Source organism: Camelus bactrianus, chromosome 5 (genome assembly GCF_048773025.1).
Source record: "Camelus bactrianus isolate YW-2024 breed Bactrian camel chromosome 5, ASM4877302v1, whole genome shotgun sequence".
In the NCBI taxonomy this organism is placed as follows: domain Eukaryota; kingdom Metazoa; phylum Chordata; class Mammalia; order Artiodactyla; family Camelidae; genus Camelus; species Camelus bactrianus.
The window spans coordinates 92,400,429-92,688,786 of NC_133543.1; the positions used below are offsets into that span (position 1 = coordinate 92,400,429).

At 42.8% G+C, this 288,358-nt stretch overlaps 4 protein-coding genes across 7 annotated transcripts; 1 reads left to right on the forward strand and 3 right to left on the reverse strand.

Annotated features, from left to right (window-relative positions):
* Positions 1-19,081: 19,081 nt before the first annotated feature.
* Positions 19,082-75,986, reverse strand: AP1S3 (adaptor related protein complex 1 subunit sigma 3). The gene is made up of 5 exons (XM_074364389.1): positions 75,803-75,986; positions 35,810-35,988; positions 33,860-33,968; positions 25,387-25,524; positions 19,082-21,048 (listed from the first exon to the last, which is right to left on the reverse strand). Exons 1-5 carry the CDS (start codon positions 75,803-75,805, stop codon positions 21,013-21,015), a joined length of 465 nt encoding a protein of 154 aa, XP_074220490.1. The 5' UTR covers positions 75,806-75,986; the 3' UTR covers positions 19,082-21,012.
* Positions 75,987-107,970: 31,984 nt separating this feature from the next.
* On the reverse strand, positions 107,971-151,583 carry WDFY1 (WD repeat and FYVE domain containing 1). Of its 2 annotated transcripts, none has more exons than XM_074364390.1 (12): positions 151,375-151,583; positions 136,269-136,336; positions 131,765-131,838; positions 125,667-125,721; positions 123,971-124,121; positions 122,237-122,349; positions 119,928-120,054; positions 118,730-118,835; positions 115,093-115,194; positions 113,432-113,562; positions 112,095-112,203; positions 107,971-111,334 (listed from the first exon to the last, which is right to left on the reverse strand). In XM_074364390.1, the coding sequence occupies exons 1-12, from the start codon at positions 151,509-151,511 to the stop codon at positions 111,275-111,277; spliced, it is 1,233 nt and encodes a 410-aa protein (XP_074220491.1). In that variant the 5' UTR covers positions 151,512-151,583; the 3' UTR covers positions 107,971-111,274. The 2 variants fall into 2 exon arrangements, with proteins under 2 accessions (XP_074220491.1, XP_045368053.1); XM_045512097.1 differs by lacking the exon at positions 151,375-151,583 and adding an exon at positions 148,024-148,046.
* A 9,602-nt stretch (positions 151,584-161,185) lies between these two features.
* MRPL44 (mitochondrial ribosomal protein L44) lies at positions 161,186-168,438 on the forward strand. Its single transcript, XM_074364391.1, has 4 exons — positions 161,186-161,411; positions 163,137-163,605; positions 166,918-167,096; positions 167,919-168,438. Exons 1-4 carry the CDS (start codon positions 161,236-161,238, stop codon positions 168,088-168,090), a joined length of 996 nt encoding a protein of 331 aa, XP_074220492.1. The 5' UTR covers positions 161,186-161,235; the 3' UTR covers positions 168,091-168,438.
* Positions 168,439-174,133: 5,695 nt separating this feature from the next.
* Positions 174,134-226,888, reverse strand: SERPINE2 (serpin family E member 2). 3 transcript variants are annotated; one of them, XM_074364392.1, is made up of 9 exons: positions 226,634-226,888; positions 194,297-194,577; positions 191,291-191,518; positions 185,286-185,483; positions 179,801-179,999; positions 179,503-179,603; positions 177,961-178,047; positions 175,522-175,605; positions 174,134-174,750 (listed from the first exon to the last, which is right to left on the reverse strand). In XM_074364392.1, the coding sequence occupies exons 2-9, from the start codon at positions 194,553-194,555 to the stop codon at positions 174,713-174,715; spliced, it is 1,194 nt and encodes a 397-aa protein (XP_074220493.1). In that variant the 5' UTR covers positions 194,556-194,577; positions 226,634-226,888; the 3' UTR covers positions 174,134-174,712. The 3 variants fall into 3 exon arrangements, with proteins under 3 accessions (XP_074220493.1, XP_045368054.1, XP_010947164.1); XM_045512098.2 differs by lacking the exon at positions 226,634-226,888 and adding an exon at positions 220,889-221,014; XM_010948862.3 differs by lacking the exon at positions 226,634-226,888 and adding an exon at positions 210,339-210,539.
* Positions 226,889-288,358: the final 61,470 nt, after the last annotated feature.

Consider the following 288,358-nt stretch of genomic DNA (forward strand, 5'->3'; position numbering starts at 1 on the left):
CTCTGTACAAATACATTTGAAAAATTAGACAAAATGGATAATTATGTAGAAGAATACAGTTTTCCAAAATTGACTCATTAGAGACAGAGTTCAAAAAGGTACATTTCTGTGGAAGAAGAAGAGAGAGCTTCTAAACTGCTTGTATAAATTAAAAGAACAAAAAAAACTTCTGAAAAATTAAAAAGGTGAATTCTAGGCTCCCCTCCTTTTATGAAGTTCTACATTTTGATTCATTTCATTTTTTTCCCATTACCCTTTTCTGCCGTTTTCCTCCCTTCAAGTTCATATTTTTCAGGTTGAACACTGGCTCAGAAAGAATTTTCTTACGTAAACTTCTCTTTTTGGCTCCAATTCATATTAAGAAATCTTTCAGTTACTTCATCAATAATGTAATTTCAGTTTATTGTCCGTACATCTAAACCCAGTGGCACATATCCCTTTCATATGCCCTTCTGAAAATCTTTTCTCTGCTTGAAATACTAATTTGTTAAAGGCGAGGAAAAAAATCAAAATCCAGACAAGAGACTTGACTCCCCATTTGAAATAGATCTCTTCATTGTGAAGAGATCAATGATCAATGTTTTACCAACTGTCTCTGAAGTCAAACCTGTCATGTGTCCTCTGAACTTCTCCTAGAGGTATCATGTGATCTCTCCCTTCAGAAGCATTTCTCCTTTTCATAAACCATCACATGAGTGAGTAAACAAGCTTCTTTTGGTCATTTCTCCACTTCTGCCATCTCTGGCAATACTGTCATTGTGTGGTTGGGTTTTTTCCTCTGAATTCCATCAGACTTCCAGCTAATTTCATAATAAGCCCTAGTGGAAATCACTGGCATGAATGGTCAAAACTATTTGTGTGGTTCATGATGAATTAAAGTCATTCTTACTGTAATGGGAATGAAAAAGAACTGAATAACCCTTGTTATCAAGTGATAAGTAAAAATATTACTATTTGATGATTTTTTTTCTTTTGAATTTCCTTGGTTTTTGTTGAGCCAGATTCTTAAGAAATAATGTTAAGTGGACTATGCTATTTTTTTTTCATTTGTAAGTTTTATGCTGTCAACAGAACCTGCCTTTACTGTCATTTAAAATTTTAAAGAAAATCAAGCTTTTCTTCCAGAGGGGTTATAATGAATGAACAGATAACTTTGTTAAGGAATCTGATGAGACTGTCTGTTTAGTTTCAAAGAGGAAAACACAAGTATTTATATGTTTTTTTCTTAACTATTCTCAATAGAATAAAAGTTTAAAGACGCTAGAAAGTGTCTAGTTTTATCTTTAAGTTCCCACTGCTATCTCTCTTCAATTTCCTCCTTTCCATGACTTACTCTTTTTTTCTAGCGCTTAAGACAAATTTTGTTTTTCATCATTATCTTGGGTTAAATTCAGTTGGGAAGGAAATGAGAAGCGTGGGAGTTGATAAGCATGAAAATTCAATTCAAATAAAACTGGCTCTTGCATTTTTCAGTCTTCAAAGAAGAGTCACAGTTAGATTTGAGAGGAGTCTCATTCTGCCGCAGCACTGAAGCCCGCTTACTTAGAAGTATTACCCGTGTGCCAGCCATTGAGAAGGGGTGTTGCCGCACTCTGGGGATACGACGGTGAGAAAAACAAAACAGAAACCTGACCCACATAGTATAGGATCTAGTCAGGAAGATTAACTAAATAATCATGCAAATTAGTGTAAGCTACAGCACATGCAAGAAAGGAAGGGTAGGTGGCATAATGAGCGCCTATGACAGGAGAGCTGGAACACTCCATCAGGGTCAGACGAGGCTGCTCTCAGCAAGCGGCGCTGTAGTTGAGTTGAAGACGGGTGGGGGTAGAGGATGAGAAGAGTATGGAAGCAGGGGCATGGGCTGTGCACAGCCTCTGTGGTATGAGGGAGGCTGGTATAATGAGGAACTGTAAGGAGTGCCTCAAAATAACTTCCCATCAGTCATGTTGAAGGGAAAAAATAGAAAAATGGGTCACAGTACTTAGCACAGAATAAGTACTAAATAAACTTGGGCTTCTATTATTAGCGTGTTCCACTTCAACACGCTGCCTCCCACCTCTCTCTGCAGCTGCAGCTCTCTCAGCCAGCTTCCAAACAGCTTCCAAGGTTGACAGAACTGTACTGTCAGCCCCCAGGCAGGAACCCTTTCCAACGTGTGTTCTAAAATCCATCCTGTGACATAGCAGAAGTCTTCCTTGGATACATAAAAGTAACGTATCGGTCATTCAGCAAATACGTGTGAAGCAGGTATGTGGTTAACAATAGTGACAGCTCACACTTGCTGAGGACGTTACCATTTCGCCAGGGATGTTGTATGAGTGAGCTCTTCACAACAATTGTATGAGGCGGCTACTTTTGCGGCCATCATTTTAGCAAGGGAGGACAGAGAGGTTAGACAATTTCTCCAGGGTCACATATCCAGCAAGTGGCAAAGCTGGGCTTTGAATGGAAGAAAACTGTCTCTAGAATGTTTAAGAGCCCCATACTGTCTCTCTTAAGCTAGACAATGTGTTTGCTCACCTAGAGCTCACAACCTGTTTGGGAAGAGGCGGGAGATGGTGGCGATTTAATAAACAAGTCAATGAATAAGGTGGATAATTGCCATTTGAGATTAATTTTATAAAGGGATTAAACTGAGGGAGGTGAAGAATAGGGATTAAGAGTGAGCAGGACAACACTGCTTTCAAAGGAGTATTCAGAAATGACTTCTTGAGGGAGGGACTTCAGGACTGATATTTAAAAGATGGAAAAAGAGAAAGCTCTGTGAAAAGGTAGGGAGGAGAATTCCAGCAGAGGAAATACCAAGTGCAAAGATCTTGAGATGGGGTGAGACTGGTGCATGGGAGGAGCTAAGGGACGCCAAAGAAGAAGGTGGAACTGGAGAAAGATAAACTAGATCATGTTTAGGATCATGTCCCTGCCACCGTGATGGGAGATTTGAATGTCCCCTGAAAAACAATGGGAATTTTAAAGCAATAACCAGGGTAAAAAGATTTAATTAATATTTTTAGAATTTCATGTTAACTTTCACATTGGAAAACAGATTACAGGAGTCAAGAGTGAAAGAGAAGACACCAGTTCAGAGCTACTGCTGTTAACCCAGTGAGGGGTGACCACAGTTTATACTAGAGTTCTGACAGTGGGTATGGAGGGATGGGAGTAGAGAGCAATTTAAATCTTGCTCATGAATTGGATGTAGAGAATGAGAACAGGAAGACCAAAGATGACTCCTAGACTTTTGGGCTTAAATAACTACAAATGGCAGACCCTCCTAAGGAAGACAAGGGAAGAGCAAATTTGGGGGGAAAAATTATGAGTTCCACTTTGAATACAAAGTTGAATACCTATCAGATCTTCACATAAAAGTGTAAAACACAAAGTTGGATATGCAGTTGGACCCTAGGGTTAGAGAAAGACATGTAAGTGTCATCGGCATATAAGGTATATAATAAAGCCATGGAGATCCCCCAAGAAGGTAAAGAAGGGAAATGGGTTTAGGCCATAGTTCCTTGGCATCACTGGCTAATTCGCCGTCCCTCTCTGGGTCTCAAGATTCCCTATCAATTAAATGGGAGCAAAGCAGTAATGACAGATCCTGTCTCAGGCTGGAGGGATCTTGATCACTCCCCTACATTGCTGGCAAGTAAGGAGATATTTTTATTCTTTTCCCGAACAGATTTTCAAACAGGTTGAAAGATTAATAAGGAGCAAAACAAAGAATAACTCTTAGAACACAGGTCAATTTTCCTGCAGATAAAGCTCCAGAAAAGTCCTTATACATTTTCCTTTCAGAATGTTCATGAGGGTGGGGTCAGCGATGTTACTAACATCTTTATGTAAATCCGATGAATCTAAGTGACTTTCTGTGGCTCTGAGGAGTAAATAAGCACAAACCTCTGGATTCCAACCACATAATCGTATCTGAAAATTCAGTTTCAGCACCAGGATTTACAAGGACGCGCAGATGCTTTTGTCCGTCAATCAGCGAGTATTTACTGTGTGCCCTTAGGGTGCCTGGTAGTGCAAGAGGCTGCTTTTGTGAGCAAGCAAGCGGGTTCTCTGCTTTGAAAATAGAAATTTAATCACTTGCTCATCCAAGCATTTCCCTTCAGCTTTTCCAGTATGCTTTTTTTTTTTTGTGAATGACTAACAGAATAGCTACTGCAAAGGCAGCTGCAAATCCAAGCCAGAGGCCCTGGGGGGAAAGATGAGTCATCGGCACCTGACGTCAAAGCCTCTGTTTTGAAGGCTTTGAGGAGCAGGAAGAGAATGATAATGGCCTGGGTAGAATGACCCAGCTGCCCTCCCGAGCCTGTGTGGGTCATGACAGCTTCCTCCTCCCCCGCCTGACAGTGATGATTTCAACCCAAAGAAAGTTTAAACTGTGAAAACTCCAACTTCATCATCAAATTGACTGGAAAACTAAATACAGGAGCTTTTCCTCCCTGTCAAGTAACAGCTAATCTTTGTTGTGAGGTTTTTTTTCCCCTTTGGAAAATGCTGAAGGCACGCAGTCCCTTTCATGGTGTGTTTTATATTGATTTGTGTCTTAGTTCAGGCTACTGTAACAAATAACACCCACTAGGTGGCTTAAACAACAACAAATGCTTACTTCTCATAGTTCTGGAAGCTGGGAAACCCAAGATCAAAGTGCCAGCAATTCTGGTGTCTGATCAAGACCCTCTTCCTGGTTTGTAGACAGCTGCCTTCCTGCTATATCCTCACACGGTGAGGGGAGAGAGAGAGACAGAGAGAGAGGAAAGGAGAGAGCGAGCTGCAGTTTCTTTCTTTTCTAATCAGGACACTAATTCCGAAATGGCAGCTCCACCATCAGGAGCGCGTCTAAGCCTCATTACCTTCCAAAAGCCCCACCTCCAAGCAACATCACATTGGGGGTTAGGGTATCGACATATGACTTTGGGGGCAGGGGCACCCCCAAACTCAGAAATGCTTCTGTACACTTCGTGCTGTGTCCTGGGCCCAACGGTTGCTCCCTCTCACCTCCAGGAATAAACATGCAGGAAATAATGGTTTACTTACAACATATTAAAAGTGATCATTTCCAGTATGCCTTTTATTTCATGATTTCCAAGGACTTTACCGGGTTACACAGAGGGCCATTCCGCTACTCACTCTGATATCTCCACGAACAGAGGTTCAAGTGCACGAGGTAATCGGCCACCTCACAATTCAACAAAGCTCTGACATCCCTGTGCAAGAAGTCAAACAAATGTGCCCTGGGAGACTTTCTGGCCATGCTCTGACTCCTTTTTCTAAAGTTTATGTAAATCGGTATCTTCTGAATTCTACCCCTTCATCTGATTTCAAAACTCTGTGCCTTTCCCGCTGTTTTTAGGGGGCCATTTCTCTGCTGTTGTTATCATCATCACTGTTACTGAGACTCTGCCTGTTGGGTTCCTGGAGGATATCTGACATCTGCCTGGTAGCCTGTAGCTCTTAATATTCAGTGTTCAATCTGGAATGTTCCAAGAAAGTGAAGCAGTTCAGGAGTTCAGCCTAAACAGATCCAAACAATCGTCATCTAATGGAGAAAAAGGATCATGAGTCAATATCAGAGGTGAGAAAAAGGCAGGTGGTTCATGGTTGTGAACCCCCTTTAGGGGAGGAGTGGGCCCAAGATGAAGCACGTGGTAAGTGTAAGAGGCAAAATGGTGCTTGGATTTTAACTCTATAGAACTCAGTGTGTGATGGTGTAATAATAACCCCAGTTATGAAAAAAACTAAGATTCAGAGAGGTTCAATAACGTGAGTAGTGTCACAAATTGTGATAAAGCTGAGATTTGAACCATGTTCCTGTCTGGCTCAGATGCTTCTCTGCACTTCCCGCTGCGTCCTGGGCCCAAGGGTTGCTGCCTCTCAGCTCCAGGAATCAGTCCTGGTATTTCTATTGACTCTGTACCTGTTTTCCGTAGGCATTTCATCTCTGCCAACAGGGAGTTTAAAGTGGAATAAAAGTGAGAGATGTCTGCATGAAACATACGCTACATTTTCTTAACTGTTATCTCATCTTATATCTCTACTTCCTTATTCCATTCCTGAAAAACATCAAGTCAAATCAATTTCCCAACATGGTGGGGGGTAGAGTATAGCTCAATTGGTAGAGCACATGCTCAGCATGCACATGGTCCTGGGTTCAATCCCCAGGACTTCCTCTAAAAATGAAATAAATTAATTAATTAAATAAGTTACCTCCCCTCCATACACACACACACACACACACACACACACACACACACAAATTTCCCAACATGGTAAGTATAAACTGATGATCCAACAGCCTTGAATGAACCTTCGTGTTCTGTCCGACACAGTTCCTACTATTATTTCTCTTGTTCTTCCCTCTGTCAAAGGTCTGAATGTCAGCCGTCTGCAGGGCCCTCCCCCAAGTCCTGAAACTCACCATAAGCCCAGCCCAGGTCTGGAAGATTCCTCCCCCAAGATTATAGGTTCCAAAAACTGCAACCTCTTTCCTCACTTCCCTCAGAGGGGGAGCTGCTTCCTGCAGTTACTTCCTCTGTGATACATCAGGATTCCCTTTTAGGCTTTTCAACCTTCCATCCTGTCTAACCAATGCTTATTTTTAATTATCTTTGTTAAAATGGATGATTTCTGTTTTCATGACTGGATCCTAACTGATACAGTTATTGATACCCCAAAATTGGACTTCTTTCCCACCCACTGGCTCATGTCTTAGTAAGGTACCTAAAGTAGTTGGCATTTCCTGCTCTTCTAAGTCCAATGTGCACAATGCCATCAACGTTATTGTCATAGGCTAGTGTGTTACTCTTTGGAATATCAAGATGATTGCCTTGTCGGCATACTACGTTGTGGCAGGCAGTGGGAGGGTTAACACAACCCGGAGCCCACAGTTAGAAGGCACAGTCTTGGCCCCCTCAGGTGAAAGCAAAGTGCTTCGAGTGGTGCCTGCAAACTGGTCCAGGGCAAGAGCCATGGTGAGGTCAGTCACTGCTTACCAGGTGCCAGGGGCTTATGTAATTTGCTTCAGTAAAGATGCCACATCTGGAACAGTTACTACAGCTGGAGTCACCGTCTGATTCAGTTTATGATACTCCACAGGAATTCTCTAACATCTCTCTGCCTTCTGAATCAGCCACATAGACAAGAGGAATGTGGCTGCAACAGACCTCAACACCCCTGAATCTTACACGTCTTTGAGGTCATTTGGTGAGAAGACTCACAGGAAGACTTAGCTCTCATACTTGCGACGCTGTGTGTGCTTCAATCAATCAATAATTGTATTCTGAGCATTGAGCAAAGGATGAAAAGATGATGAGACAAGAGGCCTGCCCTCAGGGAGTGCTGTTTTTTATTATTCTGGAAAAGGCAGTCCAGTAGAAGCAAATTTTCACATATAAAGTGCAATATAGTCATTAAGTGGTATGATGGGGTACAAAATTAAGTGACGTGAAAGTACTTTATATAAGGAAGGCTACCATTTATAGAAAAGTTCCTTGAGAAAGAAATTAAATATATTATTTTGTAATTGGTTAGAAGCCAGCATTGGTATTATTATCCAAGTTTTCATGTTAGAGTAGGTTAGCAGGTGGGGTTCATTTTCTTTTCAAACTAGAAATATTTGCATTTTCCAAACTTTTCTCTAATAAACTTACATTTGTTTTGTAATTTGAATAGATCTTATTTTAAAATTCTCTCAGACAAAAGTCCTATCCTATTTAATAACTACTCAGAAATCCTCCTTCACATATAGTCCCCAAAGCCAGATGTAAGTAATGGTGGTAATAATGATGCTTGTGATGATGACAATCTGGCGTCACCACTTACCTGCCATCTGTGTGATCTTGCTCTCTGTGTCTGTTTCCTCAAATGTAAAATGGAGTGATAAGAATATTTACTTAATATGATTGTTAGAAGAATTAACTGCATGAGGAAATACAAAGCCCCTAGAATAGTGTCTAGCACATAGTAAGAACTCAGCAAATACTAACAATAACAACAACAACGAAATAATTGCAACTTGCGTCTATTGAGCACTCACTGTGTATCAGGCACTGTGCGAACCATCTCAATGCATTATGTCATCTGCTCGCCCCAGCCAGATGTAACTAGTGAGGGTGAGATTTTAATTCCAACTGCTTTAGTTACCCACAGTCACAGTTTTGCATTGGAAAAGTGGTATGTGTGCAAAAGAATGAATAACCCGTTACTCCATTAGCTACTCATTTCTCTCATTCTTCTGGGTCTTTCCACTTAGAAAACAATGAGACAGATCACATCTTCACGCCATGAGCTTGGACCTTTTCCCCAAACTGAACAAAAGCTTTGGACTCTTCCAAGGCAGCAAAGACTTCCTTTTACAACTTGCTCTTTCGGAATAGGGACTGACTGCAGCATTGACCTCAGACAGCAATCTCACCGTCAGGTGATCTAAGTACTGTTGTAGATGAATTCACACTCTTTTACTGAGGCTTCAGTCTCCCACAAAGAAAAAGGAAGAGGAGGTGGGGTGGGAGAGAAAAGGGAGGAAAGGAAGAAAGGAAGGAAGAGAGAGAAAGAAAGAGAAAGAGAGAAAGAGAGAGAGAAAGAGAGAAAGAAAGAAAGAAAGAAAGAAAGAAAGAGAGAGAGAGAGAAAGAAAAAGAAAGAAAGGAAGGAAGGAAGGAAGGAAGAAAGGAAAGAGAGAAAAAGAAAAAGGAAGGAGAGAGAAACAGGAAGGAGGGTGGGAGGGAAGAAGGAAAAAATGCAGAGAGAAAGAAGTGGGGGAGGTAGAAAGGGAGGGAGGAAAATGACAAAAACCCAAAAAAAAAAAAAAAAAACCCAGCTTTGCATATGCTCTGCACTGTAGGTCACAGGTAGGGGTAATTTTTAACCTCAAAGAAGGATATCTTTAATAATTTGTTTCTTGCTCCTAGCTTATCCAGATAAAACCAGATTCAAAGGGACAGGCTTAAGTGGGAGCTGATGGAAACCATGAGATAAACGTTTGGCAGTGTCTCCTGTAAATTGTTGAGGGCTCTTGAAGTACATTTAGTCTTCTGAATCCAAGTCCTCATCATAAACACAGTAACCGAGAGGAGCCTGATGTAACTGATAAGTAGGCTGCTGAGTGACTCGGAGGGGTGTAATTCACACATCAACACCAGTTATTCTTGCTTTTCTGCGTCATTCCCTCTTCAGGGACAATTTTAAATCATCTGTGGGTAGACAGTTCGGTCAACTAAAAGTGAAATTTTCAATTTTCATAAAATAAATCCTATACAAATACAACAATGAACATAGGGACATCTCATTCTCCTTTTGGGGTATTTTTCTCTCTGTTGGCATCCTCCCTTCCCACAAAGCCAAGCTCGTTCATCCCAGAATGGGACGTGTGCTGAATATATACTCATGCCTTCAGAACATATTTAGCAATCATTGCCATGTATCAAGTTTTTATGCTAAGCTCTAGGGATAAAATGAGTTCCTGGTCAGAAGTCCTGGTCTCCAGGAACTTACAGTGTAATGAGGGACACAGATGAATAGGCAAGCAGCATGACAGTGTTAAAACAGGGAAGTACTAGAGAGAACAGAAGTGCCCAGCCTGAGCATATCACCATTGGGTGGGAGTAGGCGGGATCAGAGGAGGCCCCCTAAGGGTAACATACAGGCTGAGGTAGAAAGATTTAATATCAGTCCTTCATTCAACAAATATTTATTGAGATCTAATCTGCACAGGGGTTGTTGTAGCCCTTGGGACACAGTAATGAATAAGACAAAAACCTTGCCCTCTGGTAGCTTATTGAGAAAGATTAACAGTAAATAAATAGATAATAAATATATCCTATCACTTTAGGTGCTGGTAACTGCTGAAAGCAACGTAAAGAAATAGAACAAGAGTATTTCTGAAAACATATGAATAAAGTAGGAATAGAAATACATTTATCTTGTTACAAAATAAAATAATAAAACAAGAAGTAGAAAGTAGTGGAACAGTCAGGAACAGCCCCTTTGAGTAGGAGGCATTCAAACGTAAGTGAGTAAAGGAAGGAAGCCAGACAGTTGGCCCTTTACTGTCAAATGGTGCCTGCGGCAAACAAGCGTGAAACCTCTGTGGATTCCATCACTGAGTTTGTCCTGCCCACACGCTCGGGGGCTCCGCTAGGAGGTGCTGCTGATCTTGGCTGGGTTCGCTCACAAATCAGGGGTGAAAACCAGCATGGCCCCAGTAAAACAATAGGAGAACAACCTGAGGATGGAGATGTTGGCAGGAGCCAGGTTCTTGTAGATGATGGTAAAGGATCTGAACTTGATTTAATGCATGGTGGGAAGCTTTTGAAGGTTTTTGAGAAAAGAAGTGCCATGATGGGACTGTTATTTCAAAAAGATCATGCTTATTGTTACAGAATGAATTATAGTAAAGCAAGAATGGAAGTGACCAGATAAGGGGTCTTAATGATATCCTGGCAATAAATTTTGGTGGCTTGAACTAGGGAAGTAAAGGCAGAGGTAATGGAAATAGTCTGAATTTTTAAAATCTTTTGAAAAGACATCTGACAGTTCTCAGAGGTGGACTGGAGGTGGTCAGTGAGGGAGACAGATGAGCGAATTCTAGAAGCAGATTCTGCAGGCTGGACTCACCAGTCAGCCCCACAGGAACATGGCATGGGTCCCCTTCTTACTCTGGGCAGCTGTCCAGAGAGGTGACATTGCCCCTCTGCTGCTATTCTGACAGGTGGCACCAGAAGATTAGACATAAAATGGCATGTTCCTCACTCCGGATTGCCAGTTGGAACACTGAGTCCACACCCAAAGGGAAGCCAGTAGGATTAATCCCAGTCTCTACAGGTTACCAGAAGCATGAGTTCTGCAAAACTACATCACCTCTCCGAGTCTCAACTTTAAAATGGAAATAATAACCGACAACACCAAGTGCTGGCAGGGATGTGGAGCAACAGGAACTCTCGTTCACGGCTGATAGGAATGCAAAATGGTATAGCTACTTTGGAAGACAGTCTGACCTTTTTTTTTTAATTAAGCATACTATGGTCATATGATCCAGCAATCACACTCCTTGGTATTTACCTAAAGGATCTGAAAACTTATGTCCACATGAAAACCTGCACACAAATGTTTATAGCAGCTTTATTCATAATTGCCAAAATTTGGAAGCAACCAAAATGTCCTCCAGTAGATAAGCGGATAAATACATTGAAGTACTTGCAGACAATGGAATATTACCCAGCACTAAAAAGAAGTGAATTATCAAGCTATGAAGTCATGGAGGAAACTTAAATGCTTCTTACTAAGCAAAAGAAGCCAAGCTGACAAAGTTACATACTGTATGAGTCCAAGTACATGACATTCTGAGCAAGACAAATTTATAGTGACAGTAAAAAGAGCAGTGGTTGCCAGGAGTAGGGTTAAGGGAGAGATAAACAAGCAGAGCACAGAGGACTTTTATAGCAATGAAAATACTCTGTGTGTTATTACAGTAATGGATATATGTCTTTATAAATTTGTCCAAGCCCATAGAATGTACAACACCGAGAGTGAAGCCTAAAGTAAATCATGGACTTTGAGTAATTATGATGCATTAATGTAGGTTTATCTTTAGTTAAAAAAAAAAAAACAAATGTGCCTTTCTGGTGAATGATGTTGATAATGGAGAAAGCTGTGCATGTGCTGGGGTAGGGAGTATACAGGAAACATCCATCTCTCTCTCAAAATTTTGCTATAAACCTGAAAGTGCTCTTAAAAATAATAAAATAAAATGGGGGTAATAATATCCACTTCATATGGTTATTGTGGGCACTAAGTGGACAAGAACATGCGAGGGTCTGACCCTCTCCTCATCGGAGCATCAGTGTCACGTGAAGCAAAGGCACGTTCTCCATGACGCGTGAGTTATCTGGGTCATTAAAAGTACTTTCCGGAAAAATGTTTCTGTCACTCAAGTACAATTAGGAAATGCCAAGTTAAAAGGTCTCTTTACAATAGGAGTTTCCAAAGCCTACAGTAGGCTCAGATGTACTGTCACTCTCCACGAAGGAGGGGAGACTGTACAAAATTTCTAAATGTTTCTAAAGCATTTTCATCACAGGACCTTATTTTCTTGAGTGTCTCCTGCAATGACTTGGACGTTTCACACCGTGGGGAGGACTGAGGTAAAAGGTGTGTATCCTGAGGACCCCAAGTAAACACTCAGCATCAGTAACCATTAACTGCCTCACCTCTGCAGGGAAGTGGGTGTGATACGGTCCAGCCTCTGCCTTCGGAGCTGCTGGGAGAAATGGATCAGAGGAGTGGACTCTGAGGCCAAGTCCAAGGGGTCAAATACCAAGGAATGTTCCAGAGCCACAGGGAACTGGAGGAGGCTGCAAGCAGGCAGCCCAAGGTCAGAGGCCAGAGATCAGAGGTGGAAAAATCCCACCTCTATGATCCCCAAACCTAGGGGACAACAAAAGAGAAGAGGGACTGTGGAGCGAGGGTTGAGCACAGGTTGACCGAGAGCAAGGAACATTCAGTCCTGGTTCAAGGCAAATCCTGTGACTGTGGAGTTGTGTCCCTCCTCCCCCCACCCCCTGATCTCTGGCTTGGCATGTTCTATTTGGGCCAGGGCAGGGCCTTTCAGAGGCAAGGACTGATAAGAGGATTGGGATATTTGCATGGATTTGCTAACGGGACAGAAATGGGTCACTGCACCAAGGCAGGGTACCTCTGATGGAGCGATGAACATACAGAGGTGCCCTGGAGAAGGCTAGAGGCAGGGAGGGGCTCCTAGCAGGGGTCTGGAGACAGCAGCCGGTGATAGGTGAATGGCTTGTTTGTCGGTGTTACATAGGCTTATCCTGAATCCACCAAGATTTCTTTTGTTCTGGGTCACAAGTTCACAGAGGAGCCCGGTGCCGGACCCTAGGTGTCTCCAAGAACATCCAGAAGTTTGAATCACCTGAAGGACACAACCACATTCCTTTCTTGCCCTCCTCCTCTTGGTCAAGCTTCCATTCTTCCATTTCAAGTACATTTTTGGCCAATCTAGGAACAGGCAGAAGTCCATTTTTAAAAACATCTTGAGCCAGGAATTTGGCCTTTTACTCAGCTGTTTCTTTGGCAAAGTTCCTCAACACATTTCTCATCTACCCACTCACCAGTGTCCCAAATCAATCTACTTTCTGACTGCAGTCTCAGAAGAATGTCTGTCACCACAACAGCTCAATTCCACCATTCAAGTAGCCATAACAGGCTTTAGCTGACATTTATTGAGTACTTTCTAATTGTCAGTCATTGAACCAAGCTCTTACAAGCTTTACTTCATTTAATTCCCACAACAACCTTAAAGGAAAAGGGAATATTTTCCCCCTCAGTTTTACTGTCGAAAAAAATTGAGAGGTTAGACAAAACCCTAGGTCCTACAGAGAATAAGTGGCAGAGCTGAGATTTAAACCCAGCTCCAATTCCAATATTAAATATGTTAAGTGTGCCATTGAATGAGGAATTCTAAAACTTCAGCACTACACTAGGAATCCGGACATGTGGGTTACAGTCTCAACTCTGCAATTCTCTGTCCAATAGGAAAGTCACTTGCTGCAAATAAATTTATTTTAAACGTATTTAAAAGCTTTTCAATTATAATAAAGACATGGGGTATGGGTAAGACAGTGTCAGGGGTGAGAAAGAGAGATTGTTACCCAACTGGAGTGATCAACGAAGGACTCTCCTAGGAGGTGACATATAAATTGTAGGTTCCAGACATACAAAATTGCAGAAGAAAGCAAGTGACTGTCACACGTTGGGGGCACAGTTGCATGCGGGGTACTGTGATCACTGAGGGCAGAGAGGCTGGGGCAAGGCCTAGGTCCACGCCAAGGAGCGTGAACGTTATCTCACAGGCACCAGGGGACCATGGCAGGGTTTAGAGTAACATGAGATAGATTTTATCAGCGTGTAAGCTGCACTTTGCTCAGTTCCTAAGAAATTGCTGGCACAGGACCTGGGTTAGCAAATTCCTCTCAAATTCCACATTGGAAAGATTGAAACCATCAACATTGTCTCTTTCTCTAAAAAAGGGCAAACAATGTAAACTATGTGTGACGTTTTTCAACAAAACAAAAATGTAACCCTGATTACATTCCTGGGCAAGGGTCTGAAGCCAGACTTCTATGGAAATAACCACTGAAGTCACACGTGATGAGGGGTATGTAACGTGCCTTACAGCATCCGGTTACAGAAAGACATACAGATCAATCAAAGAGCACCTGAACCCCACCCGAGGAGGGGGTCCTGCAGGCTGCACGGAAAAGGAGAAGCTTCCTTAAGAGCAAAGAATAGAGTGTCCTGATCTAGAACATCTCCGCACTATATGACCCCAGGTGACACCTCCCTGCTACAAGGGTCCTAAAAGCCAGAGCACAGGTGTCAGAAGCCGTCAGGTCTATTTCTTAAACTCAAGGCAGAACGTTATCAAAGTTTAAAACGCGCAGTTTCTCCAGCATCTGCTTTGAGCACTTAGGAGTGAGAAGATGTCTGTGAGGCATGGCAGTCCATGAAGGCTTCCCAAGACGGGCAAAAGTCGCAATCACAGACCCACGGCCCTCACTCACCATCACTTTATTGGTGGTAAAATACCCTCATGTGAATAATTTAATAGTTAGATTACTCTTCTATCCTGGGCAGTTAGGTTGCTCCTAATCTTTTTAACTACTGCAAAACTACTGCAAAGATCATCCTTGTCCATGTAGACATTCCATATTTTGGATTATTCCTTAAGTAAGATCTGGAGTGGGCAAATTTGTTGTTGAAGGGGCCAGACAGCAAAAATTTTAGAATTTGGGAGCCATGAAGTCTCCTCCTCCTCCTCCCCCTCCGCCTCCCTTCCTCCTGTTTCTCTTTCCTCTTTTAATAAGGCTTTACAACGGTACATCCATCCTTACAGGCCACAGGTTGGATTTGGCCCATGTTTGCCTACCCCTGCATTAGATTCTCAGAATATGCAGATAAAGGATTTGATCATTATAATATCATTTACATGCACTAACAAATGCTTCTTCAGCAGTGTATGCTGTTTATCTGTGCCATCCAACATTGGGCGTTATTTTTAGTTTTCTTTTTTTTTTTTTTCACTAAATATAATTTGAAAATTCATTAAAGAAATTTCGCTAGGAATTCTTATGATTTCAGTTGTACTAAAACTTTTCAGAGTTTGGAAATGGAGCCCATTCTCTGAAGATAAACTTGATTATAACGCATTCTGATCCCACAATTGTTTCACCTATCAAGGTAGGCTCACCGCTGTAACAAACAAGTCCTGGAGTTCAGCAACTTAACACCATAGAAATTTACTTCTGTCATACATTACCAGTCCAGTGTGGCTGTTCCTGCTTGTTTGGCTTTCCTGACAACCTTTTTTTGGGTTCCTTCCATCTCCCAGCTCTGCCTTCTCTGGATCGTGGAGTATTTTCCTTGAGTTATAAACCAGGAAAGACAGAATGGAGGGTCACAGGTGGGCATATTTTTTGAGCCAGACCTGCAGTTGGGCATATGTTACTTCGATCCACATGCCACTGGCTATGATTCTATTGTGGGCAAACCAAACTTCAAGAGCTGGGAAATGAAGTCCAGCTGTAAGCCCAGGAGGAAACAAGGAAATGATTTGGTAAATGAACATCTGGTCTCTACCGCATTTTTCCAGCAGTGTTTGGCTTCATTCAGCACTGGTTCCTTGACTCAGAACCAAATGTGAAGGTCTTATTTCACAGTTAGGTACAAACAAGGTTGGAATAATAAGCTTTAGCTAAATGCAGGAAATGTCTCTGAGTTCAATGATTTTTCAAGATCATTGGTCCCTTTTATTCAATATTAGTCAAAAACTATATTATTCCTCTATTCTCTCCTTCCCTGTGAAACCATAAGATATTCTACCTCCAAAACCCCACCACACACCCTTGGTAAGTCACTTTATCTGTATTCCAAGCATAGCTCTTCTTCCTACGCCTGTAATGGTATACTTCATTTAAAGTGCACTCAGTATATTTCACTTGTATCATTTAAAAGGGTGAAAAACATGCTTGAGTGTCATTAGGCTTTTATTTCATAGCAGGAAAACAAGCTCATCAAAAACTTTCATGAGGTAACACCTTTGATCAAGACAAGGTTTAATTAAACAAATGATTCACTGGGACCTGATCAGAGCACAAATGTTAATGTACTGATCACTCTCCTCTTCTGTATAATGAGTGGTTTAGACTAGCTCAATTCCACGATCCCATCTGACACCGATGTTCCATCCATTCCAAAGAGCAAGTTCATGCACCTTGTCAGGGGCACATTCTGGACCCCCATGAAGGTCCCCAGTTACTCAGCCATTTTGATGCCCTGAACGTAAACGGGACACTGAGCCTTATGGCTCAGAACATCCCTACCAGTGAGCTAAGGCCCACTCTGTACTGAGACACTGATGGCTGAAAATCCTATGTAGAAATTTAAAAAATAAAAATAAGCAATTTCCCATTGATTCAGAAGTTCACAAGAGTTGAAATGATATTCAAATAGCCTTTGGGTGGCTGCCTTAGAAGAATTCCCAAATTCAGTGATTGTGTATTTTGGCTCATAAGATTTTGAATATAGAATGCACGGAGAGCAGGGAGGGTGTAAGTAAAAGAATGTACACATGCAACACTTCCCAAAGTAAGGAGTTAGCCTGATTTTTACTTTATAATTTGTCATTTTTGAGCTTTTTTTGTGTATGTAGGTAAAAGATTTAAATTTTCTTCCAACTCAATTTGCTCTCTGCTTTTACATGTTTAATTTAGTTTTTGACTAATAGAGGAAATATTATGCACACTATTTTCTTTACAACTACTGCTATTACCATGTGAGATTGGGTATTTTAAGTAGAATGTAATTGATTTTATTCATTTTTCTTATTATGTGGCTTGGTTTATTCACTCATCCAGCCATCACTTCAGCTTGGCTTTTAATATTACAATTAGCCAAACTCTGACCTGGTAAAATATCATTAAAAATTTGTTTCAAGAAATAAAAATGGTTATTTTTAAAAATAGGAAAATATAATTTAAACAATTCATTTAATACAGATTCCCCAAAATTATTTAATTCTCCATAAAGGAAAGTAATATTTATATTTCAAGACATCTTTAGAAGTTTATTTTATTAAATAAGAATTGGTATTTCAATACTTCCAATTTCTACTGCATTTTCAAAATTATATTTTTATCATAACTGTAAAATTTATTTTTGTACCATTCTAAAACATGTAAAGATCTAAGTTATTTTTTGAAACTTAATTTTTGACCATAAACCCCTTACAAGTACATTAGTACTTTTTTTCCTCACATTTATGTAGTCTTAAATTTTATAGACATCTTTCCACCATAGTGGAAATATTTTATTAAAACTAGCAGCTTCACAAATTCAACAGATGTCTCTCCCTCCAAAAAATAGTATAAGAAAGAGTTTAAATCACTGCTGAAGCAGTATGAGAATTATCTCACACTGGGAACCCAGTGTTCTCGTAATTCTTCCTCTTCTTCAGCTTAAATCTCTTATTTACTTCAAAATATTATCAAGTCAATTATGCTGGTATCTTTCTCTGAAACATCCACTTTACACAAGATTAACTAACATTTTAAACATGTGCAAATATAAAGTAAGAAGCAGAGTTCTCTTACAAATTATAACAATATCAGGTGTAGCTCATAAACCAAGTTCTAAGGGCATGCTAATAACAGCAAAAGCCCACACAATCCACACATGGTTGCAGAAATGCCCACTTTACCAGCCTCCATGAAAATGCTCAATATTTTCCAAAGGAATGAGCAAAAAGCACCACTTTTGAATAATACTATTAGATAGAAGACATGACAAAGACACAAAAACAATTCTAATCTAGAAAATGGTTAAATCATAATCTCGTATTAATCTACCCTTGTTAGGAACTATGCTGTGAAGCCCTGAAGAGAAATGCTTAGATCATTATTTATTCTGTAATGTAGCAAAACAAACTAGCTAATCAAAGAGTAAATTAGCACTTTGAAACAAGTAAGTTACAATGGAGACAGTATATAAATTATGTACTGATGGCACAGATACAAGGAGAAACCCTGGATTCAGTTAATGTGTGAGTCTATTCACAAAAACTTATCAAGAGTAAAAGTACATCTGAATTCCACATTAAATATAACTATCAGAAGGTGACTCTGGGGAGTGAGTGAGATGGCCTGGGTTCAGTCCCCAGTACCTCCATTAAAGAAAAAAAAACCATATTTATATATATATTTTTAAAGGTGAATCTAACACAGCCCTGGCTGTTACAGTCCTTTCTGTTTTTAGCTTTATATGACAAAAAAGATTATCACTATTGAATACCATAGTACGTTGTCTATGGGCAGAGTTTTTCAAGAGTTTGTCAAAAGTTAAAATAAGAACTAAAAGAAAAAATGTAATGACCCTCCCTTTGCAAATTATTGAAAAACAGTCATTGGCTTGCTTTACATATATTCCAGAGCATCCTCTGAACTTAATCCAAAATTGCAAGGACCATGTGAAAAAATGCAGTAACATTTACCAATAAATTTATTCATTAAACCTTAGAAAAGTAAACAACACAGTCCGTCAGTGATGTTTCATAGGGAGGACAATACAACTCGTAAAGAATTAGCAGGTGTAGAAAAACAACATGTGTATATTTGACGAAAATGTTTTGTCATTATTTTAGGAGACTTGATATGGGAAAAAGTTTGAATTAAAAAGTCACTTGATTTATCACAAGAAATGTTCACTTTACATCTGTTAATGAAAGAAAAGGAGTTAGTAGGTTTAAAGAATGATCAATGATTATACATGTAAAGAGATCAGATTCTCAAAATGTAGAAATGGTGAGAAAGAAGCCAATAGGAGCAAAGCAATAAATTCTCTTCTCTCATTTTCTGTCACCTGCCTATGAGGTTTCTCCCTGATGGTAAGTGCCGAGAAAATGAAGAGCCATATTACAGGGACTTCACCAGGAATTACGGGTAGCAATTTCAAGCATAATAACTAACATTAAAAAAAATTATATTCATAAAAACACACTCAAGTTCCTCATTTAAAAATTTAAAAAATTTTATTTGGAAGTTTTATACAAATTTAATATTTATTATCTTTTCTTTCACTTGGTAGTTTTATTACAATTATATAATATAAAGAAAACATAATGATTATTTTCACCAAGGTCCATGTAAGATGTCCCCAAAATCCCTTGAATTCACCCGAGTGACGTATCGTTATGCCCATATTCTATGTGTGCTGCTCACGCGAAGTCTGAGGAACCCTGTCTGTAGCTCAAACGTCTAACGTGAAACTTCCCAGAATAGGTGGAATACATCTAAATAAGGTTTAGTCAGTACCTTCATCCAAAAATATTGGAAAACTTCAAAAGAACCAGAAAAACTTAGATCCACTTACATAAAGTTTACCTTTACAAAATGTTTTTTTAAAGAGTTCTGCTTTATTTAAAAAAAAGAAAGCTAAAGCACAAAATCAAAGATCTGAAGTAAACAAAGTGATAAAAATGACAAACTTCAATCTGATGCCCTAATTACAATTATATAATTAATTGGGGGAAATACTGCCTATTAAAAGCCCCATAATTACTCCATATACTAATCTGACTTGTTTCCTTTTACTAACGGTTATACTGAGGAGTTGGTCAATTTTTCCTCATGTTCTTCCACTCTTGTCTTGCCATTTTCCCCTAAATATGTCAGGCAGGATGAATTGAAGAGGATTCTCCAACAGCAGGAACACTCTTCTCTTAGGAAGAACACTAGAGGGACCCTAACCTTTGCAATGGTGATACTAGACCTCAAAACTAACACTGAAAATGCACAGGTAAGTCATCAAAAGCGGGGCACCGAGACAGAAGGGCACGAGCTGGTTCCCGAGAACGTCTGATCGCTTAAACCACCTAGTTTCATAGAACTTTCATTCCCGGAGGCATGAACGAGACATAGTCACGATGGTAACAGTCAGAGCAAATATCTTCTTAGGAGATGAGGAAAGGAAAAAGGAGAAAAGGCACCTACTGTATAGGCTGCAATAATCTCAAGTGCTCCAAGTAAGCCTAATAAACACTAAGTGTTCAAATATATTCCATATACATGAAAACACTGGAAACAAAATTTCTCAAACAAGGAAGAGTGCTTGGAACATAAAAGACAATGAAAATAGTAGTAGTAATAATTATTACTGCTACTGCTATTAATCTTTGCTATACTACTTTTATAAGAGAAGTCATAGACACTTTATCTCCAGATGTCCCAAAACCTTAATAAATACGTAGTTTGTAAAAAACACACCTTACTGGAATGCCCCTTATATTCAATCAGAAGGTGAAATTAAAATCTCAGCCTAGATAGCAGCTTCCAAGGCATCAAAAACACTTATATCCTATTCTATCTTTGGTTATTTTCCTTAATTCCAGTCCTGAAAAAAATTAATGAATTCAGGACATTAAAATCAGATACATTGTATCTGGACTGAAATTACAGTATTAAGTGTATTAAAAATGTCCTCTGAACTATTAACATAATTTTGAATTATTATACAATTTAAAAAGCTAAACATCTAGAAAAATTATTATGGATAGAAGATACACTTTACATTCAAAATCATGGATTATTACAATACAGTTTCAGCCTGTCCGCAGAGGGTCAAATGCAACAAGTATATTGCAACAGATTTATTTAAAATAGCTCAAAAATATGACATGGAGTTAAAACATTGCAAACAAATATTCAGTCTATTGCGTTATAAAGCAGTTAAACACCCAAGTAGTCATATACAATATAATACAGGCATGTAATAATGATAAATATATTATGTTAAACAACATTAACTTTTCTTAGTTAACAAGAATCCCTTTTAAGTTATTTTTGGCTTGGTGCAGAAGGCTCTATCAAATAACTGGATGCAAGGCATTGCGTATTTACAGGTTCACAACATGCAGCGCTTGGAGTCTTCAAGTTGATATGTGGTTAAAACGTAGGCTTGTTCATGTATTCTTCCATTGTCTGAAAAAGAACCAAATATTAGAACAATTTCACTTCAAACCACATCCTTTAGCAGACTTTGTAAACTTCTTCATTCTTCTACATGTTTATTTTGCCATTATTGAAAAGAAGCTTCTGGAAGTGTACATGGACATAAATCTTTGTATTCTACTCAAGAAAGGTGGTTCAACGTTTGAGTATGATTTGTAAACACATCCATATGGCTGGAATTAAATAACTTTCAACAAGAGAAAAAGCTAAGCTTGACCATAAAATGAATGTCTGATAAGAGAAAGGCTGAAGCAACAGCTGCCAAGCTATCACTGTTGACTTCAGAAAAACGTGCCTGCTAAGATGGTCATGAGGATGACCTCCAGGCACAGGTATTAGAGAAATCTGAATTGTATTTGTATAATGTGTATCATTACAGATACAGAACATCTTATTGCCAAGACATAACGGAAAACAGAGCACATTTCTTAAGAATTTCCTCCACGTATTTTGAAAATGCTTCCCTCCAAAGTATACAAATTCTGTTTCTTTATCCTCTTCATCACTTACCAAGTTTGCTAACAGGCCACAAGGCCATAATTTTTTCCTAGTACTTTAAAAAAAAAAATGTTTGAACAGATTCACAATTACAGGCAAGCTGAAAGTTACAGTGATGTTGTAAGCCCTTTCTCGTGCGTGACAGGATGGACTTTCTCTCGCACTCCCTCCTGTCATAAACAAATATATCTGTGTAACGTAGTGGCACCTGGGTTGAATCAATAAGGGATCTCAAGGGGGTAGCCTTAGGTAACACCCCTACCTCTTCCATGTAAGTCACAGGCAATGCAATCAGCCATGTTCAACCTGTTCTCAAGCTTGAACCCCAGGGGACGTGATCCACGTGCACCTGCCAGGGAAAACATCGCCCAGCGTGGGCCAAACAGACCAAGACCACGGTAAGGAAGATGGCTCAAAGGATACCAGGGTTAGAAACCAGGTTTTCTAACTGGCTTTCACCAGCTCTGCTTAGAATTCCAGTCTTCCTCTGCTGAAAACACTCGTGTTCCATCATCCGCACTTTCTTATAAGGCTCTTATGTCCCTTCTACGAGCACTGGCCAAGAGAAGCCCCCACCTTAAGACCTCTGTCCTGTATAGACATTGCCTGTGTTTTAATCTTGGCAGGGGTAGCACATTGGCCAGAGGTCCATGACTGTTTCGTGGTACCTAGAGTTTACACCATTTAAACAGGAACACAAAATTGGGTATAGAGTTTACTTAGAATGAGACAAGAAATGAGAGTACATTACGAATTTTTTTTTGGACAAATATCGCAAAATCCAGAACAAGAGCATAAGGGTTTCATTCATTAAGTGCCTGACACACTTTTGTAACATCTTATACATTCCTTACACGGCCATGAATTCTTTGCAGCCGAGATAACCTACCTTTGCAAATTTGACCTTATGAGCCTGCAGGGAAGGGGCCTGGACCCGGAAAGGCCCCAGAGCTGTCAATTCTCTGGCTTCACAGCTGACTGGCCTCTAGCTATGCGCTCTGCTCCACATCACCGGAGAAGTCAACGTGCTAAGGACTGCACTGGCTGCCCCTTCTGAGCTGTGCTGTGACTCAGGTTACATGAGTCAATGACATTTGAGGTTGATCCTTTCTCGAGCTTGTCACTTGAAAGGTTGGAACAGGACTGGCACATTCTTGAAGTGCTCTGCCCTGGCCTTTCACAAGCGGACTCGAGTACCTTGGGACCCCTCCAGTTATCCATCCAGCACTGCAGTGTTTGTCTTGTGTATTTAGTCATATACACACTATTTTTTTTTTACTGTGTTATGGTTTGGCTTAGCTGTTTTAACATGGTTTTTGCTTTTAAGGTGACAGTGTTGGGGTGCACCTAGCCTTTTCTCATGAATCTGCACATACGCATATGAGGTACCTTATTGCTTGACCTAATGAGGTATCATTTGACCCTCCGCTCTTAGCTTGCTTTCTTATTCTGCCGTCCTACCATCTTCTGTTTGTCGCCCCCACTGGTGATTCCAGAAATTGCAACCTCTGCATTTGAAGATCACTAGCTTCTTTCAGTTTCTTTTTCCTTCCAATCATTTTTGCAGCATTGTCCACAGGTACCTTCAAAATAAGGTACCTCTTAAAGTCATCCCCAATCAATTAAACTGTTCCTTTCTCTCCATATCATCAACTTCTAGCCCCAGTACATTTAGAAAAAGTTTAAGAGCATACAAAGGTTTAAGATTATGCCTCTTCTTACTAAATACATGGAGACAGTCTTTTTATTCAAAAAAATTTTTTACTGAGTAAGGGTCAGGGGAAAGTCCTAGGGCTACTTTGAGATTTGATTTTCAGTTGTACTAAAAGTAAAAGCAGTATCACAAAGGCCTCAAACTTTAGCAACTACCAATACATGCTTAGGTCCAAAAGACAGGGAAAAAAAAAAAAACCACAGCATTTTTTTCTCCTTATGCAATCATATTACTTGTGTCTATTCATGCTAACCTTTTCTAACCAGCTATACACAGCAAACCACATATACAAAGTCAATTTTTCAACGAGCTCCCCCAATGTTCACTGACTTAGCTGAAGTACCAGAGCCCAGGAGAACGCTGGTAACGCTGTTTCTATTTGGCGGGTGCTGTTAATTCAGTGAGAGATTTAGAAGGCAGTCATGATACTGCCTGCTCACCATGAGGACGCAGGGGCTAATGGAGGGTCCCCTGAGACCCACCTATCAAGACCTTCCACTTAATAACCAGGGACATGAACGACCAATAAATGTTTAATTGTAAAAGGCCTCTCTCTTGAAATAGCAGGCAATATCTGCTTCCCAGCTCTAAATGGAACCCTGTGAGTTCTTTAAAACTATTTCCTACAAAGGGGGCAATTCAAAATAACCCAGCTATGTCTTGGCCCCAACTCAAGGAGCTTTCATTACTGAAGTGCTAAAGACCCCGATTAAATGTCTGTTTCTCCTATAAGGTGATTCCACAGTGAGGGCCCTGGGGATAGAATTATAAATAATCCCTAGCATATTTTTAAAAAGGTTGTTCTGTGGAATTTCCAAGCCACTGATTTCTCAAGTACGTTGTAAAATTCCCTTCCTGCGGCATTTGGAGAGAGCCAAGTAAACATCAGAAAGCTGAAATGCATTTTTTGAGGTGATAAGCCCTCTAGAAAGAAATGCATTAGCTTCCTAATAGGAACACACCCAGAGGCTTGGCGGTGCCCTGCGTTTTTCCCAGGGTCAGTTCTCCGAGGACTGGCTCCCGGGATGGGCAGGAGCAAGGAATCAGCTCAAAGATGCGTCAAAGATGTTGCTGTATAGGCCGAAGCAGGCTCTTATTTCCAAACAGTGCGCAGAAGGGCTTCACACCAATTTTTAAGGACTCTTAATAATGCTCTGGAATGTTCTGACCTGCTCTTAAGAAAACAGAAAAGACAGACCCAACGATGCTGTGGGAAGAACCCAGAGGTGGCAGAGCTGGGAGGGAACCCAGGCCCTCAAAGGCACGCTTGAGCAGGGGCTGGTCAGAGCATCTCATTTGGGAGGGCAGAAGTCAGTGGGCTGAAGTGGGCAGGACATGAAGGGGCTAACGTAGGTAAGTTTGCTTACTAGGGACGATGCAAAGCTGGACTGCACTATGAGAAAAGCTCCAGTGTATTTCATACAAGTGTGACCAAATGATGCTTCAGGGCCCATTCATACCTTGGTTAGCAAGCCACAAATTCCCAATTTATTTATGCAGACAGGAGCACACATACAGCCTCTCCATGAAGGTAGGAAATTTTAATTAAAATGATAAATGCCGTCTTCAATAACAAAGTTCTAGTATTCCTGGCAGACACAACAGCGATGTACTGCTGCTCTCCTTTCCCAGGCCAGCACAGACATTTTAATGAAAGTCTTTTTATACCTCCCAAGTAAGTATTCTTGAAAAGAATAGCACCTAGTGTTTAATGCCATTTTGACAGTGAAAAGCTCACTGAAAAGCTCAAACATGAAGAGCAAAGACTTCGGAGCCCAGCTGCCTGGGTTCAAATCTCTATTCCACACTTACTGGCTGTGTGATGTTAAGCAGTCACTAAACCTCTCTGTGCCTCAGTTTACTCATCCTTAAAATGACGGTAACAGTATACCCACCTCTTAGAGTTGCTGTGATAATTAAATAGATTAATATATGTAAGTTACTTAGAAACTGTACCCAACACAGAGTAAGCACTCAGTGAGTGTCAGCTAACACATCACCACCACCACCACCTTTTCCCAGGGCTTGGGAAACTGTCCTGATGCCATCATCACCATCATCATCGTCTCCCAGGGCATCAGAAACTGGATACTGACCTCCTGTAACATATCAGAATCCTCGATGGCTTTGACAGCGGATTTCTTGGATGTTTCCTGGATTTCTCCACCCATTATAAACTCGTCCAGGATGAAGTAAGCCTTTTCGAAATTAAAGATAATATCCAGCTCGCAGACCTGGTAGGTCAAAAACAAATGTTTTGATTAACTTGCTGCAGTATCAGGGGAAACATCCACTGATGTCTGAAACTTTTCAACACTGACCCCCAGGTGGCACACCAAAGGGAAAAATATCAGAGGGTATTTTAAGGCCAGAAAAGTAGAACTAGGGAAATCCAGACCCTGAATGAAAGTAAAACGGCATTCTATTAAAGCAGAGCGCGTCCTTAGATAATACTGTTTAATGTCACAGCTGGAAATTTGAGGCTCAGTCGAGGGGGGAGGCCGCCCTGCTCATCCTCCCATCTCACAGATAAAAGCTGAGCTCCCACCGCACTGCAGGCAGGAGGGCAGCGCTCCCTTCCTCTCTGATCTGTACATTTGGCTGCCAGCTTCAGAACTCTCAGAAGCTCACGCTTCAGAGGCAAATTAGCTCAACTGTGCTAATTCCTCTCAAAATTATGTCACAGGCTAGTAGTTCCCAAACTTCAGAGTGTGTCCCAATTACGGAGAAAGCCTGTTAAACCACCCACCGCTGGGCCCCACCTCCGGAGTCCCTGATACAGTGGGTCTGGGTAAAGTCTTCGCGTTTGAACTTCTAAGGAGTTTCCAGGTGATGCTAATGGTGCTGGTCCGGGAGAACCATCGAGAACCACGGTCACTGCCACAGACCAAAGCAGAGTCTGATGGATTTGGTTAACTGTAGCAAGGAGCTAGAGCCCTCCCCGCAATCCAGATAAGGCTCGCTTCCAATGCTTCAGCCACACACAGCCACTCAGGCACTGTCCTTGCTGTCTTCCTTCTCACACGTTCCTCAACTCCCCCGTCCACACCCTCCTGCAGGTCTAGCTGGACGTCCCACCTCTACCCCTCAACAGCATCAGATACTCTCCCCCAGTCTCTTGCTTGAAAATCTCCTCTCCCTTGCTGCCTGATGTTTGCAGAACTACTCAAGGCCCATTTCCCTCCTCCATCTCTGATGGTTCTTCTCAGGTTCCTTGGATGCTTTTTCTTCCTCTCCCCCACCATCTTGCATTTGTTTAAGAAATATTTACAAAGTGCTTGGGACACATCAGTCAGCAAAACAAACATCTCTGGGGCAGGATGCTTACATTCCAGGGACCCACCTTCTCCTTAAAGACTGGTGTTTCTCAAGAGAGCCTCTTCTCTCTGCAACACATGCACCCTCCTAGACAACTCCGACTCTCTACAGCATGTGTCACATGCAGGTGGCTTAACAAACCTAGATGTCTGGGCCTGATCTCCCTGTGCAGTGCTAATCCAGTATTTCCACCTGCTAACCAGACATCTCCACTTGGATATTCCTCAGTCCAGGTCCCCACATCCCAGAGTGAAGTCAACCATAGTCTTTTCTCCTTTAGTTCCTATTTTGCATAGTACATGCAACCCCTATCTAGTGGCTCCAACTAATCCATTCTACAGCTCAATTTATTTTCCCCGTCTATCATTCCTCCCCCTCCCACTCTCATCCCTGTCCATTTGGTTACCAGTTCCTATTGACCCCATCCTGTAAAGAAACCCCTAACCCTCCCCCTCTTGCCCACTTTGTCACTGCTGCCACTCAGGCCTGTGACATCTCTCACTTAAGCCACTGCAGTGACCTTCGCAGTGGCCCTGTGCCCACACAGGGCCAAGGACCCCTAACACTTTGCTAAAATGCTGATCCAGTTCCTTTCCATGTAAGGTCTTCTGTTCGGGACCGTTTCAATTCCTCAGCATGGCGCACCGGGATCTTCACAGCCCCGCCCAGGTCCTGCTCCCTGGCTTCCTATGCTGGCGCTCACCCCAAGCCACAGCCACACGGTCCACAAACTCACCCTGTTCTTTCACGCCTTTGCCCTTTGTACATTCCAGAAACTCCTGGAATGTTGCCTCAAATGTCCTTTCCTTCATTCTGCCGGCAAAAACTCAAGCTCATTTTTCATGGCCAAATTCCAAAGTTATGGGCACAATGATTGCTCCAAATGCCCTTTCCTCTCGTTGGGATTCTGCATCGCCTCCTGTGTTCTCTCTTCCATCTTGTGTGCAGGAGTGCGTGCCTACTTCTCATCACTGCCCCTGTACTGAGGGCTCCGGCTCAGACCCTGACTTAGTCATCCTCAGATCTCTGGTTCCTGGCACACAGTAGGAGGCAGTAAGTGTCTGCAGGATAAATGAACGAGTCAGCCACCATGCAGGCCTTGTTTTTACGATGCTGGGGATTCATGGCTTCCCAGGTCAACAGTCCTCTGATCCTACTGAACCCTATGACTTTACATAAAGTGGATGTCAATATTTTCACAAATTGTTCCATATATTTAGGATGTAGGTCAATAAACTTGTAGATGCCACAAGGAAAATGGCTTATATTGAAAGATCCAACTGAATCTAGAAGCATGAGAACAAATAAATACAATACCACTGTAATAAATGGCCAACTCAGAAGAACTAACCTAACTCACCTGCAAAGGTTATGGTCTCTTCATTCATTAGAAAACAGCATCAAGTCAACACGTGTGTCTGTATAATTATCAACCTCCATCCCCTCTCCCTAGAGAGTCTGACTCTCTCCCACTCTCTCCCTCTCTCTCTCTCTCTCTCTCTCACTCGCTCACCCTCTCCCCTCCTCCCCTCCCTCCCTTCCTCTTTTTCTCTCCATCTATCTATCTATACATACACACATGTACATATATGCATATATATATGACCGATTCAAAATTACAGTCTATTCGCTGAGACACAATCCTATACCCCAGGACTTCCCCCAGACCTTTAGGGTTCCTTCTTGAGAACAAGTATCAGAAAAAGGATGGCATCAGAAGAGGACATGTTCTCAGCTTATTAACCTTTTCTTTTATTGCTAGAACACCCTCATTCCAGGAATTTGAGTGACAATGAAACCAAGCTGCCCAGGCAAAACCGTGGAGAGATCAGAGTACAGCATGGGCTAGGTGCTAAGAACAAGGTTAAAAGTACAGCGATGGATTGGGGATAAAATCTGCAACACATATAACAGAAAGGAAAGCACAGTATCCATGATATAGAAAGAATTCTTGGCAGTCCCTAAGATAAACATCACAACATAAAAAAAAAATCAAATGAAGGCTGTCAAGAAGCAATTAATATGTAGAATAGATAAACAAGATTATACTGTATAGCACAGGGAAATACACACAAGATCTTGTGGTAGCTCACAGAGAAAAAAAATGTGACAATGAATATATACATGTCCATGTATAATTGAAAAATTGTGCTCTACACTGAAATTTGACACAGCATTGTAAAATGATTATAAATCAATAAAAAATGTTAAAAAAAGAAGCAATTAATAGACAAGGCAAGAAATGGAAAAACCCAATACTCATCTAATAAGATACATAGTCTCACTAGTAATCAGAAACATGCAAATTAAATTAATGACCATCTGACTATTAAGAAGAGATAATACCCATTGTCGGGAAGTGTATGAATAAATAGGTACTCACACTCACCGTTGGTGCAATCTGTAAATTTTATAGGCCATTTTGAAGGGTCAAATTGTAGCATCTACCAACTTTAAATGCACAAATCTTTACCACAAGGAATTTATTCCTATGCGATGCCCAAACTAGTGCATAATAACATATATTAACAACGAGGATAATGGCAGCATCATTTATCATAAAAATTGGAAACAACTCAAAGTCTAGCCATAATGGAATTGTTTAAATAAAGTATGGTCCACCACCTTGGGTATGGCTTCATATGCCATGAGAACTCTGTGTAGAAGTTGGAAAGAATGAAGTCGATTTCCATGGATAGACATGGAAAGAGCTCTATGATAGACTGGTAAGGGGAACAAAAGGAACTTGCAGAATTAAATGCATAATATGATCCTATTTTTCATTAAAAAAACTGTGTATTCTAGAAGGATATGTAAAAATATGCATTATTTTGCAATTTTAAACAATACAGATACACAAAAAGAAAGCACTGTAGATCAAATATCCATGCACATCAAAGAAGGTATGACAAGAAAGCCGTTACCAGAAATCAGGAGAGGTGGCAGTGAGGATTTATAGTAGCAAGAGCTGGAGAACCCCAGAGTTCAAGGCAGGTGGAGGCCAGGGACCCAAGATAGATAGGAACCTCATTAGGAGAAACCAGCAACCAGCATCCTGCAAAGTGAACCTGACAGATACTAATGCAAGTTCCCTGGGAACTTCTCACACCCCACTCTCCAGGCAGCAACGCACTCCCAAGATTGTAGGGTTCACCAGCAGCCATGGGGCAATTTTACTACACCTAGTATCAAGGGACAGGGATAAGGTAAGGTGGTATGCAAAGCCAGACAGACACAACACACGCACATACACACACACACACACACACACACACACACACACTCACACTCACACTCACACTCACAGGTTACTACCTCCAGATCATAAGGGAAATGGATACACAAGTTCTACTGGCTTTACAGAGAATGTTACAAACGAGCAACTCTTTCATGTGTAACAACTCCAAATGCTACTCTATTTTCTATTCTCTGAGTCTAACCCAAGTGGTTAATGTAAGAAGAGAGTAAGAAAAGAAAACATTTCAGAACCTAAGACCTAATGCTGGTTTCTTCAGCTACTAATTATGCAAATACTATTTCTAATTCTACCTTCAGGGCGCTGCCCCAGTGTATCAAAAATGTGCCCTTGATGCTCAAATGACTGCACTCCATCTAATTATGCAAAAGTACATGGCTTTTGTGTTAATAAACACATGAGCCCCTCTACTTATTTTTTTCTCTTTTCCTTGTGTCTCTCTATTCTGGAATAAAGCTTATACAAGGAAGAAACAGCAGTAATTTAACTTTATCTTTGATCTCCTAGCATTGTGCTTTACTATAATTTTACTATAATTTGGCTTGAGGGACTCGCAGCAGAACACATGATGTATTGAGGTTATTTCTGGCATTTCAATAAATAAATCCTTTTGGATAGAATCTAAAAGGGATTGTCTCTTAGTGAATTCTGTTCTAAAGTAAATACAAGTTCAAGTTACATATAACAAATGCATAAAACCATATATAAAATAATAACACAAGCTGCAGTTACATAGCAACTGACAGTTTATAAAGCATTGCTAATCACACCATCTCTTGGATCCTCACAACAGCCCCCATGAGATTAGCAAAGTAAATATTTCTATGAAACGTTCTGGGTGCCACTTTTGTTATCTGTGAAATAGAGATCTCTGATGAGGAAAACCCGGGGTCTGGTGAGTGAATGAGCTGTCCAGCAGGACACAGAGCGCCCGGCCGCTGACAACATGAAAGCTCCCCACGTCACGATCAAACATCTCCGGCTCGGCAACATGCACGCTGTCTTGAGTGCATCAGTAAAAGCTCACACAGCAGCCCGTCATGGGAAAATGTGGCAGTGCCTAAATCCTCAAACCGACCCTTACCTCTGGGAGACTCTGAGGCATTGCCTCTTAGCCTCTATAAATTGGGGTTAATGCTACTTACTGAAGGCCAAAAGACTTAACTAGTTAATCCTTGTAAATCTCCTAGGAATTGAAAAGTGTTAAAAAAAAAAAGAAAAAAAATTAGTAGCCAGAGATTTTGCAATCTGCTATAGGAATATTTTCTAGTGTTATGAGAAGCTCAGCACAGAGGGGTTTTTTTCTGGGATAATATAAGGGCAGAATTCAAGGAAACCTTCCATATTAACACAGGAGGAAAAGAAAACCAAAGAGAAAAATGTTATTCCTGAGACAATGTCATGAGAATCAGTATTGTTGGGTTTGCACCTCACGGTTAATTAATAAGAACTGAACACCTCCTGGGCACAGAGTCTTGAATTGTTCTTAGCCGCTCTTAGCTTAATGAAAGATTCATTGAATTTTTTTTAGTGAATTAAATGTTGGCCCATGACAAGGACAGCTTCTAAAGGCATGCCAAAATAGGATAAAAAATTAATGTTAGAGAAACAGGAATGCATTTTAATTCTGAAGGTGATTCCATTTCTCTTGACAAAGCAACGTGTTCTGAAATATCTGAAATTTGGTCAGATAAGATGGAGGTCAAAATTCAACCCCAATTCACATTAGTACAGATGGATAAACCTCAGAAGACACGATAGGTCAAGCCAGAGTGGAAAAATGAGCAGGAGAAGGCGGGTTACGGGAAGGCCCCGGCGTGAGGAGGACTCCTTCAGGGCTTTGCATTGAAGGCGAAGCCTGCAGTTTATTTCAAAGAAAGTACCCCAATGTCAGAATTCATCTGAATAATAGAAAGCATAAAATTAACCTCCAGTTTGAAAACATGCCCTTATATATTCGCAAATCTCTTTAAAAAACAAAAATAAACTTGGCAAACCAGGAGAAAGCAAGAGAAAAAAGGTCTGGCTGTCTTACCACTTTTATACACTTACCAACAATCTGAAACTCCTGAAGTAATATTTAGGTCTTATAACATCATTTACAAAGAAATAAAAGAAGAATCAAAGAGAGGAAGGTAGGGAGGGAAGGAGACAAAGTTATTTCAAAAACCTTTCAGGTCCTCATCCTTGTGAAGAGTGTTGCAACAAATCTGACAGAACCTTAACCAACACCTCAAGTGCTGTTTGCTCCGTCACATAGAATACAGCACAGAAAACTCTTCTGAAAGCAAATTCTCCTAACAGCACTTGGTAAAAATCTTCAGTGAGCAAGGGAACATCACTGAGAAGTATTACTGAGAAGAAAAAAAACATATTCCAAATCCACCAATTCATTTCTTGAGACTGTAAACTGGATGAAATGTTTCTGGAACATTTGCTAAAATCTGGCCCTGAGCTGGTTCCAAGCGATGAAAAAACAAATAAGTTCAGGTCATGATCTCAACAGACTTGCAATTTGGTGGTCAAGCAAATCCCATAAAAGGGGAGGATAATACAAGTGTGGTCCACGTGGCTGGAGCACTGGCTGTGTCAGGGACAAAAAGAGAGAGGAGCTAGAAGGCTGGAGAAGTGGTCTGGGCCCAGTGTTTAGAAAACTTAAATGCAGGATGGGGAGAAGGTAATAGCTCAGTGATAGAGTGTATGCTTAGCAGGCACAAGGTCCTGGGTTCAACCCCCAGTACCCCCACTTAAAAAAAAGAAAGAAAGAACGCAAGCTAAATGCCAGGCTAAGAAATTTGAATTTTATTCATTTAATATGAAGGAGAGTGACTGAGGAGGAATGTCACCCGAGATCTGTGCCTGGGAAGGAGGATGGTAACTAACAGGCCAAGAAAGGGACAGAGATGAGGTTTAAAAGAAAAGCAAACCTGTATCCCAAACTATATTGGCAACAGTGAAAGATGGAGATGAATTTTAGTCCAGTTTGAATTGACAGAGGCAGACTCAGTAAAGGGTGGGGAAAGACGTAAGAAACACTATCTTTTTGCGTTGAAGGCTCTTGGGACATAATCATTTCAATCACAAGACAGAATAGCTTTAGTTCTTGTCACGTTAAAGCTGAGAGGACCATGAGAAGTTTAGTGAAGACCGTCACCTGGTGATGGATTTCCAGGGGGGAATGTCGAGTAGACACGCAGGAGAGTAGAAGGAACAGGGGGGCACTCAGAGGGCACGGGGAGGAGGGGGCTGGAGAGGACACCAAGGAAGGGCTTCAGAAACACGGGGTGAGAATCAGCAGAGCTCAGCGTCAGGGCAACATCAAGAGGAGCAGATTGAAAGAAGGGGCTGTGATGAGCAAGGGTCCAGCGCTGCAGAGAGGTGAGGGCAGGTGAGGACAGGAGAGGCATCGCTGGTGTGGACCCGCATGAGCACCTCACAGCAGTAAAGACGAAGCCACGTTGTAAGCTGCCTCGGAGTGAATGAGATCTGGGGATCAGGGCACCTCGTTAAGAGTCTGTTCCTTGGTGGCAAATGCATGGAGACTGAAAAGCAATGCGAAGAAAAAGGATTTTGGTTTTGTTTATTTGTCTGGTGGTTTTTTTAATGCATAAACAATACTAATGAACACTTGGCGCTTAGTAAAAGAAACCAGAGAGGGGATAGCAAGTCAAAATAGAAGAGCGACAACAGTCAGTGGGGAATCAAAGACGAAACATCAAGGAATTCTTCACCATTAAATTCCAGTTCATTGGAACAAGGTGTCAGGTGTGGCTGTGGTCTGAAGATACACACGCCACCTGCCTCTGGAAAGCTCCGGATCTTCCATTTACGAAGAATTACAAGAAGGCAGGGGGAGAGCCTTGCCTTCTGATCTTCGGCACAAATGCAGCTCATATTTTAGACCTGAGAGAGAGAAGGAATGTGTGGAAGGACAGAACTGAAGTCAGAGCTGGGAAGGAGACTGGCTACTTCCAGGAGGCCAGGACGCCACTTACATTTCCAAAGTATTTGTCCAGCAACTCCACATAACGATGCACAGTCTCTAGCGTCAAGAGCTCATTGTCCTGATTCTCTACTGCACAGCAAAAATACAAACTGGCATACCTTGAAAAGAAAGAAAGAGAAAGCAAACTATGATGGCGCATCGCGGACCCTGAAGATAGATGGTTTTCTCCATGAATACGCAGTTGCCTCCTCCTCTCCAGAGACTCTCCCTGTCCACGTCCAAGAGAGAAATCATTATTCATCACATCCAATATCCTTCCAAAATGTAAAATAGGATATATAAAAATACGGTGCTGACTGGATTATTTCTGTTAATTATGTGAAAGGTCTTCAGAAAAACTTGATCTTGAGGAGCTGTTATCAGGCGACAGAGTCCTTGGCCCACGGTAATCAGGATGCCTGTTTATACCTCCTGCCCCAGATTATGAACTGGCCTTTCTAACCTCCAGACCCCTGACCAAGGGTCCCAGAGCCTACGGTCCCCACTCATCTTTTCACCTCAACTGTACTGCAGTGTCTCTCCCAGCCTCAGCTTGTCAAGTCCTCCCCTCCTGTGTGTTTCTTCTGCCTAAAATACTCCTCTCCTCCCCATCCGTGTGGCTCACTCCTACTTCTCCTGCAGCTCTGAGCTTGGATGTCGTCTCCTCCAGGAAACCTCTGTCCTCTCTGACTGCACGGGATGCCCCTGACACACACCCCTGCGCCTCCTCCACAGAGCACCCAGGACTCTGCATTCTGTATTGCACGGCCTGTCTCTCCCGCACTGGCTCAGTGGCTTCCTGAAGGCAGGTGCCGAGTCTGTCTTATTCACCATTGCTTATCCAGCACCTGTGAACACCTGTTGAGAGAACTGCTGTAGCCTATTTTTTTATACAATGGCTTAAATCACACTTGAACCCAAAGCTTTAGACACCAGCAGGCAGAGAGTAGGGACAAGCTTCTTGTCCTCAGGTATGTCCTGGGACTTTGCCTTCCCACCCCTGAGATGCTGATTGCTCTAAGGGGCCTCTGCTGACATCTCTCATGATGCGAGTCCTCAAAGCTCTGACCTTGGACCCAGCGGAAGCAGCTTCGCCCAGGCACTTTCTGGTAATTTACTCCAATAAATATAGCCTTTGATGTTACCTCTCTTTCCCCTTCCGGTTTTATAACCACTCCTTGCGAGAGCCTTTCTATTGTGTATTTTCCTTCCGAAAGTTGCAGTATGATGTTGGATCCAGGATCAGATCGCTGTGTTCTGGTCCTGGTTTAGGCATCATTTATCTGGGTCTTTAAGGGAGAAATTACTTCTCAGGGCCTCAGTTTCCTCACCTATAAATTGAGATCCCTTTCTAGTATGGTCTTGCCATGGCAAGCAGGTTCAGTAAAGGGAGAATACACAAATCTGGACTTGAATCCTGGCTCTGCCAATCACCACTCAATTACTGGGGCTGCGGACTAATTACTTAAACTCTCTGTGGCTTCAGTTTCCTCATCTGCAAACATGAGGGATAATGACCATAATAAAGAACTGCCCATCCCTGGATCACGTTAAGCTGCACTTTTTTTCCCTATAAAACTTGTTACTAACTGAAAATGTTTTGTTTACTTAACAGATGAATAAGCTTCATGAGAGCAGGAATGTTCTGTGTCTTGTTCACTCCTGTAGCCACACTCACTGGAACAGTGCTGGGAACATAACAGGTGCTCTTAAGATACTTCTTGAATGCACGTGTGCATTATCAACATAAAAATTAAGTCCCTAGAATCCATCCTGGCACACGGAAAGCCTTTTTAACAAATGAGATTTCTCTTCTGTTTAGTCTATGGGTACAAACACTTGGGCTCCAGCCTTCCAAGGTTTCAGTAAACGATAGAGTTGGTGTTGCAATCTACAATGTGCAGGGTTGAATAAACCAAAGCAATAACGGGAGATTCAGTTCTCATAAAGTTACTCACACCTTTTATAAACAAGCTTTAGCTCCTTCCAGTCAACAAAACTGCTTGTCCTCTGACCACGGGAGAGAATAATCTGAACGATTTCCCGGGTGATCTTTTTCCTTTCCTTGTCAGGGAGAGTAGTGTACCATTTCTGCAGCCGTAATTTCCCTTGTCGACTGAAGAGCAGTATGAAATGTATCTAGAACAAACAAAGGATAGGAAAAAAAAAAAAAAAAAACAGAATTTGGTCAACAGCATCATGCTACCAAAGACACTGAAATTCAGCAGCAGGCTTTACAAAGGATTTTGATTCGGAACAGATGAAAATTATCGGCATGCAAACTATCTCATCTGACAAATTACGTTTAACTCATCAGAGAACAAAGAAATGCATACACTGCAAACATAGCTTATTTATATTGTAGAGGAGAGATAAGTTCTTTCTTTAATTCCTTTTATGAGCCACAAACTGCTTGTAGGGAGAAAAATATATCACGGAGGAATATAACTCTTTTGAGAAAATATTAAATTCTTCCTTCACAAGCCAAAAAAATGTTAAAAACAGTAGACAGGTTTACTTTAAAAACTACACTTCTGATCCCCCTACCGTCTGGGGACGGAAAAAAAATTATACTCCTGCTCCATATCACAACTGTAGAAGCATAATGATAATATAGAAACAAAGGAGAGAAGGTAAAGAAAGGAGGAAGCAACGGGGAAAAGCGAGAAAGCTAGAAGGGGACCATATCCTAATTTTTTGAATAAAAATTATGTATGTTTAGGGGGAGGGTATAGCTCAGGGGTAGAGTGCATGCCTAGCATGCACAAAGTCCCGGGTTCAATCCCCAGCACCTCCATTAAAAAATAAACAAAACCTAATTATCTTCCCTCCCCCAAAAAATTATATTTAAGGAGTGCAACATGCTGATTCGATATGCAGATACACAGTGAAGTGATCACTACAGTCAAACTAATTAACATACCATCTCCTCACACAGTTACCAGTTTTTGTGTGTGATGACAGCACCTGAAATACACTGTTAGATAATTTCTGGTATTCACTATAGTATTAACCATAGTCATGTTATAACACTAGATCTCTAGACTTATTCATCCTACGTAAACGCAAATTTGTACCCCCTGACCAACATCTTCCCATATCTGCCACCTCCACACTTCTGGTAACCACTGTCCTACTGTCTGCTTCTATGAGTCTGATGTTTTTAGGTTCCACGTATAAGTTAAGATCATGCAGTATTTGTCTTCCTGGGCCTTGCTTGTTCCACAGAACGGGATGCCTTCTAGGTTCATCCATGTTGTTACAAATTACAAGGTTTCCTTCTTTTTTAAGGCTGAGTAATATTCCATTATGTGTGTATGCACACACACACACCATACTTTGTCCATTCATCTGTTGCTGGGCGCTTTGGTTGATTCCATCTTTTGACTGCTGTGAATACTGCTGCAATGAATGTGGGAGTGCAGATATCTCCTTGAGATACTGATTTCATTTCCTTTGGAAATATACCCAGAAGCAGGATTGCTGGATCATATGGTAATTCTATTTTTAATTTTTTGAGGGACCTCCATCCTATTTTCCATAATGGCTGTACCAATTTACATTCCCACCAACAGTGTGCAAGGGTTCCCTCTTCTTCACGCCCTCATAACACTTGTTACCTCTTGTCTTTTTGATAACAGCCGTTCTAACAGGTATAAGGGATATCTCCTTGTGGTTCTGATTTGCATTTCCCTGATGATTTATGATACTGAGCATGTTTCCATATCCCTGTCAGCCATCTGTATGTCTTCTTTGCAGGAATGTCTTTTCGGGTCCTTTGCCCATTTTTTAATTGGGTTATTTGTTTTCTTACTATTGACTTGCTTGAATTCCTTATATGTTTTGGCCATTAACCCTTTAACAGATGTAAGGTTTGCAAAACTTTTCTTTCGTTCCATAAATGGTCTCTTCACTTCATTGTTTCCTTTGCTGTGCAGAGGCTTTTTGGTTTGATACAATCCCATTTGTCTATTTTTGCTTTTGCTGCCTGTGCTCTTGGAGTCATATCCAAACTATCACTGTCCAGATCTACGTCAAGAAGCATTTTCTGTATGTTTTCTTCTAATAGTTTTACAGTTTCAGGCCTTACATTAAAGTCTTTAATCCATTTTGAGTTGATTTTTGTACGTGGAGTGAGATAAGGGTCCAATTTCATTCTTCTGTATATGGATATTAGATTTCCCAACACCATTTACTGAAGAGACTATCTTTTCCCCATGATGTGTCCTTGGCACCTTTCTCAAAAAATCAAATTAAGTCTCAAATGTAAGCTCTTTATTCCACTTTGTGGGTTACTAGGCTGAGGGCTTTAGAAACAATCATCTCAAGATACAATTATTTCTGGCATTACAATAACTGTTGAACAATTTAGATCGTGTGTTGGCCATGTTAGGGAGAAACCTGATCTTATTTTTTCAATTAAGTTCCAAAATGTTGATTTGAAATGCATGGTCACATTTCAATAGATTTTTGAAAGCTTTAAATGAATAAAAGACACTATGACATGTAGAAATTTACTGTGGAGCCTGGGAGCTATGGAAGATTTATTTTCCAGAAATTGTTGGATAGTCTGATCTTGATTTTATAAGAGATTAGGTTTTCTCAATCCATAGTATGAGAAGATCAAGTTTAGAATCATAATTTGAGTCTTCATTTTGTTTTTAAAAAAATAAAATTCATTATTGAGGTTAATTGTGTCATGGAAGGAACAATATATACTAGAAACAAAATAATTAAAATTTTAGAACTTTTTACAAATAAAATATTCAGCTCTTTATTGAAGAGGTTTGGCTCTGATTGTCACACCATAAGTCACACAAGGTGATAGGAGGTGGCGAGATCTGAGGACCAACAGAAACCAGGCTCTTTGCTCAGAGTGTCCCCTACCCCCAACCTATAGAATTTGAGGCCTTCTTAGTAAGATATAGTCTGTCTCAGAAAGGAAACACCTGTTATAACAAGGACTTGAAAACCCTTGTTTTCACTTGTTTTCAAGTGAAAAGAAAGCAGGTTAAAAATCCCTGCTCATCCAGCAGCTTTAAAAAAAAAAAAAAATCACCCTCAGTCTGGAATTTAAGTGCCTGCTTAGAATATAGTATTTTCTTAAATACCCATTTCACTCTCAGCACAGGCATACATAATTCAATAATGGAACACAGCTACTGCTTCCTAAAAATCACACTGAGAAAGGCATTTTTGTTTCCAAGAAGAGATCATCACCAAAGTGACATTCTAAAAGGACAACACTGAATAGGGACAGAATAATAAAACCTCAGGAAGTTGAGAACAAGGCTCAGCTTCAGGTCATCACCAAACAGAAAAGACTATTCAACCCAAAGTCTAGTGACGGTCAGATTTTCACTAGAGAAATGAGAGCCACACATGTTCTGGGTGTTCCCTTTACATTTCCTGTCAGAAAATGTACTTCTTCCCATCTAACCTAAATCTCTTCTGTTATAATTTAAACCAGTTTTCCCTGTTTTTTTTTCACAGAGCATATTAAAAGACAGTATTTCATGATCCTTGGAATAACAACTAACTCTTCACATATTTGAAGGCAGGCTTTAAAGTCTACCCCAAGTCTTGTCCTTCCAGAAGAAATCACCCTGGTTTCATGTCATCTTCTTATTGGTTCTATTATCACATCTCAAAATGGTCATTGTTGTGATTCCTCCAGGATTTCCTCATAGATGAATGTTACTCTTAATTTGAGGAGCTCAGGTGAATGCCCAAAAGTTCCAGTGAGAGGTGGGAACTATTGCTGAGTTTAATTGTGGATTATTTTCCAGTTCTTCTACTGCAACCTTCTCTCAAGATCAAGTGTCTGCCTTCTTAAACACAAATCAATAAGGCAGAAAATAAAGAAAGAACTATTCTTCATTCTAACAATGAATTCAAAGAGAAAGGATGATCAGGAACCTAATATACACATCTGTAATGCCCATATGAGATATAAAAATGTGTTTCAAATTCAAAAGAAGCAACAAAGAGGCTCAAGTTTATGCAATAATCACATTGCCTAAGGCAGTGTTGAATGATTTTGTCCTTTCAAGTTGTGCTCTGAGGAAGAACTGTAGCCTTCAAGTTGTGGTGTCTGGTGTCTGTTCCTTCTCCAGAGTTAAGAGTGTAGCTTGAGAAAACCTGCAGAATGAATTGCAGTGATTCACAGGAGTTCGTCACCTCCAGCAATTAATTTTATCCAATTTGTCAGTTTAGTCATTCAAGGCATATTTGGATAATATGTTCCAAGAGGTTAATCAAATACATTTTTATTAGCATTAGTTTGAATGAAAGAGAAAAGGCAACTGGAAGGGTTTGGGTTTTTTTTCCAGTATTTACAAAGAGCCAACTTAAATTCAAGTTGATGTCATAAACAAACTTCATCTGACTTCAGAATACAACACGCAGGAATTTTGTTTCAATAATAGTGCTGAGAAGAAAGGAATAATGGAGAGACTGGCAATACTCTTCTGGGAAAAGCCAACTCCACAAATAACCATAAAATCAAATGGAATGTGATGAGCAACGCTGACTTCTTCCATTGGCCCAAATCCTCCGGCCGCAAGCGGGCATCTGGCTTCAGGGAGCTCTCCCCTCCCTATCTCAGAAGGAGACCCTTCTATCAGGAAGGAGCCCTTTTGAGCAGCCTGGTTCTGTCCCAGATGATCCTCCAAATCCAAATATGTCAGGTTAATCCAAGCATTCCTTGTCATCAGGGTGTCCACTAGAACAATCCTTGACCTAACTGGGTACAGCCCAAACATCTCGCTTCGACCCATGATGTAAGCTACTCTGGGTGTTTTCTTGACCACATATTTCTAAAGCGTGTCCAAAGAGGCACCACTGAGCCTTCACGGGAAGCACAAAGCACATTAGTACCAACCGACTTCTTCTGTTGCTCTGAATCAGTGTTAGTATCTTCCCTCTAGTTGAAGATCAACAATGAAGACTTCCTGTAGCACCTCTGATTCTTAATGTTTGCAAATCTCTCTGCTCCCAACCCGAACTCACACAGTAGGTCCACAACCAGCTTCTAAGAAAAGAGTTATCCAGGAAACTTTTCCTATCCCCAACACCATCACGCCATAAACAGCAAGGACCTACTTGTGTTTCAAGAACTGAGCTGCAAACACAAACACACAGAGTATGTTCTGTTCCTCTCCTTCAACTCCATCAACCTGACAGGTCCTTGCTCTGGTGGCTCAGATCCCAGGATGCATCAATTAAGCTGACCCTCGGGGTCAGTAATGGACAGCAAGCAGCTGTTGCTGACGATGCTGTCTGCACAAGGCAAGGCTTTACCCACCCTGAGCAGCTCAAATTTGTGCAATGCCGTACTTCTTCTATACTTAAGGTTTACGTTACCTATCAGAGGACTTACACAAATTAGCTATGGCTTTAAGAAGAAATGCTTATAGACACTTGCAACCCTCCTGGATCTTAAACCTACTTCAGAGCCTGCAAAGCCATATTTTTTTTTTTCTGCTAAGAGAGGAAAGTGTTCCTCCACCTCTACCGCCAGCTTTGTTTTGTACCAAAAAACCCATCTCTTAATCGGGAGACTGAATGATTCCTCCCTGGAGATACTAGAAGGCAGAGAAAAGACCCCTAGACCTGACAACGAAGCCTTGCAGGCCGCCTGACACGCCCCCAGAACTGCCTACTGGCAGCTTAGCACCCACTCTGAAATATGAGCAGAGACCAAGGGTCTGCAGATATTTGAGAATCATCACTAATGTCAGAGAAAGAGACTGAAAAGAACAAATGGGAAAAAGTAAGCGCTGGATACAGTAAAAAAAAAAAAAAAAAAAAAGCATGGAACAGGACAAACTGTTATACACACACACACACACACTCACACACGAATATGCTCAGAGTTCAAAGAAGATGGAGTTCCTGTATCAACAAAATAAAAACAGGGTGGGGAAACAGAGACAAGAAAAAACTCCGGAGAATTAAAAAGCATGATAAACAAAATAAAGTCAAAGGAGTCTCCAAGAGACCAGAACAAACAGAAAAGCAGATGGAAAATTAGAGGAAAGATAAAACTAGTAAGGGGTCAATCCAGAAGGTGCAAAAACAGAGATCTCAAAGAAAGAATTTAAAAAAATGTCCTAGGCCTAACGACATGAGACTTCACATAAGAAAGGCTCATCCAGTGCTCAGCACAATGCATCTTAAAAGCACGTCGCCTGAAACGCCAGAATACTTAAGACAAGGAGAGCAGCCTGGGAGACTCTGGGAGGACAGAAAGTTCACAGTCACCGGATCAGCACTCAAAAGTGCGCTTGACCACCGGCAGCGCTAGCTGTGGGAGGACCAGACGTCCACATCCAACCAAATTATCAATTGAGAGAAAGAGGTGAAGAGAATTTGAATTTTCACACTTGCAGAGACTAAAAAGAAAAAGAAAAAAAGAAATCTGCATTCAGTATATCTTTCTCGGGAAGCCTCTTGAAGACGTCTCCCAGCAAAGTACTGGAAAGAGTTAGAGACCGTTACCCAGGGCACAGGGAACCCAAAGCAAAATGGTGCTTCGGAAAGGAAAGGGGAGAGTGACAGCCACGTACCAGACCAAGAGAGCAACCGTTCCAGAGGGAAGTGAGGGAGGCTGCAGGCAGGGGAGGGAGAAACAGAATTCACAGATGACTTCATTTCTTTGTGTAGTTGGAAAAAATGCTGATAGCCATCTGAAAGATCTGTTGTGCATTGGGAGAGAAAAAAAAGTGACAGATACATAGGAAACTAGACAAGTGCAAAGAACATTTATAAACTCCAGAAAAGAAGCGATACAAGCAAGAAATCATACGCCTAGTTCTTAAAACCGCTTTGGGAGAAGGAGAGGAGAGGAAGCATGTGTGCGAACAAAGAAGAGGCAAATGCCCAATCACTGTAGCAGGAAGTCATGGATAATGTAAAGAATAATGAGTGGACCTGTAATGGAAAAAAATATGAAAACAAATACATATATGTAAATGCATGACTGGGACACTGTACTGCGCACCAGAGATTGACATACTGTAATTGACTGTACTTCAAAACAAAATTAAATTAAATTAAATTAACGTAATGAAATGAAATAGCAAAAAAAAAAAATGAGTGGAAAGCTGCCAGCATAAATATATTACTTAGAAATGCAGGCGTAAATACCAAAAGAAAAGGCTGCAATTATTGAAAGTAATTGCCCCTAAGAGAAGAACGTGGTAATGGAGGAGTTGCTGTATTTCACTACAAAGTATATAACTCTATTTGATTTTTAGACTGTGTACATATATTACTTAGATTAAAAAATTTTAAAGGAATTAGAAATAAATAAGGGGTGGTAGAGTACTGATATTTGACAGTGACATTAAAAACATATTCTGAGATATTATCCACTCTCTCCCCCAATATTAAGCTCAAAAATTTAAAGGGAAAAATCCTTAAATACATTAACTGTTCTAAACTATCTGTTAAGAGCTCTCATTCGATTTTATCTGATGCAGTTTTATTTTTCAACCTGTCCCAGTTCATGGATAAGAGGGCCATTAGTTTACCAGCTGCCAGGCAGAATAATGCATTTTAATATATGCCCTGATTTTCCTTCAAGGCACTTAACATTCGACCAGAATTCTACCATTCCTAATAAAATTTTTAAAAAGAGAGGATTGACAGGAGTTTTTGCAGATTCTTAATGCACTAACAGTCCACTCAGCTTCCACCTGTGCAGCAAAGAAGTTCACCTCTGCAGCTTCTCTTTATACCATGGGTTTCTCAAATTCCTCATCATTCTGCATATTTCTTCCTGAATCATGTCGAACTCCATTCTTTGCTCATAACAGGGACTCAGAAAATATTGGTGGAACTGTTGAATGTTGAGAAACAGAAATTAGCTCTGGATTAATATTCTCAGTAGAGAACTGGGTTTTCTGTAAGGGTCAGAGAACACTAGTTTTTTTGAGAAGACTGTCCTTAAAAAGCCCAGGGTTTTACTGGGCATCATAAGCTTACTCCTGGGATGACTTTTCTCCAGATGCAATAAACTCAACTATCACTATCACTGGTTGTATCTGCAGATCTTCTGGTAGCTTATCCTGACAGGTTTAACCGTCCTCTGGCCAGAAGAGCCTCCAGCTGCTCAATTCTCTCTCCTAGATCAATTATAAAAATGTTACATGCAACCTTACTGGGTCCTCACTCCTTCAGGACCCACACATTATATTTGTATATAGGAATGATCCCGTTAACAATTACCCTGATTTCCCTCCTCTAAGCCTGCTCTGAAAGTGACAAGACCAACCCTCCAGGGCTGAACCCCTATCAGGAGGGCTTCCAGAAAGCACAAAGAAGGGCTAGCCACCGCTTCCCCCCCAGCCTCATGTATTCACCTTCTCAAAGGGCTCCAGTTCCCTCTTCCACAAGCCAAGTTGCCTTCTCTCTAAAAAGGTCATTTGCTCAAGCTTTCAGTGATCTACCCTCACTACAGATTTTACCAGCATGCCCCAGGTGGAAAGATGAGTCAGACTAACGTTTCCCAGAATTCATTTATACATGTTCTTAAGACAAAGATTCACTGACAAGTAATGACTCCTCTAACAACAGTGACCGTATGGAAATTAAAATTCTAGTTTTTTCAAACTCATTATATGCCATCCAGCCAAAATGGTGCATCTCAACCGCTGTTTCAGATTTGGTCCAGGACATGGTGTGCATTTGCCACTAGGCCAGCCCAACTGGATAAATGTGGGGCATTTATCACTAGGCCAGGCCACATCCTTGGCCCGGGGCCAAGGGCAGAGGGGTGGGGAGGGGTGCGAGTGGTGGACATTTAAGCAAGTAGGTTATTACGTGGGATGACTCTGGTGATGGGCAGCTTGCGAGTTTGCATTTGAATCCTGGCTCTGACATTTGTGAGCTAAGTGAATGTGGAACAGTTACCTGCTCTCTCTGGTCCTCAGTCCCCTCATCTATTAAATGAGGATGACAACAGTAATGACATCAGTCACATTAGGGGGACACAATGATATCACATATGTCAACCTTTCAGTGCAGAGTCTAGCACAGAGTTAGCTCTCAATACATACTTGCTACAGCTAACACATCATCCAGTAGTCAGCCCCGCCCATTTATAGCCCCATTTATCTTCACTGAGGCAAGAAAAAACTTCTCTGCTTCCTCCTTTGAATTCACTCCATGTCCACTCCATCACTTTTCCAGAAATTGGTCCCCATGTTCTGAAGGAAAGGGCCTGTGACTGCTACTTCGCAGGAACCCAGAAAAGCATTCTGCCGTTCCTTTGGATAATCAGAAACCACCCAGTTTCTAGCTGACTTGCTACCTTGCCTGTCTCATCAATCACCTTCCAAGGAGTTTACCCCAAAGACAGCCCAAACATGCAGGGAAGTTACTTAGGGTTTCTTTATTTCTTTTGACTGCTGACCAATGGTGTTCCGATCATGTATTTATTAATTCTCTCCAAGTTCCTTGTAAGGTGTTTACTTTAGGGTTCCCCATTTTTTCACTTGTGTTTCTATCATTGAGTCACAACAGTTCAGGTTTTCGCCTTCCCTCCCGACTCTACTTGAACTGCATCACTTGTCTGTGGTGGGTCCCTCTCCGTCTTGCCCCACCAGTTTCTCTTTCACGGAGGCAGCAGGGCTCAGTGGGAATTCCAGGGCAGGTGTGGCACCGAACCAGCCGTCAGCTCCCCTCTCCAGGCCTCATCTCTTTGCCTAAGAAACAGGAGAGCAGGGTCAACTAGTCAGATACCTTTCGTGGGCTGGGCAGAGGCAGGCCACATTTTCAGTGAGGGCCAAGGTTCCGCATCATACAACAAGGGGTGGAAGAGACAAAGTCAAACTACAAATCACAGGTTCCCACTGGAGGCACAGCCTCAGCTCAGCCATAGCAACGTACTGCCAACAAAAACAGCCAGTCTTGCCAGGCCTCCAGATTTTTCTTTTTCCAAAAGAAGCCTGAAATCTGGATGATTATGGGAAGTACTGGGATTATTTTAATATTGGCAATTAACAGGAACCCTGACAACAAAACCCTGTTTGAACAAAGCACACACTGTGGGTGGCTGTGGCCCATGAGCTACATTTGGGCCGCAGGCCTCATTCGAAACGGCCGAACGGGGTGACAGCTGCTGCCCCTGGTTTCACGGAAGCCGTTCCACAGCTCTGCTGTGCTCGACAGATTTCCCCTTTATTGTGATCTCTGAATCTACCCATTTGAGGAAGTGGCCCTCAGACCCGTGAACCTTGCTTACCGCCTCTGGGCCTAATATTATTGTTGAAACTGTTCGGAGATCAACATCTCCTATTAACTCTTTTTGTTTCTATTTTTTTAAATCGAAGTACAGTCAGTCAGTTTACAATGTGGCATCAGTTTCTGGTGTGCAGGCATAATGTTTCATATGTATACATACATGTATTCGCTTTCATATCCTTTTCCATTACAGGTTACTACAAGCTATTGAACAGAGTTCCCTGTGCTCTACAGTAGAAACTTGTTTATCTATTTCATATACAGTAGTTAGAATAGTATCTACAAATCTCGAACTCCCAATTCATCCCTTCCCCTAGAAACCATAAGTGTGTTTTCTATTCTCCTATTAACTCTGATTCATCAAATGTTTTAGGTTTCTTTTCCTCAAGATTTCCAGCTCAGGTTTCTGTCTCCACAGTACAGGACGAGACACTGTTTATGGAGAAGTAAAGTCCACACAATCCCAGGACCTCATTTTTGGCTCATTATTCCAGCTTCCTCCTGAAATAAAATGTTGACAAGCTGCTACACTGGCCAATGTGCTTCATACGCTTTCCCAGTCCTTGCACACCATCTGGTGGCGGGACTGTCTACTTAAAACAAGTGAAATGCTCAGTGAAGAAGGAGAATTTGGTGAACTGGGTGAGGAGGAAAGAGTTCGGAAGAGTAGAGTCAGAGGGACAGTAAGAGAGAAAAAAACAGGGGCGGGAAATGAGACAGAAACAGAAGTCACAAGTAATCCACAAATTAAAAGGTCAACTTCTGAGAATTAGTTCATAGCCATTTATGCAAAACTTTAAAGGTTCCCCTGTAAAGAAAATTCCTCATAAAACGGTCTGTTATCCATCCACCTGTATTGCACAATAATGTTTATTGGAGGAAAGGAAGGAGAGAAGGATGGATAGATGGGTAGTTACATGACAAGGACCAGATAAGCAGCCTGTCACGGGCTGACTTGCAACACCTGAAAATTCTTATGCTGACGTCCTAACCCCAGAACCTCCAAACATGACCTTGGTCACCACAGATGTCATGAGTTGAGATGATACTAGAGTGGGGTGGGCCCCTAATCCAATATGATAGGTATCATTATGAAAAAGGGAAATCTACACCAAAGACTGGAGGCAAAGCACCAGAAGCTGGGAGGGAGGCATGGAAGAGCCTGTCTCTCACAGGCCCCAGAAGGAACCAAAACCTTCATCTGGGGCTTCCAGCCTCCAGGACAGTGAAACTATAGATTTCTGTTGTTTAAGCCCCTCAGCGTGTGATGCTGTTACAGCAGCCCTAATGCACAGCTTGTCTCTGGCTTTGAATTTTATGTCTTTCATTTTTTCAATCTCAAAATCACCACCATTGTTTTCTATGTCATTACAGTTCAATATCATAAAACCAAATCACCTACATTCCAGAGATAAAGTCAGCAGACCTCACTCAACTTAGCAAATATTTAGTCAGTGTCTACCCTACTGAGGTATTTAAAATGAAATCACCACTCATTCCTGGACTCACGAAATGGTAACATTAGAAAGGACAGCAGAGCTGGCTGGGTGCAAGCCTCATCTTAAGACAGAGACCCTCGGCTGTGTAGTTAGCAAGAGGCAGAGTTGAGACTCCCTCCTGGCTCCCAGTCCAAGGCTCTTTGCACTTGCAACCTTAAATCACTTTTTTTTCTGGCAGAGTTAAAACTACTACTGTTTTTTTTCCCATTTATGTGAATAATTACAATCAGGAAAGTCTTAAGCTAATACCAGAGACCTACTTATAAGCACTGACATGTGAACAAGTGCCAACACCATGCTAAGCACTTTACATGCAGCACCTCATTTAATCTTCATTAAAATCGTTAAGATATAGATACTACTTTTACCTGCACTGGATTGATAAGGAAACTGGGGCCCCAAAAAGTTAAGTACCTTACTCTGGGTCAATCAGCTAGAAAGTTCTAGAGCTGGGCTTTGATCCTACAACCCACTGTATAAATGGCTATGGAACATCACCTCGTGGGGTGACAGCAAAGATACAGACACTGGCATCAATGAGGCTGCATTCACCCTCACTGACTTTCACCTTTTTGAGTAGGGGGAGGTAATTAGGTTTATTTATTTATTTTAATGGAAGTACTGGGGATTGAACCCAGGACCTTGTTCATGCTAAGCACACGCTCTACCACTGAGCTCTACCCATGCTCCGACTTTCACTTTTAAAGTCAATATGATATTGACCATCCTTATAACTAGAAGGTAGTTCTTGAAGCTCCCCTATCCAATACCGAGAGTTTCTGTACCAATCTTAAAAATGAGCAGGAAGGCCCAAAAGGCCTGTGCTTATCGAGATTAAAATAAAAGAAACAAATATTCAACTGAAGGTAACAATGACAGCAGCAAGGAATCACACTGGGTCACTACTATTAAACAGATCACAGCAGGGACACCAAGATGGGTGGGAAAAGTTTGAAGCAAAGTTTCCTGGACTTGAAACTTTTTGCTAGCAGAAAAAGATCATCAGAAGCCATCTATGCAGTTTAGCCAGAACAAACACGGGCCCTTACCACTTCTCATATAAATGAGAGCAATGAGGAACTTGAACTTGGGGGAAAATTCCTTTGAGGTGATAACTGTAACAGGGAAGTCCCTGTTTCTAACAGAAATGGGGTGGGAGGTAATGAGGAGGATGGCAGGAAATGAGAGGAAGAAATACCGCTGAAGCCTGCTGGGCTTGCCTGCTTATTGAACATGCATTCTGTCTTTCTTTGTTTCCTTCTTTCACGTATTCATTCAGCAAGTACTTACTGAGTATCTACTAAGTACCAGGCACTGTGCCAAGAGTTGAGGATACCACCCAGAACAGGACAGAAAAGCTCTTACCTTCATGGAGCACACCTTCCAACAGAGAGAGAAGGACAATTAAACAGTATGAATTATATCCGCGCCTGATGTGGTAACACACACATAGCACAAAGAACTATGAGAAAATAAAATAACCTTGTCTACACTTGTCCCTTCCTCAGGGAACTTTTGAGGAAGTGACCTTCAAGACAGGACCTGAAATGTAGGTTGCTTCGGGTAGTGTGGCCATTTTGAAAATGCTGATGCTTCCAATCCAAGAGCACAAGACATCTTTCCATTTCTTTGTATCATCTTCAATTTCCTTTATCAATGTTTTACAGTTTGAGTATAGGTAACCTCCTTGGTTAAGTTTATTCTAGGTATCTTGCTGTTTTGGGTGCAGTGGAAATGTATATGCCAGTTATAAAATTCTGGTTTTTGAAGTGAAAAAAAAAAGTGAATTAAGGGCTGCAAATGGCAAAATATTCTTTCTTTCTTATGGGTGAGTTGTATTCCCTTACATATATATGCTGCATCTTCTTTATCCATTCATCTATTGATGTGCATTTAGGATGCTTCCATATCTTGGTAATTATAAATAATGTTGCTAATAACGGGGTGTATTTATCTTTTTTAATTAATTCTTCTTTTGTGGTTGGCTTTATTCCTTTGATAACTATGTAAGTTTAAAAAGCTAAAGCTCTAAATGTTCTTAGAAACAATGAACAGTACATATATGTAAATTACAAAAATATGTGCAGTATATTGTATTTATGTATTTACATGCAATATATTGTATATGTACAGCCAAATTGTAACAATTCTTTCTAATAAAACTGAAAAAGGAAAAAAAACAAAGATAGGATCTGAAAGATGAAGAGGATTAGCCAAATGGAAACAGCAAAAGGAGAGGGTAGGGCTAAGCAAGAATGATCAGACAGTGGAACTGAGGAAAGAAAAGCCACAGGAGGGAAAGGATATGGCGTCTTCTGCAAACTGAGGACAGTGCATTTGGCTGATTGACTGGAAAGGAAGAGTGGGGAGAGATGGCACAGGAGAGGTGGCAGAGGCCAACAGAAGGAGGGTCCTGTAAGCTGTGGTAAGGAGCTTGGACTTTAAGGAGGATGGGAATGAAGAAGCTCAAGAATGGAGCAATACATCAAGAGATGACAACAGTGGCTTCCATCGATGCCGCAGTGAGGATGGACAGAAGTTGAAGGGGTCTAAGCTACTAAAGTAGTAGAACCAATGGGACATGGTCAGCTGAGGGTGTGAGAGGGAGAGGAGATTCAAGAATCATTCCCAAGAGTGGGGACAAATTTTCTGAGCCAAGGAACCCCGGGAGCTAAACCAAAGAGGAGAGGGCAGTCATGACAGTGGCAACAGGCTTGGAGACTCGACCAGGTCATGCTTCAAGCTCCTCTGGAAGGCAGAGACTGTCCTCCAACAGAGGTCCAGCTGGAAGAACCTTTCTACATCATTTGCCCTCATCCCATGTTTTTAAATAAAGAAACCGAGGCACAGAGACAGGAAATGACTCACCAAAACCACGCAGGAAGTGAGTAAAATCACATGTAGCATCCAGCCCATGTTTAACACCCCACAGTGTTTCTCATGAAGCAAGAGGCGAACTTTTTTACCCCTTCCCATCACCGCCCTAGAGCAAATCTACCCAATTTGACAAGAAAGATAGCATTAGTTATATCCCGCACTGCTTGTCTATTCCTTTAAAACTTTGGATTCATTAAAGAAGAGCATTTCAAAACATCTCAAAAAAAAAATAATAATACTATGTAGATTGAGAGTATCTCAGTATTTTGCAATAATGAACCATTTTCCAACAAGAAACCACATCATCAGCGATGCTTATACGGAGGATCCCAAATAATGTTATTTTCACAGGTAAGAAAAAACTAACAGTGACTTTTGCTAGATTGTTTAAATCATTTCAAAGTTCTTCAACATAACGACAAAAAAAAAGTATTTTCTTATAAAACAGTATAAAAATTATTAATGGCCTTTTGCCTTTTTCATTCCTAGTAATAAACCCTATCTTTAAAAAATAGTTCCCCAAATTATAAATTACATTCTTAGGCAATATGGGAACTATAATTAAAGAAGACTAGCTCTTAAACAATTTTAAGAGCACAAATCCTAAATGCAGCAAAGGCAAACCATGTTACACACACATACGCTTTTTCATTATAGGTTGTTACAAGATATTGAATATAGTTCCCTGTGCTGTACAGAAGGTCGTTGTTGTTTATCTATTTTATATATAGTAGTTTGTATCTGTAATGCCAAACCCCTAATTTATCCCTCCCCCACTCCCTTTCCCCTTTGGTAACCATAAGTTTGTTTTCCATCAGACTAATGTTTTTCTATGACCGCTTGAACCCCCTTAGAGAAACTTTAAACTGCAATGATGCTATCAAATGCAAACAGACACATCTATCAGCAGTCGGGTGTTTTCTTCTTATAAATCGTTAGTGCTCAAGGAAGACAATCCACCCCAACTCCAAAATCGTCTATCCTCAAATAGAGCATAAGTTCACTTATCTTCCTCTTTCACTTTCTGAAAGTGAAAGTCTTCCTCTATCAGAAAGTGAAAGGGTTTTTTTCACTAGTTAATTTTTTAATTTATATCCAAGACAATCAAGAAGAGTCAAAACCGCATACCAAAAAAATGAAGACTGTTAGCAAGGTTTATAATGCCCCGATTTCATGGTGCAAGTTCAGTGTCACCAAATGTTTCTGCTCGGAATTCCACAAGAAAGTGCTGTCACTTCATGTAATAATAAACTGGCTTTATCCTAATAACAGCACGGCACCCAGCATGGGAGGAAAGGGGATGGGTCAGACTCAAAGAAAATTTTCTTCAAAGTCTCAGGATGGCAGGTCACTGATTATCTTTGGTGTGAAAATCAAGTCTCCAAAAGATACTTAACACTGAGTACAGTTTCCCTGACCTTTGAAAAGTGGAATGGACAGCACAAATGTAGGGTGTAAGGACGTCTTTATTCAAACTTAAGTAGAATGTTGAATTTTGACCCAACAGACCCTGCGTCTCCCTTTTCCATAGTCTGAACAATGGCCCTTTAACAAAGAACAATGTGTGGTGACAGCCAGGTAAAGCTAACTGTGGAGAACCTCCCAAGTGATGCCGAGGTTCACGCTCCTAAATGTAGGTCCCACCCATGGCCCCGGCATGACAGAGCAGCCATCAAGCGGTGGCTGAGCACGCATGCCAAACCCTCCAAACAAGTGGCTGCAAATCCGTGCTGCCAGCCAGAGGTGGAGCCGCTCATTAACCCTACCACGCACGCTCAGCTGAGCCTGCCCGCTCAGCCAAAGCCACAGTCCCCTTTCTTCCAGGTCACTGATTCCAAACTAGGGAGGTTAGAATAGACTGGGATCATCTGGATCAAATGAAAGGAAATAGAGTTTCTAAAATAAGAATAATCAATGGTAAAATCTGCAAATTGGGTTTGTGGGTCCATCTCCAACACTGCATCCTAGGGAAAGACTGGATTTTACAGCAGTGTTGTAGGAAATGGGCATTTCATTGCTAGTTAGTTGAAAACCACCTTGAACTAAACAGCTGAAATTACATAGGCTTTAAGCTCATGTGTGTACAACAATAAGTCAAGGAGAACAAACCTGTGAGAAAACATTCCAGGAGAAGCAAGTGCAGAAAGAACTTGCCTCTGAAAGGCCAGCAAAGTAAAGGCCAACGTTGAACAGAAGCCTTTAAACCCATCAGTGGGCATGGGAAGTAGGAAATAGTGATCATTATAGTTTTAACATATGTTGATGTATAATTTCCCAAAATACCTCTGAAGACTATGCCTTTATGTCTACAATACATAGTGCTACACTTCTGGTGTCAAAACAAAGTGATTTAGTCTCAAAGTTTATTCTGCCTGGGAAGTGATCCACCAGATACTTTAGATGTGTATTAATACCATTCCAAATTACTTTAACAAAAATATGCTAATGCCTCACTGTCGTTCAGAACCACATCTAACTTGTTATACATTTGAAAAAATGTATTTTGGTTCCTCACAGGCTGTTCTTCCACCTACTTTACTTTAAAGTTTCAGAGAGCTTTTTCCTTTTGCTGTATTTGTTTTACCCAAGTAGTATACATAATTTAGTTATAACTTTTTTCAGAAATTTTGCAAATGGTGATGAATCTGCGGTTAACCGTGAATACGTCCTGTGCCTTCACTAGTGTGAGTACACCAGAAACCTCCATTCCGAACACTGATTGATCAAGAACGGAATCAAATGTTACAGGAGAGTCGGTGCTGTACCAAGTAAAGGTGTAACCTAATGAGAGACAGAGAAAGAATTGTCAAACTTTTACTTCTAGAAAAACAAAAATAAAGACAGACTTGAGTACACACACTAGAAAAATTGCAAAGCTGTCCAGCAGGCATGCTTGCCAAGTTAAAAAGAAGCCAGACAGGTTCCAACTGAGTGGATGACAGCACACATTCACTGCGGGAAGTACCAAACCCGAGTAACCCTCCTGCTGATCACGGTGCACACTTGTGAAATTCACGGCCACATTTCAGGTCTTGGTATAAACAGAGACTTATTTTTACATCCCTTAAGCTGTACACATTTCACATATTTAGCTGATAACTTTTATATCACTTTATATCACGTAGCTGTATTTTATATCATTTTAGCTGCATACCATTTCATATCATTTTAGATTCTCCCTTTTACTTTTCTTACCTTTGGAAGTTAACGTTATACTTTCAGTATTGAGAATATCTATAAATACATACATATATATGCTGAGATATTGTTTATGTTTACTTTTTATAATATTTGAAGAAAAAAATAATAGTATAAACAACATTGCAGTGGTTCTCCCAAGGCATTCTTTCAGGTGGTTTTTATTTTCTTCTTTACATTTCTGGGTTTTTTCCAAAACTTTTATAATAATTATGAATTAGTTTTTAAAAAAATTTAAATGTCAATCCCCAGGGAAATACAGAACACAGTAGCTACTCCAGCACAGGAAGGGAAGAACTGGGCTTTCTGGAATGCTGGATGGCTGGACGCAGATCTATTATTACTCAGGGACACGGGAGCAAGGACTCCGCCACTCACCCCGCCCGATGCCTCCACCCAAGGAAATAGGGCTTTGCTGTTGTTTGGTTTAGGTCAAGAAATGACCAGTACTTGTAACAACGTCCTTAATCAGCAGTGAAAAAGAAAACAGGTAACATAAATTCTTCCCGATGGCAGGGTAAGGTGACGTGGGTAGAAGAGAGCTTCAGGGATTTGGAGAACCCCATCCTGCTGTCATCCCATCGCTGGCAGCTGCGGGCCGATGTCATCCTTGAGGGCCCAGGAAGTCAGGCTGAGAAGGGCTGCCTCTGCTCTCCCTGTGCAGCCCCCTCCCTTCGGATAAGTTTTAAATTCTAGGCTAATTAATGGGAATTTAATGCCACATGGAAGGGGAGGGTTCTTTGCTTTTTGTTTTTTTCAGTCACTCTATAGGCCACAGGAAACATTAGAAAAGCAAGGACTCTTTCCAGTCACTTTTACCTTAGAAAGTTGTATCATGTACAAGTTCTAGTTTTAAATGGCTTATCTTTTCCTTTAGACAGACCTAAGGAGGCCCCTCAATTTTGATTCTTTGATGGCAAATCAACCAGAATGCAGTAGACTAATGAACCAGAAAACAATGCAGCTAAATTTCCTTAGAAATACTCAACATTTTCTTTTCAATAAAATTTTGACAGGCTGGTGAAGGGTTAGGAGAGCCCTCATTAGGAAGATCAGAGCAATTATTTCAACCATTGCTCCCTCACCATCTGTTCTTAATTCAGCAGCCAGATCCGCTGTAGGTCAGAGCAGGTCATTCCCCTGCTCAAAGCCCTCTCCCCAAGTAAGAGCCAAGTCCTTACCAAGACCTTCAAAGCCCTATTCAGTAAGCCCCTGTCTGCCTCTGACGTCGTCATCTGTTCTTGCCCTCTGTTCAATACGCTCTTCCCCAAATATCTGCTTGGATCACTCCTTCAACTCCATCAAGTCTATTAAAGAAAATCTGTCTCTCAGTAAGGCCCATCCTGAACTCTCTATATAAGATGCACTGCTGTCAGTCCCCGACCCCAGCACTCCTAGTACTAAACCCCACTCCACTGGCCTTCCCAGTCCTTGGGACCTGCTACTATATTTTGTTGTTATTCTGCACTCCACAGTGTAAGCTCTGGAGGCAATGATTTTGCCTTTTGTTCACTGACGTTTCCTAGTGCATTCTGAATGAATGAATGAAGTGCCATGGCAGATCCACCCTCATGTGAAGATGATAAAGCAATGATTTACTTAACAGTTCCGTAATACAGAAAATACAACGTGCAGAATGTAATTACTTCATTAACTTACAATGGAACTGTGAGAATTTAGATTTATGTTCAGAAAATTGAGGGGTTTCGAATTATGTGTAAATCCATGACTGCTTCGCATTTTAAAAGTAGATTTTGCCTGTGGGAGAGGAAGTAAATTAATTTTCTCTGGAAACTGTTGATACACTATCAACATACAAGTATATCTGGTGTCAGTCTCTGATGGATAACTCTAGGACAACAACCAAAAGCAACATAACACTATGAATTTTTCTTCCTGTAAACATCATTGTGAAAAAAAAAAGTAAAAATCTATCACAGCCAAGTCAAAAAAATCTCCTTGGCCCATTCATTGGTAAGACTAACAATCATGAATAATTGCCATGGGGACTTAACATTCATTTTAACGCAAAATGAAGAAATGAACATTTAACTTTTCAACTGGCTGCCAAATATCTGTTTTCCAACATATTCAATAACATTACCTCCTCCCAGAAAACGACACAGTCACGATAAGCAATCAGAAAACAAATAACGGCCAAAGGAGATGTCTTGACAACACAAAAGTACCTCGGACTGTACGTCTAGGATGCAGCTAGCTGCCAAGAGTTACCACGGTATAATAAGCGGAAAACAAACCTCTAAGGACTCTTGAAACTGTAGGTAAACACGACATTTAAGGGTTTTCTTAAAGCCATTGTTAGAGGTGGTCATTTTCCTTTCTCGTTTTGTTGGAAAAACGCAAGTTTTAATTTCCAAGCCACTAAATTCAGAATGAAGATCCAAGCCTTTGTCACCATCTATCCCTTTCCATTTGTTCTCCTTATGATTTTTCCAGGACAAGAGGCAGGACAGCGTGGCGTCCACCAGCTCTGGAACTCTAGAGTGAGCGAATAACTGATTCCATCAGCACTAGTGTCAGGGGCTTCCCAACAGTTTTCACAACACTGCTTCTATAAATGATACGCAGAATGATGTAACAGAACAGCTTCTAAAACCAAGATGCCTTCTCAACTCAAGGCCAAGAACTGGGTCCGCTGGGTTTCCCAGAGTTCATTCAGAAGCAGTCTTGGAGGAGTTTTTTGGGTTTAGAAATTTGAAAAGAGCTATACGGATCAAGAGCAGAGAACAGTATGTTTTAAAATCTGTGTATGCACTAAAAACCCCAACATAACAGACCGAGGAGTTCACAAAAGGCTAAAGATGGATAGAATCTAATGGAAACTCAGTTTTACAGGAAAAGCCTCAGCTCAAAGTCACATGGCCATTAAGCTTTTGAGTCAGGATGAGAGCCTGGGGACCCTGACTTCAAATATGGTTGTCTTTTGACCAAAGTAAAATACAGCTGGGTCAGTGAAAATGTAGATGAAGTAGCTTAATACATGACTGTGGAAAAATAAACGATACCTGGCCCCATCCCAGCGCCCTCTCTCTCATAGTCTTCTAAATGCACTACTCTTAAGTTTGTACCTGGCCCAAAGAAGCAATATTATTTCCTTTCCTGAAACAACACATCAGGTAATGCCTGCTTACCTAAATGCAAAGATGTGCTGTCCCACCTTAAAAATATACATACTCCAAAGAAAATGCTCAGCAAATATTTTGTGGAGGGTAGAAAACTCCCAGTAATTAGGTAGTCATTATTTGCATTGTAAGAGACCATTTAGGGCTTCTCCCTTACAGACCCATTCACTGCAATACTCTTTCAGAAAATACATTATCTACTTACTATGGTTTAAATTTTGGCTTCATTTTAAGTTTTTTTTTTTTTAATTTTTACTGTTAAAAAAACACACATAACATAAAATTGTCATGTTAACCATTTTTAAGTGTAAAGGTCAGCGTCATTAAATGCATCCATAATGTTGTTCCCAAAATGAAACTCTGTACCCATTAAACAATAACTCCCCACTCTTTCTTTCCCTAGCTCCTGGTAACCACCATTCTACTTTCTGTCCCTATGAATTTGACTACGTACTTCTTATAAATGAAATTACACAGTTTGTCTTTTTTGCGACTGGCTTATTTCACTTCTCATAGTGTCTTTAAGGTTCGTTCTGTTGTAGCAGATGTCAGAACTTCCTTTTTAAGTCTGAATAGTATTCCATTGCATCTAAATAGCACATCTTGTTTATCCGTTCATCCATCAATGGGCACCTGGGTTGCTTCCACATTTTGGCTATTGTGAATAATATTGTTATGAAGATGGATGTACAAATATCTCTTCAAGTCCCTGCTTTCAGTTGTTTTGGGTGCATACCTAGACATGGAATTGCTGGAGCATATGGTAATCCTATGTTTAATTGTTTGAGGAACTGCCATATTGTTTTTCACAGCAGCTGCACCATTTTACAAACCCACAAGCCGCACACAAGGGTTCCAATTTCTCCACATCCTCACCAGCACTTCTTATTTCTTTTTTTTTTTTTAACCATAGCCATCCTAATGGGTGTGAAATGCTATCTTGTTGTGGTCTGGATTTTCATTTCCCTAATGAACCGTGATGGTGAGCATTGTGACATTGTGCTTACTGGCCACTTGGATATCTTCTTTGGAGAAATGTCTATTCAGGCCCTTTGCCCGTGTTTTTGTTGAGCCATTTTTTACTCCATATTTTAACACCTCCACTTACATAAATCTATGGATGCTGGAGGCATTCTGGTTTAACAGTTACTTGGACTTGGGAGTTGTGTTTATGTCTTGGGGCCCTTGGACATAAGGTGTAGAAATTAGAATATGTGATCTGGTAGTTTTCAGGTGTCCTACAAGTAGCTGAAGGCCTGTTTATTCTCTATTTACAATTGATCCAGTAAAATAATAGTTTTAGGAAAACCAATACGGTACTGTGGCATAAAATGTGGTTACAAGCCCAGATTTTTGCCAAGAGGCAGTTCTGTGTGACTGTGCAAGCTGACCAGCACCTCTGGGATGCTGGGCCTGAAATAATTCCCCAGGTTTTTTCCAACTCTAACTGTCTGACACTAGACATCTATCACACAAGGCAATGACAACCACACATTCTTTAAAATAATGGGATACAGAGAGTGATTATCAGATCAGCAGTCCCAAAGCATTTTCACATATGTCTCAGAAACCATATATTACAGAAAAACACAAATACATTTACTGACCAAAGTCCTCCCCCACTTACGCATGTAGGTGTGTGAGCCACTGTTTACCTGGCGTAGGTAGGCAGGTGCAGTAAGCTTGCGTTCCCTTTCCTACCCCTTGCCCTGGGAGAAGTAGTCTTCAAGCTTGAGAGATTAAAAAAAAAAATGTAGACTCTAGATCTAAATAAAAGTTAATTACAAAGAGTAAAAAGTAAAATCTGACCAGCTATGGTTAAAGAGAGGTTGAGGGCTTCAGAGAACTCCATGGAGCTTTGCTTGAATGTCACTGTCTTATTGTTCAAACAGTGGAGGGAGAGGGGCAATGTAAAATTAGGAATGTGTAATGATGTCACAAAAACAGAAACACTGAACTCAAAACTATCAATAAAAACAATGAAAAAAATTCGCTTTCTTCTACAATTGCCTTGTGTACGCCCTTTTAACCGCAGAATGCATGTTACAAATCTCAGTGAGCAATTGTTCTACGATTTCCAAAGCCTGTCTTTTGGAATTTATGCCCAGAGCATCTCCATTCAGGATACTCATGGGCCTTCATCCCTTATATGAGCCCAGGAACAAGAGAACAAACATACTGAAATCTTGGGAAGAAGAATGAATAGTACAACAAACAACAGTATTTATTACTATTGTACATTACTTGGACTATCATTTGCTCCATGTCAGGCCCTGTGCTAAGTACTTTACATCATTTAATCCCCACAACAAACACATGAGATGGATAACAGTTATTCTCCATCTTTTTTTTTTTTTGAAGTATAGTTGATTTACAGTGTTAGTTTCAGGTATACAGCAAAGTGATTTCAGTTCTGCATATACATACATACTTCTTCTTTTCAGATTCTTTTCTATTATATGTTATTACAAGAAATTGTGTTATTCTCCATCTTTTAAGTTGGGGTAACTGAAGGGCAGAGAGGTTAAGTAACCTGCCCAAGGTCACACAGCTATACGGTAGAACTGAGCCTGTAAGCTAGGCAGGTGAGCAGCAGATCCCCGACTCTGAGTATTTTTTACTAACTAAAGCCCTGTTTGGAGGACCCAGCCTGGCTAAGCCCACTCTGTGACACAGCCCCTGTATCCTCCTTGTAAGCCATTTTCCAACATATGGTCATGATGAGTGCCAACGTACAGAACAGCAAAGACAAACACATCAGCCTCGGAATCAGAGGCAGCCCCACTGAGTGCAAGCGGGAAGCAGGAAGGGGCAGGCCTCATATCCACATATGGTCTCAAACTTAGAATCGTGCATTACTTAGGCTGTCAGAGAAGCTCTAACCAGGCTGAAAGACAGATTCATCCTTTATATGGCTAGAAGCTTGTGCCCCGTTACTAGTTCAAGATCCTGGCAAACATGGTGAATCAATACATTTTTATAAATCCTAAAATATTTTGCAAAAGGCAAAATGAAACTGCGCAGTATTTTATGCATCCTGCATGTGTTATCTTGTTAAGCATAAGGCTTGAAAAGGTGCCACGATATTCATATCCTTACTTGAGCACTTCTTCATTTTGTCACACGCCAGAGGCTTTAGAATATGGAAGTGGCCTGGGCTTTGCACCCACACCGTCCCCAGGCTCTGACACCCCCATGGCTCTCATTGGGAGTAAGGCTGCACTGAGTAAGTTAGAGAAAAATCATGGGCAAGAGGCCACGGTAGACATGGCTGGCATCGCTGCGTATCTCACAATCTGTTCTGTGTTTTGCCCATTAACAATGGGAAGCAGCTGTTCTCAGCCTCTCATTTTCTGTTCTGCTCTGTCTAGTTCACAGCCTACAAGCAGAGACCCCGCCCATCAGTATTGAGCTTAACAAAGAAGCAAAAATGACAAAGGGCTGGCCTTTTTGCTTCTCAGACATCACCTAATTCTGAAACTAAATATGCTTTAAAGGTAACATGTAAACCATCCCTGGCCACTTTCAAGGCCAAAATAATCAGGGACGTGTGTCCAGGAATGGTTTTCTAAGGACCCTACCAAACTTCACAAACAAAATTCTCATTGATCATGTGACAATCCATCATTTGCAAAATATGTATAGTCTCGTGTTTCAAACACAGCTGTACTTCAATCAAAACGAGGCTTGTACATTAAATTAAAAAATACAAGAGTTCTAAGACTACAGGAGAGTTCAAGCTAACAATAATTGTCAAGGACTCAATCTTTATTTCATTTTATTTCATTTTTTTATTTCAAAAACAACTTTATTTATAAAACAGTGAACTTTATAAATACTTTTAAAAACAGTGAGTCAAACCCTGCTCAAGGTAATCTTTATTTTAAATGAATGTGATTTAGTTTTTGACCTGGACTTTTAACTTCTTACCAATAGGGTGGATAGTTAGTAAAACTATATCATTGATTCTGAAAGTTCTATAGACCACACTGGAAAACCTTTGAGAATCTTTTGCTATAAAACTAAGGACAGTCATTGGTCCCCTTGCTTGGTAAATTCCAGTCGTGGTCTCCAGTATACAACACATTTTCTTAGAGAGGAAGAGCTTGGAGCAACTAACTCTAGGAGAAACCATCCAGGGTAGCTTTTGGATACAATCCAAGGAAAGCGAGAGACTGTTAAGTTCCAGACAGACCCGAGTAATGATTGTTTAGGGTCTAACCCAACTCTCAGATAACAATCACCTTCCCTCCTAAGTTAATGAACCATCTTCAAATTCCTAAGGGCTGTGGTAGAAACAAACCTAACAGGAACATTGCATAGATTTGTGAAACCAACCTAATGTGTAAACCTTGTAAGAAAAACTAAGGTAATGGGCCTTAGTTAACTAGGAAATCTAATAATTGTTCAATGTGACAGCAAATAACCCAAGCATTCTTATTTATACACTACTCTGCATTCCACAGAGCACAATACTACCAGAACGAACTCTGTCATCAACCAGGTTGTTTAAATTAGGAATGTAAATAGTATGTTCAATGATAAACCTCCACGACAGACAGTGGATGATTATTTTTTCCGTCCCTGTGCATTTGTAAAACAATGACTTCAACCGATCACTTGTCAGAAGCGAATCAACAGATCTGATGGCCCTTTTTGAGCAAAGCCAGGCTTTGCAGGCCATGAACCCACAGCGCTGCTAAGAGAAACAGGAAATGTTAAGTAGCCACCAGCCATCACAATAATGATAACCACCAGCAAGGAACAGATAGTGAGTGTTCATTCGAGGCCATGGGCAGATGCACCATTGATACCCATGTTAACAACTGAGCTGAAAGGCTAGTAAATGGCGGAGAGGGATTCCAGCACAGATCTGACTGTAAAGCCTGAGGTCTTCCCAACATCCACACATCAGTCCTCCCCACAGTCAAAAGCAGTCTTCATATGCACACACTGTCGATGGGACTGGTTACACGACACGAGTCTTTTGCGTCTGTGTTAAACACAGATGCATAGCATTAGACTCAACCATACTGCTGACTATTCACAAAAGACTACAGGTAATCCCCATAGCTTGGCAATTAAAATTAAAGAGCCCATAGGCAGCGTGAAGATAGACGACCTGGTCCAATGGACATGACCATGGTGTGGTCAGAGTACGACACAGCTGGAATGACAACCAGAAAGTGGCCCCAGGTCTACAGCTGCCTGTCTGAAAAAGTGATGTTGACAGCAGTGGTCTACTTAGAGTCCTTGGAAGAGAAGACAATTTAGAAGAATGTGTGAGCACACCTCCGGGGGAAAGGTGCCCATCCAGACTCTATGAGTGTCTGCTGTTGACCTCGTTACCTCAAGAGGAGACAGATACAACAGCTATGAGTTAGATGACACTAGAGATGCTGTCACTGGCCACGAACTCTCCCTTCTCTGGTCCTAAGCTCCCCCAAGAATCTTCTGATCATCATCTAACTTCTCAGGGAGACTTTCCTCCAAGAAGACTCGAATCTGCTGACAAATTAATACAAACATGGTATTTCACATGACAATTATATTTCTCAGTAAAAATGACCCGCTGCATGGGGGTACAAGGCAGGACACATGTATATACACTACACTGTTTAATCCATATAACTAGGAGATGTACCAACATTGAAGTCAAAATGATAATAATAATAATGGTAATTAAATTGCTGACACACTTAAAGGACTTACCCGGAGTCATCACACTATGGGTGGCAGGGGTAGGTATTGAATGCAGGTAGGATTCTACAGCTTTACAAGAAACGTCTAAAGTCTAAGGATAATCTGGAAGAGAAAAGGGTGTCAGAAGACTTCCTAAAAGCATATTTTGGATTTATGGGCATTGCTCTAAGGAAAAGGTCAAGAAATTTCAGCAGATTTCCAAAAGGGTTCTTATCCCAGAAAATATGAAGAACTACCAGCTACTTTGAAGAGAACATTATTTCACCGTCACAGATTTGAGCTTCGGTCATGGGGAAATAGTTTAATTCTATTTTAATTGCCATTCAAGTAATTCCAGGGCTAATTACTTGATGGTGAACCTGGCCTCCTGCTCAAATCTCAGCATATAATTCCTCTCTGGGCCTTTTTCTGCTCTTACAATGCGATATGATTAAGGGTGGGCAGTAAATAAACAAGCATTGGCTAGGGTTACATGTGTTCTGTACCTGCTGGCCTCCGGCTCCCCACACAGAAGCAGCACAGGGGACATCAGCCCCCGCCCAGCACTGGCCTGGCCCATCTGGGGTCAGAGCACTCAGCCATGTGCTGAGAGGGCTGAAGATGGACTTGACATCGTCAATGTTGGACGCTTGTTTCTTTTTTCATTAGAATGGCCAAATAGCATGACTTTTTTTTTAGGGAGGATGCAACAGGTAGTCTGGGGTCACTTTTACTGGAAGTAACCATTCTTCATGCCACCCGGTGGAGAACCAGGCAGCGGGAGAAAAGCACACTCTATTTCCTCATTTCTTTCCCCTGTCCAACATTTTATACAGTTGTCTTAAAATTCAGAAATCTAACCTAATTTTAGGAATGTGCAGCTACAGAATAAAGTCATTGGCACCCATAAATAATTACGGCAATTGGCAGTAAAATTGACATTTAATTATAAACCCATCAAGGGTGTTACCAAAAAAAGTACCACCCCAAGATGCTTTGGTCTATTATATCTCAGTAAAAGTAAGGAGAAAAAAAGATGCTTTGTAAAGAAAAGGAAGTTCTATTCTTTTTGTGAGAATCTTATTTCACAGTTAATTAAAAAAAGAATTTATGTCTTTTTTTGGTCACTTGCTCAAGTGTTTAGCTTCTGTAGCCAAGACTCTAGGACAGAATATAGTTCTAAATTGGAACTATACCATAGAAGCATTCACGTTGTAAATATTTGCTAAAAATAGAATGATTATTATAGTTAGTTATCTTAAACATTCTTTTCTTTGAATTCTTACTGATAAAACACAATTATCGTCACTGGTTATAAAAAGGAGCTCAGGAAAATGGGATTTAAAAGCTGGTTTTGTTTAAAAGTCTTGATGTAACTCTTGTTAGAAGGATTTAGTGGAGTCTTTCAGATAACAGTGTTTTGACCCCAAAACTGACTTATGTGGAGGAGAGATTGCACCAATGCAAATTTTATCAACAAAATTGACACAACGTTTGCTAAGCTGGTTGCTCCAAAAATTACTTTCTATCATGATTTAAAAGGCACTTTTGATATTGCTTTCACTAATAAATATGGATCAACAACAGTTACTCAGACAAATCCATTACTACAAAGAAAGTCAATTTAAAAAGGTTTCTTCTCAGACTAAAAGTTATTTGACTTGCAATTGACACTGGATAACTCTGTTTCCAAATGCTTTACACAAGGAGCCAGAGTTGAAATGTTCACATTTGGTCCATTATGTTTTAAAGTGTTTTCTTCTTCAATAAGTTTAATGGTTTCAATTTTATCAAGCAATAACATATAAATATTTATTACCTGGAATTCCTTCAAAAATGATCATGGACATTCAGTGATCATTTCACAATATACACACATATTGAATCGTTATGTTATACACCTGAAACTAATATAATGTTGTATGTCCAGTTATATCTCGAAATACAAAGGAAAACTTTATAGCAATTTGGCATTGCCAACATCCAAGTTGACAATCAGTAGGTTCATGCAATAGAAGATGTTAAAAAAAAATTACCAAAGATAGACTCGTTTTTCTAAGATATATATGTGATTGTTCAACTTAGCTAATAAAAAAGAAAATGAACATAAAACTTTAAATTTCACTTTAAAATCCTCCTGAACAGAAATGCAAAAAAGCCAGACCTTCCTGGACTGTCCTCCTGAAAAATGACAAGGAGAAAATCTCTGTCATTCAACATCCTCCACCAAATGACTCCATTTTTTCTCAGGAACCAGGTTTCCAGGAGGGGTGCATGTGTGTTGGATGCGATTTCCAAATTTATTCCCACAGGCAGCCCTGCCAACCTGCTTGCAGGCCCTAAAATATGTCTTGTTAGGACCCATCTCACACACCAGCTCCCCACTTCCTGCCCCATCCCTGAAACACACTCCTCACCGAGCCAAGCCCAAAACTCCCTTTCAGAGCCTCTCATACAGTGTACACTTCCCCGTGTACCCTAAACCCTCCCCACCAAGTCTTTATTTCCAACTTTCTTGGAAGAAACCCACAGCTTGGGGTAGCACGCAGCTGCTCTATTTATGTTTTCCCTCCCTGTAGGATCAGAAGCAAAATCATTTCTGTCTCCTTTGTATCTCTTAACCATCTCTAATCCTGGGGAAAGCCGCAGTCGGGATTCAGAAGTGTGGACCTACAGCAAAATAGTAACACTGCGCTTCTTTTACATTCTACTTGATTGAAGTCAAAACTGCACTTTCTCCAGAACTTCAACACATACACAAACAGGTCTGTGAGCAACGCGATGACTCCGCATACAGTGACATGGGCTCTGTCGGCACGGCCCTGGCACATTCACGGTCCGCGATGACCCCCACCTGCGAGCTGCGCTTCAGACGAGCCCAGCTCCTGATCCACAGTGGCACCAGGGCACAAGGATCAACAACTTAGCATCAGGTCTGTGCGTCTTGATTCTGACACATTCATAAAACAATGTGCATTGGCCTTGGAGAGGCATATGACTTTCTTGTAGCTGATAACAGACTGTGAGAGCCAGAAAGGATTTTCAAGATTAGCCCTCGGGCTCCAGCTCACCTCAAGTGACAGGTGAAGACAGGCACCAGGAAGTCATGCCACCTGGTCAAGGTCACAGCTATGTGACCACCTACAGCTGGGTGCAGGACCTGAATCTCCTTATCCTCCAGTCCTGCAACCCATCCAAGCGTCATGTTCCTCTGTCTTTCTAGGGATGTTTGTCTCATGCTATGAAAATAAGCTTCCTTTTTCAAAACTTTCATGAACATGGTGGAGGAAGACAGCGTGGGAGCAGATATAGAGGGCAGTGCAAGGATGTAACAGCATTTGGATTTTCAGAGATACACAAGGAAACTAACCCACTCAGAGACAAAATACACGCACACAAGCCTAAATACACCTGCAACTTCAGTACCATTGTTTCTTGGCTGCCAAGAAGATAACTCATCTCCAAAACCCCAAGTTTTAAGTGAAGGGAGGTTCCTCCTGACGTTGGACAAGCCTCAAGTTACTTTTGACCCATTTCCTAAAATGTTTAAGGAAGGCATTGTTTATTAACTCTAAAAGAACAAGAAAAAAAGTTCATCATTTTTAATTATCTGGAAAGTCCACATGTGAGAGCCATCATTCCCTACACATGCTGAGTGAAAAACTTCCTGGTGGGGTTGACTGGAGGATGGAGTTGGAGATGGAAGAAACAATAAGAAACCAGTTGCTGGTGGTAGATGTTCTGGCTCTCCTCCTGGATTTGCATTTCCTTAATACTACCTTTCCCTGTAGTCTATGTATTAACTCCTTCCCACTCACATACATACCAGACACACACACACGCACACCCTTTTCTGAAAAGCTGAAGGCAGGGTCACTTGCCTCCTTTCCAGACTCAGCCCAACGCCTGTCTCTCCCCTCAGCCCCTCCCCTGTCCTCCTCCACGGATTCCTGCAGTGGTTATATAATCTGAATGACAGACTTCGGAGCTTAATTATCCACTCTCATAGTTGTTGAGATTTGCTATGCCTGGAAGAAATTTCTTTCCAACAACACAAATAATCTTGTAATCAAGAAACAGATCTTATACTTGTAGAATTTTCTTTTCTTTTCTAATAGCCTGCCCAGTTAAGAGCACAAGGTTAACAAATGGGAAAAAAAAAAAAAAAAAAAAAAAAACCTCAAAAGTGATTCACATACTATTTCTCCACTTATCATTTCCTCTGGACAGAATAATCAACTCAGGATATATCAACAATACGTGTTGGTGCTTTAATTTTGCCTTAGAGTCACGATGCCCCTAATTAGATCTCCGGGAGTCTTTTGAGAGGCAGACTGGCCTTTGGTTCTGTTTCAGATCATTCAAGGAGGAAAAAGAACCTGGAAATAGGGAGCAGAACTTCCAGGCAATGTTCAATATGACTTTGAAGTTGAATGAAACATTAATAACTTGGGATCCCATTCATATTTCATAGTGGTGCTTTCTTTGATCTTTCTTAGTGTGAATTTTTTGAGGTCAGGACCAGCTTTGTACAAGAGGCTATGATTGCGAGGCTAAACGCAGCACTGTGCATGGTAATGACCACCTAAACACTTACTAAGAACCTTCCTTTCTCTTCCTACTGCAGCCTACTCAACACTCATTAAAAGTCTGTCCCCTGGGCCTTCACAACTTGACAGCCATGCCTACAGTCGTGAACAGAATTTAAGAGAGTAGGAGGTGGTACATCCATCACATCCATCACGTCCTTTCAAAGTCCAAATCCCATGTGAGAGACAGACTGGCCTTGTTACACAGTCAAGCCTCCCCGTGCCCCCTTACTTTTTGCCAAGATTGTTCGTGTAGCTGGGACTTTCCGAATTCTTAAGGCATCCAAATCGTGAGGCCAAGCAGACTTAGAAAGGTGGGACTCATACACAGGGCACTTGGGACTGAGAATCTAACATCTTATAAAGAAACTGAAGGTAAGTACTTGTTCAAGAAATAAAAGGAAGTTTGCAGGCATTATAGAGGCTATTACTGGAGACTCGATAGACATTTTTATTCCAAATAAGTCCTTGTGGACTGTGCCATCTGTGGGAAATCTCAGGGCAGGTGTTTATATCTGGTATACACTGAAGAAATCATTTTCCTCCTACTAATTTGACTAATTTGTAATAGCATTTCTGAGTGTTTTCCTTTTTCCATGCGTGTAGTTTCTTTTATCTGCAATTAACAATATTCTAATAAAAGCATCGCAATTAAAAAAAAGAAATAAAAGGAAAACGTTGTATACACACAGTGAGTTTGGAATCACACTTTATTTTTTAATGTGATGCTACGCTAACCCTCATCTCCTCCCACCTCTCCAATATTTGGAGTCTGTGATATTTTGTTTCTTTATTTCATATGTTCAAATAAATTTCTCATTAAAACACAAACAAACTTAAGAACCATCTTTAAGGTTTTCATTAGTTTTTTTTTTCCTATTTCTCCTAAAAACAGCCTGGCTAATCTTTAGGGAGTGCATGTCAGGTACCAGGCCCCACCTAAGGGCTGAACCATATTGGCTCATTTAATCTTCAGGAAAATTTAAGAAGTGACCTGGTCATGAGAGCAAAGAGCAGAGTGTCTGGATCACAGAGCCTGCACACAGGGCCCGGAGCTATCTGCCTCACTGCATTTCCTGCCGCCTGTCACACCCACAACCCACACCCGCCTTTACAAGTGAGCACCTGAAGGCTTCCTGAGATGCTGTATGTATGTTGGGTAGCTCGCCATTCACACAACAAAGACGTCTCCGCCACCGGAAGACATTCTGACATTCCTCCCGAAAGAAACCATTTTTTTCCACGTCTCTTCTCATAGCTTTGGTTACATAAAGAAAAGTCGCTTCCTTGATTTTTTTTTTTTTCCTCAAGGAAGGCGAGGGAAGCTGTGGGTGGGCAGCAGACACTGAAATTGGGGCGGAAACACTCAGTCATAATCTGAATCTGATACCGGCTTTGACTGGTCCTTCCTGACTTTTCAGGGACATGACTTCTCGGGCTTGCGAGAATGTTCCACTGCCTACAGAATGCAGGGAGGCCAAACCCAGATGACCTGACAAGCATCTCTGTACTCTAATGGCTCCATCCTTTGAAGCGACGAGAAATGCAATTTTATCTCATTACCGAAAGTGGTCAGAGTCGGTGAAGTGAGAAAGATGGATCACGTTTTTTCCCTCAGCTATTCTGTTCTCATTCAAAAGCAAGGTACAATCAGCAGTCCTGGAAGCCTGGCCAAGAGCCCAAGTTAAAGAGGAAAAAGGAGAGAACATGTCTGTGTGCGTATACGTGGATGTGTGTACATGGATGTGTATGCATGCATGCGTGTGTGTATGTGTTTTAAGGAAACTTCTGCTTCCATCCCAATTCCAGACACATCCAAGCGTAGGAAGGTAAAAACAAAACAGAGTTCTGCTGGAGAAGTCGTATAAATGGAAATATTTTTAAAGTCATTTTTCATATAATTTAAAAGGAATTCCATCCAAATAGAAAAACCTGAAATGTCTAATAGAACATGCCATAAAGAGTGAATCTTTCTGCCACACCAGATGTTTAGAGCCCTTCCCGGAAACAGTCACTGTCTCTAGTATATCCTTCTGGATGTGTTTTGTTTGTAAGTAGGCATACCTGTCTCATTTTACGCAAACGGGGAAATAACACACGAGGTCTAAGCTGAAAAATTACACCAGATCTGATGATCGGGGCAGATGTGGGAGGGGCCAGGGAAGCCATGGTGCCCTGTGCCCAGTGCTTCAAGGGAACGCGGACAAAAGCAACGCCAGCAGCAGAAGCACTAATCTAAGGATCTGATTTAAGGCAAAGGCGGAAGGATGGATATGGTTCTAAACTCTCTGTCCGGTCAGAACTGGTTCAGGAAGTAACTGAGCCCAGGCAGAGAGAGCTGCAGGAATGGCCCCAGCCCTCAGGCCATGAAGGGATGGGGTGACAGGGCCCCCAGTGGCCACCAAGGCCAGTCCTGCTCCCTGCTCCACAGGCCTGGAAGGGGCCCCCACACCACATCTGCAACTCCTATTAAGTACAAGTGAGATGATGAGTAACGAATGCTTTACGGCATAACCCTCTTTGTGCTGGGTACAAAATACATACTCAGAAAGTTTGGAGAACCTTCTCCCGAGAATGCAGGCTCCAGGAGAACAGGGGAGCTCCTGGCTTGTCAAGCATGACCTCAGGGGCCTACACCCAGACCTGGTTCTGCAGACACAAGAGCCCTGTGTTCAGAAGGGCACCACCCTTGATTTAACGCTTGGCTGCCACTGTCTCCAAATTCTCAATAAATTCTGAAGAAGAGACCCTACACTTTCATTTTGCCCTGGGCATCACAAACTATGTAGCCAGTCCCGCCAGGAACACTGCCTGTCATAGGGCAGGTAACCAATTTATTTGTCAAATACACATATGCATGAATTAATGGACGTTGCCTTAGAACGTGGGTCTACAGAACAAACCACCACATCATGGGAGGGGATAGCTCAGTGGCAGAGCACAAGCTTAGCATGCACAAAGTCCTGGGTTCAACCCCCAGTACCTCCATTAAAGAATAAATAAATAAATTAAAATAAACCTAATTGTCTCCCCTCACACAAAAATAAATAAATAAAAAGATAACATTAATTTTAAAAAACGGCGGGAAAGGGTATAGCTTAAGTGGTAGAGTGCATGCTTAGCATGCAGGAGGTTCTGGGTCCAATCCCCAGTGCCTCCTCTAAAAATAAATGAGTAAACCTAATTACCTCCCCCCTCATGAAAAATTAAATTAGATTAAAGTTGAAAAAAAAAAAAAGAAAAGAAAAGAACAATCGCCTCCACTGAATTCTGGCCAGCCATCTGTTTTTGTAAGTAAAGTTTTATTAAAACACAGTCACAGCCATTTGCATCTTGTCCGTGGCTGCTTTTGCTCCACTGTAGAAGAACTGAGCACTGCATGGCCCATGAAGCCCAAAATATGTACAACCCAGCCCTTTACGGGAAAATGTTTTTGACACCTGCCTTGGAACACTGTCTCACATTTTTCTACCCAAATAACTGTAACAGCAGAAAAGACAGGGAGCCTTGTGAGACCCAGAGGGTAAGCCTTAAGCCACTAGCCATAAACAAGCTATTTTTTAGGTTTTTATCTTTAAAGTTTATGTGAATTTTGCATCTTGGACCCAAATATATTAATGTTTTAATGCAAAACAAAATTTTTAATCTACAATGATCTGGATGAGTCATTTTTATTCCTTGAGGTCCCCCATCCCCTGCCTCCACCCGAGCCCACCCACCTCCACACCACACAAGGACGAGTATGCAAAGGGCCCAAGCTCGAAAGTTTGTAAACTGAGGCCTGAGTTCCTGCTGCTTGACAGACCCAGTGTGAAAGGAAGGCTCCCACTGGATCTAAGAGGTCACAGAACCTCACCCCACACCCACCATCTCTCACCAGTCCAGATGCCCTGCTAGAGGAGATCCAACAAGAGCATTAAAAGTGGAATCCTGAAAATATATACAAGATCTTGTGGTAGCTCATGGTGAAAAACAATGCGACAATGAATATATATGTATGTCCATGTATAACTTAAAAATTGTGCTCTACACTGGAAATTGACACATTGTAAACTAACTATAACTCAATAAAAAAAAATTTTTTAAACTATTATGTATAATTGTAAAATGATTATAAATCAATAAAAAATGTTAAAAAAAACTGCTATGTATAAAACAAGCTACAAGGATATATTGTATAACACAAGGAATATAGCCAATATTTTATAACTATAAATGGAGTCTAAACTTCAAAAACTGTGAATCACTATATTATACACCTCTAACTTATATAATATTGTACATTGACTATACTTTAATAACAAATATAGTAAAAGAAAAAAAAAGTGGGATCCTGACGTCCTTGCTCTTGACTGAATGTAACACAGGTCTACGCCCCAGCGCGCTGACTGTATTATTTTCCCCCAGGCAGTTTTCAGAAACTTTTTAGAGGGAGCTATTTTAGAACCCAGCTCTACCTGTTGGGAAGTTTTCAGACCTGGGACTTTGTCAGAGATTTTTTTGAAGGCCAGCTTCCTCATAGCAGTCAGTGGCATTTCATTTCTAACGTCAACAATTTGCAGTACCCCCTTGCCACTGTTAAAATCCTTCCTCTAGCCCACTGTTAGCAGCCACGCAGTAAGTCCTCTTTGGCTAGCCAGAGTGCTGCCAAGACAGTTTAGAAGATCCCTGAGAGGATTTTAGGGGTGTTTGCCTCTGATATCTGCACACACTCCTTTACATCACAGGATCTGGGGCTGCAAACGGTAGAAAAGGAGTTTCTCCTGGGCAAATGGCTCGCAAGGAAAGGCCCCAGGAAAGCAGGAACCCCAGGGAAGTCTCGGCCCTGGGAGAATCTCTGTGCAGCAACAGCAAAATAAAACTCAAGAATGACTCATAGAGATGTCAAGACACACTTACCTCTGGGGACTCCTACAGGGCGTTTCTTTATTTGTGTGGTGGGGAGGTTTACCTTTATCTATTATGTCTTTGTCCGTAATAAAATAATTCATGGGACCCCAAAGGACAGACATTGGAAACAGTGTGGCAAATCTGCACTCTGCTGAACATTTCCTTCCACTTGCTGTTAGTAAAATACTACTTAAAAATTGTAAGCTGTTGACAGTGTTTGTCACAAAAACCAGTATTGGGAACTCAGAAGTAACGATCCTGGTGAAGGGTGAATACAAGTCTCACTGGTGGTGTTGGGAGACCCAGGGGAAGGGCCTGTTATGGGTGAGCACTCTTGGGAGAAGTAAAACCCCATGGAGGGTCATTTCCAACCCTATTCGCAACCCCTCTACCCCACGGGAACTGTGGGCCAGCAGCCCAGACCAAGCCCAGAGGAGGAAAGCTCCCGCGGCTCTAACAGGCTACTTCACTCTTCAGCTGGAAATTAAACCACCTAAATAACCACACACTTAGCACCATTAAGCCTCAGACAATAAAACTGATATACTGTGATGGGGAGGGGGGGTCATGGCAGGATCTCCCGGCTCACAGTTAGGTACCTCCACCCTCACCCTCAGCAACCTCTTCTCACCTTTCCTATTTCTCTGTAATACAATGAGATTATGATGAACATGAGAAACTTGGAATTACTCGATGTAGGAAAACTCATGCTATTTTCAACATGATTTCAAATAAAGGAATGACTTCACAGTTCAGCTTGAGAAGGTCTCTCTCTCTCTCTCAAGTCAGATGTAAAAATCACACACAAAAATTCCTCTTTTTTTTAGCATAAGTCTATCTCACTTTAGATAAATAACACACATGAGAATTTGATTTGCAACACAAGATGCTTACTCATATTTCAAAAGGGGGCACCGTTTGAGTTTCTTTCAAGGGGTAATTTCCCTATTTTGTTCACAACATGGTTTTAAAAGTCACCTCAACTTTTCAGAAGCATTCGGACTGCATTAAGCGATATCCACATGCATTTTTATGAAGGGTGTTCCCAAAGCCTTTCAAACTTCACCCTATAAATCCTCGCTGCTGTCTTTTTGCAGGGAAGGAAGGAAGGAAGGAAGGAAGAAAATAAATGAAGGAACAAATGTTTAAAATCTTCCTTCCATCAACACTGTCAATCATTCAATAGTAAATTCTTCCCAGTAAAATGTTGAAGTGCACAGCGCTCAGAACCATGGGGATCCCCAAACACAATAACCCTAGCATTGTTTTCCAGAGCAGAGATTTCTAAACAAAGGCAGGGTGTAGAAGTACAAGGTTGATGTAACCAGTAATATCCAGGTGCAAACACATCCCCAGGATGCACAAGGTATGAAATCTCTGCACCAAAAACCTGGATCACTGGCCCAGCGGAAGCCAGGACCATCTTCTGTATGTAGGTACCAGGCGGGATGCTGTAAGCATCTTCTAGTTTCCTAGTGTAAGAGTCAGCAAGAGTCAGGACTGAAGCAGGGGAGATACAGGGAGTCACAAAGTGGCCCTCACCAAAAGGCCTAGAGGTGCCAGGCAATAAGGAGGGCCACTTCTGCTTCCCTACCACGTGACAATAATGGCAGATGAGAGGCAACAGCCGCTGAGCACTTACACCTGCATTAACGTACCAGAACCTGTCTGTGACTCCTTTTCACTCTTAAAAATTCTGCCCCAAAAACCTTTTGTTTATGTAGGTTGTAACCACTGATGTTTACTGTATTATGAATTTAACTAGAGAAAAATTTTAGATACTTATTAATTCACTTAAAAATTATAACCAATCTATCACACATTAACAGAAATAACTTTTTTATGAACAGTAACAATACTTCACAAAGCAAAAAATCAGTGAGAAGAGAGGCACTGTTATACATTTTGGCAAATTTCCTTAATGCCTAACTCAACAGAAGACAGCTGGACTCTCCTAACTGCTTTTGTATTCAGTCTGTTGCCCTCTCCCAGGTCACGTTTGCCTCAAGAAAATTGGAACAGTCATGTGAAAAGGGCAAATAATATCACTGTGCTATTATGAAGATAGGTTTGGCTTTGTCGAACTCTGGAAAGTCTTCATGATTCCGAACGGTACCCAGACCACACTTAGAGAACCACTGCCTTACGAGTTTGGAACATTTATTACTTTCATTTTACATATGAGCAACCTGGCATCGGGAGGTCAAGGCATGGTCCAAGGACACATTGCTGGGACAGGTCAGAGCAGGTAAAACGCAAAGAGCATAATACCCTTGTTTGGTTGTTTGTTGCAAGGACTGACTGAGATCATGAATGTAAAGAGCTGACCATTCTGCTTGGTTATCACAAGCACTCAGTAACATGAGTATTTCCCATTGTGCAAGGGACAGTGGAAAAGCTAGGGAAACTGCACATTTCTGATGAATGACTCATTCGACACCAGCACACCAGCAAGAAAAAATAAAACTCCACTGCAGGTGTTGTCCAGAGCATGGACGCAGCCCCAGCCCTTAGGGTGAAAGCAGTGTCTTGCTGCTCAGAAACTCTGGGACCTTATTCCACCCTCCATTAGGGAAATGATGCAGCAGGCTGCACACATGTCACCTTGTTCCTTGGGAAACCTGAGCAAGCCAAGAGAGCTGCTCCATTATTTACAGCCTCCTTTTTACACCACGCTGTATTTACAAGGAACCCTCAACAAACCACAATAGTGCCTCCAGTCTGGGCAGCCAAACCTCTCCTAAGAACCAGCACCTGTGGTCTTCCTGCCTAAGCGCTCAGCTCTGCCTCTCTTAACCCGCATGGCGCTCCTGCCCCTGCCTGCCCAGGGCGCAGGTCACTTCTGTTTCTCCTTGGATTTGGGAAGCCAGCTCACTGAGGGTCGTGAGTTCAGCCCACTGCCCTCTCAAAACACTACCCTAAGCTGAAGGTGAGAACAAGAGGAACCTGGAGCTACTACTTCCGCCCAAGTGCGGCCACCAGGATCTCTCACCTAGAGCACTGCAAACTGGTCTCCCTGTCTCCACTTTGACACCCTCCTCCTACCCCACCCTTCTGGTCTCCACAAACAGCCAAAGCGAGCTTTTAAAGGTACAGAAGAGATAAAGTCAGTTCTCTAGCTTAAAACGCTCCGAAGGCTCCCCCACTCCATTGGAATAAAAACCAGTCTCCTTAACTTGGCTTATAACATCTGGCCCCTGCCTACTTTTCTCGCTACAAGTCCCTCCTCTCTGGCCTTTGCCCCTTCTGCGCCCACTACCTTCAGTGCTCCCCCCAGGACCACCAACAGCTCAGATGTCCCCTCCTCAGAGGCCTTTGCTGTGTGCCCTCTGTGGAGCTGCCTCTCCATCCCTCCATCCGGTTGTACCTGAGACTCCAGAACACTCACTCTCGGAAGTTACCTTGATTACTAGTGCATTTATTACTCAACTCCCTGCCTCCAAATCCTCCTCCCAGACGGTAAGTCCCGGATAGCTTATCATCTACCTGGTCCCCGCGACATCTCCAGTGGCTGGCACCCTGCCTGGCACAAACTAAGCGCTCAGCAAACGGTCGAATGAATGAAGCGGCAGCGCTCGGTGGCCGCGAGCGTCCCAAGCCGGCTTTCCTGGTGCCCCGGGCGCGTCTTCATCCTCCGGGCGCCAGGACCACAGGCGAGCGCGGGCCAGAGGGGTGCCCAGCAGGGCCGGGCGGGACAGGCTGCTCCCCTACCCGGCCGCGCGCCCGGCCCGGCGCAGCATGTGCCTCCCGGGAGCGCGCACACACGCCCCCATCCCCCCGCTCCCCCGCCCCGGTCCGCCCCGCCGCCCCGCTCGCCCGCACTCACCATGGTGGCCGGGCCGCCGCGGCCCCCGGCCGGCGAGAGGTGAGCGCGGTGATGGACGCGAGGGCCAGAGGCGAGCGCAGGAGCCGGCGCGGCTGACAGGTGAGGAGCCCGCCTCAGACCATGGCTGCTTCCCACAATGCCCTCGAAGTGAAAGTTTGCAGACTCCTCCCCGCGCCGCTGCCCTCCCGCCCCTCCTATCTCCCTCCTCCCTCCCCCTCCCTCCTCCTACCTCTCTCTTTCTCCCTCCTCCTACCTCCCTCTTTCTCCCTCCTCCTCTTCCTCCGTCTCGTCTCCTTCCTCCCCCTCTTCTTCCCTCCTCCCTTCTCCCCCTCCCATCTCCTCCCCCTCTCATCTCCTCCCCCTCCCATCTCCTCCCCCTCCCTCACGCCTCTTCCCCTCCTCCTACCCGCCCCGCCCGCGCCCGCAGCTGGCCCCGCCCCGCTCCGCGCTGGCCGCCGCAGGTGCGAGTACACCTGCGCGCGCGCCCCGGCGCTGGGCCTGCTCTGCCCCCGCGCGGGTGGGCCGGCCCCCGCGGGTTCTACGAGGGGGCTGCTTTCCTGATTCTGCCGTGCGAATGTAACATTCATTCATTCCACAAACGTTTCATCAGACCTGACTTGCGGGAAATGTCTTAGGTTGTCTTGCCCTAAACCGCGTAAAGGAGGGAGCCTTTGGCAGAGCCGGAACTAGAAGCGATTTCCTGCCTCCGATTTCTTTCTTTACATATGTAAATTACATAATATAACTGCAATCCGAGGACATATGTCACGTCAGCAGTCCCGGTTTTAAGAGTCTCCCCTAAGAGTGTGGAGTCGAGTTTCTAATCTCTCCTCCTCCCCTTGATTTTTCTTAAGTCTGGAGTTTCCACGTGGGGCCTTAGGAGTCTCCAAGCCCCCAAGTTGTAAGCAGAGTTTTGAGTGCATTTTAATGTTCGTTTGGGAGAGTCGGTTAGTTTTATCAAATACCTAAAGAGACCTGTGACCCTAAAAAGGTAAAGAACCTTTGCTTGAGTGGATTCTGGAAGCCAAAATTGATGAAAGTCCTTCTCAGGATGTTTTCCGGGGGGTGTGGTCCAGCCCAGGTGGCTTGCATTATTTCCGCGCACTGGTGCTGCCGAGCCAGGCTGCAGGATCGTGGGAGGTCCGGCCGGGAACAAACAAGCCGCTTCCTTCTGAGGGGCCCAACAAATAATAAACAAGCAAATAAACAATTACAAAGTAATGAGCGCCAAGTAAGTGAGATTATAAAGACGATGGGGACAGGTTGCTGGGACAGGCACAGGCACAGGGGAAGCTATTTATGTAGCTGTGGGTCGGGGGTGGCTGCCCAGGAGGTGACATGGGAGAAGAGGTAAGAAGCCAGTGCCCTGAATGGGAAAAAAAGAGTTGTCCTCAAAAGACCCAAAGAGGGACTCTGTGGCTGGAGTTTAGTGAGAGGAGGTCAGAGGGTGCCAGGAGGCCACCCACCTTTAGGCAACCTGTGCACTAAAAGCCCCAAGACAACCTCAGCCTTCAACCTCAAAACTCAATGAGCTCAACTGCCTCCTAGCCCTGGCTTTGCAGATGCTACACACCTCCCGATGGCTTCCACCCCTAGTGTCACAGCATCTGCCAGAGAACTCTAGAAGAGGATTATTTAATAAATAATTAAACTCCAGGCTATGGAGTGAGTTCGCCTCCTGACAGAGAAGCCACAATTCAATGTAAATTTAGGAAAGCTGCTTGCTAAACTAATTCTACCCCCAGGGTGCGTTTACCTCCCCTGCTGGGTGTTCTGGCTCCTGTCTAAGCTTTGTGCCGCCTCCCCTCCATCTGACTTCAGGGCAGGCCCCAGCCCTCTTCCCCCTACCTTGCCCGTTCTGTGAAGCTTGTGCGTTAAAGATTTTGTTGCTGGTGGAAAGAGAGGGGAAGGCTAATGATGAGCCTTGAAGCTAATCTCAATGCTCTTGTTAAGTAAAGGGTAAAAGAAACTTCCCTTACTCTGTGGCCCATGTTAGGAAAAGGGTGATTGGAGAATGAGAGGAATCTTTGACTTCCCTCACGACCTCGCTGAGATGGGCAGTGGACGCTCTCCTGGGCCTCTGCCCCTAATGTTCTTCCCTCCAGATTCGTACATCACACCTCAAATCATCCTCAGGGCTCCACACTCCACATTGGTTCTCTTATCTGACCCTCAAACAACCTACAAGAAACAGGTGCTGTGCCCACTGAACAGATGAGAGCCTCAGTGTCAGAGTCGGCAAGGCCAACGCAGGCACAGAGAGCTAATCGGAGGCAGAGCTGAGTCTGGAATCGAGGCACTGAGCTGGTTCCTACAGAAGCTTCACACCCAGCAGACTGCTTAGGACACACAGTGGGGGATAAGCACTGTTTATTCAGAACGTCCATGGGTCTTAGTGGCATAACTTGCATTTTAGAATCTTGACTTCCCCATCCCATCCCTGCTCCTTTTCAAACTCCACAGCTGGTCCACCAATAATGAGTCGGATCCCAGTGAAGACCCAGAGACCCTGTAAATCAAGATGCTCCACAGCGAAGATGGTCCAGTTCTGAAGGGGCCTCTAGATTCCAAATCATAAGCAGAAGCCAGGGAGCGCGGTGTGTGATATACTTCAGGTCGGGCTGTCTCTGAGCTGATGGGTATGATTCCGGGCATGTACATCTACTCACAACAAAAGCCCTGGTATTAGGTCAACTCAATGTATGAGTTTCACTTCTCACATCATTCCCTAACTACATAGTAACAGAAGGTACAGAGAATCCAGAAAGAGCCACCATGGAGTCCAGGAAGTTGGTGGTAGCGAGGGTTACAAATCAGAAACATGCTAATAAAGTGATGATGGTAGTCCACAAACCAAAATATCAACTTTCTGGAAATTGAACTACGAGTTTAAAAAACTAAAAGAAGCAAAGAGAGACCAACTTCAAAGCCAGCCTATGCCATTCCTCCCCAGCTGCAGACATTTGGTTGAAGCCTGGCCCTGCTATTTTCTTCAGGGCCTTGATATTAGCGTCTTAGGTAATCAGCATCTCCAGCAATCCCTTCTGCGGTGTTCAGGAATTTCCCTTGTCATGGAGAAAGTTTTGGTTTGAGGCCTTATGTTCTTGAGAAAACCCCTTTTCTTTCCAAACTGTACATTTTTATTCCAAATAAAAGAACCTTATCCAAAATATTTCTAAAGACTATTTTAAGAAAAACTTTGGTTAAAAAATGTTATACGTTCATCGTCAATTTGGAAAACACAGGCAAGTGTTGTTTTAAAGCCCTATTCTTAATTCCACCATCAAGGAACAACTACTGTTGTATTTGGTGTATTTACTTTCAGATTTGAATTTTACAGGCACAGAGGTGGGGAGAGAAAGAAATTTAGTTTTTAAAACAAAAATTGGAATCCTACCATATATACTGGTTTATATTCTACTGGCCGTTTTTTGTTGTTGTTTTGGAGGGGTTGGTAACACAATTATTGAACAAATGTTAATCGAGCATTAGCTTTGTGCTAAGAATGGTGTTGGCTACTGGGCATAGAACAGTGGAGGAAAAAAAACAACAGACTGGGTCCCTCCCAAGGTGAGTATACAGTGTTATAGAGAAGACAAATATTTTTAATAATATACATAAATGTATAATTATCAGAAATGCTGTGAAAGGAAAAAAGTTTCTATGCAAATATGTAATAAAAAATTTCCTGATGGACTCTTGTTTTTTGTCTCTCCAGGATCCCTTCCCCCTGCTTCCTGAAATCCCAGTTTGGGCTTGGGGACCCAGTGCACACATAGCTCTTAGCCATAGGAGGAGCACGTGGCCTGACAGCATCTTGGCTGATCAGAGCATTGCTTTCTTGAAGCGATAATGATTGGTTCTAAAATAGGCATATACTTGGAGTCAAGTAACCCAGGACAACAAGACTAAATTCTGGAACGTTTATTGGTATCCTCTTGGAGAAGTATATCTACTCTTCCTACTAGATTTAAAGGTAAAGGAGAAAGCTGGAGCCACTGCAGCAATCTTAGCACCATGAGAAATGAGCTTCACTCTGGAGCCAGCATAGAAGTGAGGTCAAGAGGTGAGAAGATTATCAGGTCCTGGTGACACTTTTTGAGTTCTGGATCAAGACAGAAACTAATCCTGGGTTGTGCAGTTACCTGAGCTAGTGTGGGTTGTCACAGTTTGGATGATTAAAATGATGGAGGCATAAACAATTCAGGGGAGGTTTCCTTGAGGAAGGCAGGTGTAAGGTGAGACCTGGCGAATGAGTAGGAATCAAGCAGGGCTAGAGCAGGAGTGAGGTAAGGAGAGCAGTTGAAGGCAAGGAACAGCACAAGGGTGTGCAGGGGCCAGGAGCAGATGAAGGTGCAGAATACTGGAGCAAAAAACTTCAGCACAGGGAGGGGGCAAATCACGCAGGGCCTTGGAAGTTGGATTAAGGATTCAGGATATGAGATCAAGAAACAAGAAGCCATTTAAAGCTTACAAGTAGAGAAATGTCAAGATTGTGTTTTAAAGATGTCTGTTAACAATCCCATTTGCCGTGGTGTGGAGAACAGAATGGGTGGCGGACAGGAGAGGATGCAGAGAGACCAAGTGGTCTTTGCAATATTTCAGGTGAGAGATGATAACAGTGACTTCAGGCAGGATGCTTGTAATGGATTTTGCACTTAATACTATTTTGTGAGAATCTCTCAATATCAATTTCTAGTTTACAAAAAAAAAAACACAATCCTGAAAGGACACAGAAATAGTCCATTCATGGGCTAGTCATAGTCTATTCCCCGAAAACCAACGCAATGAATTTCCAGGAATCTAAGTCCTGATGACTAAATACTGAGATTGTTTCCAGTTGTTATTTTATGAATATGACAATGGAAATCTTGCACATGAAATTTTTCTCCAAGTTTCCAGTTACATCAGGATACATTCATAAAGTTCAAATGACTGGTTTAAAAAGTAAACCTTATTGAGGCTTTTCTCGCTATTATCTACCCATCAAGAAAGATGGTACCAGTTTACACTGGTCCACATTCCCACCAGTAATAAACAACCTGTGGAACTCTTAAAGTAATTTCAGTATGAACAAAGTGCCAGCTGAACTTAACTGGGGAAAATGCACGGCTGTGCCGGCTAGTCTCACTGTAAGTTCCTGCCCACAAATTTAAATAATCTTCAGGGCCAACCGGCAGCCTCACCACAGTGCCCCAGCCTGCTTGCTCTCCTCTCTGGAAGAACTGTTGAAGACTTTCTCTTCTCTCTGTGTACTTCTGCACCTCCTCCCCTTTCCAAACTCTCAGCTTTTTATTCCCCTGAGAAAACAGAGGCAATCAAAAGAGAACTTCCTCATCCTGGAAACATCAATGTTCCAGGCTTCTCGAATTCTCTCCCGTCTCCCACCTGCTCGTCCCTCCTATTCCTTCCATGGGTGGCCTGTCTGCACCCCTCCACTTGGCCACAAGTACCTCCCCCGCAACTCACAGCAGCAAGGATCTTGCTCTGGGACTGTCACACATCCCCATGCAACATTTCAACATGCAGTCATAGCCTCCATCTTTAAAAAAATGAGACAAAACTCTCTTTGGCCTTGTGGTTCCTTCTAGCTGCTACCCTACATCGCTTCTTCCCTCCGCAGTAATGTCTCAAATGCTGTTACTCCCTGTCTTCGCATCCTCTCATTCTTTTGATCCCACTTCCGTGAGGCTTTTGCCCCATCACACTGCTTTTACCCCAATTCATGCCCCAACCCAGGGGGTAGCACTCAGCCTTCCTCACAATCCATCCATCCGCAGTGTGTGACCAAACCGCACACAGCCTCCTCCAGGAAACACTCTTTACTGGGCCTCCAGGACACCACTCGCTCGGTGCCCCTTCTGCTTCACCGGCCCTATCCTTCACCCTTTGCTAAACCCCCCTCATCTTGCAATCCTCTAGGCGTCAGCCTCCCCAGGCACAGTGTTTGGACCTCTCTGGTCTTCACACTCACTCCCTAGTTCAGCTCAGATGTGACGTGGGTTAGGATAGTGAGTGTTTCAGAACGGCTAGTGTAGGTTTGGACCAATTTCTGAAGGACACTCATGTCAGTCAAATAAGTCCTGTTTTCGACAATGAGGAGCTGTTGAAGGTTTCTCAGTCGGGGTGAGGGTTTCGGGAGGGGGTGCAGTGGAAGGGGTTGGTGTGTGGCTGGAACAAAGCTGTGCTGGAAGGAGATTGACCTGAGAACGTATTTGGCTGCAGGGCATAAGGACAGGATGCCAGAAAGAATTGTTCAGACAACTAGATGCCCAGTCAAGTGAGACTTTAAATGTACTCCTGGAGATAGGAGAAGAAACTAGTAATCTGGGCAAGAAATTCAGTGCGTGTATGTGGTTTAATTCACTGACATGCACGTATGCACATGCGCGCACACACGCACACATCCGTGATAAAGGCAAAAATCCCACAAGGATTCAGTTTCTTTGCGTTATGGCTTTTACTGATTACTGGAATCAATCACCAGGGAAGGCAGTACACAGACTCCTAAGTTGTCTCCATTTCTATGTAAGTATGTTTCCAACATGCTTCTCATGCAATAAGGATTTTTTTGTTGTTGTTGTTGTTGTTTTTTTTTAACATTTATTTATTTTACAATGTTATGTCAAATTCCAGTGTAGAGCAGAATTTTTCAGTTATACATGAACATACATATTTTCATTGTCAAATTTTTTTTCTCTGTGAGCTACCACAAGATCTTGTATACATTTCCCTGTGCTATACAGTATAATCTTGTTTTATCTATTCTGCATATGCCTGTCAGTATCTACAAACTTTGAACTCCCAGTCTATCCCATCCCATCCCCCACCCCCTTGGCAACCACAAGTTTGTATTCTATGTCAATGAGTCTGTTTCTGTTTTGTTTTTACGTTCTTCTTTTTTTTTTTTTTTTTTTAGATTCCATATATGAGCAATCTCATATGGTATTTTTCTTTCTCTTTCTGGCTTACTTCACTTAGAATGACATTCTCCAGGGACATGCATATTGCTGCAAGTAGCATTATGTTGTCATTTTTATGGCTGAATAGTATTCCATTGTATAAATATACCACTTCTTCTTTATCCAGTCATCTGTTGATGGACATTTAGGCTGTTTCCATGTCTTGGTTATTGTAAATAGTGCTGCTATGAACATTGGGGTGCAGGTATCTTTCTGAAGTAGGGTTCCTTCTGGATATATGCCCAGGAGCAGGATTCCTGGGTCATATGGTAAGTCTATTCCTAGTCTTTTGAGGGATCTCCATACTGTTTTTCACAGTGGCTGCACCAAACTGCATTCCCACCAGCAGTGTAGGAGGGTTCCCTTTTCTCCACAGCCTCTCCAGCATTTGTCATTTGTGGACTTTTGAATGATGGCCATTCTGACTGGTGTGAGGTGATACCTCATTCATGCTGTAAGGATTTATGGAAAGAGGGGAGGGAGTCCCAGAGCCAGAGCTGTGGTGGGATGGGCACAGATCCTTGAGAAAGGTGGGAAAGCCAGCAAGTCAGATGCTGCAGGCTTACTGTCACCCCTACAAGTTCTCAGTGGGGGACACCTTAAGCAGGCCCCTCCCTCTTCAGGAAAAGTCCTGGACTGCCTGGTCCCACTGGTTCATCCATAAGTTAATGATATCCATTATCTCCAGAGCCCACAAATTGTTTTTTTTTAATTGAAGTATAGTTGTTTAACAGTGTTTCAGGTGTACAGCAAAGTGATTCAGTTACATGTATGTATATATTCTTTTTCAGATTCTTTTCCAATATAAGTTATTAGAAGATACTGAATGTAGTTCCTTGTGCTATATAGTAGGTCCTTGTTGTTTATTTATTTTATATATAGTAGTGTGTATATGTTAATCCCAAATTCCTAATTTATCCACCCCCCACTTTTTCCTTTGGTTACCATCCATTTGTTTTCTATGTCTATGAGTCTGTTTCTGCTTTGTAAGTAAGTTCATTTGTATCATTTTTTTTAGTTCATCATATAAGTGATATCTACCATACGACATTTTTCTGTCTGACTCACTTGCAAATTGATTTTAAAAGCACAGCTACGTGCATATCATCAAGGTGGGCTGATCTACCATTTCTTTTTTTATTTTTTATTTTTTACCATCTCTTCTTGACATACTGAAGGATTCATGCGGAAATCTCAAATCCCTGAGAATGAGGGATTTTATTAAAGAATATATTAAAGAATGAGGCAAATATCCCTGCAGTTAGCTGCATCTCTGCCTTCGAGGTTTAATGGTATCTAACCAGATGACATATATACTAATTAATACTATTCAAATGTTACTTTATCACACTGTAAATGCAGATTGTCTTTAGAAAAGAACAAAGGTGCAAAGTGTGCATTTGTGTATGTGTGTGTGTATGATTATGCAAAATGCTTCTTGATGGCTATTGAATTCTTAACAGTAATCTTTGGAATCTGCGAATAAATAAGACTTACTGATGCCATCAAATAAGATTTGTCAGGAAGTGAACAAGATTTTTCCTTTCTAATCATAATGGTAATCTGGTTAAAGGCTAACTAAAATAAAAATAAATGGAGGGGGAGAAGCAGTTCTTGGATTTTTCATTTTTGTTAATGTTGTCAAAAACAAGGTAATTCAACAAAGCAGGCTGCTGCACCGAAAGAGAAGAGAAAATGAAATGCGAATACACCTTGATTTTGCCCGGTTACAATGGTTACAATAATCATTAAAAATGCAGAAAATGTCAGCCTACTAGGCGCCAAATAAACTGGAGAGCCTTTGAAACAATTTCATGATTTGATCCTTCAGTCGTGTTCAGAGACTTGCCTTCCCCACTCAAGGTCTTGGTGTCAAAGGACTGGCGTCATTCCTGACTGCCGTGTCACACTTTCAGCTGACTTTGGCCACCATTTCCTCACTGCTTATATCCATCCTACTTTGGAATTCTGAATGCTCGAACAGTGGCACACCCCTGGAGGTTCTTGTGGCCGCTCGCCATACCCAGCGGTGGTGACGCTGCTGAGTGGCCCAAGACATAGATGTGATGTTTGGGGCCAGATTTATAGCTGGATGGGAGAAGACGCCTTCCTACTTGAGAGGTTTTCAGTTTGTTCTGAAGCTTAATGCCACATTGGTATCATACGTTGCCAGTCTCCTGTGGAATATACTGAACTCTACAGTCAATATTTGTTTTTGAACATTTTTTATTGAGTTATAGTCATTTTACAAGGTTGTATCAAATTCCAGTGTAGAGCACAATTTTTCAGTTATACATGAACATACGTTTATTCATTGTCACATTTTTTTCGCTGTTGTGGTTGAGATTTAAATTCACATCAACCAGAGAATTCTTAGCCCTGGTGTTCCAGAGTGACAGTCTTTGGCTTTGTAGAACTCAGTCGAACTCCCCATGGAATCCTGTGGCCATGTGTAGGCTGATCATGAGTACAGAGTCACTAGATTAATGTATATGTTGAGCAAGGGACGAAACTCAAAGCCAGTGATTTCAAAATCCAGGTCAGGGAGAGGGGATGGCAATGGAGGACAATTGGAATCACCTAGTCCTCAACTGAGTGGGACAGAGAAAGAGTGGAGAGGTAGCGTCTGCCCAGAGTAATGTGCTGGGGTTGTCTTAGGAGGAGAGGAGTTTCTGCAAACAGATGCCCGAGGTGCAGGTCTGGTTTCTCCTTTTACCCGCCATGTGACTTTGGGCAACATGCTTAACCTCACTGTGCTTCAATTTCCTCCCTATAAAGTGGAGATAATCATTCTTATGCCTCCAAAAGACGCTGGCAGGATTTCAAAGTTCACACTCAATCATTACAGCTGTTCCTACTACTAGTAGTAAATGTTAATGAGTATTAACTTTATTTAAAAATTGCCTTGTATACTCACTGACCAGATCACCTTTTCCAAAGCATGATGTGCCTTCTTAAAAGCATGTTTCAAAGCAGTGGAGAGAGCTAAATGGGATGGCACCCAGCAGTGCAAGCCACACTTGAGTTTCACATGAAACTCAAGCAATAAGCAGAATAAAAATCTGTACACACAAGCAGGACTTGAGCAATCACATCCCAAGGTTCTTCAGGGTAAATAATGTGAATGCATAAGGGTGTTTGCTGGATCCGCAAAGGTGGAGATTGTCACCCGAGAAAATGTCAGCTAGCTGTCTGCTTCATTCAGGAATTTGTGAGAGAATGCTTTCTCTCCTGTTGGAAGAGACCAAGTTCTCTGCCTTCTAATTTCTGTCTTTATAATATTATACTGTCATAAATATCTAATTACATGTTGGCTCTTTTCTAATATGAGTCAGTATTCTAAAAACAGTGTTTGTTGGTGGGAATGTAATTTGGGGCAGCCACTATGGAAAATAGTATAGAGATTCTTTAAAAAACTAAAAATAGAAGCATCATATGATCCAGCAGTCCTACTCCTGGGCATATATCTGGAGAACACTCTAATTTGAAAAGATACCTGCACCCCAATGTGCATAGCAGCAATATTTATAATAGCCAAGACATGGAAGCAACTTAAATGTCCATTGAAAAATGACCAGATAAAGAAGGTGCAATATATATGTATATACATATATAATGGAATATTACTCTGCCATAAAAAGAATGAAATAATGCCATTTGCAACAATATGGATGGATCTAGAGATTAGCACACTAAATTAAATAAGGCAGAGAAAGACAAATATGATATCACTTATATGTGGAATCTAAAAAGTGATACAAGTGAACTTATTTACAAAACAGAAACACACTCATAGGCATAGCAACAAACTTATGGTTACCAAAGGGGGAAGGAATGGGAGAGGAATAAATTAGGAGTTTGGGATTAGCAGATACACACTACTATATATAAAGAAGATAAACAACAAGGACCTAGAATATATTACAAGGAACTATATTCAATATCTTGTAATAACCAATAATGGAAAAGAATCTGAAAAGAATATATATATATAAAAAACTGAATCACTGTAATCTGAAACAACACAACACTGTAAATCAACTATACTTCAATTCAATAAGAATTTTTAAAAAAGATAAATAAGGACCTACTATATATCACAGGGAACTATATTCAATATCTTATAATAACCTATAATAAAAAGAATATGAAAAAGAATCTATATGTATAACTGAATCACTATGCTGTACACCAGAAACTAACACAGCCTTGTAAATCAACTATACTTCAATATAAAATATATATGTATGTATACATATTGTTAATAGGTAATAGATACTGGCTATTAATCTTATCTTTAATACAAATATTCTGCCCTTTTGACTCTAGGACTTGGGTGAAGCAAACAATTCGCAGTAATCCATTCAGCCATGAGGTTTTCAGTGCAGGCTCAGCCCCTTCTTCATCTGTCTTCTTCAACCACATAATTTCCTCTCTCAATTCTTATTTTCTCTCTGATCACACTTAGTTTACCCTCGTTTTCTCCCTAGTCACACATTTTGGAAAGTACTGAGATGCTCCAAAGGTTCCGTCTAAGTTATTGTCCCCCATTTGGAGATGAGGAAACTGAAGCTCAGAATGGTGAGGAACTTGTTAAGATCACCTCACTAGTTAAGTGCGGAGGTGGGGTTCAGATTTGCTTCACCCAACTCCTAGAGTCAAAAGGGCAGAATATTTGTATTGAAGATTAATAACCAGTATCTATTACCTACTAACAATTTTTTTTTTAATATTGAAGTATAGTTGATTTACAAGGCTATGTTAGTTTCTGGTGTACAGCATAGTGATTCAGATTTGGGTTCAGATTTGGGCATCCCTGCCTCCAAAGTCCACTATCCTTCCCCTAAGGTGACCTTTCAGCCCCCAGCACGTATTTTATCCTGACTTTGAGCTTTCCTTTATTCTTGTGCTCTTCTTTCTTGACTCCAAACCTTCCCGCATTTTTGAGCACAAGTCTGGAAAGGGTTCCCTGTGCTGCACACACCATTCACACTCTTTCCTCCAGCCTGAGGAACGGAATCACCACCCTGGACACGGGTCTGTGTCCAACAGATAGGCAGGGCAAACACAAATACCCATGAGAAAAATGCTGCTGGGGCCACTGGAAGCCCTGAGAACTCTGGCCCTGCTCGCTAGAGTCAGGGGATCACAAACTCTGGTGTGTAGCCCTGGGAGGGAACACATGAAAGATACACTTGCCAGCCCCGCCCAAGAAATGCCGACTCAGGAGATGTGTTCCAGAGTTTAGAGTAAGTCGTTAAGGGCTCAGATTGGGAGTGTCCCACACTTTTCATTGCTCCCATTTAGTAATCATTCAACACGCCTAGATAGTCCTCTTGCACTAAACCTACACTTTCAGGCAAAAGTAGAGTGTGAATATTAGCTCAGAATTTGACTTCTGGTCAAATGAAGCTCTCAGAGCAGTGAATAACCTTTTTTTGACCCTGCCAATTTAAAGACTAGATTCTTACAATCTTACGAGAGTTGGGTATTTTAAGGCGTTCAATGAAGACCAAAAGACTGAGCTAATTTCAAGTCAAGACATCTCAGTGGAGACCCCCTGTGTTCATTTTGAGTAATAGCTGCCAGTCGGAAACTTTTTTCTCCAATCTAAAAAAAATTAGAGGTGTTAAGTGGGAAAATGTTCTTTATGCACCAGGGCCATTCTTAGGAACTTATTTTTTATATAATTAGTAGCTATCTTTTCAAATATAACTTACTAAACAAGAAAGTCAGCTCAAATTCAGTGGAGCTAAGACGTAGGGCCAGTAATGAATTGCCATTCAGCCACGCTGAGCATTAGTGTTATCAACTGTAAAAGTAGTAAGTTAGGACCATGTACCGTCCAGGGGCCTTTTCAGCTCTAAAATCCCAGGAGCTCGTGTTGAGACTTGGAGAGCTGGGTTCTAGTCTTGCCTTTGCCTCGTCTTTGCTCTGGGTGTTCAAGTCACTGATCCTCACCAGCTCTCGGGGTCAGGGAAGAGCTGGCGGATTAGATTCAGTGCTCTCGTAGGCACTTTTCAATTGCATTGAACTTGTAACCTTCAGAACTTCCACCCCACTTCAGAGGCTTGAAAGAGTCCCACTGCAACGTGTCCAAACTGACGGCACTCCCCGAGCTTGGCCCCCAGACTGGGGCGGCTCCCAGGACACGGTGGTCTCTGTCCCCCGAAGAGAGGGCATAAGTACAAAAGGCCAGTTGGGAACCAAGAGAAGAAAGAGTCGTGAAACCATGGGATGCAGCTGGGGTCCTTCAAACACCCGCTCACCAAGCAGAACTGGGAAATGGGTGGGAGATTCGCCCCACATTATCTTCACCTTGACAAGGGTTCCTAGACTCCACCTGCCGGCGATTAGGGGCCTCTGGGTGACTTGCAGGTTTCTGAGATGCATTATTATTCTTTGAATATCTATCTCCTGGCTGGGGGATGAAAAAAGTTAAAATTCACTAGGCATTGAGTATATGGCAGGCAGGGTTCAAAACACTGTATATGTATGAGCTGATTTAATCTTCACTGCAGGTAATTACCCTCCCCACCTTATGGGTAAAGAAATCTCAAGCCAGAGGTTAAATAGCTGGTCTGAGGCCACACAGCTCCTAAGAGGGCCCCAGTCCAGACGGTGGGCTCTGCAGCCCATGCCCTCGGCCACGCCGCCCGCACTCCCGACGCCCAAGGCTTTGCAGGGTGGGCTGGTGCTCAATGAATACCTGTTGAGTGACTCATTGCTGAACAAATGTTTGAATGAATCAAAATGGAACTCACTTCAAGATCCCACTAAGGAATGCTCCTGGGCTCCAGATTCTCTGAGCCCCTTCCCTTCCTTTCTGACTCCAAGGGGATTCTTGGCCAGCAGGTCTACTGCTGACCCAAGAGCTGCTTCCCCTCCACGACTCCACAGCACTCCTGGCTACCCTCAGAGAGGTGGCCTCACCCATACCTAGAAATCCTGCTCACTCAGATTTTATAGGCTTCTTCTTTAACTGGTAAAAAGCACCCTAGGGTCTGAGCCAAGGAAGACATGCATGCACTGCCCAGTATCAGCCTTCTGTTAAAGCACCCTGTGTTCTTTTTAGGCCATGAACCAGGAACTCAGGATGCAATCAGGCCACGCACCTCACTCTCCACCCCAAAGTGAGCTTTGCCTCAAGCGACACGTCCCACACACTCTCTTCTCCATCAGCTTCCCCAAAGCAGGTTCAACCTCCACTTTATTGCCATCATGCCTCATTCAAGGGAGGGACGGGAAAGAAACTAACATTTATTACCTACTATGGATACTAGACTAGCTACTTTAAACACCTTGCTCTTTATATACATGATATGATTGGACTCCTTTTCCAGGTAATGAAGGAACTGAGTGCCCAGGATGTTTGCCTAACTCGCAAATGTTAACAGAGCCAATGAGCAGTAGCACTGGAATTCAATTCCAGATAAGTCTGGGACCAAAGGCCATGCTCTTTCTACTCAATGCTGTCTTGAAGGTGTTCATTAGCATTTCCGTGGGCTTCCTCTGGGATGCCAGAATCAATGCTTGGGCAGATGGCACAAAAAAACAGAATTTGAGGATCATTTCTTCATCTGTCAAGTAGGAGTGAAGATAGTTTCTACCATAGAGAGTTTTTGAAAGGATTAAGTCAAATAACGCAGATAAAGAACATAGCACTGAGACTAAAACAGAGCAAGCCCCCCTCCTCCCGCACCTGCTCTGAGCTGCAGGTGACCCCACACCGGGCCCACACGAGAGGTGCAGCCGTGCCAGGCCATTGGGAGAAGAATCAGCACCAACGTGCTTATAAAACAAGGGGTGAAGGTGTAATTTTACGTCCAGACAGGCTTGGCCTCAAATGAACACAATTTAAAACCATATGCAGGGAGCAAATGTGTTTTGAATAGAGAAATTAGTTCAGCTCTGATTCGGATTGTTAAATGAACTGCCTAAAATCAGAGAAAAGACACAAATGCAAAGAGAAAGCAAAGAATAACAAGAACACATAGTACTGAAGACGTTAGGTGTCATAAGGAATAAGCCTGCCTCCCCCCCGTGCTAAAATAGAAGCATTGAATTCAAAAACAAAATGCAGTAAAAATATAGAATATAAAATATATGATAACTATACAAGTATAATAAATTTTAAAATATAAAATATATTATATGAATATAATAAATTGTATAATATAAAATATAATAAAATATATATGATAAAATATATAATTTTGTGCCTTTTTTTTCTGAGCATGAAAGAGCTATTGTTTAAAGGCAGACAGTTTCAAATTTATTTTTATAAAAATGAGGTAAATGGGAAGAAACATTAGAGTTTTTTAAGATTACCATTAGAGGGAACCAATGCGGGAAAAGCTGTAAATTAAAGAGAAGAAAATGCATGTACCTCTACATGTTGTAAAAATCTTTAATATGCAGTATTTTCTGCACAACTTCCTACTCACAGTTTTCTGTCCTTTCCCCAGGGAAACCCTTTATTAAAGTTGTGTATCTATACCTATATCCCCGAGGGACTCTTCACCAACCAATCTAACTAGTCTCTCACTAACCATCTTCACATCCTACGCGGTGCTCCCCTCTCCACACAAGAAAGAGTCATTTACAATTACCTGAAGCTTCCCAGGAAGATGGACTTCTCCTTCTTACCAAATTCTGTGTTACTGCCCAAAAGACCCTGGAATTTCAATTAAGGTCCAGACAGATTATCGATAGTCCCTGGACCCCAAAGTTTCAGCTCACCATGTCTGTTTTATTCCATCGTGGTGTAATGTAAAATCCGGCGCTCAGAGATTTGCGTGTTTGTTTACTGCTATATGCCTACTGTTTCTTTGGGGGGGAGGTAATTGGGTTTATTTATTTAATTTTTTTTTCTAACAGAGGTACTGGGAAATGAACCCAGGACCTTGTTCATGCTGAGCATGCTCTCTACCACTGAGCTACACCCTCCCCAGCCACTGCCCCAGTGTTTTGCTTAAACTGGTGCCAGTAACTAAATATGTGACGAGGATGTTTGAATGAATCAATCAATAAATAAACAAATGAATCAAATTTATCCTGTTTGAAACCTTGGTTCTTCAGTGCTCTATTTTTTGACTTTGTTGAAATCATCAGTTGGCTCTGTGAACGAAAAATACTGCAAACCATATCAGTAAACAAAGAATGCTGAAGCCATCAAGTCACCAGCGGCTGCCACCACCCCCAGACAAGCCTGCAGCCCAGCCTCTGCAGCCACTCACAATGGTGTACTCTGAGGGGACTCAGAATAAGAAAGGACAGGATACTGGCCATAGATAGTTAGGTGCTTGTCAAAAGGAGTGAATTCAGTGAGCCCAAATATTTGCTTCCTCCCATACATAGAAAAGGGTTAAATTCTTTAACTTGAGATGCCTGGTTTTCTTTAGATAACAAGTAATCTTTTATTGTTCCAACTTTGTTGTATTTGTTGTAAAGCTCCTATATATCCTAGCTCCTCCCCTACCTCTTCGGAGCAGTCCCTCAGAGCCATCTGAGGGGATGTCATCCCGGCTCGAGTCCTCCCACCAAATAAAATGTAACTTTCAACTTTTAGGCTGCGCATTTATTTTAGTCGACAGCTCTAAGTAATAATCCCATATTCCTGCATTTCACCAAAGTCATCTGGAAGAATATATTGCACATAATTTTTTCCACTGAATTAGCTCTGAGCCCCCTGGTGCCAGAAAAAAGGGCAACCTGGCTTCAAGACTTACTCAAAGCACATACCCGTCCTCTTATGTTCCTTTGAATATTTGATTTCTGCAAACACTGAGATAAATTCTCTAATGGTATTTTATTTTCTGAGATGCAAATGCCCCTCTGGATCCTGCTGTTACTTGGGTTTGAGTCTTAGGTGATAGGTGTAAATAAACCCAGCCCTCTGCATTTAATTCGAAGATTCCACTGCATTCATTTGGGTGCAGATAAATAGTTTAAATAGGGGGAATTAAAGAGCAATTGAAATGATTATAGGAATACAGAAGCAACTTTGCAACCAGGGAGAATTTTCCGAAATGTTCAATTGCATTTTCAACACAATTAGGTGCTTAATTGTGTACCATCCTTAATTAATACATTTTAACACATAAAACATTAGATTGAAAAAAAAAAAAAACTACCTTTGTCTACTGCCTTTTGGAAATCTCAAATCTAAAAAATATGTGCAGGTTTCTCCCTGCCCTTTACCCAATATGTTACTCAAGATTTGAATGATTTCAAGTTCACACAAGTACAGTCTGCTTAATATTTGTAAACAATGGTTAAAGTTTTTCTAAAGAATTTGCATGGAGCTGTGGAAAAGAAGTATGCACCACATTCCCAGACACCAGCCACAAATTTAACTTCACTGCATAATTAGGACTTTGACATTTTTTACCATAATTAAATATGAAGATTTGAGATAATGCTACGTTAAAATGTACATTTCTTCATTTTCATCTATCTGCTTTCACAAGTTGTGATTTAAATGTGGCAGAAAAAATTTTCAAGTACTTCATTATCGCTGTATCATTGATGTCCAGGTTTAATGAAGACTAACAAGTTTTTTGGGGGAAGAGAGAAACACAAAATTGTTTAAAAGCACTCAGCGCTCAGACAATAAAAGAATTCAGTGAAGAAGCAGGCTATAATTTCAAAAGAAAAGAATCAATAACCTTTATGTACACAATTACTGGTTAGAGAGTATAATACTTGGAGAAACCTGCATTTACCATATCAATAAAAATGAAAGGAAAAAAAAAAACACTTGGGAATAAATTTAACACAACCTGTGCGAAAACTTAGAGGAAACATGAAATTTTCCTGAAAGACACAAAGTAGATTTGAACAAAAGGAACATAATCTTTACTTCACATAAGATGACTCAGCATTATGAAGATGTCAGTTCTAAGTTAATTTATAAAAAAATTAATCCCAATAAAAATACCAAGGCATCGTTTATAGAGCTAGACAAGTAGAAATAAAGTTTATATGGAAAAATAAACATTCACCATCAATCAGGAAACATTTAAAAATAACTACAACATGAGACTGGCCCTGCTAGACACTAACACATGCTGTAAAGTCTTGACAACTGAAGCAGTGCAGCACTCTGGCAGGAGTAACGACCCGGGGATGGCATACACAGTCAGGAAACAGACCCGAGTATATCTGGAACTTTATTACAAAGCTAGTAGCTCATATCTCGAATCACTGAGGCAAAGATGAACTTTTTTAAATTTTATTTTTTATTGATATACAGTTCACTTACAATGTTAGTTTCAGGTGTACAGCAAAGCAATTCATTTATACATACATATATATACATGTATATTTTCAGATTCTTTTCCATCATAGCTCATTACAAGAAACTGAATATAGTTCCCTGTGCTATACAGTAGGTCCTTGTTGTTTATCTACTTTTATATATAGTAGTGTTTATCTGCTAATACCAGGCTCCTAATTTATCCCTCCCCCTCCTCCTTCCCCTTTGGTAACCATAGTTTGTTTTCTATGTCCAAGAGTCAAAGATGAATTTTTAATAAATGCTTCTGGGACACTGATTTACCATTTGGAACAAGATAAAGCTAGGTCCATATGTCACTGCATATATGAGAGTAAACTCCACATGAATCAGGAATCTAAATGTAAAAAAGAGAGAAAAGGAAGGAAGGAAGGAAGGAAGAGAAAGAGAAGGAAGGAAGGAAAGGGGGGAGGAGGGTGGGAATCATACAAAGACTAAAGAAAACATATATAAATTCCTCTTTAACCTGTGTATAGGGAAGTTTTGCTAACAAGAGCCAAAATCAGTAAAAGAAAAGATTGATTAATTTGACTACACAGAAAGAAATTTTTTTAATTTCATGCAGGAAAAAAACACCATAAGTCAAAAATCAAAAAACAAATGAAAAACTTGGGGGGCAGGGAGATGATTGGCAACACAGATAAAGGGCTACTTCCCTAACATAGGAAGAATTCCTCAGAGTTGAGGGTGAAAGGATCAAAACACCTGACAGGAGAACCTCTGTCTCTCTCTCTCTCTGTCTCTCTCTCTCTCTCTATCACACACACACACACATACACACACACGCACACAGATTATTTTTGCTTGCTTTTTGTTTTTGTTTTCTACTGCAGTGTAAGTGACATCACATAATGTTTTAAATGGCCCTTAAACATATGAAAAGATATTCAACCTTTGAAATGCAAATTAAAACTAGAGATTTCTGGGGGGAGGGTAGAGCTCAGCGGTCGAGTGCAGGTTTAGCATGCACGAGGTCCTGGGTTCAATCCTCCGTACCTCCGTTAAAAACTAAAGAAATAGAATAAAGCTAGAGGTTTCTCACCTTGTTGGCCAACAAAAATTAAACAGTATGATGACACAGCCTGTTGACAGGCTGCGGGGAACAGGTTCTGTGAGCTGATGTCGGTGGTTCCCAGGATATATTTTTAAATGAAGAAAGCCAAGTGCAAGGGTATCTCTACAGTAGGCCACCTTCCTGTAAGAAAAAAGAGCAAACAAGAAAACACATATGTCTGCTCCTTTTACACGAGGAACCTAAACCTGGCACCGTCCGGTTTTTCACCAAGGGAGGGTAGGTGGGATGGGAGTGGAAAATCTAGGAATGTCACTTCTCTACGTTTAGCTTTCAGTCCAGTTCTAATATTTGGATGCAGGTTAATGTTTCACATCTGTATTAGTCAGGGTTTCCTAGACAAACCAAACCAACAGGATGTACGTGTACAGACAGTCCTCGATCTACAATGGCTTGACTTATGATTTTTTTAACTTTACCATATTGCAAAAGCAATACATATTCAGTAGAAACCATACTTCAAATTTTGCATTTTGCAATTTTCCAGGGGTAGTGATACATGGCCAGACACTCTCCTGTGATGTCGGGTAGTGGCAGTGATCACAGCTCCCAGCAGCCGGGTGATCACAAGGGTGAACAACGCACACGATTAACACCACTCCGGACTGCACAGCCATTCTGTTTTTCACTTCCAGCACAGTATCCAAAATATTACACGAGATATTTAACACTTTGTTATAAAACAGGCTTTGTGTTAGGTGATTTTGCCAACTGTAGGCTAACAAAGTGTTCTGAGCAAGTTTAAGGTAGACTAGGCTAAGTTATGATGTTTGGAAGGTTGGGTGTATTAAGCGCATTGTTTAACTTATGATGGGTTTATTGGGTTGTAACCACATAAATAGTCAAGGAAGGGCTGTGGAGAAAGAGATATTTATTCTTAAAAATTGGCACATGCAACTATGGAGGCTAACAAATCCAGAATCTGCAGGGGGTAGTTTTGGGACTGTATCCCCTCAGGTTAGAGATGGAGAACCCTCAAATATTGGACCTGAATTTAGGAAACAAATTCTCCCTCTTTTCTCTCCTTCCCCCAAGTCCTCTGCCTTTTCCGTCCACAGAGATATAGATTAGGAATTCTCAAGCTATTTCCTGTAAATCCTAGGATTTGACAAGTACATAAATATATCATGGGTCAAGGGAGACAGGTTTCCCGCTGTCATAGAAGGGAGTTATAAAGGCAGAAAGAGTGGACGGTAGCATGAACTCTGTGGGGTTGGACAGCAATTGGAATTATCATTAAGAATGCATCATAGAGGGACAGAATAGAAGTAGGTGCGTGTAGGTACGCACATGTGTGTGTGTAGATGTACATCTATTTCCTGAACTCTCTCCTTTGAAATGCCTAAAAGCAGTGATACCCCAGAAGCAATGAGCCCACCCAAAACCCAAATCTTGCTTCTATATTCCATGAAAGGAAATAAAATTTGAAGAAAAGGAAGATACCAGAACTGACACAGGAGAAGTACAAGAAAAACCCAAAATGTCTTGTTGTTCCAGAAAGTAAGCAAAAAATGACAGTGACATGTCAAAAGGACATGAGAGCCAACCTGAAGGGGCTCCCACGGGAAAAATCTGAACTGATCCAAGCAACAAAATAGCAATAGTAAAGGATTATAGCCTAGTGGGTAAAGTAAGAATTCATGAGTCTACGTGGACTGGTTTATAATCAACAAGCAAGCAAGCTGAGGTAAAGGAAAAGGTTTTCTTACAGTAGAAAGCAATGAATAAACATAGAACAAATGCTGGGGAAAAAATCATCGAGCAGTCTTGGTGAGCACCAAGAAAATCTTCAAGCAAGAATGACCAATGGGTGGTAAGACTAGCGGGTGAAAATTTGAAGAGTAAGTGGATGTTCATAGAGTCTCAAAGTATCTATTAAATGTGTTTGCCCAAAGCGCAGCGAGCCAATAGCTGAGACACTGAGGTTTGCAGCAGAGAAAAGGCTTATTCACAGGGGAGCCAAGCGAGGAGATGGGAGAACAATTCTCAAGTCCATGTCCCCGAAGGGGAGGGGCTTGGGATATTTATGGGTGAAGAGTATAGGGTGGCTGGATGTGTAGGGTATACGGTGACTGGAGGCAGGGAAAAAGTGAGGCAATCCCTGCTCTGTGCAGACGTATTTGAGTTACATGCTGTTCATGGGACGTATGTTCAGAAAATTATGGCATTAGCATGACCTGAGGGTGGAATTTTGACCCTCTGACGTCAAAAGGCCATTCATTGGACAGCTGCACAGGTCCAGTTTGAGGGTCAGTGGTCCCAACCAATCTTAGCCAGCTTGAACTGGACAAGAGCCAACTCCAAGTTCCTGAAGAACAACTTAAGATACCATTACTATAGCAACGCGTTTGTCAGAGATTATTATCCTTGGAGGCAGTTAGGGAGTCCTGTAATGCAGATAACCAAGGTTACAGGAAGCTTAAAGGGTATACAACTTGCAAAAATAATTAAAGTGAGCTTTCTCAGAGAAGACAGGTTCCAGGATATTATTTATTAAGCAAGTTATAGTTAAAGGGTCTCACTGGACTGCTCTCGGTTTCACACATGGTAAAACATTAACATTTGGAGAATTGGGGAGGGCACGTGGGAATTCTCTGTGCTACTCTTGCAGCTTTCTGTAAGTCTGAAATTGTGTCAAAAGAAAAAGTTAAGAAAAAAGCAGTTGACAGCATTCTCGATTATTGATAACTGAGGACCAAGACAAACTCAACAGTCTTACGTATGTCCCAGATGACTGGAATTTTAAAAAATAATGTTTAAATGTTGACAAATACACCAAAACCATTTGTCTTGAAGAAGTTATTTCTGTAATAGATTTTCTCTTTTTAATAGAGATAATTATTTTAAGGAAAAAGAGCCAGTGAAATCATTTTCATCTGGGGCAAAATTAACCATCAAATCATTGAAAACTAGAATATTAATTGCTCTTTTCTCTAATAATCAATTAGCAATACTATGTCAAACTAAAGAAAGCTGGGTTTTGGGGGGGGCGGTTTGGAGAGGAGGAAGGAAGGAATGAAGTTTTCACATCTTGGGAAAGGTTGTGGTTGTGCTTTAAGTTTTCAATTCATCTGAAATTAAAATGGAAGCTTTAAATATTTTAGTTTAAAATTACTTTATGAGTAAAATGATGTCATAATACTGTTAAGTCTTGGAGCTAAACTAGAAACCTAATTAAAATCAATGTATTTATCACTCGCACTTATGACTATTAAACCATGTGAATTAATTATAAAATCAAAATATAAATTAAAAATGGAAAAATCCATCAGACATACTCTGTAGAAATAATAACTCAAAATCTTCTTTTCAAAATTTAATTCTAATGAGAATAGATCCTGTTTTAACTAGGTCTCTTGAAGAGTCCGATAGAAACCTTGATCTTGACTAATCTTTGGAAATATGACAAAAAAAAGAAGAAATTTTATATGACAATATATATATTTTATGAGGACTTGCAAGAGTACTGGTATTAATCTAAATTTTGCCTCCCTGATTAGTTTAAAGCCTGTCTGTTTCTAGACAGAAGAGATGTTTATTTTAATTTACTAAAGCTTAACAAGCTGAATTTTGAATCTGCATAACATATCCTAACTAAGCACATGTCCTATATGCCAGGCACCATTCTAAGCACCTTTACATAGATTAATTGATTTGACCATAACAACCTCCCAGAGATGTAGGAACCATAATAACGTTCTCTTTAAAGATCAGGAAACTAAGACGCAGAGAGGCTAAGTAACTTACACAAGATCACACAGCCAGTAAGTGACAGAGCTGATTCAAGCCCAGGCATGAAGTCATCAGGGTGTGTACACTTAACAATTATCCCACACTGCTTCCCCTTCCCAAACAAAGTTAGATGCTTGTAAAAAAAAAAAAAAAAAAAAAAAAAAAAAGGTGGAGGGAGCTATCACCTGTAACAACAAAAACTAAAATTTTAAATTGATCAACTGTATTTATCATCAGTCCCAAAGATATTATTCTGTACAGTCTTTGAAATAAACTATGCAAATTTTCTACTACTGGGACTTGCAATATGAAACACTGTGATCCACTTAATCCTTGGGCCTAGTACCCTAGAATTCCCTGAGATTCACCTATGTTTCCTGACATGTTTAAATTAAAACTTGGGGAACCTGAATTAATGAAGAGAAGACACTAGGCCAGTTTTTAGATAAATGAAAAGCCAGTGAAGGGAGAACAATAACCATTTATTTTCAACAAAAGGGGAAAAAAAAAGAGCTTCCATTTCAGCAAGAATGCTGGGCTGGTCTGCTAAAAATGTCCTCACATTCTTTTTTTTTTTTTTTTTTTACTTTTTTTATTGATTTATAGTCATTTTACAATGTTGTGTCAAAGTCCTCGCATTCTTTGTGAATCACAGAGCCAGGTGGTTTGGTAAAGTGCACGCAGACAGATTAAGAGTCTTTGGGCATTTCTTTCAATCTAGATTAAAACCTGAAATTAGAAGCAATAATTCTTAGAAATGGAAGACCTCCAGGGACGAAATTATTTGTCCAGCGTCTCCTGACGCAACTCCAGATCTCTGTTTTGGCTGACTGCTCCTTTCTCTGGCTCATTCTTGTGACAGCGATTTCCTGAGCACCTGTCCTAAGCCAGGCACGGTCCCAGGTGCTGTGGCCACCGCTGCGTTATGACTTCTGTGGACCCCAGGCCACTCTCGCCATCATGGTCCCCTTTCCCCAAAAAAAATCTTAAATATTATATTTTATGACTACATTGGTATAAAGAAAAATATTATCCAGGCTAGCTTCATTATTACATATTCATTCTTATTGTGTTCATTTTTTTTTCTGAATTTTTTTTCACAGAGGAACTGGGGATTGAACCAGAGGGCTTGTGCATGCTAAGCATGCGCTCTACCACTAAGCTATACTCACCCCTCTTTTTTCTAATTTTAGAAAGCAAATAAAGACTTCTTGTGAGCCCGGAGGCACGATGCTTCCTTAATCTACTGGACAAGCAAGCCCTGTTTGTGATGAAGAGTTTACATGTTCATTGAGCTTATAGTCTAAGGAGAGAGAGAAACATTAGTCACATTATTCACATCAGTAAATGAATGAAGAGGATGGCTTCAGATTATGATCATTACTAAGAAGACGTGGGTAATGCCACTCAGGGCTGGGGTCAGGATGCAGCATGTGAGCCTCCTGGGGCAGAAGTTTTAAGGAGTCAAAGCCACACAAGCCATCAATCCTGCACTTGCAGGACCCTGAGGGTGAGGGTGATTATGCACCATTTAATGGAACCAGAACCTAAATGAAGGTGAACAAGCTTCCATTTAATTTCAGTTATAACTGAAAATAAGAAACCAAGATTAAAAAGCCCTGAGGCCGTCTGGAGCAGTTGTAGTTGGGCACGCACCCTGCATACCAGCTGATAAAGGTATCAGTGGACCATTTCACCCTTCTAAAATGGTGTAATTGGAATGACTGTTCCACACAGGAATAACGAAATGTCTGCAGACCCCTCTTCTTAAGCAGACAATCCAGGCATCTAATGAAGTTTTCCGGAGTAGTTCCCACCCTACCTTTCGCAGGGCTAAACGGTCCAGCAGGCATTTATCCAGCAGTAACTCCACATCGTCACGGCTCATCAATTGCCTCCTTCTATTGAACATCTCCAAATAATGGAAGTCTAGAAAGATGCAAAACTGTAGTTTATCAGGCACCACAGAGAATCCAGTGCTGAAAATAAGATGGTGCCAAAGTCAGCACAGCAAAGATAGAAAAACTCTAGGAAACTCACGTACCTCCACTTGGAAACCCTAGACATTTAAATACCCATCACTGGGAATTGTGCATCTATTATTAGAAAATCATAGGCAAGACCGAGAGCAACCTGGCGTCAACTGTCTGGCAGCGATGTTTTCAAGCTGTACGAGACTATAAACAGTAAGAACACAAGCCATTCACATTGAGTAAATGGGGTAAGTTAAGTGAATCTGTAGATATAAAGACACTGGAGGATCTATTGCTTCGGGAGAGGGGAGATGTAGAAGGCAGTGACACTTTTAAATCAATAATTAATTTTGTCTTCTACAACTGGACAATTAAGTAACGTATTTTGAAAAAAGAAACAGTGAAAATGCCAGCGGCTGAGGTACCGCGGAGGAAGAGCGTCCCCGGGTGCTGCAGCAGAGAATCCGCAGGCAGCAGGGTCCGAGTGGAACTGAATCCCGGCTCCTCCACTTGGTAGGTTGGGCAAGTTCCCTCAACGTTAATGTCTCTGAACCTTTCAGAACTTTAGTTTCCTTCTCTGCAAAATGGGGATTCGTCCTCAGTCATGGACGTTGTGTGAAACGAAGGTGGGGGGGGGGGGGACGCACAAGGAATGAATACTGGCTTGGCATCTGATCGGTTCTGAATACGCTGGACTCCTCTTCTAGGAGGAGCTCAGATCAGGGCTCCACAGCAGCTACTTTTCGGCTCAACAACTGATCATCGTAATTGTGAGCAACATAGCAGCTCCGCCCTTCCAGACGTTTTTGGCAAAACTTGGGAGCCTTTTTTCTCTGAGCTGCGATCACCTCTCGCCTGGGTTACTCCGCAGCCTCTTCCGCTACCTCCCTGCTCCGGCCACTAGAGGGCGTGCGTGCACAGCGGAGCAGCGGGGACCCTCCTGCCGTGCGGGTCAGACCGCGTCCCTCCGGTCCTCGGAGCCTCCTGACGGCTGCTACCTCACTCCCAGTCAAAGCCAACATCCTTGCGACGGCTCCGCGACCCAGCCCCCACTGAGCGCTCAGCTTCTCGGCTAAAGCTCGCCCCTTCACTCACTCCGCTGCAGCCACGCCGATCTCCTTGCTCTCCCCTCGACACTGCAGGTTCACTCCCGTCTTGGAGCCTTGGATCCAGCTCTTTTCTCTGCCTGGGACCTCCTTCCTTGATTTCCACACAGGCTCTCTTCCTCACCTCCTTCCAATCCTTTGAACGTGTATCACCCTGATCACTCTCTTTGGCAAACTGGTCCCCACCCTCGCGCCTGCATTCTCCGTTTCCGGAAACCTGCTCTTTGCCTTACTCCGCAGCACTATTACCTTCTCGCACACTGTATAACTCATCTATTCATTAGGCGTATGGTTTATCGTCTGTCTCCCTCTGTAAGAACGTGAACTCCACAGGAGAGGGATCTTTGTTTAGCTCACTGATGTGTTTTCAAGAATCTAGAATAGTGCCTGTGCATGGTAGGTACTCAGTATTTTTTCAATGAATGGTGTTAATAAAAACACAATATATGAAATACACAGCATATGCAGTAATGTTTCAGTGCTTGGAAAACTGAAAAGTCTGTAATTCAGAACCCTCCGTGCCCTAATCATGGTACCTAACTTGTATTTACATTATGGGCAAAGACATTGAGAGAACTGAGCACCTTTAAATACGGCCAACATAAATATCTGAACATGCTTAGTTCCGACTGGGTTAACTCACAACCAAACTCAACGTGGCCAAAAGGAAAAATCTCAGAAAAATCTGGAGTGGAGGTCGGGGGATGGGCTTGGTGGGTAGGAAGATGGAGGGAACTAATGAGGATCATGACCCATTAGCTCCAGGCCCCTAGAGGACTCTTACAAACGCTTCTGAAGAAGCTCCTCACCTGTACCCTGTTGCCTGGGGTCCACTGCTTCCACCTAAGGTTTGGGATGTGGGGGGTCTGTGGTACACTGCACTCCAGCTCCCAGGTGAGGAATGAAAAGTCCAGTGGCCCACTGTTCAGGTTGCCACTGCTGGGTAACAAATCACTCCACAACTTAGCAGCTTAAAACAAGCATTTTATTTGGTTGGAATTTGGGAAGGGCTGACCTCGGCAGACCTCACTTGGCACCTCTCCTGCTACTGCAGTTGTCAGCTGGACCTGCAGCCTTCTCAGAGCTCATCTGGGCTGGACGTCCAAGACGGCGCACTCCCAAGGCTGGCAGCGCTGCCTGTCAGCTGGAAGCTCCGCTCGGCTGCTGACCAGAACACCTGGCGGCCTCAGGCGGCTGGCTTCCCGCGGAGAACCACGTGGCAGCTGCACAGCATCTTCTGATCTAGACTCAGATACTGCAGTGGCACTTCTGCCGTATTCTATCAGTGAGTCACTAAGTTTGGCCCAGATGCAAGGGGAGAGAACATAAATCCAAGCACTCAATAGGAGAGTCTAAGAATCCGCAGAAATACTGTAAAACCACCACACCCGACAGCCACGAAGCTGCAGAGCGGAGCTGTCTTCTGATTAGGTCTCATGATGATCAGACACCCAGAGCTGGTGTTTCATGTTTTAGAAAGAAGCGTCTCATCATGCCCCTCACGGACTTACACTCGATACCCTCCCTACACGTCCCTCCAACCACTCCTTTCAGCCTCTGGAAACTGTTAACAGCAGCTCGAAAGGTGGAACAGGGTGGGTAGGAGTGATGGCGGTGGAGGAACAGTCGCTTCACACTACGGACTCACTCCCAAAGAAAATTCACGTAAGTTCCTTTTTTCATTTACGCACATAGCGCCCAAGCTGTACACACTCAAGCATCATTATTTATTAAGTGCCTACTACACGCCTGACACTGAGCTCCATGCTGTGTGCACAAACTCACCTTTCCCTTAGAAATCAGAGGAAACCAAGAATTGTTGTGGCTGCACCAGGTGAGCTAGGAGGACACAGACGTCAGGGAGATAATGACGGGACATTTTAGGACTTGGGCTTCTGTGAGTGGCATGATCTGAGTTGTGTTTTAACTGGTGTGTTGCAAACAGGCTGTCGGGGCAGCAGCAGGGAGACTGGTTAGGAGGCTACAGGAATAATCCAGATGACAGGGGGCTGGACCGTGGTAACAGCGCTGAATGGGGAAAAGTGGTCATATGGGGATATGTTCTGAGGGCAGAGCCAGCAGGCTTGTACCGAGGTTTGTGCCCACAAGCTTGCCTGTATTTTCAGCATACATTTGCAATTGGGATTCAGTTGATTACCGCTGATAGGACCCCTGAAGCAAAAGACATGAGATGTCATCTATGTCAGTAAAATACAAGAAATGTAAAATTATGTTAATAAAGTAGAAATAAAGTCCCAAGTCACTTGAGTAATGAATTATTTTTTTTTTTACCATATGATATCACTTCTATGTGGAACCAAAAAAAAAAAAAGACACGAACTTATTTACAAAACAGAAACAGACACAGACATAGAAAACAAACTTATGGTTACCTGTGGGGAAAGGGGTGGGAAGGGATAAATTGGGAGTTCGTGATTTGCAGATACTAACTATTATATATAAAGTACATAAACAACAACTTTCTACTGTATAGCACAGGGAACTATATTCAGTATCGTGTAGTAACCTATAATGAAAAAGAATATGAAACAGAATATATGTATGTATATGTATGACTGAAACATGCTGTACACCAGAAATCAACACAACATTGTACACTGACTATACTTCAATTTAAAAAAAGGGAATAAAAAAAGTAGTAAAATAAAATTTTTAAAAATTTTTAAAAAAGAATTATTTCTACACAAATCCAGAAATAAACAAACTTCTGTTTAACCGTATACTTTTTCCTCCCTCTTTCTTCCTCTTTTCAATAGCACACTGGGTTCAACCAGATGTTCCTACTTACAGAAGTTGCTCTCCAGTTAGTTCCTCTAACTCCAGGTGACACCTTAAGGAAGAACACACAAAACCCGCAATGTATTCAGCCTAAGGTGGCACCTGCAGAGGAGAGGAGTCACACTGTATGAGGGGCACCGCGGATCCAGACACGAAGGCTGGTCCCTGCCTTCCAGGGCTCAGAGGCAACCACCAGAGCCATGTCAGCAGGCCATTCCCATGCATGTGCCGAGTCTCAGGTCGTGCGTTAAAGCATGTGGTGGGTCCAGAAGCATCACTTCAATAAACTTGCAATTGTTCGAAAGTAATTCTCCTTTCTGTGACTTAAGGTATCTTGAACTCAACAAATTGTGCAGTCACTCGAATCCTGGTATCGCAGCATTAACTGGAACAACCTACAGCTACTGAAATATCTATCTGGTTACCATTATCTTGCCAAAAGAATATCATGTTTACTTACTAAGGGAATGATACCTTGAACTGTGAAATATTAAAACCATGCAACTATTCTGTGACTTTATTCGTTGGGTTTGATTTCCATGGTAGAGTCTAGAGCTACCGGCTGTTCTGAAATGTTACAGGAATGGGTGATTACCCCCATTATGAGAGCAGATTCAAGTAAAAAGGCCCTGACAAGTGTCACGGGTTTAACAGCCAGACTTCTAAAGAGTGATTCCCAAGTTTTTTCAATTTCATTAGCTTGATTTTGGGACACCATAATCTATTTCAGATAAAAATAAAACTTACTTTCTAGGAGGAATTTTTTAAGTTTTGAAATGTCTTAAAATAGTCGAGTAGCATAAAGGTCATAAAACATACATTCAGGATCACTGCTCTTTAAAGCACATGGAAACTGACTGATTTGTAATAAACCTGGCGTTTAAATGTCATCACAGAGGCCACCTATCAGTGCCACCACTGATTCGTGATTCAGGGGTGTGGAGGGCAGGGGTGGTGGTGAATAGCGTTTGATGCCCCTCTTGATCTTAAACTCTATCTAGGGTGTGAGAAAATATGTCATACCACCCTTGTTAATGGCGTAAAGAAATTTCTATTACTTTATCTTTCTCCAGAATGTCAAGATCAGGATGTATAATTTCTTCAAATATGAAAGAGCCAGATAGGGTACTAGGAAAAGGCACGTGGGCTTTGAGGTCAGACAAACCAGAGTGTGAATCTTCAGTTTTCCACCTGGGTTTGACCCGGGAAGTTATCGCTCAGGCTCCGTTTCTCTGCCACAAATGGTAAGACTGAAGTCAAGATGGTGGCCTCACAATGTGTTACCAACTTTCACGGGAAACCATATGTATCAATGTGTAATAAGCTTCCTAAAGGATGGTTTGTATGTGTAGTGAAAAGATTTAGAATGAGATCTAACAAAAGTGAAGGAAACTTAGGGACCAAAAAGTGATGGACGGGAAAGGAAGCTGTAATTCAACTACTCGTATTACCTTCCCAAGACTGCTTTTGCAAGTAAGCTAGGTGAAATCTAAAAAGGGAAGGCCAGAAACAAGAACTTGCTAGAGTCTCCTCTTTCCAAGTGAAAAGAGACCACCTACTGTCCAGCGCCCCTGGCAGTGAGCACAACAGGCCATGGTGACAACATCAGGGTCCCCAGCCAACCTTTCTTCGTCCGCGTCCCTCCCTGTCCACTAACGGTCTTCCAGGGCGACTTGGGTTCTAACTAGACTGTCCCAAAGAAACCCATACATTAATAAACTGGAATTCCGTAAATCAAGACACTAAGCTATGCCTGTTTACCGTCTAATCAAAGGGACAAACTCAAGTGGTGTAAGGGTATCAGCAGTGAGAATACAAACTTATAATATGCATATTCTTAGACCTAGCAATTCCAACTTTCACGAACTTATCCTAAGAAAATAACTGGCAAAGTGGGCAAAGATGAATATACAAGCATGCTAAGTTTAGTGTTTTAAAATAGTGTTTTAATTAAAAATGTAAATATTCTAAAAATGTATAATCTAATTTCAACACAGGATTGATGAAATAAATGACGGTTTACTCACATAATGGAACAGTAGAAATACTGCTGTCCAGGCTCGATTATGCTGCCGTTAACACACACACACACACACACACACACACATACACCCCCTATCTCGGTGGACTAAAAGAATAAGGATTTATTTTTCCTTCATACAAAACCCACTGCAGGTCCAGGGCAGGTAGGGTTCCGTGGGACCCTTGGTGTCACACTCCTCAGTCCACCCGTACTTCTGTGACTGCTCTGGAAGAAACTGTTCAGCCTCTCACCTGTAATTAACTGCTTCTGCCTGTACCTGATTGGCTAAAGCACATCACATGACCTCACCTAACCTCACAGGGTTGGACCGGCAGTCCCAGCACATTTTCAGACAGCACAGAGCCAGTGTCCACTGCAAATCTGCAGCAGCTGAAGATGCTAACAGGGTGCACAATTTTCTGACGTGGCAAACTAACCGTGCTATGTCAGGTGGGGGAGAAAAAGCAGGGCCCCATTAAAAATGTCTACAAGTGTGTGTTATATACGTGCCTATACATTTAAAATAAAACACTGAAAAGATACACAGTTTAACAGTGTTTTCTCTGGGTGGTTGGACAGAGGTTTTTTAAAAAACTCTCTTAAATATTTTTTGGTATTATCTTTTTATTTTCCTCTTCCGTTTATTATAATAAACGTATTATTTTGATGATGAGAAAAAAAATAAAGCTATAGCTCTTTAAAACAACAAACTCAATAAGCTGCCATTCTGATTTCTAAGTCAACGTTGTATCAGTTAAGCCAAGGAATCAGTTCTCCTGGGTCTGAACCACCCTGTGTTTCTTCATAAAACTGAGCAGTTGCGGTGGAGAGCCAGGGCTCGGACAAGGGTGTCCCCACCCAGCTCCGTGAACTCAAAGAGCCTGACTATCCGAGCCATCTGCCTTCATGGCTTCACGAACTTCAAAACAGATGATATCTACTTCCCTTACATAAAACGCTCATTACACTTGCACGTCAAGGCAGGAGGTCGGGCACGTGCTTTCAAATCAGACAGACAGATGGACAGGATCTACTTGGTTTTCTCATTTGTAAAATGGGGAGAACAACGCCTTCCAGGATTGATTAATGTAATATTGGTAGGGTGCTCTGCACACAGACAGCGCTAAATGCATGGTCTATTACTATTACTGCTGCCTTATGTCCAGATCAAATAGAACACAAGCTAAATTAAGCAACAGAGGAATAATCAAGGAACATTTTATTGTATGCATTTTCTCAAAAAAACACACAAAAACAGAACCCACAAAGGGGAGTGAAGAATAGTTTTCTAGCTCTCTGGGATGAGCAGGGCATCATTTTATAGAAACGTGGCTAGTACAAGACAAAATGTACTAATCCACACTGCCCTTTGCGTCCCCAGTCAGAAAAGTCTATACAGAAAAACACTTTAAATTGTATCCTAATATAAATTTGTTGCACAATTAAACTTCAACTTACTCAAAGAATTATTGTATAGGAAACTGCAGAAAATAGAGTAGGCATTCAATAATCTGCTCACAATTAACAATTAAGCAATAGACACTTGAATAAATATAGCATGTATTACTTACTTGTTAAACATCACATTTACAATGAGCAGATGGTTTACCGTTAATAGTAACTGGCTTCTTACGTTTTAGGAGACACCAGAGCCAGTAACGGAAGTAGGGAGTAATTTAATGACAACTGATTTTAGAAAACAGCTCCTTGTGTCCGAGCCACGTGGTGTTTATTCCATACTGAGGCCAGTTTCAACAGTTTAAAAATGTAGGTATTAGCAAACTGAATTATTTAGGGGGAGAACAAAGAGACCCCACCATCTAGAGCAGTATTTTTGGTTTATCTCCTCTAGGCAGCAGGACAGAACCAGGACGCAGTATACAGAGATTTACAATGAAAAATCTGTCTCCATCTAATGCCATGAGTACACGCCTATCACTTACACGCGCAAAGAGCGATTTTAAAACATGTTTAGAACAAGGTGGCGTGTCCCGGTCACACACGTACTATGATCTAAACAGAAGGGTCTTCTCTAACATTCTGTACTTGATCCCTCGTGGCAGATTAGCGTGAATATTCAGGAATGGAGAAATCGGTAAACCGTTAACTTTGAAGAACTATTTTAAGCGACCTGTTTAAGAGTAATGCAGTCAAAATAAGGCAATAACTAGAAGTCTAGCTCACTCTATGTGCCCACCTCTATGTGTAAAGTTGAGAAAATAAATCTTTGCCCACCTCTATAAAAAATATTACCCCATTTGCTACCTAGTGTGTGACAGAGATAAGCCTGCCGTGTCATGTGTGTTTAAAAAAAATTGGTAATGAGCTCTGGCGGAGAGAAAATACATGGAAATGCTCTCCTTTCCTTTTCCGGCTCCCCGGCTCCAGTTCTTCCCCAAGTATACCTCTCCTCCTCGACTTACGTTAGCGCCAGCCCTTAGGAGGCGCTGTAACGGCCTTATATTCTCTAGGAAACAGTGGGGTTTTCAGTAAGAATTTTTTAAAACAAAAGAGGTGTGAAAGCTATGGCATATTCTACAGCAATATTCTGCTCAGTCTACCACAAACACAAAACCACACTTTACAGAGGTGAACGGAGAGCAAAGCCCCCATTCAGCACCCCTCCGCGTGGCAGGGAATAGACCATCCTCCATTTTCCTTTCAGGACTTCATAAAACCCCCAGGATAGCACCTTTGTATGAACTGAACTACCAACTCAACTGAAGCTAACTTGGTTCAACACTGCCATTCGAGCTACCATCACTCCAATTCTTCCTCTGCACTATGTCAATAGCACACATTTTGCAAAGGGCCTATGAAGAGGTTTTGAAGGGAACATCTTCTTCAAGTGATGTAACACAAAAATTGTAAGGGGCAACAAAACCCTTCAGTCTTCTTTCTGAAGGCAAGTCAACTTTTTGACTGCAGGTCATTCTAGAACACGAAGTGCTTGACCTCCTTTCCTCGTTTGTGCCTGGCGATTAAGACATATTAGTTTGTCTGTCTTAAACTATTTCTTAAAAACATTTTAATTAACAGCTGCTACTAAAAATATTTAGTCTTGTCATTATATCATACAGAATGACCACGCTGTCTTGATTTGATTCCCCTAAAAATGATGCAGTAGTGAGTTTTTATCAATACCCATTAGAAGACTAACAAAAATACCATTGCTATTTTTAAATTTGTCCTTAAAAGAAGGAAGCCTCTCTCCACCCACTTCCATAACCCTGAAGTAACAAATACAGGTACTGTTGTTGTTAAAAACAAACAAAGAAATAAATACATGAGTATTAAAAGACAGGCTCCCCCATCCGTACGTCTTCCCCATCCTGGTACTAAGTGGCCAAAAACTTTTAAAATGCCATGTGATACAACAGATTTTGCTAATTGTTAGGAAAGTAATTAACAAGTTAGGAATTACTGTGCCGGACCTGTTTAACAATGACTGCTCTGGGTGACCAGTTTCCTCCTATGAAATATTATTAGGTTATACAACTAAAAGTCAACCTAGGGTAAAAAGCTTTGGAGTTCTTTTCTGAGGTGTACATTAAATTGCCACCGTATCACAGAGGCTCATCTTGGAACGGCAAACAGAATGTGTCTTTTAGGAGGACTGGGATGTTCCATGGAACAGACCGATCACTTCCCATCACAGTCATGCTGGTAGCTGGGTTTCCCCTCAGTCATCACTAATTGCAATGAGAAAAGGTCAGGCGGTGTGAGTCCCGTGTTAACAGCACCATAGAGACGTCTCGTCCTCAGAGCACATCTGGGTCGGGGGAAGAAGGTGGGCTGCCTGGGCTAGTCTAGAAACTGGACCACTCACTTAATGACAACCGTTCGCCCACGGCAGGCTGGCTGGGACGAGAAAGAACTGAAGAGGGCCCCACACTGGGTGCAAATGGTGGCACTGCCTGAAGACAACAGACACCTGGAAGAAGTGTGCCGACAGCTAAGCATGGAGACTATTCACGGACGGCCGGTCAACGAGGAGGACCTCTGGGCTCCTAAGTCCTGCTGCACCCCTCAAGAAAGAGAGGACCAGTCCGCCCCCCCAACTCCTGCCCTGACAGCAGAGGAGCACGTGACCTCGGGGGGCCAGCAAGTCTGAGGGGACATGTGTTTGTCCTTGGAACTGCTGGAAGAAAGTTCTAGGCATTAACTCTTTTGTTCAGCACGTTTTTCCTCCGAAAACTCGCATTTGCTAACTTACTGTCTCGGAACGCATCAGCTCACCGCTCCTGAGGACTCGAGCCTTGCTGGAGTAACCGCGCTCCTTGGGGACCCATGACAGGTGAACTGCTTCCACGTCAGTCCCCGCGGGTAGTTCCACAAATGCCCCAAAACACACCTTCACATGTTTTTTTTTCTTTTTAAAAAATGTTGATTTGTTTTTTAGTGGCTGCTGTCCATTCACGTGACAGAGACTGTGGAGCTACAGGGAAGCAGGGTGTCTGGAGAAGGCTGCCGCTGGGAAGGTGCCGGCCTCGCCCGGCTCCCGGCTCAGTGTGGAGAAAACCCGGTCGCCAGGCTGCAGCCCACCACGGGTGTCATGTCCCAGATCTGCAAGAGAAGGGGGAGGCCTGGAGAAATGCTCTCAGGGGAAGTGCTGGCACTGAGGACGGACAGCTGGCACACTTGCAAAGGGGTCCAAGCAACTTATCCTCTTTTTTCACCGCAAAACCTCAAGATTTATACAGTGACAAAACAATGCAGTTTGCTAAATCATGAAAAAAGCTTATAAGGAGTCTCTCTGGACACCTGCAAATTATGTCACTCTGTTTTCCTAGAAATTTAAATTTATTTTTAATAAAAAGCCTAATGGGAAAAAGCCCATTTTTTAAAATTACGAAATAAACTACGTCATAGTTTCACAACCCAAGAGGGGTATTAAGTGTAACAGACTTTCAGTTTCTGCATTAGTGACCCAGGGATTTAATGAAAAAAATGTATGGTTATTTCTTACAAGTAGGAAGCCTTCTGCCCAGGATAAAAGGAACGTTTGTAGCAGAAGGCATGACCAGAGTAAGGGATCAGTAAGGCCCAGGCAGTGGGGAGGGAGAAACCCCGGGGCTGGCTGAGTGCAGACCGCAACAGAGGGGTGCCAGGCCCTCATCTGCTCACAGTTCACCCCGAAAGATGGGCAGAGGGAAACACTCCCAGAAGGAGCTGTCGCCAAGAGCATGGAAACTCACAAACGTGCGACTTGTCAGTCAGCGCTTCCCCCTTGACTACAGGTTGCTTATAAAAAGGGAAGGCAAGCCAGCTGCACCCATCCGGAGCACAACACCGAAGTGCTAATTGGGACAATTAAGCAGGTTACCTTCACCACGCGATCAGTCCCACAGGTCACCATCAGGCCCCTAGCAACGTCCATGGACATGTGGGAGATGTTATGTTTTCCTTCATGGAAGGTTGCTAGAGAAGTCCGACTAACAAAGAGAAAAGAGACCATTTAAGACTCACTTAACTGTTGCTAGAGCTAAGGGATAAGTTTTCTAAGCAACATAAAGAAAATACAGTAACAGTGTCAAAACTTACTCCAAAAAATGTGGCTACAGTGTTGGAAAGTAACTACAATTAAAGGATGACAGAAAGCATAAGTTGCAAGACTGCTTCATAAAAAATTTTATAAAACTCCCCAAATAACTAATTTTTATTTTCTTAGTGGAAAAGCTGATATATTCCTAGAAATGAGAACAAGGACCTGTAACACAGAAGAGAACTTCACTGCATGAGATCGTACGTTGTGGGCAACACACTCACAGGGAGGCCTGGGGCTCCTGGACACCCGGGGTCAGAAGCAGCCTCCTGCACTGCGCCCGCTCCGCCCTGCTCTGTAGCCCGCAGCCCCAGCCAGCCTCCACCCCCGGCTCACTAACCGACACCAGCGGTGCCCACTAGCTTTCCCATTGGGGCCTCTGCCAAGGTGTGCCTGTCTATTCCTTTCAAAGATGATTCAAACAGAAAGGAAAGAAAATGCTGGTTCTGCTTTAATAGATCTACGTGACTTGGGATAGAACGTGAAACCAGACAGGTTTGTCTCACACACAAACAGTTATTTATGGACAGATGGCTAGGTCAGATTTTTGTGGAAGAGAGAACATCTGTCTCCAGAATTTTCCTACTAATAAAATTTCCATGCATGTGTGAGTGAAGGTCAAAGCTGGGATGCCTTTGCAGAGCCAGCTCAGCCACCAAGAGTGTGCACGTGGCCTTGACCCTCACGGCACCCTGAGTGGCGCAGGGGCTCAGGAACAGCCGCTCAACTCACAGGTTTGAGCTGCATCCGTCCTCCCAGTGTTTGGGAGAAACTTGTCTTAAGTCATAAAGCTAGGATAGCAGCCTCTCTTTAGAAGGAAACTGAGACAAGACCAAGTGGGTATAAATACACTTGACCCTTGAACAACACGGGTTCAAACTGCGTGGGTCCACTTACACTGGATCTTTCTCAGTAGTAAATAGCACAGTACTACCCGATCTGCAGCCGCTGAACCACGGATGCCGAGGAACCACGTACGGAAGGGCCCCCTCTAAGTTACTCCCGGACTTCTGACTGCACAGAGGGCTGTGCCCCCAACGCCCGGCGTTGTGCGCCCGTGTCCCTTCTCAGGCTCTCGCACTGCAGGTGAACACGCAGGAAGGCAAGCAAACACTCACTCCTCGTCCTTGATGGAGTCGTAGCAGGAATCGCACATGCGGACCTGGAACTCGAAGCCCATGACGGGGTAGCTGGAGCGCCTGCTGCTGCACTTCCCACACACGGCCTGCCCGCACTTCCTGCAGTGATGCTGAGACCCAGGGAGGAAAAGGAGGCTGTTACCTTCTGCTGTCAAGCACGGGGCTTCCCTTCAGGGTAGGGGACGATGCGCCTTGAATTACAACCACGACTCAATGTATCAATTAACACGCAAAAGGCAGATCATTTCAATACCTGTCAAGGATTTCCAAATATCCTTGCTTTGTTGTTGCCCAAATTCTGCTTTTTACTCATTCATATTATCTGTCTAGATGGCAACAAACAACATTATGAAAACCAAATTCAAGCTCATTTAGGAGCCCAAATGGCTAGAGATTTCAGGAAGGAAGAATTTATTCCTATGTCAGAGAAGAGCTTCAAAATAAAGTTTTAAATGTAATTTTCCTTCATTAAGAAACAAATATCCACAATCACGTTTTGCTATTTCCTTTAATCTTTCACATTGTGATCCTGGAAATAAGCTTCAAGAACATTCCAAAATAGTCCATTTATTACTGCCTTTGACATTATATATATATGTCAAAATATATATATATTTTACATATATTATATATATATTTTAACCACTAAAAGCTTCATGACCCACACCTTTCCTGTCTCTACTATTAGTTGTTAATTCATAAGATTAAAATTCATTCATTGGAAGCACTACTTCTAAACTCGGACTACTTCACCCATCAGTTGCCACCAGACAGGCACTGAGAGAATGAGGCTGAGGACGGAATTCAGGTGCTATTTCTGAGCATTAGAGTATTATGAGTGGAAAAATAATTCCTGCACTGCCTGCCAGGCTCATATCTGCCCTTGCGGTAGAGTAGCTTTGTAAGTAAAATCAAAAAAGGTTTATTAACACACACACACTTTCGGCCAATCCCTGAGGGAGGTGCAACCAGTAATAAAAGGAATAAAATCAGCATTCTTTTGAACGTAACTGCACAAATTCATATTCGATCTGAGTGAGTGGCTACCTTCAAGGCTGCTGTAGAAATGTATGTTTTGTAGAACTGCAGTATTGCATGGACACCTGGTGATAAGAGCATCTTTGAAACCTATAGGCTACTTGGGACATGTTTCTTTAACTAATTTTAAAAAACAAAAAACAGTAGGTACTTGAAACATGCTTAATAGAAACGCTCCAGGTACACCTACATGGAATAATTCATGAATACTCTAAAAATTCCTAGTGTCAGAGCATTCCAGTAAGGGCTAAGCTGTTACCTGTTACCTGCTTGTGAAAGCTAAGGCTTAGATGCTCTAGTTCACTCTGATTCTGTGCTGGGCTACTACACACCCTGAGTTTAACAAGTAATAGTCCTAAACTCAGAGATCATTTATGTATTTACAAATAGGCTTTTGGGGTTTTCTGTGTCTCTGCTTTTCCAACATAGGACAAGCAATGGCACAGTTTGTAACAGTCTCACTGTCACCAAAGGAAAGGTCATGCTCACTGTCAGCCACACAGAGATGGTGACACCGAAAATGGAGGAAAAGTGTGATTCCAAACAAAATGATAGCCTAATCATACAAATGAGAAAATATATGATTAACGGCAGCTACTCACCTGTCTCAACCCCAGTGTCTTCGTGTCCCACATCTGCTTTATATTCCAGAAGAAGGGCTGCTCACACTTCTGACAAGAATCGCTTTCTAACCACTGAGGAGCCTGGGGGAAGAGAAAGCAAATGTGACGTCAGAGCATCTGCCTGCTCACAGTGAGTTTTCAGAACTACAGCAGTTCTAGACCGTATTGGGGTTATCATTTTTTTTAATCCCTCAATATATTATAGCTGTGGCATATTCAAATTATGTTTGTGTTTTCAGTAATCTTTATCGTTTTAGCCATGTTTTCAGGATTGTTCAATTTTTAATCTATAGATAGGAGGGAGTAATTTAATTTCCATTATGAATTCTTAAGAGTTGCCTTTATGTATTTCTTTTTTATGCCCAAGTTGTTTGATATCTATATTAAATGGAGAAAAAACCTTTCTTGAAGAATCTGGTGAACTACCACTTAGTTTGTGGGGTCACAAGAGTTCTTCTGGGCGGGCATCACGACAGACAGATCTGCCACCCCCACCCTCGTTCAGCCCTCATGAGTGGACCCCTGTGCCCGCACGCCAGCCTGCAGACCCCGACTCTAGCGGTGATGTCTCTGCACTGTAATTCTTTACGCACATCTCTTCCCCCACCACTAACCTAGGAGTTATTCGTTGGTCTTTTCATCTTTGTATATATTCAGCCTATCACAGGGATAGGTTCTCAACGAATTTATGTTGAAACAGGGAAGTGAAAGTCTTGAAATAACTGAGAACTTAGAAAATGTTATTTCTAAATAAAACATTGTAAATTGTACTCGATTACAAAATGAACTCGTTAAAAATCTATTTAACCTCAATCACTTATCACATGTGTGCAATAAAAATATTAGAAAATACTAATTTTCATGAAACTAAACCAAAGCTTATGAAGTAATAATCTTTTCTTGATCTGGAAAGTTAACGCTCAAGAAAAATGTATCTGAGAAGAGGAAGCAAGGATGAGAGAATCACAGAAACCACATTGTACTGACTCGTAAAATACGCAGTGAAGATGGACAGCTGCACAGTAAATCGAAAGGGACTCTGGGCGGCCTAAACAAGTGCCCTTACTTCTTTTGTTTCCTCCTGCAGCAAAACTTTCGGCTTTCCTATTCCTTACTTTAGACATGGCACTAGAAATATTTCTACATGTGACAGCCGCCACAAAGGTCTTTCTCTCGGGGGCAGGGGGTTACGCACTCACAAACAGACTGACGTGGGCCGAGACACAAGAGAGGTTTCTTTAAATAACTGATGCAATGAAGAGAGAAGGTGATTTAAGAACACTGCCTGTGAACGTCCCTGCAGGAGAATGGGGGATGCAGCGACAGGGCATGCCCTGATGCCAACAACATGGGGACATTGAATTGCAGGGGGAAGGAAAGCAGGTACCACCGCCGAGTCCTACGTTTGCAACAAATGCGGGACAGTCACATGGAACAAAACCAGTGCAGAAATGCTTTCATGGCAGTGATGTTGGAGTATGAGTCTACACATCATGAGGTCGGGGGGACTAAATGAGTATATCTGGGAAGCATCCTGCCTGGTACAGCGAGTGTCACAGGAGTCCAGCAGTGTGCCAACTGTGTTATATGCCTCATTTTGCTTAATTTTCTACAACACCTAGGAGACACAGTAACTTTCTCCCCCATTTACAGCAAAGAAACTGTGGCTCAGAGACTGAAGCCACTGTCAGTGGTCAGTTAGTGGCTGGAGACCCCAGGAGATCCAGGAGTCCAGCCCATCCCTGGGTGTGTCCACTGCGCTCTATCCAGCCTCTGTGAGTGGTCCTGTTCATCTCAACACGTGAGGATCCCCAAACACATCTCTGGAGTTTCATAACTTAGAGATTGAGTTCCCGCCCTCGGGAGCATAGTTCTGTCTAAGGGCTAGGAAACTGTCGCTTGGCTGAGCTGGAGGACAGGAGGGAGCAAGGGAAGAAAAACAGGCTTAAAATATTTTGAGATAACAAACTAAACAACAAACTCAGAAGTACAGACTTTTTGGAGCACATTTCAATATAAGAAATACCCATAACTTTGTTTCTCTTAATAGGATTAAGTGTTAAGTGTAAGCCATCATGAACCATCCTCTTAAATGTTGATCCTCTAAGGAGAAAAAGCTTTCTTTTGTGCTGAGAAGAGCAAAAGAGAACATCAATTAAGTATTCTGACTGTTTCATTCTCTTTTCCACATCTTGCTCCATTGGCCTAACTGGACAAAGATGATGTAACAAGAATAACCCCACTGCACTGCTGCTACCGACCGGTGCATGGGTCTGCTTTGCGCTAATGTATAAAATAGTATATATTCTGTGATCTACTAGCTTAAAACGAAGTTCTTATTTCAAGAGGATTCATCCTAATTACCGTTACTTGCTCATTTATGTTTCGTGCCTACTTCCCCAAAGGAGTCCCCTAATTACAATCTGACAAGGAGGCAGATTTGCTTCCAACCTGCCAGTGGTGGCCGACAGCTTCTGTGGGGCAGGAACACTCCAGTCAGTGTTTCCAGTATGTTAGAAAGAAATTCCAGGCCAGCCCTGTGGGGCTAGAAAGTCTAGGATTAATCTGCTACACCCATCCCTAAGGAAATCATACAAACTACACAAAGCCCTAGCTCAGGGTGAGAATCTAACAGATCACAGGCCACTCGCTCTTGCACTAACATTAACTCAGCTGGTTTAAAAAGATTTAAAAAAGCCTACAAAAATATTGTATGTTTCTGAGATAATTTTCTTTCCCACCAACACCACCGACTGAGACAGAGAAGCTAGTAGAGCAAAATGTGTTCCCAGCCAGTTTGCACATGATGTGGGGTAACCTTGCGTAAATGACTCAATGGAAAAGAGTCGCCCTGAACACAGGAAGCACCTTGAGTGACAGGACTGTCTTTTCTTTCCTGAGAGGTAGAAACAAGCTCCACACTCACATAACCTGGAAGGAAAGGACGCTGCTCCTAGTTTCTTCTTCTTCGGAAAGAACTTACAGAGGATGAGACTAGTGGATTGAATTACTACGGTTAAACCCTCACAAGAGCCACTAGCAGCAAGGGGCCCCAGGGGCTTCCTCCCCCGTCACGATCCAGGGAACACATCCTCTCTCTGAGTTTTCTGCTTTCTCAGAATAAGATTGAAAAACAACAGGCCGAGAGTCCAGGAAACAGAACAGTTCTCTAGCTGTCACTGTGGCATGTAACTAGTGGTTGACAAATATAATGCATAATTCAAATAAACCTTTGCAAAGAAAGTACAACACATTCTGTAGTACTGAGCCAATGTTACATACATTTAGTTAATGAGTTACTCTAAGGCTTACCCATAGATTTTTAGAAAAACCAAAAAGAGAAATTAACCAGTAGACACCCAGTCAAGATTTCATCTATCTGACTTGTTTCACATGCCAGGCTGTGCGGACTGCCTGCCGCTGCGGAAACTCTCCAACGAGTAGAGAATGCGGGGCAAAGTGACACACAGGGAAGACCCTGTCGGACAAAAATCAACAAGCACGAGCATGAGGCCCCGGGACCGCCTCACCTCGGTCGGCAACTCCAGCCAGCGGGTGGAAAAGCAAGAAGCAGGTTTGGGGACCTCTCCCCATCGGCCCTGCCTGGCCCTCTCACCTCCTCTCTGCTGACGTCCATGTTCCACACTGCAATCCCGCCGTCCGAGGAGCAGGAGACCAGCTGCCTCGTGAGCTGAAGGTAACACAGCGACTGCACCCGGTCACTGCAAACAGCACACACACAGTCACGTGTCTCAGTGTGGGAAACGCAGAAACCATCCCCATGCGGGCTCCAGTCTCTCCCCTCACTGGAATCGCCAACTGGCATTTTATCCCTGACTGTTTGGTATGGTAATCTGCACCCCAATATAAACTTTCATTGGTATTCTGTAACTTACTACACAGAAAAATAGTTTCTATGAAATAAACACTATTATTTTCCAATCAGTCATTAAGAACTGCAGGTCAGATGAGGTGATGACTATGGTTTTCTGGACCAGTCACCATGATTCCTTTTCAGGTGCACAAGAATGTTTCTGAACAAGTAGGTAAATCTTAAAGGGTGTGTAAGTCCCTTACTGGAACATAATCCATGAGAACACGTAATCGAACACATGGAGATACTGGTGGGCACGCACACACGTGCAGTCACACACGCAGACACACACTGATGGGGTGAAGAATCTGCCCCCTCTGGACGCCCTAGGAAACCATCTCCAGACACGCAGGCTTGTGTGGAGAACCTTCCCTTTCCTTGGCTACTTTTCAGCTTGATTCTGCTCAGTTAACAGTGACAGCCTAACCAAAAACAAGGGGGGAAGGGTTCCTTTTCCTTTCAAGACTAGCCAGCAAAAGCCTGAGTATTAGTGTCATAGCTTAGGTGAATGCAACTGTGTCAAATCAAACCTTACTTCTTAATGAAGTACCCTTTAGAATTTAAAAAAAAAATGAGTAAGGCATCCAGTTCGGGAATGGCTTAATAGCACACTGCACGCAATCTTTCGTGGTCCGAGTCCTCACTCGTGGTATCTAATCCACGTCTGCCTCCAGCAGACGTTTCAATGTGGGTGACTCCTTGGGAGAGAAAGGTGGCAAGTGCTCTTTGGACCAAGAAGGAAGAAAACCCTGGCCTGTTTTTGCTACAAAACACCAGGCGCTCAGGACGAACAGAAAAGCAGTTGGAAGCAGACCCAGTGAGCCCTGCCGAATGGCCATCTTAAAAGATGGGGTTTGGAGAACGTGGTCTCAAAACACTAACGCCTCCCGCAGCTCGCCCCGGCTCAGACTCCTCCCCCCTCCCGCAGACAGCCACGCACTGATGGCCTTGGAGCAAGAGCGTGCGGCCTTTCCTCCCTCCGATGTCCCACACGATGATGCTGTTGTCAGAGGCTCCTGAGAAGAGTAACCGTTGAACAGGCTCCCACCAGAGGCAGGCGACACCACCTAGGGGCGAGAGAGGGAGGGGAAACATGAATCTACGTTAGGACATACACATCTGATAGCAGAAGACCGATCTAGGACCAGCTGAGTCTTTAAGTAAAACATATCTTCTTTGTACAAAGGGGCTTTATCGTGGGTCACAGAGAAGACACAGAGCATCCATCATCCCGAACTGCAAGATTAGGATTTTCAGTTGTCCATCAGGCTACTTTGAACTCAAAGGTGTTTAAAGATTTTCCTTGTCTACATCAAAAAATGATAAGGCAGCTGTATATGAGGGTTAGTTAAGAAAGAGCTTTTGAAGAGAAAAAAATAGCTACTAATATTTCATGAGAAAAGGCAGTAAAGTTTTCCGTGGTTATCTTATATAAGATAAAAATCTAGAGTACTCTGGGTCTCTGGGACCTTGCAGGTGTTTTAGTCCAGAATGCCTATGCTTAAGAAAATTAAATTATGTGTCTCAGAAAGAAAAAAAAAAGATCTGTAGTATCCTTTTCACTGTCTCTTTCCACAGTGACAAGCAATCCACACAATTATGCCAGAGAATTCAGGTAAAAAATCCAAACCCTGCATTTTACAATTCTATACTGGCTAAACTTATCAAATTTGATACTGTTGGGAAAAAAATCTTTCTTTCTACAGATTTCCGTTTCAACAGATCTCTTCATTGTTCCATTGATTACTGCTTGCCCAGAAAAATATTATTAATAAACTTAATTAAACTGAACCAGTCACACAAGCTAATAATATTTTGGGGGAGTATATATAAAATTGAGAAAGCCATAGTCAAAATTATGAGACTAGCTTCTCACAGACCTCAACAAAAGTGAAAAGAGAAGTATTGTGCAAAAACCGGCTTCGGGGATCAATTCTGCAGAAATCCTGACCCTGGGTGACCCTGTGCCCCATGAGCTACAGCTGGAGGCCTAAGAGGATACAAGCAAGCGCCTTCTCTGTGAACACTGCTCAGTAGTTATCAGAATCGATTCGGCCCTCAGCAACGCAGAGGACATTTAAGAGACCAGGGGTCATGAGACCATGAGTCACAAACAAAAAGTGGCTTCTGCAGGGACTGAGCTTTCCTGCCCAGACTATTCAACCTCACTGTCCTCGGCTCCCTTCTCCTCTGCAAGGTCCCTGATCTGTTAGACTCATTTTAACTAAACTAGGTTAGCTATGGAGGACATTTAATTTGCCATACTTAAAAAACTATCTTCATAAACAAGTCCAACATTAATTCCTTCAACAAAACCCCAGTTCTTCAGTCTGAACCAGATGGCCTCACAGCTTCTAATTTATTACTCAATATAGTCAATTGAGTTTTTTTGACTTGATATATTGAGTTTATTTATTTATTTTTTTATTGAGGTATAATTGATTTACAATGTTTCAGGTGTACAACAAAGTGATTCAGTTACACATATATATTCTTTTTCAGATTCTTTTCCATTATAGGTTATTACAAGAAATTGAATATAGTTCCCTGGGCTATACAGTATTTCCTCATTGTTTCTCTATTTTATATATATAGTGTGTGTGTATATTTATATTTATATTTATATTTATATTTATATTTATATTTATATTTATATATAGTATGTATCTGTTAATCCCAAACTCCTAGTTTATCCCTCCCCACTGCCCAGCTGATTGAGTTTTAAAACCTTTCCACAAAGCTTTGCCAAATCAGCAAACTACAGAAATAACAGAATTCCACCCAGTCATTCTTTCCCTTCAGTCCCTCCCCAGGGGATATTTTCCAAGTAGAGAGAACCAGCCTACACATTTCTTCTAACTTTACTGACCTACCAGGTCTTGCTCAATGCCCTAGAAAGTGACAAATTTAAAACAGCAATAACAACAGTCTTCTAAAAGTCTTACCATTTATAAGACATTTTAAAAGGTCTTCTGAAAATAATTTGATTGAAAAAGGTAGACAAAACAGAAAGTATTACCCACACAAGCAATCTGGAAGGGATTTTGACAAAACGAAACCTAACCCAACCCCTTGTCTTCACTTAGTCCTCACTCTTCAAGATCTTTCTGAGATTGAAATCCCATATCTGGACAATCAAAATGAAATCTGACAGATCATAAGGAGTTGATCATTCATGAAGCCACAGAGCTGAGCACTAAATTCGAGAGCCCCAATTAAGTGAAAACCGGGGGTGACTACACAGCCTACCTTCATGTCCTTTAAGGGCTGTAATAACTGAACAGGTGCTCTGTTCAAGCTTCAGCAGGGTGATCTGTCCAGAATAGTCTCCAACAAAAGCATACTGAGTATCAAAATCGTATCTGTGGAGAAGCAGTCAAGGATATACACCACAACCCATCTCAAAGTTATAAAACAGAAAATGCACATTTTAAAGAGAATAAGCACAAAATCTAAAACTATGAGAAAAGAAAGACCCGACTGAAAAGCACACATGTAAATATTGAAGGAAAAAATGTTTTAAGCTAGAATTATCAGCGAAATTAATATTCATTCAACGAGAATTCACTGAGTACTTGTTACCATTCCAACCAACATCCTAGGAATTGGCAATAAAAAAGATAAGAGCTGATAGAGAGGACAGACATAAGAGCAAGTAGGTATAACCCAATTATCATAAAATGTTAAAAAGTACAATACTTAACAATGAAAACAGCAAGAAAGAACTGGGAGAAAATGGCTATTCATGAAATAGCTCTAGAAATTAAATACAGACATGAACCCATGTTTCTTTTGGGCCCAGATGATTGAGCTTTAAGTGAAGAGGATGGTTTACTTTAAATTGCTGTGGAGAGCTTAACTTTAATCATCCGAGGGGCAGTTATCTGGGGTGGTAGTAAATTTAAAATTTAAAAAATATATGAAGTATTGGTAACGATTCATTGCTTTCTCGGTCACTTTGTGGCCATAGAAGTCGGTGGCAGATTAGCAGCTCATACACAAGAGGATAACTACTATTTTAATTCCAAAACACAGGGCACAGTGAGGACTGCAGGCCGGGCCATGACTTTGTGATTCTGGGACATTTTCTATCAAGGCGTGTGAAGGCCCACCACGTAACAGAAAAACTGATTTAGCACGTGACACATCTAATTATTCAGCACATGACACATCTGAGAATGTTTCCCTTGTTTGATTCTAAAGTGTGCCGCGCGTGTTAAACGTCTCATGCTGTGCACGCATTTGTGGCAAACATTTTTTATGAAGGCTTTCAATGGAAGAAAGGAATTCTACTTCACCAGACGTCCGAGTCTGAAAGAGAAATGACCGTGGGGTAACTGCCTGTCGAGGACAGCCCTGAGCTCCCGGTCACTGAGATACACAGCTCCCACGGCAGCCTTAAGCAAGAGCAAGTGCTATGTGAAACAAATTTCATAGAAAAATTTTAGAGCAGCAATTTCTGAACATTTGGGTGATCCTGAGGCACCCCTGGGAGCATTCTAAGGATTATGAACTCTCTCCAAACACACACCAAAAAACTATAAAATTCCTTGTAGTGCAGGTATGAACTTCAGGATCACAGACCGTTAGTACATTTTCTTGCAGGGTCTGCAAATAATCTAATACTAGAAGATCCATTCTTTTTTTCCCCCTTTCTTTGTACAACACAAAGTTTTTTCTTTCACTCTGAAAATCCAAAGAGTGAAGGGAGGAGTTCGCATTAGTGAGGTTTAGGCTTTTCAAGATTGTGTTAAAACACATACAGCACCTCCCACCAGAGAAAGGCAATTCAATTAGTTATTTTTTTTAATAAAACAATTTTATACTAAAGAAAAGCAGAGAGAGAAATTCTTCGATTTTATGTGAAATATGTAGAAATCACTGAGTCTTTGGATCTCCGTTAGCAATTTGTGATCAGATTCTCAATCGCCCACTGAGACACGAGGCGCGAGGCAGGAGCCGGTCCCGCCGGGGGAAGGATACTGTAAACACGACGCCCAGGAAGAGAAGAAGTGCCTGCCCAGCATGTTCCCGCTGCGGGTGCACATCCAGCTGATGCACTTGTCGTGGCCGGTGCTGATCACCCACTCCGAGGCCAGGCTGAAGATGATCGCGGACACCCGGTTCTGATGCGCTGCGGGAACAGAAAGGGGAAGTCTGCGCCTTTCAGGAAGAAATGCCTCATTCAGAACCTAGTCTCCGTGAGGGAGAACTGAGGCTGCCCTTCTCCAACTGGTCGACTTGCAGACTCACTGTCTCAACAGTCCTGCCCCGAAAATGCCTGCACTCTGAAAAAGCTTCAGAGAACCTCTCCTACTCCAACCCCGCGACCTCAGGCTCTCCGGGGCCCGCCCTCTGCCCCCCTACAGGGAAGACAATCAAAAGCTGCAAATCATTAAAGAGTAAGGCTCTAGAGGGATTCAAATAACGCACCGAAGAACGGATGAAAAACACACACACACAACTTAACTATCAGTGAGTTCCACAAGGAAAGCAGCAGTTTTTTCTTAAAAGAGGTTTTTTTTTTTTGTTTATATCTTTAGTGTTTTGACCCTTCAGAAATCACTGGCATTGTAAAAAGAGCAGCTGAAATTTGAAATTAAAAAATAATGGAAGCATTTTTTTCCTAAAATAATTTGTGTGTAACTTTTTATTTATAAGACAAAGCATTTGTGAAGTTCTGTATTCCAAAATAATAGCTGAGAATGAGGAAGGCTTCTACTACCTAACTTCTGGAATATTTCCAGGTCATTTGTAAGCCACACCAGGGCAGTGACCTATCTACCTTATCTGGTCCAGGATCTTGCATGCAGCAGGTGTTTAATAAATGCCCAGTCTGATGAATGAAGTCAGAGGCTAGACAGAGACACCTCTGACCTTGCTCCCAGCTGTACAGGCTGCTTTGGAATAGCGGGACTCTGTCTTATAAATTAATCAGAAAACAGTGCAACCCCCTGGGAACATGGGCAAAATCATGAACAGATATTCAGACAACATGACAAACAGCCAACGTTTTAAATAAAGCCTAAATGATTTCAAAATTGAGAACTATTTTGACTATCAAATTAGCAAAAAAAAATTTTATAAAGAGTAAGATTTAATGAACAGGCGCTTGCAATCACGACTCATGGAATTGTAAAAAATTTACTATTGCTGGAAAGACTTTTGTGAAATAAAGTATTAAAAAAAGTTTTTAAGTTTGACCCTATTATCCCACTTTTAGGAATCTTTCTTAAATAGAAGTAATCAGGGTTACAGGACTGGAGTCAGAGTAACCATCAAGGACACACACACATATGTATATGCATATACATGTACAACTGAAATAACCCACACTCACAGATACCTATGCACACATACATATAACATGCACCACCGTATACGTTAGTATGTGTTACCAAAAAGGAAGCAGTACACATTTTCAAAAACAGAAGAACGGTTAAATTAACTCATACATGCAACCAATGGAATAGTATAGAAAACTTTAAATGTTAATAAGTGGAAAAACGATGGTAAATAATTCTGAAGAGCCAATAGTCTCTCAGATAACTGAGGTAACAGTACTTTTAAAAAGTTAATGTGGAAACCTAATTTTGATCATAAGACACAGTGTCCCAGTTTTGTGCGTGTGTATCTATGTGTATGTGTGTGCAAGCATATATGTATGTATTATGATTACCTGGATAGGTCTTGATAAAGTTCATTTTATTAAAATCTTCAGAAACGTGAAATTCCTAAAAGTAAACACATGCAATAATAAAGCAGTTACGGTTTTAAAAACAACAGGAACTCAACGTTCAAAAGGAAGTAAAACCCAAAAATGGCTACTACGAGCCTTGAGACTCAAGATGAGCTACGTAAGAACAACTGGGAATGGCTTCTTTCATTGGTCCTGTCCTTTTTCATCCCATTTCTTTTGGAACCAGACAAATAAAGAAATGCTGCTGACCAGCACAGTGTTTTTATCCAACTTTTCCCCTGCAAACGAGAGCTCTATCCTTCCTCTCCAACTGCAAAGGCATCATCCTGTTAATTTTGCTCTCTTGGCTTCACTAACAAATCCTCAAGATGATACATATCAAGCAAAACAACAAAACCATTACTAACATAGTTCCCTGCACCAGTGAAAAGAAGACATTGGGTATCTGAAGCAATGGAAGGGGAAAACTATACGTATTTAATATAGAAACACACAGAAAAAAGGAAATTTAGAGATTGTGGGTGATTTTCTTTTTTTATACTCCTATATTTTCCAAAATTTGTATAACCTATGTAACACTTTAGGAAAAAATTAAAAGCACATACTTCTTAATGAAAAAATGAGCTTCAGCATAAAACTGAAAAGATAAAACTCTAAAGAAAAAGCATTAATCAAAAATTCTACTAATCAATGCTAAATTCATAAGTTCTTAAGAGTCTAGATAATACAAACATTATGAATTATTGATTGATTAGAATGAAAAAAAAACCCACAAAGGAATACTGTTTTCTTGTTTTCCATCTTGGTTTAACAAAGTATAACAATGTACCAGAGTATTTTACATATACTAATCTATGTTGGGGGAAAGAATCAATAGATCAATGCTAACTAGTGATAAACTGGATTTACACTGAAGAGCTATAAGTGTTTTTATACACCATCCTGTAACTGCAGAGAGTACCCCTGAACCAGGAGCCACAAGAAGGGTCCCTAGAGAATTAAGTGTATGAACACTGTCACCACTGAGAAGCTGAGACTTGCCCTCATGGCTTCTTGCTATATATGCAGATGCACATTACCATAACAGTCCTATAAAATCTTTAGAAAAAGAAACACGAGAACACTGGCATTTAATACTAAATAATGTATTTACAGCAGCCTCAAGCCCCAACCCCGCAGCCCCCAGCCCTCGCCACCTGCCCACAGCAGAGTGAACTGCTTAAGCAGAGAGAGCCTGTCTTTGCTCCTAGCTCTTTCCTTCTTGGCTCTTAAACACAGTCAAGGCTTCTCCTTTAATTTAAAAAGCAAAACAAACAAGCAGAAGACGACAAAACTCCCTTAACAATACTACAACTTTCCCTGCCCCCTTCTGTACAGATCAGCACACGCTCGCCCACTCAGGCTTTCTGGCTCCTCACCCCAGTCACCCTTCAGTCCACTGCGCCCCAAGGCACCACCCCCACCCCCCAAGGGAAGCTCTCCCTGCAACCGCCAGCTGCTGTCTAACTGCCATCCCCAAGGTCGCGCTCAGGTCCTGGTCTCATCCTCTCTGCCTCACCTGAAAGGCCTGGCTGGGCCTCCTCTCACTTTGTCCATTCTTTCTCTGTCTCCCCTGTGGGTTCCCAGTCCCCTGACTTTCTCTTACAACATGTTGATATTCCCCAGGGAATGTGACCTGGGCCCTCTGCTCTGCTCACCCTACCTGCTACCTCTGTCCCCAGTAAGAGCAGTCATCTCCACTGAGTCTGAAGTCTGGAGGACTCCCCACCCCAGCCCAAACCAAGCCCCTGAGGTTCAGGCCCATGAGCCCAGCTGTCAAAGCTGGACGCGTACCTCTCCCCTCAAATTCAGCATCATTTCTGTCTCAGGGAGCAGCTAACCGTTCACCACCATCCTGGCTAGAAATCTGGAGGCCACCTCATTAGCACTGCTCTCTATTAAACAGCTACATCTAATCAGACATCAAGCCCTACTGCCCAGACAGTCCTTGAGCCATCACCTCCATCACCGCCCCAGTGTGTCACAGTCTCACACTGGGGTCCTCATCAGCCTCCTAAGTGGCATCATCACTTTCAGCCTTGCCCCCTACAAGCCGACCTTCCACGTGTCAGCACACGAAGCTAACAGGACAGACACCTGACCATTCATTCCATCCTCCCCCTGCTTAATGCTCTTTAAGGGCTCCCCATCGTGCAGTGACCCCCTAATGCACTTGACCCTAAGGGTCACTGCAAGGACTTGCTGAAGCAGAGATTCCCAGGCCCCTCCCTGGTGATTCTGAAGCTGCGGGTCTGGCCTGGAGCCAGGGAACGGATATTTCAGTAAGTTCCCTAGATGATCCATATGCCTGACTCTACAAGTTTGGGCAACTCAGCTCATACAGTGTAGCCTGGGCTCCGGAATACACACTCAAGGATCACCACTTCCACTTCCCCTTCTCCCCTGCTGGCTTCCCCATTAACCCCACTATAATCCGAGCCATTCAGGACTCAGGCCTGGGCCCTGTCTTGTCTCATTCTCTCCCCACATGATCACAGCTATCCTTACAAGGGCTTAAAGACGCCCTGTGTGCAGACGACTCCCCAGTCCAGGCTCCCACAGGACTCCAGGCCTGCAAATCCAATGCCAACGTCACATCGCCACCAGACGCCTCACTGGTATCTCAGCTGGTTCCTCGTTGTCCTCTTTCCCTCCAAATGCCCCCTCTCCCCACATACCCCTAAGCCCTTCTCTTTTCAATAAATGATACCACTCTCCCCCAGTTACTGAAGCCAGAAACATGGCTGTCACCTGACTCGCTCCTCGTCCTGCCCTCCCCACACCCAGCCTGTCACAGATGTATCTCAAGTCATCTGCTTCTGTCCATCATCATGGCCACGCCCTCACCTGGACGGCTACACACCTGATGTCCCCACCTCCACTCTTCCTGGCCCTCAACCCACTCTCCACCGAGCAGCCAGAGCGATCTTTTAAACATGTGAATTAAATACTGCCATTCTTCTGTGGAAACCCCACGAGAGCTTCCCACAGCATTTACAACGAAACTTAAAACTTCACCCAGACCTGCACGGCCCCCGTGACATGGCCTCAGCCCGCTTGTCCCATCCGCCCTCAGTCCTGCCCTGTCTCTTAGCTCCATCTGGCCAAGATGATGTCCTCCGAGTCCTCAGACACAGAGACCTTCCCACCTGGAGTCCTCACGGGTACATTCACTTCTGGAACACTTACTCTGACTCTGCCCGGCTGCCTCCTGCCCACCGTTCAGGCCTCAGCTGAATGCCACATCCTTGGGGCAGCCCTCCTGACGATCCTGTTTACCAGGGGCAGGGCCACAGACCTCTCTGGCTTCCCTCTTACCCAGCTCACTTCTCCACAGCACCAGCACCTCCCAGCCATCGTCTAGGACCTGGCACATGCACAGGCCGGCCTTGCCTCTCTCCAGGCCACTGCAGCCACCAGGTCTGTGTTCTCATAGCTCTGTGTGCACGCTACGGCTGTACTCACTCACCACATCATGGAACCCCACTAGCTACATTTTACTCATTGTTTCGATTCCCAGGTCTGTAAAACAGTGCGACTCAAAGTGCGGTCTATGGACCACGGGTCCTGATGAAAGAAGGAGAGAAACAGGGAATGAGTGCTCAGAAACCTTACAGCAATTTAATACTGTTATGAAATCCAAGCAGATAAAACCAGTGAATTTTCTCACTCAACAATATCCAAAATACCAATCCAACAAACTAAATTCAAAGCAAAACCGAAGGAAAAAAAATAATACAGAGTTGAAATAAATTATCACAGAATAGAAAAAACAGAGAAAATCAATGAAATGAAAACTGGTTCTTCGAAAAAAATCAACAAAATTGACCAAAATTTAGCTAGAGTGATGAAGAATAAAAAAAACTCAAACTACTATAATCCAGGAATGAGAAGGGCGACATTACTATTAACCTTATGGAAATAAAAAGGCTCATAAAAGGCTGCGGTGAACAATTACACAGCAATAAGACAAGCTAGATGAAACAGACAAACTGCCCAAAAGACACAAACAACAGACAGTGGCCAAAGAAGAAACAGAAAACTTGTAACAAGTAAAGAGATTAAATCAGCACTCAAAAAACTTCCCAGGACAAAAAGCCCAGAAAGGACCAGATGGTCTCACCAGTGAATTCTTCCAAGCTGAAAGTCCGAGTCTCTCGCAACTCAACAATAATAATACAAAAAAACAATTAAAAATGGTCAAAGAACTTGAATAGATATTTCTCCAGAGAAAATATACAAATGACCAACATGAGAAGATGCTCAACAGAGCTAGTCATTTGGGAAATGCAAACCAACACCACAGTGAGCTACCACTTCACAGCCACTAGGATGTCCATGATAAAAATAAAACAAGACAAAACCAGAAAATAAAAAGCGTTGGTAATGATGTAGAAAAATTAGAACTCTTAAACATCACTGGTAGGAATGTTAAATGGTACAGCAACTTTGGAAAACCGCCTGGCAGTTGTGCAAAAAGTTAAATACGGAGTTACCACGTGACCCAGTAATTTCATTCCTAGGTATGCACACCCAACAGAATCGAAAACTTAGGCTCACAAACTTTTACGCAACTGTTCACAGTGACATTATTCATATTAGCCAAAAAGTAGGAACAACCCAAGTATCTATTAACTAATGAATAGATAAACGAAGTGTGGAATATCTCTATAATGGAGTGTTATTCCACCACAAAAAGAAATCAATTATCAATTCAAGCTACAACACAGATGAAACTTGAAAATAGTACGCTAAGTGAAAAAAGCCAGATATAAAAGGCCACACGTATGGTTCTAGTTACATAAAATGTTTAGAATAGGCAAATCTCTGGACTCTGAAAGCAGATTAATGATTGCCAGGAGCTGGAGGAAGCGGGAATGCAGTGACTACTAACGGATACAGAATTTCTTTTTTTTTGGGGGGGGGAGGAGGCTGATAAGAATGTTCTGGAATTGGAGTATGAATAGTTGCATAATCTTGTAACTATACTATAAAGCCACTGAACTGCATACTTTAAAATGATGAATTTTATGGTATACGGATTACATCTCAGTTAAATATATGTATATATACAAACACACAATTAGATCCACAAAGACACCAATCCATAATAAACTGAAAACTTAAATACCTGGTCCTTCACCATGTATGGTTTGAGATGGTTTGAGGAGCACTGCATCTAAGAGATCTATGAGTTGTTGGCTGAATGACTGGTTCCTAATCTTGTTCTCCCTCCACCTCCTGTCTCACTCACACGTCCCCTTCTCCTTCATGGGTCAGGGATGGCGGCTGCTACAGGGCTCATGTCCCCTGTATAAAGACTGCTTTCTGGGCGAGCCTGAGCACCAAACCAGCAATCATGACAGCACTGAGAGCCCCACGGAACTACAGACGGCCCCAGACTTATGATGGCTCATCTTCCGATTCTTCAGTCTTAACGATGGCGGGAAAGTGACACACATTCAACAGAAACCGTACTTCGAATTCTGAGTGCTGATCTTCTCCCAGGCAAGCGATGTGCAGTACAGTCCTCTCTCGTGAAGCTGGGACGTGGCAGCCGCGGCTCCCACTCAGCCCTGCGACCACACACTTACAACCACCCTGGGCCACACGGTCATTCTGTTCTTCACTTTCAGTGCAGGGCTCAATCAATTACATGAGATATTCAACACTTCATTATAGAATAGGCTTTGTGTTAGGTGATTTTGCCCAACTGTAGGCTAATGTAAGGGATCTGAGCACACGTAAGGCTGGCTAGACTAAGCTATGAGGTTCAGTAGGTTAGGTGTGTTAAATGCACTTTCAACTTACGTTGGGTTGGTTTATCAGGAGGTAATCCCATTATAAGTCGAGGAAGATCTGTAGTTTAAAGTTAGACCCTAACTAAAATTGATCCATTTTTAGGCCTAAAACCTGTACTGAATTAAACATTTTCTATTACCAAACAATCAGGCACTCATGAACAACTTTATTTAAAATGTCCAACAGGAGTGAACAGGGGAGGTAACTATAACAAATACATTCCAGAAGCTACCTACCATCACGGCTCCGTTATCCTGGCCCACGAATATCCGTCTGCTATCATGATGGTAAGTCATAGCAGAGCAAGGAGCTGCCAGAAAGACAGAGACCACATTACAAGCCAAGCTAAACATGTCACTGAGCCATTGTGCAAAGGACAATACTAAAGAGAGCTATATGACCTAGATTTAGAAAAAGGCAAAAACATTTAATTTTAAAAAAGTGTTATTAAAGTTCTTCCTGTTATTTTAGTTTAAAATTTTAACTTTAACAATCTTGCAAGTTATTCTGATAACTTTGAGTGAAGCAAGCCAGCATTAGTTTCATCTGACAGAAGCTCCTACCTGCTTCTGGAACGGTCTGAGGACCGGTGCTTACAGAGGGAGCTGTGCTCCCCAAACTCGGCAGGTCATCCTGCCCTGCCCCCTCCCGCATCACAGGTAAAACAGCAGCTGGCATCAGGGGAAAGAGGGGTTCCTAGCATCACAATTCCCTTTCCATGGCAAGTGAGCAAGCTGGGAAAGCCACTTCGGGATTAATTGTTTTTCTTCCCATGGTCAAAAAATGTTCCACTTTGTAATGACACACGCATATGACCCCAGCTTGTGGGAACTGGCGTTGTGGGGGGTAGATGTGGTTCTTCGTCCACAGCGGTGTCATGTGACTGGGACGGACCCTGCCTCTTCTCCTGCACACACCTCCAGGATCTACCTGTTCTTCCAGAAAGCATGGGCCAGAGAACGAGCTTCAGAAAGGAGAGACTCTAAATCATCTTCTGCTAGAAATCAGAATTAAAGTGATTTAGAAAATGGAACATTTCAAAAAAGAAATGTTTGGATTCACTTCAGCCTTAAGAAATTTAATTGACCAAGGAAAGAAGTGCATGCCAGGAGGGAAAAAAAAAAACCTGAGTATACTCTGAAATAAAACTTCTTACAAAAAAGTAAAAGAAAAAAATCTTATAAATGAAGTTACCATTTGAAAATAGTTTAAAGTTCTCTACGACGGTGATAGTCTTCACCAAAGGAAGAAAATAAACTACAATACTAGATTGTACCCAAAGGCAAAAGCATAGTTAGCTGCATTATCAGACTATAGAAAAGGGCTATTTCAGCTGCATTCAAAGAACTACCTAGTTCAACGGTAGATAACAAAACTGTACACAAAACAATTAGAACTGACTACATGTCTGTACACCCTCATCCATCACACTGATGTTTGAAATTATAAAGGAAGATCATGTTTAAGAATTATAACCACAGAGATACATGTATCTGCACACAAAGTGCTCTTTAATAACCATGCATAAAATTATCTTCACCAAATCAAATCTCTTTGATGATTTTAAAGATCCATTGTCGTCACTTTGCTTGCTTTTCAGCTGGTACTAAATCTTAATGCTTTAGCTTTAAGCTTCTTTTCAATTCTTCTTATGCCCAGTCCTATACCATCCTTTACACAAGTATGTAAAAATCTCTCCTTTGTGTAAAAATTACAATGTGCTGACTAATTTTATAAAGTTGGAGAATTATCACATTTAAAAAAGAAACAAAAAAGGCTCCCTAGTTTTCTTGCTTTGTGTCTAAAAATGTCCTGGCTTTTTTCCTAGAAGGGAACCTTCTAGTGAGATCAGCAATACAATTTTTTTTAATGTGAATATTTGCATAGTTTTATAAATAAGCAAAACACAAATCATTTTTCAAATCAGTGGTGCCCTTTAAAAAGGCACCATTGCAGTCCAAAATCATATGCTTAAAACACTAGCTTAATAAACAAAGAGATCTTGGGGACACAGCCAGACTGTTTCATTTATGTGTTCCCTATGGCTGCTCTCTTACCGCAAAGGCAGAGGTGAGTATATTATTAGCACAGAGTCTAATATTTATGTCTGGCCCTTTGTAGAAAAAGCTTGTGGGCCTGCCCCACACTGCGGTGAGGAGCAGTTTTGGAGTCAGATGGGCATGAACTGGAATTCCAACCTTTGGCCCCAGTTTCCTTGTCTACTAAATGCTGAAAATACCATCCTTTGTATAGTGTTGTAATGATTTCATAGAATAATACCACCAAAAAAAAAAAAAAAGCATGAGGCACATAGCAGATACAGAAACTAAGAGTTCCATTTTTCTTCAGCTAAAGCAGATGTTGAGAGCTACTTTTGTTCCGTGAGGTGACACTGTGAAACATGGTTGGTGTGAATACAGCAACATTCTCAGGTTTTGCTTCCTGATCACCTCTGTCAGGCCACAGGCAAAAGTTTCATTTGGTGGATGACCACAGAAATGTCCTCACCGGGGTAATCTGCAGGTGGTTTTTAAATCCAACATGGCACTTTTCTTCTCATATTTTGAATTTAATTTTAAAGTAAAAGTCATCCTAAAACAGACAAGCAGTTATTTCTCATAATTCATTCATTCTGTTTCCTCCTGGCAGTGGTCCTGCCGTTTTACCAGGAGACATTACTCCAGCTGGAGGCAATAAAGAAGCATCTGGAGGCAGCCCGCTGTGCACGTGCACATACAGACATGAGGGTGTCATCCCCCACCACGGAGATGCTGTGACCTTTTCTAATTTTTACTCGTCTTTCCAGCCATAGCATTCTGGGAGCTACTTCCGGAGGGTATAATTAGGCCAAGGTGGTAAAGGATGGCAACAGAGAGAGCAAAGCCACGTGGCCAGGCCTGAAAGCCAGCAAGCGCGCACTGCTCCTGCTGGGTCCTGGTGCCCTGGGGGAGAAATCAATGACAAAGGTACCAAACATCTGGGGGAAGCACAAGCTGAGGAGTAACTGAACTAAGTAGGAGGCAAAAATCCATCTTGGCTTCTCTCTATCCTAAAGAGCATGAACTCCAAGGTTAAGGGCTAAAGCAGATGAAGCTGTGGCCAAAATATGAAGTGTGGGGGATGGAGAGGAGGGAGGAGTAACTGCAGGAGCATTAGCAAGACTGTCCACAGAGAAGACAAGCATTCCCCGGGCCGGGACCAGCGCCTCAGGCTGCTGCTTTCCCAGCTTTCCGAGCTATCCCTGGGCCACTGGAAGGAAGGAGTCATCCGTCTTAGAGAAGTCTTTTTTTTTTGGGGGGGGGGGTAAAGGTTGGGCTCAGAGGCATAGGGTGTTCCCCCTTCCTCTGCCCGGCTTCAAAAAAATTCCAAAGTAAATTTATCAGAAGAGCTCTATAAACACATTGACTAAGACGTCGGCCACTTCATGTATCAGAGTAACCAAGGTTATGTACCCACAAACACACCTGGACACGGGTAACAGGAAGTACTACGGCTTGGCACAATAAATTATGATAAGGGTTTCAGATAGTTTTTTAACACGCTACACATATTGTAAAGTTTTATGGTTCCTTTTATAATAGCTATCTTTATACCTGCATTCCAAAAAGTGTATTTCATTTTCATTGCATGGTTTTCAAGACAGAGAAGCTGACCAGCCTGCCCAAGCCATCAGTGGAAGGTAGAACAAATGAAAATCCTGATCAACTAATAATTCTTTGTGAAAATGTTTATAGGAACTAAACCCTGCGTGTACCCTGGAATAAACGTGCAAATGAGAAAGTGCTAGCCAAGAAGGGACGTGCTGAGAAGATGACTCAAGCTGATTGTATGGAATCTGCTGAAAAACTAGCTGCTCCATGTTTGTGACAAACCCCACAGCCCTGGAATAACTCTCCATCTGGAACAACTGACAAGTGCTATTCTTTGGAGAACTTTAAAACAAGCCACCAAGCATGCCCCAGAGTCCTTCTCTTCCAGGGGGTCCTCTGAATATTGAAACCTTAACTGAGGAAAATCCCTCACTCAGGACCGAAACCACAAGGAAATCAGCAGCTAAGATGCCTTTCGTGCGGCCCCTGGGGGTAGCAGGACAGTCCCGGCGTGGGCCTGGGTGGTACCTGGGCATTTGTTTTCAAAAAAGGGTGAGGAAGAGGAGTGGAAGAGGAGGATGCAATGCTGCTTAGATCTGCAGGAAGGGTTAGAATTTAAATGTAATTTTATGTCACTACATCTCAAAGCAAACGCTTTATCTTCTGGGTTTATTTTTAGAATATATTTGACCACTGAGAAAAGTCTCCATTTAGAATGTGTTGTCACCTTGGACCAAATCTTCAGTAGCATCCAGAGTTTGTGCAGAAGTTGGACAAAAGACCGATTATGAAGGCGGGGGAGTGTTCAGAGCCCTCTTTTAGCGTCATTATCAGCTATTACCAAGTACAACGTCACCACTAATGTAAGTTGGCAAAATTAAGACAAAGGAAAATAGGGGGGAGGGGAATGAGGGCTTTTTCTTCTTTTTTCTCCCCCAGTTTTGCTCAAGTCAGCTTCAGTTAAGCCAATCAGCCCAGCCTCCTTTGCAAGAGAAAAGGAATTTTCCTTCAGTTTAACACGGACTTTCAGAGGCATTAGGCAACTGAGAGGCACATCAAGAAAATTGAACAGCACTTTCCAATTTGCCGTTCTGAAATCACCACAGACGTCAGAGACGTTTTTCTCCGGGGGAACAGTCCGGCTACTCACAGGCCATCGTGTGGTAAATGCTGGGCCAGTACTGCCCACTGTCTCTTTTCAGCCATACTCGGATGGTTCTGAGGAGAAAAGAAAAGAAAAAACAGTAGTCTTCAGTAATTTTATCTTCTTTTCTGCTCCAGGAAAACACTTATTTTAGCGTCATTACTATAGCCCAACTGACCTTATAAAGTTAATCAACTGGACAAAGTACACAAATGCACACACAGAGTATATGGTACACTACACTAGTCTATGTGCAGCCTATTGGCAAATATGTATACATATACACTGTGTACACGTACACACGCACAAATGATTTACAGTTACCTTCCGTATGACCATATATGGCAAGTTACACAGCAGACAGGCGTCCGGATTTCAAATAATTTTAATAATATGGAAACTGCTCATTATATGATGATATACAAAGAAAACAGAGCTGCTTCTCTTGGCAAAGACAAACTGCACACTTGGTCACTTGACCGAGCCAGATGAAGAGAGCAGCAGACATAAAGAGAAAGAACACGTTTCTGGGAACTGGGGGAGGCGTCCCCACGCCACAGCCACTTCACCAGTAATCCCCAGTCCCCCCGCCCTGGGAGGAAATGGTCCCCACACCAGTCTCCGGGCTCCACCTTTCATCAGAACCCACACAGGGAGATGAGGAAATCCTGCACACAGGCAGGAAAATGACACATGACCAAAAGAGCCAAAGTTTAATATTTTGGCTTGTCGCCCTGGAAGCAGTAAGGAGTATCCACTCACGAACCTCCCTGGTGCCCGGGCCTCTTCCTCCTCAGAACCCTTAGCACACAGGCCTTGGCCAGCACAGCCCTGCTCCGCCCTGGCAGCGACTCCTAGCTCTCTCACTGTCCCTTACTGTCAGCTCTGTGGCAATCACGCCTGTATTCCTAGCAGAAACACAGATTCGGGCACACAGCCAGCGCTGAATTAACATTTACAACCTTGAACTAAACTACTGTAAGGCGAAATGTTGACGCTGTATGTTTCCATTTTATTTGAAGTTCAGGGCAAGTAAGACTGGTCTATGAGGATAAAAATTGCGATACTGGTTGCTTCTGGGGGTGAGGAGAGAATGCAAAAGGCTATGAGGGAACTTTCTAGGGAGGTGGTAAGGCTCTGGGGAGTTGGTGATATGGGTGTTCGCATCTGTCAGAACTTGCCCGGCTCTACTTAAGATCTTACAGATTATTGGAAATGGTAAAAGCAAATAAAGACCAGACGTTGACCTTCACGCGCCCAAATAAGCAAGACGACCGAGCAGCGCAGCAGGCATGATGCTGTTTCACGTGCGTGAGATCAGCCGTCTGTGCAACAGGCCCGCCTTCCGGCCGCTGCGCCCAGGTCACGGTGGAACCTCCGCCAAGCTGAATCACCCGGGACTTTTCCTCTACATCTCAGCCTGATCACAACTGGCCAGACCAGAAGTCAGAAACCAGGAGAGAGACAAATAGATCAGTGTGTGTCCAGCAGTTGAAACGACTGCTCTTGGTCACACGTTTTTCCATTTGGACTGGACAATCTTGTATATCAAAAAAAGGGAAAGAGTGGGGAGGGTATAGCTCAGGGGTAGAGTGTCTGCTTAGCATGCACGGGGTCCTGGGTTCAATCCCCAGTACCTCCATTAAAAAAGGGCAGGGGGAGAATGAAGCCAACTTGTGGAGATAAACAGGAGAGCTGGAGAGTTCAGGTGGAGGGTCCTCGTGCCAGCTGCTCTTGAGGCCAAGCTACTTCCCTAGACTTGGGTTCTAAGAGGCAAGCTCGAGGTATTTCTGTCGTTTGCAATCAAGCAGGTGCCAATCCACAGTGTCTGCACAGCACACCGGGAAGACTCCCGGATGCAGTCTCTTATTGAAGCATCATTAAACAAACTCCTATGTAACAAGGTTCACAAGGCGAGACAATCAGGCAGACTTCTTCGTGAGTACCTATACTGTGACAGAAGGTCCAGGAAGTCCACGTTCACGTCCAAAATTAAAAGGGAAAGAAAGAGGGAGGTCAGACTAATGCAAGTATGAGCAGACCTATAATTTTTACAGTTTGGAATGTGACATCGTAAATCAAAATTTAGCACTCTTTGAGGTTAACATTTAAACCACTCTGTTACTACTTGTGGGTTCTTGGTTACTATTCATGATTATTTAGCTTTCTTCTTCCACAAACCTCAGAGGTGAAGACTTTTTCACGGTACAGATCTTTCTTGTTTGAAACCATTTAAATCAAGTTATGAAAAATACTTAATGGCAAGGGAAAATGTTCATGATATACTGTTAAATACAAAATGCAGTACAATTCCAGTTTTATTTTAAAATCGCACAATCTAACCATTCCTCTAGATCCAACTACCAATTTACAGGAAATGCAGAGAACCCAACAAACGCCCCCACGAAGGTGCATTCAGCAAAAATCAAGATGGCAGGAAACTCTACAGACAAATGACCCGGTTTCTTCTATATAAAATTTGCAAGGGTGAAAAGCAGAGATGGAAAACCAGCCTACGACTAAAGAGGTTTAACAGACACATCAAGCAATCGCAGTGTGGAGACTTACTTAGATCCTGATTCAATCAAACTGTGACTATATGTATATTATTATGAAACAACTGAAAATATGAACATTGATGAGACGTTTGATTAAAAACACCATTCATTTCTTTAGGCTCATGCCTAAATGGTGTTGCAGGGTTTTGCTTGTTTTTTAAGAAGTAAGCAGCAATTCCTACCCAGGACACTGGCCCTTGTCTCTGTTCTCAGCATGCCTCCCATGGTCCAGCCCTCCTCACTCATGCCACAGTCCAGCCTCCTCTCAGGTTACCTGGTGGCCCTTCCCTCTGGTCCACTTCAGGCATGTCTCCTACTAGCTACACCTTCCAAGAAGCCATGATCCCACTGCCTCTGTGCTCAAAGCCCACCAGTGATAATCTCAAATCAGGGGTTCAACTGATTCCAAGACCCAGACCCTGCATCCCAGCAAGCCGTCATCCTCATGTTCCCCAGATATGCCAAGCTCAGGGTATGCCCTAGGCCTTCAGGACCCACCCTACCAAGGACCTTTCTCTCCAGGCAGTAGTTCATCTGGGCAGCATACTGCAAGTTGGGTACCATCTCCACATGACCTCCCTCACCTGAAATAATCAATAGAAACTACAATGATGATCCTTAGGTCTGAACTACTAATACAGTATTACATTTTGTTGACTATATTTTATGTTACTTAATACAGAATGTTTACAGATACATTTCATTCCTTCAACATAGGGGATGAAACAGAAGGAGTTACAATAAATTAAGGGCCAACTCTCCTCTAAGCATTAAATCGGCTCAAGGATTCTACTGCACTTGCAAAGACAGTATAGCAAAGGCCAAAGCACGTGACGATCAAAGCATCATGCAGAACCTTCATTCACACAATATCTCAAAGGGCTTAAACCTGCTAAACCTGCTGTATCTGTTCCATCTTTTAAAGACCAGAATGCTGTCATATTCTAAAACCTCCCAAATCAATCTCAAAAGTTGTGGGTCAGGTAGGTAACTCAACAGAGGGTTCAGTGGCACATGCTCTTCCCCGTGTCCTCTTCAGAGAAGAGCTATTTCAGACGGCAGAGAAGTCCATTGTAAGTGGGAAGCCTTAAAGGTGTCTCTTCCGCCCAGTCACTCAACCTGGAAAAGCTCACATTTTAACTTCGCAGCTTCAGAATGATATATAAACTAGTCCAAGGTCAAAATGGGACCTACCTACTGAAACACAGAATTATTTCCTTTGGAGGACAGACATCAGTACTACCATTTGGTCAGCATCCAGCTGACACACTAGGAAATGGGCAAGACAAATTATCTATTGGGATTGTATTAAACAGAGTTGTATAATTTCTACTAAGTAATACAGAAATTTCTTTTGTACTGTATTCAGAATATGTCTCATTGGTTTAAAAAATGGTTGTAAAAACAGGCTTAAGTTGCACTATTTAAAAAAATCAACAAATTCCACAGTCCAAAAAAATGTTACTATTCAGTAAACTGGAGACAAAATCTACTATTCACAATAATACTGTTTAGTAATATTTTAGAAGAGCAAACTATTAAAAACTCTAGATGCTATTAATACACCATGTGATCACCAAAGTGTCCAGATCAGATGGTTTTATTTTTACAAAACCACAATATTTTCTGCCTAGATGAATGTCTAAGCCACTCTCTGAACTGAGACAAAAACAGATTAACCGCTCCTTTAATATTCTGACAATGTTACACCCACTCACCGAAACTCATTTTATGTTCTTCTTGCTACTCAGTCTACCCATTTTTCTAGCAGAAGGCTTTTCTTTGATATTCCAAGATCATGTCAATCTGGAAAGAAAGTCTTTCCTTAAAATCAAAACCTTAGAAACATGTTCATCTTTGCCAAGCTCTATTTTTAAGTTATTTTAAAAAACAATAGTCTGGTATTTTTCCAAAAGGTACTTAGAAAGGAAATGTGTCATTTCTTTCAGAGCCTACCTCAGTGTTTGTCAAACTTCCTCATGCCGCTGCCATCCCTGGGGAGGGCTCTACCATCGGTCTCCTTTGCCCTCCTAGTTCGAGAAGCATGCACTTCCGTAGAGCTGCGAGGTTCCCCACGGACAGACGTCTTTGCGAAACAATAACGTGATACACACAAAACCCCTCTAGATGCACATCATGATCATGACCTTACCCGTCTCGTTGTTCAGTACGGTGAATGATTCACTTATTTTCACGATAAATGAAATGCCAAAGTTGGACTGTATTTCTTTATTTTAAACATTTCAGGCTGAAATGTGTTTAAAATGTATTGCTGGGCAGGGCTAAGCAAAGGAATGACTGAAAACAATAATGAAGTGCCATTTCTAGGGTTCTCATGATTTTTTTGCCAGTATTGTAATAAGAACTAATTTTTTGGCAAGAATTTTGCTCCATATAATGAGAAACACATTTCCTGCCTACTACGACTAATAATGATGGCAAAAATAACAACCATAAATTGATAAGAGAATTCCAGGCTTGCCAATGGATTCTGAAGACATTTTTTTAATAGAAGAAAAAAAGAACTATATATTTTTAAACAGTTCATATGAGCATTACTTAAAGGAGTAAAAATTGGGGGGAAACGTTAAATAATGAAATGGGTTAATAACACAATAATTCAATAGTTTGAATAGTCATTGAAATTAGTTATGAAAACCACAGAGCCATGAAAAAATGTTCATGAAATGTTAAGTTTTTTTTTTTAAAGCATAATATAAAATGATAGAACTAAATTCCATAAGCATGCTGAGTCAGGCGGGGCAGGGCGGGAGAGGAGGCTGATGAGGGGCAGTAGGAGAGAAGGGAGCACATCTGTGAAGCAGACAAGGACTCTGGCTCCTGGAGCGGAGCGGTGGTCCCCAGAGAAAAGATGAGGAGCAGCTGAGAAGCAGGAGGCCAGCAGGGCCACCAACAATTAAACACCTCCTCCTTAACCCTGAGGCACCTAAGGACTTGTTTTGTCTAATTTTCAAGAGCAGCTATCTCAAACTGTGCATGTCACAAGTGTACTCCCTCGGAGTGTGCCCATTAAATCTTTACCACTGAGAGCAAGTGAGGCTGCAGAGAAACAGGAGTCAGACCAGAGCTCTGGTACAGCGCAGGTACCAGACTGCGAGGCAGTTTCAAACAGGGTGCAGACAATTTCCTCTTCTCAGTGTGGCCGATTCTAAGGGCTCTGTGGTCCCTCACTGAGGATCTCTCTACCACGAGTCAGGCCTGGAAGTCTGGAGCATGTCGTGCCCCTGCGGAGTCTATCAGGGGACTCGATGCACCCACAGAAGTCAGTACAGAGGGGTGAGGAGGACCTGGACACAGCACTGGAGGTGCCAGGTGAACAGGGACTTGAGAGCATCAATCACTCCCTGGGAGCAGTGAGCAGGGATAGAGCCAGCAGAGCTGGGCAAAGAAGTCAGGCACCGAAAGGCAGGGAAGACAAGACACCGAAAGGCACAAGACCCACTGGCCTGAAAGACACAAGGCAATAAACCAGGCCTCTTCATCAACATGTCTCCACTGAACTTCTTAAAGTTCACAGCAGTGAGCTGCAGTGGCCTAGACCTCCTGCATTCTACACACACACCAGGAGTCCAGAAAAGCTGTGATCCATAGAAGACATGACGCTGCATCCTCCTGGCAAAGATGACAGCTGAGGCCTCTGTTCTACACTTAGGGAGGCAGAAGCCAAGAGGGAAAAGTCCTGAAGCCAAACAAACCAACGTCAGCACTGGGGCAGCTTTTCTGACTCCGTCTACTTGTTCTGCCGAAGATGATGAAAATTCACATGTCAAAACGTTACCAAAGTAAGTAATACAAAGTGAAGCAGCTTTATATGGTAATTCATACATAAAACAATGTTTCAAGGCAATTCAGAAAACGCCACATTTCATCCTCCAGAGCAGGAACTCCTAAACAATAAGAAAACACGAAGTATTAAATTCCCTTTTTTCTCCAAATAAATACCAAATGTGGAAAAGTCTAGGTACAACTTCAAAGTTTTCACTTAGTTCAAAGAAATCCTGACGTCTTGGTTAAATAGGAACAATGATTCTAACAAACCTCTCACCACCTCAAGATCAACTTCGGTATGCCATACAATATGTAAGTGCTCAGGGAAGTAAACAACAGAAACGGGCTCGGTTCTTCACCCCTCCCTACCCGTGCCCTTACAATGTGATTCCATCAAGAGTGGAATCTATTTCTCTGACCTTGAATGTGTGCTGGCCTGTGACTTGCTCTGGCCAGCAGAACGTGGCTGTAGTGCTGGAGTGCCAGCTCTGAGTACAGAGGCCCTCTCTCGGAAGCCTGCCCCAGTTACAAGAACAAGAGGGGCTAGCGTGCTGGAGGATGAGAGGTCACACAGAAGAGAGCCCCACTGTCCCAGGTAAAGCCATCCTCCACCAGCCTGTGGCTAGCAAGCCACGTGAAAGAGACTGGCCAAGATGAGCAGGACCAACATACGTAGAAGTGAGCCTGGCTGTGACCAGGAGGACTGCCCAGGTGACTCACAGGCTCATGAGCAAGGATAACATGAATTTTAAGGTGATTTGCTACATAGCAATAGCTAACTAATACAGGGCTTTCTGTTCCAAATAGTATATCTTCCATAATACTTAGGAACTGGATCTTAAAATTGGAAATAAAAATAGCATTTGGCATTTACTGAGTGCCAAGAATTTCAAAGTACTTAGTAAACAAACAAGTCCACTTTAACTTTTAACCAAACTCTAGGATCCTCACTTTGCTCAGAACCTAAAGAGGTTACTGTAAAAGCATATGACGTCATTACTGTTGATTAAATATCGTTCAATATTTTCATCCTGTCTATCAAGGATAATAATTCAGTGTGTTCTTTTATCTTACTACAGTAGATACATAAAAAGCAGACTGAAAACCACAGGCCGGATGAACTATCTATTCCAGGGAGATTAATCTGCCCTTTGCTCACAGAGACTCCTGACGATCAGAGTAAGTAGAGAGGCTCCTTTTATTCTTCTGGTCCTTCTGTGCTACTCTCTCAAAGAGCTGATTAAAAGCAAGTTAAAAGGAGACTTTAGGAAATCACCCAGTCTATACAGCCTCATCTACTTAAGCTACAATACAGTAGAGCAAAGATAGATTCAAAGCATGAGTTTTCTTCTCTCTCAGACCAGGAGGCATCTTGTGCAAGTCATGATTAACATCACTTTTAAACCTATAACTCCATTAGAACACACATTTAGGCTTGATACATGTTATTTTCCAGTATGATTACCTTGAAAATCGTGTCCACAGTTTGATAAGTAGATTCAAAAAGCACACGAGTGTTTCTGTAAAGTCACAAGGTCAAGTTCTACCTCGTCTGACACATCAGCATTTCCAAAACCAGATCTTTTGAAAAATTTCTCAAAAAACACCCTAGCCATCCCAAAATAACTAAATTAAAGCAATTCAACCATCTACAAATTATAAACTGATATACAGGGATTATTTAATCAATTTAAAAGAATATAGAGTATAGCACCTGTTACAAATTAATTAAGCCCCAGGTCCGGTTTCTTTTAAACTCTGAGCAAATAGTAAGTCTGAGGGAATCTGATTTTTCCAGTCACTCTCAAGATTGCTGATGCTGTTTTAAATACTGGTAAACCACCGCACATTTCTGTCACTTACTGCAAAGGATATTCTTTCCTAGTCTGACAGTACCTCCAGAGTTACTGACAGAAATGTGTAGTTTTGACTAATATAACATTGTAAATCAACCATACTTCAATTAAAAAAAAATTTTTAAATAAAATGACTCAAAGTGAAAAAAAAAACTGTAATTCTGGTAGCTGGGGTAGTTTCTATAACATTAAGATGTTAGCCTAAAAGGGAAAAAGGAAAGGATATAGCACAATCTGCTTTTATCAAATAAATAGCAATTCCCTTCCAGCCAAGTCTCCTGATCTCTGCCCTCTTCATTAATGCTGGGGAAAGCCACCTTTCCCCTCTGATAACAAAAGGAGAAAACACTAGATTTTTACTGAATTGATTATCTAAACTGAAAGGCAGGGAAACCAGCCTCTCTCTACAGAGGAGAATTAGATGGGCTTAGAAAAAATTAACATTTCTATCACCTTTTACGGTCTCGGGGGAGGAGTCCTGGGCACAGTGACGGTGACTCTCAGACTGCTGATTTCTGTCCTAGGAGGAAGGTACCTGCGCCAGCCCCTAAATGAGTAATGCTGCTCCAGAGGCCAATGGCTGGTTTCTATCTGCAGATGTTCTTTTTCACTTGAGGAACCATTCCTGCTGTTATCTTTTCACTGTTAGCATCAAAATCATTTTTTGTGACCTCTGCCACCTAGGAGGGTAAAAGCCGTCACAACCCGGAGGAGCAGAAGCAGTCCAGACAGGACGGAACCAGTCAATCAATGCAGGGTCCACGCAACACTGCTTCTTGAATTAAAAAAAAAAAAAAAAAAAAAAAGGTTCAAACTCTGTCCACAGCCTGGAGGTCTTGAAGCACAAGGATAACCTAACCCAAAAGAACACAGCTGGAGGCAGTAAGGAAGGCCTGTTTTTCCCTTCTGGTCCAGGCTTCTTTATTCCTACCAGGTTTATTGATGGATCTACTCTAACATTTGAGAGACCACTGAGCACCTACTTTCCTTCTGGGAGTCTGGAACTGGGGCACGTGGGAGGCAGAGGCTGCCTTCATGACCAGCCTCCAGTGAAAACCGTGGGTACTGAGTTTCTTACCACTCGCTGGCGATGGCACTTCACACACGTGCTAGAACTCACTGCTGGGGGAACAAAGCACCTCCTGCGTGACTCCACAGGGCCAGGACTCTTGGAAGCTCACGCCTGGTTTCCTCTAGACGTCGCCCCATACCTCTCCCTTTGTCTATCTTTGGTGTCCTTTTGCTGTAATAAATCATGGCCTTGAGGATGACCGTTGATGGCAGTCTTCCTAGTGAATCAAGGAACTGGAGGTGGTCCTGGGGCTCCCTAACACAGCAGGGCAAAGACTTTAGAAGGAAAAACTTGTGACTGACGCGACTTGAAAGTGACCAAATACGGAAATGATGAACAGGCAGGATCTGAGACAGTTATGAGAACTTAGGGTTGTAAGTCACGCCCAAAATGGTACTGCCCTACGCAGACAGGAAAAATTGCACGTTATTTACACACACACACTCACCGACATAGGCAGCAGAGACAGCTTTAGCTTTTGATGAGATCAAAGCAATTAAATGGAAAATAAATGGGAATGAAAATAATGGCCAACATGTATAAAGCGCTTTCTCTGCACCAGGCACAGTTCAAAGAGCTCTGCCTCTGAATTCATCTAATTTGCACAAAACCCTATGAGGTAGGTGCCGCTACATCTCCGTTTTGCAGATGAGAAAACTGTGATACAGAGAGAATAAGTAACCCACCCAAGGTCACAGGGCTGGGATTCAAACTCAGGCATTCCAGATACAGAATCTTTTCTTAAATATGCTGTAAAAAGAAAATGATCATAACAACGAAAAACTGCTCTAACGACAGAGGAAGAAATTCGTTCCCACCCCGGCTTCCTGCCTTCTCCTGTCTTCACTTAATTTTGTAACGCAAATTAAAGAGTCTATTTTTAGGCACTGCACAACAACAAAAATACAGCAGTTAACAGTCTGGCTTTCTGTATAAACGAAAAACTTCTAGCTACGCCAGGTTTCCTCATAAGCATGACTTAAAAATCAAGTTGTTTATTCGATTATTTCCATGTGAACAGTTAGCAAGTACACAATTTTTCCTTCAAAGCATCTTAATATGCTGAGAAACATCTAAAAAGAAACAAATATATTAAATACCTTATGAAACAAACAAACAAAAAAAGAAGATGCTACCAAAAATATTTTAAAAGTTGGTTTTCTGTCATCTTTATTGCTTATCAGCCTAGCAACATTCCAAAATACCTCAAAACATATAAGATCTGTCTTTGCCTGACTTAGGCCAGGTAAAACTGAGTTTCTTGCAGAAACCAATCTTGGCCCACAAGCCCCTGAAACAAAAGGATTAGCACGCGTCTCTCCAAAGTCTGTTTTTCAAAAATGAAGACAGCAGGGCCACAGCCTTAACTTGATTATAAGTCTTTTAATAAAGTTTTTACCTTTTGAAAATGCTATCCTACCACCAACTGTCTGAACTTTGGGGTGCTGTCCACAGCAAAGAAGTTCAAAAAGCAAACGTGTCGAGGGAATTGATTCCCGCTGTCTCACCACATTCAGTTCTGTTCTGAAAGCAGTCTCATTTTCTGTTTCCCCCACCAGGAAAATGACTGCCGTAGCTCAAATTCTTAACCGTATTACTGAGGTTATTACTTTTATTTTGAGAGTTTTCCTGACTAGAGAAGACAGTCACACTTGATTGGCTCAAGAGTATTTTTGTTAACTTCAAGAATTTAGCACTCTTACACTTTCCATGCTCAAATACTCTAGCTCCAAAGTGCAGGTGACTGAAAACTAAAATTTAAAAATACTAATTAAGGTTTCTCGAAGGATGAAGTTAAACAAAAGGGCTTAGGGTGTAAATTACTTCAACAAAATATAAATGAATGCATATGAAAGAGCAGCCCTCTTACCTGTTAACCCTTCATGGCACAGTAACCCCTGAAGGTCTCTGATTAGACCCCTAAGTTCACATCGTTACCAATGACTCCAGGTATGAAGGAATTACGCTGAATATTCCACATTGGTTTATTACCCCTTGGGGGAATTACCTGTATTTAGTTCTATCATATATAGTTTGGTTTGGGGGGGGAAATAGCTGGGTATACATAAATATCTACAGGCAAATACATCCCAGAAGCTGACAAAAAGGAGGACGAAGTGTCAACAGTACTCTCTCCCAGCGGGTCTCCAAACCAAGCACCAGGAAGAACAGCCCTTCGTTAGTGTGCAGCAGTGGTCCACAAAGTGTGGTTCCTGGACCAGGAGCATCTGCATGGACATCGCTGGAAACATGGCAAAAATGCAGGCTCTCAGGACTCACCCCAGACTTACTGAATCAGAATCCCTGGGGTGCGGCCCAGCTATCTGTGTTTTAACAAGATCTATCTCCATGTGATGCACACTCAAGTTTGGGAACCACTGTCTAGAGAGACCAGATAAACAAGTACATTAAGCCTAGACCCGGATTTCTCAACCTCGGCACTACTAACATTTGGGGCTAGACAATCCTTTTCATGAGGGACTGACCTGTGCATTACAGGACGTGGAGGGCCCTCTACCCACCAGGTGCCAGCAGTCCCCTCCTCCAGGCGTGACAACCAAAATGTCTCCAGATTATTGCCAGATGTCCCGTGGAGGGAAAGGGCAGAATCCTAGCATTTGACACTTGCTGCGGGAGTCGTCAATCATCGATACCGCCTGGACTCAGGTTCTCCAAACGTGCAGAACAACAAGGTGCACGGCAAAAAGAACAGGGCCTCAGAGTCAGACCTCGGTTTAAACCTCATGTCTATCACTTACTAGCTATGTTACCTTGGATAGTTACTTCAATGTCTTTTGTGCCCCAGTTTTCCTAATAGTCAAACGTTCATTACAATAGGATGCTTCCCCCACATATCCCATAAAACTCCTAGCTGGGTTTGGGACAGCATCTGCAATTAAGTGCATTGCTATTTCTGCAGTAAAACGAATGAACATTCACACCACAAAGGATAAATAAAGATTCACATAGTCTCATCTATGCAGCTCAAGTTTTAGCACCAATGAGTTTTCAGGCCCAACTCACAAAAACCAACAAAACACACTTGACTTTTAAAATACATTGCATTTTGGAACTGCAGAGAAGAGAAGGCGGCTGTACCCACCTTGTGGGGAGATGTGAGGACTGGAGGCACCACATACAGAGATCTCATTCTGCACTGAGAGACGGAAGGGACTTTTGAAAGGTTAACTATTGTTACTTCTGAAGTACAAATTCTGATCATGTCATTTGCTTATTCTGAACTCTCTGATGGTCCCCCACAGCTTGCAAACTAATATCCAAATTCCTAAGAGCGGCACCCGAGGAAGATCCTTCTGGAACTGGACACTGGGCCTTCCAGCTCTCAGTATGCCTTTTGTTCCAGACACCTAGAAATAACTGTGGTTCTGTACGTCTGGCTATTTCCTCCCGTCCTCTCCCTCTGCCTGCACCAAGGATGCGCACCCCTCCTTCCTTCACCCAGACCATTCCTCTCTGCAACGACATCTCTTCCAGGAGGCTTTCCTGGAAGCCCAGCCCTCAACCAAGAACCCTCCGTCCTCTGTGTCTCCCCAGCACCCAGGAAGCCGAGAGTACAGGGCCATCTCTTCACCACACCATCCGGCCCTTTGGAAACAGCAATTTCAAAGTCAGTTTTTTTTTTTTTTTACCTACAGACTTGGCACAGGCCGGGCACACAAGAAGTGTCCAATAAATGCTTGTTTGATGAATGAAGGCGATCAGTGCCTGCTTCCTCATCAGGCTGGTTCCTTCAGGTTGGGGGCCATAAAATAAATGAATCAGAAGTTTTGTGAGGGCAGGTGCTATGACTGTTGATCCCTGTTGTATCTCTAGGGCCTGGCACTCACTAAGTACAGTATTTCTAAATAAATAAGTGAATAAATAAATGACTGAGGACTTGCCTCATATTTATGACAACGTAAAAACAAACCACCACATACAACAACGACAGCAACAACAACAGAAACCCACAGCCGTGAGCTTTCATGCGTATCATTAAGTGTAGCACCTGCTAAAAAGAGTGTCCTACCTTCCAGGTAGTTCCAAAGGCCTGATAAACACAAATTAGAAACTCAGAGCCCCAACCCTAGCCTGGTCCAGTCATCGGCCAGGTCCCTGCTGCGTCCCAGTGACAAAATGAGCTGATGGGAGGCTCCCCCAGAACATTTCAGTCCCACAGCAGCTCAGTAATCACTTTCCATAAAACACTGGTCAGCACTGCTCCTGGCCAGTAATCTCAAACATTCAGCAATTTACTCAACACACATGAGTCATGAATAAAATATTTTACTGAATAAAGACAGCTAACTTGTATAAAGCACTGCCTGCATCTATGATGCAAATATCATTATTTTGTCCTTCGTTTTTTTTCACATTCTCCTCTTTTCCCTGTGGCTCATGCACCCCTCCTTCCCCCCTCCCTTCCTGCTCTCATATCCACACCCAGGTCCTACCAATCACTCCCTACCTTGTTTGAGGTCAACTGCATGTAAACTGCCGGCTCACAATAAACTCACTCTAAAGCAAAATACAAAGGTCAAACAGGCGCTGGGGGCTTCAGGTTTCCTCTTCCCATTCGGGACAGGTCCTTTTCAAAGCTCCTGACTTCAAAAGACAGATTACAAAATGCTGGACTCCGCCTCTACGCTAGAACAGCAGTACCTTCCTTCTTCCAGAAAGTCCTTCCACTTGTGTAACCTCGCCACTTGAGACCACTCATCATACTCAGGAAGCCCAGTTTCACACAGTCATTTCGTCCAAATTTCCATGGTAAAGCCACTAACCTTTTAAACTTTTAGGGTTTTAAAAACGCTAAAGTTTTAAAGCAAATAATCTCTCCAATCCAATCACACAGCCCTGGGAAGACCAGACAGCTGGTTTAGGGAGTCCTGGGTTGTATTTGTAGCGTCACCAGTATCTCCGTGCCTCTCCATGGGCCTCAGTTTCCTCTTGGGTAAAATGAGAAAATCGAATCAGATCAGTGCGTCCCAAAGTATGGTGGGCCAGACGTCTTGGTACAAGACAGAGCTGACTAAAGGTTCACACAGATTAACATATTTTAGCTATTAGTTTAATTTTTTACAAGTGACAACTGGCTTTCCATTAATGGTGGACATGGAAAATTTTCTTTAAAATAAAAGCTTCGCTTATTATTATTTTAAGTCTTTTCTTAAGGAGTCACTTTTAGAGGGGGAAAAAAACTACTTTGTATTTAACAATTCAGGCGGTTCTAGCAGCTGTGGCAAAATAACTGATCCAGGGACCTGGTGTAGCTCGAAAGGGGTGTAAACAAACCCCTGCGTAAAGCTGAAAGGAAGGGCGTGAAAGTCCAGGGAGGTTTTCTGCCAGAAGGGAATCCCTGGCACCAGGTCCCGCGGTAACCAGCCGCCAGTCCCGGCGCCCGGAGAAGGCAGCTGGGCACTGTCCGCGAAGGGCCAAGCAACCCCCAGGGGTCCGGACGCTTCCAGCTCCGAGCGAAATCCCACAAAGGAGAGGAGGCGGCGGCGGGGGTCCCGGGCTAGAGGGATACCGTGGAGGTCCCGGCAGGGATGGGGGTCTCGGGCTGGCCGAGCGCAGTGGACGGAGATCGCGGGCCGGAGGGGCGCGGCGGGGATGGAGACTCGCAGGACCCGCGGGCTGGAACCGGGCGGGAGTGGGGGCATCCTAAAGGCCAAGGAGCCGGAGGGGGCACAGGATCGCGCGACCCGGGGGCCGTGGACGCCCCCATGCGGAGAGGGACGAGGCCGCCGACCCCCACGGTCCCCACACCCGGTCGCAGGCGGGAGCCCGGGCCGCCCCCGTCGCGCCTCGGCCCCGCGCAGGACCCCCTGGCCTACCTGTCCTCGCTGGCCGTGATCACGCCGTCCTCCTTGGGGATGAGCAGCGCGGCCGTGACGGCGTCCTGGTGCCCCTCGATCTTGCTTAGCAGCACCGGGCGGCTGCTCTGCGGCCTGGAGTGGATCTCGGCCGCCATGTTCGCGCGGCGGCGGCGGCGGCGGCGGCCTCCTCGGCGGGCGGGCCATCAGCTGACGGCCGGGCGGGCGGGGACGCGCCGGTTTGGCTTTGGCTCCGGGGCCGCGTGGGTGCCGCGCCGCCGTAAGTTCTCGAGTGCTGCCGCCGCAGCCCGTATTGGCTAAGGAAGTCGCGCATCTAAAATTACGTGCCGGAAAGAGAGGCCTGTCGGGGCTCGCCCCAGAAGTGGAGAAAGTTTCAAAGGTTGAAAAGTAAGGTCATTCCCGCGGGAATGAATCGAGCAGTTGGCGGTGAAGAGGAACTGTCCCCCAAATCAGAGCCTTCTGAAAATACTACTACTAAATTGTATCTATTCTAAGAAGATTTTGGACTTCATCGCTGCCCATTTCAGACGTTTTAAAGTGTGAAAAAATAGAGTGCAATTTAGAATCTTTGAAAGACACTCACTGAGTGGTGACTATATATCAGTCACTGTCACAGGTTTTGTTTTTTTTTTAACGTGAATTATCTCACTACTGATAACCTTAAGAGATCAAGAGATATATGCTCTTGTAGTCTCAGTTTGGAGATGAGAAAACTGAACCATGGAGAAGTTAAATTACTTGCTTGAGGTCACATAGCTATGAGAAAGAGAAAAGCAGCCCTTGACCGACTGTCAGCCAGAGTTGGGTGTTGAAAGGAGACAGCTGGTTCCTGTGGAGCATAATTTACTTACATTGCTGAACTGAATTTGGGTCTGGTAGCAGACAGCGCAGCAAAGCCAGTCTACTGACACCCAGTTATGATGAAGGAAAGTACAGCATTTATTTGCAGGGGATCAAGCAAGGAGAATGGGCAGCTTGTGTTCAAAAGACCCAAACTCCCTGATGGCTTTCAGGGAAGGGTTTTTAAAAGTAACATTTGGGATGAGGGGTGCTGCACACAGTCTTTCTTCTGATTGGTTGGTGATGAAGTAACAAGTTATGTTTTGGAATCTTAATCATCCACCATCTGGTTCCACTGAGTTTGGGGTTCACGAGCTTTTGGTCCCTCTGTATTCACTGTCCTCCACCTGGGTGGGTGTGGGAGGAATGTCTTAGTTTCTGCAAAACAGACTGTTGTGTCTATCCCTTAGTTTAACAATCGCTAAACTGTTGTTTAAGCTGTCATTACTTTTCTTGCTTGACTACTTTTCCTTTGTTTCTGTGTTCCCTCAATTCCATAATTAGTAACTGAGTCTGTTCTTTAGAACTCAGGGAAGTACTAGGGGACTAAAGCCTTCTCTGCAAACAAGAAACGGGGGACACAGAAAGGCTTGTTTGTCCTGCTTGGTTTCAACCCATGCTTTTCTTTAATACCCCTCAATCCTGAGGGGAACAGGGGTGGGACAAGAAAGGGAATAAAGTCTTAGGTAGAGAGGTTGATCATAAACCTGGCAGGGGAACTCAGATTTAGGGGGACTGGATTTCATAAACATAAATAAATCCACTTCATACACAGTCCCTAAACACAACCAAAACATGAACATTAGCCAAACCTCAAAAATGATAGACCCCCCCACCACCACCACCATTCTGGCTAGTGTGAATGATTCTTGTTTCTTTACCAATTATACCTTTAGCCTCTTCTTGCACCTAGACAAAGACTTACTAAGACATCCAATCATAGGATTACCTTGATGGCATTCAGTCCAGATGGAAGCCCTTTCTCCTCAAACCCTTCCCAAAATTACCTTGCAGAAACCTAAATCCTGTAAGTTCTTTTTATCACTGACTCCCCAGGATTCCCAGGATATGCTCTCTTCCTCCAACAAACAATCAGCTCAACACATATTCCACTACATGTGTGTTCCCGGTGGCTTTTAGCTAGAGAACACCAACAGCTAGTAAGTTGAAGGGTCATGAACGGGACCCAAAAAGTCATTGACTCCAGAGACCTCCCTCCAACCCACACCCTCCCACACTCTATCTTATTCTGAGTGCGGAATTGCAGAATTGTACTACAGCTGTACTGTCCACGTGGGTATCCAGCACTTGAAATGTGACCATTCCAAATTGAAATGTGGTGTGAGTGTGAAATACACACCAGATTTTAAAGAGTTAATACAGAACAAAAAGTAGGTAAGTTACTACCCTAATAATTTTTATATTGATTATGTTGAAATGATACAATGTAGATGTATTGAATTAAATAAGATTAAAATTAATTTTGTCTGATTCCTCTTATGTTTAATATGACCAATAAATTTTAAATTACATAATGTGGCTCACATGGTATTTCTATTGAACAGGGCTGTACTACTACTTTCTTATGATGAAGTTAATAATATCTATTCACAGATATATTTATTCATCTCTTCCACAAACTGTACACCTGCTATGTGCCATACGCTGATGAGAGAAAGAAGACATGCACCCTACAAGGCTCGCACAGTAGAAAGGCTAGATAAACTCTTGAACAATTTTCTTCAAACAGCAAATATTCATCGAGTGCCTGCTATGAGCCCAGTGCTACTCCAAATGCAGCCGTGCTCAAGAGAGACAGAAGTCACTCGACCATTAGAACTTATATTCCAGTGACAGAACCAAATAATAAATAAAATAAATGAGGGAATTACATAATATATTAAAAGATGTTAAATGCTATAGAGACAATAAAGCTGGGAAGGGTGATAGGGACCATAGAAGGGGCTGCAGTTTTAAGCAGGAGGGTTTAGCAGATCGAAGATTCACTGCAGTCTGCCTTCATGGAAGGAGGGCTGTCAGCAGACAGAGCCTAGCTCTTGTCTCCTTCAGAGTCTGCCTCAGTTGTAGGGAACCACGGTGGTCGAGTGATGCCCTTCACCACGCAGCAGCCCAAATTCAATAACTGAAGGAGACAGGCATACGAAGGCCAGGCTGTTTCAACCTGATACAGGCCCCACGGCTGAGCTATACCAGCTCCAGAACTCTCTCCTTGATTGGCTGAGGCTTTGTCAGGCCTGTGTTGTAGTGGAATCCTCCTGCCTAATTACATCTCCCTCCCTTCACAGCTAACAACCCCCAAAAAATACCCTGTGTGCCAATTTCTGTCTCCTAAGAATGCACCTTGAGACAGGTGGCCAGGGAAGGCCTCACTAAGAAAGGGACATTTGAGCCAAGGAGAGGAGGGAGTAAGCAGTGTGGAAATGTGGGAGAAATGACTCTTAGAAAAGGGAACAGCAAGTGCTAAGGCCCTGAGGTGAGCACATGCCTGGGGTTTTCTAGGAATGGAAGGCAGCCATCATAATAATGATGATGACAATAAGTCTGGAGCAGAGTGAATGAAGAATGTAGCCAGAGATGAGGACAGAGGGGTCACCAGACAGACCATGTTGAGCCCTGAGGCCACAGTACAGACTTTGATTTTTACTTTAAGTGAGATGAGAAGCCATTGGAGGGTTTTGAGCGGAAGACTGGCTTAATTTGCCTTCAATTTTATTTTATTTTATTAAAATTTTTTTTATTGTAGTATAGTTGATTTACAATGTTGTGTTAGTTTTAGGTGTACAGCCAAGTAATTCAGTTATATATATATATATATGTATTTATTCATCTCTTCCACAAACTGTACACCTACTATGTGCCAATTCAGTTATATATATAATATATATATATATATTCTTTTTCAGATTCTTTTCCATTATAGTTTATTACAAGATATTAAATACAGTCCCCTGTGCTATACAGTAGGTCCTTGTTTATCTAGTTTATAAACAGTAGTGTGTATATACTAATCTCAAACTCCTAATTCCTCCCCCGGACCCCTTCTTTCCCCTTTGGTAACCATAAATTTGTTTTCAATGTCTGAGTTTGTTTCTGGTTTGTAAATAAGTTCATTTGTATCATTTTTTTAAGATTCCACATATAAGTGATATTTGATATTTGTCTTTCTCTATCTGACTAACTTCACATAATATGATAATCTTTAGGTCCATCCATGTTGCTGCAAATGGCATTATTTCATTCTTTTCATCACTGAGTAATATTCCATTGTGTGTTTGTGTGTGTGTGTGTGTATGTATACATGTGTATATATAGGTAGATAGATATCTCACATCATATATATATATCACCTTCTTTATCCAATTGTCTGTTGATGGACACTTAGGTTGCTTCCATGTCTTGGCTATTGTAAATAATGCTGCTATGAACATTGGGGTGCATGTATCTTTTTGAGTTAGAGTTTTCTCCAGATATGTGGAGGGCTGAGTCCTTGGAAACACCAACATTTAGAAGTTTACAAGAGAGGGAGGGATCAGAAAGGAGACCGAGAAAGAGCTATTGGTTTATACCTTTGGGACTTTCCACCCTTGGGAGTTCCCAGGTAAAATTTGAAACCAGCCCATAGGAAAGCAAGGAGAGATCAAAGAGGCAGACCCTTCCAGATTGGAAGGTGGCTGTTTTAATAAGCAAAAGATCTTACGTAGGAGGCTTGTCTTGGATGATCACAAGACAAGTAGATCTCTACATCCTACACTGTCCAAATGATCTCAACAATATATTGCTCTCTCAAGGCTGAGTCTTTGAAATAGCTCCCATTGTGGGATCGATGGGCAGAACACACATTCCCAACAGGGAAGGAAGCGAGTAGCTTGGATTGGCTAGATCCACAGCAATCATGCCCTCTTGATGACTTCCTCCAACAGGAGCCCCTATAAGCCAGGAAGAAATAAAATCAGTGTGTGTTGTCATGAAGCCAACAAAGAAAGGTGTTTTCTAAGGAGAAGGGAGTGACCAACTATGTCAAATGCTGCAGAGGAGTCAAGTAAAATGACCGGAAGTTTCCCTGGAGTGGAAGAGGCAAAACCTGATTGGGGTGGGTTCAAGTGGTAATAGTAGAAGGTTGTTAACACGGTTTCTCAGAACTGAGGGACTCTAGGTACACACACAGACAGCTGATCTCTGAGCTGTCCTGCTGAGTCAGAAGGTGGAGTCTATTGATAATGATCTACTGTTGGCTGCCAGCTGTGTGACCTTGGGCAAGCCAAGTAGCCTAACAATGAAGAATGTGACCTTTAGAGTCAGAGAACTTTGCTGTTTACTAGCAGAGAAATGTTTGGCAAGCTAGTTAGTGTCTTTACCGATTTGATATCTCTAATATGGAATCATAATACCTTTTATCGGTGACATGTAGAAGGCAGAGATTATGTATGTAGCTATTATTGTTAACACAGGTTCCTTACCTCAGACCTGATCATCTCTAAACATCTGTCCTGCCATCACCTTCTATGACTATTGATACCTATATCTTATGATAGACTTCCTTGAGGGGATATTTTATAGTTTTATTATAATAATGGTGATGATAATAAATAAAGAAATATTATTTCTTTTAACAAAAAGTTTTAAACTTTGCATCAAGTAAAGCATGCTTGCTTAATGGGTCAGCGTTCTAATTTGGCCTTGACTTTCCCTGATACTTTAAATGTAGTTACCATACTAGTCATTTGACTGTTTGCTTTCAGTTTCACTTGCCCTCTGCCCTGCCCCTGCACACTTTATATTCCTGGAAATTGACGTCTGCAAACTGCATTTCCCAGACTCCCTTGCCAACTTGCTTCCTGAAACATTTGTATGTTTCCTGGGACACAGTGGTGGGTGATTAGTAGGCAGGAGGAAATGAGAAACCTGGGTACTTCTCCCAGTTTCTCTCGGCTTAGGGGGTGTGTCTCCTCTTTGGCTCCGGTTCCCACTTTGTCTCTGCTATCCAAAGGTAGTCTCTGCAGGTATTCCTGCTCTGGTGCCATCCCCCGCTCTGTCCTTCTAGTCTTGAGGTTGCTATCTCTAGGTTACCACACGGCCCCTCTTTGGCCTTTTGGTTTCTTCTGACACCTTTGTAACTAGTTCTTTGAATTACATTCTCTCCACTGAGCCATCAGGTATGAGTCCCATTTTCTTGATTGGACCCTGACTGGTACAATTACTACAATCCTGATACTTAACAAACAGCATCATGAAGACTACATGGTAGAACTCACTGGAAATAGGATGTCATAGAAGTAAATCATAATGTAATATTTAGCTAATGAATTATTAAAAAATGGATATCAACAATATGACCAATGTAAATGGGTACCTCATAAAGAATATCTTATTCACATGCAGTATCCAGATTCTTAGCTATTCTTTTAATAGCTATGATCTAGTTAACTCTAATCAAGAGGAGATACTTCAAAAAATTATCAGCGTCTTTCTGCAGATGTTGTTATACATAACTAATTAATGTTTATCAGTTCAAAACATGTTAAATCTATGGAGGAAAATAAAAATGCACTCTACATTGACTTCTTGGTTTTGGACAAGCTTCATCTCCTTAGGCTTTGCCAAAAAATATTGGAGATACAGTTTCATCCCATGGAGAAAAGACTTGATGATCCTGTCCAGTAGTCTTGCCAGGCCTTCTTTTATACTGTTCTCTGGGTTTTACCAAGCAGACACCATAGCCAGGCTAACAACCAGATTACAAAAAGTTCAAACCACTTTGTAATACTTGATTTATTTTATTTTAAAAAGGTGGGTTTTGAAGTTTCAGGATTCTAACTATAGTGGTCTTACATCTTCACAAGGTTACTTTTTAGTCACCCTTTAAAACATTCCCTTTTTTATTATAGGTCCCCTCTCTCACTCAGATCCAAGCATTGCTCGGTTTAGCTGATGCATCAAGAAACATTGGTTCATGGTGGAGATGCTACATTTGAGGCTCTCTTCCCCATACTTTCTCAAACTTGTTTCTCAAAAGTATCTCTAGTGACAGGAAAAAGAATCTGTACCCACAAAGGTTAAAGGGTTGGGTAATGTCCACTTTCTAGAGAGAAAATCTTTTTCACATTTATTTCATAATTAAGATTTTATTATTGCTCAGTTTTACCAAAGCTTTTTGCTAATCATTTTTTTTACTGTCATGAGTTTTGTTTCCTTTTTTTTGTTTGTCTGTTTATTTGTTTTTGGCCATTATATCTACCAACTCAAATTTCCAAAACGAAAGTTTGCAGATGTTAAATTTGGTGAAGATGACATGATTTTCTGTCTGTATTTATCAATAACCCTAATTTTAAATTTTGGACCATTTTAACTGTAGTAAGTTTTATTTGATGATAATTATTTCTTTCCTCAATTTTTCCTAGGGGTTGGATTAAAGACCAATATTTGGTACTTATTCCTTAGCTAATCTAGGAGATATTTGTGGGTAACCTCTGTTGGTTCAGAATTGCCCCATTGTCCAGCAGAAGCCCGTTATAGAGCTTACTAACCTCATTCTTCAGCTTTCTGTGCACATGTTCTAACTGCCTGCACCATCACTGAAGGAATATATAAATAACATCCCTGACGTCAAAACAACAAAGGATTAAAGTATTCTCCAGAGGTTAAAGTGAACCCTCATCACTTAATCTTCTCTTCCTAAGTGTGACTTTGTCCACTCTTCCACCTCACCTTGACCCACTGTTCTTGACATTTTGTGACTTTTGATCAAAAAAGGGATCACAGCAGTTTCAAGGGAAACCAAGGTCTTAAGAGGGGGAAAAAGGGCCTTTCTCTCCTTAAAGTTTTCTGAGCCTGGGTTCTGGAATCAAGTAGTCCTTTCAGTATGTGTTTATTGAATAAATGAACAAATGCATGTGTGAATAAAAATCCTGGTTAATTTCTGAGCTCAGTGAGTTACATTAGTAGGAGAAATCTCTTGAGACCCAACATTTCTGGTATGCAAGCAGTGTTCTCATTGTATTACTGAGAAACTTTCAATACAAAGACACTTCACTTAACATTGTGCTCCAACTAGATTGGATTACTTCTCTTAATAAGAGGGATATTGCAGAAATAGCAGTTCCCCGTGCTTTCTTCTGTTTCATTTATTTGATTGATGGTCCGTTAATTTTCAATACTTCACACGCAGTGTAATACAAAGGCAAACATGATCCTCTCTCACCTCTTTTTAAAGAATTTGCTTCACCCAGAAATTCAGCAGCTTGTTTTGTGATGTGTGCAAAACCCCCTTCTTCCTACCTCCCTCCTTCCCTCCCTCCCCATGGGGAAGGAATGCTTTTACAGGCTGGAATGAACCATTCAAATTATTCCTCTAGAAGGATTAAGCTAAGTTGTTTAAGTTGTTTGATCTGTAAAAAAAAAAAAAAAAAAGCAGAGCTGGATAGTAGTTTATAACAGATTTTATTTGGGAACTATTACAACAGAGGAAAAGAGACCCCAGCATAGAACTGGGCTCAACCCCTAACACAGTGCGGACAAACGGAGATTTATAGCCAAGAAGTCGGGTTGGGGCAGGGGGCTGTCAGTGGGTAGAAAAATACTAAGATGAAACATCAGGGGTAATGGGGGATTCTGGCTAAACTTAGTTGACAGAATTCTTGCAGAAGGCAGGCCACTATCCCTGGAGGATAGTGAGGCTTATGAATTTGATTAGATATCATAGAGGGTGATCAGGTATTAAGGACGGGGGAGTGTCTCTAAACTGACTTAACAGGATCTTGCTGAAACCTGGTGATGCAGGCCTGACAAGGGTGGACACCAACTTCTCTTAAGGTCAAAACCTCTTTGAGGAGAGGGCTTAGAGAAGCCTGACTGAAGTTCAGTCAAGGAGAAAATCTTTGCCAGGTCCTAAGGTTGGAGACTCTTGAGCTAAGTAATGTGCTTGGGTCTGTGTTTCAGGGAGATGAATGTAGCTGAGATGTGTCCAGGGAAGAGAGGAAGGTATAAGACTGATTACAATGGAGGCTGATTACGATCACCTGGGGAAGAGGTAGGCTACCATCGGGTAGCTGCTGTGGAAATAAATTGAAAAAGTACTTGGCAACTGGACAAAAGAGTGTGTTTGTGGAAACAGGAACAACTGAAGACATAGGAGCCCAATCTGGGTGACTACGGGGGTTGATAATGCCGTTAACAAGTAGAGAGAATGCAGAAGGAGGTGCCCCTTTGAAAGTCTAGGTGTTTGGAAGACAACTCAAAATTGAGAATTTGGACTGCCTTCCTTTGTGAATTAGCATTAGATTTAAAATTGTATTAATAATTCAGTAGAAAAATAATACAACCACATTGCTAAAGAGTGAAAGATAAAGGAAAAAATGACATAGGTTCACTGTTTACATGTTGATGTTAATTCCCTTTTCTTTCTTCTTTCCTTTTTTTTTTCTTTTTTAAAATAGTGGGTCCTGTTAGATTGTTTTCAAATAAAAATTTTAATTTGAGCTAAGTCAGCACCTCTTAGTCGAGGGTTCCTGAAAAGAAGGCTTTTGGAGATGTACCAGGTAAATATTTGCTTACAAAGTGTGTTTGGATAGATGGTCTGGAACTCCAAATACATGTTATTAAGAAGTGTTTTCTCTTTTCGAGGATTAAAGTTTTTGTTTTGTTTTGTTTTTACCGTGAAACGTCTTTTACTGTAATGAGAGTAAGGAACAAGACAGTAACTGATAGGATGAAACAACTTCTTGGAGAAATTTCTAGCTCGGAATGCTCCTCAAGCCTTGTTTACAGGCGAATAATTTCCACGTGGGCAAAAAAAAAAACCAGGACGTGCGCACGCGCAGTAAAGCCGCCGCAGGCGACCGGCCGCTGCGCTCCGGCTCCGCTCGGACTCCGCTTCGGCCTCGCTCGGCTCTGCGCGTCCTGGGAGAACTGTGTTTCCGCATTTTGGGGGGAACGGTGTTACCGCGACACTGGTCCGGCTTTTTTCCTTCCGCTCTCCATTGCTTTCTCCCTTGCAATGGCATAATGGCATCCGGGCTGGTGGGGCTGCTGCTGCGGGGGACTCGCTGCCTCCTGGCGCCCGCCGCTCCCTCTCTCCTGCCGGTCCGGGGAGTGAAGAAGGGATTCCGCGCCGCCTTCCGCTTCCAGAAGGAGTTAGAGCGGTGGCGCCTGCTCCGGTGCCCGCCGCCGCCCGTGCGCCGGTAAGAGCCGCCTCGGGAAGGGGTCGGGGTGGCGGTCGAGGACCCGGGGCCCCTCCCCCGCGGCTTCGGCCGGGCGGCGGGAAGGGTTGCTCACCTCTGGCGATCTCCTGGCTTGAGTGTAGGAGTTTTGCCACACAGACGCCCGTGGAACGCGGACACGTGGCCCGATGCAAAGGGAATGGACTTCTGCCGAGAGGTTGGGAGCGTGACTGCCCCTAAGCTTCGAGGCTTCCACTTAGATCGTATCAACTGAGAATTGTGAGAAAAGAGGCCGGCTGGAGGGTTACCTTTATGTGGGCTTGGGTGTTGTAGCTCCTGGTTTGTAATGCCTGAGAATTCTTTCGGTACAGGTAAGAGGAAGGAAAGCACTGCACAATATTGCGATTTAGGACAAGGGAAAAAATTAAGTATACAATCACAAGTCCCTTGTCCAGGGGAAAAGGAAAACAATTTGATTTCAGGTTTCTGCTGTAATTATTTCTTATTCCAGTAGTAGAGGGTGTGATAGAAAGAGATGCAGATCTTTATGGCTCCAAAGAGATGCTACTATACATGAGATATTGCATCTTTTTCTCTTATAATAATGTGTCTTTGACACGTAGCCGAACGAGTAGATGCACCTCACTCTTTCATGGTTCCATTTATGGGTATTTGAGTTCCGTATTATTGTCATTACAACCGACGTAACAGTGAATAACTTTGAAGTTATTACTCTGGAAATATAGTATGAAATTTTGATAACTACTTTAATATTACCCTCAAAAAAAGTTGATCCAGTTTATGCAGCTACTAGTAGGAATATACGTATTCATAGTCCTATATACCTTCAACATAGAATATTAAGTTCTTTAACTAAAAAGAATAATAAAACAGCGTTTCTCCTCAAGTTCTCAAGTCACATTTCTTTGATTATTGTGAGGTTAATCATGTTAGGCTTTTATAAGTGGGAAGAAACTTTATGGGTTATATAGATTTGTATACATCTTACGACTTAACAATACAGATTTTTTTTTTTTTTTTTTTTGCAGGGGGAAGGTAGTTATGTTAATTTAGTTTTTTAATGGAGGTACTGGGGATTGAACCTAGGACCTCATGCATACTAAGCATGCACTCTACCTCTTGAACTATAACCTCCCCACCACAACCCAGATCTTTATATTTCGCTGTCCGTTTTTACTTAAAAAGTTTTATTTTCGGTTTATTATTTTTCTTTAAGAAAAGACCTTTTAGTCATTCTTGAGAATGATTATGAATTTTTAACCTACTTATAATATTGATGTGAGGTTATTTAAAGTTAATTTAAATGGATGCTTTCAAAACTTAAATCAATTAAATACAAGATAAATATAATCTATTTACTGTTTATGGCTTGAACCTTTGAAATTACAACGTGTATTTCATATCGAATTATAAAGTGTAGTTCCATGGTTAGAGCAGAAATAAGCTAAAAGTTAGGATATTGGCTTAGTCTCTGATGCTGAAGAATCACTTTGACGTGGCAGTTGGCTCAAATGGAAAATTAATCTGGTAAAGAACCACAAGTAATCATATGACTTGAGTTTTAATTTTTGGAAAATCAGTCTGGCATTAAAATGACACTCAATCTTTTAAAATTTCCTTTATGTAATTAATAAAAATGCATCACAATGAAGAAATGTTTGCACGGTAGTAACACTTTGTTGTTCTCTTTGCCATCTCTTACTGTCTTCTGTTCTACATTTTCAGTTCAGAGAAGCCCAACTGGGATTACCATGCTGAAATACAAGCATTTGGCCCTCGGTTACAGGAAGCCTTTTCCTTAGATCTTCTCAAAACTGCATTTGTTAATAGCTGCTATATTAAAAGTGAGGAGGCCAAACGTCAAAAACTTGGAATAGAGAAAGAAGCTGTTCTTCTGAACCTTAAAGATAATCAAGAACTGTCTGAACAAGGGGCATCTTTTTCACAAACTTGCCTCACACAGGTTTTTGAGGACGCATTCCCAGACTTGCCCACTGAAGGCGTTAAGAGTCTGGTTAACTTTCTCACCGGTGAGGAAGTTGTGTGTCACGTGGCTAGAAACTTGGCAGTGGAGCAGTTAACGCTGAGTGCAGAATTCCCAGTCCCCCCGCCTGTATTACGGCAGACTTTCTTTGCAGTGATCGGAGCCCTGCTACAGAGCAGCGGACCTGAGAGGACTGCACTTTTCATCAGGGTAGGTGGTTATTAATTGCACATGCTGGGACCTGCTTGAGGTGGACAGAAAGAAAAATTATTTTTTTGTATGTAATTTCTTTACTCTATGACCTTGGCAGGTTACATGTGAATTTTTCTCCCTACCAAAACTGGGAAAGACCTAAACTTTTTTTTTTTTTTATGGTACTTAATTACTCCAGTTGACTCTTACTAGAATGTCATCAGAGGTGAGTATTAAATTCTGGGTTGTGAGCTCACTCATGGCTTTAGCTTTAATCCTTAGATCCAAGGATAGTGCCTACATGATAGATGCTTAGTAGATGTTTAGTGAATGAATGAGTCGAAAGGACACTCTTGGAGGGCCTAGTGTGTTTAGGGAGCTCCCTACTTAAGTACTAACTGTTGTTCTGTTCTTCTAAGTGATCAAATCTTGGATTTCTGAGTCCCTATCATGTACACCTAACTCTTTGTTAACCAGTAGCTTAGCTAATTAAAATACTTAAATAATTGGTATGACTTAACTCCAGTGTCCTTTTAGAATTTATTAATTGGGAGAAGTTTTATATGTTGCTGTGGAATGAGGTTTCGGTCTCTCTTACATGATGAATATTCCAGGCAGTCACTTCAAGTCACGAAACAGTCTTGATTCAGACCTTTGAATGGCAGGTCTTTGTTTTTTCTTTTACTTAATGTGTATATATACATACCTTTATATATATATATATTTTATATATATTTATATATATATATTTTTTGGAAGAAGCAGAGTTGGGATTTTTTTTTTTAATTGAAATAGCATCAGTTGCAATGTGTCAGTCTCTGGTGTACAGCACAATGTCCCAGTCGTGCATATATGCAGATATATTCATTTTCATATTCTTTTTCATTAAAGGTTTCATTAAAAGATATTGAACATAGTTCCCTGTGCTATACAGAAGAAACTTTTTTAAAAATCTATTTTTATATATAGTGGCTAACATTTGTAAATCTCAAACTCCCAGATTTATCCCTTCCTACTTCCTTTCTCCAGTAACCATAAGATTGTTTACTATGTCTGTGAGTCTGTTTCTGTTTTGTAAATAAGTTTGTCTTTTTTTTTTTTAGATTCCACATATAAGTAATATAAGATATTTTTCTTTCTCTTTCTGTCTTACTTCACTTAGAATGACAGTTGCCAGGTCTATCCATGTTGCTACAAATAGCATTATTTTATTCTTTTCTATGGCTGAGTAGTATTCCACAGTATACCACAACTTCTTTATCCAGTCATCTGTCGATGGACATTTAAGTTGCTTCCATGTCTTGGCTATTGTAAATGGTGTTGCTGTGAACATTGGTGTTCCCTCCTGATATATACCCAGAAGTGGGATTGCTGGATCGTATGGTAGGTCTGTTTTTAGTTTTTTGAGGAATCTCCGTACTGTTTTCCATAATGGCTGCACATGAATGGCAGGTCTTTTGAACCAGCATCCCTACTGTTGGAATCTGTTCACTTAGTTTTGAGACTGAGTTTGATCATTTTGATCATGATGGATCCCTGTTAACCAACACTCAGACTTCATTCACAGGTGAGACCTGTCTTCCTCCTTCCTCAACCAGAGCTGAACTACCTGTCTGCCTTTGGGAAGCAGGTCTGTTAACTGACCCATCTGGGGTGGGAGCTCAGGGAAACAGAAGGAGAAAGGAAAGCAGAAGCTATTACTTGACTCGATGACTGTAAGCTGGTTTAATGCTTTCTGAGCCTGGTCAGTGTTTAAAATAAGACTCTAGGGAGCATTTTCCTGCTGGAACCTTCTAACCACGTTCCTTGACACGGGTGTTAGCTGTCAGCTTCTGGTTTCCTGGAAAGGATTCCTTTCAGAGTGACATCCATTCTGTGAGTTCCACACCAGGTCTTAAGGATTTTATGCCTTTGGCAGCAGTTGCAGACTTCTACCCTACTGCTGCCGGCAGCTTCTGCTGGCCTGTTGTCTTTCAGCAGGAGCGTGTGTTGGCTGCCAGTTGACTGAACATCCCTTTGCCTCAGTTTCAGAGGCTAGTGGACCCTTGGAAGCCCTTCAGGCTTGAGGTGAAAAAGAAAGCCTCTCCTGCCTCCTCCTTCACCTGCAATTAAATAGCTTTTCTAAAGAAATTGTGACAGACTCGTCTCTTGATTTCCATTCTCTATCACTTTAGCTTCTGCAGTCTTAGAACTGTCTGAACAATTTCTGGTCGCCTCTTTGAAGTTTCCACAAGGTAATCATGAGACTGTTTTGGAAATGCTTGTTTTCCATGTTTTAGCATCTTTGTTGACAGTTCCCATTGTAGATACTAGTAGAGATAGATAATTCAAATACCTGTTTCCAAGTCAAGAGCTTTGATACCTCTCACAGTAGAAGTGACAGGTTTGAATTATTTCATTTCATTCATTTGTCCACCTAATATTTACCGTCTGCAGTGTGCCAGGCACTGTGCTGAGGTCTGGAGCCAGAGCTAACCCAGGAGCCATCCTTGCCCTCAGGGTCTTGCTCCCAGCTCCTTAGGCAGATAGAGTGGAGTGTGGGAGGTGCTCTCAGGTGTTGTAACAGTGTAGAGGGAACTCAAAGGAGGCAACACCTAACTCTGGCAGGGTTAGGGAAGTTTTACAGAAGTGGCACTTGCCCCAAGAAGGTACTCCAGGAAGAAACCTTGAGGATGAGTGGCTGCTTTGGGAACTATGAGTTGCTTTGTGTGGTCAGATCATTTTGTGTCTGGGGAAGTGACGGGGATGGGTCTGGACCTTGAAGAGGCAGCGTGGGGAAGATCTTTTGAACTTGTGCATCAGCAACACTGAGAACGTGTTAGAAATGCAGATTCCCAGTCACGACCTCAGACTGCTGGTCAGAATCCCTGTGAGGAGGGCCTGGGACTCTGTTCTAACTAGTTTTCCAGTTGATACTTAAGCACCTAAACATTTGAGCAGCGCTATACTTGGCCACGCTAAGAAGCATGTATTTGATGGTCCTGTAAAGGCCAATGTAGACAGAGCTGGAGTTCTAAGTGGGACATCTCCATGATCAAATGTGCATTTTATTTATCTATTTTTTTCAATTGAAGTATAATTGATTAACAATAGTATTTTTAGGTGTATAACAGTGATTCAGTATTTTTATAGATTATACTCCATTTAACTATGAAATCCTGGCTAAATTCTCAACGCTGTACAATATATCCTTGTAGCTTATTTTATACATGTTTGTTTGTACCTTTTAATCCCATTAAATTTTTAATTTCTGTAAAAAGTGTACTTTGAACTATGATCTTTATTTTCTTTATACTAATTTAAATGTATAAATTATATTTTTATATGTAGGACTTCTTAATTACTCAAATGACTGGAAAAGAACTCTTTGAGATGTGGAAGATAACAAATCCCATGGGGCTACTGGCAGAAGAACTGAAGAAAAGGAAGATTTCAGCTCCTGAATCTAGACTTACTAGGCAGTCTGGGAGCACCACAGCTTTGCCCGTGTATTTTGTTGGTTTATACTGGTTAGTAACATTTTCATCTTAACTTCGTAACATGGATCAGAAGCCTTAAAAACTGACTTCTCACAGTTTCTTAATATAACCTCTAATTGCATTAAAAGATTTTTAAGATCTTATTCCCATGATTATCTATTCACTACTTCCTTTCCTGCTGGGGAAGGTAAATTATCTATGGTTTGCCAATTGTAGCTTTTGTTAACCAACTATTCACTAGAATTTCATGGAGCATATGCTAATGTAAGTATTGCTGTAGAAAAATTAAAGTTTTGACTCATAAGTTACAGATTTAACCCTAATCCACACTTAGAACAGTCAATTGAGCCTTGAACTGGAAAAGAAAGGGTTTAGTTGTCCATTAAAATGTGTAAGTCAACCCATGCTGAGTGTTTAGTTTTTTTGGTAGTTGACCTGCCCCAAATTGGTTTCAGGTGGATTGGAGTGTTCCATGTAAACAGCGAGCATCTAAGGTAACTAGATTAAAATTTAGGTGAATATTTTTCTAATCTTTATATAATGTAGGACTTCACAGGTATAAAAGCAAGGGAGGACATCACAAAGGAGAGCATTAATAGTATTGTAAAAAGTCTCATCTTCAGTTTTAATTGAAGTACAAAGCAAAATGAGATGCTCTTGCTTTTCAGATTGGCAAGCCTTACGCACATCCTTTAGCAGCAGTTCATTCACTGCTGGTAGAAAGAAAAAATGGCACAATGTTTGTTACTTCTGGTGAATATTATTGCCAGAAGGTGATCAGGCAAAGTTGATTTGTGCGCTGTGTTTTATGATTCAGCATATAATTTCAGACTACTGTGGGGTTTTTTCTAGTGATAAAAAGTTGATTGCAGAAGGACCCGGGGAGACAGTGCTGGTTGCAGAAGAAGAAGCTGCTCGAGTGGCCCTCAGGAAGCTCTACGGCTTCTCCGAGAACCGCCGGCCCTGGGACTATTCGAGGCCTCGAGAGCACAGAAGAGCAGAAAAGAGCGTCACCGCCGGCTAGCCCGCCAGCGAGGGTGAGCAAAGCAGGGACACAGACGTCAGAGATGTTCCAAGCTGGACGTTTTTTAAATTGTAAAGAAATACGCCTTACTCCTCATCCTGTGTTCCTAAAATTAAACAAGTATTTTATCAGGTCACTTGCTTTCTTTTTAATCATTTTTGTTTTGTCAAAAGTCTTTTTTGATATTTTTCCAGTAAATTTTAGCTGAAGTCCTTGATTTTATTATTGTATTTAACTTGTACAGTTAGTTGTGTTTTATTCTGTTCTAGCTTGGAGGTAATCATAATTTGAATATATGTTTTATGTGAACTTTGCTGTAATACCAATAAAAAGGTTATTCTTTAACTATTTCATTGTAGCTTGATTTGATATACCCAGGTTAGTGAACTTTGCCTCTCTAGTAATTTTAGCTAAAATAATAAATAGCTAAATAATAATATTTATTAACAATGATAAATAGTCAAGTAAACTCTTAACTGTGAGAAATGTAAGGTGCTGATTATAACAATTAAGTTAATGAACTCTAGATTCTGTCTAGGCTTACAATTCTGCATGCTAACTAATTTCATAGTTACTCAATTTCTATAAAACATAAATGGCAGGAAAGGTAAATTTTATGCTCTTAAGAGAAAACATGAAAATCAAAAGCAGCTTAAAATGTTGATGCTGATGGAAAAATAAAGTATATATTTATCAATTTAGTATTCCATAATCATATTCATAGCTACCACGTACCAAGCACTGTCAGGAGTGCTTTGCTGTAACATTTGATTCAGTAGAGGACAAGTCTTAAGAGTCTGTCTTTCTGGGTCTTTAATCCTTTGTGTTCAATTCAGTAATCTTACTGCAAATTCCCTTTGATTTATTTCTTTTTAACTTTGTGGTGGCAGTAGTAGTTTCAGTCTGCCAGGAGTCACTCCCAGAGGTTAACAAGAAAAGTGGGACTTGGGACTTGAGAATAAGAAAGAGGTAAAATGTGAAACTGACAGAATTTTTGCCATGAAATGTTTTTATAAAGGAAGATGACAGACCTTTGAAACTCCTTTCCTGAGACTGGTTAGGGAAGTAGACTTAATGTCGCATGTAAGAGGGCTTACAGCTCTGAAGCTAACCCAGAGACGGCTTTTGGAGGAGTGTGAGAATTACCTAGTTTGCTGAATAGGTAGGTTAAATGTAAATGATTTCACCTTTTCTTTTTAGAGTAACTCCAACTCCTAATAATTTGACACAGAAAAACAGGACCAAACCCGGTAGTTTAACACCACACTTATGCATGTCATCCACAGCAAGGAAACATGATTTGATGAGCAAGACATCTCCCTCATTAGAAACTAGAGGCTGGTTTTTGTGTTCAGCATGTTACAGACTTTGGCCACAAGATGGTGCTCTAACCCAATACGTCACAGTGAAGTATGCAACGTGCCATTATGAGGAACACTCTTCTCCCTACACAGAAGAGATTGATTACATATGATTACAGTGAAACATGACTTTTCTAAGCCCCTTACAGCTCTCATCTGCTAGCTCACCTTCTCTCCCCTTCGGATGTTAAGAATTTCACATACGAATGGTTAATTTCTGATGCCAAGGTATGGTATAGAGCAGTGGTTTCTCGTTAGCAATTTTCTTTAAATCACAACAGCTGCACCCTTTTTTCCTCAAGGTTTGGGAGAGGGTCAAAGGGGCAGTTTGGGGAATCTGGAAAGAAACTAGAGCCAGTGGTATTTTCCACGCTTTGGCTGCTCGAAGTGGACTCCTGGTAGGACAGTGTCTTTCAGCATTCATGGGAGGTCAAGGACATAGAAGTCATCCACCAGCTCACCCACACCTCACCTCTCCCAGGCAGTCACCACCCATCAGTTCTCTGCTGGCTCAGAGCAAATTCCTGCCCTTCCTTCAGTTTCTTAGATCCCTTAATGTGGAGCTCTTGTGTCATTCAGCTTTTTATTTTCAGAAAAACAGGTGCTGGTACAAAAGCCACTCCCTTGCATCTTTTTGTAGAGTTCTCTTATGATTGGCATTTTGTTTTTGGGTCACCTGTCATAATTTCCTTTTTAGGACAAAGACTCAAAAACCAATTAAGATACAGAGCTTTCAGTTTATTTGGATCAGTGCCTACCCTTTTTTTTTTTTTTTTTTGCATTGTGTCTCAGGCAGAAGTGAGTCTCATTAAGGGTCAAGAGTTTACTGGTGACAGCTGTCCTCAGTTTTTCCATAAGTCTACCATCTCGTTACTTTAGGACAATTGCAGCCTGTCTCCTGTCCAAATTCAATCTATATGGAAATCATTTGCTCAAATGTCTACATAGCAAGTAAAGATTCTGACACTCATTTCCAGCATGTGGGCTTTTTCTCCATTCCACCAATTCATGGACACCCACTTGCTGGGTTTCCTACAGTTCCAGTCAATTCTGACACTACCTGGAAAGAACATCAGGTTCCACAGGTGACGGGCTCAGGCCCACAGTCTGCCCCAAACTGCAGATGCCAACCGCAAGTCCAAGTTATTACCTGTGCTTCTGACCGACTGGCTGTAAGTCAGAGGTTCTCACAACCCCCTCCTTGGGTTCGATTAATTTGCTAGAGCGGCTCAGAGAATGCAGAGGAACATTGATTAGATTACTGGTTTCTGATAAAAAGGATGAAACTCAGGTACAGGCAGATGGAAGAGATGAATGCGGAGGGTATGTGGGAACGGCGCAGAGATGCCATGCCCAATCTACACACCATTCTCCCTGCACCATCTTGTGCTCCATTCACCAACCCAGAAGCTCTCCCAATTGTCCTTGTGGGTTTTCACGGAGGTTCCATCTCATAAGCATAATCGATCAAATCACTGGCCACTGGAGATGGATTTGCCATCTATCCTCTCCCCTCTCCCTGGAGGTCAGGGAGGGGGGACTGAACATTCCAACCCCTCCAATTACCTGGTTGGTTTTCTGGGCAACCAGCCCCAATCCCTGGGAGCAGCAAGTTACCTCATTAACATAACAGAGGACACCTTTGTTGTGCTCCTTATTAGGAAATTCCAAGGGTTTGGAGAGTTCTGTGCCAGAAACAGGGATGAAGACCAAACATACACTTCTCATTATCAATCACAGCATCGCAGCAAACACGCTCTTGTGCCACAGGGCTGTATTTTTGTGGCAGTCTCCATATCTTAAATTTATTCCAGTTTCCTACGAGTAAAGGAGTTTTCATAAATTTTATTATTTTCAAGGAAGATAAAGCCTACAGGCTCATTAAGTATATTAAAAGATAATATTTAAAAATAATAATTTGAGAGGAACTTTTCCCCCAAGTCCAGAAATTATAAACAGGGTCTAAGAGTTAGCCCAGGGTCAGAATCTGGGTGTTGACTGATGAGTAAAAAGAAGTTAAACAAGGACCTACTGTAGAGCACAAAGAACCATATTCAATATTTTGTAATAAACTATAATGAAAAGTATCTGAAAAAGAATATATCTCTCTCTATGTATGTATAACTGAATCACTTTGCTGCACCCCTGAAACATGGTAAATCAACTATACTTCAATTTTTTAAAAAGTTAATAAACAGAAACCTCAATTAGAGTCTGGAGGCCAGAAGGGGGCGCTCTCACACCCTGTGGAGGTAGCTGAGTCCAACTGGGAAAAGACAGGACTCCTTCCCTGGCAAGGACTCAGCCAACGGGAAGCCATGACCACTTTATCATCGCCCTCCCAACTTCTTTTCTATACAAGCGTTTCCTTCCCTTGCCATGGTTGCAGACCTTGAATTGTAATTCTCTGCTGATCCTGCATAAACCCATCTTTGCTGGAGAAATATCTGGCAGTCTACTTGTTTCAGGTCAACAGGAGGAAGGGACACAGATGAGTAAGTTGGGAGGATCAAATGAAAAATAGAGAGGATACAAAAAACTAAAAGCAGACTTACCATATGATCCAGCAATTCCACTCCTGGGCATATATCCAGAGGGAACTCTAATTCGAAGATACATGCAATTTACTAAAAAAATTAATAGTTTAGGAGAGTCCTCAAAAAACTAGAAATAGACTTACATGATCCAGCAATCCCAGTCCTGGGCATATATCTAGATGGAACCTTAATTCAAAAAGAGACATGCACCCCAATGTTCACAGCAGCACTACTTACAATAGTCAATACATGGAAACAACCTAAATGTCCATTGACAGATGACTGGATAAAGAAGTTGTGGTATATTTATACAGTGGACTACTACTCAGCAATTAAAAAAATAAAATAATGCCATTTACAGCAACATGGATGGACCTGGAGACTGTCATTCTGAGTGAAGTAAGCCAGAAAGAGAAAGAAAAAATACCATAAGATATCACTTATATGTGGAATCTAAAAAGAAGCCAAACTTATTTATAAAACAGAAACAGACTCACAGACATAGAAAACAAACTTACAGTTACAAGATGGGGAAAGGGGTAGGAAGGGATAGATTGAGAGTTCAAGATTCTAATTAATATGTAGAAAATAGATAAACAACAAGTTTATACTGTATAGCACAGGGAACTATATTCAATACCTTGTAATAACCTATGGTGAAGAAGAATATGAGAACAAATGTATGTATGTTCCTATGTGGCTGAAATATTATGCTGTACACCAGAAACTGACACATTGTAAGCTGACTGTACTTCAATAAAAATATATTTTAAAAAATTTAAAAAATAGTTTACAGCAGCACTATTTACAATAGCCAAGACATGGAAACAACCTAAATGTCCACTGATAGATGCCTGGTAAAGAAGCTGTGGTATATTTATACAATGGAATACTACAAAGCCATAAAAAATAAAATAATGCCATTTGCAGCAACATGGATGGACTTGAAGATTGTCATTCTAAATAAAGTAAGCCAGAAAGGAAAAGATAAATACCACATGATATCACTCATAACTGGAATCTAAAAAAAAAAAAAAGGAAAAAAGACAAATGAACTTATTTACAAAATAGAATCACAGACATAGAAAACAAACTTATGGTTACAGGGGGCAAAGGGGATGGGAAGGAATATGTTGGGAGCTGGAGATCTACAGATACTAACTACTATATATAAAATCGATAAACAACAAGTTTCTTCTGTATAGCACAGGGAACTATATTCAGTATCTTGCAGTAACCTATAATGAAAAAGAATATATGTAAGGATATGCATGACTGAAACATTATGCTGTAATTGGAATTGTAATTGGAAAACAATTGCCCCCTGTGTCCCTTCTCTCTGGGTTAAAAACGTACCCACACTTCAACAGCTGCAAACAGCAGAACTCAGCCCATGTGACAAACCAGAATTACGAATGGCAAACTGGTAGAGAGCTGAATATGAGGTTTTACTGTATAAAGAGAGATGAAGAGAGTTCACGGGTTAAAAAAAAGAAAAAAAGTTAAAGTTTTGATAAGAAGAATGTTTTAAATTATTCTGATTTAGGTAAGATACCTGAAATCTTTAGGAAATCAGTAAAAACAACAACAAAAAAACCCCCCAAAAATGGTAACTGTAGAATTGTGAGTTCTTAAAAAAAAAAAAGACCAAAAACCCCACAGAAATTTGTCATTTTGAAAAACAAATGCTCCAGCCTATCACCAAAAATGAAACAGCCACTGTTCACCGAGTGACTTCTTTCTGCTCTTGCTACAAAACCCCTACCTTTGCTGAGAATCCCCAGCCCGCAGCTGAGATCAGGGACCGGAGTACTGTGACGGGAGCTCCCCAGAAGTGATCTGTAAACTGGGAGGTGCTGGAGCAGGGAACAGAGTCTGATGGCCAGGTTCAGAAGAGAGGGCGACGAAGGCCAGGGCTTCCTGCTCTCTGCCTATGTGCAAAGGTCTTCACTACGAGAGGCTAAAGTATTTAAAAAAGGATCCATTTTTCTTGTATTCTCAAACAATAGAGAAATGACTTTTTTTTTTTTACTACTTGTAACACTTTATTTTTACTTTGTACAAAATACAAAAATGCAAATCCAAAGAGTTCAGACCAGTAGAGACAGGCACACTGCACAACAGCAAACCTTGTCTAGCAAGACATTAGTTTTTTTTAAACTTTATTTTAGTGAATACATGCATTATATAAAACAGCAACAACAACAAAGACACACAGAGAGACTAGAGATTTAGCTATTTCTACCCCCAAAATAATGCTTACTATCAAGACTTTGGATGAGATGAAAAAAATTTTTAAAAGGCCAATAATACTTTTTTCATATAAAAAAGTAAAAGCTACCATAAAATGTCCTTTCCCCCCTCCATCACACTGATTAAATTTTTTTCTGAAAAGCCACACATATAAACAAAACAAAAGTCCTGAATTGGATAGTCAATACTCAAGAGGGCTGTTAACCTAGGTAACCACTCAGTAGTTTAAAGAATCTTTTAGACATTTTGAAGCCTTTCTATTCATTTCTCAGTACAGTATTCCAACCATCCTGCCCTTTTTTCTCTTTAACACCTCCCAGAACAGAAACGCTCCATCATTGTGTTTCTGTTCCTAAGAACTAGTTTTGAAAAAGAAAGTCATGTACAAAAATATTTAACAGAACTATGGAAGATGTGGGAAAGGAGTCTTCTCTTCCTAGCAAAGTAGTCTTTGCTTTGCATGGTTCCTTTTCAAGGTTTGTTTATCTGCCCCATGAATAAGACAGCACCTAGAGAATTAAAAAGAAACAGTGCATAACTCTATAAAAAACAACCCTTAAAGGAAGCTGGAAGGTATACTGCAGGGAAGGTTTCAAAGCTCTTAAGCACTGCTGTCCAACAGAACTTTCTGCAGTGATGGGGATGTTTGGTACCTTCACTGTCCAATATGGCAGCCGCTAGTCGCATGTGGTTATTGAGCCCTTGAAATGTGGCTAGCGTGATTAAGAAACTGGATTTTTACTTACATTTCACTTTAATTAATAAAGTTAAAAAATTAGGTATACACATGTGGCTAGAGGCTCCCGTATTGGACTGGTTGGCTCAGAAGCATAGTAATTATGACACTGAAGATGCAATGAGATAAAAGGATAAGGAACTAGCTTATGTTATTGATTTAAACAAGAGTAACAACTAAAATATGTTAGTTTCTACTCTGTACCAACATAAGGACAACCTCTCCACAAAGACTTTTAAAAAGAATAGTTTTTTTTGGGGGGGGGGGAATAAATAGATTTATTTATTTTAATGGAGGTACTGGGGATTGAGCCCAGGACCTTGTGCATGCTAGGTGCTCTACCACTGAGCTATACCCAACTCCCATGAAGAGTCTTAATTATTCTTTAGAATTGTACAAAGATGTAGGAACTACTGTTATCCTAATTTTAAAAAGGGAGCTAAAGGTCAGAGCCAACTTTGAACCCATAACTCATGGCACCAAGATGGACTGAATCAAGAGCTGACTAACAGCCAGTGAACAATGGAAGAGGAGACTCACTCACCTGTAGGATTGTGTCGGATGAAAAATAGAAAAGGTCTGTCTACTATAAACCAGGGAGGCGACGACCTTGCGATCAGAATCGCAGCTGCAGGAGGAAAAGGAAACCGAGTTGTACACCCAGCATGAGGCCAGCAAGGTGGCTCAAGGCAGGACCTGACTCCCGTCCCGTAGGCTGGCCATGCTATAACAGGCCCAGGGGGCGCCATGAGCACACACGCGCCGTGGGCCAGGACCATGGCCCAGACTAACACAGCAGGGCTGGCTTTATGTGCGTGTGACCGGGCAGTCGGTCCCATTTAGTCCAAGTAAGCACCACCTCCTTTAATAAATGACATAAAATATATTACAGTTCTTAGAACAGTGTTTGCCACTTAATAAACACCCAGTGTGTAGTCACTGTTATTATTCGCTGTTTTTCATCAGACCATCTGCCTAGTAGATGAGGGGGGGTCCCTGGTCTTGTCAGCCTGTTCAAGTTCTTTCTCTACACCAAGGGCCAGCTCACTTCTTGTCCATTTTTGTGGGTGCCTCCTTTGGGCCCGGCATCTAGATTTTCTTCGCATTGGCAGTGTACACTGCTCACACTGTCTTACACTGCTGTTCAACTCATCTGGTCGCAGACATTGGACTTAGAAAGCAAACGTATGAAGGCTTATGGTCTTAGATGTGTTTACTCTGCCCTGCTTACCAATGGTAGCTTTGATCTAGTAATAGCCCAGTGATGAGGCCTTGCAGAAGGGTAGGTGTTGGGGATAACTGCCCCACACTTGCCGGGTGCGATGGCCCAGTCTAACCCCTCAAACCCCTGGGAAGCATTGATGACTTGGGCGGGACGTTACAAGAGAACCATCTATCGCGGTACTTGGGTAAACCACTCAAGCCAGGGTTATTAGAACCAAATCAACGGCTGGCAAGAGTGATGGACTGAATTGTATCCCCTCAAAATCTGCATGCTGAATCCCTGACTGCCCATGTCACGGTGTTTGGAGATAGGGCCTTTAAGGGAGTCCTTAAGTTTAAATGAGGTCATGAAGGTAGGGCTCTAATCTGATAGGACCGGCATCCTTATAAGGGAAGAGGGAGACACCAGGGATGGGAGCTCACAGAGAAGAGGCCATGTGAGGTCACAGGGAGAAGGTGGCCGTCTGCCAGCCAAGGAGAGGGGGCTCAGGAGAAACCAACCCTGCAAACACCTTGATCTTGGACTTCCAGCCTCCAGAACCATGAGAAATAAGTTTCTGCTGCTTAAGGCGCCTGGCCTGTGGTGCCTTGCTGCAGCAGCCCTAGGAGACTGACGCAGCAGGGCTGGCGTTATGCATGTGTGACCGGGGCAGTCACAAGGCCCCACGCTCACAACGGCCCTGCACTCAGTTCACGGGTGCTCTCCTGTTGCTGTCTTGAAATTCTTAGTAAGTTTTGAACCAAGGGCTCATTTTGCATAGGGCCCCGCAAATGACATAGCCAGTCCTGACAGTTACACTGATGTGCAAAACTGGTCAATAACTTGGGCAACATTTAAACGTCACTTTCCAGGTCTTTATTTTAAATGTCATTTTAAAGGAATAAGAGTTAAATGTTTATTCTAGAAAGGCAATAAAGGGTCCGTTTTGAGTATAAATGGTACCTTTTAATGACCAGAACTATCTGACCCAGTTACCAGTCTAGCTAAGATACTCACTCTGTGAGTTCACAGAGTCTGTCTAGCTCCATTCGTCCAATCGCACATGGACAATTAGGGGGTATAAAAACCAACCTAAGATGGTTTCATTTTCTCCTTCATTATACTGGCCATCGAGGAGAAAGCAAACATGGGAGTTCTAACTCCCCAGGAAGGCCCCATCGCAATCCTGCTGTGATTCAGTCACTGCTTGCTAATTCTTCCCTTGGTCCTGGACAGGCCCGATTGGCTATTTTCCTATTAGTAGTTGCTATAATTTTACGTTTCAGTATAAAGATCAGTCTTTTCTGCCAATAAGAAGCCACAACAAGCTTCACCCTTCTGAGAGCAGGGGTCAGGAAAGTACCCTCCTTGGGCCAAGTCTGAGGGGACCTGTTTTTATAAATAAAGATTTATTGGAACACAGCCGTGCGCACTGGCTCGTACGGTCCACGCTGCTTTCAAGCTACAATGGCAGAGCTGGGAAGTTGTGAGGGAGACTGGGTGGCCCGGAAAGCAGAACATACGTACTGTCTAGCTCTTTACATGAAAAGTTTGCTGACTCCTGTCCTGGAGGAATCTCTACTGAGGTGCCTTCCTTAACGAAACAGACTCTGAGCTTTGTGGATGCGCATCCCCCTAAATTCACCATGTGTCCCAAGGGTCAACCCACAGCGTCGGGCTAGAAACAGGGCCTGTGCCCAGGGGCTGAGCTGGCGACTGGACCGGGCAGGCCGGCTCCCCTCCGCCAGAACCAGCCCCGCTGCCAGACCCAGCGCTTACTTGTTGCTGCTGAAGCTTTGGTTCCATCTTCACTGACTTCAATTTTGGCTTTTTGCAAGATGTGAGAAACATGAAGGTTTTCTGACCCTGGTTTGAGAAAATAAAACAAAAAACAGTATTTGTTTGATATGCAGGTTGGCTGGGAAAGTTGCCTCAAAGCCATGGCGAATTTCAGTTCTTAAAAGTGTCAGAAGTGACCTGCCATGGTCCCAGTGACTAAAGGCTGTAGGATGCCTGTCAGCTGTGGTGAATTGCAGTCTCTGCTAAGCGAACTGTGACATCACTTCAGAGGAGGGAGTCCTGGACCCCAAATGTGTTAGTGCCTTTATCAGTTAAACTCTGATCACTGAGAATTTTGTTACAAAATAAAAAGAATGGAGCTTTCAAAAGGTAGCTGAGTTTTTCAGAAGAAACGAGCTGAAAGTATTGTTTTTCAATTACAGAATGTCAGATCCAGAAAGCAGATGGCACTTAGAGGTGGGGAACCCGAGGCCCAGAGTGCTAAGAAACCTGTCCCCCAATCCCAGGGCTACTTAGTGGCAGAGTAAGTGCTGTCTGTCATAACGGAAGTCACTCATCTCCTGGCGGGAGAAGAGCAGGAGCGAGGTTGGACGGCTGGGGGCAGACTCAGGAATGCAGCTGTGCCGCTGGGACCTTCTAGCGAATTCAGTCTCCGCCGCAAATCCTTACCGTTCCAGCCATGCCCACTGGGGGCAGCATTCGTGGAGGATGCCAACTGAAGTTAATGTTGACCTTGATGGGACACAGGTCGGGTGCAAAGGGAAAAAGTGCTTTTTGTGTCAACTGCTTTTCAACTGTCTGCACCAACGCTCAACTCTAACATGACTGATCGTGAATGAGAGGCACGTTTGCAGGGCCCACGAACTGTTTTCTCATCACTCAAGGGGAAAAATAAAAAATGAAGGACAAACAATGGTTAAGCCTGTCTTTGGTGGCTTACACGGTGGCTACACTGACCTTTCAAATATAACTTTGGCAAATGAAGGGGTCTCACACTAGCCATGTCCTAGGTGGTCTGGAAAAGGAAAGCTCTACTCAGACTCCTGTGAATTTATATTATTTCAGATTAATAGGCCTGAAATGCCAATACATATCTGAATATAGTGCATGCCTGCTGTTGTTTGGTGGAACTAAGCAAATAGCTAAAAAATCAAAAAAGAGCTCAAAAATCTTAGTTTTTTTCAAACACGGGGGAAAGTCTCCATTTGGGAAAAAAAGAGACTAATATCTAATTAAGAACCACATTTTTAGGTAACAGAGACAATACGTGAAATGTTTCTTTCAGGGTGTGGAGTCACACGGGTTTCAGAGGAAAGGTATGTGTGAATTGTAAGGATGGTTGATCTATGCCGATTTAAATGATCAAGACTCAGTTGCACCACTTGGTGATTTATCAAACTAAACCTTGAAGAGCTTTAGGGCAACACAGTCCTAATTTTGACCTTTGCTTTCTGAACAAATCAGAGACCCAGTTTGTAACACAGCCTACAAGTGTAAGAATAAGATTGAAACTGAACATACTCGTTATTTTCGCAAAATTTGCCTTTGATGGATCAAACATCTCGGTGATACCAAGAACCTTCAGTGGCTCTTTCAGATCTGTTTGTGCTACAGCTGTGAACCTAGCGGGAAAGCAGAAAACAGGGGGAAAAAGAATCATTTCACTATGACGTCAAATGATACCATCAGTGCCAGTGGCCAAATGTTTAGAAAACGAGTCTTTTTACAGTCCGCTCTGAACACCAGTCTGAGTATCTGACACAACCTCTCCCAGGGGTCAGGGACTCCTGCTGTCTTCTGAGGGAAAGGGGCTACTTACTTGGGCAGGATGACCTGCACCCTCTTGGGCACCATGGTGTTCATCCAGCTGTCTATGGTCTTGGTGCTGATGTGCGGGATGATGGCTGAAAGTGGGGTGGAGCTCTCTGTGGGCAGAGCGATCAGCATGCTGATGCTCTCCCCGTGGTAGGGCAGCTCGATGAAATTGTACCATAAGTCACTGGGGGTGCTCGTAGACCCTAAAGAAATCAGAGGCAGGTTCAGGGCATCCTTGATGACTTCCAGAAGGGGCATGAGTGGTGGCTGAACTCCAGGGTAGCTTTGGAGGGAAAAGAGCAATTCAGTTTGAGAACTTCTCTTTTCCAAAAATAGCTTCCTTAGAAGGTCAGTTATTTCTTCCTTCCCTGGTAAAGGATTCTCCTTCTGTAGTCTAGAGATGATGTCTTTGGCCAGCACTAAAATCACATTAGTTCTGTTGAGTAGAATTTAACTAGATCATAAGGCACTTAGAATACAGTGCTTTGCAAGAAGTAGACCCTTATCAGATAATGAAGGGATGAATCTGAGCTGCCTAAGGATGATTCTTCTGGCGGCGTCTACGTGTGCACATGAAGAAAGGGGGGGGGAGCGTAAGTTGTGCAGTGCCCACTCTGGCCCAGCCATGTACCAACGACTCCAATGCATTTAGAATCCATGGTGCCCCATGAGGTGGGTATGAGCCGTCCTACTTTACAGCTGGAGAGGCTACAATTGGAGAAATTAAGTAACTTGCCAAGGGACACATGGCTCAGAAGTGGAGCAGAACTCAGTATGAATTCAGTACATCTAGTGCCAAAGATGATCGTCTTCCTTCATTCCCCAACCCCCTGCCCACTCTTCATCTGACCCAGGAACTATCATTATGGCTTTCTGATCCTTTACGGTACTCATGCTTACTAATAAAAACCCAAGAATGATTTAAACCAGCATTTCTCAGAATGTCATCTAAAGAACACACAACCTGCAAGATGCCTAGGGGGCAAAACAGACTCTGCAGCCCAGCAAGTTTAGGAAGCCCCGGGCACGCAATTCTTTTTGCAGATTCATAAGATACAGCAGTACTAGAAAGTACTAGAAAGCACTAGAAAGTACTAGAAAGGTTCTCAGATATTCTGAGGAAAACTGTTCAACTCTAGTTATTCCCAGGTTTCCCAAACTAATTTGATCTTAGAACCCTTTTATCCCACGTGAAATATTTAAAACATTTAGCAACTGAGCAGCGGAGCTGAGCGTTGCCCGTCAGAGCGGATGCAAGTGCCATCACAATCAGTACTGGGGAGAAGCCCTGCTCAGGGGTGTGGGGCCCAGAGAGGCTATTAACCCCCCGGGAAAAGAGCCCTCGATGGAGCACGCCTTAGGGTCCCAGAGGACCTTCACTAGGCATGTGATGAGAGAGTTATACGAATTAACTGGATGAATGAAAAAACAGCATTTCTAGATTGACTGGATTTCTGAAATGCTTTATTAAACACTTCCCATTTTTTAAGGGTGACCTTGGTCAGGTTCCTGAACCTCCGTGTGCCTCCTGGTTTGGAGGATGGAGAGGTCAGGGATGTTAGAACTGTGCAGCTCACAGGACTGCTGTGATGATTAAATGAGAAGACGGAGCAGGGCCTGAACGCTGGCCCCCTCTTCCTCCTCCTCTAGCTGACCTAGAAGGACAACAGATTTAAGAAAGCACGTTTTTCTCGTGATTTTCCCTTGTCTTTCCTTTGGGGATGCCCTTTGCAGTCACTGCATTGGAGACAGGGAGCTTCAATCAGCCGTTCTCCATAGATGGGGGTCAGGAGGGAGGCACTGATGGAGGGAGAGAGACACGAACTTTGTCCTCAATACATAACAAATGCTTTGAGCTATAAAATATGATAATAAAGAGTGAAGCTCTTAGAATCAATGACACTACAGGAGGCCACCAAGAGCCTCTCCTTGAGGAAGGAACGTGTGGACGGCTCGGTGCTCAGGGCTGCTCCGGCACTCGGTGCGCCCCGCCCCAGCTCAGGACGCTCCTGCACTCTCGGCCGGGTTCCGCCTGGGGGCCGCCCGAGAATCCAAGGTGGGATCCTCCATCTCTGCTTTTACCCTGAATAATCAAACGGCCTCAGCAGAAACTGAGAAATCAATGGGAAACATATGTATGTTTGGAATTCCTTGTGGTCTTCCTCGAAACAAAAAAGGGCTTTAAGGGTAAATTCATAACCATCAAAACAAAAAATTCGCAGATAACGACTTTGACCCAGCAATCCTCATTCAAGGAAATTACCTTCAGGAGTTCTGACCCACACATCTACAGATTTATGCACAAGAACGCTCCCTCTAGTGCTGTTATAGGCAAGGTGCAAATGGCCATCTGCGGGAGAATTATGGTACATTTATGCCTTGGGATGTTTTGCAGCTGAAAGAAGGATCAGGTAGATCCACATGAAGTAACATAAAAAAAAATTTCCAAGACATACTGTCTAATGAATTAAGCAGATGATAGAATCGAAGTTACTATGTAATCCTGTGTATATGAAATACATAGAAAGGGTCTCAAATGACACACCTGGCACTTAATAGGGGTCCTCAGGCTGGGAAATGGGATTACACGGAAACATTCACTTTCTGCCGTGTTGTATATACTGCTGTATTTGAGGATTTTGCAAAGAATATGAACTATACTTCTACTCATTTTAAGGCTATTTCTATTTTTTAAATAGAAAAGTTTCTACCCTCAAAGTGCTCATGCTTTATGGGACTTAAGTTAAGTCAGAAGGGTGCCCCCCTGTTTTCCACCCTCTCCGTTCGTATTACTAAGTGAATCCTCTCAGAGATCTCGATCACATCTTTGGGGAGAAGTCAGGAAGGCTGATAAATGGATAAATGGACTGGCAACATTTTGGCAAAGTGACCAAGGCTGGTGACCCTGGGCAGGTGGCACCAGAGGCCGTGTGAGTGACTTCGGCGGCCTGGCCACCTCAGCCGGGGCCTCCTGCCTCTGAGCCCCGGCTGGTCATGTTGGCCAGAGTGGGGTGAGACATGTAGAAAGTGGGTGACCAGCTGGGCGGTCTGCAGTCACGAAAACAAACGCCTGCTCGGGGCCAACATGGACCACTGGGCTTTCTTCACAAAACAAACCGGCCCCATCTTTCCATGAAAAGCTGCTTCACCAGCCAAAGAGGGAAACCCAGGGACAGATGACACCCCTGGACTCTGCCACGTGGCCCGTGGAAGGAGTTGGGTTCCAATCCCAGGTTACTCAGTAAAAACCCTATGACAGGCACAGAAAGGAGGGGAGGAAGGGTGGCCCCAGAGCACTTACGGGGTTTACTTGGGAGGGAATGAGAGCCAGGGGGCTGTCATGTTCTGTTCTGCATTCAGTACAGATCAGCCAGGGGCCAAGAGGAAATGGACAGGACACCAGTCTGGGTCAACTAAGCAGAGATTAGCGAAGGGACCACCTACAAAGCAAAGGGGAGAGTACAGAGGAACCACCAAGGATGGTACCCAGGGCTACAAACAGTGGGGCACCATCACCCATCTAAGGATGGAAGGGCCAAGGGAAGGAGGTGGTGGCCCTGATGGCAGGAGACCTTGGGTGGAGGGATACACTGGCCCTGGTGACGCAGGGGAGGACTGGGAAGCCAGTGCCCAACCCCCTCCCCGCCCTTACCCCATCACCTGCTGCTCCGCCCCACCAGCAAACCAACAGGAAGCCAGGGGGCAAGGGAGCCCCGACGCAGCCTCCTGGGAGCTCAGAGAGGGTGGAGAAGGGAGGGCGTGAATCAGGGAAGGCGGGGGAAAGAGACCCCACACACTGTGGATCTGTGGGGCTTGAATCTTTGACCAAAAGAATGTAATTTGCGTTATTTTCTGTAAAGCACATATTCTCAGACACATTGTTAATGGAAAAGCCACCTGGAGATGTAGCTCCCTCTCTGGGAACATCCCCTACACTCAAGGGAAGCACGTTCCATTCCTACAAAGAAACATTTTAATCTTTCATGGGAACGTCTAAAGAGCCCTTGCATTTGCCTCTTTACTGACACAGTCGTTGTTTTTCAGCAACAGAAATACACAGCAAATGAGGCCCCCTCACAATTTATTTGATTAGAATGTGCACAAAGATTGACCTAAAGTAAAACAGCTTTGCTTCAGATGTGAGCTGAGGGCCAGGCTAGCTTTCCCATGAGTCTTCCTGGGCAACGACCTGAGAGTGACTTCTGGGCAAAAAAAAAGAGACTTCTATTTTTCAATTGCTTAGCATGGAACCTTTTAAATACAGGACTTTCAAAAGCTGCAGGCCTTTTAAATACATATTATCTTAAAAACATTTATTGAGCGGATAACAAAATTCTACCTGGAAGTTTGATGAATGACAAGGGAGAAGGAAAGTGACTTCATTCATTGCGTCCTTCCCACGAGTCACTCACTCCTTAACTTAGGGAATTAGGCAGCTAGCGAAATGTGGAGCGGGGTTGCAGCCAATAAGCACCATGTAAGGAAAGGTAACACTGGGCCCCGCATGTTCAGGGACAGACTGCAGACACAAAGGCTAACTTACACAGGGAAACTTACACAGGGAAAAGAAGTGTAAGTTAAATTGGGCAGAGAGTTACTTCAAAGAAAGCAGATTTAGAAAACAATCACCAGACTTAGTTATCGATGGACAGGAGAGATGCGTCATTTTTTTTTTCCTAATTGTAAACCTGATACATATGCGTTAAAAAAAATTCTCAAGCTCAAAGAAAAATAATCATTTGAAATACTACCACTTGCCATTTTACTGAACATCCTCCAAGACACGTCTCAACAGACATATGAATATATGGAAAGTATTTTACATAAACGAGATGAAATGGCATCTGCTGCTCTGTAACTTGTTTTCTGAGATCAACCACATATTACATAACTTTCTCCCTGTATAAATCTAAATCTAACTATCACGGGGGTTCCACCACGCGTAGGTAGATGGCTTCTATTTATTTGCTAGTGTGGGATTATCTTGATTATGAAGTGCTTGGCGTGGGATGCTGGGGCAAGGTTTCCACAAAGTCCTCCAGACCACGGCTTCCCACCACCAAAAGCACCTAAGAGCACCCATGTGCCCCTGCACCAGGGCCATGACTGGACTCTGTCAATCTTCATAATTTTTGCTAATCTGATCAATGGAACAAAAATCTAATTTTTACCTTAATTTTTAATTTGGTAATAATGCAAAATGGCTAACGAGGAGTTGATAATGTGTTCACATGTTTAATGTCCATTTATACTTATTTTGTGAATTTCCCTTTCATCCTTAAATTTCAGCCTAAAAGCCTATGTGGTTTACATTATCTTTATAAATAATACAAAGACTGACCATGAGCTTTTAAAAAATCCTGTCCTCCCCTCCTCTGTCCTTTATTAGAAATAAAAACGCAGATCTACCTTGAACTAAGTGGAAGCACTCGAGGGCCTTCCTGCGCCTGGCACGTTCTAGAACGGGGCCTCTCCAGCCACGAACTTACCGCACCGGAACACGGAGAGCTGGGCGAGCATCGGCACCTGGTAGGACTTCCCATCCGCTGCCACAAATGTACGTTTCTTTGTGTTCTCAGGCTGAAACCGTGATTTCCACAAACCCTTAAAATATACTGCATTGACCAGGACCAGTCTGGTAAGGACGCCGTCGAGAAGATCTGGGGACAGCAGATTGTCGATCATACCTGCACCGAGCACAAACACGGAGGACTCTCAGGACAAGCAGTCTACTGGAGGGCAGAGGGCAGCTGCGGGATCCCGGAGAAGGAAAAAATCAAAGGGATTTTTAAAGGATTTTTTGAAGAAACTTTTTACAATACCCTTTGGTCCCTTCTAATTTTTTCCTATCACTAAAAATTAAAAGATGAAAACAAGTTAAAAATCAGATGCTAACAACTACATAAAAAATAGATAAACAATAAAGTCCTGCTGTATAGCATGGGGAACTATATTCAATAGCTTGTAATAACCTACAATAAAAAAGAATATGAAAAAATATGTATATATATGTATGACTGAATCACAAAGCTGTGTATCAGAAACTAACACAACATTATAAATCAACTCTACTTCAATAAAAAACAAAATAAAAAAAAATCAGAGAACCACAAAAGACTAGAGATTCTCTATTTGAGGTTATCAAACTTCTTCAAGAAATTTTTTATAACAAATTGTCTATATGCCCCATGTTTTAAGAACATTTTACTCATCTCCATAAACTATACTTAATAATTAATTTCTGTTTTTGATAATAACTGACACTCTGACTGTCAGTGGAGGTTTTTGATTGGCACAAGGTAAACAGTTGTCTGTTGTGCAGTTTTAAACACTGGGTTAATTTATTCCCAAACATAAAGGAACCCTTCAGCCTGTGTAATGTTCTTTAAGGCAAATGCTTAAATTCTCGTAAGATTTTAGGAATGTTGATTGTTAGTGTGGAATCCCTGGTTATTATAAGCTACTTGAAGAGTTGAGACTAAAAGGGGTGTTTGTGGGTCAGGGGTTGACCTAGGTGCTCATATTGCAGAGATAGAGAGAAAGCGGGTCTGTCCTAGAAGAACTAATTTTGAAAGAAAACGCTCTTCACAAGACGTCAGGATGGTCCAGCCCATCTGTGCAGAAGTGAAGGAGAAACTCAACCACTGCGGTGTCAGGGTGCCCTTGTGAGTCACGAAGATCCTTCTAAAGTGCTCGAAGCTTTGGTTTCTCACTTAGGTTCCTTTTGCTCGGTGTTTGAAGATTCAGCTGTGTGTGTGTGTGTGACAGTGCATTTAGGAGAGATCACTAATACCAAAGTTGTTAAAAATTAGTTCAGTGTAGCTTTTGGCCCAATTTTTTTAAAAGTGCATAATATAAATACAAGTTACTATACGTTAAATGATGAGAGTAAAACCAATGGTTTTGAAGAAACAGGAATGTCTAACTCAGCAGAGAGAGCTTTAAGTCCTTTTAAATGAAGCTCAAGAAGATTCGATGTTCCATAAACAGAGGTTTATGTAAATCACCATGAAGAAGCACACCCAGAGGATTCCTGACCCGCTGGCTCAGCCAGTGACAGCACTGCTCGTCACTGACACAAGGGGGCGCCAATGCCACCTTACATCAGGCTCTGGAAGGAAAATAGCTGAGCTGTAAATAGCCAGCACTCAACGCAGGGCCGGCTGCTGTGAACAGACCCCGTCCTGAGAGAAGGAAGTGAGAACTGTGTGCCCCAGCGACAGCAAGCTTTGGAGAGTTGGTTTCCCGATAGCAAAGGCTGCATCTTGCCTTTGCTGGGGCCATTATCTGGTCCAACTCCTACTTGCCTTTGAGACGTACGTGGCTCCCTCTCCTTACACACCTTCTCTGACCCTCCTCTCCATCTCCCGGTTTCCATAGAACCCAATGCTCAGCACCACTGCGGTATTTTATTCTAGCCAAATTTCATGTCTGTCTCCCTCAACTAAACTGTGAGCCGCACAAGCACAGGAACCCTGTCATTCATTTTTAAAAATCACGCCTGGCTCTGTGTTCAGCATACTGTCAGTGCGCACCAGGGGTCTGAAGGAATCTCTTCAGCCCTTTTTTCCTGAGGTAAATAAAGCCTCTTGTTGCCACTGGTGGAACTAAGATATAGTAAGGGGACATGGAGAAATAAAAAGAAAGGAAAAAGAGAGAAATGTAAGAAATGCATAGTTTAGAGGCAAGGAGGCACATGGGGGACCTGACATCAGTAATGGCAATAAATATGCATCCATCATCCATCTACTCACCCTTAAACATCCATCCATTCATCTACCCCTCGATCCATCCATCTATCAACTCATCCACCCATCCATCCATCTATCCACTAACCCATCCATCCATCCATCTATCCATCCACTTATCCACCCCACCCATTCTTTGATGCCTACCTACCATCTGCCAGGAGCACTTTTAGGTAAGAAAACAAAACAAAAATAAGCTCTTCCCCTCAAAAAGCTGTGGATTGGAAGGAAGCTGACTGACATAAATGACTTGGAAATGCAATTGCAATAAATATCTTGAAGTGAAAGTACTTGAGGATGTGAGGGCAAATTAGAGGGGGATCTGACCAGGTCAGGGAGGTCAGGGATGGGTGGTTCCTTGAGGAAGTATTACTTGAGCTGAGCTGTAAAAGTAGCTCCCATCTGTTGGACACTTGCTAAGTGTCCACCACCGTGCTAAATGCTTTATGCATGTTACTTATATTCCCATTAACAACCTTATTAACGAGTCTAGCAGTTAACACTATTTTATCTCCATTTTACAGCCGAGGATGCTGCGGCACAGGGAGGCTGAGTAACCTGCCTGAGGTTACACAGCCAACGGGTGGCAGAACTGAGATTCAAACCGGGCACTTATGCTTTTAACTATTATGGCATTCGTGAGATAGTGTGAAAATGAACAGGCAAGGGACAACGGGAAGGAACACATTCCAGGTAGCGGGATGCATGGGGGGCATTTGTGACTGGAGGGAGGAGGGCGAGTACAAGAGATGGGAAGGCAGCCTGTGTGGCTGGAGCACAGAGAGGCTGAGGCTGCAGAAAGGTGGCAGGGCAGCCCCAGCTGGGCCGTCACCACATCCCAGCACACTGGGAAGTCTCCCCCACTCTCTGCTGGGCAGGATCTGTCATCTCCATGCAGCGGTCTTCCACAAGTGGACTGTCCCGTCTCTAGGGTCCTTCTGAGACCTCGCATGTAAGCAAGTGCCTCTCAGTGGGGCAGTTTGGAAATTGGTGGGAGCGTTTCTGGTTGAGTGGGTGGTGGCCAGAGATGCTATAAGCCCTGCGGTGTTCAAAACAGCCCCCAAAATGAACGGTCCTGCTTGCCGCAGAGCTTTCAAGTGCCCCGCTGGATATTCGAGTTGGCAAGAATCCTGCCCGTTGTCAGCTGAGCCCAGAGCCTCACTCTTTCCTGTAGGTCAACACAAAGTAGCTGTTCTTTTGCATACTTTTAACGTAGGATAAACTTGCTCGGAATGTGACTACCACGCAAACCAAACCCAGTGGAATTTGTGCTTGTTTTGGTCGGAAATTTACCAAGAGTCTTGCAGCGTTTTAGAAAAAAACTGCACCAACGATGGTAGCACAGCCCGTGGTTTTTGTGTCCCCAGTGCAGCTTGCCTTCTCGGTCCGCTTTTGTAGCTATCAGTTCACGTTCTGCATGAATGTCAGTTCACATGTCAATTCTTCTAACACTCTGACTGTTACTTTCAGGGGCAGCGGTACACAAGGGTTTACCTACTGAATTACATACATAAATTACTTTTGTTTTTCCTTGTATTACACTTTAGCATTATATTAATTTTTAAAAATTTGTGCATGTGTGCCTAGGATATACGAGCTAGGGATTTCGTTTCAAGACAGTAAGGCGAGTATGAAAACCTTTGTTTAAAAGTGGGAGTTAGGTCTGCTGGGTTGAGAAGCACTTTTCCAGCCTTCTCGCTGTCCCTTCCCTGGACGCTGTGAACAATTCACTGAGTCAGTGCGTGTGCAAGTGGTGAAACCCTCCAGTGTCATCCTGGGGGACTTACAATTCCCAGTATCCAGTAAAGAAGAAGCTGGCTGGCACAGACACGCCACAGCATGCAGACACCCGGCATCTGAGTGCCGTCAGCTTCCCACCTCTGTTCTCAGCCCCACAGGCTCAGACAAACACGCTGACCCCTTCACATATTCTGGTCTCCTGACTGCTTCGTGGTTGCAGGAAGGGAGCCCAGACTGTACTGTCCAGGATGCTGCTGAACAGGGATGTCACAGATTTACCATAACACCCAGGCTCTCCACCGCCCTCCAGAACATTTCTCCTCCGTCTCCCCATTAGTTCCTCTCCTCATTAGTCCCTCAAATGGTTTGCAAACATTCACATATGTAAGTCTGGAGGGAGCCTGGGGGAAGACTTGTTCCAGTGCAGAATGCCAGGCCCCTGCCTCAGGGATTCTGATTCAGTAGGAGGGGGTCCGGCGATGTGCATTCTAACATACACCCTGGGCACTGCAGGAACCAAGCTTTGAAGAAACATGACCTCAAAAGCCAAAGTTTCCCTAAATTTCATTTTGGGGCTTATTCCCCTCCTTGAGTCTCTTTTGTTTCCACTTTTGTGACCTTTACTCTCCCCTTGTGTGAAAAATGGTTCCCAAATCTCTGCTCCTAGCCTTAACTTTCCTCTGCGGCTCTGCACCTACCTCTCCTCCTGAATGCTCCCACCTGAACCTCCAGTTTACAAATGAACAGGTTTAAAACACTGATGCTAGACATTCCTTCCGTTTCACGGGAGGCTACATGCACGTAAACAAGTAATCATCACACGGCATGGAAGTGCTCTCGTGAAGCGCACAGTACAGGAAAATCACACGTCAGTCATAACCAAAGAGGAGGTGCCTCCTTCCTGGGCTGACAGGAGCCAGAGGAGAGGAAGGTACGGAGAGAGGAAAGGGGGAAGGGGAGACAGAGAGGCAGGGGATGAAGAGGTAAAAACTATTATGTAGAAAATAAACTGCAAGGATATATTGTACAACCCAGGGAACATAGCCAATATTCTACGGTAACTGTAAATGGAGTATAACCTTTAAAAGTTGTGAACCACTACATTGTACACCTGGAACTTATATAATACTGTACAGCAACTAACAATAAAAAAAAGAGGCAAGGAAGGTGCGGGGAGAGATCAATCCTGAACCGTAAAGGCTGGGAAGCATATTCTGGGCAAAGAGAACAGCAGAAACAGAAGCAGCCAGAAAGAGAAAGAAAAATACCATATGATATCACTCATATGTGGAATCTTAAAAAAAAAAAAGAAAGAAAAAAGAAAAAAGGACTCCCATGAACTCATCTACAAAACAGAAACAGATTTGCATAGTAAACAATCTTATGGTTACCAGGGGAAAGAGGGTGGGAAAGGATAAATTTGGGAGTTTGAGATTTGCAAATGTTAACCACTATATATAAAAATAGATTTAAAACCCCCAAATTTCTTCTGTATAGCACAGGGAGCTAAATTCAATATCTAGTAATAACCTTTAATAAAAAAGAATATGAAAATGAATATATGTATATATATGCATGACTGGGACATTATTTTATACACCAGAAATTGACACATTGTAACTGACTATACTTCCATTAAAAAAAAAAAAAAAAGAAAGAAGCAGGAAGAAATGAGCAATAAAACCTTCAGATCAGACAAGGGCTTGTAGGCAAGGACTCTGGCGGTGAGCTGCAGTGAAGGAGGAAGTCTGGGGGCTGCCCTGAGCCCTGGGGAGGAAAGTTCCCAGGGGGGACAAGGAGAGGCAGCACGAAAAGGGAAGGGAGGCAGACTGAGCCGTGGGGTCCCCCAGAAAGAAAAGGATGGGGCTGTCAGATGGGTCCAGGCCTTTCATAGCGGCAGGGCCAGCGGACTTGTAGACCCCAGTTCGAATCTCAGAGCCGGACTTGTGCTTTTATCCAGAGTTTAAAATCACACTGAAGAGTTCCCGGGAACCGTGACCACTCACCCCTGGTTTCGTTTCTAACCCACACATTGACGGAATCACAGGCAGCGGTGGGGTCCTCAAAGTTCACGTTGCGGACTTCACACTGAAACACGTCTCGGTTCCTCGTGACGAAAGGCACTTCCATTTTAAAGCCATCCTTGACAAACACTGCGTTGGCCACTGTCACAATGTCTTTATTCTTCTTGGAGACGATGGCCTTGTTGATTTTCTTTAACACTTTGCCGACTCCTAAAGGAGAAAGGAGAAAATGCAGTAACATTTCTGCAAGAGTTTAGGAAAGTTTTTTTTTTTTTTTAACATCTTTTATATTATGGCAAATTAGAACAGTATAACCAAGACAAGCATGAGGAGCAAGAGATGAAGTTATCTGCTTTCTTCCTGGGCTTCTGTTAGGAAGAAAGGGGGCACAGTTCTCCTAAAACGAAGTATAACTATTAATCGCTCCTAAGGATCCAGCTGTGCCTCTAGCTGCAAAACAGGTGTCTTCAAGACATTCTCCACACCTTCCCCAAGCAGACCTCGATCTCCTGGAAGACTTTCCTGGCACTGAGGAGACTGGTTATGTAGACACAGGGGAATAAATCAAAAGAGTCTTCCTACCCCAGTCTCCCTTTCTTAGCAACCTTAAGCACTGTTTCCTTTCCTGCCAAAGATTTAACAGTGCAATTTCTTTTCTCTATTTCAGAAAAAATTAAAAGTATAAGGGGGGAGGGTATAGCTCAAGTGGTAGAACACATGCTTAGCATGCACAGGGTCCTGGATTCGATCCCCAGTACCTTCTTTAAAAATAAATAAACCTTATTACCTCCTCCCCCCAAAATAAAACAAAAGTATAAAATAGGCATCAGAAAGACTACAAAAAGTTGCCTGGTGCCACCATCCCAGAACAATGTGATTTTTACTTGATATCAGGCTCACAAAGTACGGGGATTAATTTTATGGCAAAGTAGGCTTTATTTCACATGAGCCACTCACATATGGTCCATTTAGTTTTAGAGTACAGGAAAGACGGAAATAAGTTCTAAGGATGAAATGTGTTTCCACAGAGAGCTCAAATTACAGATCCGTCTTCTTCTTGGAGTTCTTTCAAAGTGACACTGCCCTAAAACATCAGGCAGTCACCTTGGTGGTCCCCTGGAGAGCTGACCTGTCCCTCTTAGCTAAGGGGAGGCCCTTGGTTAGGTCTCTGGAGACTCCACCCCCTCACTCGTTCCGCAGGGCAGGCCCGGCAGGACCGGGCAGGCACTCTGTAGGACAAAAGGAACAGGAGACTTCAGGGACCAGTCAGAGCACTCATCCCTTCCAGACCCCTGCGCGCCCGGGTCGGGCAGACCCTCCTCTGCCCCAGACTGCCCTGCCTCCATCCTGAACCAGAGCATAACTTCTGTGAGTTGTCAGAGGCTGAGCCCAAAGTAGGCCCCTGAAAACCTACTGGGGCTCCCAAGATGAGTCTGTCTGTCGTGGGAACTGAAGTCATACAATGCAGCTGCCGGAGATTTTGGAGGAAGAAAAGGTGGGGGTGGGGAGAAGCTGCCAAGAGGCCAACATCGTCAAAACTTTAGAAAATACTGCTTAAAATCAATGCGGCTCAGCGTGATAACAAATCATAAAAATCCGGCGGCTATTTTGTAACGATATTGGCCGACAGGGCCTAGATGGCGCTGGGAGAGGCCAGGGCCGCTATCGGTGATTCACTGTGAAGTGATACATCACCAGGAGCGCTGAGCTTCCAAGCAAGGGGCGGCACAGCGCATCCCAAGTATTCAGTCCTTCTGCGCTTCAAGCAGGTGAACAAACTGCAAACTCTTGCAAAAGGGTAATGCTGTGTAAACGGAGCGGGCCGGCGGGCGTTTGGTGCTGGCAGCTTCAGGGGCCACGCTGAGAAAGATCAGGTCCCGCGCGGAGGGAGGTACTTAAGCGCGCATCGCTCCCCTCCTCTCCCAGCGAAGGCGGCAGCGAAGGCGGCAGCGCAGTCAGCTTCCCTAGACCTTTAAGGCCAGTGGGAGGGGAAGAACCCGGGTGGGATAACGCCCTCACTTCCCCACGAAGCCGCTAAGCCCCAGACGTGAAAAGTGACTTGCTTAAGGTCACGGGGCACATGGGAGCCAAAGGAAGGTCCCCGGGCCGTGCCCTGCATCGTGTAGGAGGCAGTGGAAGGGGACTCGGGTGAGAAAAGCTGAGCTGAAGCTAAGTAACGCACTAGGAGGGGTAAGCTCTTAAATTCAAACACGTAATTTAAACTGGGTTTCCTTTCAAAGAATTGAAACCATTTCAATTGGACCTTACTTTAAAGAAAAAAAAATTAAGGTTTTTATTTCGGAATAAAGATACAGTCACAGGAAGCTGCAAAGCAGTATACTGAGCGGTCCCGTGTATTTCCACCTTTCACCCACTTTCCCCCATGGCACTATGTTGTGTGACTGCAGCGGAGACCCACAACCAGAAAACTGCCATTGGTACAGTCGCCAGAGCCCATTCGTTTGTTTCACATGCACGTGCGTGTGTGCGTGCCGGCGCGCAGCTCTACGCAATTTCATCCCCCATGGAGATCCATGTGTCCCCCACCACCATCAAGATGCAGAGTGGTCCCATCACCACCGGGCTCCCCGGTGCCGCCCACCAGGGTCACACCCACCCACCTCCCGGGCTTATGGTTTTTAAAGTACGTTCATAGCCATACGGCGTTTTTAGCTCTGTACACCACGGATGGGGGGGGGGGGGCGGGGCAGGCGGGAAGTTTTCTTTTTAGAGGTGAGAAAATGGGAGCATTGAGAGATCAAGTGACTGACCCAAAGCCCCACAGCTACAGGACAGAGGCCAGAATCCAGTTCTCCAAACTGCCAGCACGGCCACGTCTGTCCTGTAGCGGGGCAGGCCGGCCCTCAAGCCCCGATGGCAGCAGGGAAACCCCTCCAGGCTGCTCTGCTCCTCGGGGCTGTAGGTGAGGAGCCATCCTGCCGGCGGCCTCCCGCAAGGCCCTGCCAGCGGGGCCACGGGCGCACGCACCATTCACGCCGTATCTCATCACCGTGGTGAGCTGCTTCTTGGTCCTGCCGTCGGCTCCCAGCTGAAGCATCCCCAGGACGGACGCGATCCCGTGCGGGGAGACAACGATGTTGTCATGAGGCCGAGACTTGACAATCTGATTGAAAATCTGGATTCCCGTGTCGGAGCCTAGTTCCTCCAGGGACAGAGGGTTGAACTGGGAGCACACGGAGGGCAGCGTCACGGTGGCCACGAGGACGAAGGGAAAATGCCAGTTCATGGTTCCTTCCGGCAAAGACAACCTGAACAAGGAGATAAAGAACATATTTACATTCTCCTTAAATGAACACTTATTCGGGGACTACTTTGTACTCCGCGAGATGATTTACTACATTCAGTGTAACTGAATGCCTTCAGTGTATTCAAGGTAGATCAGTGCAGATTAAATTCTTTTCCTACATTTTGTTGGAGGGATGGGGAGAGAGAGGAAGGAGACTTCCACTCGGTAGGTCCCAGCTCTGCGCCGGACACTATCCTGTTATTTCAGCCTCGTAACCACCTTTCATCCAATTCCACCAATATTTACCGAGGGCCAGCTGTGTGCCAGGCCCAGCTGTGTGCCAGGCCCTTGTCTAAGTGCTGGGCACAGAACTGTAACTAAGATGGCCAAGACTCCTGCCTTCCTGGGGTTTATATGCCAGTAGGAAGACAGAAAATAAATCAGTAAACAATCAAGTCATTTCTGAGAGCGATCAGGGCCACAGCCATGTCACAGTGACGTCAGTGAATGAAGGGCCCGGGGTGGGGCAGCACTGGAGAGGACGGTCAGGGACATCGCCTCTGCAGGCGGACACACGTGTCGAGACCTGAATGATGAGAAAGAGCTGCCATGTACCGATCAGGGGAAAGGCATGCCAGGCAGGGTGGGAATGAAGGTAGACGGTCAGAGATTGGTGTGGCTGTGAAGAGATGTGGGCCAGAGAGAAGGCGTGGAGGTGAAGAAGAAAAAGGGGCCAGGTCACGAACAGCATGCGGAGCTATGTATGGCTCTTGGATTCCATTCTAGGAGCCACGAGAAACCGCTGGAGGGTCTGAAATAAGGGAGTGAATCCCTGCGGTTGCTGTGAATATTTTATGATTACATGCCCATGATTTTTTTTTTTTACCATAAGCTTATTACTTTCTTAATTAAAGAACTGCTCATTAAAATAAATTTGAGTGACGCCCTTAAATCTACAATAAGGCAGAACAACTGGCAAATTCATCAGTTGTGAAGATGGCCTGTTTACACTGATGTCTCCATTACAGGGATTTGTTGGAAATATGTTTTCCTGATTATCACTTACTGAGCTTGGCTATGACAAGTAAGAGGTAGGAACTTTACATGTGTTTATGGAAAAGCAAAGACTTCCACTAAATGAGAACTTCGAAGTGCCCTGCGTCCGACAGCAGTGGATGCCAATAAGTACACGTGTGGTATTGACTCAATCTGATGGCTTATATGCTTTCTTTTTCTGTTAATTATTTTTCATTGCATCATCAAAATAATGTTTATTGAGCGTGACTGAGAAAACGAGTCTGTTCAGTCCCGAGCCTCACTCACTGTTAGCTCCAAGCACTTTCCAGGGAGAGTGAAATTCACTGCGCTGGGAAGAGGATTGTCAGCAGAATCAGAGTTCCCTGCCTGCTCCCCGTGGAGCACACGGGGCCACAAGGTGAACCACGAAGGCCACCGTTCACAGTGATGTTGCAACTTTCTTATATATTGTGAAACAAGCATGTTATAAAAAATTTAGAATATTCAGCGTTTATCCAGAGCTTAATTGTAAAATGGTTGTGTAAACGCAGCCGTCTAAATTCAAAACATGTAAGTGCCCTACATAAGCTCCCACTGGGGGCTCCCCTGTGGCCAGCGCGGCCTATTTTGACTTTGGCACCTTGGACTGGCTCTCATACCATGAACATCCCCCTAAGTTACTTTCAGCCTGTTGGACACTGGAGAGCTTCCAGATCCTGACTAGGGAAGCTTTACTCATTTCATCTAAGAATTAGACTTCGGGTCCGCTCTCCCGGCCTCTCTCCCTTTTTTCTTTCCGGAAATAAATTTCCTCTTTAAAGTTTAATTTACTACAAAGCCATCCTAAGTATAAAACAATTTGTTCCATCTTCGTTACAAATGGACAAATCCGGTGACTGGCGCCAACTCCATCAATCTGAACCATTGACTCTTGCATTAAGCTCTAGTCTGGCATCTGCCTTCAGCATCCAAAATCTACACTCCCCTAAGAAATCCTCCTGGATTAGCAAATTTTTGAATAAATATTTGAATCTGCATAATCATAAAGGACATCAAATTTGTTTTGCCTCTAATAGCTTAAAGTTGATTCACCCAAACACCATAGATTTATGTAGAAGATCATCAAACAGGTAGAAAGGATCGGTAATGAGAGAAAGTTAACAGCTCCAAGGTTTTGGAGTCAGCAGAGACAGTCTCCCAAATAAATAGCCATTTTATTTAGCAGAATTTTGCTTGGTTGTGAATTTTTGCTAAAAGAACAGTTTCATTATGAAGCAGGGGAAGGCTGCCACGGGTGTTTTTCTTGGTTCCTTGGATTTGGGACGTTTTTGAGAGATGTCTGTGTGTCGTTTCATAACAGTGCGCTGGGACAGGGTCAGGGCTGTGCAGAACTTGGAATCAGAGCTATTTTTTGATTGATGTTCTGGGCGTAACTTCTTCTTGGCCTCAGTTTCCTAGGCTACATGCTCACTCATCTAAACTCACCTGGCTTATGTTCGTGTCTAAGTTTTCACTTCTCTCCAAAGTTCAGTAGCTAGGAGAGTGGGTGTTGATCTATACATACTTTGGGCTGATAACATTCCTACTATTAATACATATTCATATACAAATAGATAGTCTTTTACATGAAGTAACAGTTGGCGTTAACAGGCTTTGAAAGGCTCACTCTCTAGAACAAGGAGAGCTTCATTACGGGAACACCATAGTCATCTTCCGTTTATTTTTATTTTTTAAGAGAAATTACACTTTAAACTTTCAATTGAGAAAGAAGAAATAAAGATGTTGCTCAAATGTACTGCACAGCATCAATATGAATGATCACAAACCTGTTTAAATGTTTCCACTTCTTGAATGATCTTTTCATAACAGTAAAAAAATAAGTCTCTACTTTAGGCCATCATTGGAGGGTGACCATAAACCTATAAATAAAGCCATTACCACAGGTACTCTCTTCCAAATGTGGGTTTTTTTCCCCACGGACGTACAGCTTCTCTTAGGCTAAACCTTTCCTTCCCAGTGCAGGGAATGTTTTGAAGTATCTGGGTGCTGCTTTGAGCTTCAGGCGAGATTTAGTGTAGCTAATAATGGGCTGGTAGTTATGCAAAGGCCAGACTCGGAGAGCATCTCCACATTATAAATGTACCACCTGCCACGGGCAGACGCTAGAGAAACACTCTCTGCAGACCCCGTGACCTCAGCCTTCACCTCTAGACAGATGCTGCTCAAACCTGCAGCTCAAATCCTCCGCTGCATTTCAGTGCCGTACTTCCCACTGTCTGCTGCCTATTTTGTTTTAAAACAACTTTACTGTGGTATAACTTCCATACAGTAAACTACACATATTTCAGATGTACAAATCGGATGAATTTTGATAGGTGTGTACACCTATGAAACCACCGCCACAATCAAGTCACCTTTCACTTCTGTCACTCCCGGACTGCTGCCTGCTTTCATCTGATCGCCCAGAACACCATCCTGGCCTGAAAACTCCTTCACTGATGAGCTGTGGAGGACCACGAGCTTGGAACCTACCCACTCTCCTCGCACAGGGCTGGCTTCTTCTTAGGCCTTGGTCTTGCCCGTGGCCTTGTTCTTGCCCGTGAATTTGCTTCTCTCTCCCCCTCGCCCTCCACCTCGATCACCCGTGCTCCCCCCAACGCCTTCTGTGGCCTGCGGGAAGCTTCCCCTAATTGTCCCAGATGGGGCTGGCCGCCCTCTTCTCTGAATTCCCACAGCCTTTCCTCTCTGCGCCTCTTATTTTGTTTCTCAAGTATGCTTTTCTCCCCCTCTCAACTAGACTGGAAGCCCACAGAACGCAGGGCCACGTTGGCACTTTGGAACCTAGTGCCACAGGCCCCCGTGTAGGGCCTAGCCATTGGGTAGACACCAAACCAGAGGCTGATGCATGGAACTAATCCAGCTGCATGGCTGTTTGGTTTGGAAGACCAGGCGTTCTGAAAAGATTTTAAACAACTACAAGTTAAATGATGTCACAGACAATCTAGAGTTATTCTCAGGGAAAAATGAAAATGAATGGTTCTCTTATTCCCATGGCAAACACCCTGCACAGCCACCACCCCAGGGGCCGGGCGCCTGCCTCCCTGTACCCACAGCTCCCTCTGCTCCCGCGGCCCCGGGCCCAGCCAAGCCGGCTGCCATCGCTTACATGAGCTCTCTGGGCTGTGACGGCCCTGGTGGCCGGACACCTGCACTGAACGGATGCTCACGGCTGAAACAGTGGGAGACTAACTGGTACTGCTGGTCACCGATGATGAAGCTTCTTTTCAACCTTACACATTCTTTTCTTACAAAATAATTATATTTTACATATAACACCTAAGCAAATGATAAATAAGAAGATAGCTGTCAGCTCAAGTGATAAATAATATGACATCTGTCGGGCCTATTTAGTTTAACAAAGATGTACGTAAACAGCTTTGGGGGGAAAACCACTGACAGGACTCTTCTGGCTCCAACTCTTAGCCAGATGATTCACATCTGCTTCACGATGACCCAGGAGCGTCTAACAAACAGAAAATACTCCATCCCTTCTCTTTCTCTAAAAAAAGGTTTAAATGCTATATTTTGTAAAATGCATCTATTTTAAAAATCTTTATAAGAGATTTCAAATACATGCAAAAATAAATCCTCAATATCCAACATCCAGATAACATAATTATCAACTCATGACTTATTTTATTTCTTCTAAAATCAAAGATTATTTTGAAGCAAATTCTAGATAACACGTAATTCAAAATATTTTCAGTATACACTCTAAACCTAAGGGATACACACACGCACACAATATCATTATCCCACTCAAAAATTAATTACTCTTTACTGTTAAATATCTAGTCAGTGTCCAAACTTTCCTGATTGTCTATTAGTTTTTTTTTTTATGGTTTATTTGAAACAGGATCTAAATAAGTTCCACAGATTGCCACTGGTGGATATGTCTCTTGTCTTTTTAAAAATCTTCCCCTACTTGCTTTACTTTGAACTTTTTCCTTGGGATTTTTAATGGAAGAAATCAGCTTATCTGTCCTGCGGGGTCTCCCAGGCTGAAGTTTGCCGATTGCATTCATGCGACGCAGTTTCACAAGTTCCTCGGTCCTCCTACTGCCTATAAACTGGCAGTTAGACCTAGAACAGAGGTCTGCAAACTCCTGGGCTAGATCTGGCCACGCTTTTTGTTTTGTCTTCAGCTGTGTTCAAGCTCCCGCAGCAAGTTGAACAGACAGCTGCCCAGCTGGACCACAAAGCCAGAAAACACTGACTACCGGGGCCTTCACGGGAAGTTTGCCAACTTCTGCTCTAGACGCTGATCAGATTCAAAGTTCTTTTTTGCAGAAATATTTCATAGAGGTATTGCTCAGGGTGCTACAGTCAGGAGACAGCAGCCGTCTGTCTCTTTTTTGTGATGTTGGCAGTTAGTCATGATCGTTGCCTCAGGGCATTGTTTTTTGGGTTTTTCTTTTTTTCTTGCATGTTATTATTTTGTTCGTTTGATTTACAATGTTGTATTATTAGGGCTTGCCAAATGGAGCTACTTTCTTTCTTCATTTATTAGTGGGAGTATGTCTATAAAAAGAAATTTCCCATAACCAACTATCTGGCTATCTTGAGGTTCAGTTTGTATAGCAAAGGCAAGATTCATCCCCTGTATCATTCTCAAATAATGACCTGGTTACCCAGAATTCTTAGTGTTGACCAGAGCGGGTTTGTTTTGTTTGTTTGCTTAGTATAATTATGAACGCATGTTTTTCAGCATATTTTAAGGGTTTTGATCTATTGAAATGCTATTACTTTTATTGATGCTCAGAACGGGCCTCTTCAGGTTGGCTCCTGAACCTTTCATATGACCCTACAGTCTCAAAAGCTTCCTTGTTTCTGGTTTGGCAAGATGATCCAGGCCCATTTTGCATATTTCCTGTCCCAGTTGGAATCAGACACTTCTCTAAGGAACTCTGGTTCCTTTCAGTGAGAGACAGTATTTAGAGACCACAATCTGAGTCTCCTCACCAAATCAACCCTAAATTAACAGTGGGGATAATGGGCAACAGCAGTGTGGAAAAATCCAAATCCATTTACATCCCTCTTTGGACTGTATCCAAACACTGAAATTCAAACTACAGAAGACAGACCGCTCACAGGAGAACTGGTTTGCCTCCCATGGCTGTAGGCCCCGGGGAACATGCACTGGACGATGAAAAGATGGGGGAGTGAGCTGGGCATGAGAAGGTGGATTCCTCTCATGTGAAGGCAGTGAGTCTCCTGGATCCTAAGAGTGGGATCCTAACAATGCAAGTGCCTGGAGTGTACCCCTGGCCCACAGCAGGACACCGACAGTCCCCTACTTCACCTCAGGGGGCAAGCAAGGTGGGACAGCCAGGGCCCTCCCCTCAACGAAAGCTGACATTTTTCTCAAGCACTGGGAAACTGCTGACCTCCTGCTGGTCGCTAGGATCCTGGTTCTTGGAAACTAAGATCCTTTATGAATCTACCTCTGGATTCACCAATTCTAGAGAGGCTTCAGCAGGGAGAGAAAAACAGCACGTCAGATTACATTAGTCACAACATCTCCCAACAGCTTTGTTCACAGAGCTTCCCCTCCAAAAATCAATGTGAAGGGAAAGTGTCAGGCTGCCAAACTGAGAATTCCCAGAGGCCTTAAGTAGGGCTGTGCTGCCCAGCAGTCAGGCCAAGTGTTTCTCACCAATACTTGGCCAACAGGCAAAGGCCTGACTGTTAACGGTGTTTGGCAAGAGGCATCCTGGAGACCTTCAGGAGTTGACCAACAGAGATGAAGGCTGTATCTGCAAAATGACTGCAGTTGTTAATGCACAAATATTTGAGGTTAAGCCTCAAGTCCGGACCTATAACGGAGAGAGGAGGACTCTGGTCCCTCAAGCTTCTATAAACATTGCTGAAATATGTCTGCCAAATACCTACCACTTCCTCTTAAGATAGAAAATTAAATGAACATGCAAAACAAAGGGCATCTTGATACTCTTGGGAAGCATACAGCGTCATCAGAATGAGTCAGCATCTTTAAGACTGAGGAGGAGAAACAGGAAGTGCCAACCAATCCAGGTGCCAGGAGCCTGGTGGTACTAAAACGAGCTCTTCCAGGTTACTAGAGAGGCTTAGAGACCTTTTTGGATCTTTTTTCTTAAATTTTTCCCAGACTTCAGAGTGTATGCTCGATCCATGATACTAATTAATTTAGCCAGAAGGAACCTAAAAATACCTAGGAAAGAAATGTTCAGCTACTGAAACGTATGGTAACAATGTCTAACAGACTCCTTCAGCAAAGAGACATATATCTTAAGTACACTCTGACAACCTGGGGCTTTTCACCCACATATCAGTCATTCTGAAATCTCTTTTGGGGTGAAGAGGGAAGGCTAGCAGGAAGAAGGCAACTGAGGCTTTGTTAGTTGTCCATCTTTTAAAATACAAGATTATGGAACATTTATTCTATTTTCCTCTAAGTGTCAGGGGAAATTCTTCTAAGGTTCCAATCCCAATTTTACCATCCAGAGCAAGGGATCCAAAGCAAGCCATAATCTTTATGAACCTCAGCTTTCTCCTTCACTCTATCAGAAATCAGATTTCAGGGGTGGTCATGGGAATGCTACATGCACAAACAAAAGACAGACAGGAACCAGCACAGTGCCTGGCTCAGAGTAGGTGCTCAGTAAACGCTGGCTCCCTTCCCTGGTTTCCTCAGTGCCCAAGACCCGAAATAGTCTGTGACTTTTATTTCAGTAGCTATTTAGAAAGGCTCAAGGATCAAGTTAAGAAAATACATCAAACATGATACTTCTGCCTTGATACAGCCCTGTCTGTATCTTCATAACTTCTTTAGACTATTTGAGACACAGAATAAGACCAGGATGGTGTACTCCCACACCTCTGTAAGAGAAAGGGAGGTCACATTATGGTTGGGGTGGAGGTAGTTAAGTATGTTCCAAAATGGTTCTGACGGCTCTTTCGTGGGTCTGAGATGTGTTTTTTCAGTCTGCTGACTTGGGTCATTAAATCTGTTTTACACATGGTGTCAAGTCCTATAGACTTTTTTATTGACAAATCTTTAAGACACCGCAGTTTATATGGGTGATTTTCTAATCGACAGACAAGAGGTGTCCTAAGATACTACAGTGATTATTGACCGGTGATTCTCAGTCTTTAAAACAAGGTAGCACCTTTTTGAGGCCTAAAAATGTATTAGAGATGCATCATGACTAATGATATTTTTTTTAGCACTGGTGAAAATACATGATAAAATACTATCATGAATTAACAAACACGAGTAAAATGCACATTCTTTTTTATCTACACGTAAAAGCATCTGGATACATTTTAAGAATCATATTTTGAGATATTATTTATTCAGTCTATACGCAAAGCTAGACCAGGAACAGGACTTTTCTGGCTCCTGAGAATAACTCTGATGTTGTCTACAGGTCTTCTACTCAAAGGTGAGAAATTGATGCTCTCTAGATTGTTGCTAATAAGTGAACAGTAAGTGATGAAGTGAAAATTGAGAAAAATCTTCCTGAAATGCAATTTTTGGTATATATAATCTTAAGAATGTGTATATCTCTTGGAATATACCCCTATCAATCAATCCTAAGGTAATAATCAAAAGGAACTGGGTCTAAAAATGTTCACCGTGGAGTTATTTCTAGCAGCAAAATCACTGCAATATTCTTTGCAATATAAAATTGCAATAGCAATGATCATTGCAACCCAAATTTCTGATGGAGGGACTTTGTGGGTGAGCTTTTAGCAGCTGTGTGCACTTATCCTCTAGCTTCTGTGTGCTTTGTTGCTGTTTCTAGTTGTTACTTTCAGAGGCTTGCTGGTGAGGGTTGGAGCCCATCATCTTAGTGGGCTCTCAGTGGCTGGGAGTTTACAAACACCATTCTGCCATCCAGGAGGCCAACAGCCTCTGACTACTGGTCTGGAGCACAGAAGACCAGCTCCTTTGCCTCGAGGTGGCAAAGACCACCTGAAGGTGTAACTGAACCTCCAGAGCCTCCCATGGGATTAGGGTGACTGGAGGTCTTCACCTGATATCGCCCCCATGATAGGCTGCCTCCCTTTCTAATTCCCACTTCTCCCATCCCCTTACTGTTTCACCTGGGAGCACTTCCTCAATGAATCACCTGCACTTTATCCTTGACTCAAGGACTGCATCTGAGAGAGCATGACCTATGACGTCCAACAATAAAGGACAGTTCATGACATCCATCCAACACAGTTATCTTTCAGAAGCTAAGAAACTATCTTTGAAGAAAACATAAAGATATGCTAATATATTCTGATACAAGCAGCTCATACAACTTAATAACAAAAAACCAAACAACCCAATCCAAAAATGAGCAGAAGACCTAAATAAGCAACTCTCCAATGAAGACACACAAATGACCAATAGGCACATGGAAAAATGCTCAATATCACTAATTATCAGAGAGATGCAAATCAAAACTACAATGAGGCATCATGCCACACCAGTCAGAATGGCCATCATTCAAAAGTCCATGAACAATAAATGCTGAAGAAGGTATGGAGAAAAGGGAACCCTCTTACACTGCTGGTGGGAATGTAGTTTGGTGCAGCCATTATGGAACAGTATGGAGATTCCTCAAAAAACTAAAAATAGACTTACCATATGATCCAGCAATCCCACTCCTGGGCATATATCCAGAGGGAACCTTAATTCAAAAAGAGACATGCACCCCAATGTTCACAGCAGCACTATATACTATATGGCTGAGACACAGAAGCAATCTAAATGTCCATTGACAGATGACACGATAAAGAAGTTGTGGTATATTTATACAATGGAATACTACTCAGCAATAAAAAATAATAAAATAATGCCATTTGCAGAAACATGGATGGACCTGGAGATCCTCATTTTAAGTGATGTAAGCCAGAAAGAGAAAGAAAAATATATCAGTCATATGTGGAATCTTAAAAAAAAAAAAAAGAAAGAAAAAAAGGAGGACACTAATGAACTCATCTAAAAAAGACTTAGACATAGTAAACAATCTTATGGTTATCAGGGAAAGGGGGTGGGAAGGGATACATTTGGGAGCTTGAGATTTGCAAATGTTAACCACTATATACAAAAATAGATTAAAAAAACAAACTTCTGTATAGCACAGGGAGCTATATTCAGTATCTTGTAATAATCTTTAATGAAAAAGAACATGGAAATAAATATATGGATATATATGCATGATTGGGACATTACGCTGTACACCACAAATTGACACATTGTAACTGACTGTGGTGATATATCTGTTAATTGAAAAAAGAAAACTACTTACGGTGTAATTAACTATATAAAAATTATACACAGGCACAGAAAAAAGACTAGGCAGACAGGTATCAAGATATTATCTATATAGTTATTTTTGATGGTGGGAACTTGAGTTAAGTTTATTAGTCTTTATATTGTTTCATATTTTTCAAACTTTCTGTAACAGACACATCACTCAAAACAAGCATCCCTTTTTTATTTATTTAAAAAAATCAGCAGGGACTTAGATCAGCTGAAATGTGTAGGAAGGGGGAGCAGAGAAGGCAATGGAACATGAGAACAGTGGTTAAATCACAGGATCATAAAAACTTGAATAAAAATTGGTGCTTTTTGTAAAATGAGAGAGTTGAGAATATAGTAGGATCCTTTTATCTACAGTGAAATGAAGTTATACCCCATTACAACCCATAAATCATTTCATGTTGAGCTTTTTCAGTAAGTGGTGGCTTTATTTTGATGGACATGATTCGACCCATTTTTGTGGCTAAATCTATGTATTAGATATTTAATGGCAGGGATTACAGTTAATTTTTTTATTTCCTGGTTTAGCATAGTACCTAGTATATAGCTGGGATTCAATAATGCTTATGAAATAAACTGTAATTCAATGGAAATTAACTGTCTTTTTTAGGCAGCAGCAGCAACTGCTATTGCTAACTTAAAAAAAATTCCGATTTGCTTGTAGAATACACTCACGTTTTCAAAAATATTAGCCATCATTTACTGAATGCCTACTATATGCCAGTTACTGTCCCTGGAGCTTTATACATTTAATGTCTAGCTGAATCCTCAAGTTAAGAAGTAGGCATTAGTACTTATATTTTATAGATGATGAAAACTGAGGCCCCGAAAAATTAAATAACTTGCCCGGACAGTACAGATTATCCAAGGTGAAGGGATGTCTGAAAATTGACACTTTTAGCCAATCTACCATGCTGAGTCTTGTGATGGAGTTTAAAGGGTCAACCAAGGAAAAAGGGAAGAAACGCTAACTTCTTTCTACCTCTCTGTCCTGTGCTTAAATCATCAAACACTCGGAGTAAACAAGTGACCACAGCCTTCCAGGGGACAGGAATTGAACAGGATGCTTGTGACTCTAGTGCAGAGGTTCCAGCTGAGGCGGGGGGTGGTGTGACACTGCCTCCCAAGAGACATTTGGCAATCTCTGGAGATGTTTTTGGTTGTCATGTCTGGTGGTGGTGGTGGTGGTGGGGTGATGACAATGGCTTCTAGTGGGTTGAGACCAGGGATGTGGCAGACCCTACAGTGCACAAGATGGCTCCCCACCACAAGAATTATCCAGCCCCAAACCTCAGTCGTGCCGAGGATGAGGAAGCCTGGTCTAAGGTACAAAAATACACACACTCCAACTCTTCCCCAGTGTGTCACCAATGACTTCCCTTAACTCAGAATTGAGGCTCCAGGCTGAAGTCACAGGCTATTTCTTGTTAAAGCAACAACTGCGCTGACACCAGCTGTCACAGAGCACCCCCACCCCAACCAGAACTTTCGACCCAAGGCTTCTTTGCAGAGGAGAGGAAGGAATCCGGTCCACCACTTCTGTGAATCCCAGAAGGGAAGGTCTGTGCTACCAGTAATTAAAGCTCAGGCCTGTCAGCCCGCCTCATCACATCAGGTTCCTCCACAGCCTGGTGAAGGGGTTCTGCAGCTGGAGGGGGGAGGCCTGCGTGACCCTGAGCCTCCTGTGAGGAGCACAAGGGAAGGAAGGCGTCTACACCAGGCCAGGCTGCTCCTCTGCGGGGGGAGGACAAGCCTCCACCTCCTTCTGCTGCAGCTGCTCTGGGCACCCCGACATCCTTCCCGTAAAGCAGCAGCAAGGAGCCGATGACGCCGACACGGCCAGGCATCACCTCCCAACAGCCTGCCCCTCCCCACCCACTGCCCGGTCCCCCACGCTCTCAGCAGTCCTTTATTTATTTATTTATTTATTTATTTATTTATTTATTTATTTATTTATTTATTTTGGCTAAACCAAAGCCAGGTTCAGGGAACAGATCTGCCAGGTACAGAGAGAAAAATCTAAAACGCTCATACATACCCCAAATTATTCTTCCGACTACTGTACTTACTCCTTGGGAACTTTCTGAACTAATTATACCCAATTACAGTGCTTAGCTAAGCAAAACTGCCCCCAAACCTCTACTTTCCTCCCTTCCCTCATGAAAAGGGAGCAGAGACCAGCTGGAGAGGGAAGGAGACTCGCGAGACCAAAGCTGAATTGCATCTCCAGTGTATCCCTGCGCCAGGTCATCCCAAAAACGCCACCTGCCGGAGGTTCCTGCTCTGCCGGCAGGAATGTCCCTTATTCTCGGAAGGAAGGAGCATTCAGAGATCGCGGGAGGCCGCCCAGCCCCGTGAAGGATGGAGGTGCTTCTTCTAAGCTACGGAGGCCCCTGCCTTGGCAGTGTTAGCGGGGGATGTGGGCTTCCATCAGGCAGCAATGCAAAGGCTCCCGCATCCTTGTTTCAGGCAGAAGGGAAGGAGGGCGAGGAAACTAGGAAGAGGGGAACTCTAGATTTCCAGCGCTCAGCTCCACAACTAAACTCACTTGATACTGTTGAAATCAAGCGATCTTTCCAAGGTTGCTGTATAAAGAGAACGGTTTGCCAGCAGGTACCGTTCATCCATTGATCTATTTCACAAACATTAATGAAGCACCAGGGTACCAGGCACAGGGCCGGGAGAGAACACGAAGAAAAACGGACCCGGTACCTCCTCTCCCAGAGCTGATAGTCTAGAGTGTGGCTCTCCGCCTGGGCAGTGTGCCCCTCAGGGAACATTTGGCAACATGTGGAGGCATTTTTGATTGTCACAACAGGGTGCGGGGTGTCACAGCAGGGGGAGGGGGCTACTGGCATCTAGGGCAGAGGCCAGGGGTGCCGCCCAGCATCCTACGAGGCTCAGGACAGCTCTGCACGAGGACCTGTCCCCAAAATATCAACAGGGTCGACGCTGAGAAACCTTGGTAGAGATGGAAAGGGACTTCAAGGAAATCATCATAAGACTGAATGGACACTTAATTCGCTTTTACATATTTACTCTGCAAGTGCTCGGACAGCTTGTAGAACAGGCAGCAAAGGGAAGCCAAGGCACACCCGCGGGGAGGTGCTCTGAGGAAGGCTGGCACTAGAGGGGGAGCTTGATATACCAAAGGGGGAGGGGGCTGGGGACAGGGGAGAACGTTGCAGACTGAGGATCGCATGTCCACAAAGGCCTTGTGTTAGGAGGTACTACGGGTGGTTCTGGAAACTGAGATTTTGAAAAAAAAATTGTTTTAACACCATCATCATCTTATAGTCTTTGTAAGACAGGTCCCCAGGGCCATAACCTTGACCAACAACTCATTGTGACACACACCGGGGTCCAAACTAGACGGAGGCTGGGAGAACAACCCGTCACACTCCAGTGTCCATCCTGCCCCGCTGCTTCCTTCTCACGATCAGACCCTGCATGTTAGAAGAGGCAGGAATCAAAACCCTATTTTGTCTTAGACTTGATATTAAAAGTAGGACCCTGAAAAGGAAAAACTGATAAACCAGACCTCATCAAAATCAAAAAATATCTGCTCTGCAAAGGACTCTACAAAGATGATGAGAGGACAAGCCACAGGCCAGGAGAAAATATTTGCAAACCAACATATCCAACAACTGTCTAATATATAAAAAACTCTCACAACATAAAGGTAAAAAACCTTCCAATCAGAAAACAGGCCAAAGACACGGACTGACATTTCACTGAAGGTCACATACAGAAGGCAACTAAGCCCATGAAAAGGTGTTGAACATCATTAGCCACTAGGGAAATGCAAATTAAAACCACAACCGGCTGTCACTACACGCCTATTGGAATGGCTAAAATAAAAACCAGTGATGATACCAAATGCTGGAGAAGATGCAGAGAAACTAGCTCACTCACACGTTGCTGGTGGGAATGGAAAACGGTACAGCCACGCCGGAAAACAGTTTGGCAGTTTCTTACATGCATTTAACCATATGATCTAGCAATCCTGGACATTCATTTCAAAGAAATGGAAACAGGTCTTCACACAAAAGCCTGCCCCGATGTTTGTAGCAACTTTACTTGCAACAAGCCCCAAACTGGAAACAACCCAGACGTTGTTCAACGAGGGACTGGTTAAATAAACTGTGGCACATCTCTCCCATGGGACACACAGCAGTAAGAAGGGATGAGCTGTTGATACAGGTGATGACTGGGATGGTCTCAAGGGAATTACGCCGAGGGAAAAAAAGTCAGCTCTAAAAGGGCACCTACTGTATGATTCCATCCATTAGACTTTTTTTTAATGGCAAAATTATAGATATGGAGAACATATTCGGGGTAACTGGGAATTAGGGAGGCTGGGAGGGCGGTGCGTGGGTGTGAATATAAGAGGCTGACATGAGGAATCCTGGTAGTGAAATTGTTGTGTCTTGACCGTGGTGGTGACACGACTCTACAGTGTGATAAAACTGCACAGAAATAAGTACACACACACACACTCAGGAACAGGTAAAACTGCTGAACTCTGGGTAAGGTGGACAGACGGACAATGCCCCTGTCCTAGTTAGCTGTGGTCTTTACAGTCATGTACTATCACTGTACAAGACGTTAGCTTTGGGGGAACCAGGTGAAGATGACATGTTGGATCTTTCTCTATTGTTTTTTGTAACTGCATATGAATCCACAACTATCTTAAAATAAAAAGTACAAAATAAGAAACCTTATTTTAAAATTTTAGTCAGCAAACAAATATACCTTAAGACAGATCTTTTTTATTATTCACTTTGATTCTTTTCCCAATACTGCAAGCGCACTAAAAATGTCAACACTCCAAAGAAAAAAAGTTATCAAAAATCTGGTTTTGCGTAACTGTGCCTTTTCATAATTCTTTGTTTGGAGACAGCCCTGTTTCTTGGACCTCTTGCCCTCTGCAGGCCCCAAGACAAGCCACTGACGTTCAGACCAGGTCCCCTGCCCACTCGCTGCATGACCTTGACAGGTGCCAAACTTCACTGTGCCTGGTTTTCCCATCTGTGCAATGGGTACAACAGCAGTCCTGGCCTGATGAGCTGCTGTGAGGAAGAAAAAAGGTGACATAGCTCAGGTCCTCTGGACAGCTCTTGAACTCCGAGGGCTCAACCAGCAGGCTCTGCCACACTGCCATTGTCATGGAGGGTGAAGGGTCCTTGGTCTCTCTCCTCAGCCTCTCAGGGTTACTCCCCAGCCCACACTAACAGTTCCCTCAACTCCAAAATATCCCCAAATTCCAATTTCCGAAAATCAAAGGGACTCTTTAATGCTGCCTTTTCTATTTACTCCTGGTCTTTTTTCAATTGTGGGCCATTTCTTTCATTTCTTTGCCATGGGAGGCCTTGAAGGTCTAGCATGTGACTTTAGCAGAGTCTCACCTCTGGTCAAAAGGTGACCTGATGGCCTTGTCCTCCTGGGGTCAGCAGCTGGGCTCTGTGCAGCCTCCTCGAGTGGCCCTGGTGATGGGGTCAGGAAAGGACCTGCGGACACTGAGTGACTTAGGAAACGGAGGTCAGGCTCTGGTGACTTTCCTGGTGTTCTTTACAAGACTGCTGGGCTGATGAATAAGGAAATGTTTCCTATCGACGGCAAATGATACAGGGCAGGATTAGACTAACACAATTTTTTAAAAAGTGTCCGTGTGGCAAAGCCACACAAGCCCTGTCTCGGAAGTCTGGATGGTGAGCAGGATCTCGTTGTTTTATTCGCATAGATGGAGGAAATAGCTAATATAGAAAACGCTTGATGATTGCTCAAGGAAGCCATTTAGGAGTCATTCTGAGCTTCACTGGAAAACCCATTATAATGGTAACTGGAGAGAAGAGGTAATCCAGGAGAAATGGCTTAGATTTTAGCCAGCAGAGTGGATTCTAAAACCCACTTTCTTTTCTAAAGAAACATTGGGTAGAAAGATAATAGAGAAGTCTCCTTACCTGTTTTCACGGAAATTCTACTCCTCCCCCTTCAAACTTGCTGCTCCTCAAGGTTCTACATCTCAGTAAGTGCAGCTCCCCATCCAGCCACGAGCATAAGTAGAAAGTCTGGGAGTTGCCCTCCATCCTCTCCCTTCCCCCACACCACACAAGCTCTGTCCCTCTGCCTCTGACACAGCTCCTGATGGTCCACGCTCTCTCCCTCCTCTGTGCTCAGCAAGCCACCAACATTCCTGCAAGAGGACATCACACTCAACCCACTGTCTGCACTGCCCCAGTGACCTTGTGGATAGGGAAGACGGACCTTGACCCTCAACACCAAGACCTGGATCAAACCTGCAATGGCTTCCCTGAGCTCTTCGGATGAGATGCAAACACCCGCCCCCACCCCCACCAGAGCCTACGGCTTGGCCAGCCTGGTCCGGATCTGGCTTCCTTATACAGATACACTCTCCCCCTGGCGGATCGCAGGACCTGCCGGGCAGAGCTCGGCCTTAGTCTTGCTCCTTCCAACTAGGACCTTTGTTACCGCCCCTTCTCTTTATGCCTGCGGGTGGAGTGAGCACCTTCTCTGTCCTGCTCGCCACACTGCCCCAGCCAGCATCCAACATGTGCACGCAGGACACCGAGGTGCTCTCTACGTAACCAAGGCCTTGTTGAAAAAGCCAGGCCTTCAGCAATCACCCGAATTCACTTCATGTACAAATGTCAATGACAGAAGCCACCGTCTTACAAGAACTTTGTGATCAAAAGTATTTTGGGAAGTCATTTCTTTTTCTTTTCTTTTTTTTAAAAGAAATTCTAGAGCCAGGTTGCAGAACTTCGGCACTACTGACATTTGGGGCTGGATGATTCTGTGTTGCAGGGCTGCCCTGTGTATTGCAGGATGCTCAGCAGTAACCCTGGCCTCGACCCACGGCTCACCCAGTTGTGACAACCAAATGTGTGCAGACACTGACAAATGTCCCTGGGAGAGAGGGGGAATTGCCCCTGGCTGAGAACGAACCACTGATCCAGACAGAGAAAAATTAAAAGTTGGTGGCTAGGACTTTAATTCTGCCCACAGAATGCCTAATTAACCTACACTCTGACTGAATCACAGTAGCAAGCATGCATTTTAATATAGTGTTCCCTGACCACCATTTACAACGTCATTTCAGTGGGAATGCGCATCCTACATCCCTAGTAACGTTTATGAACCACCAGGGAGGAGCTGGTTGGTCCATCCTTACAGACTCAACTGGCTTTCAGCCTTAGTGTGCTAGGTGATGGGTGGTGTGAAACAGGAGGCAAAGAATGGTGGGGAAGGAACAGGAGGCCAGAGGAGATTTGGGGGAAGGAAGGGGCTCCTCACAGCTGATCTGACCTTCCATATGAGTCTGGTGAATGAAAACAGGAGAGAGAGATAAGAGAATGCCTCAGTGCTTTGGGTCCTTGCTGAGGGCAGCCTCCCGCAGCATCCTCAGGCAGCCAGGCATGCTCTTTCTTTCCTGGTGTGGCTCAGCCCAGGAATGAGATATGAAGGACTGAATTGCTCTCAGCCCTGTCCACCGCCCGCCCCCTCGATTATTGGAATGCTACTGCGCTTGGAGTACCTCTCCAGGAATGCAAAATGACTTCCTACTTTTACCTGCCACACTGCAACAATATTTTCAATTATTGGTTAAACTGCAAATGCCCCGTGAGTCATTTAAATAAATCTCACACGTGTGAAATAGTCGATTGTGTTCTCAGAGCAATTCCCAGCTGTAAAAATAGACCCACACCCGAATGTACTTTTTTTCTGCAGCTAATTGAAAATACTGCACATATAATGCGTGAGTTAAAGCACCCAGGAGGAATTTCAATTTGCATTCCCTGTTTTAAAATGTACAATCGAATGCTGTCTGAAAGAGCTCTACACATTTAAGTCAATACTGCTTGCCTGAAGCCCCAACCACTCCTAAATTTTCACACTAGGAATTGATGACCCAAGGTTTTTAATGCTCCAAGTGACTTTGAAAACAATGGATTTAAAAGGGCTGTGTTTCTCAAGCATACAAACGCTCCCAGACTTGACTGACTCAAACCTCTGCAGCACAAAGAAAATATCCAAAAAGGCAGCGAGATGAGGTTGTAAACAAATAAAATCCCAAAGGAATATTTAAGAAGATGACCACTCTATATTTACATATATTTTTTCTGGGGAAGCTACCATCTAGCCAGCAAAGTCCTGCAAAGCTTAGAAACCATCTGAAGTGATGGGAGGCACAGCTCCAAACCTGGCTTTAGTCACCCAGATACCACAGTTCTGCCTTTAGCCTGACATGACTTCTTTTGCTAAGGTGCCCGCTGACGCCTCCCGAAGGGACCCGGTGGGGGAGGGGAAGGTTCAGCTCCTTCCCAGAGGAAACCTGTGTCCACAGCGACAGGACTGTGGGATAGGATGGCCTAGGCCTGCCTGCAGGGGGCCAACCCCACACCTGCTCCGTGACTCAGCTTCCGCATCTAAAAAATCAGTGACAACCTCCCTCCCCCATCCTGCACCTCAGACGGTACACACATGTGACTCCGTCCTGAGAAGTGATGTGACAACTCTTTGGCCACACACAGAACTCTCACTCCTAGGACCAGCCTTTACACCTCCCCACATCCAAAGCTAAGGTAGAACAAGGATTCCTGGAGTTAAATCAGTGACTTAAGAGGAGGGGAGTGTAGCTCAGTGGTAGAGTGTGTGCCTGGCACGCATGAGGTCCTGGGTTCAATCCGCAGTAGCGCCAGTAAGAAAAAGTAAATAAACCTAATTATTTCTCTTCCTCCAAAAAAATTTTTTTTAATTAAAAAAAAAAAAATCAATGCCTTAATGGAGTTCTACCCACCATTGTCCACTCTGTGCTATGAGACACTGCGCTGAGGAATCTTCAGGGCTGGAGGAGGCTGAGCTTCCTTTTGTCATGAAGTCACATGTTACAGGGGACACCATCTCCCCAGTTTCAGAGCCACTTACAGAGGCACTGTTCGCCAGCTGGAGCCGGCGAGGAGCCGCACAGGAGGTGGGAGGGCATTGATAAAGCTCTCACTGTGTGCACGGCCCTGCGAACGCATCGTCTTCCTGAACCTCACATGAGCCCTTCGGGACACGTGCAGAGCGGGTGAGTCATGTGCGCACGTCACACGGCAAGAAAGAGGCGAGAGAGCACACGGCTGTGCCCACATGCGCACGCCAGATGTTGTTGCCAGAGGCTTCTCCCAGAGACAGGGCAGAGATGCTCCTGCCACCAGCCTGCCCCTTGTCAGACCCCTCAGGGTCCTTTCTCACCCCCGCCGCCGCCCAGACTGGGGTTGATCCAGTTTTCCAGCTTCGCCCTCTTGCTCCCAGAGCAGGACGGTGCTTCCAGCACATCTGACGACCCTCCCCCAGGCTGTCAGAGGCGCCCCTTCTTCCAGCAGGAAAGCCTTTGCTTTTCACGTTCTAAGTCCCACGTGTGCTTGAACGTGTAGCATCTCCCAAATACGACAGCCCTCTTTTCCTAACACCTCCTCCCCCACCCCCCCAAATTTTGGTTGACAAGACCAAGTAAACTTTAGGACTAATATGTGAAATCACACACGCGGTGATTTAGAAACAGAACCTTTCTTTCCATTTCCACCTTCCGTGAAGCAATTTAATTCAGTTTTCCCAGACATCGTCTACATGCCTGTCATCACTTGTTGTCTAGCCATTTTCCTGAGCACATCGTCTACATTTCTTCCAAGCTGCCTGTGATACAGCACTTTTCGAATCTATGTGTGATGCTGTCACTGAACAATCCATCCTAAGCCATAAGAAGCCCTTCACAGAGCATTAGGACAGTGGTCCTCATAGGTAAATATAGCTCCCGTGGTGCCCACAGCATGCCACTGACTGAGTTACTTTTTACAGTGACCCTTCATGGTCTTGATAAAATTTCATTTGACAGAGTAGCTACCTTCTCAGCAAACCCATTTCCTCTTCTTCCTGAACACAGGGCTGTAGCCTGTGCTGTAGGTGGGAGTGGCCAGAAGACTGAAATGCAGTCAGTGAAAACAGGAACAGAAGTGATGGATGCCACTCTCAGGCCCGGCCCATCAAACCTGCCATGTGCAATCCGCCATGACCTTTCTGCTTTCACCAGCTTGAAGCTGACAAGCACTGTGCCCTTGGGACCCGCCTATTAAATAAATTGGAGCCACGTGATAGAAAAGAGGCTGGGTCACTGAATCACCAGGCTGGAAAGCGACACACCCATGTTGGGCTTTATGCAAGTGGAAGATAGCCTTCCATCGTGTTTGAGCCATGGTACATGTTTGGGTTTATTTGTTACAGCAATTAGCAGGACCTAAACTAATACAACACACAACATCTGGCAATTGCGAAGTCGTGACCTCAGGAATAAGTCTATATTCGATTTGTCTGCCCTTTTTAAAAATCCCTTTTCGTCGTGCAGCCTCTATAAGCACACATAATAAGTACTGATAACGGGGATTTCAGGCCAATGGGCCTTCCCTAGCTGTCCTCAACCAGTCACTCACGCGTCTCATCCATCCAGTGCTTTCGGTGAACTCTGACCACCAAACATATCCGGATCTTTGTAAAACGGAAAATTTTGTAAGAACCCTCCTGCAGAGCAACTCCTTCTTTCTCTGAGGGGCAATTTTGGAAGAATTTTTTACCTCATATTCATACACACACAGTTTTTAAACTAGGACGCTCTCTTTTTCAGAGAAAATTCTACATAGTGCCTTTCAGTGATTCATTAAGGCTTTGCTGGGCACCCCTGCAGGGTGCAGCCCTGACCCAAAGAGGGTGGCCCTTACTGCAGTTTGGACACTCCAGTGCCTACAAAGTCATGAGTATTTAATGAAAGTAAAAGTCACATGCGAGTAATGTTTCACACTTTCCAAAGCTGTCCGTTAAAACTGTCATCTTTTTTAAGGGATCTGAGCTCTCCCCCATGCATTTAGCTGTAGAGAACATGGGCGAGACCAAATGGCCGACTCTTACTGTTATTGATACCAATTGGTAAATAGCAATTGTACAGTTTTTTTTTTTTTTTCACGGAGAGTAGCATGCAAAAAAAAAAAGGACTGCATTATCTTTGAGGGCTGTCTGGACTCTGGGGCCTCTCAGCTATAAGCCAACGCTTCGCACTGTGCACAGACTTACCTCTACACACACACACACACTACAGGTAGTAGTGACTGATGCCAGGGTCCCTCAGAACACCTGTTATAGAGTAAGTGGTCAAAAAATAGCTCTTTAACTGAATGCCACCCAAATACAACAGGGCTGCACCTCCTGCTCCTCTGAAGTCCCATGTGGAGCAGAGCCATCAAGAGGAAGTGCTGGGAACCCCTTTTCTCTCTGGGGATAATCCTCTTTAAGAACAGAGGCGTGAATAACAGAGATAAAAGGAGACATTCACCTGCCAGTGGAATGGGTGGTAACAGCCCCCAGGTCACCAGGGTGTCCTGGGGGCTACTCAGGGGTGGGTGACAGGTGACGGCTGTCACCAAATTGTACCCAGACTTGCGTCTGGAGAGGTGACAAGTGACAGGGACGGAGACGTGAGTTCTCAGCCTGCCACAGCCCTGACCTGGTGACTGACATTAAGAAAGTCCTGTGTGTGAAGGGCTTTATCAGTACTGTGGCTGGGGCTTTTGAACTCCTGGAGAGCAGGCTTCACAGCCCTCATCTCACCTGGGGGAAACTGAGATCTGGAGATGGTCCATTACTCGCCCACGCTCCTGACCTCCCGAAGCCTCTGAGTTCCTGGTCCACAGAATGCCCCTGGGCTTGCCAAGCGACCTAAGTCACCGGACTTCCTATCTCCCCGTCAGCAAAAGGGGGGCGGTATTCGGTCTGCGGAAAAGCTGCATTCCCATCCTCTCCGTTCTCTGGCTTTGGAAATGGAGCATGGGGCTCGGAGTGGGGGTCGGGGTGAGTATTTTGCAGACACAAAACTACTACATGCAGAACAGGTGTTTAAACCCAGCTTCGTCTGACTCCCAGACTGGTCCTCTGTCTGGCGGTAGTCTGGGCTTCCCCGCATTGTTGCTCCGCAACCACTGTCCAGCCTCAGTCATTCAGAATCAAAAAACCTCCAGTGCAAGACATAGAGACCCGGAGTGGGTGTCGGGTGGGTGGGAATCTCAGAAGGGGGCCCCACAAGCCTGAATCTCAGTGTTCTCACTTGTAAACCTGGACTAAATTCTACCTGAGAAGGCCTGTTCGGATTCAACAAGGTCACGTAAAATATGCACCTAACAGCACTCAACACACAGATGAGCCAATGGTCCTTCCCTTCATTCTCCCCTTTCAAGGATCTTTTGGGCTCTTCTGTATCAGGCGCTGTGGAAGGGCCCAGAGAGTAAGAGACCACAAAATCCTTGAGGTTTCCTAAGGGGGAGGAAAAGACACACACATAACCAGAGTATGAGGTAGAGAGCGAGAGAAAAGCAAAGCTGTACGTGTTAAAAACATATACTTAGCCAACTCAAAGAAATTCTAGACTAATAAGTGATATGCATGCATGAGAACAACTCTCTTTTCAGTAATTGCTGAATTAATTCACATTAGTATGATTAGCACTTTGATATTCATGACTTACCACCCTGCCGCACAAGAACAGGCTCACCGTGAAGACTGCGGCACCTCTGGCCATCCTCCAAGTTGCTATTTTAATTAACATGTCATTAGGAAATGAACACAGGTTTGGCAAGAGACGATATGAGTCTATCAGTAAATTAATTTCAAAGAGAAAATCCACACTTTCAGAAAGAAAACTCTCTTTAAAATTAAGTCATCACATAGAATCTCCCTGACATCTCTCATCTCATTGTCCAAGCAACGATTCAGGTGTGGGCATACACTGAGTGCTGTGTAAAATCCCAAATAGCTATTTGCCAGTAAAATCCTGAAAAAACAGATTAATGGAAGCAGAAAATACATTTCCTACCTGGGAATGTTTGCAGAGGTTAATCCAACAATTCTCTTCTGTATGTTGAAGGAATCAAATCACAATTAAATGACCACATGTTTTAAATACATTCAGCATGTGTTTAAAATGGTTATTTCTGGGTCTGCAGACATCACTGGATACAGCAAAATGACTTTTTCACAGCCAGAAAAAACGAGAACAAAAAAAAAAAAGACTCATGATGCTACACTTGCAAAGATCTAAATATTAAACCAAATAAGGTTATTTTTCTTACAGCACAGACATTTATTCATTCTTCACAGCCAACATACAGGAGAAAAGAAAAACCCAGCCTGACAGGGCGAGCCTGCACTGCGCCCCTAGAAAGACCTTCTGGTAACACAGCTGTTTACATTTCCTCGTGCACATGGAGGAAAAGGGAGTTTGCTCCGCACATCAGCCATCCTTTGCTCCACCGCCAGTACTAGAAGAGCTGGAAGGCCCTGGAAAGGACAGATGACCAGCTGATCACTGGAGGTACTGCCCACTGGGAGTTTTACAGGAAAGGGGTCTGGAGACTAAGTCTGCCAACACATACAGCAAGTCACTCATTCACCAGGTGACAGACATGATGCAAATGCAAGCCCCAGAGGAGTTAAATGCTCGCCGGGACTACTGTGACTGACAGAACCCCACCGCCACCTTGCACCCTGGAAGTCAGCTCCACTAGCCCCTGTGCTCAGCACCTAATGTATACTCTCCACTTCATCCTCACAAAAACATAAGATGTGGTTACCTGCATGCCCAACTCACAGATGAAAAGACTGAGGCTTGGAGAAGTTCAGTAAATTGGCTATGGCTGCCTGGACTCCAGCTGGTAACTGGTATAATCTAGATTCAGACCAAAGCAGTTGGTGGCCATATCCTCCACACTCTTAATTACTACCTATACTAAAGGGGGAGGGGGGAGGAGCAGAACATCTATCATTTAGATGTGACAAATTTTGAAACAAAGTTAAATATAAAAAAACCATAAAAACTATATAAAAAAAAAAGTTAAATCTCAGTATTCTAAGTCTCCGCACATTTCTGGTGTTCAATTAGGCATCTTAAAAAAATCATGTCACACGCGTTCTCTGGTTGAGTTTTACCCAGCTCAGCCTAAGTTACTCTCTTGGACTCTGGGCATATGCACTCTACCTTGTCAATCTAAAGGTCAGTGCTAATTTTAGAGTTTGAGTCCCAGAAAAAAACAAGTGTCTAGGCAACCACTGGGCCCAGGGGCCAAAAAGCATAAAAACCTTACTTCAATCATAACACAAAAGTATTAGTCTCTTTCCATCTCTGTGTTTTGGGTTGTCTAATGGAAGGAGATCATACAGCAAAGTGAGAAGAAAGGAGTCATTTGAAAGCAGGCGTGTTGTTTCACAGGAATTTTCTTTTCGAGATGTTATAAATATTGATGAGTCATAAATCTTTGAAGGTTCACGGCAGGTATTAGCCCACAGTGCTCACGTTTACAGACCTGGGTTTGGGCTCTGACACTGACACACACAGGCTGTATGTATAACCACGGACACTTGGGCTGCCCCACACTCTCCACAACTGGCCGAATGGGAATGATCCCTGTATCTGTCCTACAGGCAGGCATGAGGCTGGAGGAAGCAACACAAGACCTCTGTCACCTGAAAACAAATACTAACAGCAGTTGGTGTGGCTGGCCTGTCCAGCACACCCCTCCTCAGTACTCCCTCCTCGCCTAGTCGCAGGCTTGAACACGTGACTCTGACTCTGGCCAATCACAGCATCCCATTACCCTTGACCAAGGCCATTGGCCCAGGGAAAGCCACATGACCCAACCTGAGCCAATCAGAGTGCCTCACTAGGATTCTTTTCCAGCTGGAACCTGCAAGAAGCCTATATTCCCCCTTTGATCTAGAGGCTGCAGGATGTCTGAAGCTACCTGCAGTCACGGTACCTGACAGATTCAAAAGGATCTGCAGAGAGAAGCAGAGACAAGAGACACAGAGGCAAGAGAAGAGAGCCCCAAGGCCCTGAGTTTCTGGTTCCAGCCACCTCCAGGGCCAGAGCACCTCATGGCTTGGGCTTGGCAACATAAGCCGACAGTTCCCCCATGCTCTCCAAGTTTTTACCTCAATTATATTCATTCATGTTCCTGCGCTTGTAACCAAAAGATAAGACAGTTGTTAATACCCATATAATCCAATCAGTGACCAAATCCTCAATAAAAATATTTTCTTCCTAAGTGAATTCCTTAGTTAAAAAAAAAAGAATGCAAACACTGCCGTTATCTATACAGCATTTTCTTAAAAAAAAAAAAAAACAGAAAGAAACAAAGATCTATTTTTATCTGTAGTCACCTTGTTCATTTTCGAGTGAGCTTATTTGGTGTTAAACTCCTTCACATACCCACATACACTTTCGAGATTTAGTCCATAAAAAGTTAGGCCAAAACCAAGCAGTTATTTTTTCTATAGCTGTACTAGTTGGGACTAAATGGCGGGGGGATGTGGGGAGGCGGTGAGAAGAAAGCACTGATGCTATTCTCAGTATGCTCTTGAGAGAAATTCCCCAGGTTACCAGATTTCTTGCTGCTTCGAGGTGGGGGATGGCATTATAAAAACAAAACAGTACATTTACCAAGATTTGCAGTCACTATAAGAAATCCTTTCTGCCTCTTCATAGGATTTTTTTTTTCCATTTTCCATTAAAACTCCTCCACATTGTCTTTCTCCCAAGAATTAACTGTTAAAAATAGAAAGGCACAGTGGATTCCAATTCTCCAATTATCTTCTCAGGCAGAGGGCAAAGTCTACGGTCAGATTGACAGGCAGGCGTGGGGGGTGTTCCTGATCTGATCTTGAATTGGGGCATTCACCCGGACCTTTGAAGGAATTCAAGGATGAAATAGGAGATGAGGAGGGGAGGGTATAGCTCAGTGATAGGGTGCCTGCTCAGCATGCATGAGGTCCTGGGTTCAATCCCCAGTACCTCCACTGAAATAAATAAATAAATAAATAAACAAACAAACAAACAAACTTAATTACCTTCCCTCACCTTAAAAAAACAGGAGATGTAATGTCTGTCAAAATGCATGAATGGAATTACAAATAGAGGATTGCTTAGGCTTAGTGGCCATCACCATGCACAAAAAGAGTCACAGAAGGAATGCCAACTTCTCTGGACTGGGCTTACATTCAGACCTAGAAATTTAACAGCAGAATAAGAGGAGAGAATCACTTAACTGTGTAAATAGACTTGGCCAGTTCGGTGAAAGGTAGCATTTCTCAAAAGAGAAATAATTGTCCTAAAATCTTTCAGTGTTCTTAGACAAATTGTGAACTTACAGGTAAGAAATAGCCTAAAGATGTATTTTACTGCATTTGATTCCATTCCACACTTAAGGGCATTTTTTAAAAACCCAATATTGATTGTCAGATCAGGCATGCAATCTACTCATGAAGAAAGATGGTTTTGGAAAGAGAAGATGGGCACATTTATAGGTGGAGACAGTGGTTCACAAAGAAGATCCAAGTATATAGGACCCAATTAATTTAACATTTTTATAAATGCCTCCAAGTGGGAGTACAAACTACATCTTCATGTTGGGCCTCAATGCTATTTCTGTGTTCTAAAGAGCCAAGCTGAATGATTTCCAGGTTCAAAAGAGAGAGAAAAAGAGAGGAAAGGTTTCATATAGACAAATACAGACATTTAAGAAAAAAATTCATCTAGACCTGATTTTTATGAGAAAGCTAAATCAGAAAGGAAAATAAGCCAAGAAACTAATTTTTTTTTAATAAGACATCTTTGAGATCACTATTTCAACACACTAATTGGATAGACAAAGAAATTAAGTTCTAGGTGGTTAACTACATAAACTATTTGTGGCACAGCCCAGCCCGCCTCCCAACCCAGAGTTCTTTCCACCAAACTTAGCTTAAGACATTAGCCAAAAAACTACTCTGGCAAAAAAAAAAAAGGGGGGTCAGCAAGAGGGCTTGCAAAGCCATCATTGGGAAGCTTAATGGAAATAAACCAGAAAGCATTCCCCTACCTTGAACAAACCGTGGACTACAGAGTACAGCCAGTGGACTTCAAGGAAGACAGAATGTAGCCAAAAAAGGGTTCAAATGAGGGTAACTGAAGTGAACACAGGCACAGGAACACTGCTGAATGAGACTTCTGCTTTTTTCTAAGTAATATCCCATCTCAGAAGACATGGTTGATCGAAGATTTTTTTTTTTTAACATGAAAATATATATTAAATGCAGAAGTATCAGCACCGAGGTAGAGGTCTGGGGAAAGGGCTTCCCTTTAAGCCCACAAGACAAGCACTCTTTCATAAAGTGTGCAGCAGACTCATGAAAAATATGAATCTGGTTTAGCTCAGACATGCATTAGATGCCTTTGGGTCATGCAGCACCGCTAGTGCAAATAAAATCAGAACACAGGCATGACTTCATGGCACTTGAGAATCTGGTGGGTAGGGCGTGTTGCTCTGACACAGTAACTGCCAGCAGAGAAGCATCGCTGGGGAAAGTGTACATGTGTGTGCACATGCCATATGTGTGCCATAGAGGATTAGGGGCACTGATTTGCAGGAAAGACTTTTTGGAGCAGGCGATCCTAGACGTGAGTCTTGAAAGGGGGGAAGTTGGCCAGGCAATGAATGCAGAAGATGGAGAAAGAGAATTCTAAGCAGAGGTCCAACAGGATTGGAGGCAAGGAGGCCAGGGCAGCACCATAGTGTGAGGAGTCTGCGGGGAGTTCGGTTCTGCAAGAAAATGAAGTCTGGGGAAGGGTACGAGGAAGGGAGGTGGGAACGGGATGAAGAAAGCTTAGATTTCATTGGGTCATTACAAATGGCCAGCAGCCTGGGGAGTCGCTGGGGAAGAGAAGAGAGCACCGTGGGAAGGTCCCTGGCTGAGTGCTGAGTTCTGGGACAGGACTGTCCAAAGGCAGCTGAATGACCTTGGGAACACACTGTGTGACTCTGGGCCCCAGAGTTAAATGGGGCCACCATGTTCCAAGGGCTGAAGTCTCCTGGGACAGCCTGTGCCTCCATGTTTATAGTGTCCCTGCTGCGGTCTGGACGTGGAATCCACCGGGCCCCATCTCCTCCCAGAGTGGCTCTGAGGAAGTGGGAAGGTGGGGAGGTCTGTGGAAATGGTTTATAAGCAGCAGAGGCTGCATCTCAACACAGGTGAGACCACCTTACAATCATGGATCAGCTACTCTCTGTAGAGAGGTTCACAAGCATTTTGAGAAACTCAGGTACAACACCTTAGAAAGTCAAGAGAGAGAGCTCACCTTTCCATCTGAGACACCTAACCTGTGACATCACGTAGCTACTCCTTCAGGGTCTGGGTTTGTCCCCGAGGCAAGAGGGAGGTACTGAGTTTTTATCAGGAGAGACATGAGTGGATTCGGATTCAAGAGGCCTGAGGTAAGTAGCCCCAGAAGCAACGTGGAAGATGTTTTGAAAGAGGGGCTAAACTAGTGGGAGAGGCCAGGTGGGAGACGGTGCAGCAGGTCACCAGGGACCCCCGGGCTGCCGAGGGCCTCCCCGCCTATGGTCACTAGCTCAGAAGCCTGTGGGAGCCAGGAAGCCACTGTAATTGAGGACAACAGGTCCAAGCGGGCCTGGGAAGCAAGCCACTTCTGGTGTAGCTGGGCACTGGAGCTCCGTGCCAGCCAAGCGCTGCCCCATGGGGACCCAGGCCTCCTGGGTTTTAAGAGAAGCTATAAATCCAAGTGACAGCTTCACATTTCTAAATATTAATTCGATTTAAGCCAACAACACACGTGCCAGCTGGAGATGGCATGCTGGCCACAATTTTGCCACTTCTAGGCTCCAAAGTGAGGCAGGGCCAGCGTGCTTGGAGCGGAGCTCTTTGGGGTTCCACAGCCCAGAGAAGCAATGTGATTTGGTGATTGTCTGAGTGTGGGAAGTGCTGGCGGGGCCTGATGTCACTTTAGCACCTTGGTGAGTGGTGGAGCCACAGCTGAAAAAAAAAGAGGGACAAATTTTGGCTAAGGATGAAGCGGGGACGGTGTGGACAGTAAGAACTAAAATCAATTTTAGATTTCTTGTAGGGTTTTCTGCCTAAAGAGCATAGGTTAGCCCACTAGACTACAGGTAACCAGCTGGAGACCCCAAACTGGGGCTCACTTGATACTGATGAGGGTGCAAGCGGTGGGAATGTGGTTCACCCAAACACTTCACGCAGAGCTGAAGAGGGGTAAGAACAGAGCCCCAAGTTGCTCCAGGAGGAAGCAGGGATGCCAGGGAGGCAGAAGGAAAACCAGGAGGAGAGGGCCACCAGGAAAGGAAAAGAGCATCAGTCAGAAAAAGAGGGGAGGTCCACATCCAATGCTGCAGAGACATCTTGAGTACATCCTTCAGGAATTGCGGGGTCTTCTCCTACTTTGGGGAGCTCTTGGCCAGCTTGCAGAGAGACGAGAAGACAGGGGAGCCTGGGGAAGTGTTAACTCATTTCAGAAGATACGGTCGCTCGAGATGTGGACGCACGGACAAGGGAGGTTATGGCCTTTTAAAAATACTATTAAAAAAGAAAAGAGTTCATCGGGAGGCATGAGGCACTGCCGCAGGGAGGCCTTCTCTCTAACTTCCCCTAAATTCCCCACTCCGACTCAGTCTTTCTTCTATGCATTTTTAAAATCATGTATTTTATCATGACATACTTCTGTTTGCTTTTGGTCTGTTTGCTCCCACAAGAATGACAGTTCTAAAAGAGCAGGGACCAGCTGTATTTACCATACATCAGGGCTTAGCGAAGTACCTAGACACAGTAGATACTTAAGCAGATTTCTTGGATGTGGGTAGATCTGGAAAAGTCTGGAGGAAGGAAATAGGGTAGGACATGGTGAGACTTCAGCCCAGTGACCCCTACTTTCTCAGGAGAGTGGGCCATGAAGTTATCTGCTAGACTGGAAGGAGGGAAGGGAAGAGATCTCTTAGGCTGAAGATTCGCCGTGGGAGAACCAGTCTGCAACCTGGAAGGAAGGAGCCTGTGGTGCAGAGACTCTTAGATGAAGTTCCTGATTTCAGAAGTTGAGCATCTCTGGGTGAGGACACGACCTGGATGTAGACGACTCAGCAGCGAGAGTAGATGGAGATCACTGGATTTCAGATGGTCACGGAAGCGGGAATCCAGAGCATCTAATCCCACATGGACTGTGGGACTAGAGAAGGAGAGAGAGCCCAGGAGCCAAAGTCCCCCACGCTGTGGGAGAGGGACCAGCTGGCAGAGGATGCCACATGGAGATGTAGCTGGGACCTGGCTAGGTCACTACCTCATTTCCAGCTCTGCCACCTCAAACAATCTCTGGTGAGTATTTAATCACTCATGTGTGGAACTGAAAATTACTGCCCTTTGGAGATTGAGTCATTTCTGTCCTTTTAAAATTACACTAATATGTGAAGTTCATGGGGGGCAGAAATTTTCTGCAGAGATTCATTTTTTTAAAGAATAAAAGATAGATGACACCTTGATGACCTTCAGTAATTGCCCTGTATTGTACAATATTGTTGAACATTATTTTAAGAAAGATTCCAAACCTGGGTTTGAAAGAAACTTATGTAGGCTAACACCTTCATTTGCATAGCTGAAGAAAATTTTTGCTGAAATACTGCAAACGGCACACACAATTACTGACAGATATGCAGATAGCATTGAAAGTACCTTCCATTTTTGAAGCGTGCTTTAGATATACAAATTAGCAATGCTTACATTTTTCCCCAGTTATCTGTGTTCAACTTTCCATGTAAAATCTCCAAAGTATAAAATTATCACGTAAATTGTTCCTGAGCAGTTTAGAGGAGTAAACTGCTTCCTGGCTTGAAAGAGGAAGTCAAACCTTCAAACACCTTTTTATGTTGATGCTAAATATAAAAAAACGTTCCCTGCGAAGTAGTCAAAGCAAGACACAGCAGCACATGAGATTTCTCAAGAGAGACACTCACAAAGATTTTTCGTTCATTAAAACCTAAAACCTTCAACAGCATCTTCCATAATACCTGAAGGTGGAGTGCTGTCTTATGTAATACAAGCCTTCCCTCTCCGCTCAGTTTGCAGGCAAATTAAACACCTAATTCCGCCCAGAATTTCTTACTACTTTCACCTTACCTGTGGGCACTAATTGGCACTGCAATTCCCATTTCTACAGACGATGAAAATAGCAAATATTTGCTCCACGGGGTTGTTAAACTGGTTGCCAGAAGCCCCTGATTTAAAGGCTTTCCCCCCAAACCACTGGTTACCCCACCCTGCTCAGGCAGCGGTAACAAGTAGGAGTCCGTGTGTCTTTCCCTAACAGGCGGCGCACACGCAAAGTACGGGGTGGGGGGGATGCCCTCGAGTACCTGGGTACCCCAGGTTCAGGGTCACGGGGGCCCGCTAGGAGGGACCAGCAGCAGCCGCGCCGGCCCAGGACTCCCGGCCGCGGGCACACCTGGATGCCACCGCCGGCGCGGCCCCTCTGCGCCCCGCCCGGGTCCTGCTCGGGCTCCCCGCGGGCCGGGCACCGGAGCCGGGCGCGCACCCATTCTCGGCCGAGGCAGCCCTGCTGGGGGAGGCTGAGAAAGTTCCTCCGCCTCGACGCCGGCGCCCCGGGGCCCGCTCGCCCCGCAGCCTCCCGGCCGGGCGCAAGGTCGCGGCGCGGAGCCGGCGGCGCACGGAGCCCCGGGACCGTCCCCCGCGCGGCGGGCAGCGCCGGCCGCTCACCTCCCGCCCCGGGCGCCCGGGATCGGCCGCGGGGCGCGCAGCCCGTACTCACCGCCCCTCGCTCGGGATCCCCAGGCGGCGGCCGCGGAGGGCGGCGCGGCCCGAGCCGGAGTCGGGTATCGGCGGGGCGGGGGAGTCGGAGGAGAGAGAGCGGCGGCGGTGGCGGCGGCGGCGGCCAGGAGGGGCAGCGAGGGAAGGAGCTGCCGCGCCAGCAGACGCTAAGCAGCCGGAGCAGTCCCGCAGCCCCACAGCGCGAGCGGGCCGGTCGCGGCGGCGGGGGCTTTATCGCCGCCCGAGCGGCCCCCGCCCCTTCCTGCCGCCCCCGCCCCCGGCCCGCCCCGCCCCGCCTTCCCGCCGCCTCCTTTGTGTGCCGGCGGGCCGCCGCGTCCCCGCGCCTGCACTCCGGGGCGCCCCCGCTCCCGCTGCCGCCCCGCGGAGGCCGCCCCCCGCCGGTCCGCGTCGCGGGGCTGCGCCCAGAAAGCGCCGGGAGACACGCCGGCCCCGAGGTGCGGCGCCGGCCGGGGCCGAGCTGCACGTGGGTCGCCGGGCTGCGGGGGGATGAGGGAGGGGGAGGGACCCAAGGGCGCGTGGTGCGTCCCTGGGACGCCGGGCTAGTCTCCTGGACTGTTCCCCATGGAGAGACAGGGGGACGCCCCGGGACAGTGCCTACCCGTCCAGGTGGTGGGAATAACGGTGCCAGGTAGCGGCCGGGAAGGGACAGATCATCCCTCGAGGCGCTTCTCCGGGTGCCCCAGAGCCGACTTCTCCCGGCCTCGGGGATAGAGAAGCAGCAGCTGGTCGCCTTAAGCGAAAGGCAGACAAGGGAATCCTGAAAACTGGATTCCTGGCTGCGGTGACAGTGTGAGGTGCCCGCAGAGTCCTGGGAATCCAGCCCTTCCCAACCGGTTACTACAGCCGGTGGGACCTTGTGCGCAACAGAGAGGCAGAGACCCCGGAGGACGGCGACAAATTATCGTCCCTCTCCAGGCTGTCTTACCCATATGTCCTGTATTCAGTCCTCCTTTGCGTCACCTTAGGTTTGTGGGTACCCCACTTTAATGGCATAATTTATGTTGTCCTTGGACAGTGCAGAACCCTCACCAGCAGGCCTGTGGCCCCAGCTGTGAGAAAGAAATGTGGTAAATCTCCTCATACACAGTCTTGAACTAAGGTTGCATCTACTGATTAGAGCAACTTGAATCTTGGAAGGGTATTCACAGCCTCTCATGTAGGGAAACAAGCCCTAAAATTAAAAGGAAACACAGTCCTCACAAAGAAAACCCCTTTCACTGTTTTACATGCATGCCTAATATTCATATTCAATACAGGGCAAGACACAAATCCTTTTTCCTTGTTCCCTCTGCCTCAAGTACTTTTTTTTCTCCCCAGGATCATCTCATGGTGACAACACATGTCACTTTCTCTAGAAAATATTTCCTGATCACTCGAGTTAAGGTCACTTCCACTGTTCTCCAACCCATTAGTTTCTTTATAGCCCTCATCGTGATTTGAATTTTTTTTTTTTCACTTGTTTCTTGGTTAGTTTTCTTCCACCCTTCTTCATTAGAATACATGGTCTCAGAAACCAGGGAAGAGAATCCAGTTGAATGTGGTTTCTGACTTACCCAGCTCCTAGTGCCTGCAGCCAATATCCCACATATAGTAGTTGCTCGCTAAGTATCTGTTGACTGGTCGGTGTGCAAGTACGAAATAACTATTAACATGGTAAGTACTGCTCCGGGGATGGTGTTATGGCTTGGTCTGGTCTGGGAGGGCAAGCTGGAGCTGGGAAGAATGAGATGGCGTGGGAGCAGCTGGAGGAAAAAGGCCAGAGCTGAGACTGAGCTTGATGTGTTTGAGAAGCTAGGAGTCGCCTCTTCCAGATGGACAGCAGTCAAAGAGGGGACTGGTGGAGAAACAAACTAGAGCCAAGAGTGGGTAAATCCAGGTTATGAAAACCTGCCCGATTCCCTACATCTATTTCTACCTCCATCACTTTTTTTAATTGAACATTTTTATAGAGGTGATTGTAAGTTCATATGCAATTGTAGGAAATAACACCGAGAGGTCTCTGGTATGCTTTGTCCAGTTTGCCCCGATGGTAGTATTTTGCAAAACTGTTGTATAGTGTCATGATCAGGATGTTAACACTGAAACATTGATTCTGTCTTAAACACTTTGGTTAATTATTTGCAATTTTAAATTTCTTGTGAATTACTCTAAGTTTTTGAAAGAAATGAGCTAATATTTTAAAGGGTTTCAGTCTCTTGTTTTAATGGAAACAGCTTTTATTTTTTCACGGAGGAAAACATTTTATGTTCCCAATTACAGCATAATGAAGGTCCAGATTCCTCATCTACAAAAGGCAATCAGAAGGCTTCCGGACTTACCTCTTTTGTTTACCCGGTAATGGCTCCTATTCACTTCCCTGCTCTACCCAGTACTGTCGAAGGAATGTTTTGAGCAATACTGTACATGACTTGTCAATTCTAAAATCCGGCAGGATGCAGCATTAACTAATATGCTAAAATATGCCCTACCATTAATATGCCTTTCTCTCTCCTTGGACATTGGATGGGACTGCCAATGAGTGTCTCCCAAAAGGAAGTGATTCACGACAAAGACCCATTCTGCCAGTGGGATATGCTGGGAATACCAACTATGCTCATTACAGAATGTGCGTGGCGGCTGTTGGCCGGCTTTCCCAATGCCAGCAAGAGGATACAGAAGCAATCTCCCAAGTGACCAGGCACTTTGACACCCATCGTTAAGGGCTGCCCCCAAGAAGCCATGTTCGTACCTCAGCTGGTGCCCATGAGCCACAGTTCTGGTGTTTGACCCTCGTTGAAATGGATTTCTCGTAGATGCGTGCTTTTGCTCGGCACTTCCCTGCCATCTCTACCTCCATCTTGTTTGAGAAAGCCAAACCATTTAACGTTCCTACCTGCCTCCTTTACAACTTCACATTCACAGCAGAATTTCATTTTATACTTCAATTGTGTGGCTTGCCTTAGTCCTCTGATAGAGGTTCGAATTGTTTATTCCTTAAAATTTTTTTTTAAAAAAACTGACCTGGAGTTTAGCCAGCTCCAGCCAGTCTCTGAGTTTGGCTTTGTGTCCATAAGCTGCAGTTGGGAGAAATGCAAGAAGTGCCCAAACAGAATAAAACAAATGATCTATTTAGTCTCGTTTCCTCTCTTGGAAGAGGTCCAGTGTCGAGGGCTTTGGAAGAAGATGAAAATCCCCCTGCCCCACCCCCACTGCTCCCCCATACACCCAGACAGTATGACCTTGTATTTAAGTAAAGACTCTCCTGGTGGTGGTGTTTTGTCTGGAAGAGCTACTGATGTTTCTATAATAAGATAATAATAGTTGCTCCTCTCCTATCCAACCCCTGTTTAAAATACATATCACCACAAGACAACTTGTTACACAACCTTATAGATGCAAATGCTGTTATGTAAGATTGTTTCAGCCGGGGGAAAGGAGACTGGTTATAACAGTTCACTTACACAATTAGTTTCTGGGACTGTTGCTTTGGTACGATTTTATTTTTTTAGCTCATAATAGGCATTTGTCTTTTTATTTCCCTTTCAAGTTGGCTTTCAAATAAATCCAATTTTCTCTTTCTGTAACTTCTGAAACAGATTCACCCAGAGCATCAATTCACACTTGCCCTTTGTCGTCACTCCATTTCACCAAGAGCTTCAGAGAAAAGACATCACTAAATGCTGGGCTGAGGATTACTTTCTACCTATATTTGACCAAATAAGATGGAAATTCCTAGGTGCTGAGGATCATTGTGATGCTGACCCCTTCAAACAACCCCTTAGTTCCTCCTCCTTTTACCACCAAACCTGGACGCTGCCTTCTTCCATAGTCTCTCTGCCCTGTCTTCTTACCTGCATCCTGTGTCTCCTCCGGCCTCTCTCCCTCTGCCACCTTCTCAAAGGTTACCAGTAACTTCCAATGCCAACCCCAGTGGTTTTGCATCATTCTTTATCACCCTTGATCTCCTGACAGCATTTAATTCTGGTGTTTTGCCCACTTTTGCAACTCCTTTGCCTATTTCCTTCTCCTCCAATTCCTTAGCTCACCTTTGTCTTTCCCTCATCAAATCTTCCTCCTCCCACGTGTGGGTGCTGTGTAATTGTCTGCCCTCAGATCTCTCCTCTCCTTCACACTCTCTCTCCCAATGGAGTGACTATTTATTGGTTTGTGGCCACCCTGCATTTATTCCCTGTCTTTTGATTGTCAAATCTGGTCTCCTTTGGAGAATCTTCTCTCCTGCTTTATGTGCCACTTTGTTGGGAGCGCAAGACAAAGTGTCTTTACTTTCCCTGGCCGAGGGGTGGGCAAATAACCAAGATCACCAGATTCCCTCCCAGGACTTTGAATCCTGAAGGGAGTGGGGAAAGCTGTTGGAGCTGCCTCATCCCGGCTTGATGAGATGGTGAATTCTTCCCATCTGGGTCCCCAGAACCTCCGTGGCCCCTTCCTCGTCTGAGTAGAAGTACACACTAACCAGACTTGGTTTCTTTTGCTTGCAACCAAGCACCCCTGATGGATACATCCCACATAACTTTGCTTAGCTTTGGATGAATTCCAAGCCTGTATCTACAGATGGCCTTGACCCATGTCCAAGTTCCTTTTCATACATCTCCAAATGCCTGGCCGTTACTTCCACTTAATATCTCACCATCATCTCCCACCTAATAAGTCTAAAGCCAATTTATTATCTTCCTCCCAAAGCAGTTTTTCTTCCTTTACTCCAAAGGGTTTTAGAGGAATGACTGACATCTCAGTCACTGAAGCAGGAAGACGGGAATGAGTTCTGGCTCCTCCTCTTCCTTCTATTTGTCCAGCCATTGCCTGGGTGGAAGCTATTGAAATTTCTTCCCCAAGTCCCTCTTATTTGTCCCTTTCCCCCTTTTTTTTTTTTCGGATTAATTCAGACCCTTATCACTTCATGCCTGGACGACTCCAGTATACCCTAACTATTCTTTCAGCCTCCAGATCCTATCCACCACTGCCAGCTTAATCTTTGTAAAATACTGCTTCAATTATCCTACCCCACTGCTTAAAATAATTTCATGTTTATCACTAAGGTACAAATTCCTTGACTTAGGCAATCTTTTGTAAAGGTTGGGATCACAGGTTCCGGAGTTAGACTGCCTGTGTTCAAATGCCAGTCTCATCACTACATAATTTTTTTTTTCAAGTAACTTAAGCTCTGAGCCTCAGTTTCCTTATGTGTAAAGTGGGGCATAACAATAGTATAAACTATACATAGTATTTTGTGAGAATTAGTTAATCCATGAAAAGGGTTTTGCTGAGTCTAGATAGCAAGTACTTAATAAAAAATTATTACAATAAGAGCTGTCTACAATCTAACTAACCTACCTTGCTAGACTTACCTTTTTATTTTCTCTAATATGTTCCTAGAGGCTTTGCCAACCAGAATTCCTCATCTAAATTTATGCTGTCTAGATAAACAAGTTTATACTATATAGCACAGGGAAATATATTCAAGATCTTGTAGTAGCTCGTGGTGAAAAGGAATAGGAAAATGAATATATGTCTATTCATGTATGACTGAAAAATTATGCTGTACACCAGAAATTGACACAGCATTGTAAACTGACTATAACTCAATTAAAAATTAATAAATAAAATAAATTTATACTCTCTTTTTCTACTATTGTGCCATTGTTCATTCTGTCTGCCCCAAATATCTCTTCTCTCACTCCACCTCTGTCAGTACCTAGTCTGGCATTATAAACTATCCTAATCTTAGTGACTTAAAGTGACAATTTTGTTTGTTCACAGTTTTATGGGTTGGTTGGGCAGGGTTCAGCTGGGATGGTTCACCTCTCATTTACCCAATACTGACTGACCTGTCCGGGCATGGCTGGAAATCGCAGCCTTCTCTCTCCTCCAGTTTTCTCAGCTGTATGGGCCTTTCCCCCCATGTCATAGTTCAAGCTGAGAGGCCTCTCTCTACATAGGTTTTCCAGCCAAACTCAGACTTCTTTACATGATAGCGCAAGACTCCGGGAGGGTGACACCAGAACTTGCAATACTTCTTAACGACTAGACTTGGATTTGGTGTAATGTCACTTCTGCTGCATTCAAAGCAGGTCACAGAACTATCTCAAATGAGGGAAGAGAAGTGGACTCTACTTCTTGATAAGAGACGCAGGTCACCTAGGGTTGCCATCACAAAATACCACAGACTTGGTGGCTTAACAGACATTTATTCTCTCACAGTTCTGAAGGCTAGAGACTAGAAATTCAAGATCAAGGTACCCTTAGGGTTGCTTTTTGGCGAGACCTCTCTTCCTGTCTTGTAAATGGCTGTCTTCTCATTCTGACCTCATGTGGCCTTTCCATGTGGAAAGGGAGAGAGGGAGAGAGACATCTTTGGTGTCATTTCTTTTCATAAGGACACCAGTCCTATTGGAGTAGAGTCCCACACTTTTGTCCTTACTGAATCTGAAATACCTCCTTGAAAGCCCTAGCTCCAAATACAGTCACACTGAGGGTCAGGGCTTCAACATATGAATTTTGGAGAGACACGATTTAGTCTATAATAAGAAGAGTGGAAAAATCACATTGCAAAAGGGCCTGCAGGAGGGAAGGGATTGTTGCATCCATTTTGTGACTTAATTCACCACACTTCGCTGCCATGGAAATAGTCATTTTCTTGCTTCACAATTTTCCCCTCTCAGCCTCACCGGCATTGCTGTCTCCTCACCCAGCACTCCTGTAGCTCTAAATATGGGTTGTTTATTTCACGTAACCACATCCTGCCTTGGATGTAAGCGCATAGTTTGGGCTCTAACCTCAAGGCAATGGCCATTTTTTTTCATATCTTTAAGTTTTCGTATAGTGCCTTACACAGAGAAGGACACGGATGTTTGTTGAATGATGAAAAATGCAGTTAAGTTTACTGTTGCAAAAAGTGTTAGCCACTCACAGACCAAGCTAGGTTTGGCATGTGGGCAAGATGAACTAGAAGACTGGACACTGGGAGCCAGAAGGCCTAGGTTACTGTCCCGTTCTGCCACCTCCAAACTGTGGTTGTGACCAAGTCATTTGATTTCTCTGGGCCTCAGTCTGAAAGGACTGCCGCGGGAAAGAAATATGATATTTAGGTAAAAGCACTTTGTGAAGTCCAGAGAGCTTCCCAGATATTATTACTTGTATTATTTGTATTAGTCTGGTTGGGCTGTCATAAAAAATAGGAATTTATTTTATCCCAGTTCTGGAGGCTGGAAATCTAAGATCAGAGTGCCAGCAGGGTCATTTTCTTGTGAGACTCTCCCCTTGCATTGTGGATGGCTTCCTACTCACTGTGTGCTCACGGGAGCTCTTCTTTGTGCCAAGAAGGGGAGAGAGAAAGAAAGAAATCTGATGTCTCTTCTTAAAAGGACACTAATCCTGTTGGATCAGGGCCCCACCCTCATGACTTCATTTAACCTTAATTTCTTTTGTAAAGACCCTGTCTCCAAATTCTGTCACATTGGGGGTTAGGGCTACAACAGAGGAATCCTGGAGGGGACAGACATTCATTCCATAATATTACTGTTGTTAATTCTGGGGGAACATAAACATTCAGCCCTTAACACTACTATTGTTAATTCTGATCATCATTGGTCTATCCTGTTTCCTTGCTGATTCTGCTCTCTACCAACCCTTCTGGTGTGCCTTCTGTAGTGCATGGCATGTTGTAGAAATTAATAGATAATGGCATTTATTATTGTTTTCCCAGGCCCTATTGGCAGATGTTGGGGGAATGGAAAGTGAAGACAGGTGTTCTGAGATTTCCAGTTCTAAACAGAAGGAAAGGATTTGTTCTTTTAGGTTTCCAACTTCATACCAGGTTAGAGAGCTGTGTTCAATAGCTCAGGAAGACCCTTGAATTATCAAAGCTTGCTCAGACTGCAGAGCGAGAATAACCAGCCTTTGAAAACTCAAGAATGGCTTCTGAGTAAAAAAGAAAAAAAATCAATTTTTAAAAATCATAGGTTGCTTAACCAGCTTTGTAGCCAGTTACAGGGCAGGGGCTGATGTGTGCTGCATCTTGTCTCACTGTAGAGTGGTTCTCAGTGTTTCTGGCCCCCAGCATCTCCATTGTGGGGAAGGACCCTGGGTTCCACCTCTCTCTCAACTTCCCCTTATCACATTTCCTCATACACCATCTTAGATTTAATGAGGGTAACCATGCCACATCCTTTTGAGACCTTGAGAAAAGACTGGCTCTTCTTAAAGAAGAAGCCAATTATTAAAGCATATCAGACATAGAGATCCCTGGTCACTTTTTAAGCAATAATTCCACAAAGGACGCCAAGAGAATCCTCTTTAGTCTCACCAGTCTTCACTTTGTAGACTTATGCCCTAAATGTTCTGGGAACAAGCAGGTGAACTTCAGAGGGAATCTGTGAGTGTGAGCTTTGCGTTTCCTAAAGTCTACTCCAAGATGGCCTGCAAGATCACCTTTGAGATTCTTGTGTAAAATTCACCTGGGGATCCATTCCAAGATCTACCCATTGGGCATCCATCTCAATCTGCATTTTTTAACAAGCCTGCCATGTGTCACTTACACACATGCATCTGAACACTGATGTTAGTCCAGGCGCTTACTTCTGAAGACATCGTCCTCAGACAAGTAATATCAACATCATGCAGGGGCTTTTTACAGATGCAGAATCCCAGGCCTTAGCCAGACCTACTGAATCAGAATCCACATTTTAACAAAATCAGCACTTGAGTCATGTGAACATCAGAGTTTCAGAAGACTGTTCAGACTCACTTATCTCATGTACAAGGCAGCTGGGGTCCAAGAAAGCCAAACGACTTGCCCAAGGTCACGTGCGTAAACCAGGAGGTGCTATGGGCAAAAGCGCGTGCTCGGAGTCAGGTAGACTAGAATTCAAATCCAGGCACCCCTCTTTATAGCCTAAAATCTTAGGTAAGTCCCTGAACACAGCTCTAAGCCTCCAATGATTTGTTGCTAAAGAGGAAGTAACACTACCTCACAGGCTTATTGAGAAGATAAAATGAAAAGCATGTAAAAAAGCACCTAGAAAGCTCTCCATAAATAACTCTTATGATCATTATTCTAACTCGGATTTCCTGATTCAGTGCTGCCTCACAGGCATCCCATGTTGCCTGCAAGAAACGGGAAATAGTGCTTTAGATAAATTTGGTCTTTGTGAGACCATTATATCTAATTTAGATTCTGGGGTTTGAAAGAATGAGGACACGGGTGGGGGCCCTCCAAAGGAAAGTAAACAGAATGTGGTACAGCTGGAGATGTCTCACACTGCTGCTCCCCCGACTCCTCCCAGGTTGGCTTGCCCGTGATGCCCGGCAGAGCCAACCAGCCCCTGGGGAGATGTCCAGGTGGGCGAGGCATTTGCCCACGCTCTTTCCCAGCTTTCAGGGGCTTCTCCCTTCTCCCACCTGCCTCAGGCCCCCAGCGTTCTCACCTAGGCTCTTTCCAGCCTTTCCAAAGTGGGGGTCCTCCTCTTCCTGCCTCCTGGGAAGCCTGATAAACTTGGGGCCTTGCGTCCACTCATCAGAAATCACCTTCCCTGGTCCTCATTCTAGAGGACTGGCCAGCTGAGGGGATAAATCAAATTTAACACTCGCTTCACTTCCTTTAAAATAATATTTGCATTTTAATGAGCTCTTGTCTTAAACCCTAAATAGGGAGCGCTGTATCACTCGGGGGCACAGACATCTCTGAGTGGAGTGACAGTGGCATCCTCAAAGCCTTCCTCAAATCCTGCCGCTGTGAGCAACATCCACACCCCTTTGACTAAAAGCCTTTAGAGATCCACCCTCTTCTGTCCCTCCCTCTCTCCGCTTCCTCTCCCAGTCCCTCATTTTGACAAGCCATTTGGCATTATGAGGTTGAGGACACAGACTTTGGAGTCAGACTTTCTGAATTTGAATCCAAGTGGTGTTTTACCCTCTCTGTAACTCGGACCAGTTGCTTACCCTCTCTGGGCATCAGTTTCCTTACCTGTACAATGGGGTTGAGAACAGTAGCTACCCTACCAGGTTGGTAGGACATTTACGTGAGTTGTTTGTAAAGAGTGTGAAGAGTGCCCGGCACAGAGTAAGAGCCATGTGAGTGGCTGCTCCCGTGAGCCAGGCTCTGACCTGGGTGCCTGTGGGTCTGTGGATGAGGGGCCCGATTCCAACAGATGGAGATTGGAGTGAAGGGCATATAAAGATAAGACAGTAACATGAAACCAGGAATCAGGATGGTCCCCGAGGTACATGTCTGAAGTCCTAAAACTCCCAGAAGTGGGTGGCAGATTTGGTTCAAAGCTTCATAACCATTGGGGTCTTTAAGGTACGTTTTCAGAAGAAACACGGCTCCAGCACTAAGTCTAAAGGATATCTCTTGTGGATCTTCAGGGAGACATTATGGCATGTGCCAACAATAAGTTGATCCATTTAATATGTTACAATGTAGTAACATCTGTCTGTCCATTTTGGCTGTTATAACAAAAAACCACAGACTGGGTGGCTTATAAACAACAGAAATGTATTTCTCACAGCTCTGGAGGCTGGAAGTCTGAGATCAGCGTGCCCGCGTGGTTAGGCGAGGGCTCTCTTCTGCGCTGTGGATTTCTTGCTGTGTCCTCACATGGTGGAAGAGGATAGGGAGCTCGGTGGGTCTGCTTTCAGAAGGGCACTAATTCCATTCATGAGGGTTCACCCTCGTGACCTAATCACCTCTAGAGGCCCCGCCTCTGAATACCACCACCTTGGCCATTGGGATTTCAATATACGAACTTGGAGGGACACAAACATTCGGACCACAGCAATATCCTTTAGTATGAATTGATGGAATTATGCCAAAGCACCATCAGATAATTCTGTAACGGAGGGAGTGGAGGCAGGGTAGCAACACCATTTGCTTCAGGAGCCCAGGCAGTCCAGTTCTTTGATACTGTCGCCTAATCCAAGCATAGGTTTTAGAGCCATTGTTCTCAACCTATGTTTTTTTTTTTTAATTACATTTTTTAAAATTAACTTTTAATTTTGGAATAATTTTAGGTTTGCAAAAAGTTGCAGCAATAACATAAAGAGTCCGCCTTACATTTGTGGAAACAGAGAGAGTAACATTGGCACATTACCACTAAGGAAACTCCAGAATTTATTTGGATCTCACCAGTCTCCCCTGCCCCATGCAACATCCTTTTCTGTTCCAGGATACCATGCAGGGTACCCACTGCATTTAGTTATCAAGTCTCCTTGATCTCTTCTGGTCTGTGACAGATCTCAGTTTTTCCTTGCTTTTCATGACCTTGACTTTGAGGAGTCCTGGTCCAGTGTTTCATAGAATATCTTTCAACTTGGGTTTGTTTGGTGCTTTCCTCATGATTAGACTGGAATTGTGGGTTTGGAGGAAGAAAACCACGAAGGTGAAGGGCTCTTCTCATCACATCATGTCGGGGCTGTGTTCCATCAATATGATCAGCAAAGTTGACCCTGATTATGTGGTTAAGGTGGTGTTTGCCATTTCTCCACTGAAAAGTCACTATTTCCCCCCTTTCCATGTATTATTTGGGTGCAATTCACCAAGCCCAGCTCATACTCAAGGAGGTCAGCCTCCACCTTCTGGAGCTGGGAATGTCTGCTTGTATGAATAGTAGATCCTTGTATCTGCTTCTTCTGTAGGGAAGATTTGTCCCTTCTCCCTCGTGCACTGATTTAATTCATTTATTTATTTATATCAGTATGGACTTATGTATGTTTACTTTATATTTGGGGCCACAATACAGTAATACTATGCTACTCATTTGGTTGTTCCCCATTTAGCCACTGGGAGCTTTTCCTGTGTCCCTTTGACATGCCCCAACCTTTTGTTTTTTGATCACTTCCTTGCTTCCTGGAATTATAAGGTGTGTAGGCTCACCTTATGCTTTTTCTCTACCCAGCCTTAGAATCAGGCATCTCTTGAAGGAGCCCTGATTCCTTTCATTGGAGAACAGCATTTAGAAACCAAGAGCTGGGTACTCTGTGTGTTGATTGCTACTGAGGCATGGGACAGTCCTAAAGACCCCTGTGCTAAAGTTTTGGTGCGTAAGTTATATCCTAGATGGCCATTCTCTTACTCTCTATACATCCCCTGCTCCACCAGTTCCTGCTCCGCCTACGCTCTACTCACTTAACCGAACTTCCCTCTTAATCATAGAGCAGAATCAGCAAATGCTGACATTCTTGCCTCCGTCCCAGCTAGTGACTGTTCTAATCTATAGATCAGAACTATCTCCACTAGGATAGTTTATCAAAGGGGCGTGCCCCTCTGTTGGTCTCCCTAGTAACGGATGAGTCAACCTGATGTCAATTCTCTCTATAACTGGAAACCTCCCTCTCCCCCTGGTAGCCAAGACTACTGCCTTGTCCTGCCTGCCGTCTGCTGCACACAGTGGAGCGTTGCTCCAGGACCTCGCCTCAGACATGAAAGACCCTCCCTAACCACTAAGCTACTGATGTCTCTGTTGTGACTCCAGGCTTTTTCTTTGGTCTTGAGTCTGGGCAAGTACAGGGTTTGCAGGCTTGAGGGTGCAACCCAACACCATAGCTATGAAATAATCCACTTCGTGTCTCCATTGTCCTGAACATTTGCTCTGATTTACGAGAAAAGACTTTCATGTGTGCCAGTACTCATATCTTTGCAGTATTCGATGCCTCCTGACTCTTCCTTGTGGGAAAATATACCCTGTACTGCATCATAGCAACACAATTAGCTCTATATAGCATTTCTATCTGATATCTATTAATATCAGGATGTGAATTTCATGTAATAAATTCTATACTCCAATCAAATTCTGGCAACACATCTGTAAAGTTGCCAAACAGTGCGTAGCAGAAATGGTTGTTTATCTGTAAATGACATCCCCCTTTCTTGCTACCAGAATCTGGATTTTGTTCAGACATCTATCCATCTCTCTCTCTCTGATCCCTGCCTTAGGAGCAAATCCTCATTAATCTTGGCCAATCATAATAATTATATTCTCTTTGCCAATGCTTGGTTTACAGGTAGAAATCATTTGTAGGGAAGTCAGTTGGCAGGGAAGCTTCTGAAAAAGGTTGTCTTGATCATAAAAAGGGATTTTTACTGAAGGAGGAGATCACCTCTACTTGTGGCCCAATGGTAACTAAGATATGCGGCGAGGGTAGAAGATGCAAAAGATGGAGAGGACCTAGGTCTTTGACGATGTTACTGAGCTGCTGAATTAATCAACCCAGGAGGTGCCCCCTATCTAGGAATCCCTCATTATATAAGTAATAAATATCCTTTATTGTCTTGAAAATTTTGAGTGGTTATTTCTTTTACCTGTAGCCAAAAGTATCATAATGAACACATCCTACTTTAGAATATTTTAAAGCAATTAACTTTTTTAGGGGAGGAAAGGCTTTTTTCAGAATTCACCCATTCATTCATTCATTCATTTATTTTAAATAAATATTTCCCAAGAAATGGCAGCAAAGGAGAGAGAAAGAGAGATGGATCAAATACATACACATAAATGACAAACTATGATAAGTAATAAGAAAGGAAAGTATAAGGAACTATGTGAGAATAACTGAAGGATACAATTTAGTCTGGGAAGGAGAAGTAATAAGGTTAAGACTTTCCTTAGCAAGTGATGTGTGTAAACTGAGGTCTGAAAGCAGGTGTTGGAGGAGGAAGGTGTAGGGATGGGGTATTGTGTGCAAAGCAGCAGTTTGATGCCCTAGAGGAAACTGAAGAAGATCTCTGCGATGGGGGAGAGAGACTGGGGGAAATGGTGGCATATCTCACACCAAAGAGGTTGGCAGGGTCCAGATGACATAAGATAGAACTTGGAGACCATAATGATTTTTCTTTCTCCCGAGAGAAAAAAGAAATAAAATAAAGGGCTCTAATCTAGGAATGACATGATTATATAAACTCCCCAGTTCCTTCTGGGCAGCTTAGGGCTCAGTCTTGCCTTGATACTTCATTTAAATGCAAAACACTGTCAGTGAAATGCAATGAAAGATCCTTCTAACCATTCCTGTGCCTCGAAGGGGGCTCTGTGGCAGAGTATCAAGTTCTTCCGCCACCTCTGTGCTCTTCTCTGTTTGCCAGCCTGCCTCGCAGCTTGGTTTGGTTGGGACTGTGAGGCTGGGTTTGCCAAGAATGATGAAAGTCATTTTCAGGTCTGGTTCTCAAACACATTTTGTGTGATCTTTCAGTCTTTGCTTTACCTGCAGCAGCGATCTTGGAGGTCACCTTTCTGGATGACAAGGTGTATGAGGGCTGGTGTCCTGCATCAGACTTTGGGTGAGTGAGAAATAAAACCCCCTTTTAAGGCCCTGAGGTTTCAGGGTTTGTTTGTTGCCCTGGTGTAACACAACAGTGTTAGCTTCCTAGGGCTGCGGTAACAAAGTACCACAAACTGAGTGGCAGCAGAAATTTATACTCGGTTCTGGAAGCTACCAGTCTGAAATCAAGGTGTCACCTGGGTTAGGCTCCCTCTGAAGGATCTAGGGAAGAACTCTTTCTTGCCTCTTCCTAGCTTCTGGTAGTCGGTGGCGAACCTTGGTGTCCCTCGGCTTGTAGCCGCCTTCTTCTTCACATGACCTTTTTCTCTGTGTATATCTATGTGTCTGTCTGTGTCTTCTCACAAGGGTACCAGTGCTGTATTCAGAGCCCACAAGAATCCAGCATGACCTCATCTTAACTGATCCGCAAAGACCTTATTTCCAAATAAGGTCACATTCCGAGGTTCTGGGTGGACATGCATTTTGGGGGGACACTGTTCTACCCACCACAATGACTAATACACAGTGTAATTTATAACACACAACTGCACTTCTTGAAACCGCCGTCTCTATCCTGCCCGCTCGAGCAGCTCTGGGACCTCTTACCTCTTCATTCCTCCTTCCCTCCCTCACCCTTCCTCTGCCCCGGCTGTCAGCCTGCAGCGCCATGGCTTTATCACGACCTTACCCTTCCCTCCCACCTCTCTGTGTACCATCTCTTCAAATATCCATCTTGACTCAGGATCACAGTGATCGCGGGAATTGGGCTGGTGGAAGCAGAGCATCCGCCGAGGGCAGAGCACAGGGGAAGAAACTGTGCAGCAAAAGCAAAATATCTCAGGGGATGAGTGGGAGTGGAAGGGTGCAGCTCTCTGAGTTAACAGGCTGCTCCCATCAACTAAATTTTTAAAGATCATTCTGACCCTAGTTGGTGTCTGATGGTTGTTGGGGGGTGGGCGGTGGCGGGCAAGAGCATAGGTCTGGGCCACTGGGAGGCTGTTACAGCAGTTCCGGCAGCTTGGACCAGGGTAATGGTGGGGGATGCAGGTGCAGAGGATGTCCAGGGACAATATCGACAGGATGTAGGGAGGGTGGGTGAGGGAGAGAATCTGCTCAAAGAAATGGACCCTGTTTTCAGGAAAATGCACATTTGAAAAATACTATACAAATACAATAATTCATGAAACCCACTCCCATTCTCGAGGTGAACAGTCCTGGCTCAAGGGGAAGAGTTGTGGATCTTCGGAAAAGCTGATTCTGATTCCTTCATCCCAGCTCCTGAGAGCTAATGAGCAACAGCCAGGTTGATGGTGTCCTTGGTGAGGGCTGCCTGGAGCGGCTCAGTGTTGCCCAAAAGGAGTGAAGCCGTTGGCTTGAAGGACCAGGGTCCCACCTGCATGGAGACCAGCCAGTGGGACAGCCACAGAAAGGGCTTTCATAACTGTTTCTTCCCCCAAAACAATAAGCAGAGAAGAGATGCAATTTCAACATGGGAAAAGCCAGTGTGTATCTTGGGGAGTTCTGGGCAGAGGTAAGAGGAGGCAGGCCCCTGGGAACAGAACATCCGATACAAATGCCCAGCAGTGAGAGAGCATGAGAGGGAGTGAGGTCTTAGCAGCCTCCATGATCCCCAGCCCTGCGTGTGTGGAGACAGGCAGCTCGTGGTGGCCCTTATCCTGGTGACCTGTGCTGTCTGCCCTACACCACGTAGGGCCAATCCCTACAACTGGGTTTCTGATTTGCAACTGCTGTTATGATAACAAGCTTGACCCCAGGAGTGTGGGGACCCCATCCACAGGCTGGTAGCCGGGGAGAGTATGCAGACTCAGACTGGGCTTGGGCTGCAGGGACAGAGGAAACTGACAGCGACCATTTGGGAGATCCTTGCCCAAGGAAGGGAGCCAGCCATCTTAATTACCAGGTAAGACTGAGTTTGACCAGGCCTGGCATTAGCAGCCAACTGGTCTGGTTTGGGGACTGAGGACACAGTAGTAAGACCTCTAAGTGGCCACGGTAGCCAGCATCGATCGTTAGTCGCATTTCCAATCCAGGGAGGATGTGTTTGGAATGAAATGGTGTTACTGACAAATGGCCGCTGGGCTGAGAAACAGGGTTCAGCTCACTGGAGAGAGAAGGGGGCAGGGCAGGGCTAGATAGGTTTTTAGGGTTCTGGTCCAGCAAGGAATGGATAGGGGCCTGGATGGATACAGTGAGTGGGCACACACAGCACTGGCTGTGAGCAGGGCTGGAGGGAATACATAGGTTCTGGCTGTGGCTCTGGTCTCTTAGGTGACCGTTTATCTAGGCTCAAGCCAGACACCGAGCATGGCCCTGGTGGTGTGGCGACTGCTGACGTATTCCCAGGCTTGTCTCTCATTGGCTCGTGAGCTTCGCCTCAACAACACCCACTGGGCAACAAGCCTCTGGTCTTCATCTTGGGTGTGACTGAGGCAGTCAGACACCGACACTGTTTGACATTTGGATTGCTGCTGAGGCTTAAGACCAGGCCTCTCCTCCCCACCAGCTCACCCTGCCCCAGCAGGATGTCCCATATCCTGCCCAGTCCTTGTCAAATCCTCTCTCGGGGTGTTGGCCTTCCATGGCCTTCTCCTAGACCCGTTAGGCAGCTGCCCACCAGACTGGGCACTCATCTCCACCTCCAGCATTGGGTATCACCCTTGTGAGAACAGCCATATCCAGCCTGGGTCCTGGAGCCAGACGACCCGGTCTGAATCCTGGCTCTGACACTTCCTACACTGTGTAGTTGTGAATGCATTTCTTCACCCTCTGAGCCCTAGTTTCATCTTCTGTAGATGAGAAAAATAACCCCAAAGCAAGGGTGAATAAGAGAATTAAATGAGACCATGCATGTGAAACACTTGACCTAAGTCCCGCACACGTGAATACTACCTGATGTTATTATTACAATTCCTGATTGGCTGATTTGGTTGGGGGCTGGTCTTATAGCCTGGGCGGCTTGCCAAGCTTGTCCCGGCTCCTTATTGTGGCTTCTGCCCCTCCCCCATCAGTCTAGGATGCTGAGATGCTAGCAACTCAGGTTGAGATGCCTTAATGTGCTCTAAGGAAACTGCCATTGCATTTGTGTGGGATGATATTTGCAAGCATACATTTTAAAGGAAGGATGGGGGTCAAACTCCGTCAGTTCAGTATAATTCTTCCTTTAAAACAAATCATTTGCACTCTGAATGGAGAGAAGATAGACTTGGGCCTCTTCTGAGAACACAGTGAAGGTGATACCTCTTCTTTCAGAAAACTTGTTAAGAGCTGAATACTAGTGGGAAAAGGTCATTGGACCATTTAGCTTGGCTCACAGCAAGACTGGGATTGGTTTAAGAATGGCAAACATAAGGAGGGTGGGCATAGCTCCGTAGGAGAGCATGTGCTCAGCATGCACGAGGTCCTGAGTTCAATCCCCTATACCTCCACTTAAAGAAAAAAAAGAATGGTAAACATATGAGATAGGAAGGGTAATGACATGTTATTCTCCACCATCACTACTAATAACACAAGGTTAGGTTTAAATTAATTTTAAGAGGAAAGAGTTAGTTGAGGTACAAAGAAGAGAGGGCAGAGAGGACCAACTTAGAAAATGCAAAACTTGAAATTATTCTGGGTATCTCTGAAGTCACAATTAAGATGTAGAAAACAGTGATGTTAACATAAGCAAGCATCCGCTCTGCACTTGTTTAGTCTACAGAGTTTCAGAGGGAGGGTCATTATCATGGCATTTTTTCCCTCATAATGGATTTATTTCCTTCTCCTTTGCTTTTTTTAAACTGTCGTTATTGTTTTAAATTTAAGTGCAATTGCTGTACAATATTATAAAATTACAGGTGTACAATACAGTGCTTCACAATTTTTAAAGGTTATACTCCATTTTTAGTTATTGCAAAATACTGGCTATATGCCCCGTGTTGTACAATACATCCTTGTAGCTTATTTTGTACCTTATAGTTTGTGTCTTTATGTTCTGCCCCTATATTTCCCCTCCTGCTTCCCTCTCCCCAGTAGTAACCACTGGTTTGTTCTCTAAGTCTGTGAGAGCTTCTTTGTTTGTTATCAGCTTCGCTTTTTTTGTCTGTTTGTTTATGTGTGTTTTTACTTCTCCATATTCTCTGTTCCCTTATTCACTCTGCCTTAGTGGTGACAGCAGGGTCTTTTTTTATGCCCAATTAAGCTGAAAGCTAATCCCCTCTCTCCTTTCAAATTGCCTTTGAAATAGTTCATCTCTCACCTTTGCTCCAGGCCTTGTCCATAGAGCCGTTTTCAACAGTGTTTACGAGTCTGCATAGAGCAGAAGATGGTAGAGCAAAGTAGGGGGGGGGATCTTTAGGTTTTATTCAACTTCCCGAGGTCTTTTGAGTGGAGACTTCTGTTACTTGATTTCCCAGCACCCAGTTTTCACTCCTCAGACCACAGAACGCTGATGTTGCTTTGGGGGACTACTGTCTTCCCCTCCACGCACGCTGCCCCATTGGAAGTGTCCTTGGGGCGACTGTCAATTGAGGTGGCCTCGCCCTCCCTTGGGTCAAGACTGAGTAGGTGACACAAGTTAAGCCAAGTAGATACTCTCTTCCTGGAATTGGAATCATAACGAAAATGGCCCCAGGAGACTGAAAACAGCTGGAGGTTGTTCGTCATGACAATGGCAATTTGAAGATGTGATTCATTAAATAATTCCTGACACCTCAGACCTGGTGCCAACTGTGTTCCCTGTCCTTTCAGGTGACCGAGGGGGTTTTTGTTTGTTTGCTTTAGCTTTTCTGTTGATTGTGAGACTCATTCCATGACCTTCTCAATAAGTTCCTTTGTGCTTAATTTAGTTCAGTTGGATTCAGTGTTGTAAACACAGAACCCCCCAAAGACCCTCCAATACACTGTTCTTTATGAGATTATCAAACATTACAAAACAATTCCCATATGTCCTTTTAAAAATCATATTTATTGCTTTAAGGCATTAATAAAATGTTGCGTATTGGCATGGAGATAGTTGTAACATTTGCGGAAAGTCACCAGATGGTGACATTACATATTATTTCCTAATTCAATTTGTCTTGAAATGTGTGTGCTAAATCTTGAGGAAATGCCTTATCATCATTATCATGTTATGGATCTCCTTTTTAAAATAAACAAGCTATAGAGTATCTTGTGGGAAGAGGGTTTGGATGTGATGAAAGCAGTTCTTTGGCAATGTCTCAGAGGTATGTACCCTAACTTCAAAACAATTTATGTCCAAAATGTCTGAAAGCAAACAAATACCCTCAGAAGGGGAATATTTCCTAAGTGGATGCAGCCAATATGTAGATGTTATTACAGCTCTGTCAGGAACCAGTGACTTACACATTGCTGTTGCTCATACATAAAGCTTTCACAGATTCTGATAAATCCTTCTTTGATACGTAGGCACTGCTCTCAACAAAACCAGTGGACTCTGACTAGAAGCCATGTGTGTGGTAGGAAAAGACCTCTACTTTAGACTATAAGGAAGATTGCAGATTAAATTGTTATGATCAAGCAGGGGCTAGAAAAGATTTTTACATTTGTCATAGGACGTCCATGTATAGTTTTTAAAAAATTTTTGACCAGAGTTATTTTTTGTAGATCATACGCAAAGAAGAAGGAAATGATAGCACTGAACCCCATATTGCTGACTGACAGGAGCTTTCACTGATAAATATCAGCTCCTAGCAAAAGGAAACAAAATTTACTTATGAGTATTTTCTACTTCCCCTCTGCTTCCAGCTTTGATTTTCCTCTTTCACTGATGTATCAGTTAGCTAGTGCTCTAGAGCTGTGTAACAAACCACTTTCAAAGACAGTGACTTAAAACTGTGAACATTAATTTGTGTGTTAGCTGGGTGGTTCTTCTAATCTTGGCTGGGCTTGCTTATGCATCTGTGATGGGTTGGTAGTCTGGCTGCTGGCTGGCCTTGCCTGTATTTACTATAATCTTACATGCTGATGGCTGGTTGGCTGAATGCTTGTCTACGATGTTCTCAGCTGGAACAACTAGGCTCTCCTCTACTTATCTTCCAGCAGGCTAACCTATGCTTGTTCGCATAGCCATGTCAGGACAAGAGGGGCAGGGTAGGGGTGGGGGACAGGCAAAGTATTTTTTGAAGTCTAAATTTGGAATTGGCACACGGTCACTTCTACCTCAACAAGAGAAGCTATAAAATCACATTGCAAAAGGTATGGTTATAGAGAGGCATAAAAAGTTGCAGCCATTTTTAATTTCCCACACTTAGGAATTTTGCAATTCTGTTAGTCTGTCTGTGTGTATGTGTGATGTCAAATTAGAAGAATGGGTGGAGAAGGATAGTGGACCAGAGAGGGAGTGGAAGAGAGAGTTTACGTGGGTTGAATGTTAGAAAGAATTTCAAGGATTTGGTAAATGAGAGGCTTCAAAACAACTTCAGTGTAGAAAAAATAGGTGTAAGAGGAAACAGGGTTTTGATATGTGTTCCCATGGTTTAGGAATTTGATCCCTTTTGATATTCTATAAGAGATGTAAGTAAAGAATGAAATTTCCATTAAATTACTTTTTTGGCTATTGAGCCATACATTTTTCAATGCATCTGTGTAAGATGAAGCTTTGCAGGGTGTCAGGGCTTATTTGGATTACGCATTTAGACTTCAAAAGGAAGACTTTAAAAAAAAAAAAGCTTGACCAAACTAGAAGAAAAGTAAAACATTGATTTTCCCCCTTCCCTCAGGGAAGACAATCAATCATATTTAGGTGTTTAATATTTCCTGAGCACAATCAGGTTCAGCAAGCCAAAATTTTGAGCTAATGTGAAGACTTTGTGATTTGAGTTTTTTCAAATATCCATGGGGATGTACAGAAGTAATGTATTGACTAATTCCTAGGCATACAATGCTGCCAGTTTATTTGAACATTTGACCGTCAGCAACTCTGAGCCCACACTCTTTTGTTCACCCATTTCTATAATAATGGTGTTGGTGCTTATAATCTGTAATACCTGCAGAATGAATAGGAGCTACCCTGCATGCCAGATCTCAAGGGCTTGAAAGTTATCCCAGCCTGTAATTCAAATCCTGACTACGTGAACTTGGGCACGTTTCTTACCTGACTAAGCTTTTCTAAATTCTTAACATTAGGATAACAATCCTGTTGCAGAAGTTTGTTGTGAGGATTAAAGATAATATATAATCAGTGTTGAGTGCATAAATGTTTATTTTGACTCCTCAAAAATAGGCTACAAACCAGCCCTCATTAAGCTAGTGTCAAGATACTGCAGATTTCCCAAATTTGGTCAAACAAGCTTGTCTAAATTTCAGTGTCAGGGAGCTGTTGAACCAACAAAGATCTCTCTCTTGTTGTTTGTAAGAGAGAACCAAAGTTATGGCTACCAACTTAGATGTTGATGTTAGGTGTTAGGTGCTCTGCCACTGGGGCCATTTAAAAATAAATCAATCATCAGATGTAATTTTTATTTTCCATATAGATATTCCAGATCTCAAGGCACTTAGAATTTAGCTGGGAAAATAAAAGGCAACAGAAAATGTTAAAATGCAGCCAGTATATAATGAAATGCTAAAATTGGAGTTTTAGAACCTTTAAGGAGAGATGGGTGAAGGCTGAAGTCAATCTTGAAGATGAGGCGAGTTCAGGCTAGAGACATGGCAAAGGGATCACTCTGAAAGAATGCCTTGTAGGGGATGTAGGCCAAACAAGAGGGCAGGAATTAGAGAGATGGGTGGGTGGAGGCCGATGGTAGGGAAGAAGTAGATGATGGAAGGTTTTGAAAGTCAGGCAGAAGGACCTTGATGGGACAAATGCTACATTATCACTAACAATTTCTGAACAAGTGAAAGAGATGATGAAGATTGGTGCCTGGCAGGGACCTCCAGATTCCCAAGGCAAAGCCTAGAATCCAGTGTCAGTTGGCAGGGACTCAGGCACATGGTGATGGAACTCGATGGTGGCAGTGGGGGTGGTGGTAACTGGGGCAGGAGAAAGTCACAAAGACCCTTCACTGTTGGGGTTTTGGAGAGCTGTACATTCATCTGAGCCCCATTTAGTCTCCTGACCAGTGCTATCCTGGCTCAAGCATCTGCTTTGGGTAAAGATACAGAAGATAAAAGTTGTCCTTTGGGTACTGGATGGGTGAGCTGAGATTCCCTTTCTTTGTCGTCAACTTTGCAGAACCCAGCATACCTGCCTGTTAGATGTTTCCAAACAATTTCTCGTCCTTCAAGTGCTAGACTAATTGGAATGGAAACAGTAGGCCTCACCCAGCAGCTGGTACAACAGCCATAATTTTCTTTCTGCCTGAACTCTGTCATAAGACAGAGGGCAATCTGTCTCCTTATCCCTGGACAAGGGACAGATAGAAAAGTGGAGCATGAGATGAAATAACATGGGTCACCTCTTTAATTTCTAACGTTTGTTTTTGCTTTCCCCAGATTGTCAATTATAGATAAATCGGCCCACATGATATCTCAGGGAGAACTCAAGGTCACACGAGCCCTCTAATTCAAGTATCAGTGGGGCTTCTAAAGCTATACTTTTCTGCCAACTAAAGGATGAGGACTTACATGTTTTTCTGTGACTTCTAAATAAATGACTTCTACTTTGTCCATTTATCTATTGATGGACACATAGGTTGCTTCCATATCTTGGCTATAGTAAATAATGCTGCAGTGAACATAGTGGTACATCATATATCCCTTCTGTTTAGTGTTTTGTTTTCTTCAGGTAAATACCCAGAAGTGAAATTGCTGAATCATGTGGCAGTTCTGTTTTTAATTTTTTGAAACTCCATACTATTTTCCATAGTGGCTGCATCAATTTACATTCCTACCAACAGTGCACAATTGTTCCCTTTTCTCCACATCCTCACCAACATTTGTTATTTGTTGTCTTTTTGATGATAGCCATTCTGCAGGTGTGAGGTGGTATCTCACTGTGGTTTTGATTTGCATTTCTCTGATAATTAGTGATGTTGAGCATCTTTTTATGTGGCTGTTGGCCATGTGTATGCCTTCTTTGGAAAAATATCTATTCAGGTCCTCTGCCCATTTTTTTTAAATCAGGTTGTTTTTTTGATGTTGACTTATATAATATTTTGGATATTAACCTCTTGTGGGATATATCTTTTGCAAATATCTTCTCCTATTCAGTAGGTTGCCTTTTCATGTTGTTGATAGTTTCCTCTGCTATGCAAAAGTTTTGAGTGTACACACACACACACACACACACACACACACACACACACACAATGGAATATTACTCAGCCATAAAAAATTGAAATCTTGCCATTTGGGACAACATGGATGGATCTAGAGGGTACTATGTTAAATGAAATAAGTCAGACAGAGAAAGACAAATACCCTATGATCTCACTTACATGCAATATCTAAAAAACAAAACAAACAAAACAAAATGAAAAGAGACTCACAGATACAGAAAACAAATGGATGGTTGTCAGAGGGGAGGGGTGTAGGGGTAGAAAAAAAGGTGATTAAGAGGTACAAATCTCCAGTTATAAAATAAATAAGCCACAAGAATATAACATACAGCATAAGGAATATGGTCAATAATACTGTAATAACTTTGCATGGGGACTAGTTGGTTAGTCTAGACTTATCGTGGTGATCACTTCATAATGTATGCAAATATCAAATTACTGTGTGGTACATCTGAAACTGACATCATATTGTATGTCAACTATATTTTAAAAAATAAGACTCCTATTTCTCTAAGCTGGTATTCAACAAGGAACAAGGAAGGGAAAAGATTCAATTGAAGAAACCCATGAGTTAAGGTAAATTCACTTCTTGCTTGAGATGTTTCCTTATTGAGAGGGTCTGTCCTGATGGGAGAAGGGGAGGGTGAGAGGGAGTATGATTCCTGAAGGAGAGCAATATTAAAATTTTAAACTTCAATACTTACCTGCAAATAGTCTGTATAGAAATCAACAGTTTAAAGCAAAGTATAAGCCATTCAAATTTATTTCTTTGACGAGTAGTTACTAAGGGCCTATTCTGTGCCAGACTCTGTCCCAGGAAAATGTCAATAAATGAAACAAATCCCTACTCATGCAGGGTTGATGTGCCAGTGGGGAAGACGGACAATAGCCTGTCAGAATACTCTGCCAGGTTGTCATAAGTACTGAGAACGAGAAATTGTCTGGGGCTGGGGATAGAGAAGGGTGGAGTTGATGATGGTGGTGAGTTCTTGCAGACAAAGCACTAAGGGCAGGCCTCTCTAATGGGATCAGACCTGAGGGAAGTGAGGGACTGAGCCATGTAGGTGCCTGGGGAAAGGGTGGTCTATGCAGAGGAATCACCACCCAGAGTTGCCAGAGAAAGTACAGGATACCCAGTTCAAGTTGAACTTCAGGTGAAAAAACAAGTATTTTTTCAAAGGCCTGATCTCCAGAATATATAAGCAGCTCATACGGCTTAATAAGAAAAAAACAAACAACCCAATCCAAAAATGGGCAAAAGACCTAAACAAGCAATTCTCCAAGGAAGACATACAAATGGTCAATAGGCACATGAAAAAATGCTCAATATCACTAATTATCAGAGAAATGCAAATCAAAACTGCAATGAGATATCACCTCACACCAGTCAGAATGGCCATCATTCAAAAGTCCACAAATGACAAATGATGGAGAGGCTGTGGAGAGAAGGGAACCTTCCTACACTGCTGGTGGAAATGCAGTTTGGTGCAGCCACTGTGGGAAACAGTATGGAGATTCCTCAAAAGACTAGGAATAGACTTACCATATAACCCAGGAATCCCACTCCTGGGCATATATCAAGAAGGAACCCTACTTCAAAATGACACCTGCACCCCAATGTTCATAGCAGCACTATTTACAGTAGCCAAGACATGGAAGCAGCCTAAATGTCCATCAACAGGTGACTGGATAAAGAAGAGGTGGTATATTTATACAATGGAATACTACTCAGCCATAAAAACTGACAACATAACGCCATTTGCAGCAACATGGATGCTCCTGGAGAATGTCATTCTAAGTGAAGCAAGCCAGAAAGAGAAAGAAAAATACCATATGAGATTGCTCACATGTGGAATCTAAAAAAAAACCCAAAACCAAAACCAAAACCCAAAGCATAAATACAAAACAAATAGACTCACAGACATAGAATACAAACTTGTGGTTGCCAAGGGGGCGGGGGGTGGGAAGAGATAGACTGGGATTTCAAAATTGTAGAATAGATAAACAAGATTATACTGTATAGCACAGGGAAATATACACAAGATCTTGTGGTAGCTCCCAGAGAAAAAAAGGTGACAATGAATATATATATGTTCAAGTATAACTGAAAAATTGTGCTCTACACTGGAATTTGACACAGTATTGTAAAATGACTATAACTCAATAAAAAATGTTAAAAAAAGAAATCAGAATCACTGAAAATCATTAATGCCTCCTCGAAGATGAAAAAAAAATAACAAGTATTTTTTTAGTGTAAGTACATCCCCAATATTGCATGGAACATACTTATACTGAAAAAAATAATTTATCGAAAATTCAACTTGATGCTGTATTTTTATTTGCTGAATCTAGAAAGCCTTGCCAGGTCTTGATAAATGTTTGTGGAATAAAGATCCAACTTGTGCATCAATTTGCAGAATGCATTTCAAAGTGCTTCCAGTAGAGTAACCAGCTTCCTCAATTAGCCTTAATATAACTTGTTTTTTTCAGACTGCCTAAGTGAGCACAGAAGAGATCTCATGTCCTGTGACTTCTCTGAAATGGCCAGGGAATCTCAGAGGAAGGTTATGCTTGTAGTCTGGAGCCAGAGAACCAGAAGGGGACAGAGGGGACCAGAGGTGACAAGTGCCTGGTTCTCCAGGCCTGGAGCTCATCGGCCAGTCTGAGAAATACAGTCAGTGGAGTTCCACTAGAACCTGGTTAGGACTAGAGAGCTGGTCTGTCTGCAAGCCTCTCTCTTCTTCAGTACAAAGCTCTAAATTATGGTCAATGGCTGCTGACATTCTCTGAAGGAGGCCAAACACATTCAGAAACAAATGGATGGAAACTCCTGGTTTTCATTTCCCACGCCTGCTATGACAAATTACCATCAACTGGGATGCTTAAAACATCAGAAGTGGATTCTTTGCATAGTTCTGGAGGCCAGAAGCCCAAAACTAAGTTGCCAGCAGGGCTGTGGCCCCTCCAGTCTTCGGGGGAGAACCCTCCCCCACCTCTTCTACCTACTGATGACTCCATATGTTCTCTGCCTGTGGCGGCATCACCCCAGTCTCTGAACCCATGGTCACACTGCCTCTTCCTTCTCTGTCACAAAACTCTCTGCCTCTCATAAAGACACTTGTTATTGGGTTTAGAGCCCACATGGATGATCCATTTCTCAAGATCCTTAACTTACTTACAGCTGCAAAGATCCTTCCTCCAAATAAGTTCCCATTCACAGGTTCCAAGGGTTATGATGTAACTGTACATTTTCTGGGGGGTGGAGAAACAATCAACCCACTACACTCTCCAAAATATAAAACAGTGAGAGGATCAAGAGAAGATGAAAGTGTATAAATGAAGTGAAAATGTTTAAGACAATTGTTGGTATTGTATCATTTGTGCAAACACAGACCACAGCCAATGTTGTCACTGCCCTACCCACACTCCCTGCATCCGCCATTCCCACACAACGGCTCCTACCTGCAAGCACCTCTCACTCTCTACCAGGAGTTTTCTCTCATTGCTGGGTTGTGCTTGGCCCAAGAGCACATGAGGCAGACTGAAATTACCAAGGAATTAATGCTCTGGGAAAAAGCATTCAACAAATGATGGATAGGAGTTGAGGGTAACACCCCAGTTTCCTTAACCTTCTTGGAAAAAAGCAAGTTCTACCCAGCTTTTCAGAAGTCCCTGGTGAGACTGAGTCCTAACTGCCTGCAACATTAACTTTCTTGTTAACACACCCAGTATTGACTTTCTTCCTTTCCCCATCTTACTTCCTTTTCCCCTGTGAGTGCTTCCTGGGGTTCATGTCCCTAGTAAACTACCTGCCTTCAAATACCAGGCTCAGTGTCTGTTTCAGGAGGAAGCCAGCAGAAGACGCACTTAAGTACATGCGCTTCCATTTGAGTGCTTATTATGCCAAACACGGTGCTAGAACTTCATCCTGTCTAATTTAGTGATCAACAATAACCATCTTAGTGCGACATTATTATTATCATTTAACAGATGCAGAAACAGAAGCTCAGGGAATGTAAACATCTTGCTTACGAGTTCACAGGCAGTAATACATGGAAAGCCGGATCGGCACCAGCTCTAATAGAACTTCAGAATCCAACCCCCCTTAAACCTTATGTGATACTGTCTTCCTATACTCAGGCTCCTGTCTTGGGTTCCCCAGGAAGCGGACTCTGAGATAGAGATTGGTATGTAGAAAGTTCACTGGGGAGTGTTGCCAATATCAGTACTCATGGGGGATTGACAGAAGCAGGGTTGGTCAGAGGGAGAAGTTGGACTGTAGTACAGTCACAAAGCCCTCACTCTGTTTTATGGGGAGCTCAAAAACTGAGACGATCCTTCAGAGTAATCTTGCCTTCAGGCAAAGGGGGTGGTTCTTTATACCCTCCCAGGATTGCCCAGTCATGGGATGTGAGCTGCCAGTGAGAAGAAGGCATGGCCTTGTGGGGGTGGCTCTACTTAACATTCAGCAATTTCTGGAGGGCAACTTACTTGAACACCTGCTGTCAACACTCCCAGCCACTGGGGGAATGGGCACCACTGTCGTGAGAGGGAGGATCTGGGTGGTGCGCTAAAACATACACTACTGTTTACCTTTTGTGCTGCTTGGATCCAAGTTTTTGCATATAATACACTGTGGGAACAACTCTCCCAGGATTCTACTTGATCCCTCTCCCTAGGGATACTTACAAGAAAACAGTGAATAGGATGAACTACAGGTCCCATCACTGCAGCTGGTCTCAGAGCTGCAGCTGATCTCCCATTCTAGATTTCTCTCACCCTCAGCTGTCCCTTCTGCTGGTTCAGGTGGTTTACTTAGAGGGATAACCCAGAACCTCAACCCCGAGAGGTCTGAGCTTTGGTCAGTGTGCCCTTCTCAGGCTGTGGCTGCTGCATTTATCCATTCACTGTCTCAACTGGGCAGGGGAGCACCAAGAGAGGCTCAAGCAGGTCACCCGGGTGCCAAATATAACCTTTCCTGTCCCCACTAGGTAACAGCAGCCTTACCTCCTCTGAGTATCTGAATCAATCATCCCGGCCAGGGTGGAGACAACTTTCTTTGCCTTACTGTTTCTTAGCAGGAAAAAACTGAAGTGACTGGGTGCAGCCCAGCAGCTTAAAGTTTAATGGGACTCTTGCTTTGCCCCTTGGTGCAAATGCTTCCACTCTGGGCACTAAGGCTTTTAAATCCATAAGAACTAGAGTTATGAAGACCAAGAGCACATCACTGGGTGTGATGCGGGATGGGACCACCTCTACTTCCACCCAGTGGTTCTGGGTACTTGTGTTCTACTTTCTGTAGAACACCATGCAGTGGTGACTGATTTAGCATGCAGGCTGAATCCTGGGGGTTTGGGGAGGGGAGGCGGCCCCCTTGCAGGGTATTGCCTTCAAGCTGGTACCACAATTGTACCTTCAAAATTCCATTCTATTGCTCTACAGGGCAGCAGCATCTGAGTAGTGTAGTAAGTAATGGGGCCAGTAGATCCCATGGTCATGTGACCACTGCAACACCTCTTTGCCCTTAGGTGGGTTCTCTGGTCCAATATGATGTAGGACCCATGTCAGCAGATCAGATATTCACACAGTGTTGCTGGCTGAGATCCTGTGGGAAGAAAAGGCAAACCCAGACCCCACAAAATGTGTTTATATGTCTGTCAGAATCAATCACTGTCCCTCCTATGGTGGAGATTCCAATGGAGTTCTCATCAAGAGATAGTGTCACATCACGGCAGTTGCAACAAAGGTTTCAGTCAATCCTTCAAGGAGCTTGGGAACAAGGATGGCCCCCTAGGGTTGTCTTAATTTAAGGCAAGAAGGCTGAAATTTTATACTCACTCCCCTACCAACCAGTCATTGGATGCTGGCTGTCCCCAGAAAGGTAAAGTCTTTGCGAGAGACAGCTGCTTTCAGCTGACACGGATTCCCAGAGAGCAATCCAGCTGCAAGCCTTCAGCCCGCATCCGCCCCAGCAGCTGGGGAAGGAGCTGGCTGCACAGCATCCACGAGGGCTCATTTATCTTCCGTGAGTGAGACTATGTTTGCCACTGTTTTTCCTCCCTGGAGAACTAGATTGGCTCTGAATGGTCCTTACTCGGAGCAGTTAGCAGATTGTTGGTGGTTTTAGCAGGAATTTTTCAATGGAGTAGTGTAGGGAGGAGGAAGGAATCCAGACATTTAAGCAGTAACTCTGATAAAGGGAGGCTGAGTTAATGAGTCTAAACATCTCTTGCAAGAACTTTCTCGAGAATAATGGGGATTCTGGAGATTCGGGGCGGGGGGCACTGAGTTAGAATACCCTTCCTTCCCCAGTGAGTGCACTTCCAAAATAGAGGGCTGGGGCTACATGGGAAGTTTGGAAGAATTTTTTTCTCTGTGTGAAACTAATTAGTCCTCTGGGGAACTGAATCTGTATCTCCAGCTCCGTGACCACCATTCCAGCTGAATTAGCTGGCTGCCGAACAACCAGGCAAGCTGTAGCCATCAGATCTCAGATTAGCTGAGAGGTCAAGTTATTGACTGAGTCAGACAGACAGGGTGGGTTCACATTCACGTTATCTATGAGATGTTTATACCACAGTGTGTGAAGTCGGACACTAGGGAGTCTGGTGGAGGTTGGCTGAAACTTTGAGGAAATATTCCTATGTATGCCCCCAAAGAAGAATACATTTTAAAAAAATGAACATAAGTGGCCCTGGGATATTTTAATGGGCTAAATTTGAAGAAGGCCAATGGATTCAGATGCGATCAGAAACTTCCATGTTATCAAATGAGCAAGTCCCATGCAGCTAATTTCGAAGCATCATTTTTCTGTAACACATATTTGGTGTGTAAAATATGGAGAACCAAGCTCATTTTGCTACAAATATAACTGAGGAAGGCAGGTGGGATTCTCCATCACTCATGAACTATTTGAGTAATTTCCTAAGTCCTATATTTGGTTAGTTTTTCCCCTGCTAGGAAGACCTGCTCTCAGTTTAATCAGGAAGAAGTCAGGGTCATTTGAGCAGGGCTAGGAGTGGGGATCTGAGGAACCTCAGCCTCTTTCCTTATGTTGTTTGTGAAAGAGGGGTGGGATGGGGGAGAGGCTGGGTAAGAGTGTGGGTCCCATTCCAAGTAACAGGACGAGCTCCCTCCTTGTGAATACAAGTAGCATTGTCGCGAGACCAATGAATAGATGAACCACCTATGCATGGAGGTCAGGCATGGTCCCTCTTTGGACCATAAGTAGGTCCCTTATCAGAGAACAGTCTAGACTGGCCTCATGCTCAACAACATCGAAAGCACCTTTGTAAGCCTGGCATCTTCTTCTCATGCCCCTCCAAACTCTTTTTGTGGCTTTCTCTTTTCCATCCTACAGATGTCTGAGCTTAAATGTCACTTCCGTCCAAAGATGGGAACTATGATTTGGTAGGTAACTGCTGTCTCTGAAGTGCATACTTCCCTGTTATTCTCTTTCAGCCCCTTAATTGTTTTTTTTTTCTTAAAAAGCTCATATCCTAATTTGTAAACATTTTATGTATCTGTTCATCTATTTCGCCCACTGGAATGTAAGCTCCAAGAGGGCAGAGATCAACTCTGCATTATTTCACAGTCATCCCAGTGCCTGATACCTTGTGATCAGTCATAAACTTAGGTTGATTGAATAAGAATCACAGTGAACAAATTTGGCTTGAAAAGAATCGTAAGGCAAAGGCAATGCTTCCTGTTAGTGTCAAGGTACAGAGTCAGCCTTAGCTCTGCCGTGAACCAGCTCCCTGACTTTGGACATAACTTTCGATCTCTCTGGGCCTCATGTGTAAAACAAGAGGTTAGAAGAGGTTCATTCCGACTCCAGAGTTACGTGACTAGAATGGGAACGGATCGGCTACATCCTGGAGTTTTATGAGTGTGTTCGTTTACACCGTAGTCTCACCTCAGGAGTTTCCCTTCCTTACTGATTTATATACCTTATTTTTCATAGAGCAGCTTGTTTTGACCCAAGGCGTATCTATGGCTAAAACTGAACAAGCCTTTATTGGAAAAATATGTCCATGTAATCAAATTCCTGTGTTCACGATTTCCAAAACCACTTTACACAGAGAATATGGCCAGTCAGTGCAGAAATCCCCAACACAAATTAAATTAAGTAGTCGGGCCCATTCAAAATGCTCACAAGTAATGCAGGAAACTCAAAGCTTTTGTGGTCTGTTCAAAATATTTCAGATGCTTGAAGCAAAGGCAGTATTTACTAAGGTATCAGCTTCTTCTTTCATGTTAAGAACAGAGGTCTAGGAAAGTTGAGAAATCCTCTTGACAGACTTGCTGGTGAGGACAGAGGCATAGAATTACCACTATATTTATTCTTTTGGCCACAGAGAAGTGGTCACCAGGGTTCACGGAAACACATGACCCGGACATGAGTTGCCAGTTAAGTGTCAGGCTCTGGTCCCTTAGTCCGGGTCATGTACATCAGTACCACACGTAGAAGGAAGTCGTGTCTGATTCTCTTGGCGTCTGTGGTATCAGCGAGTCTTTTTTGGCATCAAAATGTTTGCTGGTACCCAGCTATTCATTTCATCACCCTTGAAGCTCTAGTGGTGGCTTCCAGAAGGAAAAAAGAAAAGCAAGTCCCAGCATCTATATTGTTAGTAGCATTATACACGTTTCCCTGAGTAAGTCGGAATCAAGTGTTTGATTGATTTAGCGTCACGAATACTATGCAGAGCGCAGAACTGCTGAGTTGGCGAGGTAGGTGACAGGTTGGGAGTGAGCTCAGCTGCAGGGACTCAGAAGACCACATCGCCTGAGAATGGCTGGTCTGGACACGAGAGCTCCCGCATCCACTTGAACGTGGATGGCTCAGTGCCCTTATTAATAGTGCACCGTGACAGGGCCTTCAGCTTGGACTCACACCCAGAGAGAGATTAAATACATCTCTGCATTGTAAGAGGGCTTAAAAAACCACGCCCAAACCGGGTGTGTCCCAGAAGGAGCAGACTTCTTTAGAACCACGAATTCCATTGATGTTGGCTGGACATTTCTTTGAGCCAGCGGTAAGGATGGATTTATTCAGACCTCAGCTTCAAATCTCAATAAGAGCAGAGAAAAAAAAAGTTCCAATATGTAAGTAAACACATTTGAACCCTGGTTAATCTGCTCCAGGCCAAACTATTCCCTTCCAGCCTTATGCTTAGAACTCAAGATTAAGAGGTCTTTGTCCTCCGCCTCCTCTTTCCCCTTTGTCTTATGTTTGCCCACTTTTCTCTCTCCTTTATCCCATAGCCTTTTAAGAACATTCCTCCAGGGAGTTACTATTTGCTTTGCCCCTTCTTTACTTCTATCAAGAACAATCTATTTTTTCTCAGCTCCAGAAGTTTCTAAAAATGTGAGTTTCAAACATTTTCTTCCCTTTATATACATATTATGTATATAGATGGGAAATATGTATATAGATAGGAAATATAAGTTGTCCATTATGTACAGAGACACTGATAATATTATTTATTTCTTTACACACTGAGGATCTCACAGAGAACATTTTGCATATTTCCAGATGCTAAGAATGCTCCATACATTGCCTATCTTCCCCAGCCTCCATGGCTGAAATCTATAGACAAGAGTTTGAAGCTTTAGTTTGTATTAAAAAGTTATCATGTTATGCTGTTCTTTGTCATTTACAACACAGTTATGGAGTTTATTTGCTCCCTCCTAAGAGCAAGTTTCTCTGGGGCAGAGTGGAGACTATATACTGAAATGGGAACTGGGAGGTGGGAGGACTCGTAGACGTTAGGTAAGGCAGAGGCTCCCGTCCCCTCCCACTACTTTGTCTCATCACTTCCCCAGTTTCACCCAGAAAGAAATGATCCGGGCCTAGCAGGTCAACCTCCCCCTGATTTTCTCAGCATGGCCAACGACCAAGAAATCCTAAATCACTTCTTTATTCTAGTTTACTTTTTTCAGTTATTTTTCATTCTCTACAAGGTGCCAGGCAGGCATTATGCTAGTTGCTGGATGCGTGTTAGCAAGTCAAGCACACCCCTGCCTTCATAGGTCTTTCAATCTAGGACCAACAGGAAACAGGCAAATAAATAAATAGACCTGTGATCAAGTGTGATTAGCTCCACGAGGGAAGCAATGATGCTCTGTGATGGAGAATCAGTTGAGTGATCTGTTCTTATAAATCAGGCAGGAGAGCTTCTCTGTGGAGGTGAAAAGGAAGGAGAGAAAAGGCCAGCCATGTGGACAGGGAGAGGAATGTTCCAGGCAGGGAGGTAGGAAGTGTGAAAACCATGACTCAGAATTTTAAGAAGAATTTTAGGAAGAATTTCAAGAATAAACCATGAATCATTGATTCTACTTAGATGTTTTCAGGCACTGAGCCTTCACTGCTCAGGTGATTTATGGTTCTCATACCAGTCGACTAGTTCCCGGGCTGGGGACATTGGAAGGAAGACAGTCTTTTTGAAATATTTTCTTTAATGTTATTTTAAGCAATCCAAAACTAGAGTAGGGGGAGAAAGAAATTCCTGAAGCCTAAATGAAATGGAACTTTTCGATAGGTAAATTAAAAAAATGTTTTCTTTGAATTCTAGGCACTTTGCCTCACTAACTTTCTTTTCATTCTTATCACATTTTTTAGTCTGGGTCTCAAGTCTCCTATCAGCAGGCATCTCACAGAGGGTGTTAGTTGAGACAGACATTTTGCAAATGGGGTGTGGGTTATCGCAACTGTGAGGGGTCCTCAGCAGTGTCTTGGGTAGGAGGAGGAGGCTAGCTGATCTCTGAGGCTCCCTTCATTTCTGGAGTGCTGTGGTTGTCAGAAAGTGAGTGTCTTTTGTACTAGCCATTCCCTTGTGCGTGCCTGCCAGCCTCTCTTCTTTTGGAAAACTACCCCTCCCACCATGGTGGTAGGACATCAGCCCTGTTGTCTTGACTGTAGGGTGGGCACATGACCTCAGATAAGCCAATCAGAGTAGCCCATCCTTCTGACAGGTTCAGCCATGAGCATGTGACTCAAGCAAGGTCCACCAGAGCCTTTTCATGAGATTTGACACTGGGAAAGCTGGAAGAGTCTCTTTTTCCTTCTAGAACCAGGAGATGCAAGGAAAAAGTGTACTTGGGGCTATGAACAGATTCTTGCTGTCAGATGGAGAAGAGCCTGAGATTAAAACCCAGCAAAGGTGAGTGAAGAGATGGAGAGAGAGCTCAGGCATTACAGACGGAGCCCCAGATCTCACTACATTTGGAGCAGGATGCACATCTCAGACCTCCCGGGCACCACGTCTTTTGGCTGAAGTGCTAGTTTGAGTTGGATTTCCATCTCTGGCAACCAATAGATATGGACTGATATAACTTCCAAAAAATATGATTTTTTTTTCAATTTCACTGACCCCTGCTAGACAAATTAGAAATAAATTCATGTAAGTGTTCCATCCACCACCAAACATTGGCAATTTCTCATGTAGGACAGTTAGGTAGTTATCCTGGACTCACTCAAATTTGTAACTGAAGACTTTCAGTTCCTGGAGTACAGATTATCATCCGGAAGGAAAGTCAAAGCATATGTTTGCATCTGTGATAAGAACAAACAGTGCTAAGAATGAATTGCTTAATGGGAATTAATTTTCCTTTTGAATGTGCTTTGTTAAAACCTTATTACCTAATTAGAGGTATTATTTTCAGACAAAGTTCTGTTCTCATCCATAACTAGAAAAACCTATTTTTTCTCTTTCGTTGAGAAACAAGCAGAAATATTTGTTTCTACTTCTTGGATTTAGAAAGAAGAGCCATAAGTTGGAAAGGTTGGTGGCCTGTAGTTGGGACTTGTACAAACTGCTTCTGCTTCTTCCTGAACCATCAAAATACAAATCAGTGTTGAAAATAGCGGGGTTGTTGCCAAGCCACTTAAGCCTGAAGATGAGTCACTAGATTTAAACCCCAGGAAGTGAAGACTCAGAGGGAGAGGCGATGGGCCCGTTGACCTCCTTTTCCATCCTTCACTGCAGTGAAGAAGGAAAACCCAACCTACGGATAAACTGGAAACACTGGAGGGGCACTAACTTCAGACCTACTTCTATCAAGTTTAAGGAACTGAATAATAAAATCCTTTAGCCTCTCTCAGTTTCCTTACTCAGATGAATAAGGGTTCTAGAAACAATTCCTTAAAAAATTCTTGGATTGCTGAAGCAGCCATCAGCAGACATTTTTAGTGATCTTAACACTCAAAGGCTTGGAATGCCACTCAGGGAAAAAGGCAGTGAGTCTCTGGGGAAGTAATAACTGGTTAGCCTTGGAATCCAAAATGTATTTCTGCAAAGCCAGGTGGGGCTGGGAAGTCCTGGAACTCTGTTTTATAGAAGAGCACTCCTTTTTTTTTTTTTTTTAAATCCACGTTGGTCGTTTAGTGAAAATGACCAAATACTCTATCATAAAGTCCTGGGGCAAATCAGAAACTATTCAAGCTGGAAGAGAACTTAACCTGTTCACTTTCCAGATGAAGAAAGGGTGACTCACAGGAGCTTTGAGACTTGCTCAAGGTCTCATAAAGGTCTTATAGTTTTTAGAGGTGGCTCGGTCACCAGGATGATGTGGAAGTATTAAGCATTTGTCACAAACTCCGCCCACCAGCCTACATTGGCCTTTTAAAAAGTATGTGCCTTGGAATACTGGTGAGCAGATGTTCTGTGCACAGATTTTGCTGGACAAATGAATTGAGGAAATAACATGTATTGTAGCTCTTCCTGAAGCATGCTAACAACACAGATCCTACAGTAAAAAAAAAAAAAAAAAAAAAAAAAAAAGTTTACCAGAGGGTTTGCCCAATATATTTGACCATGGAACCCTTGTTCTGTGGAATACTCACCAGCCTGAGTAGATTAACATTTCCATGTGGGAAAGACTGATCTGTTTGAAGTTTACTCTACTGCATGAACTCAAGCCCCTGGGTACATTTTTCACTTTGTTCTGGGCTTTATTGGGCCAGCTTAGATTTTGTTTAAGATGCTAAATAAAAAATAAATATTCTACTGAAGGAAAATTTCGAGCAGATTGCTTCTGGTGTTTTTACAGCACGACTTAGGCAATACCGAAGTGCCATAACTCAATGAGATTTAGCATGTGGTTCTTGGAATCAAATAATCTGGCAATTAACTGTCTGAATAAACTTGAAATATGAATCCGTGCGTCAGGATGACCAAGCCAGCTCTGCATGGGTGTGCCTAGCAGACTAGGAGTCATTAGTAACTCTAAGTGGACCTATTAGCCAATGCTACTGAGCATCGTCCAGAGAAATTGCCACATGTCTCCAGGACTCATCAGTTCTGATGCCTTCAGGCAGTGACATAAATGGGTAAAAATGCAAAGGAGAGTGGTAGGAACCATGTTGAATTGGGGACCCCTAAAAGCGAAAAAAGAAAAATGTTTTAATACTATGTCTTCCAAACAATACTCATTTGAGGATTGCATTAGTTACACAAGATATCAGTGTGCAACCCCTGTCTTGACCTTAAAAGAGGAGGCAAGATTTAAGTAATAGCAGCTAGAATGATCCTAGAAAATAGTGGCATTCTGCTATCTAGTGAGATTAGGGGAACAGAGCAATTGGCTTATCAACATTGTGATTTATGATTCATGGTTATAATCCATGGGCTTTATCTTCCAAAAAATATGCAGATTTGCCATTTCTATGAAACTGGCAGGGAAATGTATATGGCATCCAAACTTGACTAATCATTATTGATTCTTTTAATGATTCGAAAGACACGAGAGGAGCCTGGCAATGCTTCTGGAGCATCATTTTAAGCAGTGGTCTCATTGCACCAGGGAAACTCAAAGGGGGTCACAAGCAGTGATTTTTCACTTGACAGTACAGCTAAGAGGGAATTGGCTGTGGTTAAGTGAGACCTTTAGAATTTGCTGGCCAAATCAAAACACCCCCAACTTAGAACATGAGAAGATGGCTAAAAAGTGACTGAATGGTTGAAAATTAGTAATCAGATGGAAAATTAGGAAAAGATGGGCTTTTTAGTTTAGTAAAAGCAGCTACTGAATGCAGGTTTTCAGGAGAGAAAAGGTTGTTATTGAAAGGTAATTTCTTTTTGGAAGAGGTTTTAAATTAGGATAAATGCCCATCATCAGTAATGGTGGAAGTACATGCCTTCCTGGACCCAGAAAGAGCCATGATCTAGGCAGGGAGTATTCTGATTCAAGAGCATCAGCAAACCTTCCTCTAAGAATATCAGAATATACAAAAATCTGTACATTAGTTCTCTAAGGGCAAATGATGTTTCTCTTCTGGCCTCAGAAAAACTCCCACAAAGCCTGTTACTAGAGTAGGCACTCAGTATCACGGACGAAATGTGTGTGTTCTTCCCTGGAAGGACAATGGCTAGTGTTGGCTGAGTCCTTGCTGTAGATGAGCAAGCATCAAACTGGGTGCTTTATAGACAATACCATTCATTCTTCTTGCGACCCTTACATTATAGATTAGGAGACCAACCTCAGAGAAGGTGGTACCTCGTCCAAGGCGTCATGACAAAGCTATAAGTGACAGGGTCAGGATCGGAAGCCCATTTGCTTTGCAACATACTTTGTCACCAGATATGAATTTGTAGAGATGGAGAAGTCTGCGGAACAAATGGGTTTTGGGGAGGGACGGGTTGGAATGTATAGAAGTTATTAGTTTTCATTTGGGGAGATATAAATTGAGAAGTGACTTGAAGAAAGAATGAAATAGGGCTTTAGAGAGAGGAAGGGCATTGCAGATTAGAAAGGGCTCAATGCCATCCATCCTATCTGTGCTTTAAAACCTAGCAATGCAAATATTTGTGGCTAAGCGACCAACAGTCTGCTGAGAGCTTGGGTTAAGAGTGTATAGTGGGTTGAATAGTGTCCCCACCAAAAGATATGTTTAAGTCCTAACCCCTGAGACCTCGGAATGTCATCTTATTTGTGGATGTAATTAAGGTAAGGCTCTCCAGAGAAGGTCAATAAACCCAATGATGAGTGTCTCTATAAGAGACAGAAAAGAAAAAGACACAGAGGGACCCAGAGGGGAAAGCCATATGAAGACGGGGGCAGATATTGGAGTGATCTGTCCATAAGCCAAGCAATATCCAGGAGTCCCAGAGCCACGAGAAGCTAGGAGAGAGATACAGGATGGATTCTCCCTCAGAGCATCCAGAAGAAACTTACCTCATTGATTTCAGACTTCTGGACTCCAGAACTGTGAGAGAATCAATGTGTGTTTTAAATGCGAAGTCTGTGGTAATTCGTTATGACAGTCCTATGAAATCAATACAGGGTGCCTGTCAAATTTGTTTCTGTGGACCTGCTTCCTTTGGTCTCGGGTTTCTTTCAGGGGTTCATGGTGCATCTTCAGAGAAACGGCTTAGTGATTGAAAAATTGAGCTGGATATTCATGTTTGGAAGCTAGAAATGGGTCCCTTAATGTGACCTCCTAGGTGGTAGCTTTTATCTTCTTGCTATGGAATTATCTAGAGTGGCACTGAAAAACTGACCATGAGTTTGAATTCCTCAACTCCTCATCCTGATTCCTCTTTAATTCTTTCTGTGACCTGACCTTGAACACTTTATTCAGTATCAGTTTCCCGGTGGGTAAACCAGGACTGCACCGTTAGCTGCTTTATTTAGCTGTTGACCAGAAAGACTGAGTAGTCTGAATTTAATCAATTGTCACAGACAGGAGAGGTACAAAGCCCAAGGAGCAGGTGTCATCGCTGCTTCCCACTTCTCCTCTCCCAGAAGCTGTTGCAGACTTATCCCCGGGTGTTTATGAGTTAGCGATGCTCTCCCATAAAGGGTTAATGTTCTGGCATCTAAATATTCCAGCACAGACTCATGACACAATGTCTCATTGGGCACCATCGACAAGACTGCTATGGAAACAATGACCCAGAGCTCTTAGAAGATGCTCGAGATATACCTTTAGTGCAAATTCAAACACACATCATGGTCTGTAATGTACTGAACCACCTTTTTCCCAGTGGACAGCTCTATCTAACCCATGCTACACTAACAGGTTTCTGCAGGTAAGAGACCCTCAAATACACTGCACAGATATGAACAGGTATGAAAAAGAAATATGTCCATCATATTCGAGATTCTAAGCTATGCACTGTCCAAAATCACCTACCGTCACCACACATTTTGTTTCCTGTTCCACTCTTTTCTCATAAGGTTTAAATAAGGTGTTGTCCTGGCAGTATTTCATCTGTGTTACCTTCTGAAAACATGTACTGTCTTTGCTAGGAAAGGTGGGGTGGGGGGCAAAGTTATGCTTTCAGCTGGTGAAGAAACAATGCTATTTCCACCTTTATCAATCCTAAAAAAAATTCCTGTTTACTGTTTCATTCAAACCTTTCAGCAAATATTTATCAATAGCCCCTATGTGCAGCTCTCTTTTAGGTATTAGAGAGAGGGCAATGATTATAACAAAGTTTTTAAGCATGGAGCATAGATTCTGGTGAGGTGAGACTGATAACACACAAATAACAAATAAATGTACAATTTTGAGGTAGTGATAAAGGGCTTTGAAGAAAAACTGGGCAGGGTAGGTGGAAATCTTAATCAGTTTGGGCTGCCATAATGCATACTGTAAGCTGCGTGGCTTAAACAAGAGACATTTCTCACAGTTTTGGAAGCTGAGAAGTCCAAGGTCAGGGTACTGGCAGATTCAATTCCTGTTGAAGACTCTCTTCCTGGTTTGCAGGCAGCCACCTTCTTGGTATGTCCTCACATGGTACAGAAAGGGAGAGTGCTTATAAGGACACAAGTTGGATTCGGTCTCCATCCTTATGACCTCATTTAACATTATTTCCTTTCCCAAATATAGTCATATTTGGGGTGAGGGCTTCAACAGGTGAATGTTGAGGAAACACAATTCAGTCATAGTGGTGGGATGATGGAGGGTGCTATTTTGTATAGGCTGGTTGGGCAAATTTCCCTGACATTTGATCTGAGAGCTATAAGAAGTGAGGGAAGAAAACTCTTGGATAACTGGAGAGTGTGTTCCAGCAGACAAAGAGCAAAGGCAACGTCTCCAAGATAAGAAAGTATTTGGGGAATCTGAGAAATAGCTGGATGACCAGTGTGTCTGGAGTGCAATGAGCCAGGGAGAGAGGAAAAGAAGTTGGATTTAGAAGAGGTTCAAGGGTTGGAGTTGGTTGTGTACCATTTTGGAGATGATTGTAAGACTGTGAGTAGAAGAGTGACATGATCTGACCTAAGTTTTAGGAAGATCCCTGTGGTGGTGGTGGTGGTGGTGTATGTACTTCTCTCTTGCTTCTTATAGTAGTGAGTCTCCAAATATGGCTCACAAAAATTCTTCCCCAATCTATACATGTATATCTCTTCTCATATCAAGAGCCTATTTCCTCTCCACTTGAATTGGAGCGTTTCTTATGATTGGCTCTGACAAGAATGTAGGGGACATGATATCATTGGACTATTGTTCCCAGACCTAAAGAAGGTGGACCATTTCTGCTTCCTGCTTCTTGAAACCCAGCAGCCATGCTGTGAGGAGCCCAAGGCACATGGAGACATCACACAGAGAAAAATCATGAGGCTGTAATCTGGAGCCCCAGCTGAGCTCCCAGACAGCAGTTGGCATGGTGACAGGTCAGCTCCATCTTGGACTTCCCAGCACAGTCAAGTTCCTAGACATTTGCAGCCCTAGCCAGTGTCATGTGGAGCTGGAGAGCTGCCCACCAAAGCCAGTCAAGCCACAGAATTTTGAGATAACAGACTAACTGTTGTTTCAAGTCTCAAGTATTAGTGATTTGTTATGGAGCTACAGAAAACCAGAACACTCCTCTCATTTCTCCCTTCCTTCCTTCCTTCTTTCCTTTCCTTTTCCTTTCGTTGTCTTTTTTCTCTCTCATCTTTCTTTCCTCTTCCCTCTCATACACCATCATCTCTTCATTCTGTCCTATACTGAGCCTGCAAAGAAGAAATACAGACTGAATTTTTATATCTAAGGAAATATTTAATAAGTGAGGGAAATACCTAATTAGACCATGAGAGAGACACTCACTTATGTATCAGAGAATGGAAAGAAAAGCATAAACACTTAAATAATGTGTTTTTCTCTTTTTTTCTAAATTGGGGAAAATGTAAATATTTAAATAATGTATTTTTTCTTTCTTTTAAAATGAGATATAATTGTCATATAACAACACCTTTTTTATCCCACAGGGCTATAGGTCAGAAGGCACAGTGTAGCTGGGTTTTCTGCTAAGAGTCCAAGATGTTTTCCTAATGAAGATTTTTAAAACCAGCTCAGCTCAAAGTCAGATATGAACGTGACACTAGGTTTCAGCCCTACACCATCAGCGAGAGGCTTTGTTTGCCTAAAGCAGGACATCTGGTCAGTTTCTGGCATTTCTTGATCCATTTCAATGTTTGGAAGGAATTCTAGACAGAGTAAGATGTGTTCAAGATCTTACTGAAGCAGATATTTTCTTAAATGCAAGGAAAAGATTCTAAACAGGAGTATGACTCAAGAGGGAAGGGCACTTCTAAAAGTCTCTGAAACAACCCAGAGGCCCCCAGGGAGCCCTCCAGTGAGTGTACATTTTAAAAGGTCATGTACAAAAAACTGAATGAGCAAGTAATAACAAAGAATGAAAGCAAAGAGTGTATTGTGAAAGCCAATGACTGGGCTCAATGAACACTTACGAAGAATGAAGGAAACAGAAGGCATAATATCTATTTTCAGGACAGAATATGAGGAAAAAAGCCCAGAACAGTGTTTTGGCAAGATAGTGTAATTCTACTAAGTAAAAGAGAGGTCAGAGTTTCCTTACCCCTGTCTTTTTCCATCTCTTTGACCAGGGTCAATTGACATCAAACTGGGTGATTGTAGAAGAAACATTGCTGCAAGAGACTTAAATTTTCAATAAATGGAGAGAGCTATCAAGTTCCTGGATCAAAGAGGGTAAGTATTCAATTCTTGCCAAAGTTATATGCACAGTTCATAAAAATTCTGATTAAAATCCCCATGGATATATGTTCTCTAAAGCATATATTCAAGATTGATTGTAGCTTCACCACTTGTTATAACTAAGATCTGGAAATGATCAAGCAGAATGTAAAATAAATTGTAGGTTTACACAATGGAATATTATACAGCAATGAGAACCAACAACTGCAAATTATAACATGGATGAATTTTGTAAACATAATGTTATGTAAAATAAGCCAGACACAAAATAGCACACACTGTATGACTCCATTTGTATAAAGTTCAAAAGCAGGCAAAACCGACCTATGGTGTTAGAAGTCAGGATGGAGGCTACCTTTGGGAGGATAAAGACTCGAAGGAGTGTCAAGGGCTCTTGATTTGGCAATTGGTTGGGAAAAAGTATTGATTTTATGAAACCTTGAGTGTACACCTGTGATTTGTATACCTTGTGCATGCTATACATTGATATATCATCACATCATCTGCAAGTAAAGGAACAGTTCTATGAGATTTTGTTTTAGAATTTGACCAAACTCTCCTCAAGTTTACTTGGAAAATTACAGTGATAAGTGTGTCTATTAGTAATTACAATGATAAGTATGTATATCCTGAGAAACAGAACCAATATTCATAGAAAGAAGTTTACTATAAGGAATTGACTCATGTGATTGTGGAGGCTGACAAGTCCCAAGATCTACAGCCATCAGGCCAGAGACTCATGAGAGTCAATGGTGTAGTTCAATCTGAGAGTCAGCAGGTTTGAGGCCCAGGAAGAACTCATGAGTCAGTCTGAGCCTCAAGGCATGAACTAAATTATGTTTCAGCTCAAAGGCAATCAGGCAAAAGCATTTCTGTCTTATTCAGTCTTTTTGTTCTATTTAGGCCTTTAAATGATGGGATGTAGCCTGCGCACATAGGCAGGAGGGCAATCCACTTTACTCAGTCTACTAATTCAAATTAATCTCATCTAAACACATACACACACACACACACACCCAGAATGATGTTTGACCAAATATATGTGCACCCTGTGGTCTGGTCAAGTTGATGTATAAAATTAACCATCACAAGTCTCCCCCTTGTCAACTTAACACCTGTATACATCTCTTTAAACCATACTTAATCTCCAAATTAAAACAAGGTCATAATACTCCCTATCTTGTGTACAACCAAAAACACAGTAACTCCTTCCCCAGAAGGAGACGTATAGTCCTTGAGTGATGTTTGCTTTCTCTTTGATATCTGGTAATTTAAATACTATGATGTAAAATTAACAATACTTAAGTATTATGATACAGAGTCAATACATCTTATGTTACATGCTAAGGGAATAAGAGAGGGAAAAACAAAGAAAATATTAATGTATACACATGTACACACGCGTAATGAAGCAAGGAGAAAATACACATGGCAGTTATGTACTTGGTTCTGTAACTGGTTGTGCGATGGGAGCTGGTATTTGTACTGCCTTCTTCCCCCATCCATTCTATATTCCTTTTGCCATCAGCGAACACCTCAGCTGGTCATGGTTCTTTACCTGGAAGGGTGACACAGCCCTTCATTCCTGAAGGGTCTGGACCATTAGTAGTCCTGCCTAGATTAGGCTGTTGTAGTTTTCCATTGACCTTAACACAGGTTATGGTAATACCAAGAGATGCCCTAAGAGAACCGTATTCCAGGCATACTCTTCCTCACCTTCATTGTGGAGTTGCAGTGCAATTTCCCCTTGGCACTCAGAATCAATCTCCAGAGCCAAGGGAACTCCCTTCTTCGCCTGATGATTCAGAAGCATGAGGAGCCCAAAGTGACCAGGTGGCAGTCTTAACTTCCAGTTCAGTGAAATCATTGTTGTGTCTCTAGGTGGAAGCATTCCTCCCTTTCGGAAGTAAGACCTCTAAGCCAGCAGAGCATAAGGTCACAGGAACAGAAGCACAAATTTTGCTTGTGGGTCACTAAGGGTAATAGAGGCTGGTGCCACTCCCATTTCCACCTCTTGATTCCTGGACTTTTTATATATATATATATATAAAATTATAAGTATATTTTTTATATATATATATTAGTATAGTCAGTTTACAGTGTTGTGTCAACTTATGGTGTACAGCATAATGCTTCAGTCATATATGAACATATTTATATTAGTTTTCATATTCTTTTTCACCATAAGTTACTACAAGATATTGAATATAGTTCCCTGTGCTATACAGTATAAACTTGTTGTTTATCTATTCTATACATAGTAGTTAGTATCTGTAAATCTCGAACTCCCAATTTATCCCTTCCCACTCCCTTCCCCCACTGGTAACCATAAGTAGTTTGTTTTCTATGTCTGTGAGTCTGTTTCTGTTTTGTAAATAAGTTCATTTCAGTCTTTTTTTTTTTTTTTCAGATTCCACATATGAGTGATATCATATATTTTTTTTCTTTCTCTTTCTGGCTTACTTCACTTAGAATGACAATCTCCAGGTCCATCCATGCTGCTGCAAATGGCATTATTTTATTCTTTTTTATGGCCGAGTAGTATTCCATTGTATAAATATACCACAACTTCTTTATCCAGTCATCTGTTGATGGCCATGTAGGTTGCTTCCATGTCATGGCTATCGTAAATAGTATTGCTATGAACACTAGTGCGTATGTATCTTTGAATTAGAGTTCCCTCCAGATGTATATCCAGGAGTGGGATTGCTGGATCATATGGTAAGGAGTCAGACTATTCTGAATGCTGCTTTTAGTCTGTGGTCAACACAGTAACCATTTCCACCTTGTCCCTGTCAGCTGAGTGCTGGCACTTGACCCCTGCCATCCCAGGATCCAGTTAACTCCCACTGCATTTAAGGTTTCCCAATTAAGTGACCACTGTTCCCATTGTAAAGTCTGGCCTACAGAGAAGGGTGATCACAAGAATTCTTCAGGGATGCCGGACCTCCCCACATGAATATTTCTCACAGTAGTGGTGAAAGGTATGTCTTCTGGACCTTCTCAGTGTGGTTGAGTGGGTTTTGAATAACAAATCCAGTCTGATGTTGATTTCCAGCAATCTCAGCCCTGCAGCTGCAGGTTCAGGGCACATATAAAAGTTTCAAGTCATTTACATGGCACTAGAGCTGGGAATTCAAATCACTGAGCTCATCTTTCTCTTTCTTTACTTTGTTCATCAAAATTAGGAGCAACCAGCCAATCTCATTATATTAGTTTGTGCAAAATGTTCAAAGATAATTGAAAACATTCAATGCTTGAAAGGACAAACATGTCTGGGTGACTCTCCACAGTCACCCAGATCCTTGCTTCTGATAAGCCATCAGACAGGACTACCATTTGGTGATATTTTGCAGATCTTTATTGCCAGGCCACATCATGGACAATTAGTGCTCAATTCATGACCAGAAATAGAGTCACACAACCACAAGGAATTCAATTCTGTAACAGCCAGTGGGCTTGGAAGAGGATTCCAAACCTCGGAGAATCACAGCCCTACTGACACCTCGAAACCCACTCAGCTTTGTGAAATCCCAACCCACAAAAACTGTAGGAAAACACATTTGTGTCATTCTAAGGCACAGAGTTTGTGTTAACTTGTTGTGCAAAGCATATTAATGCAGGAAGAATTGCTTGGAAAATCATGAAAAAGGAGAGTATTAAGAAAGGACTCTTTTTATATGAGATATTAAAATTCACATTAAAATTGTGATCATCAGAACTGTGACACCCTTACCAACAAAAGGTGATGAAAAAAATCACCAGAAAAGTAAAAGGAGTTCTGTAACCAATTGAGCAGGTACCTATGTAGATATTGTACCTAATGTAAAGAAATAGTTTTCAACAACACTGTTGGGTAAATTGACTAAATATCTGCGGGTAAAATTAAATGTATAATCTTACCTTCCAGATATGACAAAAATGTTAAAGAGTTAAATCTAAGAAATAAAACGATGAGAAAAAAAGGAGCTAGAGAAATATTTAGAAGTGTAAAATATGGTGACATATACCATGTGTCCTAATAAAATTCATATTCCTAAAGCTAGTAATTCCACTTCCAGGAAAACATCCTCAGAAAACTCAGAAATAAGATAAACATTTTTGAAAAAGAATTTTTCTTTTAGTATTATTTATAATTCCAAAAATATTAAAAAACAGAGGAATGTTTATATAAATTATGATAGAGTAATATGATAGTGTGTACACAGACTTCAAAACAATTGTCTGAGTGCAGCTGGCAAAACGTTTTTCCTAAAAGTATCTACTAACTTCTACTAAGATGTCAAATGAAAAAGAACAAGAAAAGAACTATTAAGTTAGTTAAATATAACATGTTTATATAGAAAGTTTAGAAAAAAATTAAAAAAAGAAAGAAAATATAAACTATGTAAAATCTCACCACTGGGCCAACCGTTCTTACTATCTTGTTAAATATCTTTTTAGACTTTTTTCAGTGCGTGTATACATAGTTAAGTATAATTTTTAAATTAAAACTATAATAATACCTTATCTCATATGTTGTAATCTAATTTCACTCAATAATATATGATAAACACATTTTTATGAATATAAATTTTACTCTTAAAGTTTGACCAGCTGCATGGCATTTCATTTTTGCAAGTGATTTATTTAATCATTTCATTCTATCTTCTTCTCAAACTCTAATATTTAATGCTGTGAAGATCAATCTGGTAACTAATTCACATCCTTAAAAAGTTACTTTAGGTATTTTTTAAGCTAGAAAAATATTTTAAATGTGGTTTATAATTAATATGTGTTACAAACATAGAAGGGAAACGAGCTCTAAGATGATAGATAATTTCATTTAAAATTCACTTTACTTTTTAATTTCTAAGTTTATAAAAATGACTTTCAAAAATTTTAAAGAAATAAATGTATATAGTTAAAAGTCAAATATCCCAGAAGGGTTTCTAAGCAGCTCTATGAAGAAGGGTGAAGGTTTTTGCTGTCCAAGTTAGAGTGAAGGAGTGGTGAGCTGGCTCTTCTGCTCTAGTGTTAGAATGCTAGAACATTTCTCTAGGGTACCATCTTCACAACAATGTCTTAGCTCTCTTGAATCTTCCAATCAATCTTCAAGAAAAGAACTCCTTACTGGAAGGGTAAATACATGCCTGTTTATCAGGCATCTGTTTCTGGGGTGAAGGTTGGCTGTTAGTCTATAGACTTCAGTTGTTCCCCTGTCATGACCCACCCTGACTCTCTGTTGTCCCTAGAATCCCCCAATTCAATCTTTCCTGTGCTTCTTGAAATCAGGCCAGACCATTTCCCTTCTCAGATGCTCACTCATCTCTACCTGTTACTGACCACAAATTCCTCCGCTTGGATCATCCACAACTCCTGTATCTGCTTTCTATTTTTTTTAGAAATTTATTGAAATCTTAAGTCTACTCATGGTCCCCCCCCTTTCTCTTCTTTGTTGTGAATTTATACGTATTATTGTTATTCCATTGCAATAAATTTAGTGTAGGCACAGCTACGAAAGGAGACAGGTACACCTGTCTCATATACCACTTCGGACTGGAAGTTATTTTAAATGTGCTTGACTGTTGGTCCTCGGATGTGCACTCTGGGTACCTAGCAAGTTAATATCATTGACCCTTAATTTCTTCCTCTGTACAATGAGTGTAATAAAACATGTCCCATCCACCTCTCAGATGAGATCAAAGGAAATTATCATGTGCATACAAAAGGATTTTACAAAGCACAAAAGCTACAGTTGGGGTTTCTTTTGTTCCCTCAGTCTTCTTCCTTTTGAAATATAGTTATTTCATCTCATAAGCTGGCTCATAAAGGAGGTTCCTCAAAGAATTTCTCTTCTAAACCCATTTTATGCTAAACAAAACATAATATGATTTTTTAATGGTCAAGCAAATTTCTTTTAAAAAGGATTACTCTTTGGGTCACCTTTCTGGTGCTATTCTCTTTTTATTACTTCAAAATGTCACTGGTCTTACTGACATGTTATAATAGGCAAGACCATGCCAGGCTCATTTTTTTTTTCCAAGAAAAAATCTACTAGCAGGTAAAAGATGAATAAAATTACTTGTGAAATCTTTAATCAATGTGCTAATTGAAAAAGTAGTTCGATTTCCTTGTTGTTGTCAGATTGTTAGGATCACATGGTAGCTCATTCATCAGCCTCGGAAGAAGGAGGAAAGGTGAATCGCTTCAGCAGAATGACTCAGGTGTCCTCACTAGATGTAACTTTCCTATAATGCCTTGCCTTATGCATTCCAGCTGAGCTAAAGGCAAATTAAAAATGATCAATGTAACTAAGCCTTTATTCTTTCTCATGTTCTGCTGTGACTCAGTGCCATTCACTTTTTGGTGATTAATACCAAGCTAAGGCAACTGGCCTGTGGACATCCACAGAATTTCCTGTCCAGTCATCGAGCCATCAATCTGCATATACCACAAGAGGCATGAATCATGAGTACTAATATCCAGTGTTGTTACTACGCCAGGGATGAGGAGTGCAGAATGTGTTTATTGCTAGAAAATAAAGGATTGAGTTCCCATTTCCAGGCCCTCAAACTGTGCACTTGAAAATCATTATTGAGCCATAGCCTCTTATTCCAGGATTAACACAACTAAGAATGGTTACTTGCTTTTAGATCAATTCTGCCCTTCGTTTCTGGGGGTGGGGAAACTGAAATACATTTTTTTGGAGAGTTTGTGAAGATCATAGATCATACACCTAAGTGCTAGTGGGTGTTTCCACAACCTAACTCAAAGCCTCCCCAGGAGGCCATAATTCTGGGTTACTTTTTTGGCAGCTTTCAGTGGATTGTTTTATATTCTTTAGAGTTAATATAAGCTTTTCCTAATTATATTTTCATTTGTGTTTAATTAATGGGGCAGGAGAGCCAAATACCAAGGGATTTATGAAGGTTGGCATTCAGACTTATATCTTTATTCCAAGAAAGCTGCAGATCTCTCACACTCACATTTCCTAAGCGTGCTGGATTATAAGAAGCAGAGGTGTGCATCGGTTTGCTACCCACAAACTCAGTTGCTCAAAATAGTTATCCCTTATTGCCTGCCAATCTGTGGGCTGATGGGAGGGTCTGCTAGTCAGCTCAGCTGGGCTGATCTTGGGGAGGCTCACTTGTGTGTGTGCAGTCAACAGTCAGGTAGATTCACATGTTCTCACTCATATGTCTGATGGTTGACTGGCTGTCAGTGAGGGGTGACGGGGTGACGGGGTGACGGGGTGACAGGGGCTGCACATCACTAATAATACAGCTGGCTGGACTGCACTTGCTCACATGGTAGCAACAAACAAGAGAACAAGTGGAAACCAGCAAGGCTCAGAACTGGCCCATTGTGCCTTCTGCCGTGTGCTATTGGTCAAAGCAAGTCACAGGACTAGTGCAAATTCAAGGTGAGGAGGTAGACATCGTGTCTTCACGGGAGGAGCTGCAGTGTCGCATTGCAAGTGGCACGGATCCAGAGAATGGTGGAGAATTTTGGCCATCTTGGCAAACAAAGAAGATCCAATTCAGAAAACATGTTTAAAAATGCAGATCCCCAGGCCCTTCCCCAGATATCATTATCCCTCTTCAGACCCAACAAGCTTGTCAAGCCTATTTAATACCACTCCCATCAAGTGCTCTCAGAAAACCCGGGGAACTTTCTAGTCTACTCCACTTCATCCACAACCTCGTCCCTCTCTGAGATGATGAAGTAGGCAAAGACCTCTCATAACCCATTTTCTACAAAATAAGATAAACTAGGCTGATCTTTTTAGTTCCTTTTCTAAAATATGGGATGCTCCAGGGACAGATAATAGCTCCATGACATTTATATGCTGACTTTACTGGCCATTTGGTCAAATTTGGCTTTCAAAATATGGTACTATTAACCCTATGACAAAGTATTACTAAATTCATTCTCTTAACAAACATTTATCATCTGTTATGTACCAGGATCCATAAACATAAAGATGTTAAACACAGCCTTTTTTGTAAACATCAGCTTTACTAGAAGAAAGGCAAGAACTTCATTGCCAGAAAATTTTCCAGCACTGACTTGGAATTAGTAATATTAATCAAATATCCTATTTTCATTTGGGGTTATTACAAGCTATTGAAATCAAATATCCTATTTGATTACATATATATTTGACCTAAATTTTGACAAAACCTTCATCTTGAAAATTCAGGTAACTTTTGCACTCTAAGAGTATAAAAAAAATTTAATGTTTAGAGTCATAATTAGCACCCTGAAAATTTGTACTCCTGTGGGTTTCTTTTTTTCTTTGTGGAGGTAGCTTGCTTATTTGGAATTCAGTAAAATAAAGAGTAGGACACATTTTCAAGTAATGAAAATTCACAGTGTGACAACAGGTTGAAGATAAAATTTTATTTCTTGGTAAGAACATGAGTATAGATTAGACCATTTCAATGTCTATACTTAACAAGCTATGTCAGTGAGTGTCTTATATATTTCCTAGTCTATATTAATGGTTCTTAACTAATGATCTCTTTCCTCCCTTCAGGAAACTTTTTCCTGAGTGTCTATTAAATGTGAAGTGCTTGGGTTATATCAGTATACAAAACAGAGGGCCCTGAATATAACTGGAGAAAACTCTAATTCAAAAAGATGTATACACCCCAATGTTCATAGCGACACTGTATATAGTAGCCAAGATACAGAAGCAACCTAGATGTCCATCAACATATGATTGGATAAAGAAGTTGTGGTATATATAAACACACACGCACACACACACAATGGAATACTACTCAGCCTTAAAAAAGAATGAAATAATGCCATTTGCAGCAACATGGATGAACCTAGAGATTATCATACTAAATGAAATCAAAGACAAATATATGTTATCACTTATATGTGGACTCTTAAAAAAATGACACAAATGAGCTTATTTACAAAATAGAAACAGACTCCCAGACATAGAAAACAAACTTATGGTTACCAAAGAGGAAAGGGGGTGGCGAGGGATAAATTAGGAGTTTGGGATTAGCAAATACAAACTACTATATATAAAATAGATAAACAACAAGGTCCTACTGTATAGCACAGGGAACTATATTCAATAGCTTGTCATAACCTCAAATGAAAAAGAATATATATGTACGTTTAACTGAATCATTATGTTGTATATCACAAATTAACAAAACATTGTAAACCGACCGTATGTCAATAAAAAGGAAAAAAAAAAAAACAAAAACAAAACCAGAGGACCTTGCTTTTGTGGAGCTCAATCCCAACATATTGAAACCCTAAGGATTCCCCAGTGTTTAAGGGTTTTTAGTGTGGATAAATGGTACCTTGTCCTTAAAGGAAACAAATAAATATGAGGGGGAAATACCATGTCACAGGAGTGCTCATTTTATAGACCTCCCCACAGAAGGACTGGATTTTGGAAGATATCCATCACACCTCCCCTGAAAAATAATCTATTTAAATTATGAAGTGCTGGAAAATAAAGATAGGAAGCACTGTCGGAGGAGCCTGGGGGTCTGAGCGTGTCTGGGGAGGAGCCTGGGAAGCTGGGTACTCGGGGTTCCCAGAAAGGCCCGTGAGCAGGAGGCTGAGCCGGGAGGCGGTCAAGCCAGACAGCTCTGCTCCAGCTGCTCCTGCTCTCCGGCCAGGCCAGGGCCCACAGGAAGCTGAGGGCGTGGCTGGCTAGGGCTGAAGGAAAATTCCAGAGCCCAGAGGCAGCACCCTGGGGACACCACGGTGTCTTCAGCGGAGGCTTCTTTAAACCAACAATAACCAAAAACCTTTTGGAAAACAGCAACAAAAATCCACCCCCCTCTTCCCCCGGAGTGGGAGAGGATTCAGAAATGAAATCAAATAAATAACATGGAAGTAGTTTATTTTGTTAACAGAGAACCAAAAAAAATCGGTTTCAGCCTTCAGGCCTTGTTAATAAAGGAGCCGTCAGGAGAGAGAAAAGATACTGCAGAGGAAGCAGGAAGGAGGCAGGGAACCCAAGGGAGCTGCTGTTTGGGGCAAAATCCAAGTTTGGATGAAGCAGAGGCTGTGGAAGATGGTCTGGGAAAAACAGGCCTGACATGGTGCCCAGGCACCAGATCAGAGAAGGAAGGCTCTGAGGTGAATCTGAGCAGCTTGACTCAGTGTGCGGTTTGGGCCGGAGCGCACGTCCTGTCCAAAGAACTGGGGAGGTTTAGGAGCTCGCCGTCTGCCTGACAACCCCATCCATCTCTTCCCCACGCCTTTCCCAGCCACCTCCTCGTGGAACAGGTCGTGGCTCATTTCCACCAAATGGCTGCCAGTGTCTGTGGCTTCATTTTTCTGCTCCTATAGGCCCCTCAGAGTTTGAATAGATGAATAAATATTATATGTATGTCTATTGCTAATAGAAATATAAAATGTGGCCTACACAATATATAATAAATATTCATTATGTATAATATAATATGGACCTATAGATACAGGGTACCTCTATGCAAGGTGGAAAACACTTGGCATGGCCAGACTTGGACCAGGTAACCAACCAGAAGCGAGACCAGAGAATTGGAAATGTCCCAAAGAGAGTACGTTTGACCAATCTTCAGGGCGGGGTAGATCAGAAGTCAGGCACTGGGATTCGAGAGTCAATCCTCTTTGGTTTTTCTTGGATTTCTGCCACTTACAGCTGTGTGGCCTGCAGCAAATCACTGAACTTTTCTTGCCTCAATTTCCCCTTTTGTGATCTGAATGTATTAAGAAGGGACTCCTCGTGGGGTTGTTGAGGGTTAAATGAGGTCATCTATGAAAAGAGCTCAGAAAGGTGTCTGGCCCATGGTGAGCACTCGATACATGACAGCTGTTACTCTCTGCTTTGAACTAATTGTCAGAATGGTCAGAGCAGTTTGTCACCAACTGAAGGGCTTTCCAAGGTGAGGCAGGCAAGGCTCGAGTGAAATCATGTTGAGAACTGGGGGGGTTCGTGACCAGCCCGAATAGGCTCTGCTCCTCAGAGCCACCCATTTCTTGTCAGCATTGCCAAGTCCTCTGGTTGGTCAGGAGAAGTTAGGTATTAAGACTCTTAGACAAAACATCCAAGTTTTCAAATACTGGGAACTATCTCAAGCATTTTTTTTTTTTAATTCTGTGCAGGCCCAACAAAATATGTCCTGGTGCATGTCCTGCCCATGGGCCAGAAGCCTGTGCCTATAGACATAGTCCCAGAGGTTTGAGAAGAAGCTGTTTTTAGAAAGGTCTTCACAGGGGAGGACCAAGCATTTCTCACCATCAGGGAAGGGTGTTGTTGGCTAGTGTCCACTTATTCCTGCTTGTGAAGGAGCAGGGCAGTTATCAGACACACTGTCCCACCCTGCACCACACCTGGGAAATGTCACCTGTAGGAACACATTTGGGGTTCATCTCCTCTTTAAACCCGGTTGGTCTTCACCAGGCCATCCAACTAACCACCCATCTTGGAAACGAGAGCACATCTCAGCCCATTTCTATCAAGCTCCTTGCGGCTCTGTGCAAGGCCTTGTCTGAGACCCTGAGTTGGCTACAAAGAGGAATCAGATGTCTGTTCAGACATGAAGGACCTCCACACAAAGGCATTAAAAGGAAGATATAGTTCAGATGTCTGAGAACTGATTCGAGCCCAACCACATGGGTCAGCAAACACTTCCATAAAACTCCACTCCTGGGGTTTTGGTTTTGGTTTGGACAAATTTCCCTAAAGTCTGGCCTTTGTCCCAGTAACTTATTTATGAGATGGATGCTTAACTTTTGAGATTTTGCAGATGGGAGGAACGACACAGGAAAGTGATAAGTCTAAATATGGGAAGCAGAGCTGGATGTTAAATGTATATAATAAAAAAAAAAGCATCTCGCATCTGAGAATTTAGTATCTTGGTTGTTTCCTGGCTACGGGCCAGCTTTTGTTTAGCCTTGTGAAGCTATTCAAGTTACGACTGCAGCTTGCAGTGAAATGAATCAACATTAAAACCACAGAGATTCACACAGCAAGTCAGGGCTTGTCCAATAACCTCAGCCTCACTCTCCCCATTTTCTAATTTGTTCTTGACACAACAGAGACCTGCTGGTTCACAGAACGGTATGTGTCTGCCCTTCTTGCCACCTCCTTCTCAAGAATGTGTCTTGGGAATTTCAGTCTCTAGTTTCTCCCTGCCTCCTTCCTGCCAGGGACCCTATCACCCTGACCACAATGGACTGGTTCTCAAGTCTTCATCATAACTGAATGAAACCATAAGAAATTCAACAATGAAGTAGCTTGGTACAATGCTACCTAAGAGTAGACTTCCATAATGGAAGGCGCCATGTTGGCCCAAATAGGTCTTCTCTCCTGGGGACAGCGAATGAGAAATCCACCAGGGAGAGAAGCGGGGAGAAAGGGGTATGCTTGTTCTGGGGAACAAGATGACCAAACTCCTTGGAAGATAGTAAGCATTCAATTTGTTAGAGCAAATTAAGCCTTGATTTTGCGGAGTAGAGTGTTTCATTTATTCATCACTCTTTCATTGGTTCATTCGTTCATTCATTCATCAAAATAACTTGAACACGTAAATGTCTGTTGATATCCTAGGCAGTGTGGGGGATGCATCTGAACTCCTTCTCAAAGAATTTAAATCTGCTTGGGCAGTGAGGTATAAAGTTAAATTTCAGTTTAGGAATTTGATAACAAAAAAAGAGTTCTGATTCTTTAGCTTGCCCAGAGCCAACCCTCTTTAGGGTTTTTCAAACAGCAGAAGATTTTCCTTTTAGTACAAAACTTTTTTTGAGGCCTCCCTGACTTATTTGAAATCAAGAGATTTAAAGTAAAAGAATAATTAAAAGAATTATTTAAAGTCGTAACCTGGTCCTCTCCCTCCCTACCTCTTCTGACTTCCATCACCCCTGCCCTGCATTTCTTTTGTTGCTCTTAGCACCTTTGAACACAATATATGTTTACATCCTCGCTGTGTTCATTAGTTACTGCTTGCTTCTCCCTGCAAAAATCTAAGCTGCCCCAGGACAGAGATTTCTGTCTGTTTGGTTTACTGATGTATTCCAAGTAGTCAGCAGTGCCTGAAACATAACAAGAGCTCAAATAAAGATTGGGAAGAGGTTAAATGAATGAAACTTGAAGAGTCACAGATGAAAATGTTTTCAAATCTTTCTTACTTCCTGCCTTCTTAACTACAAGATTTTGGATAGAATGTAAACTTTTTTTGGCGGGGAGAGGGTCCTGGTGGTGTCGTCATATGGAACCACCCTTATTTTGCTGAGTTTTTCTATTGCTCTTGGGATCTCCTGAGAGTAGGACTATTTCCTCTTACTCCAGGCTCTGAGAGAATACAGACAGATGTCCTATTTGAATTCTGGTGTCAGCTTTGTCTTTGGTATCAAATGACCTGAGGCCTTTTCTCACCAGCATCGAGGGGAGCACCTTCCTGTTTGGAATTCTTGGCTACTCAGTGGCAGACTTGGGAAAATCCAGAGAAGGAAGCCTGTTATATTTGTGTTCAAAAGAAGGTAAGCATTGACTCTGAGATCTTATTTTCTAATTTCTCATCATCACAATCTTTCAAGCTACATTTCATATTGTCCATTTATGGATGGAGAAAATGAAGACTAGAGGGCGGCCTCCTACCAAAGTGGGTTCCAGTTCACATGGGTGATCAATGAAAGGGATGGGACTTGACCGAGGTCTGCCTGGCTTCAGAGTTAACACTCTCTTCTCACCATCACCTCGCTTCTGTGAAGATCTGGAAACGGGTTCCTTCAAGTAATGTGTACAAACTTCCGTGCATGAAACGTACACCATGTCTCCTGGCTGCCCAGGTGACTTACTTCCTGATTCTCCCTTATTTCCTTTTTCTCTGTTTTTTAAGCCTCCTTTATAAACTTGAGGTTTCAGGTGGCTGGATTCTAGTCAGAGACACTTTATAGCATATGCAGATGAGCGGTATGTACGTTTCTGGAAGGTGTGAGTGGAGGGTGGAGAGGGGTCCCTTTTGAAAACCAAATGTGGATTTGCAGATGAGTACTTGAGTCCTGAGCAGCATAAAAGAGCAGGTATTTTGGCAAATGGCTCCCTGCAGTGTGGGCAGCCACCTATGTGACCCTAGTGACAGTGGCTTCGATGAAAAACTGACAGAGACCAGCTCTTTCATGCTTTACTGGATTGCAAAGCAACACTCCGTCCTGAGAGGAACGGTGGCATTATCTGTTCCTGGCATCACTTTAGAGATTTAAGAGAAAAAGAAAATTAATGACTAAGCTCCCGGCACACGGATTTAGAAAAAAATGACAGAGAAAATGACTTAATGAGATCAGGGTAACAATAACACCATTTTGATGATCAAAAATACAAACAAATATTCCCTGAGTTTCCCTCTGAGGAAACTCTTCATGTAGAACTGGTTCCAGCTTGACTTCCAGCGCTGAGACCTATTCTCCATGGAAACTCCTCCCTCAGCCCTGGGGGGCCCTCACAGCGACAAGTAGACTTAAGGCTGCAGAGCAAACACATGCTTTGGACAGAGAAAACAAACACACTTTTACTGATGCAGAGCCCAAGGGTTCAGATTTCTTCTCACCATCTCTAGAATAGGATTGTGCTTTTAATAATTATGCCTGGCTCCTGACCAGCCTTCAGAATTCAGCTGCTGCCTTTTCTGTGGCCAGAACTATCTTTGCATGAGTCCGACTTTCTCCTTTCATCTCCACTTCCTTTCCTCTTTCCCAACATTGCCATTATGTTGCAGATAATCTAGCCCCAGACTTTCAGTCTCCACTTGTGAGAGGCTGTTTTCTTTCTCACTTCCTATTGACCGTCCTTTGGTACCAGGTGGTCCTTTGGGATTGACCACTGAATCAGCTTTCCTTACCCTCGAGCAGTGGGGAGAGGGAGTGCGACACGAGACTCAGGCAGATTGGGTGACTTTGGGATTAAGTTCTTTGGCTGATAACACAGAGACATAAGGCAATTCTCAGAACGCCAGTGTCTCAGACATCATTCGTTTATCAACTCCCTCAGTCATCCATGCCTTCAGCCTCCCAGCAAACTTGCTTCGCACCTCTGTGTGTTAAGGCTTAGAGGTCTGTAAGGGTAGGACCAGCTGTCCTGTTTGAAATGCTCTCTCCTCTCTTCGCTTAGTCCACCCTTGCTCACATCTTCGATTCCAGCCCAGTCCCCACCTCCTCAGAGAACCCTTCCCCAGCCTACAATTTCATGCACTCACAGACTCCTTTTTTGTCCTTAATAGCACTTGGCACAGTCGATTTTTTTTTTTAATATGTGATCATTTGATTGTCAATTTTCTCCACTAGACCATAAGCTGAATGGTCATTTTGTTCCATGGATTCAGTATCTAGCAAACAGTAAAAAAATAATTGTGTCATGAATGTAGACAAGTCAGAAGATGATGACAATATTTAGTGGGACGGCAGCATGAACCCTGGTGGTCCTCCAATGCAGATTGGGTTGTGGGGTGGAGAGGATAAAGGAAACGCTTCTGGAAATGACACTTGGACTGAGTCCTAGATTGTGAGGGGCGGGAACTTGTGGTGACGGCCTTCCAGGCTGGGGTGATGTCGTGGGCCAGCCTTTGGAAGTGGGGGAGACCATGGTTGACCCATCTGTATCAAGGCAAAAATCTTAGGGAGTCTGAGGTACTGGTGTCAGTTGGAAAGTGGAAACTTGGCAGTCGAGACTAGACATGTAGATTGAGGTCACATGATGGTCTTGCATGTTGAGCTAAAAGGTTCTGACCTTATCCAGCAGGTGATGGGGAGCCATCGACACGCTTTAGGTAGAGTGGAGGCATTCTCAGACACGCTCCACGCTCGGATGGGTGTGTGGATCCTAACCTGCATCACAGGCTGCTGGGGGACACTCGGGAAATTGCTAGAACTGAAAAGCAAGCTGCCAGGAGAAGTAGGGGCCCCAGAAGAGATGGGGGAGCTGTCGCCTTAGCTCCCTGCAGAGGTGAGGAAAGAAATCTGGTTGAGATTAATGAAGGGAAAATTTTATTTCGACTTCACAAGCCAGAGATTTAGAAACTCATCTTTCATTTCTGGGAAAAAAGAACTTGGGGTGTTTGAACAGCACATGGGAGACAGGAGCCCAGAAACGTGGGCATCATTACTCTTTTGTCCTTCACGGGAAAGTTCAGTGACTACGCTTCATTTCATGCGATGGTCCGTGGGACCAGCCACTTTCTAATTTCGTCACAATGCTTGGTGTTTTAGGAAAATGCACAGCAAAGAAATTCTAAGAAAGCGATGCATGAGAGAAGGAAGTACATTGTGTTTCACTGGAAATAATTTATGACTCAAATCATCATGATTTAATTAGGACTCCCTTGAAGTTTCTCCTTCTGGGATGTTGAACACTTGGTTTTCATTCTGGTGAAGATTTCTTCCCCTTTTACATGCCGACTTTTAATTTTACCACTTGCCAGGCTGCTTCTTTCCTCTTAGCTCAGGATTTCCCACTTCTGAACCCAGGAGACCTAACTGTCTCTTAACTCACCAGCCCCTCCAATCTGTCCTACGCTCCCGTGCCCGCTTTGTGGGAAGGAACACCAATCTATGAACATCTTTTCTCCAATCCCGTTTAATTCTTAATGTTCCCAAATGTCTCACCGGCCGAGGCAACACCTCTCTGGGACAAAGCTGAGAAATGTACTTCCTGGTCAGACTAGGATGCCAGCTTTGTGGGCGGGGCTCCCGAAATGGACTGGCCCTGGGTTGCCAGTTACAGGGGAAATTGTGAAAAAATTCAACTTTTTCTCACATCTTCATTTGTCCCCAGGTTTTATTCCCTGTCCACTTTAGCCTCAGTCCTTGTCAATCACACAGCCCTGGCCTGGAAAGATCCTGGATTTAAAATATTTGGGTTCAACTCCCAACTAGAGGACACGCTGTTTGGACATTGGGTGAGTTCTTTTCTGGGTGTTTCACTTATTCATAAAAGAATCCCCACACCCACCCACCGTGTTGTCTGTGAAAATCAAATTTTATGGTACATTTACAGGTGCTTTGCAAACACAGAGTGCCATATCAATGTGAAGGATATTGTTAATGGTGACGCCAAAGCTGGAACCCACTGGGCTGTGTCCTCAACCTTCTCCTGTTTATTTTAAGTCACTACCAAGACACTCAGCTTGGTCCTGCGTGTTTGTCTCTAGTCTCCTTTCTTCCCCAAATGGTTTTGCGTATTTTCCCCTAAGGTTCACATTTTCTCCCTTCAATATTCCACTTAAATATTCAGATAAATTTATGAATATCAGTGAACTAGTAAGATGAAAGAAGGCAGCTGTGGTATACTGTGTGGTATATTTCTGTATATTGTGGCAAACTTATGTCGATTATGCAAAACATACATGTTAATGAACTAGTGAAAGAAGGTATACCGTGTGGTATGCTGGGAGGAGTCAAAAGGCCACAGATTCACATCTTTCCTCTCTTTCCTGCTCCATCTTACTTGTTCAGAGGTTTAGGCCAGAATTTCCAAAGGTGCAGTGTAGGAACAGAGGGATCAACACGTGGGAAACTCTGGGCGAAAGGAAGTTAAATACGTTTCTTTACCGTAAGATTCATGTGCACTGGGAATATTCAAGAAAGGGATTTATGCATTATTTTTCAAGTTTGTTTGACCGTGGAATCCTTTTTTTCAAAATGAAGCATCTGGATGGCTAACGTTTTATGGGGTGCACCTTCTGAAAATCTGCCTTTAGCAAATTCTGAAAGGTGAAGAAATGGTGGTTGGCTCCGGGGTAGTCATAGGAATTAAATGAAGTAATATGTGAACGTCTAAGCAAGGGTTCTGGGCTTGCATAGCAATGTCTCCACGACTCTCATCTGAGATGTTCAGTGGTGATGCTCAGGGGATGACAAACAGGGAGTGCAATCTCTGATGGACTCTGGGCAGGAAGTAACTCCTCCTGCTTTCCTGCAAAGGGGCTTACAAACCTTTCCCATGACGCAGTGCCCCATTAGGCATCCCTCGGACCAGGCTTGGGGTGGCACAAAAAGTGTAGGCAGGATTTCAGGGCAAAGAGTGCAGATTAACAATAGACTGAAGACTCTGCGATCGCACTGTGGACTCTTGAGCAATAAGGTGATCTTGGAAGATAAAAGCAACATGGAACCCTCAGGAAAGGAAATAGATGGGCCCCATACAGAAGCCTTGGGCACACTGGTTAAACTGGACATCAGCTTTTTAGTGAAGAGGCACTAAAGACCAGTACAAAACCCACTGTGTCTCCTTCATTGTTTCTCATTTATGACTGTGTTTAAGACACTGGAACTTGTTCTCATTAGGGGCGTGGGATTGGTCATCCTCAGTCCTTATCAATGGCTACCTTTGTCATAAATCTTAAATTAAGAGCCCCTCAGCTATGCTCCCAGGAGAATATCTGGTGTGAATGAACCTGACAGAATGAGATCCTGGCATCTAGAGGCGACGAAATTAGGTGCCCTTTACAGAATGTTGTCTTAACCATAGAATACAAACTTGTGGTTGCCAAGGGGGAGAGGGGTGGGAAGGGGTAGACTGGGAGTTCAAAATTTGTAGATACCGACAGGCATATGTAGAATAGATAAACAAGATTATACTGTATAGCACAGGGAAATATATACAAGATCTTGTGGTAGCTCACAGTGAAAAAAAAATGTGACAATGGATATATGTATGTTCACGTATAACTGAAAAATTGTGCTCTACGCTGGGATTTGACACAACGTTGTAAAATGACTATTCCTCAATAAAAAAATGTAAATAAATAAATAAATAAACAATTAGCCAGGGGGAAAAATAAATTACTGTAATACCAAACAGGAAAAAAAATAAATATGATCCCCTTAATAAACACAGAAAAGCAGCATTTGAAAAAAAAACAAAAACAAAAACAAAAAACTGAAAATAGACTTACCATATGATCCAGCAATCCCACTCCTGAGCATATATCTGGAGGGAACTCTAATTCAAAAAGATACACGCACCCCAATGCTCATAGCAGCACTATTTACAATAGCCAAGACATGGAAGCGAGCTAAATGTCCATCGACGGATGACTGGATAAAGAAGATGTGATAAATGATGGAATACTACTCAGTGATAAAAAAAATAAAATAAAATAAAATAATGCCATTTGCAGCAATATGGATGGACCTGGAGATTGTTATTCTAAGTGAAGTAAGCCAGAAAGAGAAAGAAAAATACCATATGATATGACTCATAGGTGGAATCTTAAAAAAAAAAAGACAGAATGTTGCCTTAACAATTACTAGCTTCCTATGTAGATATATGCTGTGC

What these genes read in the sequence shown, in the direction of transcription:
- AP1S3 (XM_074364389.1), bottom strand. An exon ending in CTAAAGCTTGTTTATAAAAG is followed by an intron (nt 33,969 to 35,809) that starts GTGTGAGTAACT and finishes TTTCTTTTCAAG; the next exon opens with GTATGCCAGTTTGTATTTTT. An exon ending in TGGACAAATACTTTGGAAAT is followed by an intron (nt 25,525 to 33,859) that starts GTAAGTGGCGTC and finishes TTGACCTACCAG; the next exon opens with GTCTGCGAGCTGGATATTAT.
- WDFY1 (XM_074364390.1), bottom strand. Translation starts at nt 151,511, where the DNA reads ATGGCGGCCGAGATCCACTCCAGGCCGCAGAGCAGCCGCCCGGTGCTG. An exon ending in CATTTACCACACGATGGCCT is followed by an intron (nt 131,839 to 136,268) that starts GTGAGTAGCCGG and finishes TCTTTCTGGCAG; the next exon opens with CTCCTTGCTCTGCTATGACT. An exon ending in CTTTATCAAGACCTATCCAG is followed by an intron (nt 124,122 to 125,666) that starts GTAATCATAATA and finishes CTGTTCCCGCAG; the next exon opens with CGCATCAGAACCGGGTGTCC.
- MRPL44 (XM_074364391.1), top strand. Translation starts at nt 161,236, where the DNA reads ATGGCATCCGGGCTGGTGGGGCTGCTGCTGCGGGGGACTCGCTGCCTC. An exon ending in CCGCCGCCGCCCGTGCGCCG is followed by an intron (nt 161,412 to 163,136) that starts GTAAGAGCCGCC and finishes CTACATTTTCAG; the next exon opens with TTCAGAGAAGCCCAACTGGG. An exon ending in GGACTGCACTTTTCATCAGG is followed by an intron (nt 163,606 to 166,917) that starts GTAGGTGGTTAT and finishes TTTTATATGTAG; the next exon opens with GACTTCTTAATTACTCAAAT.
- SERPINE2 (XM_074364392.1), bottom strand. Translation starts at nt 194,555, where the DNA reads ATGAACTGGCATTTTCCCTTCGTCCTCGTGGCCACCGTGACGCTGCCC. An exon ending in GATGAGATACGGCGTGAATG is followed by an intron (nt 191,519 to 194,296) that starts GTGCGTGCGCCC and finishes TTTCTCCTTTAG; the next exon opens with GAGTCGGCAAAGTGTTAAAG. An exon ending in GGTTAGAAACGAAACCAGGG is followed by an intron (nt 185,484 to 191,290) that starts GTGAGTGGTCAC and finishes TGCTCGGTGCAG; the next exon opens with GTATGATCGACAATCTGCTG.